Source organism: Anabrus simplex, chromosome 1, assembly GCF_040414725.1.
Source record: "Anabrus simplex isolate iqAnaSimp1 chromosome 1, ASM4041472v1, whole genome shotgun sequence".
NCBI classification, from domain to species: domain Eukaryota; kingdom Metazoa; phylum Arthropoda; class Insecta; order Orthoptera; family Tettigoniidae; genus Anabrus; species Anabrus simplex.
In genome coordinates, this window is record NC_090265.1 from 609,753,817 (window position 1) to 610,042,174 (window position 288,358).

The following is a 288,358-nucleotide window of genomic DNA, read 5'->3' on the forward strand; positions in this document are numbered from 1 at the left end:
TTGTTATAAAATTTGTTAAAGTTGAATTTTAAAAGAAGAAAATATAACCTTCAGTTTAAGTTTTAAATTTTTCTTTTCTTGGCATTTGTAGTTAGACCCATTCACCCCCGCACCTTCTTTCACCTCTGTTGATCCACCAAACCACGGTAACAATTATTATTATTATTATTATTATTATTATTATTATTATTATTATTATTATTATTATTATTATTATTATTATTATTATTATTGTTCTGGACCCCGCAGCAAGAAGCAAGACCGCTACTTGGTGATAAATTACATCTGGTGCCATTGTCGTTGCTGACAATGTGACCAGCACCTTTACCGCGCGTAGGCAAGCGCGTGGGATTTCTGAAGATACGGATGTTATACTTCCGTGCATTATTGATCTTATTATAAAGGTGAACAATTGCACGGTCAACATCAGTCCCATCGTTTATTTCAAATGTATTTATATATACAGGGTGTTAGGTGTATACGTGCAGATATTAAGCTAGTCGGCTAAGAAAAATACATCTCATAATATATGCTATGTACTTTTTATCTTGTCCTATTAGTTTGCCCATAACTGAGCCAAATATTTCAGGACCTAATGTGTTTTGAACGGCCGTAGCAGGATACGCCGGTGATGTCATTCTGTCCACGCGTAGCGGAAGTACAGTAGCCGAGTATAGGGCTTGTTGAACCTGTTTCTTATCGCAGGCCAACACATGTTGTTGTGCACTTCCCCTAAAGGCTTGGCAAGTAGAAGAGGATGACTCACGTGCCAGGTCACTTGCTGTACTCGAAAACCGATGTAGGGTACTCTGTGTGAAAAGTACACAGAATCCTTACAGTGACGTCGAAGATCCGTACAAGCACATACGTGCGAATCAAGTGTTGTGTATTTGTGTGCGATTTTTAAGACGTCAATGGCATTACTCAGTGATCCAAGCTGACAAAATGAAAGGAAATGGTTAATAAGTAAATGAAATATGGGCGCAACATTTCTGTGCTGTTATTGCGACAGTCTACGATGAATTTCTGACAATAGACAATGCGGGTTGTCTATGCTTATTCATAAACTTTTCAGGTCATTGAAAGGACGGTGGACACTGAAAGAAAAGGCTATAAGTATTCAGTGAAATTGTTATTAATGAGACAAATTTCAAAAACCGTAGTTGCATCCATCGTGAACATTGCTCGAAGGAAAAAGACCTACTGTGGAATTGCCGCCGGGCATTTCTAATAGAAGGCTTATTCTTCTTTTTCCTAATCTGTTTACCCTCCAGGGTTGGTTTTTCATGGGACACAGCAAGGGATCCTACCTCTACCGCCTCAAGGCTAGTGTCCTGGAGCGTGAGACATTGGATCGGGGATACAACTGGGGAGAATGACCAGTACCTCACCCAGGCGGCCTCACCTGCTATGCTGAACAGGGGCCTTGCGGGGGTATGGGAAGATTGGAAAGGATAGACAAGGAAGAGGGAAGGAAGCGGCCGTGGCCTTAAATTAGGTACCATCCCGGCATTTGCCTGGAGAAGGGGGGAACTACGGGAAACAACTTTCAGGATGGCTGAGGTGGGAATCGGACCACCTCTACTCATTTGACCTCCCGAGGCTAAGTGGACCCCGTTCCAGCCCTCGTACCACTTTTCAAATTTCTTGTCAGAGCTGGAAATCGAACCCGAGCTTCGGGGGTGGCAGCTAATCACACTAACCACTGCACCACAGAGGCGGACGGAAGGCTTATTACTGAACAGTAAGTACCGATAGGTGAAATGATGACTGTAATGGACCCGTTTAATTAGAACTTCCGTAAAAATAATATTACTACTACTACTACTACTACTATTACTACTACTACTACTACTACTACTACTACTACTAATAATAATAATAATAATAATAATAATAATAATAATAATAATATCTTTACGTTCCACTAACTAATTTGCACGGTTTTCGGAGACGCTGAAATGCCAGAATTTTTTTTATCGCAGTATTTTTTAATGCAAATAAATCTACAGACACGAGACTGACGTATTTGAGCACCTTCAAATACCACCGGACTGAGCCAAGACCAAGCCTCCCAAGTTGGGTTCAGAAGGCCAGCACCTTACGCAGTGCTGCACCAATCATCTTGCCGGGCTGAGTGGCTCAGACGGTTGAGGCACTGGCCTTCTGAGTCCAGTCTTGACAAGGTGCTCAAATACGTCAGCCTTGTGTCAGTAGATTTACTGGTACGTGAAGAACTCCTATGGTACTAAATTTCTGCAAATCCGCGTCTCCGAAAACCGTGAAAAGTAGTTAGTGGGACGTAAAGCCAATGGCATTATTATCATCATCTTACCTGCACAGTTCATAGGGGTATCTTACCTGGAGTTCCTCATAGGTACGTTATTAGAGCTTTCAGAGGACGCTCCGTTTCGACTACGCCGAAACATGGGGTTTTTACACGATGGTCCACCACCTGATATAAGCCGCTTACTGCGTGATCATTTAGATCAGTCCTTTGGTCTATGGCGAATAGGATGACTTGGACCCATCAATTGGCCCGCCAGATCTCCAATGGATATTACGGAAGACTGGATTCGGAGAAGTGATTTTCTTTTGTTAGTTGCTTTACGTCGCACCAACACAGAGAGGTCTTATGGCGACAATCGGACAAGAAAGGCCTAGGAATGGTAAGAAAGTGGTCGTGGCCTTAATGAAGGTTCAACCCCCTCAATGCCTGGTGTGAACTTGGGAAACCACGGAAAACCATCTTCAGGGCTGCCGACATTGGGGTTCGAAGCCCCAATCTCCCGGATGCGAGCTCACAACTGTGCGCTCCTAACCGCATGGCCAACTCGCCGGGTACGGAGAAGTGAAGCCTGCAGAGTAGTCCAGGGAGGTCACTTGAACAATTGCTACGTGTTTCACATTGGTATGTCAGATGTTACACCATTTCTGCAGCGTATTGAGTTGGGAGTTCAGTTCTCAATCGATGTAGTATTTTGAGTCTCGATAGTTCGATATTCTCATAAATCCGAGCAGAAAAATTGAAGTACCGGTAACAAAAATTATAAATCTAGACTTTCAGTTCGCGATTGGCTTGTACGTGGCGCAAGCTGAACACAACACACGGAAGACTTGCTTGTTAAAACGCTAGATATTGACCTTGAACACAGCATGGCAGTTCTTCATTCTACACTGTACTGGTTTGGGTACATTGCGTGTGTGTGTCTGTAGATGTGCATGTTTGATGTTTATACACAAAACCTGTTTGTCACACTTTGTCCTCTAGTGCTAACCACAATACGAAGATACACCTGACTCATCGCAAAGAGACCTGGTTCTGGTCTTACGCATACTATCCTGTAGTAAACTACTGCGAGCGATGTAGGCACGGGTGAAGTACATTTCATCTTGTTTCCTCCTACACCACGCATATTTTACTATTTTCTTCCCTGCCTTTCAGCTCCTAATGACTTATTAATAATAATACCGGTAATGTTATTTGCTTTACGTCCCACTAACTACTCTTACTGTTTCTGGAGGCGCTGAGGTGCTGTAATTTAGTCTCGCAGGAGTTCTTTTTACGCGCCAGTAAATCTACCGACACGAGGCTGACTTATTTGAGCATCTTCGAATACCATCGGACTGAGCCAAGATCGAGCCTGCCAAGTTGGGGTCAGAAGGCCAGCGCCTCAACCGTCTGAGCCACTCTGCCCGGCAGCAAAAAATATTACTATTATTATTATTATCATTATTATTATTATTATTATTATTATTATTATTATTATTACCGGGCGAGTTGGCCGTGCGGTTAGAGACGCATGGCTGAGAGCTTGCATCCCGGAGATAATGGGTACGAAGATGGTTTTCCGTGGTTTCCCATTTTCACACCAGGCAAATGCTAGGGCTGTACCTTAATTAAGGCTACGGCCGCCTCCTTCCAACTCCTAGGCCTTTGCTATCCCATCGTCCTATAAGACCTATCTGTATCGGTGCGTCGCACCGACACAGATAGGTTTTATGGCGACAGATATAACTAAGGAATAGGATCGGGAAGGAAGCAACCGTGGTCTTAATTAAGGTACAGCCCTAGCATTTGCCTGGTGTGAACATGAAAAACCACGGAAAATCACCTTTAAAGCTGCCGACAGAGGGATTCGAAGCCAGTACATCCCGAATATTGGATACTGTTCGAACTTTAGCGACTGCTACTATCAAGCTCGGTGATGATTTAAGAGTGGATTTCTGCCGCTGGTTAATTGATCAAGCACTCAATCCAGAATTTCTGTCAAGTGTATTAGTGACACATGAGGCAATTTTTATAGAAGGGTTGTTTAATATTTAGTATACCAAGGCAACCTCTAGCACCGGCTCTCAATTGATATCTGGATGGATGCAGTGGGAAGTCTGTCTCTTTGACCAATTGTCTTTTTATTAGCGTTATTTTGCTTTACGTCCCACATACTATTTATACCGTTTTCTGAGACGCTGAGGTGACGAAATTTCATATCGCAGGAGTTCATTTACGTGCCAGTATTTCTACGACACGAGACTGACGTATGTGTGCCCCATCAAATATCATCAGACTGAGCCAAGATTGAACCTGCCAAGTTGGAGGTCGGAAGATAAGGACCTCAACGGTCTCAGACACTCAGACCGGTACCAATCACCTTACTTGCATACATTTGATCGGTGTAGCTTTCCTTATGGTAGGGGCTGCCTGGCCGAGGCGGTAAAGGCGTGCTCGGTTCGCCCGGAAGGACGTGGGTTCGAATCCCCGTCAGGAAGTCGTAAAATTTAAGAAACGAGATTTCCACTTCCGGAGGTGCATATGGCCCTGAGGTTCACTCAGCCTACACCAAAAATGAGTACCAGGTTAATTCCTGGGGGCAAAGGCGGCCGGGCGTAGAGCTGACCACTCTACCCCATAACGTGCCGAGGTTAACAATGGTGGAAGCCTTTACCTTCCACTTCTCCACTTCTCCTTCCACTTCATGGCCTGTACGGAGGTGACTTTTTAGCTTTCCTTATGGTGACGATGGGACGGGAAAGGGCTAGTATCGGAAAGGAAGCGATCGTGGCATTCATGACGTTACAGCCCCAGCACTTGCCTGGTGTGAACATGGAAAACCACGGTAAACCACCTTTAGGGCTGCCGACAGAGGGGTTGGAACCCACTATATCCCACTCATGAGCTGTGGAATATCCCCATTCAATAGGACAAGGCAGTTTCCAGCACCGCTTCTAATTAATATCAGGATGGGTGTAGTTGGAGGTCGGTTACATCTTTTTATTAATGTTATCTTGCTCCTGTACAGTAGATACAGTACGTTACTGGAGCTTTCAGAGGACGTGTCGCTTCGACTACGCCGAACCACGTGGATTTTACACGATGGTGCAGACATTTCCTCAACGGTAGACAGGACGATGTGGAACTATCAATTGGCCAGCCCTTATTCCAGTGGATTGTTATGCCTGGGGGGACATGAGAAACAAAGTATACGGAACTGAGGTAACCACTTCGGATGACCTCCGTGAACGTATGTTTAAGCACCAGAGGATATTCTGAACCACAGTGGTGTCTTGGCTCGAATGACAAGTTGCTTTACGTCGCACCGACACAGATAGGTATTATAGCGATGACGGGGCAGGTAAGGGTTAGGAGTGGGAAAGAAGCAACCATGGCCTTAATTAAGGTACAGCCCCCGCATTTGCCTCGTGTGAAAATGGGAAACCACGGAAAACCATCTTCAGGGCTACCGACAGTGGGGTACGAACGCACTATCTCCCGAATACTGGATACTGGTAGCACTTAAGCGACTGCAGCTATCGAGCTCGGTGTACCAGTAAATATACCGACACGAGGCTGACGTATTTGAGCACCTTCAAATACCACTGCACGGGGCCAGGTTCGAACATGCGAAGTTGGAGTCAAAAGGCTGGCACCTCAACCGTTTTAGCCACTCAAGCAGGCAGGAAGCACGAAATGTAGGTACGTTTAATTTACTTAGTTGTATAATATGTCAATTTTTCGTTTGAAACAAAACGTTCGATGTGCTTCGATAATTCAATTCTGATTCTACTCATATGGATATCCTATGCCATGCATTTGTTCGTTGGCGCAAGGAACTGTCTTCCTTCTTCTACCTTTACGCAATGCACAACGGGGATCGTACCGCATTTCACGTCCCGGCGTGCGTATCCCAACCAATAATTATATCACACGCTCGTACAGGTCGCGCACCGACACAGGTTTTCAGGTCATTTCCATACTCACTAGACCACAGGGCTGACGACCACAGATATCCCTATCCCCTAAAGGACGTAACAGCAAATGAACCAGTATTAACGCTGAGAATTCAATACATCTCCAGGGTCCGAAACCTATAACTAGTGTTGTCTGAAACCCCTAAGACGGAAACTAAATACTAACAACAACAAACCAGTCTGGCGATAATGTAACGTAACATGTTGTAGACTGGTAGCCTTCAGCTGTTACCGTAGGTCAGTTGCTCGTAAACATAAAACCAGTTTGGCAAGTATATTACGTAACATCTCGTGGCATGGAATAGGGAGCGCTCAGCTGTCACGGTAGTTCATTTGCTCTTAAACATAAACAGAACAGAAACCAGTTTGGCAGGGATGGCACGTGACTTGCCTGTTATCAAAGGAAAGCTATTCATTCACATGAACAAGGCATACTACCTATTCTAAAAACATCGTACCCCTTTGCTCTCGAAAATAACTTCCGAGGATCACTAAAAGTTTGATATATAGTGGTTCGTCACATCGTTCTGTATTGCTACAATAAATATCTGCACGTATACACCTAACACCCTGTATATATATATATATATATATATATATATATATATATACTAGCAAGATACCCGTGCTTCGCTACGGTATTATACTGAAATTTATAATTGAATGCTTATTGTTTTCGATATATAATCCGCCGAAATTTGCGATCTGACTCGTTTTCTGCGAGAATCCACCAAAATTCCCGATCTGACTCGTTTTTTCTTATTTTACGACACGTTTCCTCCCATTTTTCAATCTTCCTTTCCAGCAATCGAGTTCGTACTTCCCGGGCTAGGCTCAGGTATTCCTCCCGGTCAGTTGGGTACGTAAATCTTTGCCATCTTCTCCTATAATCATTTTTAATGTGGATAAAATCCTTCAGGAGATCCGGCGTGCTGTTATATTGCGTGCCTTGGCGGCACTGGACCGGCGGCCGGACTGCATTCTTAGTTATTACCCGTCCAGTAGCCGTTTCCAGCGCGGTCCGCACATTTGATGACGGTCCGGAACATTATTATTATTATTATTATTATTATTATTATTATTATTATTATTATTATTATTATTATTATTTGTTGCTGGAATGGCTGATGACAGGGAATACCGAAGTATCCGGAGAAAAACCTGTCCCGCCTCCGTTTTGTTCAGCACGAATATCACATGGAGTGATCGGGATTTGAACCACGGAACCCAGCTGTGAGAGGCCGGCGCACTGCTGCCTGAGCAACGGAGGATCCTTATAAGTACATTAATAACAGTAAAATCAATTGGTCTCACCTCCTTCTACACCCTACCGCCGTTAAGTTTATTTACCACACCCCCCCCCCCCCCAAAAAAAAATAAAAGAAGGCTTGTTTCTATATGTTTAAGGGAGATTCCAAACACCAATGTTCACGTCTATTACCTTCAGTTTTGAGATATAAGTATCCCCATAAAAATAATTTACATTCTTCACTTCATTTCATACTACTCCCCTTACCCCCCCCCCCCCGCCCCCTAAGTGAATTTTCCCGCAAAAAATACTTGTTTCTTTAATAGTAAAGGATCTTCTAAATACCAATTATCACGACTCTAACTTCTTCAGTTTTTGATTTATGTGTCATGAAAGGAATTCAACTCCTTTACACTCCCGCCCTCCAAGATGGTTTCCCCCCAAAACGCGTTTTTCTTTGTTTTTAAAGGAGATCCAAATACGAATTTTCACGTCTGTAACAACTTTAGTTTTTATTAGATGATGTATTCTCATACAATTAAGTCAATTAATTTTTCAATTCTTTCATCCCCCCCCCCAACTCTTCATTGGATTTTCCGAGAATACGTGTTTCTTTACTTTTAAAGCAGATTGCAAATATCAAATATCATGTCTGTAACATCTTCATTTTTGAGATATCAGTAGCCTAATTAAAAGAATTCAACACCATTTTCAGTCACTTTAACCCCCCTCCACCCAAGTGGTATTTCCGAAAACTAAAAATACACGTTTCTTTATGTTTAATAGAGATAAAAAATACCATTTTTCACTTCTGTAACATGTTAAGTTTTTTTAGATATACTGTAAAAATTCTCATTTTAAAATTTCACCCCTTTTGAGTTCCCCTTAAGTGGAGTTTCCAAAAACAAATCACCTCTGTTTCTTTACATTTACAGGAGACTCCAAACACCCACTTTTTACGTCTGTAACATTTTACGTTTCTAAGATAATCTGTAGATATAGTCTTTCAAAAAATTCACCCCAATTTGTCACTCCTGTTTAACCGCCATTAATTGGATTTTCCAAAAACTAAAATACGCGTTTCTTTATTTTTAAAGGAGATCCCATATACAAATTTTCAGTTCTGTAATATCCTTCGTTTCTGAGATATACGTATCCTCATTAAAGGCATTCAACCCATTTTTCACCCTTTTACACCCCTCCTATTAGGATTTACAGGAAACAAAAAATACGTGTTCCTTTATTTTTAGAGGAAATTCTAACTACCAATTTTTACATCTGTAAATTTTAAAGTTTTAAGTTGTAGACACACTCATTTTAAAAAATTCACCCCCCTTTTCACCCCCCATTATTTGGATTTTCAAAAAACGAAAAATACGTGTTTCTTTACTTTTAAAGTAGATCCAAAATACAAATGTTCAGGTCTGTAATATCTTCAGGTTCTGAAATATAAGTAGCCCCAATAAAGGCATTCAACCCATTATTCACCCTTTTCCACCCTTCCTATTGGGATTTTCCGAAAACAAAATAATATGTGTTTCTTTATTATTAAAGGAGATTCTAAATACCAATTTTTTCATCTATAAACTTTAAAAGTTTTGAGATATAGATACACTCATTTTAAAAAATCGCCCCCTTTTCACCCCCCCCCCCCCCATTAATTGGATTTATTTTCCACAAACAAAAATATACGTGTTTCTTTATTTTTAAAGATCCCAAACACCAATTTTCAGGTCTGTAATATCTTCAGGTTCTGAAATATAAGTACTGTAGACTCATGAAAGGCATTCGACCCATTTTTCAACCTTATCCACCCTTCCTATTAGGATTTTCCGAAAACAAAATATAGTTGTTTCTTTATTTTTAAAGGAGATTCTAAATACCAATTTTCACATCTATAACCTTTAAAAGTTTTGAGATATAGATACACTCATTTTAAAATATTACCCCCCTTTTCACCCCCCTTAATTGGATTTTCCACAAACAAAAAAAATCGTGTTTCTTTATTTTTAAAGGAGATCCCAAACACCAATTTTCAGGTCTGTAATATCTTCAGTTTCTGAGATATAAGTAGCCTCATTAAAGGCATTCAACCCCTTTTTCACCCCTTTTCACTCCTCCTATTGCGATTTTCCGAAAACAAAAAAATACGTGTTTCTTTATTTTTAATGAAGATTCTAAATACCAATTTTTACATCTGCAAACTTTAAAAGTTTGGAGATATAGATTCACTCATTTTAAAAATTCACCCCCTTTTCACCATCCCATTAATTGGATTTTCCAAAAACAAAAAAATACGTGTTTCTTTATTTTTAAAGGAGATCAAAAGTACCAATTTTCAGGTCTGTAATATCTTCAGTTTCTGAGATATAAGTACCGGTATCCTGATTAAAGGCATTCAACCCATTTTTCCCCATTTTCACCCTTTTTCACCCCTCCTGTTGGGATTTTCTGAAAACAAAAAAATACGTGTTTCCTTATTTTTAAAGAAGATTCTAAATACCAATTTTTACATCTGTAAACTTTTAAAGTTTTGAGATATAGATACACTAATTTTAAAATTTCACTCCCCTTTTCACCCCCTTAGCGACGGAATATCCAAAAATCCTCTCTTAGCGAGCACCTACATCTTAATATGAATATATCCCCAAAATTTCATTTCTTTATGTCCAGTAGTTTTGGCTCGGCGATGATGAATCAGTCAGTCAGTCAGTCAGTCAGTCAGTCAGTCAGTCAGTCAGTCAGTCAGGACAAGTTATTTTATATATATAGATATATACCAGGAGAATCTAATGTAATCTAACTTTCAGTTCTCCAAAGGAAAATATGGCCCTTGAAAACGAACCCAGGAAAGATTTAAAATGATCGGTTTATGAGTTGAATCAAGTACATTATGAACAGTAAAATCAATTGGTCTCAACTCCTTTTTCACCCCACCGCCGTTAAATTGATTCACCTCACCCCACAACAAAAAAGAAGGTGCGTTCCTTTATGTTTAAAGGAGATTCCGAATAACAATATTCTCGTGTGTTAACTTCAGTTTTAAGATTTTGTAAGTATCCCCATAAAAATAAATCACATTTTTCACTTCCTTTCACCCCCCCCCCTTAAATGAAATTTCCGTAAAAAAATACTTGTTTCTTTATTAGTAAAAGATCCTCTAACCAATTATCACGACTGTAACGTCTTCAGTTTTTGAGATGTGTGTCCTCATAAAAGGGATAGGAATTTAAAACAATCAGTGGATCCGACCCGTAATGCCTCACATTCCCATAAGCTAGTGTTTAACAATAGTATTACTGAGCAAGGGACTGATTCTAAAGCACTACCTTGCAGTCCAAATGGGTCCAAAATCTATGTCATCGGCCCCTCATAATGGTACTTATCTCTAGGAATGTACACCTATGGTATTTGTCATGTTGCGGTACTAATCAAAGTAGCGTAGACTCGCGGTATTCCGCACATTATGGTACTACTCACAGGTAATGTAATGCGCACATATAACACAGATCTATGGTGTTTCTCGCATTGTGGCGCCATTTACAGGACACGCAAATCTATGGTGTTCCTCACATAGGTGTACCAATCACAGGGACTCGTACTATCCCGTGGTGTTCCTCACATAGTGGGTACTAATCATGGTGTTCCCCGCGTGGTGATACTAATTGCAAGTAGTCTCATAGTTCTAATTCGATCATCCCTTGGTAGACCTTTTAGGCGCCTATTACGACAGGCAGGAGATACCATGTGTGTATTCTTCTCCTGCGTACCCCCACCTCCACAGGGGGATGTGTGCTTGGTCCATGAGAGCTATTTTATTCCGTTCAAGTCCGCCGGTAAGCCGGTTAGGACCCTGCTATCCGCCACGTGGGACGCACCACGTGGGAGTATCGCCTCTCCCCCTGCTAAGCCAGCGTAGTACGTTCGTGGAAGTGTGCGATCAACCATGACCTGTTACCGGTGCTACTTTATGGTGTGGAGCGATGGGAACTAAAGACTTCGGCAATGAACCGACTCCAGGCTTTTGAAATGTGAATGTTTCGCATAAAGATTACACTGCTAGACCATCGCACCTACGAGGAGGTAATCCGGCCTGTCGGGGTATCATGCATACTCGTTAACACTTGCAAAACGCAGCAATGTACATTATTTTTGCCACATCTTCTGGAATGTAAAATACAGCCCAGCACAACTGATCACTTACTATAGAAGGTAAGACAGTAAAAACACCTAGACGTGTGCGGAGAGGATTATCCTGGATGCAGAATCTTCGTCGGTGGTTCGATATCCACTATACGGCTACTCAAATACGGGAAACACAAAATAGGAAAAGTTACTTCAGCATGGACGCCCACATTCTGTGAGAAGACAACACCGGAAGAAAAAGAAGTAGGGGCCATGGGGTGGATATGTTATCTGGTACACATTTCCGAGTTCTTAGGATGCATTGAAGTCTCTCACAATTCCTTTTTATACCACAAATGCCATTGTCATTGATCACAATAGATCATACACAAAGGGGAATGTCGGGAGGTATCGGACACTTTAGCTTTTCTGCCATAATTTTTTATGGTATATGAAAAAATCATGTACTGCATTTTATTAGCAGCTGCATTCTTATATTAACGTACTCACTAGAATATATCAATTTACAATTGAAAACACGGACAATATTAAAAATTATTAGGTTATTACACTTTCGTAGGTTTGAATAATGTAGGGTGGTATCGGACGGTCTATCTTTCTTAACAAAAATATATTTTTTTCACATTCAAACTAAAAACAAATTAACGTTCAGCCATTCTGCAAATATCACACTCATTAGCGTTGAAGATTCTTGACGGACTAAACAAATATTATTTTGGTCATAAGATCATTTAATTTTTCAAAAATTTGTCCACTAGCTCCTGCTGAAGCCTACTGCTCGCTGCAAGCTGGTAGACTCAGGCGTCCTCAAACGGAGGTCCTGGTGCCTCTTCATAAAATCATTAAAAAATGCCTTTCCTGCCATCATTTTAGTTTTATTAAGCTTATGTTCAGCTCTCAATTCTTCAGCACATTGATACACAAGTTTTAAAAATTCTGTTTTATTGAGTGGCATGTGCTGGCTATCGGGGCCTCGATATGCGTGTACAGGTTCTCTTCTTCATCTGAGAATGTTCTCTGATAAGTCTCACTGTTCGCCGCACACGCTTTAATTGGAATCTCTTTACCAGCATCAAGAACTTTAATTCTAGCACCTAACGTGCTTTTGTGAAATAGAGGAACATTGACTGGCCTAATACCATATTGTTTTCTTCCGATTATCCTCGTATCTTCCCCATGTTTACCTAAAACAAAGGATAGTACTATCAGTAACCTGGACGGAACTGCAACATATGATGTCCGATACCGCACGCCAGTTTCGTGTCCGATACAGCCCGAATGACTCCCTTAAGAAACAACAGGAAAAGAACGAGAACGATCGAAAACAAACTGGTTCTAAACCCACGATATTACAGAGCAACGAATACTGTTTCTGCTAATGTACTTAAAGTTCAATGCAACTTATCCTTATTTCTGCTACTTCTAGGTAAAAATAAATCCGCGCCGGCCAAAAATCATGCAAAGGATAAAAATACACCACCACTCATAAACGACCCTGCCTTTCGACTGAATAGGATGTACCCACCCTTCACACATGAAGGCGGACCTGTGAGTAGCTAAACAGGTTCTGCCACATGCTGCTAACAAAGACATCCGTGATTGTCCGACACCAGCCGCCGTCTGATACCTCCCGATCCTCCCCTACCACAGAAGAAAAGTGAGAATTTTAAAAAGACATGTCTAGTTTGATTCTCTTCTTCACTGAGGTCTTCTGAAATCCACTCTCCAATGTACTTCACCGTTTTGGCTCTCTTAATAACCTTGGTATCACTCACACTCATCGCTCTATGGGGAATCTTTGATATTGGTAACGAACTCAGTGTTATTATTCTTCTTATTATTATTATTCGTGAGACCACTAATGTGTACGTTGTATAATTTGCTTCCTCCTCTTCGAGGCGTCTCGCTACGAATACAGTTTGATTTACGTCACTGATTTGCGCTATCGTAGAAGCTGCCTAGCGTACCCCTGATGTACTGTTCAAGAGAAGAACTGGCAGGAGGAGGAGGAGGAGGGGGAGGTATCGATCTGAGCCGTCACTTCACTTTAACCGTTACGTCTGCAGGCTAGGGTCGGAGTAGCTCGTGAGAAAACTTAATGGGAAAACACAGAAATGCCCGGTAAGAGAAACTTCAATATGAACTGTCACGCCTTATAGTAGACAAAGTTTCGATACAAAATCATAGTTTTGTCTGTAACAAGCAAGTTGGCCGTGCGGTTAAATCGCGCAGCTGTGAGCTTGTATTCGGGAGAAAGTGGGTTCGAATCCCACCGTCGGCAGGCCTGAAGATGATTTTCCATGATTTCACATTTTTAAACCAGCCAAATGCTGAGTTTTTATATCGGACAGGGTATGTAATACCGAATGTAGGGTTCTGATAATGGAAACCACCGAAGGATCGACATCATTGCCTTCAAAAATAAGAAGAGAGGTTAGATCATCGGCCCAACTGTCCGCTTTGAAAGTCATAAGGCCCTTAGACGCCAACCTCGAAAAAAGGAACATTTACTCACAAAAAATTCCTTACTACAGAGATAAATACCAGCTAGAGAAAATCGACATAATGGTCTGAAGATTGGAGCTGAGGGGAACAATTCGTGTTTTTGACACAAATGTTTGAAAACAGGTGTCTCTGCCAGTTACAACGTTGCGGGAAATAGACATATTGTATTACGGGGTTCTTTAATAATTGTAAGAAGTCATTTTTACCATTAGGTTACAAATTAAATTTCTCAAGTGTATCATACTATTACTTTTCGAAAAATTTATGTAAAGGTATACTTTGTCGCAAGGCAGTCTCTGCATGAGAGGAAGTATTTTATAAAATAAAATTGTCTGTTTGTCCGTTACTGTAACCTACCACAAGAAATAGGTTGGGCAGAATTTCACGAAAATAAGTAAGGGTAAGGATGATACGGATATTCGATACTCATTTTGAGATTCGTGTTAAACGGAAGGAGAAGCTATATTATTAACTGTATGGTTTGATGTAATTTCCCATCCTTTATCTTCTGGTAGCCGGCCCCATGGTTTAGGGGTAGCGTGCCTGCCTCTCGCCCGGAGGCCCCGGGTTCGATTCCCGCCCAGGTCAGGGATTTTTCTCTCGACCTGAGGGCTGGTTCGAGGTCCACTCAGCGTACGTGATTATAATTGAGGAGCTATCTGACTGTGATATGGCGGCTCCGGTCTCGAAAGCCCATAACGGCCGAGAGGATGCTTCGCGCTGACCACATGACCCCTCATATTCTCCAGGCCTTCGGGATGAGCAGCGGTCGCTGGGCAGGCCAAGGCCCTTTCAAGGGCGTTAAGTGCCGTGGGGTTTTATCTTCCGGCTCTGCATATGTATAATACTAACCCGGTTTTGTGAAGCCACGTCAGTAGATGCAGAGTAAGTCTCGGCCCACAAGTCACCACAGCTGGTCCGTGGTCCAACAGCTCTGCACTCTGACCGGCCAACCGAGCAGAGGAGCGGTGGTCACGGCTCTACCGTTGCTCCAGGCCTCTGCATTCAGGAGACGGACAGAGGCTGGTTCTCATCGTCGGCTATCCTGAGAATGGTTCTCCGTGGTTTTCCATTCTCCTGCAGCAAGACGAATGCCGGGACAGTTCTTATCATAGGCCACGGCCGCCAACGCCTTCAGCTTCGCCACTTCTCCATGCACCATCTTCACCGTTCCGAATCTCCCCGGCCTGCGAGAAGGCGTTACCCTCTGAGAGGCCCACCGTACCCCTTCAGGGTACGTAATGAAAACTTTTGTTGTTACTTAGTTGTGAAACCATGAAAATTGTCTACTGGACTCCTGACTGTGGAACATGAGTCCACAACCTCCAGAAAACAAGCTTACAGCTTCACGATTCGTATCGTAAAACCAACTCACTCACTCCCTTTCTGCATACTTTCCTGTGATTTTTATTCCCTTATCCCAGTTTTTACTGAATGTGCCACTTTCATGTACCTACTGCATAATATATATATATATATATATATATATATATATATATATGATGCCAGTGTGTGGCCGGAGTATCTGTGTGCACACTAGACTGTAGTGTTCGCACAGTCGGTTCGCGGGCACCGTGATCGAGCGTGAAGCCGCTATTAAGTTTCAAGTCCGTGGACTTTAACCTAATCGTGTTGAATATGGACTTATGCAGATTTCTTTATACTGTGACAACTTTTTACTCCGATAGGACGTGAGATGAATTGTGTATCGTCTGGACATTATCTATTGACTGTTACTCTATACGAGTGTCTAAGACTCGCAAACGTTTTCGAGTGCTCGAAATTGAAGTTTTATGTTATGGACAGGACTTAGAACTGATTTCTCCTTACCGAGTACTAAATACTTCGAGTTATAAGACTGTGTTTGAATCCAAATTTAATTTACCATTCCATGAACTGTGTCAATATTTTAGGTCATGAACTGTGAACTGTGCATCTGTGAACAGTGCATTTCAATTCTAATAAACAGCACATTTCAATTCTGCGAACATTCAGTTTACGAACAGTCGAACCAAGGACTGTCAATACTCGATTAATTTCGTCTTCTGATTTCATGTTATTTTCAATACGTGAATGAGTTCTAATTCACGAGTGGAACATCTTTATTTTCAATGAATTATGTTGAACAGTGCTTCAAAGAACTAAGTCATGCGGCATTACCTTACGTTGTACCAAGTGCCACAAACTTTAAGTGACTCTGTTAAACTCGACGATAAGTTTCGAGTGGACTTTTATTTTATGAGTATTAACTTACATGCTTATTCGAGTCTAGTGGCATTCTTTCACTTAACACGGGACAAAATTGAGTGACATTTCACCGTGTGATAAAGATACATTTTGTGTTTGAACTTTGTTAAAACCATTTATAAACGTTCCTCTCATCTGTGCAGAAGCAGCCTTTACATTAACTCGCCCCAGGGCTTAACGATGTTCATTCATGTTCACCATTCACAAGGACTACCTCAACGCCATTCATTAACGTCGCATAAATCTTCAAGACATCGAATGAATTTTCTGGAACTTCCATCGGGGGACAAATGGTGGTTCGCTGATATGGAAAATGGAGCTGCCGGAATCCAAGGACATCGCCAGCCATAGGACGAGGAACATTTTCTACTGTATCCGCTGTACAGAGGTGACATTACTTTCAATTTCTTAATAAACTCTGGAAAAAAAAATTTTAAGATTTAATTAAACAAACCCTCTCCCTCTGTATGCACTTCAACGAATGGTACACGCCCTGCGTCTCATCTCTACCGAAGTACCACATTTACTGTTATAATATATATATATATATTCGTCAGGAAGGCAAAATAATTTACACAAGAAAATGATGATCACATACAGGAAGGCGGGATCAGCATTGTAGCCAACTCCCGTAGGGAAACATTATCAGCGTGAGATACCATGGCCAGTAGTATGCAAGAATGAGAAATGGGCTACAGACTCGAGGAGGAGAGCCTGGAAGTTGTGAAGCATGCTACAATAATAACGGTTCCCAACTCGCTTTAAATTCCCCTCAAACAAATCTATGAAATTCCGTCTCAAAGATTATCTAAATTTTACAAACAACGTTCTTTTTAAAAGTCTCTGAAATGAGACCACAAAGGGAAACAGTTAAATAAATAAATAAATAAATAAATAAATAAATAAATAAATAAATAAATAAATAAATAAATAAATAAATAATATGTGAATAAATAAATAAATAAATCAGGACGTTGCTTCCGGGAAAAGGCATAAATTAAATAGTCATGCAGAAAGTGGGAGGCGTGATAAGCTCAAATGCTTAGGTGCTGGATTCCCATCAGGAAGGCTATGGTTCGAATCCTGTTCTCTTTTTTTTTTTTTTTTTTTTTTTGCTAGGGGCTTTACGTCGCACCGACACAGATAGGTCTTATGGCGACGAAGGGATAGGAAAGGCCTAGGAGTTGGAAGGAAGCGGCCGTGGCCTTAATTAAGGTACAGCCCCAGCATTTGCCTGGTGTGAAAATGGGAAACCACGGAAAACCATCTTCAGGGCTGCCGATAGTGGGATTCGAACCTACTATCTCCCGGATGCAAGCTCACAGCCGCGCGCCTCTACGCGCACGGCCAACTCGCCCGGTGAATCCTGTTCTCTTCTGGGATGATATTTTATCTCAAGAGTCACATTGTGTCAGCGAAATCAGGCGGAAATATGTCTTCTCATTTGCTTTTAGAAGATAGGTTACCTTTGGTGAAAGTGTCTGTTAAAAAATTGGAGCTCTTAACATTTTTTTATTTATAAGTTAATAAGAAGCTTTTCACCCAAAGAGTTTTAGACATATCGATGGCGTAGTTCTAATACCACGTTTATGACTATGCTCTTCCTATCCAATATTTTCCCTTAAGATTTGTCGCGCCATCCAACCAAATATGGATATGCAGTCCATCAGAATAATTTCCGTCGTGCTTCCCTTGCATATGTGTAAAGGAAACTGAACTTTAAGTATGTTGTATTACAGGAGTTCGTAAATACGTCACGCAAACATACATTCCTACAGTATGGAACGGTAAAGTTCATTTTCCTTTACACACTAGCATAGGAAAATGAGCACAACGAAAATTGTTCCGATGGACTACATATCCGTATAGCTGGCAGGCGTGATCAGTCTTAAGTAAAATAATGGATGCGACACGTACTATTAAAATTTTTGTTTTTGCTTGGAATAGTAAGGATTTCACTTTCTGTTCGACTTTATTGGCAGTCAAATTACTTTCTAAGGAGATAACTACAGCTTTCACCCAGGCCTTTCTTCTGTTTTCTTCAATACGCTTTGCAGTAATCTGGTTTTACTTTTCCGGCAATAATTTCCTTATTAATTATTATTGATTTAATTTTAAAAATAAAATATTGCTTAAAAGTTTAGAGTTTTTCAGACGTGTTTGAAAGCAGGCAGACTTCATTACTTGCCAGCAGTACCCCGGAGAGTGCGCCTTACACCAGCTCATTCTCAGCCGGGGACCTCTATCTCTCTCGAGGAAACTTACGTCTACTCCAATCACCAACTCTTGACAAGAACTGGCTGCAAGAGAGGGAGGCGGCAAGTACAGTCCAGTACAATGCAAAACAAACTGAGTTCATCATCAATCATATACGGCTCTGCTCTGCCACTGTAAGTGTTATTCTCTGTTGTTCACTGTTCTGTTCACGTGTTAATAATTTGTTTCCCTAATTTTGATGGTAACTTCAAAATACATATTCTTTCTTTATGAATAATTGGTAACAGTTTTAATTATTCATAAATATTTAATTCACGATCAAGGACAAGGTCTACATAAAACATGTTTATGTTTAAGACGATCATTTCCGTGTTTTTGCTGCACTTTTTACCTTCAACGATGAATTTCTCTGTAATTGTTTTCATGCATTTTATAATAATTTAAAACTCAGGTCAAAAACTGGTAGGGAGTCTGCCACCTAGGCAACAGCCCTAAATTCAGATCAGTGGTGAATGACGATGATGATGATGATGATGATGGCAGTGGTAGTGGTGGTGGTGGTGGTGGTGATGATGTTTACTATGCCATTTTAATTATTACTATTTTATTCTGATAAGAAACATTTATTTGCCCTAACAAAATACAAATGCAGAACTAAATTACCGAAAAATTTAATATCGAAATAGGCTTATTTTTCACACTCTGAAGTTATACTTAACAGTGGATTTTACTAACTGTGACCACTGCATCATACACTCTTGTCTGTTGATAACATTGTCCGTGTGTCGCTCTTGACCAAGTAAGTCCACCGATTTAATGTCTTCTCCAGACGCGCAGGTAGCCCATGGGCGTTAAATAGAAACACCTGCAAGAGGCGAACTGAACATGTCCTCGGACCCCGGTACTAAAAGCCATACAATAAATAAATAAATAAATAAATAAATAAATAAATAAATAAATAAATAAATAAATAAATAAATAAATAAATAATATCGTCTTCAGAATATAAGGATCATATCGTTGCTGCCGGGACAAAACCTCCTATGTGAAATATTTTAGCTTAGAACTTTGGCGGTAAGGTTCTGTCATCTAAGGTGCAATATTGTGTGAATATTGTCAAGGCATTCTCGCTCTTCATAATGTATGTCCTGCGGGTCAGTGTATCTCCAAAAATATTATCACATAGGAGGTTTTGTCCCCGCAACGACGATATTCCCATCTCTAGTAAAACGGATTTTCTTTATCGTTCATTATTGTGCTTTTTGCTTTTGCTTGGAATAGTAAGGATTTCGATTTCTGTTCGATTTTATCGGTAGTCAAATTACTTTCTAAGAAGTCAGCTACAGATTTCACCCAGTCTTTTCTTTCTTTTTTCTTTAATGTGCTTTGCAGTAATCTGGTTATATTTTTCGGTCAATAATTTTGTCTTTCAGAACTACTTACGTTTCTGTATTTATTCCTTAAAGAAATTAGCTTCTATCCTTCATACTTTCTTCGGATTTAAGTTAGATTTTCCTAAAACTTCTCAAGCATTCTACATAACAAATCTGATTTTTTTTTGCTAGGGGCTTTACGTCGCACCGACACAGATAGGTCTTATGGCGACGATGGGAGAGGATAGGCCTAGGAGTTGGAAGGAAGCGGCCGTGGCCTTAATTAAGGTACAGCCCCAGTATTTGCCTGGTGTGAAAATGGGAAACCACGGAAAACCATCTTCAGGGCTGCCGATAGTGGGATTCGAACCTACTATCTCCCGGATGCAAGCTCACAGCCGCGCGCCTCTACGCGCACAGCCAACTCGCCCGGTAAATCTGATTTAGTATAACTACATTCTTCATTCAAAAATACATTGACGACATGGTTATAAAATTGACACTTAATCCCCTTCCCAGTACTGTTGTAACAGTTATAAATTTACCATAATTCAAACAAAATTGTTAAGTACGTATTTTATTGACTATCACCCGTCGAAATAACGATGCTTCAACAACTATAATATTTGTTTTCGATACTTTCATGCAAACAATAATTGGCCTTCATTGCTTTTTTATTACGGCTTGCTAAAATCAATGCCTGTGTGACAGGTTTAAATGCATTCTGATTAATATTTTTCGGGATTGGAAATGAGCTGTTTGTATGGTAGGTAATGGGCACTTCTAGTGACTGTGTGAGTTTACCTTAGATTTTACGATGTTAACCTTTTAAAATTATTTACAAGTTATTTATTTTGAGATCACAAGACACGAGAATAACAGTTTCAGTTGGAACTCGAATCACGGAGACGTATATTTCAATGTCTGATACCTTGTAGGTTTGACCGTGAAACGACCGCGGCCAATGCGGTAAGAAATGTGCGAAGAGTACATTGAGCTATCATAACTCTAAGAGTATTATACTGATCACACAACTAAGGATACTACTATATCTGAAATTATCAAACCGATACCACATACACTTCTTGATACAAAAACTGAACGGAAAGTTGTCAAGAATATTAGTCTTGAACGTGGTACCGTACTGTGGTATTTAAATAATTCTTGTCTTAGATTTAATAATCATAGTTCGAATATACACCTTGTGTAGTTACATTATGCCAGAAAGTGAAAGGAGTATTGAGGGCACTTTGTAGCTAATATTATTGAAACTCGCTTTCTGAGAATAGAAACTCACCCTTTTAATTAGAAAGTGTTTCCCAATATTTTCCCTTAGCCTTTCAATATTTGTGAAATACCCCTCACAATTGTATGTTGAGTATTAAGACCGAAGGGTAGCTTGAACCTCAGTAGCTCCCCCATCAGCTGCCGCATATGATCAGGCGTCAATGAAGAATCGTACTTGAGAAATGAGAAGTAAAGTAGTTTCCCATTGCTTTCTTCGCTGATCCAGAAGTTTCTATTACATATCAGTCTGCCAAGACCATTGGAGTGACATTTCCGCACCTTTCATAACATGGACTGGTTGCATAAGAAATGGTTTTATGAGCATCGCTTATACATCAGTCACTTTCATACATTCAAAGCCAAAGATCAGGCAGACAGGCCAATAGAAGTAACAAATTGGATGTATCCCATAGCAGAGGACACAGCGCACTGTAAACACTAGGTCTCACCAGTAAAGGCGCACTCTCATAGTGAGTACAATTGTAAAAACAGGCTAATTTAACCATCATTATTGAAGTTATTATTCATTAATCAATCATCAAAGACCTGCAAAATTGTTCTGTTGCCCAGATTGGCAGATTCCGTATCAACCTCCCATTCCTTTGTTGTAACACGAGCACATTTTTGGCTGACAAACAGAGATCTTCCCTCCTTTCTCCCTTGACCATCTTGTAGTTGAACCACTACTGAGCTCTTCAAAATTTGTGCCAATGGTCACTACATTGTTGTCTTTCCAACAGATTAGGAGTATATCATCACAACTTCCGTAATCATAAAATCCTCTAGGTTCTCTCTTCATATCTGCTTTACATTTCATAGAGCACTTTTCCATTCTGTTCTCTTGCATGGTCCCAGTAGCACAGTATCACTTTGATGCAAGGTATTTCAATAATTTGACAGATGTAAAATAATTATCGAAATAAAACTTGTGCCCTCCATTAAGTGAGACACTAGCTGCAAAAAACATCACCTCCCAGGACAAATTCCCTTTCTTTCCCATCCTATTTGCCAGTGTATACACTGAACGCCACTATAAATTCACTACTGGAACAAGGAACCCAATTTTTAAAGCCGAATGGAATTGGTTTCCCCATTATGAACTGTTTATCATGGTGTTTCCCATCGTGTTGAGTGCAGATGGCGCAAAAGAGTTTCAAATCTTTTAAAATCTGTTACATCGTATACTCTGAGCCAGGAGTGTGGGAAGATAACTTTCTTTCGACCAATACGCCCTCCTCTTATCTGGATATTTACCATATCCGGACATGAATATTCCTCCAATTACAACCAACAGCTCTTCAACTGTCATGTCAAGATTTTTCTGAGACGCATACAAATTAGATTAAGAACAAATGTTATTCAGCACTTTCTGAGTGAAAAACAACTTTAATATATCTAATTCTGTTGAACACATTCTGTGGAACAGAACCACAGCCGCTTAGGTGGCTGTTCGGCTAGCACACCTCCAATAAATATTGGCAAATAAGAAAACTATGTTGATAAGGAATATGAAGCCACTTCTTTGTTTCCTATATTCAAATTACCTAAAGTCACAAGCTCAATTATTATGTACATTTCTTCAGTACGATCCGTATTAAATAGCGTCCCATATATGAGACGCCAAAATATTTTTCTCTATTACAAGGTAACACTTGTTGTGAAAGTGTTCGGATAGATACCACTCGAATGAGTGGGACTTGAAGAATATTATATAATAAGTAAAAGTATTTTATCTAATGTTATAATCACATCAATAATAATTTACTTACTGAGTACATTTGACAGTGAAACGTCTCTCCGCCATCTTCATTAACTGTGAAGAAATGTCACCATTCAAATAACCTATTTTTTTTTTTTTGTAACACTCGAAGTGCTGTATGTTGAAACTTCAAATAACATATTGCTAAAATGGAAAGAATGAGAAATGTCCTATAGAGTTTCAGAAATAATTAAATGTGCATGTCCCAAATATGGGACGCCTATGCACTAATGGGTTCTGATTTCCCCAATGAAATGTGAAATGTCGTATGGCTTTTAGTGCCGGGATATCCCAGGGTGGGTTCGGCTCGCCAGGTGCAGTCTTTCTATTCGACTCCAGTAGGCGACCTGCGCGTCGTCATGAGGATGAAATGATGATGAAGACAGCACATACACCCAGCTCCCGTGCCATTGGAATTAATCAATTAAGGTTAAAATCCACGACCCGTCCGGGAATCGAACCCGGGACCCTCTGAACCGAAGGCCAGTACGTTGGCCGTTCAGCCAACGAGTCGGACTTCCCAATGAAGATATCCCTTACTTTAACACCTAGGTGCATACAGTGTCGCGCATGAGGTACCACCACCCCCATCAACACACTAATTTAAAATGAGAGGAATTTTCCTTTTAGTGAAATTTCATACTTGACTTTTCACCCTATTTATATTCATATCATTGTCTGCTGTCCATATCACAACACTGTTTAAATCCCCCTTCAGTCGCTCACAATCCTGCAACTCATTTACTACTCTATACAGTGTAACATCATAAAATATAACATATTTTGGTTATTTTATTTAATCATGCAGGGATCGAATCGATGAATACCAACATATGAAATGCGAAATTGACGAAGTAGTTTTATTAATTCAAAAAAAAAAAAACAGAAGTGTACTAATTATTGTAACTTAAAACTACATAGAATTAAGTTCACCGAGCTCGATAGCTGCAGTCGCTTAAGTGCGGCCAGTATCCAGTAATCGGGAGATCGTGGGTTCGAGCCCCACTGTCGGCAGCCCTGAAGATGGTCTTCCGTGGTTTCCCATTTTCACACCAGGCAAATGCCGGGGCTGTACCTTAACTAAGGCCACGGCCGCTTCCTTCCAATTCCTAGGCCTTTCCTATCCCATCGTCGCCGTAAGACATATCTGTGTCGGTGCGACGTAAAGCAAATAGCAGAAAAAAAAATTAAGTTCACAGCTCTGGTTGTTAAAAATTTAGGTATTAAGAAAATGTAAGGTTAGTTATGAAAATTACATTTCATTTCTGTGGCTTCCTTCGTGATATCTACTAAGTTAAGAAAGTAATAATTCACTACGCTAGTACGTTATCATACATTGGTAGTGCAAGGTTATTTTGGAATGAGTTTTTGGCACTGTCTAATCTTATATAATTTACACATACCATTAGCAATATTATAGGGGAAAATAATAATTATAATATCATTTGCTTTACGTCCCACTAACTATTTTTACGGTTTTAGGAGACGCCAGGTTGCCGAAATTTTGTCCCGCAGGAGTTCTTTTACGTACCACTAAATCTACCGACACGAGGATGACGTATTTGAGCACCTTCAAATACCACCGGACTGAGCCAGGATCGAACCTACCAAATTGGAATCAGAAGGCCAGCGCCTCAACCGTCTGAGCCACTCAGCCCGGGCTATAGGAAAAAAGAAATTACCCCTTTATTCCTCCCGAACTAAACTTAAGGTTACGCACACAAGACACCCCCGCTAACCTGTTCCCGTTTGACAAACACTGGTATAGATTAACCTTCGTGTATTAACTAGCCAAGAAATCTCCGCCATAACGTACCCCTTCTTTCGGCCCTGCTTGTACTCGCGGACTTGAAAACTTTTAGCCGATCACTTTTTGTGCCAGACGTGTACACAAGTAAGTGCTGTCGCGACTTAAGATTTCAGTCACTAAGATTAATTAATATCATAGGAAAATTACATAATATACTCTTATAAATTATGCATACAGTATATTTTCCTTTCAAATTGTAAGGTTTGAAATACTATGTAGAAATATATATGCACGATCCATGCAGGACTACGAGTATAACGAAGTGAAAACTGCAGCCATTATCTGGATTTGAGTTCACCATTCAGAAGGATAGAGAAGTCACCTCTATACCTCATTGGTTCAGTTTCTTTGCATTACACAATACTGTATTATTTTGCTAGTTGAACGATAAGGAATTCTTCCAGTAGTGTTTATTTCGCTTTTAGCCTACTTGCCATAAAATTGGGAAGTACGTTAGTGACATAGTTCTGTTCGTCTGTCTGTCCCTAAAATCGGTCAATTGGCCTTCATTTTTACATGGAATCCGAACACAAATACCCCACACTTCACTTTAAAGAATCACACATCCATTGACCTCAATTTGTCTGTCTGACCACACTGTAAAAATCGAACGTTTGCTCCAACTTTCATTTATTCTGTATAATGAAAACATTGTCATCGCACATCTGAATTTTGTACTTTTCAATATTTTCAGGGTAGCCACCTGCAAACATCAGACAGTCCGCTTCTTTTCTTCAATAACCTACCCTTCCGATGGAATAGATGATAAAATTTTCTCCATAATATTAATATTATTCATATTCAAGCAACCTTCGTTCATGTCAGAAGAACCAACCAACAAAGCTATAAGTTACAGTACCATTAAATGTTCGCTTCCTGTCAAGTATAAGGAACTATTCAGTGGCTGTTCCAACATCAACGAAACTTTCTAAGACTGGGTTTAACATAATATATTTTACAGTTTTCGAAATGTTCGCAGTCGAATTGTTCTAACAGCCATTCCTTTCTATATTCCTCCAAAGAAGTTTTGTATATTACAATTCATACGGAATATCGTCGTTGTGCCCCGAAATACCGTTTCGGCAATGTTGAGGGGAGAAATACTGACCCGCAGCACATGTATTACTTAGAACGGAAACTCGTTGATATGGTCCATGTAATACTGAATCTTAGATAACAGAACATTTCTGGTCAGAGTTCTAAGGTAAAATATTATCACATAGTGGTTTTTCTAGGCGCAACGATGATAATATATGCCACTGTACCTCAAATATTATGAAACCGTACAGTGTCTGTACATCTCATTGACAGCATCTGCATCTTTCTATCCCGTTAAAATCGCTTCAGGTAACGCGTTATTTGGAGCATGTTGGCCAAAAGGAACAGCCCCGGCCTCGATAGGCGTGTGGTCAGAACTGAACCCGCGAAAGATATCCCGGCAGACAATGGAAAGACGTGGTTGTAACTGGCCCCCGCGAGAAAAGCGCTCTTAAGTGTAAGACAAAGTAGGGAATAAGACGCGACGCAACGACCAGTCTAATACGCCCAGAGGTGTGGCCTATTACAGGGCCAGTCCAATTGTGTTCATTTTTGAAAAAGGACAGCAAAAGGGTTCACTCAGGATGTTGAGACGAAATGAGGAACTGTGTTAGGAAAGCCAAGCAGTACGGCTAAATGCCACAATGCTAAATACGAGCCCAGCCTCTCAAGGGGTGTAGGTACCACGGTATTTTTTGACAGGAGAGGGGCGGAAGAACTGTGTCGTCCAAGTTAAATAAATACAATTCTCACACAGTGCATTGTCCTTTATGAATAAGAAGAAAAGTCGGAATACCAGCTTCAACCTGAAACTAAAACTGAAATAAATTCAGTCCATCTTTGGAAGTCATCAAGTTGGTTTTCAGTGGTTTCTCATTTAGACGCCAGAAAAAACTGCGCCTGTGCCTTAATTGAAGCTACAGTAGCTACCTTCCCAATAGTACTCCTTTCTTATTCAACATTCACAGAAACATCTATATGAAAGTGCGACGGTAAACATAAGCTTATAGCAGAATATTATGTGTAACTTATTCATCATTGTAAGTTTGCTAGAAGAAAGGGAGCTTTTAAGAGTAGGAAAGATCATAATATGAAGATAAAATTTGAATTCAAGATGACAGATTGGGGTAAATATTCATTCATAGGACGAGAAGTAAGGGATTGGAATAAATTATCAAGAAAAATGTTCGATAAATTTTCAAGTTGATTGATTGATTGATTGATTGATTGATTGATTGATTGATTGATTGATTGATTGATTGATTGATTGATTGATTGATTGATTGATTGATTGATTGATTGATTGATTGATTGATTGATTGATTGATTGATTGATTGATTGATTGATTGATTGATTGATTGATTGATTGATTGATTGATTGATTGATTGATTGATTGATTGATTGATTGATTGATTGATTGATTGATTGATTGATTGATTGATACTTTCAAGAAAGCTTAAATATCAGTTTTTCACATCTGGAAGTTGGGCGGACACAGGAATACAAAAAGTCTGTCATGGCCTATTTCAGTTGCCTGGTGTGAAAATGAAATTTCACTGAAATTATTTCAATTTTAATTTGAAGATCTTGTTTTTCTGTCTGACAAACTTTATGCCAAATGACCTGTCGAGGGTTTTCACCCTTGGCATTCTTAGTCTCACTTCCAGCGAGGCGGTACTGATGTACACGTTTGGCATATCTCCTTGAGTTCCCCGTTCTACATGATGGATGTCCTCATTCCGAATGCTGTCTATACGCGAGCATCCCTTAACTCATGGTAAAAATCTCATTTCAGATATTTGGATGTGGCTCTTAACATTGCTTTCCAGTACTCAAGTTAAACATCCATTTCAATTTGAAGTTGTCCGGCTTCTTGGCTGAATGGTCAGCGTAGTGTCCTTCAGTTCAGAGGGTCCTGGGTTCGATTCCCAGCCGGATCGGGGATTTTAATCAAACGGTTAAAATCTCTGACTCGGGGACTGATTGTCTGTGCTGTCCTCAACACTTCTTCAAATCATTAGACCTCACAGAACACTACACTCCACCCTCCACCACAAGAACACGCACTTCCCTTACAAGGCAGATGGCACGTCCCCCCCCCCCCACCCGACTCCCCTCGATGAGTCTTCCTTACAGCGGATGCACCTGGCTAGCAATAGCCACACGAAATTATTATTATTATTATTATTATTATTATTATTATTATTATTATTATTATTATTATTATTATTATTATTATTATTATTATTATTATTATTATTATTGACGTTAAAATTGGTATTCTAACCGTTCTGATCACTCGTAATGGACCCAAATTCTCCAAAATGCATGTTTACAGCAACACAACCTGTCCCACGAAGCCATTTCTTTTAAATCTGGTCGAAGGAAGCTAGATGTACAGAATGTTAGGTGTATACGTGCAGATATTTAGCTAGTCGGTAAAGAAAAATACACCTCAGAACATATGTTATGTACTTTTTACCTTATCCTATTAGTTTCCCTATAAATGAAGCGAATATTTCAGGGCCTAATATGTTTTAAACGGCCATAGTAGGAAACGCCACTTATGTCATACTGTCCTCGTGAGTAGAGTACAGTAGCAGAGTTCAGAGGTTGTTGAACCTGTTTGTTATCGAATGCCAACACATGTTGCCGCTGCGCAAGTAGGGGTGGTAGAAACACATGCCTGACCACTTCCTGTACTAGAAAACCGGTCTAGGATACTCGCAATCCTTACCGACGTATCCACTGATTGTTTTGGATTCATAGGCATTTTGTCATCATCATTCGTTTTAGATTTTAGGTAATGGATACATTTTGCAGTTTTAATTGTCGTTTCATTTCGTTGCACCATGATGCCACGCACCCGCTCCCCCGCCTCGGAGGAATGCACACAATGGTACTAATCATAGGCAACGGCCAAACCAATGGACTTCCTTACATAATGGTTCTAATCGCAAGTAACGTCGAACCATGGTGTTCCTCGCTTAATGGTACTTATCACAAGTAATCTCATGGTTCCAGTTCATCCCATGCTCGCCTCTTTAACTCGCCGTGGATGTATTCTTCGTCAACATCCCCCGTCCCCAGGGGGTATTGGTAGATTTACTGGCACGTAAAAGAACTCTTGCGGAAGAAAATTCCGGCACCTCAGTGTCTTCGAAAAACATAAAAATAGTTAGTGGGTCGTAAAACAAATAACAATAGTATTAAAAGTGCCGCAGGGTATTCGTAATAAAAGGATTATTATTGGTCAAGAAATGCCGATAGGTAAAATGATGACTAACTGACCCGTTTAAATAGAGCTTCCATAATAATAATGCTAATATAATAAAATTAATACCGGGCGAATTGGCGGTGCGGTTAGAGGCGCGCGGCTGTGAGCTTGCATCAGGGAGATAGTGAGTTCGAATCCCACTGTCGGCAGCCCTGAAGATAGTTCTCCGTGGTTTCCCATTAAAACACCAGTCAAATGCTGGTGTTGTACCTTAATTAAGGCCACGGCCGCTTCCTTCCAACTCATAGGCCTTTCCTACTCCATCGTGGCCATAAGACCTATCTGTGGCACTAGCAATAATAATAATAATAATAATAATAATAATAATAATAATAATAATAATAATAATAATAATAATAATAATAATAATCCTTACGTTCCACTAACTACTTCTTGCGGTTTTTAGAGACGACGAGGTGCCGGAATTTAGTCCTACTGGAGTTCTTTTACGTGCCAGTAAATCTACCGACTCAAGGCTGACGTATATTAGCACCTTCAAATACAACCGGATTGAGCCAAGACCAAACCTCCCAACTTGGGTGCAGAAAGCCAGCACTTTACGCAGCGCGGCACCAATCATTTCGCCGGGCTGAGTGGCTAAGACGGTTGGGGCACTGGCCTTCTGACCCCATCTTGTCAGGTTCGACCCTGGCTCAGTCCGGTAGAATTTGAAGGTGCCCAAATACGTCAGCCTTGTGACAGTAGTTTTACTGGCACGTGAAGAACTCCTGCGATACTAAATTCTGACAACTCGGCATCTCCGAAAACCGTGAAAAGTAGTTAGTGGGACGTAAAGCCAATAACGTTATTATTATCACCTTACCTGCCTGGTTCATAGGGTTATCTTCCCTGGAGTTCCTCATACGTACGTTACAAGAGTTTTAGAGGACGCGCCGTTTCGACTACGCAGAAATGTATGGTTTTTTACACGATGGTGCACCACCTGATATAATCCGCTTACTGCGTGTCATTTGGATCAGACATTTGGTCAATGGGGGATAGGACGACGTGAACCCATCAACTGGTCCGCCAGATCTCCATACCTTAATCCAATGGATATTTATGTCTGGGGAGAGACAAAAACAAAGTATATCGCACTAAAGTACCGACTTCAGATGACCTCCGAGAACGTAGCAGAGGATATTCGGAAAAAACCTGGTATCTTGGCTCGAATGCGTCGCAACTAGATTTGGAGAAGTGATTTTTTTGTTAGTTGCTTTACGTTGCACCGACGCAGACAGGTCTTATGGCGACAATGGGACAGGAAAGGTCTAGGAATGGGAATTAAGTGGCCGTGGCCTTAATTAAGGGACAACCCCAGCAATGCCTGGTGTGAAATTGGGAAACCACGGAAAACCATCTTCAGGGCTGCCGACGTTGGGGTTCGAACCCCCTATCTCACGGATACGAGCTCACAGCTGTGCGCTCTTAACCGCACGGCCAACTCGCCCGGTACGGAGAAGTGAAGCCTTCATAGAAGCCCAGGGTGGCCACTTGAACAATAGCTACGAGTTTCACTTTGGTATGTCAGATGTTACACCATTTCTGCAGGGTATTGAGTTGGGAGTTCAGTTCTCGATCGATGTAGTATTGAACCCTTGACTTACGTAGAATTATGAGTTCAGTATTTTGAGTCTCGATAGTTCGATATTCTCATAAATCCGAGCAGAAAAATTGAAGTACCGGTAACAAAAATTATAAATCGAGAGTTTCAGTGCGCGATTGTCTTGTACGTGGCATAAGCTGAACACAACACACGGAAGACGTGCTTGTTAAAACACTAGACATTGACCTTGAACGCAGTTCGGCAGCTCCTCATTTCTACACTGCAAGTGGTATGAGTTCATTGCTTGTGTGTGTGTGTGTGTGTGTGTGTGTGTGTGTTGATGTGCATCTTTGATGTTTATACACAAAACCTGTTTGTCACACTTCGTCCTCTCGTGCGAACCACAATACGAAGTTACACCTGACTCATCGCCAAGAGACCTGGTTCTGGTCTTACGCATAGTACCTGTAGTTAACTACTGCGAGCGATGTAGGCACGGGTGAAGTATATTTCATCTTGTTTTCTCCTAAGCCACGCATATTTTACTATTTTATTCCATGCCTTTCAGCTCCTAATAACCTGATAATAATAATAATAATAATAATAATAATAATAATAATAATAATACCGGTAATGTTATTTGCTTTACGTCCCACTAACTCCTCGTACTGTTTCTGGAGGCGCTGTAATTTAGTCCCGCAGGAGTTCTTTTTACGTGCCAGTAAATCTATCGACACGAGGCTGACATATTTGAGCACCTTCGAATACCACCGGACTGAGCCAAGACCGTGCCTGCTAAGTTGGTACCAAGAAACCAGTGCTTTAACCGTCTGAGCAACTCAGACTGGCCACTTTTATTTTGATAAATTTATTAAGCACTGCAAAGGTAGCAGTAGCTATAATGCTTTATTTTACAATTACACATATGCTTTACGTCGCACCGGCACAGAGAGGTCTTATGGTGACAATGAGACAGGAAAGGCCTAGGAATTATTTACGTCCCAATAACTACTTTGACGGGTTTTGGAGACGCGGAGGTGTAGGAACGTTGTACCGCAGAAGTTTTTAATGCAAGTAAATCTACAGACACGAAACTGGCGTATTTCAGCACCTTCAAATACCCACCAACTGAGCCTCCATTGAACCTGCCAAGTTGAGATCAGAAGACTAGCGCTCTATCGTCCGAGCTACTCAGCCGTGCATTAGAGCTTGGAGTAAGTTGGTCGTGCGGTTAGGGGCGCGAAATTGTGAAATTTCATTTGGGAGATAGTGGGTTCGAACTCCACTGTCGGCGGCCCTGAAGATGGTTCTCCGTGGTTTACCATTTTCACATCAGGAAAATGCTGGAGCTGAAACTATATTAAGGCCACGAACGCTTCCTTCTCACTTCTAAACTTTTCAGTCCCATCGTCGCCATAAGACCTATCTGCGTCGGTGCGACGTAAAGCCAATTTTGAAATATCATCATATTTAGGACATTACACAACTGTCGAGATCCATAGTTATTGTACCGGGCGGTAAACCTCCACGCCGCTAGTTCAAATATTGCGCCAGCTGAAACTCCTCTACAGGAGAAAGCCTGAACTTTAACAAACTGTATTAACTCAGCGGTTTCTCGGAAGATGTCACTACCGTAATTTGGTAATTTTGAAGTGTTCTGAACTGTGTCTATTTCGATTTGTGTTTGTTTGCTCCGTATCAAGAAGTATGGACAATCTCTAACAGATGTCTCTACCCAAAACTATGGTAACACACTCTGGTGCAATGGAATGAACTTTCTTGAAGAAATATTGTATTCCTAAGTTTTGTTTCTACAAAATTTTGTTCTGTGGTTTGGGGGTTGGCAATATAAATCCTTTCGTTCCGCCCGTTTTGAATAAAGCCAATCAAGAATTTCTGTAATTAATTTTCCACCAATAAGGTGTTTCTTCCTCGTCTTGTGTATTAGTTTTTGCTGTTATCCAATAAAAGTTTGTGGGCGGATTGTTATCATTCATGAAAGGTCTCGAACTTTCCACGAGGGTATATAAACTGCTGATTTTCTGGTCTCGGGGCCACTTCAGTAACATCTCTCTTAGTGTGTGAATATGTAGCAGGGGGCGGGAAGCGCCTCTTTCTTCTAGCAGAAGCTCTTCAACAAGGTAACGGCCTGTTAACATCTTTATTTCTTGCTAGCTCAGCAGTTTAACTCTCGGAGAAGGTTCGAAACCTTTAAAATTTGATCCATCTTCCTTAAAATGTAATTTCCTTTTTTCTATCTATGTAAAAACTACCTTCTTGAACTGTAAAACGGGAATAGAGAGTGCTTCACCCTCTCGAACTCCCCTTCATTTTTAAAAGGAGGTGACTACGTTTTCGTAACCGTTCTTCTCTTCTTTAATGTAGCAATTTTTCTTATACGTGTCACCTTCCTAGCTTGGGATTAGCCCCTGTATGATCGGCCTAGCGCTACATAGGGTTTAGAGAAAAACTTGTGTAGGAGTGCTAGTTATCGCCTCCATTCAATTTTTGTATTTAGGGCCAGTTACTTAACCCGTTTGTTTTCCTTCCTGCGAAGGCCCAGTAGATTGGGTATTAGGTACCCCTGTTGCACTGTATGTGTGCCTTGAGGGCAATCAGTGTAAAGTCAGTTTATGGCCTCTTTAATAGGCTTGAAAACTTTGAGAGCGCTTCTGCTCTTTCTCGTGTGTGAAACGTGCCTCTAGGAGGCTTAACATGGTAATTGGGAGCAAGTGCTCCTTGGCATGATTGGGGTTTTCTGCCCCTTTGTGTGAACTGGGTACATTGTTAAAGTTGGGCTCATAGCTCAAGGATTGTAATTGTGGGGCTTGAAGCCCAAAACTTGTAACGAACTGTAATCTGTAATTTCTTAATTGTTGATCTGCTACTTGGTACCTGTAATACTTTGTTACTTGTTGATTTTGAAAAGAAAATATAACCTTTGTTAAAGTTTCAAATTAACTTTAATTTGGTAGTTGAGACCTATTCCAGCCCGCACCTTCTTTCACCTCTGCTGTTCCACTAAAACACGGTAACAAGTGGTAGCAGAGCGAGGTTGAATGGGTCTCAATTTAGCCCCTTTTGATGGCTAAACATTGTCTTCGATTCGAACTCTAACAATTTTCTCAGTTGCTGGAATTTCTTTTTTTTTCTAAAAATTTTCTGTCATCATGTCCAGCCCTCGCGACGTCCTCCATCCCGGCTATTAGCGCAAGGAGGAATTGATCTATGAATTAACGATTAGGAATGTTCAATCTGGAGGCACGGTTGCGATAGACACCAATAAGCTAAAAGATTTCCTTGATTTGCCTATTACCATCCCGACATTGGGAGAAAAAGAGATTGATGACGTTCTCTCCACGATCACTGATAATGCTACTGAGCTAGCATCGGTAGTTAGTTTTTTTGAAGGGGGTGATCCATCACCTAATCAACTTAAACGTGTACAAGCTAAATTGTACCATTTTTCCAATAGGGTTAGTGATCTGTTGTCTCCTAAATTGAATGATACTCAAGGGAAGGAGGCTAGTGCTGTCCTCGAAAACCGTTCCGATGCAGTTTGTTGTCTCCGTGCTACTGCCACTTCTTCGACAAGAAGATGATGTGCTTTTTCTGCAGGACGATGCACGTCCACATACAGCTGCTGCGACTCAACGTGCTCTACGTGGTGTACAACAACTGCCCTGGCCAGCAAGATCACCGGATCTCCCGCCAATTGAACACATAAAGAACATGACGAAGCGAGAACTTAGGCGTTCTCCATAGCCTGCAAGAACCTTTGTGGAATTGTATCAAAAGGTGCAAGATGCTTGGGAAAATCAATCTCAGGATGCCCCCTTACTGATCGTTTGCACGCACAAATACACGCCTGCATTGCCGTTAGAGGAGTGGGGGATTTTACTGTGTATTGACCTTATCCTTGTGGATGATGCATGTTTTTTCTCGGGTGTGTCGTAAGAGAGATTATCAATCAGTGAAACCTAACTTCAATCGCGTTATTGCAGCACCGTACCCATCTACATCGAAAATTGCGTTCCTGCATTTCCAGCTCAAACGAACAGTTTAACAGGGGAAAATCTAGACAAAATTAGTGCAAATCTTGAACAATCGCCAAATAAATCCCATTAGCATGAAAAGTAGATATTTCTGGTTTTTCTGCACGCAAAGAAACAAATGTGCTAAAACTCAAACCTTACAGATTTAAACGGACCAAGAATTCAATCGCGTCAGTAAGAATGAGTTTTCCAGGAAGTATGACACTTCCAGCATCTGTTATAAAGTAAGATTGTATTGTATGCACAGAACTAGAGCCAGAGAGTCCGAGAGGCGAACGCATCGGTCGAATGTTAAAAATAAAACCTTGTATAATAGTTCTTCAGTCACCATTAGATGGTAATCATATGCCGACATACATTTAACCGATCAGGTACGCGCATGCTTATCACATTTCTATCTGTGTATTATCCAAGTAACTGTCATAGCTCACATGTAAATTTATTTACAGTTTATATGACCGTAACATGCGAGTCTAAAAGCTCACCTGTAACTGATCTGACACGCCACAACGGACTGGAAATATACAAAGGATATTCTCACTCTCGTACTCCGTTTGGCTCAATACAGTGCTTGTTTCAGCCATCAGAAGAGACGTTGCCATAGGTAAGTAACATTTCCTTAAAGTGCGAAAGATTAATTTAAGTAATTATAGGTACTTCTGGATGTGTTCTTCATCATCATCACCATCATCATAATCCCATTCGATCATTACATGATGTCACCTCCTGGAATCTGAAAGCACACTTATTATGTAACAGTTCTTTCCAGGCAACACCGACTTGAGCAGTTCTCTGCCAACAAACTCTGGTATTTCCCCGTAAGTCCTTGTCCCAACGGTCCGGTGGCCTCCCTCTTCGCCTCTGATATTCTCTAGAGCTCCTACTACTAAATGTTTTCATTCTTCTTCTGAAGGGGGAGGCGGGCCTCCTAGACGGTGACGCCGTCTCTCAGGCCAGGAGATTTGTATCGGAGAAGGAGATGTGTGGAGAAGGTAGTAGGGTTGGCGGCCGTGGCCTATACTAGGAACTGTCCCTGCATTCGCCTTAGTGCAGGAGAATGGAAAATTACGGAAAACCATTCTCAGGACAGCCGACGGTGTGGAGCAGGCGCTTTCCATCTCCCGAATACAGAGGCGTAGAGTCACGGTAGAGCCATGGCCACACCTCTTCTGCTCGGTTGGTCGGTCGGAGTGCAGAGCTCTCGGACCACGGACCAGCCGTGGCCACTTGTAGGCTGAAGCCTACTCTGCAACCACCGACCCCCAGACTCTACTCAAGGACAGGTTTTGTCAATCTACGCGCCACATATCCAGCCCACTGCCATCCTTCGAATGTTGTCAGTAACCTTAGTGACTGAATTTATGTCATCTGCTCTCTTTCTGCATCTTATTGAAAAACCGGCTTCGATCTTTGAGATCTGCTCTAAGTATTTGTTTCATAAGTAAATTCAATGTCCAAGATGGATGCACTGATCAAAACTATTCTCTTCACCAGCTTGATGCGGCGATATATTATATTCTGCTCTTGACAATTTGACGAAGATAGGTGTATTCGCTGTCATGTTCTAATAGGATGATTCCAACGTGTACAGTAAATACTGGGATCATCTGTTTCTCATACAATTATTTTTGAATGATTTACAGTCAGGGCCACTTCTCGGAATCTCGATGCGAGATCACTGACTGAAGATTGGAGCTTCTCAGTGACATTAGACAGTAGTACGTCATCCACAAATCTCGGGATTCGGTTGAGTCAGATTCCCAATTTATGTCAATTTACTTTTGACATAGCCTTTTCTAACAATGCTATGAATAGCTAGGGCGATACCTTACTTCATAGCTAGTTCAACAGGGAACCCTTTAGTTGCTCTGGCTGAATGAATTTTAAAATGTAAATCATAGTACTGTAACTTGTATTATGTAAGCTTTGTGGTTTGTTGAACATCATAAAAACCAGGAAAATAGTTTTTTTTAAGCCATGTTCTACGAGGTAGAAAGTACGGGCTTCTACGCCTGATATTATAAGGCAAGACAGAATGGAAGCGGGGAGCTGGTAAATGACCAAAACATCCAAGTCTGGACTTGCATCAACAACACTGAACAACACTTTACATTAGCTAATGAAACGGGGGATTTCTCCAGAGTGATCGCCATCGTCTGGGGGACCAAATATGACATTTGAATAAGTATCTGGTCCTAGTGATATCCCTGTTTCATCAGCAAACATGACATTATGCCATTCATCCAATACCCAATTAAGATGTTGGACGGTCCATCTTATTCTCTCAACACGATTACGATTCTGCTATGGAACATGTCGAAAATTGAACATTTTGCTACACTCCAGAACAAACATAATGTAAACAGTTCAACAAACACTCCATGTACATTATTTAACAAGTTCTCGACAACAGCGGAAAGAATAAACCGGCACTTTCAACCTAAAGATTGCTTACAAATGTATGCAGCAAAAGAATCCCCAAAACGGGATCATGACAGTTAACGGGTAATTGGAGATAAGATGGCGCCATCATTTCCCACTCGGAAAGCTAACATACAGTGAGTCATCTGTTGACGAACAATAGTACGACTTACAACAGACCAACTGCAAAGTATTCTCAAATTCGAAGCGTCTTCGAGACGTGTCTCTCCGTGAATCATAAAGAATTTCTCCTCGTTTTCTTGATATGGCAAGGACCCGAAATCTGCATTATCATGTCTATTAGTAGATACCGTGAAAGCATCAAACCAAATAACAATAATAGGGGGCAGAGAAAGCGGCCTCCTCGAGAAAACAACGTACGTAACTAATATCCGATCAGCACCTCAACACCTAACAAGAGAGTACGGTAAAATAGAGAAAGTGGACATTTTTAGATATCTTGGTGAGATAGTGCCGATGAAGACTAGTGAAGACTGATGAGAATGAAGGTAAGAACAGCAGGCGAGAGAAGACGACCGCAACTTCTCGTAGGGCACATGTCCTATAAAACAGGATAGCTAAACTCAGGCACTATAGCACAGTGGTCAAACTCGCGTGCCTGTCCGCAATTGAATGTCTCAGAATGTCAGTAAAGGCTGGACTGAGAGAAGTATGAGCGCAAGATCCTTCGCAAAATAATGGATCCTAAGAGATGAGATGGACAGTAGAGACTCCGAAGAAGAGAAGAGCTATACAGGGATATTGAACGGTTGATTGAGTAAATACGGAAACGACGACTGAAGTTCTACAGACATCTGTTCAGGATGGATGCAACACGACTAAGAAAGAAGATTTTTAATGTATTGGACAACAGACCTCAAGTCTCAGATAAATGGTTGAAGGAAGTACGGAAGGACCTCAAGAGCATGGGACTGAATCAGAAGAGCATCTCTACAGATCAGTGATCAACAACTTTAAGGGCTGGACAGAAGAGAAGACAGGCGGCCGGAGAAAGAATGCAGCATTTCAGGGCTGCAAAAAAGCTTCCAGAAATACCTTATAGTTACTTAACGTGGTATCTAATGACACTAAACGAAAATTAAAAAGTAATAATAATAATAATAATAATAATATTATAAAAATAAAAATCAATCATCATCAGAAGTAGGTTCTTCTGCCGTTTGGCAGGTCCGGATATAACTGTGACATCTTTATCTCCCTGTCTCGTGCTCTTTTCTGTACCTTTGCTTTGCTTTTCTAATGTTTCCTAATGGTGTCTACTAATGTAAATAATAAAACGTATTTACTTCAGGGGAAAGCTAAAAATGTGTAAGTTATTTCCATTTCAAGTTATTTATGTTTAACTTGGTTAATGTGCAAGGTAGATTTTCAAATAGAACTGAAATCAAAAAGTAGAGATAGAACGTAATAAGGTAATTTGGTTTATGGAAAGATTAAGATAATTAGAATATCCCCTGAAAAAATACACAGACAAGCAACTCAATGTTGAATACATCACAGGGATATAAGCTACGAATTTTAGGTAAACATAATAAAATAAGAGTATATAATATAGATTTACTACCAAAAATTACAATCCTTTCCTTAAACAATATTACCCGGTCGATTAGTTTAGCACCTTGCCTTTTTCTACCATTACGAGCCCTAATGTGAGTCGATGCAGAGTTTCATTTAAGCCCTTATAACTACAGTACATTCGGTGTTGATATTTTTCAAAAATCATGAAACACCTGAGGGTACAGAACCAAGGAACACATTACAGAAATAATTACATAAATAAGTTAGTTTGGCTAGGATTTGAATTTTAAAGAAACGTGTAAAGGAACAAGATATTTTAGGCTGTTTTTCCGGAACTGCATTTAGGCCGGAAGTGGTTTTCGAAATTCGTATTTTTAGACTCACAAGTTGAAACATTTCCGGGCCCTTTAGCCCTTCGACTTTCGGCACAATTGAGGAAATTGATTAATTTTACGTTTTTCGTAGAATGGGGACACCTACTTTATCTGCTAAGAAATGTCTTCAACCTCCGTAAGAAAATCAACGAACTTACGTGAAAGTATCTCAAGTCTTGTAAAGATATACTGAGTGATGCCAATAGCATTATCTTGGTGAGAGCTTAGGAAAGATGAAGTGCTGGAAGGAGTATGTTCAGAATTTATTTAGCGATGTACGGCCAGACAAATCACCTGTACTGAAGAAAGCAACGAAGCAAGTTCTGACATAATGAAAGATGATGTATGCAATCTAGTTCCAGAAGAAAGGTACAGTTGTTGGCCCGGGTGAATGTGCATACAGAAACTCTGAAACTCATTGCTCAAGGCGATGGTAGAGGACTAGATCTGCTGAATGCACAATTCAACGCAGTATATGAGGCTGAAAGAATTCCATCTGACTGGTTTAGATCAAATTTTGTTACCATACCTATACAAAAGGCTACTACATCACATTGCAATGAATATCACATGATCAGCCTAATGTGCCATGCCTTAAAGGTATTCCTACGCCTCATCCACACTCGTATCTACGAGAAATTCAAACGACAAATTGGTCCTACTCAGTTTGGTTTTAAAAGTGGACTGGAAACTCGTGAGGATCTTATCTTTCTCTAAATCTTTTGACTCAAAGATGGCTAGGATATCAATTCGACGTGTACTCATACTTCATCGACTACCGAAAAGTTTTCGATTGCGTATCTCGTGCAAAACTTGCTGCAATTTTAAAAACTACTGGTGTTGGTCTTGGTGATGTGCGTACCATCACTCAGCTATACTGGAATTAAACAATAGAGGTCAAAATAGAGGGAGACACAACTGAGGACATAGCTATACGTAAAGGTGTGCGACAAGGCTGTGTACTGGCCTCCTCCTTTTCAATATCTACTATGAGGCTGTGTTTAGAGAAGTTGTCGAGGATCTTAACCTAGGGGTCGGAATGAATGGCAATACCATTAATAGCATCCTTTTTGCTGAGGATACTGTTGTATTATCCAGGAAAGTTGTAAGGATCAGTCCAGCAATTTTTCTGTTCGTGAAAACTGTTAAGACCAAGCTGACGGTATTTTCGAAAACACTTAAGCAGCCCTCCGTTCACATTAACAATACAATCATTCATCATGTGCCATCCTTCAATTGTGTTGGGACTATAGTGACTGAGCATTGCGATCCCACAAATGAAATCTTATCCGGGATTGAGCAACACAAAACTTTGTTCAACAGTATGAGGGCCCTTTCATCAGTAGGTTTATCAGTCTTCAGCTCCGAGTTCGGATGTTACGATGCAATATTTTTCCTGTCCTTGTATATTGTTTTGAAGGCTGGACGCTCAGACCTTTGCTGGAGAGGTGAATTGAAACTTTCGGAATATGCTTGTACAAAATAATACTTCAAATATCCTGGATAGAAAGGAAGACCAAAGAGGAAGCCCTCAACATGTTAAATAAGAAAAAGGAACTTCTAACAACCATCAATAAGGGAAAGCTCAGGTAAAATCGGGCACCTCTGAGAAATTAACTATATGAACATTCCTAACTCATCATCGAGGGTAAAGTTAAACGAAAACAGTCTATGGAGAGACGGAGAAATTCCTGGCTTAAAGAACTGCACCGCTGGTATGGACGAACTTCCATTGAAATGTTTCTAGCCACTGTTTCGCGAGTTATCATAATTAATTGGATCGCACACCTTCGTTGGGAGAAGAAGTATTTATTAAAAAAGCCCTTTCTGCTAAATAGAAATATTTCACACACTCAATTTGACGAAAAAGAATGGAAATCAACAGAGTAAATAACACAAACTCTTTGTTATCTTTAGATCACAATGTTCAATGCAATTACAGAACACAGAAAGTAAATTGAACAGGCATAATAATTACTATAACTTTGTACCCTTTTAAACTAGAGTGACAAAAAGACATAGCTGGGCCAGGGGCTAATGCGCAAGATGGCCGCCAACGCAATCCACTTCTAGCTACGCGCTACCATCTCTGACACTCTTAGACACTAGGATGTCATCTTATGTAATACTGTTGAAAGAGGCGTCTAAAAAAGGGGCGCACGACTTGAGAGAGCATGGGTTAGCGAACTCAGGGTTTTTAGCTGAGTCTAGGCCTGATGTGTGCTAAGCTGTTGTCTATTAACTTCCCTGGTCAACACTTGTAGGATACTTTATTCCCAGGTGGGGAAGTCGATCAGAGGAAAGCTCCTCCGCGTTGTTCTTTATCAGTTTAACAGAATGTTGTAGAACTCGCTGTATCCTGCAAAAATATGTTGTGCAAGTTTCTGCATTTTTTACGTGTGTATTGGGATAGCGCAAGTGATGTGTGCTTTCTCGAGGGGTGGTCTTCGATGATCATTGTAGCATTTATTTTTCTGCTAGTGGCTTTACGTCGCACCGACACAGATAGGTCTTATGGCGACGATGGGATAGGAAAGGCCTAGGAGTTGGAAGGAAGCGGCCATGGCCTTAATTAAGGTGCAGCCCCAGCAATAGCCTGGTGTGAAAAATGGAAAACCACGGAAAACCATCTTCAGGGCTGCCGACAGTGGGATTCGAACCCACTATCTCCCGGATGCAAGCTTACAGCCGCAGGGCCAACTCGTTAGATAAGCCTGAATGAGTGTTTTATTAATCCATCAATATACTCATCAGTATCAACATTTTCCTTCATACCTGATTTGTAATCAATGTGTTTTACTTTGTAATTTGCTAATGAATGCTTCTTCCGGCTGTCTCATTCACCAGACAGACCATCGTATACTGCCCAAGTCACCATTTTTAATGTTGAAACCATTTATTGGCAGACAAAGTAGTGTCCCCATACTACGGAAAATGTAAAATTAATTAATTTCCTCAATTGTGCCAAAAGTTGAAGGGCTTAATGGCTTAGAAATGTTTCAAATTGTGAGTCAGGTAGCTCCATCAAACTATTTAAAAAAATTAAAAATATCTTCCGACCTGATGCAGTTCCGGAAAAAGAGCCTAAAATCGATTGTTTCTTTACTCGTTTTTTCTTTTGTCATTTAAATCTTGCCAAATTAACTTATAATCCTTTCTTTACTGTGTTCCTTGGTTCAATAGCCTCATGAGTTTTTTTGATTTTTTGGAAAATGTCCACACCGTACATACTTATAAGTGAGAAAAGGATTGTCATGTTTAGGAATAAGTACAGAATATATTCTCATACTTTATTATATTTTATTCACATAAAATCTGTAGCTCGTATCCCTAGGATGTTTTAAACACTGAGTAGCTTGCCTGAAGGGCTAGATTTATATATTTTTGAATACCAGATAAATTTGAAATTCGATGTTATGTCTTCAACTTATCGACAATAATCTCCTGCCATTCTTATTCTTACTTTATTTCCTTTCCAATTAATATACAATTAATATATTCTCGTTATCTTTCTTCCCTAACTCTCCAGATTGCTTTTACTCTTATGACTCTGTTTCTCTTTTACACTGCCTAACAAGAGCGGGGGGAAATTCCATACCAAAATCACATGCAAACGTGAAGGTCTGCCAAAATGATAAACATTCCCTACAATGCAGAAAGGGACAACTATGTAATATATGTCCCTTCTGCATTTTTCTAGAAATTCCGTGTGCAAGATAACCATATTACAGTAGCACTATGTGCGTCCTTACTGCGCAGGATATACATCTACAGTACTGTTCACCATTTAATAAAAGCCGAAAACATAGTTTTCAACATTGGTTACTGTATCTTGTGAATCAAATTTTATTTATAGTAACATTGTGTCTTCCAGAATTTAGGGTAATGTTGCATTTTGCATTCTTTTTTATTCCAGGTGCAGGGCAGAGAAATTTGCTCATTAGATGCTGAATGCGAAAGGTGAATATGAAATACTATAAAAATATTGGAAGTTGAGGTCATCATTTTGAGTATATATACAGAATATGAATCCCACAGTTACTCTTCTCCTAATAGTATTAGTCCCATCTTATATCAGAATGCACTCGATCCACACATACGTGCGTAATAATGAATACTCTTTCATCACTTCCTGCATTCAAGACATCATTCAGCGATATCTGACTAAAGAGATACCGCTGGTGATTTCCAAAAGCAATAATCATGAGGATGCAATTAATTTTGTGTCATATATAATACAGACGAATGTGCTTTCTGTGATTGTGTCAGACTGTCGTAATGAAGTAAAGTGTTGGAGTACTGCTAAAGTGAAAGTGCAAACCTTCATTCTATTGGTCCATAATTTCAGTGTGGCTGATGAGATTCCTCATCTCCTGAACTGTCTAGAACAGAAATATGACTGGAGTATTGATGCTAAATTTATCGTCGTTGTAGTGTCTCGAGTGTCAGAAAAGATTCACCAAGAAGTGGCTCGTCTAATTATCCTAGAATTATGGAAGAAAAATGCAGGAAACATTTTGGTAATGATCGGAGGAACCCGTGATCAACATACGCAACTTATCACATGGTTCCCGTTTAGTTTAACTGGTGATTGTGGAAATAATATGCGACATATTGTTACCTTGAACGTGTGTTCTGCACAACGAGGCGGACACCTCAAGAAGGATGTTAATCTGTTTCCACCCAAAATACCTCACAGATTTCATAACTGTAATGTCACAGCATCAACGTTTGTTTATAAACCATTCATTTTACCGCCCGACGAAACATCTAGCGACTCCCTCGAAGTACAGTTTAGACACGGACTAGAAATTCAACTGCTGCAGACTATAGCTGACGCGTCTGGTTATCGGCTTCGTTATCTGAGGCCAGCACCAACAGATTCAGCGAGGAATCCTTGGATTTGGCAATTGGACAATGGTACAGTAATTGGTGTAATTGGCGATGTGATCCACAAGAAAGCAGACGTAGCCTTTGGTGGTTTTATGGCATCTAATCAGATATCCTTGTTGTTGGATGAGACTTATCCATATTATAGGAATGCTATCCTATGGTTTATTCCACGTGCGAAAAGAATTCCAGGCTGGAAATCCATTTTCATTATATTCAACGAAATTACCTGGTTTCTTATCATTCTCTCATGGGCTTTAGTGTGTGTTGCTAGCTACTGTTTGGAGAGGAAATGTGCGAGTTCTGATGTAATTAGCATGGTTCTTAATTTAGGTTCCCTACTCCTTGGAAAACCTATGGAATGCCTTACGTCCCAGCTAAAGTTAAGGCTCTTGCTGACAGTTTGGATGTTATATAGTTTAGTAGTTAGCTCAGCGTACCAGTCTATGCTTGTAGGAGTACTCAGCAACCCAGGATATGAAAGACAAATAACTACAGTTAAAGAAATGGTAAACTCAAAATTACAATACGGCTCTCTCCCACTTCTTCGCTACCTATTTCGTCAGAGTGACGACGAAGTCTCACGGACAATATTCAGAAACTACGAAGAATGCAATACGGTGAAAATATGTGGAGAAAGAGTGTATCAGGATAGTAACTTCGCATTTTTAAGCACTGCAGCTAACGCCCCTCTTCTCCTGGCTGATTTGTACGTCAAAACAGGCAGGGACTTGTATATAACAATCAAAGACGGGGAATTTGCTCATAATATCGCCATGTTTTTCAGGAAGCGCAGTCCTTTCACACAACGGTTCAACTCATTAGCTCAGAGGATCCAACAAGCCGGCTTGATTTTAAAATGGGAAGACGACATCACCACAAAGGAGAGGATGAAAATAATCAAGGGAAGCGATGCCCTATCAGTGGAAGGTGTTGTCATTTTCACCCTTTCACATCTGGAAGGAGCCTTTGCTATCCTCGTTGTAGGGAATGTAACCTCAGCCGTAGTGTTCCTCTGTGAGATTTTGTATCATAGGATCAAATTGATGAAGATATAAATAGCTTTGGACAAATTTATTTATTATTCAAAAGAAATAAAATTGAATCTTCGTTTCTTAAACCATTCATGAACAATTTTCTTTGAATGATGGAATGAGGTTAATGGAGTAGCTTAACTCAAAATATTGTAACCTTCGCTGCAGTGAAGTTGTGTCACTTTATTCTATGGGTGTGAAATGTATAAAGTGTAAGCTAGATAATTATATAACAGAAGAGGTCTTAAAATTGATGTTCCATTTGGCATGACTGAATTGGTATTTATATATTGAAAGATGAATGCATGCATCAATGCCCTTGGAAAGAGGGTAAAATTCGAATTGTTTCATATGGGATTCAGAAGAAATGTGGGAAGACATTAAATTTTCAGGTACACTGCAGTGGGATGGAAATAATAAATCTGAAAACCAGCAATACAATGTTAAAGATATATCACTAGGCAAGTGCTGGTTGGAGGACGAGGTGACTGTGCGTAAAATCTCATCTCAGATATCAGAGAGGCGAGATCAAGTCATCTTAAAATAAGTTGTTAGGTTATTGCTTTCTCCTTCTTAATCGTATGTTGTATATTATTGTATATTGTATATCCCTTCTTTTCACATTTAATGATAACGTAATTTTATATTAAGTCAGGCGTGTATATATAAAGGGTGGTTCACAAGTCCATTATTTGTTTTGAGATATACAACCCAAATAACGCGTATAATTTACAGATCCTTATAATTTAGTTTTATGAACATCAAGTACATTGACATTTCCCCTGGTGGTTGATAAGGCTCTCCCCCACTGTGTGTCATCACTGTAAATTGATCCATGGACCTATCAAAGGTAAAAGTACTATGCACAATTTCGCGCCAAATACTAAGGAACATTCTGCAAACATGTGATTTATTGCACTTTGAAATAACACAGATGCCCGTAATACGATCGAATTAATAGGTTATGCCACGTCCTTTGTAATGTAAAGAAGTTAAATGAACACTGTAAACCATCACTGAGGACTTTGACAAGGACTTTAACTTTCCAGGTGGAACGGCCACACTTAAGTACTAAACTCCTAACAAGCATCACGTATGTTGACTTGGTGGTTGAAGCTCTTAAAGGCTGGAGCACAAGGTGTGTGTGATTATCGTTAGCCTAGAGGTTCGAGTCCAGCATTAGGCCAATTTTGTGAACGACAGAGGTGCTCCATTTTAGCGGAGATACAGTAAAAATCAGTACTATTTTGCTATTGATTTTAAGGGGTGCGCTCTTCTTTGGCGTCTTTCCCTTAAGGATGCGTGGGGAAAGGATAAAGAAGAAAATCGGCCTTGATCTTTTATTAAGGTACCGTCCCAGCATTTTCCTGGTGGTGAAAATAGGAAACCGAGGAAAACCATTTTAGGACGGCCAGCCTGGGGTTTGAATCCACCACCTTCCGAGTCCAACGCACACAAATAATATTCCACAATCATCAGGTCACATAACAGCACTTATTCATTTCCTCACAATGTATTTCTATGAAGAGTACGTTGAATTGTTGCTAATTTATAGAGAAAGTAGGATCCAAATAATATGTATGCCACGTTCTCCGTAATGGTTAAAAATCAATGAACGCTGTAGAGCATTATTGAAGACTTGGACACGGATATTATCTTTCGATGCGGAACGGTCATACGTAAGTAGTAATACTTTAGCCCCCGTGTAGTCATTCGTACTCTTTGTGGCTATGTTGGTTAAGGGCCGCTAACACAAGTTGTCAGCATACTGGAAATACAGTGGTTCGATTCCAACCTTTTTCTTTTGCTTTTTCGCTAGATTAATGATGCATTTCATCTCTTGGCTATGTTGTTACCGTAACCCCTATGACTCAGGTATCTTTCTAGCTCATTAATTTAATTCTTTTCACTTGCTGGGCAAAGTCCCATATGGCTGAGTGCCATGGGATATTACGTTAATTTCTTAGAAAAATGATCCATTTTAGCTCTAAATACACGTGTTATCTTAAATCTCTATAATAATGATTACTTTAATTCATGTATATTTCATGTTGACTCCCTATAGTCAGGTTTTCTCTAGCTCATAATATACCTAACCTTGTAGTTTTTCTGTAGAGTTTTGATCCTTTAGAGCTATTAATGTGTAGTATGTGTTCTCTAGATTATTGTTCCTTTTAGCTCCTAATGTATCTCTTTCAGCATTAAGTTCCAACGCTTATGTTCTCATCTAGCTTTTAATGTTTTTGTACCTTATACTGTTATGACCTTTCACCTCTCATTGTATTTGTACTTATTTTAAAATCGTAAATAAACTCAATTCTGCTGTTTGGTTGCTATTATAAATAGATATAATGTTTAAAACATAGCATATTAACACTATTACAGTATTTATGCAACTGTCAAACACTGGAAAATTATGGTATTAAATAAGCGAAACCGAAATACATTTTATTAACACCATGCTGATTAAAATTTGTCCACAAAACTCTAAAATTCCAGTCTGAAAAGCTAAGGATAGTAAATACAAACCGAAGTCAACAATAATATTAAACTGTGTTTAAAAATACGGTAATATTGAATGTACCCGTATACTAAATTATAAAATCTTGGCCTTCTCAGTGTATATATGTGTTATTAAAATAACACAAACATTTCTCAGCACAAAAGACAACAGCAACCTTCCCTCTCGTGGTACTAATTCTCAGTGACTCACGCTGGTTGAATGTAAAAATTCTAAGGGGATGTTCCCAGAAATATGAGATACAGTACTACCTGTGACGAAAATGTGTGCGCTGTTTATGTCCGTAACACAATAAATATGCATTTCCGAACATTGGTTCTCTATCTCAGTATAATCGGTTGTGGACCCACGATCACCCGTTTCACTTTTTTTACTATTCACTTAACGTCGCGCCGACACAGATAGGTATTATGGCTACGATGGGACAGGAAAAGCATTTGCCTGGTGTGAAAGTGGGAAACCATGGAAAAGCATCTTAAGGACTGCCGACAGTGGGATTCGAACCCGCTATCTCTCGGACGCGAGCTCACCGCACGGCCAACTCGCCCGGTCACCTGATTCAATTTCATCCCAAGACGCTCTGTACAGAAGAACTGCGATTTAAAATACTACTGACTTCTACGACACAATAGCTTTATATCAAGAACTGCAGGATAAAAAAGGCTAATATATAGATAGACTTTTACCAAACCGATGATATGATGACGTCAGAATGGATGAATTCTGACTACGAACTGCAGCATACCATAACCGATTTCTTTTTAATTAAATGTTCATAAAACCATTGAAAATGACAGGAAAAACAATATAACTAAGACAGGAATATCAAGACGAGTTATATGACCTATTTATAATGCTGCGGAATAGCACGAGTCCTCTAGCTAATATTTAATTACTTTAAGACAATTCAGCATGGAGCCAGGCATCAGATTAAATCATATTTAACCGGGCGAGTTGGCCGTGCGCGTAGAGGCGCGCGGCTGTGAGCTTGCATCCGGGAGATAGTAGGTTCGAATCCCACTATCGGCAGCCCTGAAGATGGTTTCCGTGGTTTCCCATTTTCACACCAGGCAAATGCTGGGGCTGTTCCTTAATTAAGGCCACGGCCGCTTCCTTCCAACTCCTAGGCCTTTCCTATCCCATCGTCGCCATAAGACCTATCTGTGTCGGTGCGACGTAAAGCCCCTAGCAAAAAAAAAAAAAATCATATTTAGAGGTTAATTTATCAAAATACTAGCATTAATTTTTAATGAGATATATATACAAGATTTTAACCAGATTTCCATTAATTGCACTTCATTATTGAGCTTGCTTGGTATGTATAAGAATACCATGGCTTCGATACACATAGTGTTTCAATCTCAACCTCAGCGTTTAAAGTGACTGTCATAACAATCTGCTAACTACCAAATACATTTACAGTATCATCAATATATATTAAAAACAATAATAATAATAATAATAATAATAATAATAATAATAATAATAATAATAATAATAATAATAATAATAATAATAATAATAATCATAATCATAACAGCTGCGTTCAAACACCAGACATAACTTACTTAATGTAATCCTCAAGAACGGCTGAATTAAGGGAAAATCCCCTCAATATATAAACTTCGTGTTTTTTTTGAACCGTTATTACACCTAGCCAAGCCAATTACTCGCATTTCCAATTGTATTCAGTCCTCCATGGCTAAATGGTTAGCGTGCTGGCCTTCGGTCACAGAGGTCCCGGGTTCGATTCCCGAGATGGTCAGGAATTTTAACGATCATTGGTTAATTTCGCTGGCACGGGGACTGGGTATATGCGCCGTCTTCATAGTCATTTCATTCTCATCACGACGCGCACGTCGCCTACGAGAGTCAAATGAGAATATCTGCACATGGCGAGCCGAACATGTCCTCGGACACTCTCGGCACTAAAATCCATACGCTATTTCTTTTTTTTTTTTTTTTTTTTTCTGTATCACTATGAAAATTTTTCCTAATGTCATTTTTCAATCACCGTATTTTATATTTATTTCGTCCTCCAGATTTAGTTAGGTCTCTGTATGAAACTGAATTAACAAGTACTGTAGAGTAGTTCTACTCTTCATTTGTGCTTCTAGGAGTAAAATCCGTGTATGACCTTGACCAAATATTTTAGTACACCAATACCGGACAGCTCTATCTCAACAGTATTGAATGGAGTGCGAACAGCGACGGTCGTGACATCTAGCATATTGGTGTGAACTACATACTCGTCTATGCTACAGTTGAGAGGAATGCATCTACACTCATCGGAAATTTTTTTTTTAATTGAACAATCGTAATAATTAAGGATGAAATTTTAAAATTTGAAATGCCTCCATAAACCACCAGACGAGCATTATGCTAACCGTGCCTTTCGCTATGTCTTAAAAATTATTACCAGAATTTGTTCGTGAATTCACCCAGTCTCTGGGAGGAATATTTAACAACTACTCTCTTCTTTCAAGCCTTTTCCCAATTAGCCTACATGGTGCAGGACTTTGTATGGATTTAGCCTAGTTTTGCTGCCGGATGCCCTTCCTAACACCAATCATGTGTGAAGGGATATGACACTATTGCGTGTTTCTGTGGTTGTTTTGCGTGTAATGTGTTGTATATATATTTGAAGATGCGTATGAATACGACCACAAACCCATAGCCTCCGATCTACAAAAATTAGCAGACGCGATTAAAATCTCCGACTCAGTCGGGAATTGTACCAGGACCCTCTGAACCGAAGGCCGTACGCTGACCATTCCGTGGTGGTGATTATTGTTTTAAGAGGAAGTAAAAATGGCCAACCATCTTCTATTAACAGTAATCAGAAGGGAAATGGAACAGCTCCGACACTTCGAAGAATGAAGGTATCATCAAACGAAAGAGAAGGACCACGAAGCGCTAACTATTCAGCCAAAGCACCAGATTGGGCAGATGAATTATTAGGATTTCTGGGAAGAGAAGCTCTAATTAAGGAACAGGAGTTTTGCCCCATTATTTTGACTTCTTATTCTTATTCTCCTTCGGTACGGCCGATCTTCCCGTACTCTACCAAGGAACTCACATCACGCTGCTTTCTCGCATTTGCTGCACTTCGAATTTTTTGTTTTACCTCTGAAGACAGAAATGAAATGAAATGGCGTACGGCTTTTATTGCCGGGAGTGTCCGAGGACAAGTTCGGCTTGCCAGATGGAGGTCTTTTGATTTGACTTTCGTAGGCAACCTGCGCGTCGTGATGAGAAAGACGACGACAACCAGCCCCCGTGCCAGCGAAATTAACCAGTTATGGTTAAAATTCCGGATACTGCCGGGAATCGAACGTGAGACCCCTGGGAGGCCTACACGCTAACCATTTAGCCATGGAGCCGGACTCTGAAGACAGAAATATATAATTATTGGGGTTACGCGAATGAACTACGATGTTCCTGACAAGGAAGAAGCATTCAGAATTTCCTGAAGACTCTTTCAGAAATTTATGCATGAAGAAATATCATACATACGTACTGAATTAGTTGGACTGGTGCTCAAGCCTATGCCAATAATACACTGAAATAATTTTCTCACGCCGGGCTAAGTGGCTCAGACGGTTAAGGCGACGGCCTTCTTATACGAATTTGGCAGGTTCAACCCTGGCTAAGTCCGGTGGTAGTTGAAAGTGCTCAAATACGTCAGCCTCGTGTAGGTAGATTTACTGGCACGTAAAAGAATTCCTGCGGGACTAAATTCCGGCACCTCTGCGTCGCCGGAAACGGTAAAAGTAGTTAGTGGGACGTAAATAAAATTATTATTATTATTATTATTATTATTATTATTATTATTATTATTATTATTATTATTATTATTTTCTTCCAGTAAAAAAAGCTGACCTTACTCGAAAGTCATGACTTTCAATTTCAAGACTACCGCGATAACCATTACGCTACAGCCCACAAGATTTCAGTTATCAAATTTATAGTACTGGACCCTCAAGTTTGAGTGTACTAGAGTTTCATATTTGTTAATGTTATTAGTTTTACGTCCCACTAACATTTCAGTAGAGTATTTGATTGATTTCTTAATATAAGGGGCACAGAATGTAACCTCGCGAGGTCATTACTTTTTTTTTTTAATACTTGCGGTCCTTATCAGTTCCCATGCCATTATCTTGCTGGGTAACTTGTTGAGCGCATAATACTTTTCTTGGAATAAAACTGCAGTCTAGGATTATTTAGTGACAAATACTTATACATTATAAACAACACGCCACTGCGCTAAGAATCATACAGATGGCAATATGTTATTGAAGAGTTGGTCACACGAAGTCATGCAGATAGCAGCACTATCGACTTTTCACTGAAAACCGCGAGCTGTCCGGTATTGGTGTATTGAAGTATTTGCCTTGACATCTATCTTCTCGCGATAAGGAAAACCGGTTATCAAGCAAAATGCGTTTCTATACACCTTCCATTAAGTCTCATGCCCTTCGAATGTCATGATATTGTAAATAATAATAATAATAATAATCGTATGGCCTCAGCTACCGTTTGCAGACATTTCGATTTGACGCCATCTGGCTGTCTTCTCGTCAATTTCTACATTCCGGTTTACTCTGTCTGCCATCTAGCGGACCTAGAGTAAACCGGATCTCTCTTGGGCGTCTATGGCTGAGATTTAATTAATTTTGTCGGGTAAATACCAAATGTATCACCAGAGTTCTTTTACATGCCGACATCGTACGACATGGAGTGTCGAATGGACTTTTTTCCGCCCTTCAAAAATCCGACTACCTCTGCCGGGTTTGAACCCGCTATCTTGGGATCCGGAGGCCGATGATTGCCTTACTTTACATATTAATTATTATATGTATAAGTGATAACTCTGATTATAAAATTAAGTTACTACTTGTGTCCGTAAACAACATTTGAACATTATTATTATTATTATTATTATTATTATTATTATTATTATTATTATTATTATTGCTAGTTGCTTTACGTCGCACCGAGACAGATAGGTCTTATGGAGACGATGGGACAGGAAATGGCCAGGAGTGGGAAGGAAGCAGCCGTGGCCTTAATTAAGGTACAGCTATCGAGCTCGGTTTTCACATTATTTAAAGGTATTAATATCGTTGTGCTGACATTTAAATTGTATTCAAACACCCTTTTACTGTATTAAATTTATCTAAATTATTCAGGCCTTGTAATTGTATGGTTTAGTCAACGAGATGATAACTATGTAAAGATCAAAGTTCTTTGAGGAATATTATGGGCAGATGGTATTGTCTTCAGCTTCTTCCACGCTGTATTGATTATCTATTTATTTAATTATTCCTACCGTTTTAGTGTTCGCAGGTAGGCATGATTACCTCTTGTCTCATCACAATAATACAATTATCTTTTCGAGGTGAGGTGTGAAGTAATTTCTTATTAATATTTGTACAGTCTACTAATCTTATTTGTTTCCTTCTGCTTTCTTTTGGATGATGAGTTTAGTACTTCTCCCTAGCTTGAATATTCGTATGGATGTACAATATTTCCTACGGAATCTCCATTTGTGGAATTTCTCACTCAGGAGTTGGTTTGGTGAGTATCTACATATTTAAATGTTTTTAAGTTTCCATTATTATTATTATTATAAACAATTTTATTATTTTATTATTATTATTCGTGATTTTAATATGTAAGTATTAATGATTCTGAAAATGTATTTGGTAGTTAGCAGATTGTTATGGCAGCCACTTTAAACGCTGAGGTTGAGATTGAAACCCTATATGGATCGAAGTCATGATATTCCTATATTTACCAAGCATAATAATGAAGTGCCATTAATGCAGATCTGGTGAACACCTTGAATACATCTCTCATTAAAAATTAGTGCTAGTATTTTGGCAATTTAACCTCTAAATATGTTTTAATCTGATGCCTGGCTCCATGCTGAACTGCCTTAAAGTAATTAAATATTAACTAGAGGACTCGTGCTACTCCACAGCTTTCGTTATAAACAGGTCGGATAACTCGTCCTGATATGCCTGTCTTAGTTATATTGTTTTTCCTGTCAGTTTCAATGGTTTTATGAACATTTAGTTAATAAGAAGCCGGTTATGGTATCCCGCAGTTCGTAGTCAGAATTCATCCATTCTGACGTCATCATGTCATCAGTTTGGTAAACGTCTATCCATATATTCGCTCTTTTATCCTGCAATTATTGATGTAAAGCTTGGTATTGTGTCGTAGAAGGCAAAGGTATTTTTTTTTTTTTTTTGCTAGGGGCTTTACGTCGCATCGACACAGATAGGTCTTATGGCGACGATGGGATAGGAAAGGCTTAGGAGTTGGAAGGAAGCGGCCGTGGCCTTAATTAAGGTACAGCCCCAGCATTTGCCTGGTGTGAAAATGGGAAACCACGGAAAACCATTTTCAGGGCTGCCGATAGTGGGATTCGAACCTACTATCTCCCGGATGCAAGCTCACAGCCGCGCGCCTCTACGCGCACGGCCAACTCGCCCGGTGCAAAGGTATTTTAAATCGCAGCTCTTCTATATAGAGCATCTCAAACCTTTTGGGTGAATTTGAAACAGGTAAGAGTGGGTTCACAACCGATTATATTGAGATAGAGAACTAATGGTTGGAAATGCATATTTATTGTGTTATGCACATACACAGCGTACACCGCAAAACAACAACGTAGCACATAGTAATTGTTCAAAGTGACGACCGCCAGCCTCAATGCATGCATGGCAATGGTGCATGAAGTTTTGCCGCACTCTCTTAAATATCTCTTGTGTCTGATGTACCAGGAGACAGACAGCTTCGACTCTAGCAAGCAGGTCTTCGTCCGTTTGTACGGGTGTGTCATATAACAACGAGTTGACGTAACTCCAGAGGAAAAAATCCAGAGGTGTGAGATCAGGCCATAGCGCTGGCCATGGGACAGTACCTCCCCTTCCAATCCAATGACGAGCGTGCGTGTTGTTCAGGTGCTCGCGGACACTTACATCGAAGTGGGCTGGTGCACCGTCGTGTTGAAACCACATCATTCCGCGGATAACAAAGAGTGCAGACTCCAGGAACTGTGGCATCACATCTCGCACGAACATCGGGTAACGTGGACCATTCAAACGGGGAGGCAGAAAATAAGGTCCTATTAGGTGATCCTGGACAATGCCCGCCCATGCCTTGACAGAGAATCGTTGATGGTGGTCAAGTATGTGGGTGCCGTGGGCATTTTCCTCACTCCAGACATGGATTTTACGGCTGTTGAAAACACCATCATGGATGAATAAAGCCTCATCCGTGAACGACACAAACTGTACAAAGTTCGACACTACAGCAGTGCGGTGGATAATCCATTGACAGAAGTGAACGTAGGGCTCAAAATCCGTTGGTCCCAGTGCTTGCACGCATTCTTTATGATAGAGGTGTAATGCCTGTTCCACCAGTACTCTCCACACTGTATGCTTCGAAGCGTGCGTTTCACGGGCAAGTTGACGGGTGCTTATTGCTGGGTAGTCGGCCACACGATCCAGCACCATCTCCTCAAAGTCTGGTGTTCGGGCATGTCTTTGGCAGGAACGTTAGCCGGCTCTCTGTGGCATGAACGACCCCGTCTCTCGTAAGCTGGTCTCCACGGAGATACATTTCTTCCAACTAGGATGCCGACTTTTAGAAAAGCGTTCTCTGTACATTCTTGCTGCTTTATGCGCACTACATCCTGCCACACCGTGCAATAAATGCATGTCTGCCAACTCTCGCGACGAGTAACGTTCCATCTTTGACTACGCGTCATGAATTGTACACAGGACACCTCACTGTGGACACATCACATGCTGTCTGATGCAATGGACAACTGACACAAGGGATAGTGGTGTGCGAACGGCACAGGTTAATGCGCTGGTGCAATACATGCGGTCATCACATGACACACGTGCTATGAGCTAAGTTGTGTACAGTACGCCTGTGTGGTGGTTAGCGGTGTGCACTGTTTATCACCCGCTGTCTTTCCAGTGTACAACAGACACCCGGGAACTTTGCGAGAGTGCGGCAGAGCTGCTTGCGCCGTTGCAATATATGCATTGAGACTGGCGGTCATCACTTTGAACAATTACTATGAGCTACGTTGTTGTTGTTTTGCGGTGTACACAAGACAGAACTTCAGGCTTGGAATCTTCATATATAGAGAAGGAAACGTTATATACACATGAGCCCGGAAATGCGTACTTTCAGAGATATCAGGCTTTGTCATGGGCTAGAACCTCAGGTGTTGCAGGCTAGCTTCCATGAACTGATGTATTGATGTCATTACCTTACATACTGCAGGCTTGTTCTCACCGTCTCACGAACATGCTCAAATGTGCCCGGTTTTGTATGTAACTGCTGCTTGAAAGCACCATACAATTATATGATGAAGAGGAGTTTCATCCTCCACATTAGTTCCTTACAATTTGCGTAACCGCTCGCAAAAATTCCTACGGGTGTAAATCAGCTGATCGTAGAGGCCAAGACAGTATGTATTTCTGCACCCACGTACATATACATTTTCCTTCCCTAAATGTGAGGAATCTAATCATCAAATTATACCATGCACTTTTGAAGCATCCTGCGTATCTACGCGTTTGTACGTTGTATCTTTAAAGCTATCTGCTAATAAATGTTATTTATAATGTGACATTGTGGCAAGCTCACTTTGAGTCGTACACGAAGAATAATATGGCTCTATGTCTTATTGACAATATCGATAATTATGATTGATATACAGTAGCTCTAGACTTCGGCGTGGTAGCACGTTGTGTAATGTGTCGTTTAATTCGTCTCAGTGAGTACCGCTGGAACACAGAGAAATAGAGATAAAATAGTGAACAAGTGAGAAAACCGTTGTGCGAAAAAGTAGAAAAGTTCTTACATTTCTCTGGGAAAGTCAAATGATCATAAATAAGGATTATATCTCTCCCGGCCATGGCCATGGTCAATGGCTGCTAGGTAACATCGCGTCACACACTTTGTATCAATAATTTGAAATGATAGCCAGCCATAAGACATACCCTGCACGGTTGCTAGGTAATTCAGTCTGGTCATCCATCGATACTTTGCATCGCAGCCTGCATGGTTGTTAGGTTACATATTTTGTGACAGTAATTTTTCAAATGGGTCCCAGCCACGGAGACATATTTATACAAAAAATGTATTTCTTTCGCAAACTGTCACAGCATATTGCACCCTTTGTCGAATGGCTTTTGTCATATAATCAAAAGTCCAAAATCAAAAATGCCGAGCGTCAAAAGGCTTATCGGAAGCATACGCGATCGTACATCGTGATGCGAGTTCCGCGCTACTGGAGCCCCAGCCGAGCACAACTACCACCTCAATGGTGTAAGATATTGTGGTATATTTACCATTTTATGGATCAAGGCTGGAGGCAGAGCGATCCATTATGGCCCCACCACGAGTGACGTAACCCGGCTGGAGCCTCGCTACTTGCCGTACAGCCAATCTGACGAGAGAAAGCCGCCGCGCATTAATCAGACCCTGCTGCAGTTACAGTGATTGGCCGCTACGTCGCTGGAGGAGTGCGAACCGGGAGCCTTCCATATCCAGAGGTTTCCACGAGCTTCTAGTGTCCGATGTATCTCGAAGGGCCGCCCAGGGATATAAGACGCGCGAGACTCGCCAGCAGGAGTTGGTGAGTCTCGGTGTTGTGGGTTCAGTGGGAGTTAGTCGAGCGCAGTTGGTGAGTTGAATGCCGACAGTCTGAGAATGAGCTGACGGTCTGCAGAGTGCCCTGTCCAGGAAGTGATATTAGTTTCGTGTGCGGGTCTCTTTGGCCATCCGCTGTGTAGCGAATGTGTGTAGCGTATCTTTGTGGAAGAGAACACTGAATACCGGTAGGGGAAAGGGCAAAGAAGTTCTACTGGAGTACTGGAGTTAATGGGAAGCATATGTCATTCTGAACTGCCACAATGACGTTCACAGGCTGTGAACTGAGGACTGTGACAGTGGCAATGAGGGAAACTGTGTTACTGAGTGAGACTTTAAGTGCTAGCGGACGAAGGCCGAATGTGAAAAGTGTGAATGAACTGGGAGAATTGAGAGAGAGTACGAACTGTGTAATTGTGTGATCTGTAATGTGTCGTGTAAGTAGCGATCCTGGTATGCCTTTTCTTTTTAGTGTGTATATTAAGTAATTAGATAATACACCTTGGATGTTTAAGGCTACCAGTTTCTGTGTCCATTTATCTACCCCGCCAACACGTAACAATAGCATTCTGACTAGATACTGTATTCCAAGGATATCTATCATTCGGTTCATAGGTGAAGGTTGCTTGAATTGGACTACTTTTATTCGTCTCTATGTAAAAATATTTCGAACAGTGTAGTCGGTCGTACTGATAGGAAGCAGCGCTGCATAAGTGGTAAAAAGTGACGCGTAGGGGAAATGGAACGAAGACTCTTTGCAGATGGCAGTGGTATCCAATCAACAAGAAGTCAAATGTTACGTCAAAATTGCTGGAAAACCATTTCACGCTTTCAAAATATCTGGGCAATTAAACGAAGGTCATTGATGAGCAGTATCAGTTGTGATAGCAGAGAGTGTCTTCCACGCATTCTGCCATTATATCAAGCACGATTATCGTTACAGTATTTTAATAGTTTGTATTATATGTATTATGCGATGGAACTTAATAAGCTGTTGCACATAAGAACGCGTAGTAACAACATTTTTCAGAACAGTTTTAACAAGGTCTTCCGTTACCTATTGTCTGAAAATTCTAAAACTGGTTCTTCATTTCGTGTGTTCATGTAAAGTCATCTTTTCATTTACGAGGATGAGTTGCCGAAGTTCGAAAAGTGCGTATTTCCGAAATTGGACTGATCCTTTTTAGGAGACAGATTTTATAGTTTTCTGCTTCTTCGGTGAATATGTTTCGTTTAGGTTTCCAAGATGGCAAAAAGGGACGCATAAGGGAAATGGAACGAAGACTCTTTGCAGATGGAGTCAAATTTTGTGTTTAGAATGCTGGAAAATCATTTCACACTTTCAGATATCTAGGCTTTTAAATGAAGGCTATGGACGAGCAGTATCGGTTGTGATAGCAGAGAGTGTCTTCCACGCGGTCTGCAAATAGACACGTGTTATCAGAACACTATTTTTCACCATTTAATATGTTGTCAATTGAGAAAATTTGACGAAAGGTCCTACTGCTAACAAAGATACGGAAGATTTCCCTTTGGAAGGCACGTCCGGTGATGATGTTAGAAATTTAAGAAGGCTGTAAATGAGTTGTTAGCACTTCCAAAAGTAACCAAGGCACGCCTAGCGGTTATTCGAGAAGAAAGAAGAGGAAAAGCTCAGAGTGCGATTTTTATCACAAGCTGTCCGCAGAAACTGGAATTAGAACAATGCCAAGGTCAACTTGAAAGAAAAACATTTAAAAATTATTTTCCGAAGATAGAAAATCGCGATGAAGATATTATATACAGGCTCAGTATTTTGTATGGGAAGGTCAAGGAAAAAGATACGATCCAGTGCATGATCTGTAGATCGTGGATTCACATACGATATGTCATTATGAAGCCAAACGCAAAAAATATTTCCACCTAATGAATCGTTTTTCGAGAGACGTTATAAAATTTTGAGTCGACAAGTGTAGGATTCAGTACATCGATAAAGGTGGAAACTGACTCAGAGCCTAAGAAACTAGCACGGAAGAAATAATTAGTTCTCTTGAGTATGATGAGAGTATGCCTCCTTGTTCAAAGAGCCTTCTATATATCTCTCAGTCATGGTCATCCATTAATAATTCACATCACATCCTTCACCGTTGCTTGGTAATATTGCGCCACACATTTTCTATCGATAATTTGGTGGCGCAAATTTTCAGATGACTCCCTCCCCCCACACTTAATATATGAACATGAAAATCCACAGCCTGTTTTCACGCATTCGACCGGGTTAGGAATGGAATCAATGAAGCCCCTATCTAAAAGCGAGGATAGGAATTGTGCTGGCTACCGAAGCCTGGCGCACACCTCTGGGGCAATGATTAACGAATGACAGATGAAGTGATATTGGAGTGTGTTGCTGGAATGGAAAATGACAGGGAAAACCGGAATACTCGTAGAAAAACCTGTCCCCCCTCCGCTTTGTCCAGCACAAATCTAACATGGATTGACAGGGATTTGAACCACGGAACCCAGTGGTGAGAAGCCGGCGCGCTGCCGCTTAAGCCACGGAGGATCTAAACTTAACACATATTTATGCTAAAATATTTTTTGCGGACTATAAATGGACAATTCAATCCTAATTCCAAAGTTTATTTAAGCCTAGTTTTTAACTATCTTCATTTAAATCCGAAGTTCAGAACAAGCTCTAAGAATCTGACATCGTCAGAGAAACAGAGAATAATAATATATGTCCGAATAGGCATGCAAATTACCTGATATTATCTCTTAGTTATTGCTATATTCGGACAGGTTTGCACTTCTTATCACACAGATTACACACACAGCTTTGTTGGTATGCGCTGGTTTTAGGTATTCCATGGTGGAGACCGTGTATAGCATATTTCGTGATGACACGCCTTTGCTCTTGATTTTCTACAGTATTTTTTTTCACCATCGCAATTGTGCCATTTTGTTCCTCTTCGAGATTTTTTACGTCACAGCAACACAAATAGATCTAACGGCGAGGATGGAATGGGAAAGGGCTAGGGGTGGGAAGGAAGCAACCATATCCTTAGTTAAGATATAGAACCGGCATTTGCCTGGTGTGAAAATGTAAGGTTTCGAAAAACAATCTTCGGGGCTGCCGACAGTGTGATTCGAACCCACTGTAGCCAGAATACAAACACATTCTTCTCTTTAGAAGTTTATTGTCTGGTCCGGTAGATGGTAGTAGTAACTATAAACGGAGACTTTCGATATAGAAGGTTTCTTTGGCTAATTCATGAACCATTCTTAAAGATGCTGTTATCCCGGATCTTAGTGTGTGTTCCAGGAAGCTTAATTTTTAATTCCTCAGTTCTTTCGAGGTCACTAAGCGATAGAATTTCCCGCCTAGTGCTATGCCTGTACGTTGCGATTGTTGGTATTGAAGTTTCAAATAGCAGCATTGCTGTACTTAGTGATAGTTCAGATAGATTATTATACTGTATATTGATTTCATGGCTGCTGTTGTTCTCTCTAGTACGTGGTAACTGAATGAATTTCCTGTAGTTCTTAGCGTTAATTGAACATACTTGAATTTGTTGACAAATGTCAGTGGTCGTTAGAGAAAGAGATAAAGGAGGTTAGATCATTTTTACTTTACAAAAAAAGTTACTTTTGCAATACCTATTTTCTTTCCATCAATGACGAATTAAAATCATTTCTCCATTAAAGCAATTCTCTTATTTACGTTTTCCTTTTCGTTTTCCTTGATGTATTACTACTCAGGTCCAGTTTAGACAACCGTGAGTGCAAATCAGACAACACGCTTCCTTCTACGTATAATTTATATTCTTCTATATTATACGTATGGGACGTAATATATTTTAAATAGATAATATTATCTAAGGATATTGTTTCAGGTGAAGAATATACCACAAAAATGTTCGTACTCATTGAATTATATATTGAACCCTTGAACTTACCATTCCATCGTTGGTCGGCCACGGCTGCTACAGTAGAACAATATAGAACTCTTAAATCATGGGTCGTTGCGGGAATAAATTCGGTCACGATCTTAACCAAACGATGGGGTTCAGAAGAGAGCCTAACTACTTGAAATGAGGAGCAAATATGTGCTTACTAACTTTTATTAAAATCGAAATGACACGACAACATTGTTATTTTAATATAAATCCTTGAAATAAAAAAATTAAAATTATTTATTATTGAATGTTTCAAACGCAGTCACATTGCATAGCGTTGATTTATCTCTCACAATGTCGAAGAGTTGCTTCCGAGAAATTAGTACATTAGTGGACAGCGAAACTGAAAAACTGAAAAAGGAAAGACCTGAAAACCGGGCACCTATTACTCCAAACGAGAACTGAGAATTAATCCACATGATCCGTGGAAAATCTGACTTTCAACAAGTAGAACGCCTGATTTCCTCTCAATTAAGGTTATCCACCAGTCGAATACCCTTTTCGGATACGGAACACCCGCCGAATGGACCCTTAATCGAACCAAATTGACTATCAGTTGCTTTGGATAGGTTGCGAAATATTATGGGAAAGCATGGTGTTCACTACAAGTTAACAGCATCATTCACAATTGAAATAAAATTCCACCATGTATTTGTCATTAATGACACCCTTAAGTGATAAGGTAACCCCGATGCTAAATGTGCATCACCCAAACAGCTGTTCGGAAGGAACCAACAACAACATGATCCGCGAGGATCTTACGTTACGTCGTTCTAAAGGAACAAAACTGCGAAATGCAGGAAACACTTATTCATCATGCATTTAGAAGAAATGCCAAACACTGAAGTTAATTAAAAAGTGGTAAATCACTTGAAAAATATTATTATCAAACCGATTTTCAGGTTAGAAATGGTTTTGTTACGCTTAATAAAATTACCAGTCCACATTGAAAAATATTACAACTTTAAGGAATTCTTTCCTTTGAAAAACAATGACTACCATTACAGATCCATCTACTTATTGCCTGTCCCAACACACTACCTATAAAGTGATTACTTAATCGAATTCAACTACGAATAAAATGAAAGTACGACAAAGATTGAAAATAAAATAATATTACTGGCTGACGAATCGAAACCGCATTCGCAACTCAAGTCTCACACTAATACACTGAGTGTCAATATGCACACTATCAAAACGAAACGGACGTCAGAACGACAAAACAATTAAGTCCGTAAAATAAAATAACATATCGAAGTCATTAAAACTCAACACGCATGGAGAATTACAGTAAAAATATTTAATCTCCATCAGGTCGATATCCAATATTTGGGCAACCCTCATTCACCGATAGCGGCCCCGTTATCTTAAGAAACACCCTTCAGCTGTTGGAGCTACGCACTAGTTGGCCTCATTATACCGATCTAACCCTCTTCATATTTCATATTTTACTGCAGATGCTACCTTCGCCCAGGTCACTTCGCAAAAACAAAAGAAACATCTAATCTGAGACTTGAGTATGTACAGCTGACATCCCAGACCCATCGTCGGGCTCACTTAAAATCTGTACATCCTAACACTAATCTCTATGTACACGATAACTTCCAAATTCTATCGTCGGGCGTGAACTAGGACATCTCATCATCAGTAACTCCAAGGATAACACGTGACATCCTAATTCTATGGTCGGGCGTAAAAATGGGTCGTACTACGCATCCCTTAGCATATCAGGCGAACTAACAATTTCAAACCAACTCTGACATTTCCATACACATGGAACCACGTCTCTTACTATTAAGCGAATGCAAGTCGAAAAATGCAGTAAGTCTCCATCTCGTTACAATACGTGAACTCGAAAATAAATATACGTGACGAACAATTCTCCAACTCAAACACAATCTCAGCCTGTGCAATGAAGTTTTTAAGGAAGCGATGATAATTCCCAACACACGTCTACCATTTAGTGGATGTATTCAAAATAATAATCATCACTATCGCATTAGAAACTCTCCAATCGCCTACCGTCAATTCCAAATATTTATATCAATGACATAACCAGTGAAACGAAATTCAATACAGCACCAACCATGTATTCCAAATGCTCTTTTATCCTTGAGGTCGCATTATCTTAATATTCATACGGGCTTTACGTAACTAGTCACTTGACTTTTACTACCATGATTTTTAACCTTTTACTAGAGTCGTTTTCACTTGGGATCTTACTAGAAATCTACGATGCCTCACACAGTAGTCGTCTCAAATTTCGGATTGGTAGCGGAATACTCTACAGCCTGTCACAATACAGTCTGTTTCACAAATACTCAGAACTACTCTGACTAGCTTCCCAATTCTCTTACCACTGTCAAACGCACATGAGATGATACAGTAACATTTGCTGTGTACTTTAACAGACGCCTATACTTTCACAGTTTGTCGGCAATAGTTCAGAAATTTTCTGTCACCTTCCCTTTCAAACCGACTGGGTGGACCTCAGCCACGAACATGTACTAAGTTGTTTGTAGATCAATCTGGTACAATTTTCTGCTGACGACGGGCGTAAGCTACCGCCGCTTCAAAAACCAGATCGACACTGAAAAATATGCAAGGGGGGGGGGTTCTCTTATAGTCTTAGGAGGGACGCTACACACACTACTAAGCTTGATTGCGTAATCTGCTAATTTTGCGTCCAATAGACCGATTTTTATGAGACTTGTCCCAGAATTCCGGACAGGCTTGTAATTATTTTAGATGTTAATCTCATAATTTTACCACACTCACAACAGGTGAAATAAATTATTTCTGCCCGGACGTTTCGCGCGTTTTCTTCATCCATTGACCTTGGCACGTGGAGCTAGTCCACTGATCTGACGCGGATTTGTACTTAGGCTTAACTGCATTTATGTTTTACCCTGGGGGCTCTGCCTTCACGTAGGGTTTAAGAATAATTTAGATTATTTATTTCTTTATTTACTGTATTGCCAAAATCCCTTGTCACGCAGAATTCCGTGAATTTAAAGAATCATCGGGCACTCTAAGTCCGCCGAGGTGTCACGGTATTTCACGAGCTTGCCGCGGGTGAGATCCTTTCCACGCGACATCGAGGCTCTTAGGAGCGCAACATGGCTGCCCTCAAAAATAAAAGTAGCTTGTTGATTTGAAATAAATATAGAGAAAATAAAAGATATTTTTCTCATCGTAGAATTATGGGTTCAATATGAAGGCATGGGTAAAGAAAAAATCAAATATGGTAAAATATGGGCAACACTCCCCCTATTCCACTTCTAAATTTTAGGCCATGAAACTGACACGGACTCGTTCGATATTTTAAGTTTATATTTTCTTTATCTTCATGATGGGAAACCCTTACATGTAACTGAAAATTTATCGGTTATCTTTCAAGTGTTTCTCCTGAAAATGCTGATCTGTAATATTACTCCAGGTAGCTATGCGCACTTATTCTTCACGTCATCTGCGGTTTCTGACAACGTTATGTATGTATTCAGTAGCATTATCTCTTCCATTCCCCTAGACCGTTAACACAGTCTTCACTTAGTTTGCGTTCTCTGTTTAGTTTTGTCATTAGCGGTCTACACCATTACTGCTAATGTACCTCAGTTTTTGCACTTCCTTCCACCCCCTCCTCCTTTCCTGCTATTCACTGGTTCCCTTCCTAATGTAAATTCCACGTTCTTCTCTGTGACATCTTCCTTTCACTTCGTATTACCCGCGATCTATTGACTTCTTTCGTCAAGAAATATTTCTTAGAGCTTTAAGTTCACGACTTGTCATTTAGGACCAATGTATTTCTATTTAACAGCTGTATAATACATTTCATCCGTCCCTACGGTCTAGACGTGCCTCTTACTGGGACACCTCGGATTTGATTCCCGACTAAGGACCTTAGGGCTGGTTCCAGGTCCACTCAATCACCGTGAGAAAAATTGAGGAATTTTCCGACGAAAAGGTGGCTGTCCTGGTCAAGGTAGCCTATAATAACGGCCGAAAGTATTCAATGCACTGACCTTATATCATCACGTAAAATGCAGGTTTGGGAGTGAGCAACGGTCGATTTCTAGATCAAAGTTCATCAGACCCATAGCACCACGGGGTTAGTTTTGTTTGTTTTTATTTACTTCAAATAATATTCTAGCTATTAATTTGTTCCAAGAACATGTAGCATAAGCCACAAAGATGTTAAGTACAGAACAAAAATGGCCAAGTGCGACGCAAACTTATAGCTTTCAGATTTTGCATCCGATACTCTACCAATAGAGCTACGGTTGTCATGCCATATCTCCATCGTTGCCAAAGATCTAGTGTTATGATTATTGGAAACTAATTTCACGTTCAGGAGTTCAAACACTGAGGGAATTTAATGAATTATACGTCAAAAATCGGTGTTTTGGAAACATGTCTTTCGTAATCTATATAGTGTAATTTACAATCTGTACAAATTTTGTAGTTATAACAGGCATACATTAGTTTTTACTTAAAACATTTTGAACTTAACACTGCAAGAATAAGATGTTTTTCATTACATAATACTCTATAAATACAAAATTAAATAAGTAATCATTTCAATAATAGTTCCATGTATTCCACAATGTGTAATGCACAACTCCTGAAACAAACAATACTCTGGGATCTCTATTTTTGGACAAATGGCTAAGAATTTATTCTATTTGAACATGGTATTCAAAATTTTAAATGCATTTTTCTCTGAAATGAATGAATGGCTTTTAGTTCCGCGATTTCCCAGGACGGGTTCAGCTCGCCAGGTGCAGGTCTTTCTATTTAACTCCCGTAGGCGACCTGCACGTCGTGATGAGAATGAAATGATGATGAAGATAACACATACACCCAGCCCCCGTGCCATTGGAATTAACCAATTAAGGGTAAAATCCCCAACCCGGCCGGGAATCGAACGCGGGACCCTCTGAATCGACGGCCAGTACACTGACCGTTCAGCCAAGCATTTTTCTCTAATTTGCATTTTTTGCGAAATCTGAAACGTTTTCTCAAAAGCTGTATATCCCAGAGCTATATTATTTTGAGGAACTCCTCGCTACTCATTGTGGGACATACGGAACTATAATTGTAATAATTACTTATTTAAATTTGAATAATAATAATAATAATAATAATACCGGGCGAGTTGGCCGTGCGCGTAGAGGCGCGCGGCTGTGAGCTTGCATCCGGGAGATAGTAGGTTCGAATCCCACTATCGGCAGCCCTGAAGATGGTTTTCCGTGGTTTCCCATTTTCACACCAGGCAAATGCTGGGGCTGTACCTTAATTAAGGCCACGGCCGCTTCCTTCCAACTCCTAGGCCTTTCCTATCCCATCGTCGCCATAAGACCTATCTGTGTCGGTGCGACGTAAAGCCCCTAGCAAAATAATAATAATAATAATAATAATAATAATAATAATAATAATAATAATAATAATAATAATAATTGCTTTACGTCCTAAACTACTTTTACAGTTTTTGGAGACGCGGAGGTGCCGCAGTTTAGACCCACAGGAGTACTTATGCGTGCCACTAAATATACTGACACGAGTCTGACGTATTTGAGCACCACCAAATGCGACCAGACTGAGCCAGGATCGAGCCTCCCAAGTTCGGTTCAGAAGGCCAGCGCCTCAACAGTCTGAGCCACTCAGCCTGACTTTCATTTGTTTTTATTCATAGGGGTTATGTGATGAAAAATGTCTTACTTTTGCAAGGATAAGTTAAAAAAATTAAGTAAAAAAACTAATATGCATATGTAATTTATTATAGTACTGCATCCATATCGTGGTGATAACTTCATGCAGTAAAAATTTCAACTGAATTTCATCATTAGAATTCCTGTTATGGCTTTCATGCAAAAAGGGCATAACTATTACATAGTTTATGATATGTATGTACATACCTTATATATAGGTCTCTCATAACCTTTGTTTCATTTATTTGAGTTATTTTTTCTATACAAACACAAGATTTTATGACTTTAATTCAATGTTTGAAATGGTTGAAATGATTTTTAAATAAAAGCTTGAATTTCCGATTACATCCCTCCTTAAAGTATGTGGCGACCATCTACATGGCAAGACAAATTAATTTTTCTTTCATATTTTTCTTTCATATTTTATCTTGATTTTCTCTACTCATCTCTCATTCTGCAGTATTAAGGCACCTACGACCAATGATGTCCCATATGGACGTAGTCGGTTGGCTGTTGACCTTCTGTTCCTGAGGTATTTCTGTGGCTTGGTGCTAAAAGGGCCAATGTCATTTTTTATTAAAATTGAGATATTAACTTATTCAATCGCGTTTTATCGAGGCTTGCAACATGTTAAAAGGGCCAATGTCTGTGTTAAGTACTAAACGAACAGTTAACGTTTAATTAAACAAGCCCTTGCCAATAATGTTAGATTATCAATGAAGATTAGAGACCTGGCAATTTTTAAAAAATACGATAGAAAGAAAATAGCGTTTAATAAGGTGACTTCCACAAAGAAAGTATAAAGTTGTTTAAAGTTAGTTGTTGAAAAAAATTAATTGGAAAACTATAAGCAAAACTTCAAATGCTCATAGCTCAAAAACAGATTTTTTGACATTGGCCCTTTCAGAACCAAGCCACAGATTTGTCTCGATCACGGCTAATGTCATTGGTATTTTGAGGTTTCAAAATGTGAACATTCCGTAGTATTGTTGCGTTCCAGCAAGTTAAAGAACTCTTGCAGGATAAAATTCTTACACTCTTGCAACTCCTAAAAACCATACCAATTGAGGGTGGGAGTTACAAAGACATTGACTTTCACAGGGAGAGGTTTTGGAGAACGTGAAGGAGTAGGAAGATCCCACTCAACAAAAATCCTTGGCTGTAATTTGCAGTGGCACTTGAGTCACCTTGAAAATATGCCTTGGATTATATACAACGATCATTAACGATAATAATCAACTCCAACCTCAAATTGCTTGCAACGGTGCTCCCTCAGACTAAAGTTTGTGGAGTAGCTAATTAGAAGACTCTGTCAATCTGTTCGTGATTAGAAGACGCGCCCTACCGGTATTATACAGGTTATTTATATGCAACAAACAAAATCCCTCTCCCTATGCAGGAGGCATGGCAGTGTGTTTGCTCTACTATTACGTATGTCTGCAATGGTTGGAAATATAGAGCGTGTGTATACTGAACCCTTGGTCATAAATAATAATAATAATAATAATTTCGTGTGACTATTTCTAGCCGAGTGCAGCCCTTGTAAGGCAGACCCTGTCATGAGGGTTGGTGGCATTTGCCATGCGTAGGTAACTGCGTGTTATTGTGGTGGAGGATAGTGTTGTGTGTGGTGTGTGAGTTGCAGGGATGTTGGGGACAGTACAAACACCCAGCCCCAGGGCCATTGGAATAAACCAATGAAAGTTAAAATCCCCGACCCGGACGGGAATCGAATATGGGACCCTCTGAACCGAAGGCCAGTACCCTGACCATTCAGCCAACGAGTCGGACCCCGTGGTCATGGATTCAATACAAAGTGTCCCAAGGGAATGATCAATATTCATGGATACGACAGGAACGGTCATTTGAAGCAAAAACTTTCATTTCTGATATAGAACACATTTAATGTACTGTACATTTGTTTTGGGACTAATATGTCTTACCCAACCAACTTCTTTGACGTTTTGAAATGGGTACAACTTTTCTACATGTAATGCTCGCCATGCACGTGTTCACGGGACAATTATACGTGCAGAAAGTCGCCGTGTGCTGGTAGTGGGACCACACTGCACCACTTCAACAATGTCTTGCTATTCCTGCACAGGTTGTTGAACTACACGTTCAGAAGGCAAATGGAAATTTGGAAGAATACCTGGTTCACGCAATGTGCTGAAAACTCTGGCAAACACTCTACGATCAGAAATGAAACGTGTTGGAAATCGCCGGCGGTATTCCTCGACAGCAGCAGGAACACTTCCATCGCAGAAGTAGTAAATATACACCATATCTGCATATTCTTCCTTACTGTAGATTTGTAGCTTTATAGCCAGCGCGCGTACAACCCGATGCTTCTCTCCGATTCACTCTCAGTATCTAGCACTACTTTACTCACAACACACCATGGACAACTGTGCGTTCAACGGGCTAGTTTAATGGCAGAATGACATCCGGAGCAAAGAGGTAGAAAGCAACGAGGTAGGTTTGCCTAAAATAAAACGTCAAAGAGGCTGAGAGGGTAAGACACATAAGTGCGCGCCACTAGCCCAAAAATATATACATATTTTTTATTAGAAGTTGCTTTACGTCGCACCGACACAGATAAGTCTTATGGCGACGATGGAACGGGAAAGAGTCAGGAGTGAAAAGGAAGCAACCGTGCCTTAATTAAGGTACAGCCCCAGCATTTTCCTGGTGTGAAAATGGAAAATCACGCAAAACCCTCTTCAGGGTTGCCGACAGTGAGGTTCGAACCCACTATCTCTCGAATACTGGATACTGACCGCACTTAAGCGACTGCAGCTATCAAGCTCGGTAGCCCAAAAATAGATATACATTAAATGTGTTCTATCTCGGAGTAGGGTATATGTCCATATGAAGTTTTTTGCTTCAAATGATGGTTTCTGTCATATCGCTAAATATCGACCATTCCTCCTGGGACATCCTGTATTAAGAAGGATGTATGAAGAAAAACATGAACATCCAACCTCCAACTGAAAGAAATTAACTTGAAGCGACTAAAGGCCTTTGTCAGGCCAGGAATTGAACCTATTCAGCCAAGAAGTAGGATAAAGTTTTTAGAAATCTGAGTAGAGTACACACATCTTCATAATAGACTGGCGTGCCTTTCAGCATTCAGTCTTGCAATCGCTCGTGAATTAAATATTCGCCTCCATAATCTTCTATCTGAAACTAGCCCCATGGTTTCGTTCAGTTCCATACATCCTAACACTAAACCATTAAAAACTGATTCTAACTATCGGCAGGTTGGTTTTCCCTTCTACTCCTCTTACCCTCTATTATTCCCTAGTTCATACATATACCCCCGTTCGCTCACACTCACCACTGAAGCTGGCTTATATGTACACATCCACCGAGTTTACTCTCAAATTAGACTTTATCTTCTCGTTTTTGACAACAGACCGATGTACTGATAGTTTAAAAAAATTATTATTATTATTATTATTATTATTATTATTATTATTATTATTATTATTATTATTAACGTCCTACTAACTACGTTTAAAGGTTTTCGGAGACGCCAAGATGCCGGAATTTTGTCCCAAAGGAGTTATTTTACGTGCCAGTAAATCTACCGACAGGAGACTGACATACTGTATTTAACTACATTCATATACCACCGGAGTGAGCCAAGGATCGAACATCTGCCCCCGGTAATTCTAGTAATTATTACGAATTCTTGGTCTTATTCTAATAAATGTTAGTATTAATGGAACAGTGTTTGTCTTCATCTAAGGAACTGTGTCAAGATCTTTGTTAAATTTTCCAGCAGATCGTGTCGTTTCGTAAATCTTAGAACCTATCACTGTGTCCATATATTGGATAATCTACTAAAAGTAAAGCCTCCGTTCACACATAATTATTAAAAGGAATAATTCTTACATTGTAATAAAAGTTATTGTAATATATGTTGGACGTGGACATGCGTATTAAAGTAAATACTAACATACTGATTCCAAACTAAAGGCATCAAACAGTCACGGTTAAGATATCCAGCTCGGTCGTGAACTGAACATTGGACCCTCCGAACCGAAGGACGCTACACTGAACATTCACTGAGGGAATTACACATTTTACAAACGTGGATTAATAGGCTGTCAAGTTTGTATTTTTCCATGATACTCGTATGTGGTGGTGGTGGTGATTAAATTTCTTAGGGGGAAGTACAACTATGCAATCATCACTTTTTAACTATAATTAGAAAATCAAACTACATAAGTACGACCTTAGACAGATTGAAGGTGTCGTAAAAAGAAAGGAAAGGACTACGAAGGTTGTGAGGATGAAAGACTCCCTAGATCTCGCAAAATTAATACTGTCAGAGTGGTAATCGTGGTCTTAAACTCATAACTTTCTGAACTTAAATTCAATTACATTTGAAAGAGTCTCTGTTCTAAGAAGGAACAATTAAGTAGCTATATTTGCTACGTCAACCACTTATTAGGAAAACAATAAGGTTATTTGTTTAACGTCATTTCTAAACTCTAACGATATTAACAGTAAAACCAATAAAATATTCCCCGGAAACAGGAACGTCTCTAGACAAATATTTATTTGGAACGAATATAAGGAGCGTGCATGCGCCGCAGATGTACAGTTGGACTCTTCATCAACTGTGGCTTTCGATACAACTTCTTTAATGCCCAAACTTTCTATTCAAGTTCTTTTCTAACTCTTCAGAGTTGAATCAATAGTTTAAGGTGAAGTACTATAGGTGATAGTGCAAAAGTGCAGCAGATGAATCGAGGTAAAAGTATTTCTTAGACATGGCGTTAAATATTAAAATCAGTATCCAGTATTCGGGATATAATGGGTTCGAACCCCAATGTCGGCAGCACTGAAAATGGGTTTCCGTGGTTTCCCACTTTGACACAAGGCCTGTGCCTCAATTAAGGCCACGGCTGCTTCCTTCCCGCTCCTAACACTTTCCTACCCCACCAACGCTACAAGACCTATCTGTATCGGTGCGACGTATATATATATATATATATATATATATATATATATATATATATATATATATATATTGAAACCGTTCAATACCACGTCATAGGCATGTCATGAGGTCCGGCTAACGATATTATGCAGTTTTCCACGACATTCTGTGACTTATAGTGCAAGAATGAACATTTTCACCCACACCGGGATACGAATGGCACCGTGTTGGCCCCGAAAACATGGGTCTCGGTACGCGCAATGAGGAAAAGAGAGCCATGTACATCTCGCCCTTGGAATTACGCTCTGACTTCGCAAGACAGAGAAGAGAGAGAGCACGCCAAGCGCAGGAGAGTATCTAGATCAGAAGGTGGAGTTTACCACGGCGTGTTAACACGAGAAATAGAAATTCCTAGCGATTTCCCCGCACATTCCCTGGTGCCAATCCACCGTATTCAACTGTTATTAATAATAACAACAAATTCTTAGATATAACCTGTGGAATTTTATGAGTAAGGACTCATCTGAACCGGCGTATTTTATGCAAATTAATGACGTAAGAAAAGGTAATACTTTATAAATGGGGCGGTAATGACGCACGTTAGGCAGCAGTGCGCAAATTGCTGCCAGATGTTGGGGTCCAACCATTCGAGGGAAACGGGTGGATCCCCAGGACATAATAAAGGGAACCTGAATCTATAAAAGGAAGCTTTCGAGATTACGAGCGACCCAACGATCGGATCTACAGGAAGTTAGGTCAGTATAAAGTAGGAATCAAGAGCTACATTTTGACCCAACTCACGATGCTGAGAGATGACTATTAGCGAAGCAAAATTTCCCCTAGGGGCGTGATTTACCACCTCCTTACCAGCCAGCCCAAACCACTATAAATGAAACTGAGACTTAGCTCTATCATTCCAATGTAATCTGTGCTACGGTAGTATTCACGTGTTGATGTGAGATGTTGTGAACCGGGGTGATTAATCACAGTGATCTAGTGCATATGGAAAATAGTGTGTGATGTTCAGTGCCGAATATATTGTATGAGATCGGTGCCGGAACCGCTAAGTCATGCCGTATGGTGTGAAACAATTACGGTGGTATTTGAGTGAAGGTATTTAAATTCCCAGAAATGTATTAGGGAAATACCTATTCGCAATTTCAGTGACTCCTCATAGAAATAATAATAATGAACGGGTAAGCGCTCGTTGTCGCGCAGAGTTAGTGAGACGCCGACTACTTTCGGGTGATAATTATTGGCCGACTGTAAGGTAACCGAGCAGTGATAGACTGTCAGTGAGCTAATAAAAATGTGTTAGCAAGAGAAGAATGTCTGCATAATCCAGGGACACTCACATTAAATAAAAAGTAACCATTAATCAGGCCGTATGACAAAGTAGAATGAATAGCGATTCACAGAGACGCTATTGAGATTAGTCCACTTCAGCCAATGAGTGGATCTAACCACAAGTAGGTTATTTGAAAACTCATAAACAGTATTCAGTAACTAATTCTCATTTCTTGCCTGTATGCTTGTGAGTGGTCGTCGAAGCCGGGACTGGAATCAACTAGAGTCGCGCTGTAAGTGCCAGCATTCATCTATCCAGGGAACGTCTATAATCTCAACTGTACGAGACCATGGTTCGATACATCATGAACGAGATCAAGCAGATGACGAACCAGGGGTTTCTCGAAAATAAGGCTGCCGTGATGGTCGGCTAAATACTCCAGATGTGCCCTCCGATGACGAGTGACTACAAGCAGAAGTGTTGAGTACATTCCAATTTCTTAGCATGAATTTGCTCTCCCGTAATTTGTTCAAAGTTGTGTACATAAATTTTCTAGTGCATTTAAATACTTGAAAGATAGGTAAGCGTCGTAGGTGTATTTTGACGGGATAGAAACTTTGTATTAATTGGGTTCAAAATGAATTTTGTCCTCTTTGATCGGATGATCATAAATTCCTGCGAAAATCATGCATGGATTAGTAATAAGGACTTTGCCGTTGTCAGAATGTGAAGCATTTAAGATGGGAGTTCCATTTCAAGATATATTTAAAATCACTCAAAGTCATCATCGTTATCAGCCGTCATATGATTTTAAGTTCGTTTTGTTTCAATGCTTCACGTGTAATGTTGAGATCGTCCCCCTTATAATTATAAGACTGGTGACCAGAAGAAGGTGAGGACCTACCACGAGGTGTGAATGATGGTTTACATAGATTACGCGACTGATATGGCATTATGTAAATTATCTGACGTAATAGAGTCTTCTAAATCAACGTGCAGTGTGGTTCTAGATGCTAGTGAGCGAGGGAGGGAGAGTTAATTCGTGTGACAATAAGTGAAATGAGAGACCGAGAAGACGAGAGAATAATACGATTAATATAATTAGAAGGCCAGGTCATTGATAAAGTGAGGACTGTAAGAATAATAATTCTGAAGCGCCTGGATTAGGCCGCATGACATGTGAAGAAATGCCGCACGTGATTTGAATAATAATAATAATAATAATAATAATAATAATAATAATAATAATAATAATAATAATAATGAGGCACCTGTACTAGGCCGCATGACGTGCGAGGCAGAATACTGCACAAGTTTGGAAGTGAAAGTGAAATGGATTCACAGCTGACGGTAAGGCTACTGTCAGGAGGTTATTTATAACCCATAGTGCGAGTGAGAGAGAGAGAGAGAGAGAGAGAGAGAGACACTCAATCAAGGTTTACTCGGCTATTGAAGATTCGTAGCATTCATACGATAAGCCCGCTCCTCGACACTGTATCGAACCTCATATGCAAATTGTATCTTTAACCAACGTCGTATATTCGACATATAATTGGATGAAGTGATTCCTCTCATATTTTCTTTTACTAAATCGGATCTAGGAATTTTAGGCATGCATCCGAAAGATCTGATGATACATGGGTTCAACCCCCCGCCCCTGAAACAACGACAACCACGGATCACTGTCAGCAGACCTGAAGGGTGATAACTCTTCTTTATATATCTTGAATGTGAAGTGTGGCGTGTGGCATTTGTTGTTGTTATTTCAGGTGATGGTTCATTATTTCTTATACACGTTTCTTATACGTATTACTGTATATGTGACGTATTACAGGCAACCAGAGTTGTTTGGTCCACCTTGTGAGGTGTTAGGATAGGACACCCCGGATAAATATGCTTAAAGCAACATTTTGAATGTACTAAGATAATCATGTCAATTTAATAAGCAAATTACGGTGAGGTAATATTCTCGAATGTAGGAATGTGCTTAACAAAAGTTTTCTAAAACCTCATAACCATGATAGACATCTAATAAGTGTGTCATTTTGCGAGGATTGCCATCTAAATCTAAATATTTAATCCTATGTTGATTGTGCTTTAGTGTAAGAGATACCAGCGGATCTCGCCAGTATCGAAAGGGGACGCTGTTATTAAGAGATATGTAAATTCCTAATATGCAGGTTTATAATACGTGTTAGCAATGTAATGAGAGTCAGACATAACATGGACAGACAGGACGAATATCTTCGACAATTAAATGATTTATTTTCATATAATCAGATGGTATTATCTCACGTATGTAATTTACCCTATGACTATCAGATAATGTTTTTCTATAGGGAACAAAAATCTTCTCCTTTCAGTAGGTCAGGTATTCCTCTTATATCATTGATTATCCTAATTTCAATATAATTATATTTATTGAACAAATTTATTTTAGTGAACAAACCATTGACCCGTATGCTCTTGACCTTAGCCATTGAAGCAGTGAAAGCAGGGAGATGGGACTTAGACGCCCGGGAAGTGACTTCCGAAGTTTCTCATCCAAAGAATTCCATTCAAATAATTATTTGTGAAACTATGCTAATTTAAGGATGCCCTGTAGAGTCCGGGACAGGTACAATATATATCTTAAAATCTTACGTTAATATGCAATACCTGAGTCCTGAAGATTGTTAAGGAATACCTCATTAAAACTAGTGCGTAAACTGGTTGAGCAGTTGGCTTACCTGTGCTGAGATTACGATACCAAATTCCAGCACATGCGATCAATATTTGAAGGTTGCATGAAGAAAGCAACGGGAAACTACCTCGCCCCGCGTTATATAGTACGCCTCTTCATTGACACCTAGGCTATAAATAACAGCTGTTGGTGGTTCTTTTAGGATCCAACAGGCCTTCGGGTTAAGTACTAAATGCAAAAGGACAAGAGGGTCGTGAAATCAGACTTACTGTAATTGCCAAGAGCTGCAATCGAGTCAAATTTTTCCCACCGGTCTAACGTCGCGGTAACCTAAATACACTGACTGACAGAGCAAATGCAACACCAAGAAGGAGTGGTCAGAACTTTATGCCAATTGCAGGGTAGACTGACGTCACTGAGGTATGCTCATGATGTGAAATGCGCCGCTGTGCTGCGCACGTAGCGAACGATAAATGGGACACGGCGTTGGCGAATGGCCCACTTCGTACCGTGATTTCTCAGCCGACAGTCATTGTAGAACGTGTTGTCGTGTGCCACAGGACACGTGTATAGCTAAGAATGCCAGGCCGCCGTCAACGGAGGCATTTCCAGCAGACAGACGACTTTACGAGGGGTATGGTGATCGGGCTGAGAAGGACAGGTTGGTCGCTTCGTCAAATCGCAGCCGATACCCATAGGGATGTGTCCACGGTGCAACGCCCGTGGCGAAAATGGTTGGCGCAGGGACATGTGGCACGTGCGAGGGGTCCAGGCGCAGCCCGAGTGACGTCAGCACGCGAGGATTGACGCATCCGCCGCCAAGCGGTGGCAGCCCCGCACGCCACGTCAACCGCCATTCTTCAGCATGTGCAAGACACCCTGGCTGTTCCAATATCGGCCAGAACAATTTCCCGTCGATTGGTTGAAGGAGGCCTGCCCTCCCGGCGTCCGCTCAGAAGACTACCATTGACTCCACAGCATAGACGTGCACGCCTGGCATGGTGCCGGGCTAAAGCGACTTGGATGAGGGAATGGCGGAACGTCGTGTTCTCCGATGAGTCACGCTTCTGTTCTGTCAGTGATAGTCACCGCAGACGAGTGTGGCGTCGGCGTGGAGAAAGGTCAAATCCGGGAGTAACTGTGGAGCGCCCTACCGCTAGACAACGCGGCATCATGGTTTGGGGCGCTATTGCGTATGATTCCACGTCACCTCTAGTGCGTATTCAAGGCACGTTAAATGCCCACCGCAACGTGCAGCATGTGCTGCGGCCGGTGGCACTCCCGTACCTTCAGGGGCTGCCCAATGCTCTGTTTCAGCAGGATAATGCCCGCCCACACACTGCTCGCATCTCCCAACAGGCTCTACGAGGTGTACAGATGCTTCCGTGGCCAGCGTACTCTCCGGATCTCTCACCAATGGAACACGTGTGGGATCTCATTGGACGCCGTTTGCAAACTCTGCCCCAGCCTCGTACGGACGACCAACTGTGGCAAATGGTTGACAGAGAATGGAAACCATCCCTCAGGACACCATCCGCACTCTTATTGACTCTGTACCTCGACGTGTTTCTGCGTGCATCGCCGCTCGTGGTGGTCCTACATCCTACTGAGTCGATGCCGTGCGCATTGTGTAACCTGCATATCGGTTTGAAATAAACATCAATTATTCGTCCGTGCCGTCTCTGTTTTTTCCCCAACATTCATCCCTTTCGAACCACTACTTCTTGGTGTTGCATTTGCTCTGGCAGTCAGTGTACACTCATGGTCATAAAATCAAAACACTTTGAAAGACTAGAGATAGGAAGTTCATATTCAGAGGACATGTTCATTTGTATATTCTGCAGAAACGATTAGCATTTCAGTCACCTTCGTATGGCATGTTTTCTGTTGCCTAGTAGGCACCGGGTCCTCCATGGGCACTGATAACTTGTTCCATGCGTGAAGGTATCGACGCGTATAAGGTGTGAATGGCGTCCTGTGTTGTAGCCATCAATGCTGCATTCATCTCGTTCCACAATTTATCATTGGTGGTTGGCATTGCATCACAGTGTCGCACCCATCGTTTCACCACATCACAAACATTTTCGATTGGCGAAAAGTCCGGTGACCGGGCGGGCCAGGGCAACAGTCTGACATCCGGTGACAACAAGAAGGCATGTGTTCGTGCAGCAACATGTGGCCGCGCATTGTCTTGCTGAAAAATTGCGTCTGGGGTGTCGTGCAAAATGGGTAGGGACACGGGTCGCAGGATGTCATTCATTAAGATCAAACTGGTCACAGAGCCTTGGACACGCACAAACTGTAATTTGTGGTTGTACCCAATACCACCCCACACCATACGGCCTTGAGTTGGCGCTGTATGTCTTGTGCAAATGCAGTCAATATGATGCCTCTTCCCCTGTCGGCGGCGAACCAAAATGCGACCATCTTTTTCAGACAAGCAGAACCTGGATTCGTCCGAAAGCGCTATCTGCTGCCGTTCTTGTCCCCAGTGACGTCGTTCCATACATGATTGCAGCCTTGCATGCTTATGCACATTAGTCAACGGTAGGAGGAGAAGTGGACGACGTGCCGGTAACTAAGAACGTAATAAATGGCGACGCACTGAAACTCCTGATAGTGTATGATGTGTTACACTGTTCCACTGTTGCGCCAGAGCCAAGGAGGACGCAGATCTGTCCTGCAATGCCATTCGGATGAAGTGCCGATCTTCTTGGAGGGTGGTCTGGGTTGTTCGACCAAACCCACCTCGTCGTGTTCTACGGCCTTCTTTGAACCATTATGTACACACCCGTTGCACTGCCAACACACTTCGTCCCACACGAGCAGCAATTTCCCGGATGGATGCATCACGTTCTCTCGTGCTAATAATGTTACCTCTTTCTAACTCACTCATTTGACGGTACGGTTCTCGCATAAGTTTGCGAGGCATCCTGCACGTCTGTTCAAGTCACATTGATCCATTTTCTTTTTTATTTGACATAAGCCTATACAGAGTTCTCCTCCACATTTAATAGGCACTATGCATGAACTGAATAACTGAATGGCTACATGAAATAATTATTGAGTTACTGAATTGTATTCATGCATACATGAATGAATAAACACTTCTCTCCCAGTCACTGATAACCACCAACTGAAGAGAGAGCATTCCTAATTGAATGAATCGATGAATGAAAGCATGCATGGATTTATGAATTAATGGAAGAATTGAATGCACTCGGCCTATAGCTACGTACCACCATCAGCTACGGATATACTATCCAATTCAGAGTGAATGAATGGCATTCTTGTATGAAAAGCAAAGGAAACACTTCACTCCCAGTGACGGATAACCAGCAATTGCGGAGAGGGCCCTCATTATTGAATAAATGCATAACTGAATGAATGAGTGAGTGAATGTTCTCATCCCGCAGCTACGGAACACCAGCAGCTGAGGAAGAAACGTTCCATCTATTGGACCCCTGAAAAAATTAATTGCATTATGGAGTACTCACAACAAAGACAATACAATGATACTAATACTAATACTCACTATACTAATTGCCACTATGGACAGGTTCTTAACTAGCCGATTCATAACTCAAACAACTATCTACCCGTCATCTGCTCTACCCGCATTATAGGATCTTGCAACTTTCCTCTATATAAATTTCTAATTGCAGTTAATAACTTACTGAGATTACCAGGCTTATACCATTCCTTGCTTATAATCCTAATAATTCTATAGACAAAGACGAAGTCACCTCCGTACAGGCCATGAAGGCCCTTGGAGGAGTGAAGGTAAAGTCTTCCACAATTGTTAACCGCAGCACGTGATGGGGTAGAGCGGTTAGCTCTATGCCCGCCCGCCTTTGACCCAGGAATTAACCTGGTACTCATTTTTGGTATAGGCTGAGTGAACCTCAGGACCATATGCACCTCCGGAAGTGGAAATCTCGTTTCTTAAACTTTACGACTTCCTGACGGGGATTCGATCCGACGTCCTTCCACCTAATAATTTTATAGCCATTCCTATCCTCACTCATCATATGTTGTTCTTTGCTATTCAAAAATTTCCTTCTAACCGCTAGGGTTTCTTTACAGGATTTCACCCTGTGAAATTCTTCTTTATGTTCACTACTGAGGAGGCACCTTACTCTATCCTTCCCACTAATCCATCTCTTATTCTTATAAATTTCCATCATCCACCATATCAAACCTCGTGTTTCTCTTCCATTTACATTCAAAATATTTATGCTCATACCCTGTCTTATCCAATAATTGAACTCTGAGAGATTCGCCCTGCTCCTACATTCGGATACCAACCACTGTTTTTGAATTTCGATAACTCGTATAGCAAGTAGTTTACTCGTCGATATCTCCAACGTCTTGAGGTCCTTCTCTCAATAATTTCCGAATCCCAACCTGTCTAGTATACTTTCAACTTAAGTTATCCAGTGCTCTCCCTAAATATTTTCCCTCTGATGTTAATACACAATCTGCGGGAGCTCGTCACCCTCTCTTCTTTTCAATCTTAACAAATGTTTTAAAATTCTCTTAAGAACATCTACTTGAATACTTTCTTCACATATCAATCTTACTCCACAGTTTGCTGTACAATTTGGTAACCCCATTATAATTTTACAAAACTTACTTATTACTTGATTCAGCACCTCACACTCTATTTGTACTCCCCATAGTTCAGCCATGTAACATTCGATTTTTCACCACAGCTTGCAGGACATTTTTCTGAATCTTATAATCTACTAGCTGATGTACCCGTGCTTCGCCACGGGATTCTCAGGAATATTGACTTTGTGGTTTTCCTCATTGGAGTCAACATAGGTCATGACATTTTTGTAATGTAGCGATTAAAAGCAATGTTATCATATAAAATACTCGATGAAATGAAAACCCTTAACGAGCAATGCTACGGTGAAGATCTAACAGTCCAAAGTTACAAAGATGGAATGACCAGGCCGCAGAAAGCCGTGAACACACCTCTGCCATTATTCCATTAAATATGCACACTGCTCATTCCAATCAGTGCCTCAGAGTAGGGATTGAATAGCTGCAATGCTATCATGAACCAGTGTGTTACGTACAAGTAGTATCAGAAAATTTATGAATCAGAGGAATGGCATGCTAAAGAAGAAATGTATCTAGCTCCCCAGCTACTTCCCGCTAATATTCAGGCAGGCTATTACACTCGGTACGATCGGGTGAGTTGGCCGTGTGGTTAGGGGAGCGCATCTGTGAGCTTGCATCCGGGAGATAGTGCATTCCAACTTCACTACCGGCAGCCCTGAAGATTGTATTCCGGGGTTTCCCATTTTCACACCAGGCAAATGCGGAGGCTGTACCTTAATTAAGACTAAGGACGCTTCCTTCACACTCCTAGCCCTTTTCTATCCCATCGTCGTCATAAGACCTGTCTGTTTCGGTGCGACGTAAGGCAAATTATAAAAACTCTGTACACAGCAGTAATCCTATCTATCGGAGATGAGTGACAACAGAAGACACAAAGCACGTTACAACAAACAATGGTCAATGTAGTGTTATCAATTTTTACGAGCTTTCCTTATTGAAGGCCTTCACATTTAGTTTTCTTTCGACTCTGTGATATTAGGGCGTCTTATAAAATTATTTATAGCGTAGACTGTAGTTCCTTATTCACCGACTTCACATACGGGTTTTCATTAAATTTGTTAATCCATTTTCTCGTGAGTCGGCGCCGACATGGACTTAGTAACAAAAATCCAAATTCATGAATATCTCTGCGATCATAACTGGTACAGTAACAATTTATAAGACATAAATGATCGTAAATTTAATACTATCTAAGTTAAGTAGGCTAGTATTTATTGATACGACCCCTAATAACAAAAATATTTGAGAATTAAATTTTAGGCCTTCCCCTAAACTACAATTTCAATCAGCATGAATAAAATTATTTATGGCCTAGATTATAGCGACTTATTCTCCGATTTTCTATAGTGATTTTCATTAAGATAGGACCACTAATAACAAATATTTGAGAATTCCATTTTAGGCTTTCCCCTAAACTACCATTTTTCTCAGGTGAATACAATTATTTATGACCTAGATTTTAGCTACTTATTCTCCGACTTCGCCTACCGATTTTCGTTAAGATACAACCAATAATAACAAACATTTGAGAATTAAATTTCAATCCTTCCCCTAAACGACCATTTCACTCAGCGTGAATATAAATATTTACCACCTAGATTGTAGCGACGTATTCCCCGACTTTGCATATACATTTTCATTAAATTCTCTTCGGCCGTTTTCTCGTGATGCATGTACATACACAGAGACAGACAGATAGACAGACAGAAATTAAAGAAAATTAAAAAGTGCAATTCCTTGTTACTGTGGACACGACAAATAGAGACTGATAGAGAGAAAAACACTTTTTTAATTCTGAGCAATGTATAGACAAAACTCTTATTATGTATATACTAGCATATGTATCCGTGCTTCGCTACGGTATTCTACATTGTATACGAATTTCTCCCTAAATTACTGTAAAGGCAGTGAGTAAGATTATATTAAATTGCATCTACAAACGGACTTCAACATCAGACGCCTCGTTGAGTGTTCTACATGGTTTACCCTATAACATTTTCTCGTATCTCCTTTATTTATGGGTTAGATTCAGTTAGATATTGAATGGGGTAAAATTTGGTACAGTTTTCACATACTACTTTTTTTTATACTCATGTGACAATGAAATCATAAAATTTGGCCAACATATGGCCACTGGTCATGGCAATGTGCGTGCCCAATGTCATGATTGCAACTTTCCTATAAGTGTGCCAAACGATAACATATACGTGTAAAAAGTACAAAATCAACTTGAACTCGAGAAATGCAGTTCTCTTTAACGTATAAGGGATAGAGATACGGCCAAAAGTCATATGCCCAAAGTTGTAGATCTCTCCAAATTGAAGCGCGAGTGTGCTTTCTGATTTGTGATACGACTTACCGTTTAGCCACCAATTATTCCGAAACGAAGGTCTGCACCGTCGTTGAAATTTCATCCACATTTCGATATTTTCCGCGACGAAAAGTTACACATTTGCATAGCTTAGAATATTTCCTCAAAGAAAAGAGTGTCAAGGTTTCGGGATTAGCACTCGCATACATACGGAGTTATTAAGGAAGAAAGTACAGCAATACAGTTAATAAAGTTGAAATTAATAGAAAATAGGATTATAACTGAGAACAGCCGCATGAGGACAAATATGTAAATACCAAGTGAGAAAAATCAAATGCCCCTCAAAAGATTATGCTGGTATGAGTTATGGATATAAGAAAGCGCTAACAGAGGATAAATTTAGGCACAGGGATTCTTAGGTAAACAGATAATGGTGTTATTACTTAAGCTATTCGAGGACGGTTATAACCTCCAACGATATTCCGCCAGTATTCCGCAGAATGGCCGATTGACGCCTCTCTTGCTTTCTACCCAACGAACAACCACAAATTTACAGGAATAATGACGAAAATGGCAACACGTTACTTCCCTGCTGGCAAGCAGTCAGAGAACTTGCCATGATAAACTGTAGGTTCGTTGTCGGTCTGTCGATCACTCAATGCAAAAACATGATACCCGCAGAAATTAGTAATTTTCTCTCCGTCATTTGAAGGGGAAGGTATTTTATGAACATCACAAAAGTTGTTTATAATGAAGAGACGTTTCACATGCAGTCTACGGAGTATACAGAAAATCAATAGTATAAGAGAAAATGGAGGAAAACCGTTCTGGTATTCCTATGAACCACCCGTCTGTTCGAAGATTTTAAAATGATATGCATATAAAAACCTTTCCCTGGATGAGTATGCGCTAAATATAAATTTTGGTCGAGATCTATTCAACCGTTTCGCCGTGATGGTGGAACAAACAAACAAACGGGCAAACGGACATACACGAAAAATAAAAATCAGCGATTCGGTCTTGAGTTGATCTCAAATGAATAATATCTGAAAAATTGGCAAACAATCGAAATTACAGATAGCGGACCCCCTACAACTTTATCTATATAGATATATACTATATATTTGGAATTTCTTTTCAAGAAATCGAATTACTGATAATGCTGCAATACCTCTCCATTTTTCTTGTTTTATCTGGTTGACCATTTGCCGTTAATTGCTATGTTATTCCCAAGTAATCTAATTTACTCGTGATCGTCGTCATAAGACCTATTTGTGTCGGTGCAACGTAAAGAAAATAGCAAAAAAATTATATTCGTGACCTCCACTTGACATCCATGTATCGTCCATTGTTCATTTTTAGCTCGCCCACAGCCCTTTTTTTCAAATCAGAACTTTCGTCTTGAAGATGTCAATTTAAAACTACCCTTCTTATTTAACTCTGCCACAGCATGGATCCTCTTTTGTATGCCTCCGGCCGTTAACGTCATTAGCAGGACATCGTCCGCAAATATTAGGCCTGGTATTTCGTGGTTTAATAAAACCGGGCTCGGCTACTTATCTCCATGTCCAATTAATATATCATTGATAAATAACAAAAATAAAATAGGAGATAGCTTACAACCTTGTGTCATACCCAATTTAGATTCTATATGACCACATACTACCCCATCACCTACCCCAATACTGCATTGCACCCATCCATAGATCGCCTCAATCGCTTGTATCATCTTTCTAGACACCCCTAATTGGCGTCTAATGGGACCCTGCTGACTGTGTCAAAGGCTTTTTCAAAATCTATAGCCGGTATATATACTTTCACTACTTTCCGTTTTGTATATTTACTAGTTCACCATTCAGCCACTAGAATCGCGTTCTTGCCCCCTTGTGCACGCATGGCCATATATATCAATAGATAAATTATATCCTAAACTAGCAATTGTACCCGTGCTTCGCTACGGTATTCCAGATTGTATACGGATGTCGAAGTAAATTACTGTACATGAAGTGAATAATAATTTTTAAATTGCATTTAAATTGGCGTTATCCGAGAAAAAGCATAGGGAGGTCCGCAGATGATGTTTCCAATGTAAAGTGCGAGTTGTGGAGTTGTGATGATAACGACAGGTGCACTTGTCTACCACAATTCATTATGTTTTAGAAACGTTGAAAAGGGTGGAATTTGTGTAAGATTTTCACACAGTGAATTACTTTTCAGATACTTATGCGACAGCTTCAAACACAGAATTTGGCTCACATATGGCTACTGGGTGGGCCAATATTCGTGTAGAATTTAATGATCCAATCTTTCGAATAAGTGAATCAAACCATCAATTATATGTGTACAAAGTGCAAAGTTTAGGTAAATCCACAAAGAGAAAAAAATTAATGTATAAGGGATAGAGATACGACAAAAGTTCATAGGACCGAAGTTGTAGATCACTCCAAATTGAACCCAGATTGTGCCATCCGTTTTGTGATACGACTTACCGTTTAGCCACGAAATACATCGAAAGGAAGGACTGCACCGTCATTAAAATTGCCTCCATATTTCGATATTTTTCGGGGGTAAAAAATAAAACTTTTAAACATCTCGTACATTTTCCGTCGGTTACATGCTAAAAGCTATAATTTTGCAAAATTTCAATTTTCTAACTCGTCTGGGAGATTGTGCTGCGATCTTGATATGGGAGAGTGTGTTAAAAATCAGGAGTTTCAGGAAACTTTTAAGCCCATAAAACCTGTAGGTTCTGGATAAATATCACCGACTATGTTCTTATGCAGGTTTGAAACTCCCTGCATGTACCCCTCAGAGAATTATGAGAATTTGAGATTTTTCTAGGGATCCTGAAGTCATCAGCTTGTCTGGTACCAAGTTTCAAATTTCTAAGACGCCTAGAATGGTCTCACTAATTCACGTCTGTTTTTATTTTTATGCCTTAATTTATATATATATATATATAGTACAGTATATATCGATCGCGACAAACAGACTTCCATTTATTAGTGTGGATTATATTTCACCCGCTTCACTAGTGGATCTAGGGGCGTCTTACTCCCACAGTACGTTTTCCAGGTAGTACGTTATACTTTAAAGTCATACTGGAACATACACACGTCCATTATCTCGGTCATTTCTGACAATTTATTTTTTCACCCTTTCTCACTCCCTATGCCAAAGGGGGCTGAAGTTAGACTTTAAAAATCCGGAATGTTACTATTCATCTCAGCGACTCGGAAAACTATGGAATCGGCAGTATATTCGATTATTGTTATATCTCAATCCCCCTCCCCCACCCTAATGGGGGCTAAATTTTGAGTTTTAAAAAATCGGAATGTTACTATTCATCTCAGCGACCCCGAAAATTATGGATTAGACACTACTTTCGATGATTTGTATATTTCAGTCCCCTTGCCCCCCGCCGCCCCTAAGGGTTCCTGGGGTGTTTTACCCCCATGTGGTTTGTCTCCTGATACAAAAAATTCGGAGTGTCACTATTCATCTCAGTGACCCCGAAAACTATGTATTCGACACTATTTTCTATTATTTCTATACATCACTCTCCCATCGCCCCCCACCACGAAGGGGGCTGAACTTGGACTTTAAAAAAATCCGGCGTGTCACTGTTCATCTCAGCGACCCCGAAATGTATAGATTCGACGCTATTTTCGATGATTTTTATATCTCAGCCCCCTCGCCCTCCCTTGCCCCTAAGGGTTCCTGGGCTGTCTTACCCCCACGTGGTTTTTCTCCTGATACTAAAAATCCGGAGTGTACAATTCACCTCGGCGACCCCGAAAACTATGTATTCGACACTATTTTCGTTTAATTTTATATATCACTCCCCCCTCACCCCCACCCCAAAGGGGGCTGAACTTGAACTTAAAAAGACCGGAGTGTCACTATTCATTTCAGCGACACCAAAAAGTATGGATTCGACACTATTTTCGTTAATTTGTTTATCTGACCCCCCTCGCCCCCCCCCGACCCTGTGGGTTCCTGGGCTGTCTTACTCCCACGTGGTTTGTCTCCTGATATTAAAAATCCAGAGTATACAATTCACCTCGGCGACCCCCGAAAACTATGTATTCGACATTATTTTCATTTAATTTTATATATCACTCCCCCTCGCCCCCCATGCGAAAGGGAGCTGAACTTTGACTTTTGAAAAATCAGGAGTGTCACTGTTCATCTCAGCGACCCCGAAAACTGTGGATTCGGCACTTTCTTTGATTATTTTTATACCTTGCCCCTTTCCCCCTGGCCACTCACCCCTAAGGGAGCTACGGATGGCTTACCCCCACAGTGCTCGTCTGCGGATAGTAAGTCTTAAGTGTACCAAGTTTGGATGAAATTGCTCCAGTGGTTTAGGAGGACATGTGTCATTTACACACACACATACATGCACACAACATCCATTTTATATACAGTAAGAAGAAGAAGAACAAGAAGATGATTATGCTTGCTTTATTATTACATGGAGAAATTTTAATTTGAACACTGCAGACATCTAAACTTAAACTGTATATCCGAAGAAATTATTCGAATCCGAGGAATTAATATTACTTCGCTCGTGACATGCCCAATCATGAGAATGGCTTCAATAATATTAGTCATCAGTTTCAGAGTCGTGTTCATTGCAGAGGGCAGGATTCTTATTCTTAAGAACGATAATTGGTGCCACAATCGTCCGCTCTAAGATGTTCGAGGGTACTCCAGGTGACTCCAAGTCTTTCGAAGCTCTGCCGTGTAGTCGATAGACTTGTAACTGTGTAGAACACCGGGTAATTCTTGTAAAAATTGCTTGTTGAAAGAAATGAATGACATGGTATATGATAGCAAGAATGAAGAGGATGAAACCCGCCACCCGCACATAGCCCACTCCTCTCGAATAGCTCAAGACTTAACGTCCCGAACCGACGAACGATTCATCATCAACACCGTCATATGCCCTCACACCATATAAGACCAAAAACATCTTCCTACGTCCTGGACGTAAAATGGCTCCTTGAATATTGTGTTCTCTACCTATCTTATGTACGTTGCCTAGCGACAGCGACTCTATGCATTTAATCGTGGTGACAGCACGTTGGATTGTCATATCCCAATGCACGTTTTCCGATGGTTTTTCGTTCATAACTAACCAACGAAAGTGAAAATGAAAACTCCGGCTTCGAGGTGCATTCGGACCCCCTTCCATTTACCTCTGTTCAAAATTTCAGATCTCTGCGTGCTGTGTATTTTGCTGGGCATCGCGCACAGGCAGACAGACAAACACTTCCTTTTATAATTATAGAGATATATTATTTTTACAGTCATAATGCTATCTACTGTTCTCTCATTTCCTGAAACCACTCTAATATCTCTACAGGATGGGCGATTATTCCGCCCATTTCATCAGTCTATTTGCCAAAACTCCTGTGTATACAACCTGTGACAATAAAGTTCGGTGACTGAAGTCAGAACGGTCGATACGGCAACCCTGGCGACACGCAACGCTGCACCTGCGTAGCGGCAGGTTTTAACTACCTGCTTCCAACGTTGTTCAGTTGAGCATCGTGTGTGTGCCGTGTAAGACCTGTTTGATACATTGTGTGTTTAGTGCGTTGGTTTTGAACTGCGAACAGGAATATGAACGATGAAAATATCAATATACAGTTTTTAAAGCTTGGCAAGACACCGAAAGAAACGCATGCGATGCTGGTACGTGTTTATGAAGATCAAGCACTGTCCTTTTAAGTGTGTGTACGAGTGATTCGCCCGTTTTTTGTGGAGGCCGGGAAAGTGTTTCCGACAACCCCCGTAGCGGAAGATCGGCGACCGCCGTCAGTGACGGAAACATTGAGAGGGTGAGGACATTAATCACGAACGATCGGCTATTAACTGTGCGCATGATAACGGATGAACTGCAGATTAACCGTGAATCTGTGCGAGAAAGCGTTACCCAGAATTCAGGGAAGAGGAAAACGTGTTCTCGTGTTGTGCCACATCACTTGATCGACGATCAGAAGCAGGCACGTTTAGAGACTTCACAGGATTTTGTCGAAACGGCGGATGTTACGCCAAATTTCTTGAACTGCATCGTCACTGAGGATGAAACCTGGTGTCTCAGGTACCACCCTGAAACGAAACGGAAAAGCATGGAATGGCGTTCTCCGTGATCTCCTCGTCGGAAAACGGTCAGAGCCGAAAAGTCACGCATCAAAACGATGCTCATCGACTTTTTCGATAGTCAAGACATTATCCACAACGAATTTCTGCCTGCGGGAACGACGTTGAATGCTGCACGGTACATTGAAGCTGTGACCCGTTTCATGTAACGTCTACGCAGGGTACGACCCCAGTACGAACAACAAGGTTCATGGTTTTTTGTCCATGACAACGCTCGCCCACACACAGCCAATATCGTCAATCAGTTCATGGCAAAGAAGTGGGTGGTGCAACTTGAACATCCTCATAATCGCCAGATCTCAATCCTCCATATTTCGTCCTATTCCCACGACTCAATCTTGCTTTGAAAGAAAACAGATTTGACGATATTCCTGACATCCAACGAAACGTGACGAGGCTTTTGAACACCATCCCAAAGGAAGCCTTCTTGAAATGTTTCCAGGAAATGTATCGCCGATCTCAGCAGTGCATATTTATGGGAGGGGACTATTTCGAAGGGCAGCAAGGTCACTGTCGTGCATTGTTCATCTATGTTGATAGCACAGGACTATTCACCTAACTTTATTGTCACAGGTTCTAACTTACTTAGGGAGTCCAATAGTATTATGCCTCTGTAGTTACTTGGATTACTTCTCACCCCAAGCTTTTTGTAAATTGGACATATGATACCTATCTTCCACGACTTAGGAAATTCCGAAGAATCAAATACCTTATTGAACAGCTTTACTAATATTTCCAGCATTTGTTGTCTTTTGACTGCTGCTTTCCAAAACTCATTCGTTATACCTCTTAAACTCCCCGCTTTCCAACATTTGGCCTTCCTTATCATTTCTAAAACCACATATTCTAATAGTCCTTCATCTAAGTAAGGAATTCGTATCTTCAGACCCCTCGAGATATCTATACACGTTCTATTGTTTATCCAAGTATAAACTCCTAACAATTTATGAAAATAATCAACCTAAACACCACTAGTAATTTTAACAATAGGATCTACTTATTTTGTCAATTCTATTCCATACCTTATCAGTACTTATCATTACTTTTACAATCTATGTTTATTAATTTCTTCTGTTCCTGTTGCCATATTATACTCTTCTGTTCTACTAATAACACTTTGTATTTCTTCCTTAGTTTACCCTCTTTCCTGAATGCCTTTAGGGCTCTAATCACCTCCAGTTTCTTAATTTTACACGTCTCACTATACCATCCTTTTCCCTTATATTTACTTTTATGCTGCTTTCTTTTCACGTGAGCTATGGTCTTAAAGGGTTTCTCTACTAGTTCTGTCGCTATGTTCACATTACTACTTAATAACGCTACCTCTATTCCACTCTTAATTATCTGTAATTCTCCTCCTCTTAAATATGATTCTATTCTTTTGAGGGTATTCTCACACGACTTATATTTAAGCATTATTCTAATATCCTCGTTTTTCTTACTATATTACGTTCCTCCTGCTCCTTCCCGTACACCCATAGGTAACAGATATCAGGAAACGATGGGATTAGTACCATTCTTTTATCTCTTTTTTCCTTACCATTTCTAGATATCTCCTGTACACGCAGCCAAAGCAATTACACTGCCTTCGTGCGTTGTGATGTATGTTGGTTTTCCCGTTTCATCTCCCCGCCACCATCCATTTAGAATATATAAATTTTCTGCGGCACATAGTTGTAGGAGTTTATCCCCATATGCATTACTTTCCTTATCCCGACTATTTCTGCTGCCTCTCATTGGCTCAATTCCTTCTTTACTATATGCTGGAATTGACTCCCCAATTCGTGCATTCCAATCTCTCAACATAATAATTTCTGCTTCTTCAAAGTTACCTCTCATTAAGATAATCTCCTCTATTACATCCTTAAAAAAATTATATTCGTACATGGTGAACGTAGAGGATGGTTACAAAGAAAGCCTATGCAAATATCTCTTTGTTTACTACCTTCCAGTTTGAGCTTTATCCAGACTACATCTTCCATATTGTTAGGTAATTCTTCTATCTGATTAATAATTTCCTCCTTTATCAAAAGTGATATTCCTTCAGGAGTTCTCGCTCTTTCCCTTCTCTTCCTTATCATTACACTTCTCGCAACATACCCCTTCTACGATAAGATCTTCCCTTCGGGTATCCATGTTTCTAAAAATGAAAATTTTCCAACATTTTCCACAAGGTCAAACAATCAGTCATTCCCCAGTTTGTTTAAAACGCCTTCTATATTAACAAAGCCAATTCTCAATACTAGTCATTTCGCTTTTCTGTTACCAGTAACACTTCCTGATTTATTCGTGTGTTTATTGTTTTATTAATTTGGTCTATACTTCCATCAGGGGATCGATAAATTACCGCTAACATCCTTCCTTCCCTTTTACTTCCTTTTCTATCTACGAGATCCCCCTTCTTAGTCCATATGTCTTTCAAGTTCTGTCCTTGTTTCTTTTTCTTATGATCTTCTATTTTGCTACTGCCCCTCGTTATTGGTGACACCTATCTCGTTCTCAGTAGCTGTCATCAAACTCGTCGGCACGTGCTCTGCTCTAGTTTCTTGAGCGTCATCAGTCTTTTTTCCGTGTTGTGCTAGTACTGCACTTCCTTCTCGCGCCAAGGCTTCCAGCTGTAATGACGAGGAGTTCTTTCTCCAAACATCGCCTATGATGAAAAGTCTCTCGCTCCTTATGAACACTTTAAGGCCCTCTCTTCTTGCTCTCCCCAGGTTGAATGGAAGAACTCTTATCTCCTTTCTTTCTTCAACTCCCAGGTTCTCTGGATACAAACTTCCATCCCTTTTAAAATCCTGGCTTACCGGAGGATTTGATAGGGTTCCATTACTGACACCAATTGTACCTTTATCGGCCTATTCCCTTGGGCCCTTCCTATTCTCTGCACGTCATCCACATCGGATTCCGTGCAATTTACTTTTACTCTGCCGTGAGCACTTCCAACACAGAAGATAGTAATGCCAATTCATCGTCGTTCCTTTTATCTTTAATTCCATACATAATCAGGCATCTGCTAAGTTCGGCAAGCGTTGACCTCCGGACCCGCATCTCCAGCTCCCGTGTGCTCCGCTCCAACACCAAGCGATGTTCCTTTGCAATTTCCACTTCTTCCTGGTATTTTTCCAGGGATTATTTTATACATGCCGTATCTAGGCTATTATTCATATCCTGAATATACTTATTCTGCGCCATGATGAGCTCCCTCGTTGTGTTTGTTTGGCCGACCTCTTTTATCACCTCCTTAATCTTTTCAATATCCTCCCAATTCAGTAGTGGCCCAGGATTGCTTTCCACTCCTCCAATTACTAATAGCACCGCAATCGTTTTCGCCGCCAACACCATTTCAAAGTACTTTACATCACATTTTATACCACATACCTAGTAATTCGTGTGGTTGTTCCATCGGCCGATGACTGCTCGGTACAGTTCTAAGCCTATCCCCATTTCGCTTACGCAAAAAGCACTCAGCACTTTCGCATACACGCCTGCTTTGCTTGCAAGGCTCCAATCGACTGACACTGATCCATCACCTTCAGTTTATAGCGACAATGAGAGCCACAGGCACATTTTACCAGTCAGTGGTGGTGCGCAGAGATATCTATGTGGACCATGAACCTGAAGGCCAACATGGTTCAAATGCTAACGATTTCTGCCGAACATACCGATGCACATGCCTTGTGAATATGAACTTCCTATATCTAGTCTTTCAAGGTGTTCTGATTTTTACGAACATGAGTATACCGTAGTATTTGGTTACGCTGAGATAGGAAAAGGCAAGGATTGGGAAACAAGATTTTGTTGTTAGTGATTTAACGCCGCATCGCCTCAGAAACATGTTCTGATTACGATTGGTAAGGAGAGGGCTCGGATTAGGAATGAAGCGACCGTGGTCTTATTTAAGGTATATTTGCCTGGTGTAATCGTTAATAACTTTCAGATGAAGCGAAACCCTCAAGCATCATTCATATAATATGTGATAAATATCGTTATGTCCGACCCGTTGGCTGAATGGGCAGCGTACTGGCCTTCGGTTCAGAGGGTCCCGGGTTCGAGTCCCGGCCGGGTCGGGGATTTTAACCTTCATTGGTTAATTCCAGTGGCCCGGGGGGCTGGGTGTTTGTGCTGTCTCCAACATCCCTGCTACTCACACTCTACTTAACACTATCCTCCACCACAATTACACGCAGTTACCTACACATGGCAGATGCCGCCCACGCTCGTCGGAGGGTCTGCCTTACAAGGGCTGCACTCGGCTAGAAATAGCCACACGAAATTATTAATATCGTTATGAGTCTGTACAAAACTTAATCGAGCTGCACCAAGTCGTTGATATGTAACAGTTTCACGAACATCCAAACACATTCTCACATTTATGATATGAGAAGGAATAGGGAGAATGGTACTAAGTATTGGTTCAATGTCTTGAAAGCTACAGAACTTTGAAATCAGGTTAGGTGTGGTGAGGTTAGGTTAGGTAACGCTCTACTACGTCAGGTTTTAGGTCACCCCTGCATTATGTATCATAAATAATGGCTCAAGTAGAAGTTAAATTCTTTAAAAATAAATCCTCAGTGTCGTACGACATAGAATTCATTTCATCAAAACTTTTGTATTTCAAGTATCACTTTGCTTCGAGTAGCATTTAATTAACATTATACCTCTTACATGTTATTATATGATCATGGACCATTAGTAACTTTTTTTATTTTAAAGTATTTTCCTATCCATTTTATAAGCACATATCATGAATAAATCTATCAAACCAACAAGCGCGCTTCAAGCACACGAGGAAACTATAAATTTTGATTACATAAATGAATCAATACGATGTATACAAAGAATCTGCGAAAGAACAATGTTTTTATTGGGATTCCAATCCTTTACTCTGCTCAATTATTTGTTTTTTCAGATCTTCAAAGCCTTTATTTATCGACCAGGCTTTTTGACATAGGGATTTATTTCGTATCAACAAAGGGTGCTTTACAAAGGCTCACATAATCACATCCAACGAATACAAAACCTGGAACAAAAACTTAGTGAATGTATTATTACTACTTGGCTGCCATACTGATATACTGATGTGACTCACAGGAAGTGATAGTAATTGTTTTTGTTTTTGTTTTTGCTAGGGGCTTTATGTCGCACCGACACAGATAGGTCTTATGGCGACGATAATTGTTGTTTTAAGGGGAAGTTCAACTAGCTAAGCCTCTCTTAACCGCCATAGTTGAAGAGGGAAGAGGTCCGACTCTTCGCAGCGCGAAATAAAGGGAAGGACTACAATACATGAAAACTGATGATCCCATAGGCCTATTAATATTTATACCGTCAATATATGGCTTACATCTGAGCTGAAAGGATCATCATAAAAACATAATTACAAAGATCTCACCACAGTTCGTAAAGAACTCCGTGGACATTTTTTACTGAAAGTAAACACCTATCTAGCAACCGAAAGATATTTCCGTATGATTAAGGTCATGTAGTGAAAAACATATGATTAGTCTGTGTTCAATTAATGCATTATATTCTACTTCATTAATGGTATATTCTCTGGGTATAATATGAAGAATATTCATATTAATTTTACTGTAATGTCACGTGTAAATGACAAGAGGGCTCCTTCAGGAATATTCTATCTTTTTCTGTAGAGGACCATCTTGAAAAGCGAAATCAGCAAGAAAGTAAAGAGTTTGGTTTTTCAAACAGTGCATGTCCCTATTTTTAACTTAGAGTATAGAGTCCTGGTTCCTAGGATCAGTTCGGAACAGTATATTAAGAGCTATTCAAACGAAATGGAAAATCGTGTGCTTTGAAAATCACTTCTCTACACGAGCAGATTCAACAGAACCAGCACCGTTGGTTACAGCATGTTGTAAGAATTCCTGAAACGAGAAATCCGGCGGGATGATAAATGTGAACCGAGCTCGATAGCTGCATCGCTTAAGTGCGGCCAGTATCCAGTAATCGGGAGATAGTGGGTTCGAGCCCCACTGTCGGCAGCCCTGAAGATGGTTTTCCGTGATTTCCCATTTTCACACCAGGCAGATGCCGGGACTGTACCTTAATTAAGGCCACGGCCGCTTCCTTCCAATTCCTAGGCCTTTCCTATCCCATCGTCGCCATAAGACCTATCTGTATCGGCGCGACGTAAAGCAAATAGCAAAAAAAAAAAAAAAAAAAAAAGGATAAATGTGAAAGATGAAGATGGTGGTATAGAAGGATCAAATTAATGGCAAAATAATGTGAGGGAGGCACTATACCAGGAACATTTTTTTGCTGCAAATCATCGATACTGAAAGGTGGGAGAGGTTGGATTGAGTGCGTAAGTAAATTAAGTAATCTATTGTCTTTGTGTTCGTGTTCTGTGTCGTGTAAGATGGCAAGGGCAAATTTCGTCTTTGATTTAGAAGGGATAATTAAGTGCATACGTTTATCATCGGCATTCAACGATCGAGAAGGACAAATATCTTGCCAAATGATTGCATTTAAATATGTCATCAACGTTTCATATTTGCACCCGAAACCACTTTGCTACAAATAAGGTGAGCAAATTATGTGTCAGGCTAGTAAAAAAATAAGGACAGATTTTAACATGTCAAGTGGGAAATTAGCTACCCACTTGACTCCATATACCTGATAAAAATCGCACTGGGTTTAGAAAATTTTCAAATTAATAACAATGTTTTTTATTTTGCTTTACGTCACACTGACCAAATAGGTCTTATGGTTATGAAAATGGGAAACCACGGAAAACCATCAACGCTACCATATTCTAAGAAACGTTTAGGTGTTAAAATTCTGTCCAGAAAGAGTTCTACAACATTCTGGAAACCAATGACACGTAGCTACCTTTTTTCATCATTATAAAATGTCATCAACCTCATCCCGCATCAAACCAGATATCTTAGAAATGTAATAATTGCGATAGCAACTTATAGCGGCTTTGAGCTTTTCAAGAATCACATAATATATGATAATGAGTGTTTAGGGCAGAACCGACCATCCGGGGTGATGACGCAGCAGATACTGCCTCTGGAAGTTTCAGAAACGAACTGCTAATAATTACTTCCACCTTGGATTATCATCGTTCAAGTATATAGCTATTCCCAAATAAGATAAAATCATCCATGAAACAAAATTCAATATTGAGCCACGCCTATTCCAGCGACTAATGAAAGATGTAGAAGATTCTTAATCAATCATGGAGAAAATTCAGACAATATTTATTTATTTACTGTTTGTAAATTTACAGACGTTAGCCCAATTACAATATTTGCTCATAACTTCTAATATTATAAAATATAATTAGAAAAATACATGAAATAAGATAATCACAAAATAGAGTATGAAATAAAGAGTTACCCAACTGCAGTATAACAGCAGTGATAAAGGTAAAGAATACAATATGCTCAGTTGTACGCACTTACCATCCATTATGTGTGTGGAGAAGCAGCAAATGAAAGAATATTTACGAAGTTCAGTTCGGCGAATTTTCCTCGACTGTATTGCAAGTTGCTTTACGTCGCACCGACACAGATAGGTCTTATGGCGACGATGGGATAAGAAAGGGCTAGGACTGGAAAGGAACCGGCCGTGGCCTTAATTAAGGTACAGCCTTGTGTGAGAAACCACGGAAAACCATCTTCAGGGCTGTCGACAGTGGGGTTTGAACCCACTACCTCCCTAATGCAGGCTCACAGCTGCGCACCCCTAACCGCACAAGCAACTCGCTCGGTGGACTTGATTACAAGAATAAATTTATTTATTCCTACTAAAACCATACTTGTCAAACTGATAACATATATTAAGCATTTCCTGATGCTATGATAGGTAATAAAATATTTAATTTTTCACGTATGAAGATTCTCTTTCTGATCTTTTTTCCGACGTTTCTGTTACAGCCTCCATAAAAATATTTTAATTCTCTCCTATTCACTTCCCGTAATTACCCCGATGTCATGCAAACCGTTATCTCGGGTCATTTAATAGTCATTCCAGTACGTGTATGAGATTGCTAATGGTCCATATCACAATCACATCACTGGTTACATTGTGGAACAAGAGAAATGTGTATCAGATGGCTAATTGATTTGAATCGATATTAATCGCAGTTATTTTATCAACAGAAAACAACACTGGTTTGGTTAAAATCGATTGCATTGCTTTGTGTAGAACTTTCAGCAGTCCAAATGTCCGACTCGTTGGCTGAACGGTCAGCGTACTGGCCTTCGGTTCTGAGGGTCCCGGGTTCGATTCCCGGCCGGGTCAGGGATTTTAACCTTAATTGGTTAATTCCAATGGCACGAGGGCTGGGTGTATGTGTTGTCTTCATCATCATTTCATCCTCATCACGACGCGCAGGTTGCCTACGGGCGTCATATAGAAAGACCTGCACCTGGCGAGCCGAACCCGTCCTGGGATATCCCAGCACTAAAAGCCATACGACATTTCATTTTTTTGCGGTCCAGATTTCATAGTTCACACTTTTGACCGGATGGAGTTGCTCAGACAGTAGAGTGCTGGCTTTCTGAGCCAACTATAGTGAGTTCGATCTCTGCTTAGTCTGACGGTATTTTAAGGTGCTTCGTATTAGTACACTGATAGGTACGTAAAAGATATCCTTGAAGACAAAATTCCGCCACCTCGACGTCTCTGGAAAGAGTAACAGTAGTAATTGAAAGTAAAGACAATAATAATATTATTGTTCGAGAATCACACGTCTTCACATCAAAATTGGAAACTCTGTGGCCTGAAGGGAAGTCAATTTCACAAACGAAACTCCAATGCATTATATGCATTTTGCTGTTAATTCCCATATTTTGCTAGCATTTTACACCAACTTCATAGTAAATGAACGTGCATTTTATGATCAGTAGATGGATCTAACACGGACTTGGATTTTGATCTTCTTGAGAGTGCTATGACTTGTGTGCATACCGCTCCTTAGACAGGTTATAAAATCATTATATTGTGATTAAATTTTGTGTTATACAGTGAGATGAAACTAAATTGAATCGTCTGCAATTTTTTTCCTAAATGAGCCTACAAGAGCAAGTTTCTTAAAAATGTATTTTACAAAATTTTCATCTCGTTGAAGGTATAACCTGGCAAATTCCAGAACTCGGGTGTCCTTAAAATTTGTAGCAACTGAATTAAATTCATTGCGTTGTTCTTGTAAAAACACATGGAGGCCAATAATAAAAATAATAATAATAATAATAATAATAATAATAATAATAATAATAATAATAATAATAATAATAATAATCGCATATGTAAGGGTACTAATATACCTGATGAACAGAAATTTCTACTGGAATCCAAAAAAATAGGTTTCCTGAATAATTTAAAATTCAAAAGGAATTATTTCCATTGAGCGCTGAGTTACACTTCAGACCCAAGCGTCATCCCGGATATTGTTTCTACCATCCATATAGTACAAGTGTAATCCTGCAAGAACGTGGGCGTTTTTACACAGAGAGCCGGTATTTCCCTATGGTCAAATATAGTTGTGCTGAATACGAAATATTTCGAAGAAAATTTCAAATTTTTCAATCAAGACCTTGAACTAGGAAATTTACAAGTCTATCTATCTCATGGCTCCAGTAACCAATCCACTACAGGAATATCAGAAATTTCAATCAGTCAACAGTTGTCCGTCACTATAGTATTATCGCACTTATCTGCGCTTGTTTCCACATAAATTCACCAGAATAACGCACTGAAATATATTTACAGCTTGTTTTCTCCAATATGTGCTTTAAATGGTTTCAGCAACACATTTCCTTTCGGCGGAGCCGATAAATGACATATTTGTAGACTGCGGCCCAAAGATATTAAATGGAAAAGAGGTTATGAATATCTATGTATTTGATTTGTTTTATATTTATGCACATTTATTTTCATTAATTTAATTTGTAGGCATTCGCTAAATAGTCAAATAAGTACAACTCGAGCTCCAGGTAAATTCTGAGACTCCCATCATATTACTACAGAAAATATGTTTGTTCGGAAATATTTCACTGAAGCGCAGCTTCCTCCTTACAATCGAGTTAATATTACCAGTAAAGATTATTCAAGGGAAAACGGCCTTCTTGATACTGAAAGCCACGAAAGGGATCTCCTCTATCATTCCAAAACATGTAATTGGGACACATTAAACGTCCATAAATAATCTTTAACAGCTCGAGTCTCCGTCGTCACTGAACTAATACCCAAATTCCTGAGCCATTGAAGATTATCCTATTTAGGCCTTGGATCGGGCTTAAGCGGGAGCTTAAACTATGGACGAGTTTCACAGTGGGGAGTGCAAGTGGTAAGCCGAGCTTATCTGTGACTGGCTTAAGCTGTATGAAACTGAGGTTTAAGCTAAGGGTTCAGTTCAGATGGTAGAGCGCTGGCCTTCTTATAGCCCAACTTGGCAGGTTCGATCCTGTCACAGTCCTGTGGTGAAGGTGCTCAAATTCATAGTTAGTGGGACGTAAAACCAATAACATTAACATTAAATAACTTATATTTCTGAATATATTTCGAGACTCGTGAAATAATACAGTTTCCGTGTTCCGATATACAGTAAAAGAGACAAAAATGTCGGTCGGTCACTTGCTTTCTTGGCTTACGCCGCGTGTTCCATCAACGATAGACCCCAAGTGTAAGCGTACGGATTGTAGAGCATAGAAACCTCTACAAAAAAAGTCCGGGATGGTATATACCTATTTCCAACTGTTTGCCCTCTAGAAGCGATTTTATGCTATACTCAGCGGTATAAAAATATAACTCCTTAACATTAAATAAATATTTCGATATTATCCTCGAATTCCTCATCGAAATAAATTGTTTGACCTCCTCCAGTATTTTATAAGGATTACAATAACCTTGTCAGGACATTATTTGCATGAATGGTTCAGAAGTTATGGCCTTTTCTAAACTTTATTTTTGTTACTATTTTTGGAATCACATTTTCCGTTCATTTTTCTAAATTATCTTGGCTGATAAACGATGTATAACCTACAAGTAAATCAATCATAGGCTACGGATGTAAACAAAGACGAGAATTAAATCATTGCGCATGCGCAAGCATTACCAACTTCGGAGATGTTCAGCTTAGTAAAGCTGCACATGGTCCCCCTACTGTGAAACTCGTAGTGTTTAAGCCAAAGAGTAAGCCTTGCTCAAGCGGCGTGCGTGGCTTACTAAAGCTTCGGCTTAAAATCAAACTGTGAAACCGGGCCTTAGTTGTCTATTACGACAGATACGAGATTTCGTGAAGTATTCTGCGCTCCCACCCACGAGTTAAGTCTAAAAAGGGAAGTACTATAGATTCCCTCCCGGAGGCGTAGGTTCAGTCCTGAGTTCTTGATTTAAATTTCTGGTGTCATATATTCCGAATTGAAAGTTCAGTCTAATATATATGATGAAGAGAGCCCTGATTGGTATGCAGTTATACGTTAGAATGCAATCTTATTGAGACGAGTAACAAGTGTACTCCAACCACACAACTTCCCTGCTATGAGATTTGCATAAACAATAGGGTTACGGCCTATTGCAACCCGCTAAAATTGATATTATTCATGATACATTCTGAACAACGGGCTAATCGATGCTTCCCACTAGGCAAATAAGTTTGCATTCTAACCTATTATTGCCTAAAATCCCGCGCCCTAATCATCATAGACTACAAGATATAAGGGAAACGTAGATACATGCGTAGATATTAAAAACACAAAAATAGGACAAATTACTCCATAATGGCCGCTATTCATCTGTAAGAGTTGACAAAGAAGAATCAAATGAACGACATGAACAATTATGAAAAAAAATGAAATGGCGTATGGCTTTTAGTGCCGGGAGTGTCCGAGGACATGTTCGGCTCGCCAGGTGCAGGTCTTTCGATTTGACACCTGTAGGTGACCTGCGCGTCGTGATGAGGATGAAATGATGACCAAGACGACACATACACCCAGCCCCAGTGCCAGGGAAATTAACCAATGATAGTTAAAATTCCCGACCCTGCCGGGAATCGAACCCGGGACCTCTGTGACCAAAGGCCAGCACGCTAACCATTTAGCCAGGGAGCCGGACATGAACAATTATGCCAGTTAACGATGAATCGCAATGCAGTGTTGCGATCTTTTCATCGAAAAGCTTCAATTTGCTGAGAATTTCCAGTAATATGTTTACCTTTGTTTCTTGAGAATTCACGTCGCTCAGACCTTTGGTGTAAGTTCCAGAATAGGCTATGCATAGTGAAATAACATGATATCGAAATTATTCCGCAAAATGCTTGCTACGAACTTCTGCATACAGACCTATTTCATTTCGAGTCAAAACACTGTTCCTAAGTATGCACAGTGCGTCTAAAACTTTTGTATCCCAAAAGACTAGTATTCTCGGGTATGTGAAAAAAACACAATAAGAACCTACATCTACACAATAGAACTTCCGGCTCCAGGAGAGCCATGTAATCGAGTGCCGATCGACCGCAACACGCTGCAGTTAACTGCAAAGCGGGTTGTCTGCCTGAAGCATGTTAGGCGTTATGAAGTGCACAAGAAAGTAGCAACACGCTAGCCAAAGCGCACCTGTATTAGTTGACCCATTTTATGAAGAAAAAGATCCAACGACGATTCTGAGTTTTTCACTGAGAGGTGCCCCATTACATTTATTTGCACTTAGATGCTGCATGATTATTCCTGGGTTCAAACCGAGGGAAGATTTTATGAAGTATAAATGAGTATTGATTTTAAGGTCAAAATATTTGCATCAATAAATATCTACATTTAAAGAATTTAAAACATTTTATTTCTAAGCCATAATCCTGTAGTGTAGCTTCCTATGAAGTCTCAGTCTTCTTTATGGTCGTGACAGTATGGGAGTTGTTGATGTATGGGTAGTGCTGAGTAATAATATTACCGGGCAAGTTGGCGGTGCGGTTAGGGGCGCCCAGCTGTGAGCTTACATCCGGAAGATAGTGGGTTCGAACCCCACTGTCGGTAGCCCTGAAGATGGATTTCCGTGATTTCCCATTTTCACACCAGTCAAATGCTGCGGCTGTACCTAAATTAAGGCCGAGGCCGCTTCCTTCCCAGTCCTAGGCCTTCCCTATTCCATCGTTGCCATAAGACTATCTCTGTCGGTGCGATGTAAAGTAACTAGCAAAAGTAATAACATTCGAAACACGACTAGCGTTTCTTGATTAGAAGCCTTTATAATTTGTTTTAATCTCGGTTCGGCTTCGACCGGTCACGAACATAATGACTCTCGTCCAAACATTCCATCGTGGACCAATCTTGCCTCGGAGCTTAAGAAACAACACTGAATTGCAAACAGATTACAGCGAAATGTGGCGGTTCCATATCACTAACTCACGAATACAAATAATTAAAGAGAAACATGTTTTTCCCTTACTTACAAATCAGTTGAGCTATTTCATTGTGAGACTCCAATTTTTCTCCTTCTGGTGTAAAATTAGAATTGCATCCTTACGTGGTGCTACTTCTTAAGCGACGTCATACAGTACAATAGGTTGTGTCCATACGAATTTCTCATTCCTAAGTCATTAGTCTGAAAATAGTGTTATAACCGAGGGATCATTTCTTCTTTTAAATAATTTAAATAATGCACTTCTTGTATTCCCAGTGTATTCTCGCCGTGTTAGTAAAAATAATTATATTAATTAATTACTGGTGCACGGTAAGTGAAACAAAATTATCTTCTCATTCATTAAAACCGTAAAAGACCACGTTCTGGTGGTGGTGGTCGTGCTGGTGGTGGTGGTGGTGGTGGCGGTACGGCGCTATGGAAAACAAGGGAATTAACCAAAGGGCCAGATTTGTCACAGATATAAACACCGATCATGAACAGATTCGACCGGATCTTTCATACTCGGTTGTTGTGTACAATACTGCTTCATATTAATGAATGGCGGTTTGCTGACATAACCGGGCATCAGACTATTTCCTTTAACTTATGATCTTCAAATTCTGTCATGCAGGGCTTTATTCTGGATGTCCTGAAAAGTGCTACTCATAGGATCAGTCGTGATGACGCATAATTTATTTGCTCATTGAGGGCAGCAATTGCCAACTTCCGCACTCTTCATTCTGCCTAGAACATGCCACTTCGGTAACCCCATCGGATTTTTAGTTCCCTATTATCGCATAATCTTCATTGGTGCTATTTTGCCAGCCGGTACCGTTCTTTGAGCTGGTACGAGTACAAGACAAGGTAAATCAATATATAAAGATGAAACTAATCACTGGGCATATAACCCACACGAACATAATTACCGAAGCAAACTTACCTTTAGTACACAAGGAGTTGCCGTGGATACTTAGAATTAAACTGGTAGAGTATTAACCGCTAATACTAGTTGAAAGAAAGACCAACCAGATATTGAGTTTCAAAAGATGTAATTGTAAAGTATTAGAAAGGGTTTAACAACTTGGAAGGAACAATACTATTAAATCAGGCACATTGAGCTGCAACGTAATAAATTAAACTTAGATTAGTAGGAAAAAGAATAAATTAACAGTTAACTCAAATATTCAAAAGACGGCCGTCATTTAAGTTAAATTAAGGAAGAATATCTGGTATATTAAGTACGTCTAACGATAAATTACTGATCCTCGATCACAACCAATATCCACCAAAATTTAGCAATTACAGTTCGAAGTTTCTAGATACACTTGAGCAGGTTCAAGTCTTATCCCATGGCTTTCACAAGCGTCAAAGAATAAGAATTCAATCATGAGCCAGAAATAGGCTAAGAAAACCACATCCGAAGTAGAACGAAAAATAAACAGTGATTAAGGGAAAAGGTTTTCAAAACATTTGAAGAGAAACAATTACACCCGAATTATAGCACAGAAAACAGAACTCCTGCCCAAAAGAACAAACCTCCCTCAAACATCAAGTCATACAATCATCAACAATCATTAAATTAGTAAACATCACCATGGATACCGGTGCAGGCAAAATTGCAAGGCACCAATCCCAGAAATCCCACAATAATGGAATTCGTGAATGAACAAAAGAGAATCAATAATAACGAATATCCAATAAATAAGATAAAATTAAGAGAAAGGGTATTATACCAAAAAATAGAATCCATAAGGGCGCGAAAAGTAGAAATAAACGCTTGTGGGAACTCTTTCAGGCATTACATAAATCTCTGCTGCTTTTCATCAACCACATAACAGTATCAGCACGTTACTCCCAAGAACATTACTATAAACATTCAATAATAACCATAACCTAAATTTGGGAGTAAGCGTTTTGAAAATTACAAATGAGAAAAACATGCTTCAGTAGGAGAATTCCCAACAGACCGAAATGTTCTTTTTTTTTTTTTAAGGTTTACATTGCCTTTGCTGGTAAGATGAAGTGTTTACAGTGCACTTCGTCTTCTGGTATAGGCTAGAGCAATGTTGTTACTTTCATTGATCTGTCTGTCTTATCCTTGGCTTTGACAATACGAAAGCGACTGAGGTATGAGTGACGCTAGTAATGCCATTCCTTATGCAGCCAGTCCCTGCTATGCAATGTGTGAAAATGTCGGTCATAGGGTCGGTTGGTGCACACATTTTAGTGAGCTTGGCAGACTGATATGCAATAGCAACTTCTGGCTCAGTGAGGAAAGCAACGTGAAACTACTTCACTCCTCATTTCCCTAGTACGCCTCTTCAGTGACACCTAGGCCATCTATGACAGCTAATGGTGGACCTGATGAGGATCCAACCAGCCTTCGGGCTGAATACCCAACATACAGCATACAAGGTTTACATTAATTTCAAGAAACAGACGATTTCCAAAGGGCCACTTAAAGTTCAGAAAATTTCTGAGAGGTAGCTTTATACGAAGTCACAGAGCCTTTGATGATGAAAACTTTGATGCGGGGAAAGGTAACATACAGTTCCGATGTGGATTCCATGTTGGAGACACGCGTTGCTACGTACTCACAAAAATGTATCCGCTGCAGTCGTACTTAATACACTAGGAAACCAAAGTTTCCTTGAGGATGAACAACATCCTCACACCGACTCGATTAGCCGTAATCCATGGTTACACTGAGGGCTAGCCTAGAGCCACAACGAAATATGCTTGCACTCGCCATTATCGCTTCCAACAGAGTCCGGCTACTACAAGCCACACAGAGAGGTCCGTTACGTAACAATCCTCGCTAGCACTGATTGGTCAGAGACAGAGGCACGGCTAAAAGTTGCGCTCGTCTGCGCAGAAGGCAGATACAAGACCAGCGCTGTTTGGCACAGAATAACGGGAAACACAACAGACGGTTCCCGTATTAAAATAAGAATGAGCGTTCTAGGCAAATTAAATATAATAATTTATGGGTACTACCTCCAGTAACTTAGAACCAGTAGTCGAAAATTAGTTGAAACGTAGGCGCGATGTGACACTGATTTCCACGGCGATAGCCAGTCCAAAATATGAATAGGGAAGGCTAAAATCGTTACCTGGGTAACAGCCTCCTCCCCTCAAGCTAGACACATTCACGAACATACTCCATGACAAGCATAGTGGTCTTGAAGCAAACTAATTCTTTTATGAAGTCCACAAAAGTAAATAACCACAAATACTAACTTTGATGTCAAGCATCCATAGCTTCCGCATAATACACAGATCATGTAGAGACTAAAGTCAGTTACGATTCAAAACCAATTCCAACACTAAGGAAGTTCATTACATAAAATTTTGGGTTTTGTTACACATTTCCAAGGCAAGCTGTATTTCTTCCACTTCTTTTTAACCAGTCACACACCCCAAACGCGTTTCGAAGAGTTAACAATCTGTACCACATGAAAGAATTTCTTTCATGGTCCAATACGACTATCTTTTACAAGTACATTACTTGCAATTTAATATTTTAATGATTGGGTTTCTCGACCAAAGGATTGCATTATCTGGTTCAATTGCTCGGTTGAATTAAATGTTTGGGATAATGAACGCAAAAGCGCAAGGGAAACCAAAGGAAAGCAAAATTGGTGAGTCACCTTTTCAAGGATACGAAGATCCACATGTTAAACTTAACATAATCTTAAATCACAGTGAAACGACTCAGAACGCTATTATACCACATTCGTAAGGAAATACCAGAAGATAAAACTGGTTCACCACATAAGTCAAATAAAACATTAATATAAATAAGACACAGCAGATATCCAAAATATAGGTACTTACACCGAAATGCAGGGGAAAGATCAAATGCATTTTCACTGTACGAAAGATAAGGTTCTTAAATCTCAAATAAATGCAGGAGAACAAAATTAAGGGGATATTAAATTAACATTAGTTACTGATTAATAGTCAGCACACAACACAAGTACACAGAGAAATACCGGGGAAAATACATGAACATGTAGAGAAAACACATTTAAAATAAATGAAGAATTTAATATAACCAACAGAAAGTTTAACAACAACGTAATTCGTGGACCCTCTATCAAAAATTACATAATACTAAGCAAAACATCAATCACTTAGTAGTACACCCATACTTACAAAAAGAGCGGAAGGAAAGAAAGATATGCTAAACGAAGAAAAATGGTTTCGAAATGTTCCTTTGGGTGATAAGTTATCCATGGGAGTTTTCAGAAAAAGTTACTTGTCGAGGCAAGGAATAAGTGGAGAGGTCGAAGAAGATATGTAAAATCATAAGGATAGTGGGGCATGCAAAAGTTGCTCGACAACGATCCTCGCCACTAAGATTATGCTCAAAAAAAGTTTACGATGGAACATAATCATCATCTTACATCACCACAGACAACAGGAGCAGGAAGACATCATAATCAGAAAGAAAAGAATCTTAGAGTGACAGGTAAAATTAAAGGAATGAGGTACATCAAATTTACCAAAAATTCTAGATGACAGAAGTAAGGTGAAGTAGGTACACAAGAATTGACAGTTCATAAAATCTTCTCCCAAAAATTCCACCAAGGTAGTAGGGAAATAATCTAAGGTTCCTTCGGATTACCCAGATATCAAGAACATAACCATGATATATCACAACCACAATTTTCCTTAGTACAACTTTACTTCATAAACCGAAAGGCACAAACAACATCACAATCCAAGGAATACACAGAATCCACTTGTACATGCCTTACATTTAATAGTAATAGACTAATCATTCAATAGATAATTCAAATACACCATTATCACAGCAGCAAGAATGCTCAAAATCACTTTTACAAACATTATCTCCCACATACGTCCCCAATTCCCAAAATTGAATACCACGGAGGCCAAAAACACCCCCTAGGTACAAGATACAAACATGTTAAAGGTAAATTAACCCAACATTTACCAAGCGAGAACAATTTCACAACAAACCACATTACACATGAAGAACTGGAGTAATGAAAACCAGAGTTAAAAGAAATGGGCACAGAACTACAATTTAGTGAGCTTATCTATTTTCAAAATTTCACAAATATTGTACAAAAATGATTTTATTATTCCATTTTGCTTCGATATCTCATATACACGACCTCACATAACCCAGCAAGCAAGAGAGAGATGACTCAGAAATAATCACACCAACAGATCAATTACAGACCAAATAGCAAGGATTAAGAAAATAACAAATCCCATGGGTTAAGGATAACGGTTCTTCCAAGCTAAGGTAAGCCGGGCAGAATCAGTTGGAGACCTCTAGTACTATTAGGTGTAGGGAGCGCTATAGTCTGTCATCAACAACCTACCTACTGAGGAACACAAAGCAAAGAAAAACGTAAGGATGGAAGGTAGTTAACTCGCAACTCTACCATAAACCAAGTGAAGTACAGAATAGGAATAGTTTAGATTACAACCTCAGCAGGGTACTTAACTTTGAAGTCATATTACCAACCAACTTCGCAAAAATACCTAAAATATACCTTCCACAATGGTACACCCAATTAAATCAAAAGAAAGGAAATGAGATACCTCAAATTAGATGACAAGCTGGAAGGTGGAGGAGCAATGACCCAACATCATACACTACCAGTTGTCCATAGGGACCTCGCCACAACGCGGTTTAAAAATAAGTGACATCCGCAGATACACACTGTCGCACACTAGCTAAACAGGTACCACTTCCTATCATACAGGAGAGCAGGTAAATAAAGTATACATAACAGACAATGAGATAGGTCACTGGATGTCGCTCGATAACATGCCGAAAAGGAAGGTAACCTCACTAAGAGAACCCATAACCAAATAGTGGGATGACTCCAGTACCGGAAGAAAATTGGTAGATAATCTCATGCTCATCCAACAAAAACACAGAACGGTAAGGTGTTAAATCAACAATATCCACAGATATTAGAAAATTCCACTGAGGTATAAAAAGGACACCATAGACGGTAGGTTAAGCTTAATTGAGCTTTACAGCATCGTAATTCAAATAATGATGACATCAGAGCAAAAGGTTATGCGGGCAAACACCAGTTACACTCACCAATAGCATATAATCCTACATGAGTTGGATGTATACACTAAATTAACAATTTCCATCTCCACCAGGACACAATGATTCGATAATAAGGTGCCTAACCACCCACCAAAGTGCCACGAAACAACCAACCATAAACCTCAATACCCAAAGGACATGGGTTAGCCACGAAGGGACCAAAGGACCTTTCCTATCCTCAACGACATGCCATTCATTAACCTAAATAAAATCCATGATACTACATTTCACCATGACCAAACCCAGGATTAGAAAACCAACCATTAAGGTAAAATAAGATAAGTATCTCAGGTTAACAATCCTTTCTCACACAACACAACATAATACCAACAGGTGGAAGAGGTTCACATACTACTCACCCACATACAATCTACAACTCGTACATAACCATATGATACACTAATAGGTTACCAATTCCAATTAAAGATTCTAGCCACATAGACATTACAGTAGTGCGTAAAATCAAGTACCACAATACTGATGAACACAATAATAAATAGCGTTATTACAACCAATAACAGAAATGTATTCTTAGCAAATAAAATTTCAAAAAAAGATAGATTACTAGTTCGACACCAGAAATTCTACAAGTCATTCAAAGCTCTAAATAGACCACAGTCGGTGGCGGAAATAATTACGAAGAGGGCAACAAAACTATTAGAAATAGAGAAGCACAAGCAACCAATACTTAGAGGAGGGAAGACCGTAAAGACGCAGGGTCGATGCACGAGGCAAACAGGCTACCAACTCCAACACCGATTAACAGAGCTCCTCAATAACTAGCAACCACCCAATAAGGTTGACCTAGAGAATAGAACTTTAACTACTGCCCAGCAACTAGTAGTGGTAATAAATTTCAATGCGCTAAGCCAAACGTGAAAGGTGCATGGAAATAGAGTAAATTATCAAAGACCGATAATATACCACCCAAAATAATTATACAGACATAGATATAAGACACAACATCTTAAGAAAATTTAATTACAAGCTGTGAATAAAGAAACAGAGCTAGAATAATTTTCATAGGATAAATAAGAATTAAATTTTCAAAATTAGTCCCAAGCCAAAGGTATAAACCGATAATAATCCATGTTTAAATCATGTACCCTTTTTAGTAATACACAGTTATCAATTCTTAACAATTTCAGAGGAAATCTCCCTGATGTATAAATAAAACCGAACAAGCAATAGGCAAGTGAGTGCAAGAAAATAGTCACACCCAGTACAAGTGAGAAAATATATATCAACCACACAAAATCATAAAGTTTTTAAAATACCAAGGCATCAGTAAGTAAATGACAGATTGCAGTCTCGCAATACTCAATACATCAGTGCTACAACACTATCATCCAAGACTTGCCATGAAAAATAAATGCCTAAATCCCAGTTTAAGAAAATATAAGGCGTACAGGTCAGATATTATACAGCAGTAACAATCAGCTAAGTAACCGCCATATGGTAATTTTTTAAGCAACACAGAACCACAATGTTCGCTCCGAAAACCATAATAGTCCAGGGAACGGATAGAGACACTTGAAACAGAAAATACTACATGATGTTCCCAAACCTAGGATCAATTATCACAGAAACATTTACTAAAATTAATCACACACAGCAGAAATAATTACATTAAACCATATAAGAGAATTAAATTAAATTTGCTCACTGAAAGGTAGTTATCAGCCACACACATTAGCGCTTTACAAAGCTGCATAATTAAGGAAAGAAAGGAAGGTATATTACACATTAACCAAGCTTAATCTGGGACAGATGGACTCGCCTCATTCTTCTTGCTTTTTTTTTTTGCTAGTTGCTTTACGTCGCACCGACACAGATAGGTGACAATGGGACAGGGAAGGGCTAGGAGTGGGAAGGAAGCGGCCGTGGCCTTAATTAAGGTACAGCCCCAGCATTTGCCCGGTGTGAAAATGGGAAACCACGGAAAACCATTTTCAGGGCTGCCGAGAGTGGGGTTCGAACCTACTATCTTCCGAATACTGGATACTGGCCGAACTTAAGCGACTGCAGCTATCGAGCTCGGTCCTCATTCTTCTAGCGACAGGATCACTCATTAACACAGATACTGGGTACATAAATTATAATGTGGTACAAGGGCCGTGATAACTAGGCGTAAGCTTATCTGAAAACTTATTGATGACCTTACTAATGGTGTAACACTTGACGAAGACTTAATCTCCAACTTTCAACCTAGTTGATTTTCTACCGGTATTATACCTTTTCATGGCTTTCTCATACGATACGGACAGATTCTTCCTGGCTTCTTTCCAAACCCTTTGAACATCATTGGGTTTAGACAGATCGGGCAAAATATCATCAATACCAAGCACGTTTGACATTGGAGAATATGGGGTATAAGAAAACATCAGAGACATGGGTGTTTTACCATGATATTCATGGATAGCAGAGTTGAATGCATGAGTTAACGATTGCAAACAAGAGTCCTACTTAGACTGATTATTGTGACGATACGCTATCAGTGCAGACTTCAGATTTCTAATCATTCTCTCAGCATAAAATGGATTTGGATAATATGGAGTGGTTGTAACATGCGAGATCCACATCTCAAATAGATGTTTCTTAAACAAATGACTAGTGAATGCACTGGCAATGTCAGAAACTAGAAACTTGGTATAGCCAAAAGATGCAAAGATTGAATTTAGACAGTTTGTAAAAGTTCGAAGTAGTAGACCTAGTGGGAATAATGCAGGAAAACCGAGAGAACGCATCAACACACACAAAAATATGGGTGTTTCCCAGAGAAGATCGAGGCATGGATCCCATGTAGTTGATCAATGACCTTTCCATCGGGCGAGAGGCTTGTGAAGATGATAATAAACCAACACGGTTGTTCAGGCTAGGTTTACTGATAGCATAAGTTTTGCAAGATTTAACCATGTTTCGGATAACAGTCTATCTTTTTCCAAATGAAGAACTGCCTAATTTTCTGCCGAGTTTTGAACGTCCCTAAATGACCCCCAATAGGACAACAGTGATAATATTTGAAGATAATTGGTACTAGTACCTTAGGAACAACAATTTTTAAACAATGATCACCGCGACCTTTACAACACAGGACACCCTTGACTAGGGAGTAAGGTTTTACTAGAATCCCTTCGTTAATTTTGTTGATGATCTCATTTAATTCAGGGTCAGATTTCTGATGATCCTCGAATTCATGGTAGAATAAAGGCAGATCAGAAAAGATGGCACTAACCCCAACAACATTATGTTCAACAAGACTTTCAACATTAGACTTTACTTTAAGACCAAAGTCGCCATCAAACATTCTACTTAAACTATCGGCGATGACATTCTCCGTACCTCTGATATGTTTAACCTGAAAACTAAAAGCGGAAATCCGCAGTGCCCATCTAGTAATCCTCCCAGTTCTTTTGGGTCGGTCCAGTACCCACGAGAGAGCCTGATTATCAGTTTCAAGGTCGAAATTCACATGTTTGATGAAGGGCCGAAACTTTTCATGGGCTAACAGTACAGCTAGGCATTCCAACTCATAAATAATTTGCTCTCTAGGTGAGTTAGGATCCTGGATACATAGGCTACAGGGCTGCGTCCATCCTCATGCTCTTGCAGTAGTACGCCTGCAATAGCTTTTCCAGAAGCATTTGTCTGAACTATGAAACGTCTATTAAAATCAGGTATGGCCAAAACAGGAGCATTCGAAATAGCAAGCTTCAGCTTTTCAAAGGCTTCTTGGAGACACGCGTTGTTAAGTACTCACAAACATTTATCCGCCGCAGTCGTACTTAATACACTAGAAGGAAACAAAATATGTCAAAAGGTAACCAAAGTTTCCTTGAGGATGAACAACATCCTCACACCGACTTGATTAGCCGTAATCCATGGTTACACTGAGGGCCAGCCTAGAGCCACAACGAAACATGCTTGCACTCGCCATTATTGCTTCCAACAGACTCCGGCTACTACAAGCCACACAGAGAGGTCCGTTACGTAACAATCCTCGCTAGCACTGATTGGCCAGAGACACAGGCACGGCTAAAAGTTGCGCTCGTCTGCGCAGAAGGCAGATACCAGTCCAGCGCTGTTTGGCACAGAATAACGGGAAACACAACAGACAGTTCCCGTATTCAAATTAGAATGAGCGTTCTAGGCAAGATAAATATAATAATTTATGGGTACTACCTCCAGTAACATAGAACCAGTAGTCGAAAATTAGTTGAAACGTAGGCGCGATGTGACACTGATTTCCACGGCGATAGCCAGTCCAAAATAATGAATAGGGAAGGCTAAAATCGTTACCTGGGTAACAGCCTCCTCCCCTCAAGCTAGACACATTCACGAACATACTCCATGACAAGCATAGTGGTCTTGAAGCAAACTAATTCTTTTATGAAGTCCACATAAGTAAATAACCACAAATACTAACTTTGATGTCAAGCATTCATAGCTTCCGCATAATACACAGATCATGTAGAGACTAAAGTCAGTTACGATTCAAAACCAATTCCAACACTAAGGAAGTTCATTACATAAAATTTTGGGTTTTGTTACACATTTTCAAGTTAGGAGTACTACCTCCAGTAATTTAGAACCAGTAGTAGAAAATTTGCTGAAACGTAGGTACGATGTGACACTGATTTCCACGGCGATAACCAGTCCATAACATGAATAGGGAAGGCTAAAAAAGTTACCTCGGTAACACTATTTGAGGATCCAACCAGCCTACGGGCTCATTACCTATCAGGAAGAAATCATGATATCACATTCAGCTAAGCTTGATACTTTCTAGGTGATCAAATTATCTTTGATTAATTTTCTCACTCAACTTCAGAAAATATCTGCCATCATATATTTATCAAACACTTCTTTACCAGGACTGATTACTTCTACATTACTCCTATTAAAAACAAACATCATTACTCTTTATCTGTCCAGTCCTTTTTAGTTATAAATACCAGAATAAAGGTATTGTATCATTGAACGTTACTGGATAAGTTTTCCATAGTCTTATTTTACGTCGTTATCTTCCTCTTCTTCTCCTTTTCCTCTGCCACACTTCCCACACAATGGTGGGATCGCAGATGCGAACTGTATAGCACATGTGGACTTGGCATAGATTCACGGCCGAATTGCATTCCTGACGCCTACTCTATGGAGAGGGATGTAATCATTATTGCATGTTTCTGTATGGCTTGGTAATGTGATATGTTATTGAAGAGATGTGCATAGGGACACACAAATGTACCCAGTCTACGAATCGTGGGATTCAAACATACGCGGCTAGAATCCCTGATCTGGCCAAGATTTGAACCCAAGACCCTCTGAACAGAACGTTTCGTCGCTGATTTTCACAAGATTTCCATAGTACATGCTGAAAAATGTACTAAGTCACTAGACATGAAATAATGTTTCCATTACACGAAAACACTACTGTGCAGGTGGAAGAAACCTGTACAACTCCATGTTTAAAATCAAACTTGGCGTCGATATCCCGCTCTTATTTTCCAACGTAAATGGGGAACATACTGTTTCACTAAATATTATTTAAGAATGTGAAAACGGAATGCTTTTGGGATCGAACGAGGGGAGAGGATATGCTGTCTAACCGAAATAATAAAGGTGTGATCGGTTCATCCACAGGGACAGGTATTCGATTCCGCGTTCGAAATTTGATAATTCGGAAACGAGAATTCTATTTCTGAAGTAGGACGGGGTACTAAGGTTTAAACACCCTACACCAAAAATGAGAAATAGGTCAATTCCTTGGGGAAAAAGATAACCGATCATAGAGATAATCACTACATCCCACTTAAAGCCTATGTTATGGAAAGTGGAACAAGGGCCTTCATAGTCTGAAAGAAGAAGGATTTACCTATGCTTTGATTTGGAGGAATAAGTGGTTCAAGAAATGGACAACAATTGTGAACAACTGGAAAGCCAAGAAGGTTGCTAGTTTTCATCCATGTAAGAGTTCAAAAATACATGGGAACTCGCAACGCCCAAGGGGTTAATAAGAAAGGGGATTTTAAGGGGGAGAAATTTAAATTGCAAAGGAACTTCTTCCCGATATCGTGAAGAGTTCCTACTTTCTGCGAGGTACAAGGAATTATTAAAGGAAGTAATGGTAACCTCATTTGTGGGTTGCTGGCTCGACCCATTTTCTCTAAAAGTTCTCTAACATTGTGATGTATATGGTAGCTATTCTGAAGTTACGCTCGGGGTATAGACACAAAAGGAGGGTGAGATATCGGGCGCGGCGTGACGGATACACGAAAGTATAATAAGTTAGAGTGCTTTAGGAGTCCTTAAATATGAGGGACGACAAGCTTCCCTGTCACAGTTAGCCTTCACCAAGGTTCGTCATTAAGCCCCTGCCTGTTTAATATTGTTATGATCATTTCTGGACGTGAAGGACACAACGCCATAGCTACAAGTCGTGCAGCTGTTACCTTGCATTCGGGACATGATGGGTTCGAGCAATTCTGAAGACAGTTTTCTGTGGCGTAACAGGTAAATTTTTGGGTTGGGGAGAAGGATGTGATTATCTCTGTGGCTTAGCAGCTGTCATTCCACTTAGAGGGCTGACGTTAGAATTTCGGTCGATCCTGAGTTGATATTTTTATCTCAAAACTCACGTGGCACCAGGGAGGCCATCCGACCTTAAAACTCCGGACAGAACCTAAATTAGTCTGAGTGGGTCCAACGACTCCCAAAATAACTAGGAAAGGCTGAAGAACGTTTATGATGCAGCGCTTGAAAAAATCAAGGGGTAAAAACTCAGGTAAATATCGGCGCTGTAACTTAGACTAACAAGACCACCTTCCTATTCGTATCCCTTAAACACATAGCTAAAGGACATCAACCGACTATGCCAGAATTCTATCCCACAGCTTCGAACGTGAAGGTTAGGAACCTAAACAATTACGCAAACCATGTGGTCTATAAACCAGAGGAAGAAATATTTTAATCCTAGTGACGAAATAAATTTGTGCTATTGCAGAAAAAATCTAACCTCTTCCTTCAACTCGTAAAGTAAAAGGGTGTCTCTCTTTGAAATAATTGAATGTTGAGTAGACGTACAAAGACGAATCCTGTGATTGATCTTAGTACCGCTGGTCTAGCAAACAACAATTCTCTGTATGCGGAAGAACCTTTTACCCGACGTCGTTCCATTATCGACAAATTCAGTGACATATGTAAATGCTTTCTTTGAAGGATTCTGCCTCACCTCAGCAACCTCTAGCACTCTGCATACAAGTGAGCGCCGCACACTTTAAACTCCTGACTCAACTCGGAGAGCGCTGTTTGAAATTCACAAGGGAAGCCTAGACACTGAGATGAACAGTCAAGCTCAGCGGATCAACATCCACGTCTCAAATATCACTCTCAAGCATTCTCGGCTATCAGATAAAGAGAGACGAGAGGAAGGAAAGGTTCCTCTTTACTCAGTATCAAGCGCAAACATGCCACAAAAGGTGATATATTGAATGAAAAGTCGTCATCACAACCACCGACCGCAAATAATAGTATCTACTACAAAACTATAGAAGTCCTGTACCTAGGATGATCCAATAAATAATGTAAGACATCTCATTGCAATTCTTACTTACAAGCACAATACATATTATGATTTGGTACAGATTAATCCAACACATACTGTAGTACCTTTAGTTTTCGAAACATGTGCTTTCAGTGTCCTAAACCATTCATAAATGAAAAGAGAATCAATCGCCTGAAGTCCAGATGTGACAAAGCACTAAAATCCACATTGGTTTCTTTCATAATGGAAGTTCCTTCTACGGACCAAGTAGATGAATATAAATTGGTACCAGGTACAGAAATTAAGTTTTGGTACCAGCATTTGACGTCCTGGCATTACTATTCACTCAATTCCGTCATCTATTCCAACCCCATTTCCATAACATATGCTCCTTCAACGGTTCAAGAACAGAAATGTCAGTTGGTGCCAGGTATGGAAAATAACTTTTAGTAACTGTATCAGATCTACGAATTGGACGGCTCGCTAAACTACTCCATCGGTGCTTAACCTTCTTCCGTAATGGACGCTCTGTCAATGAACCTAGAAGTTGAATATGAGTCAGTGTCAGCTAGGGAAAAGATGGGTTACTTCGTGGTACTCACGTGTGTACATTATGATTCACTACCTTCCAGCATAGGAAAAGTATTCTATTCTACAATAGACTCTCCTTCAATGATTCAATAAAATCAACATCGGTCGGTACCAGGAAGGGAAAGGACGGTCTGGTATCTCCCACCAAAAAACACGGGATCGAGTGTGCGCTTAGCGAGTGTGGTTTGGTGCTTTAGTATAACAATACGACGCAGGTTCACAGTTACTCGCTTAATATTCTATGACACTTACATCGGTCAGTGTGCCCTTTAAAATCGGAAATCGGATCACACTACGCATTTCCAAGTTTGACCACTTGTCCGTCAGTCTGAACATCTTACGAATATTATTAGAACATTATTCCTAGTATGAGATTCGGTGCAATAACCACGATTACTGTTGTGGCTATTGATGAATGGGGAAGTGCAACTAGAAAAATCATTCCCCTAATGGCCTTGAGGACAAGCCATGGGGGTGACTGAGGTGATCATTATTTTAAGGTGAAGCACAACTCTAAAGGCGTGAGCGGAAGCGATGTTTGTGATGGTGGTGGTGATGGTAACTGTTATAAGGGGAAGTAAAACTAGGCAACCATCTCCCTGATGAAAAATGCAAGAGTTGCAATCTTTCGGAAAGAAGGTATCTGCAAGACGAAGTAAATGTGTAGGAAACGTGTAAAAAGCAAAGACTCCTACGGCCATGCACACCTGAGACCATCGGAGTCAGAAGAGATCGTGAGTTGACCGCGGGGCATCGGGTAGGAAAAATGAAATTAAGAAGTCTGGCACAAGTAAGCTTAAGCACTGCCAGACTCTGGTCTTCACAAAGAAATTATAAATGTATGTATTAATAAATCTCATATCTCTGCAGTTTAGTTTGCCAGAAACCATCTAAACTCACAGCAGAAAACGAAACATAAATTTGAAACTAGTACTGTAATCTATACCCTCCGTTGCTCAGGCAGCAGTGCGCCGGTCTGTCACTGCTGGGTGCGTGATGCAAATCCCGGTCACTCTGTGTGAGATTTGTGCTGGACTAAGCGGAGGTGGAACAGGTTTTTCTCCGAGTACTCCGGTTTTCCTCTGTTATCTTTCATTCAAGCAACACTCTCCAACATCATTTCATTTCATCTGCCAGTCATTAATCATTGCCCCAGAGGAGTGCGACAGGCTTCGGCAGCCGGCACAATTCCTATTCTCGCCGCTAGATAGGTGTTTAATTCATTCCTGACGCGGTCGAATGACCGGAAACAGGATGTGGATTTTCATTTTCATTATAAACTATGATAATCCATGTACTGAACGTAAATACAACCTATACACAAATTATACATTGTAACCAGTATTTTGCCAGATCGCAAACTTCAGGCGATTGCATGTATTAGCACCCGTAGGGTGCATTTAAACGAGTGCAACCAGAGATGGTCCACAGTACAAAGTTACTACATTTAGCACGTGATTACTGAGTGGCCAAATCACTGAATTCCCCCTGAATTGTCCAAAGTTCGAATTCCAGCCACCGTATGTGGGGATTTAATTTCGGAAAATCATGTCTCTGTGGTTTCTATTCCACATTAGAACTAGATCTTCTGTCATTATGATCACAACATCAACATAGAAGTAGGTACAAGCTCATTTGGTACGCTTAGTTAATAAATTTCCAGGGACCGAACTTCGACACGAATATATTCGTCCTCATATTCTTCCCTGAGTCATAGGGTGCAGAGTCGATAGCTATGAATTTGTAAATAGCTTGTATACAGACCGAACAAATGTAACCTGGTCATTCAAATCACGTAAAAGAGTCCTCAGCCGCGAAAATTGATGGTGAAACTGGGTCAAGAAATCAAAATGGCTTCCTTCAGAAACTTAAGATAATAAGACTACAAAATCCATCCAAACTAAAGAAGACATGTCAGTTAATAATATAATGCAAGTTTTAAGTTTTACGGTACACTTAATCAAAAGTATTAATCCGTGGAGCCAACAGTTTTACTTGTTATCCAAACTACTGTGACGTGACTGTGCATTACTTTAAATAATAATAATAATAATAATAATAATAATAATAATAATACTGTAATTTTTTAAGGTCTCATTAACTACTTTTATGGTTTCCGGAGACGCCAAGGTACGTGAATTTAGCCAGTAGATCTACCGACACGAGACTGACGTATTTGAGCACTTCCAAACACCGCAGGACTGATCCAGGATCGAACCTGCCAAGTTTTGGTCAGAAGGCCGGCACTTCAACCGTCTGAGCCACTCAGCCCGGCTTTCTTTAAATCTCCCGTCTACTAATTGAGATTTGCGGGCACGTCGTTCAAGAGCTTTTCATTTACTCACTTATGACGTCCTGCAAGATAAAAGGATCTCCTTTGCAAATCTTACGGCATAGCTATGATATAATACGTGGCAATTCCTTTCTAGATATCAAGTTGGAGCTTTTATTAAAGTCTTGTGAATATTAATCTTATTCATGCCACTGTTAAGCGTTCTACGACAACGCTTTGAAGTGTAACAAGCTAAGCATTCAGAAATACTGACGTCTTAACCACTACATTTAAATTAAATCACATTCCTTCTCCGCAAGCGTAAGTTACTTCACCTTAGATGTAAATTAGGCAGTGAAATGGAGGAGTAATGTACGAGGTGCCCTTAACACGGTTTTCAAGAAGCGGAGTACAGACTCCACCTATTTACGTATGACACGAGCAGTTGACGGTTCAAAGCCCCACACTGGCACGAGTATAAATTTCCATATGTTAGCTGAACTGACAGTCTAGCATACCTCATGTAAATTAAATATCAGAGTTCATTACATTCTTCAAAGGGGACGGAATGTATCCTAGCTCCGTTCAACAGCTCTGTTATGAGTAGACCATCTAAGTGACACACTGATTATATGAACCCATACAGTCATTAATTGTGGACATGGGCTGAATTTGATATACATTCTTCCACCCTTCAAATATCTGAGTACCACTGTCGGGTTCGAACCAGTGATCTTGGAATCTGGAGGCCGGCACCTTGCCACTGACCCATTGAGGGAGCTGTGACCACGGTAGTGAGAAGACTGCGATGATGCCACTCGACTGTGAGGCCCAATTATGATTTGAATAATTCTTCAACAAGTTACTCTAGATTTTTCTGTATAATCCTTCACAAAACACATTGTTTCCTAATCGTTACCTTTCCTACATTTTTCTTGTTTTGCAAGATTAATTAGTTAAGTAATTTTGTGGTAAACAAAAGAAATTAAAGCATGTTGTTCGCGTGAATAAAATACATAATAATGCACCATTTTATGCATATGATTTGCAAGAGTGTCTGAAAAGCCACCGAAATATGACCATGAGGAAGAGATACGACTATTAATCAACAACAGAATATTTCAAAGAGAAGAATGGTTTAGTGAAAGTCTCCGTCTTTCTCTCTGGCTCATTGTTTGGCAGTCGTGAACTATGATAGTTTGCAAGTCATTTTCAGTTTATAAACAAGTGGCTCTTCTCGCATTTATAAGTTCCATTCAAATTCTACGAAGTCGCTTAAATTGTTTGGAATGAGTAAGTATGTTTGGATACAGAGAACATCAGTATAAAGCATTTTTTCATTTTAATTACATTATAACAAATTATTGTAAATGCTATTCTTTGTCATATGACAGTCTGCAATGTCATAAGGAAAGTTGTCCTGTCCTATATTATGTTATCTCCATTTCTTCGATCTCTTTCTTTATCCCTTGAACCGATTAACTACCGTTCATCATCATTATGTGGCCAAAAGAATTTAACAACCCTCTTCCTGATTACATCCGACAACTTTTCGATTTCTTCGCTTTTGTAGAGATCTTCATTTTTACTGCGCCTAAACTCTCTCTCTCTCTCTTCTGTTTTCTGTGGCCCCAACGTTTTTCAGAATCTTCCTTTCCTTTCCATTTCTCCTGATTCTATGGTGAACATGCGTTCCATAGGCTAGAGACTTTCCATTATTCCTATATTCTAATGTCTAATTTTTAATTTTATTTGAAAGATTCTTACTATTATAGGTATCCTTGGACAGTTGGTATGCTATTTCCATATTCTTTTCAGTTTTGTTGTCTTCGATGTCTAGTAAATTAATTTGAATTACTGCACCTATGTACTTGACTTCTTCAACTCTGTCTATTTTTCTATGTTCCATTCAACACTTCAGGTGCGGTCCTGATCTTGGTCAGGAAGTTTGTCTTCTCAAAATATATTTGAAGTAAGGCATTCCTCACGACTCCTTTCAGAAGGCTGAGACTTTCTGATGCTGTCTCTAAACTTCCAGAAACCGGGCGAGTTGGCCGTGCGATTAGGGGCATGCGGCTGTTAGCTTGGATCCGGGAGATAGTGGGTTCGAATCCCGCTGTCGGCAGCCCTGAAGGTGGTTTTCCGTGGTTTCTCATTTTCACACGAGGCAAATGCCTGGGCTGTACCTTAATTAAGGCCACGGCCGCTTCCTTCCAACTCCTAGGCCTTTCCTATCCCATCGTCGCCATAAGACCTATCTGTGTCGGTGCGACATAAAGCCACCAGCGAAAAAAGGCTTCTAGAAAAGAGTGCGATGTCTTGAGCTAAAGCCAAGCAATTTCTACCTACCCTCTTAAATTTTGATTCTAGTTTGACCTCGTGATGTAATACTCTTTCTTTGATTTTCACGTCTCATACTCTTATAACTTTTTCCAAGATGAAGTTACAGAGATTAGGAGAAAGTCTGGCTCCCTTCTAACACCAGTTTTAAATGTAAATTCTTCTCAGGTCACTCCCGTAAATTTCACCATAGATTTTGTTTTTGTGAGGTTGCCAAGTTATGTTAGTTCCCTTTGAGTCAAATCTGAATTCTTGAAGGATGGAGAATAGGGAGGTTCTATGTATTGAGTCTTAAGTTGAGGTACTCGGATGTTTGAAGAGCGGAAAAATGTAAATCATCATTGAAGAAACCAAACCTCGTACGTCACAATAATCTTCCTGTCCATTATTTTCCTTAAGGCTGATCACGCTTCCCTGTCACGTATCAATATGCGGTCCATCATAACAATATTCGTTGTGTTCATGTTCCTATTCGTGTGCCTAAAGGAAAATGAACCTTACTGTATCCTACTGCGGGAATGAATGTTTGCGCGACGAATTTACTCACTGCTACATTATACTTTATACAAGCGCATAGGAAACTGTTAACAATAATGATATTGGCTTTACGTCCCAATAACTACTTCTAAGGTTTGACGACGAGGTGCCGGAATTTAGTCCCGCAGTAGTTCTTTTACATGCCAGTAAGACTACCGACACGAGGCTGACGTATTTGAGCTCCTTCAAATACCATCGGACTGAGCCAGAATATAACCTCCCAAGTTGGGGTCAGAAAGCCAGCGTCTCAAATGTCTGAGCCACTCAGCCCGGCTTATAGTAAAATGAACACACTGAACATTGTTCTGATGGACTGCATATACCGGTACATATGTACCCGTGCTTCGCAACGGTATTCTATATTGTATACGGATATCTAAGTAAATTACAGTACATGCAGTGAATAAGATAATTTTTAATTCCATATATCTGAGCGTTATCCTAGAAACAGCATAGGAAGGTCCACATTCGTTGCTTCCAATTTAAAAAAAACTAGTTGCGGAGTTGTGACGATAACGGCAGGTCCACTTTCCCACTGCCATTCGCAATCGATTTGGGAATTTTCATTATAATGGCGGGTCCCATTGCCTGCTGCGTGGTCACAGTGTATTTGGAGAGTCTTCGTTGCAATGAGAGGCCCCATTTCCTACATCCAGACACATAACAATCGAGGAATTTTTATTATAATGGCAGGCACCTCCCCTACAGCCAGTGAAAATTAAGTTGTGCTGTAACAATATAATGACGGGCCCCATTTTCCTCATGCCAGTCAGCTTACTGCCACTCACACCGAGTTGGTGAGTTTCCATTATAATGGCAGGCCACTATGCCTAACGTCAAGCACATTTTAGACGGGTAAATTTGTTTATAATGGCGAACACCCTAGCCTACTACCAAACACAATCGGGTAAAGGAGTTTTGAAAACTATTGCACGTTTCCTAGCCTTCTGCCAGTCAAATCGAGAAAGAAATTATTCATTATAATGGTACACAGGATTTGGAGAAATACCCCATTCATACTGCCAGTTGAAGTCGATGTGGGGGCACTGATTGCAATAGCACACGCCCCACTGCTGAGAGTCATTATAGATTAGTAAAGTATTAATTACAAAGGCACGCATACCATTTTTGAATCGCTACAAATCGACTTCAGTGAATAAATATAGATCGACATACGAAAGTATGTGCAAGTTTACCTTCATTTAAAGATTAACTGCTCTAAAAGGTACATGATATCGACAAAAGGACTGTAGGCCTACGATAAAACGCCATGTATAACGGTCTAATGGCTGGTCCTATGATATGTTCTCGTATCTCATCAATTTATGGGTAAGATTAAACTAGAAATATTGTATACGGTGAAATTTTTGGTAAGGTTTTCTCACAGTAAATTACTTTTTGGACACATACGTGACTGCTACAAACATAGAATTCAGTACACATAAAGCTACTGCGTGGGCCAAGTTCATGATCCTTTCGTATAAGTGAATCAAACTACCAATTATACATGTAAAAGTGCAAAAATTACGTACAATCCAGAAATAGAGCCAAATATAACGTATAAGGGATAGAGATACGACAAAAAGTCATAGGATCAAAGTTGTATATCACTCCAAATTGTACTGAGAATGTGTCATCCGTTCTGTGATACGACTTAACGTTTAGGCACCAAATACCTCAAAAGGAAGGTCTGCACTATCTTTAAAATTGCCTCCATATTTCGATATTTTTGGGGGTAAAAAATAAGCATTTTAAACATCTCGTAATTTTTCCGTTGGTTACAGACTTTGCTTTGCTTAAATTTCAATTTTCTAGCTCGTTTGGCAGACTATCCCGCCATCTTGATATGGGGAGGGGACTAAAAATTAGGACTTTCAGGAAACTTTTAAGCCCATGAAACCTATAGGTTATCGTTTAGGATAAATATATCCGACTGCGTTCTTATGCTGAGCCCCAAATTTGAGACTCCCAGCGAGGCCCCTCAGGGTATTTTGAAAATTATCTATTTTTCTAGGGATCATGAAGTCACCAGCTTCTCTGGTACCGGTACCAAGTTTTAAGTTTGTAGGATGCCTGGAAGTGCCTCATTAATTCACGTCTATTTTAATTTTTATACCTTAACTTATATATACAGTACAGCTTACTACGTATATAGATCGTTCCAAACCGACTTCCATTTATTAATAAAGGTTATATTTAACCCGTTTTCCTAGGGGTTCTAGGGGCGTCTTGCCCAAACAGTATATTTTCCAGATAGTAGGTAATATTTGTACGACTCCCACCCCAAAGTGGGCCAAACTTGAACATTAAAAATAACCTGGGTGACACTATTCATCTCAGCAACCCCGAAAGGTATGGATTCGACACCATTTTCGATTATTTTCATATATCACTAACACCTCGCCCCGCACCACAAAGGAGGCTGTGGTTGAACTTTAAAAAATTCCGGAATGTCACTATTCACTTCAGCAACCGCTAAATCTATAGATTCGTCACTATTTTGGATTATTTTTATATATCACTCCCCCTTCGCCCCCACCCCGATGGGGGCTGAACTTGGACATTAAAAAATTCCGGAGTGTCACTATTCATTTCAGCGAGCCCGAAAAATATGGATTCGACATTAGTTTCGATGATTTTAATATCTCACACACCTCGCATCACCCCTCCGCCCCCCCGCCACTAAGGGTTCCTGGGCTGTCTTACCCCTACGTGGTTTGTCTCATGTTACTAAAAATCTGGAGTGTACAATTCACCTCGGCGACCCCGAAAACTATGTATTCGACACTATTTTATTTTTATTTTATATATCAATTCCCCCTCGCCCTCCACCCCAAAGGGGGCCTGTAATTGGACTTTAAAAAATCCGGAGTGTCACTATTCATCTCAGCGACCCCGAAAAGTATGGATTCGACACTATTTCCGTTAATTTGTATATCTCAGCCCCCACGCCCCCCGCCCCTAAGTGTTCCTGGGCTGTCTTACCCCCACGTGGTTTGTCACATGATACTAAAAATCCGGAGTGTACAATTCACCTCGGCGACGCCGAAAACTACGTATTCAAGACTATTTTTGTTTAATTTTATATATCACTCCCCCCTCGCCCCCCTCACCCAAAAGGGAGCTGAACTTTGACTTTTAAAAAATCGGGAGTGTCTATATCCATCTCAGCGACCACGAAAACTGTGGATTCGACACTTTTTGGATTATTTTTATAACTTGCCCCCCCGAACCCCCACCCCTAAGAGAGCTACGGATGGCTTACCCCCCACAGTGCTCGTCTCCATATAGTAAGTCATAAGTGTACCAAGTTTGGTTGAAATTGCTCCAGTGGTTTAGGAGGAGATGTGTCATTTACACACACACACACATACATACATACATACATTTTTATATATGGTAAGATAAGATAAAAACAAATAAAATAAATAAATAAATAAATTAGCCGTATGAATCCCCTGCAGGGACAGTGCTCAGTTTAGCTCATCAGGTGAGCAGGTCCTGAAGAGCATTAAGATAAGATAAGATATAGGTTATTCTGAATATATCTTTGTTTAAATTAATTCTATCAAAAGACTGTATATAACTAACGTTTAATAATATGATATTTTCATTATTTTATGTCGTATATTTATTCAATCGTACGACGGTAAATAACGGACACGCTTATGAAAAATTTAATTTGTAACGGTCTCGACTCACCTTCGCCGCGTTCATCATGTTTGACATCCTCCCTCGGCCACTGCTACGCAACTACTATCAGCTGTACCTGCAACTTGGATGACGTCATCGAGCCAGAGATTCTACACTCCTCAAGCATATTCTCGGCGTTTCCAGTGCCGTGTGTCACGCCTTCCCCTGCATCTCTCCTCTCCAACTCGCCCCATATAAATTACACACAATACCTGCCTCGGAGAGACATTATTCGGCTGTTGGAGAGAGGGCGATATATTTATGCTACGTTCTTGTATATTTTCACATCTGTATGGGACTTTATTTCTGACCGTGAGGTATTGTATTCTGAACTCTGCTTTACTTTCTTTCGAGTGTTGTACTCGATTATGTATCGATTACTAGGTAGCTGGATATCTAATTCCTTTATTCGGAAATAACTGTTGTATTTTAAGTGATTACGAACTTTCTGAGTGTCGATAATTTTGAAAATTTCTGGTGCTTCAAATTACTTTGTATTCTTCTGCTGTTTAAATGGACTGCTCCTGGACTTTGTTCACCTATATCTTACTGGGCAAATATGCATCGGTCTTACACTCAGTGTATTTGGAAATATATTTGGAAATTTGCATTCTACTTTCTAAGACAGGTCTATTAGCCTTTTTCTGAATGCCCGGATTCGTAATTTTGTAAAGCTCTCATTTAATTCATTTCCCTACTTTCTGGTTTTTCCTACCTTTCCTATTCTCTTACGTATTTTGTACAGTTGGTTGGGAATCATTTGTTCTGATCTTGTGGTTTTTGTGAAAATGCTGTTCTGATGTAATCATAAATTTTGCCCTTTTTTTGTAAACTATGTTCTACTCATCGACTTCCTTGATGCCATGCCATTTTCTACAATTTGTGACTTACGTTGTCAATTCATTAATTGTTATTCATCCAACGTTGGCAATTCTAATTTTTCTCCTAGCGTCCTTGTAAACTTCCTCCCTGTATATGCATTGCTATTTCCCCCTCTGGTACCATCCTCTGATTACCTCTGGATTGCCCAGCTCTTGTATTATATTGCTTCCACGATCCCTTATTTGTATTTTCTACATCGTAATAATATGAATAAATTATCATAATAAAGCTACGCCGTAACGAATACCACCATCCCGCCACACTTTTTTTTTTTTTGTCAAAGTCCCATGGAATACTCGGTGCATGTTACTTCAAGTTGGGTTAACGGGAAGAACTAAAGAGCAATTTTTACTTTTTTTCGATAGAACAGATAATAAGGGAGTTTTTCATCAACGAAGGGCTTCATGAGTCTTCAAGCACAGCTCCACACCAGTGATCAGAGAAACAACAATATGTAACCGAAAACCACGTAGAATTTTGCATAACATCGGACCAGAACTGTACCGTGCAATAAACTCTGTAATCGTCCTCATTCTATCTCTGCTTTGTTCAGCTTTATCGTACTTCACGTTACTGTCACGTGCTTTTGTTGAAAAATATAATTTTTAACATACCGTATTAAACGTTGTATACAGACATGTAACATCCAATAAATTCATGAAAGAAACATGTAATCCATTGCAAATTCTCGTGCGATAAACAAGTAAAAATGCTAGTAGTTTATAAAAACCTACGTATATGATTTGTTTTCATATATTTTTGCTCTTTTATTATCATCATTACTTATTTTATTTTGTAAGTTATTCAATAAACAATCAAAATAAATACAACTCCACCTCCATATTTTCTCAAGATAAATTCTGAAGATCTTTTTATGTTACTAGAGGAAATTGTATTAACATTTTACAGATAATTACTAAATTTAAAATGTCTGAACTTCATTCATCAACGGAAATAAATGTTTTAATTTTTCATAAATTGCTTTACATCGCACCGACACAGATAGGTCTCATGATGACGATGGGATAGGAAAGGGCTAGGAGTGGGAAGAAATGAGCCGTGGCCTTAATTAAGGTGCCTGGTGTGAAAACGGGAAACAACGCAAAACCATCTTCAGGTCTGCTGACAGTGAAGTTCGAAAACACTATCTCCCAAATGCAAAGTATGTTAATTATGCACAATGCAGCTTAACTATATTTAACCTAGCCAATATTATTTTTTTATCTTTCGCGGTAAAGTTTGAAAAACTTTCGAAGTTATTAAAGAACTTGAATAGCATTTTGCAGATTGTAGCGTTTAATAACTAGACTAGAACTGTGTTAGCTTTTATATACTTAGAATTCATAAGTTAATGAATGCAAAATTCCCACATGCAGAGCAGTAAAATCAATAGGGCATTCAATTAAAGGTGTTGACAGCTACTGAAAAGAGGGGAGTGGTTTTGTACTACCTGACACTACGAAAACCATTGAATGTGTCAAATGTGGAGTTTGTAATTGAAGTGTCACTCATGTGGTTACACACATAGGTAACATAATTCATACCGCCACTCTATCAACACTTCAAAGCAGTATAGCTTGAAGCACTAACCCTATGTTACTACGTTTGACGCACACCCGCACATGGTGGTTGCCCACAGTCTTCAAAGAACTATTTCATCCATCCTTTCTACAGGGCGTTCCATATGATGTGGGAGGAAACGCGAAAAATGTCCCTATGATTATATGCCCTAAGGTCAACCGTTTTACGAGGTACGCCCGTTTCAGTGAATTGAAATGGCGTATGGCTTTTATTGGCGGCAGAATCCGGGGACAAGTTCGGCCGTTGGCAACCTGCGCGTCATGATGAGGATGAAATTATAATGAAGACGACACATACACCCATCCCCCGTGCCAGCGGAATTAACCATTTACGGTTAAAATTATCGTCCCTGCCGGGAATCTAACCCGGGACCCCTGTGACGATAGGCCAGCACACTAACCATTTAGCCATGGAGCCGGTCGCCTGTTTTAGTTATTAGCTGTATTGGGAGAATAGTTCGAATGAAGTTTGGCTGTTTCCATCGAATACGTGCAAGACCTGTAGTGTTAAAACGTGCGCTTGCGGCAAGCAATCAGTAGTGTGTTCAGGTATGCATTCCGACGTACAGTGGACATTTTGAGTACTTATTGTATTAGAATGCAGTATATCACCTGTTACATCAACGTGACGACAGCTACTCGACGTGGGTTGTGCCAAGTAAGGCTATTACCAATACTTCCCGTAAAAATTCGAAAATCTGGAACTCGTAAACAATCTGCTACGGTTGTCCACAAGTGATGAGGAAAGAGGCGACAGGGTCGTAGTGACTGACGAATAAAATGACCATATAAAGGAAATATATTTACTATCTCTCTCTTTTCCTTTCGCTTTCTTCTTTCTTTCTTTCTTTCTTTCTTTCTTCATCGGCTTACCGTCGGACTCAGCGAGGGATCCCACCTCTACCGCCTTAAGGGCAGTGTCCTGGAACGCGAGACGTTGGGTCGGGGGAATAGAACTGGGGAGTAGCACCAGTATATCGCTCAGACGGCCTCACTTGATATGCTGAACAGGAGCCTTGTGGGGTATGGGAAGATTGGTAGGGATAGACAAGAAAGAGAGAAGGAAGCAGCAGTGGCCTTATGTTAGGTACAATCCCGGCATTTGCCTGGAGGAGAAGTGGTGAACCACGAAAATCTCTTCGAAGATGACTGAAGACGGAATCGAACCCCCTCTAATCAGTTTACCTCTCGAAGCTGAGTGAACTCTTCAAATTCCGTGACAGAGCCGGGAATCGAACCAAAGCCTTCGGGGGTGGCAACTAATCACAGTAAGAACTACACAACAGAGACGGACTTTGCTTCTTTTTTTTTTTTCTTTGTCAAAATCAACAAAACTGGTAACAAGAGTGGTTTTTCACTTTTAAAAAAATTACAGTTCGTAATAAGACTAATTTTGCAACAAGCCAGACGCTCTAGAAGGAAGAATTGAACTCCCAAGGCTTACGTGTCTTCATATAGAGCTAGAACATTTGCTGACCTTTTATTTGCAAGGAAAGCTAATTACAATGCAAAAATGAACGAGGAGAAATTCCAAGTAAACAGGAGCTAAGCTCATAATACGAGTACAATACTGGCCAAGAGCAAGTTAAATTCAGAAAAGGATCAGAGAGTAAATTTAGGAAAACAGGCAAACACGAAAGGAAATGCTAAAAATAACCGAACGATCCCATGACATCACATAACAGTAAAACCTAATGGGGCACGAGTCCCAGTGAAACACAGGATAACCACATACTACCTTGTGACTAGGATGACAGAAATAACAGCCGAAAGTGGAAGAAATGGGTTAATTTGCAAATCGTAGTCACAGAAATCAAAACCGAGAAAAGCGAACAGACGACCCACACTCGCGTTTTCTTTTATTAGGGCTGTTACATTCGCTGTTTGAAGATGAAGCTAGAAAACCTATCACATTACATGACACAGAAATAAATTAATAAAATCCATGTAGCTATGAATGAATGAATGAATGAATGAATGAATGAATGAATGAATGAATGAATGAATGAATGAGTCTTTAAGTTCTCATTAAGGGTAAAGGTCTTTCTCAAGTTGGGAAGTTTAATTCGGTTGATTTCGCGTGGTGAGCTAGTCACGTGAAATGGTTGTTTATGTCATTTTTATAGTCTCTTTCCACTGGCTTAGCTTATACAAGTACCTAATTTTAACATTTCGCCTTCCCTTGCGTATTTCTTTTCGTCTCTAATTATACAGGGTTATCAGAACTATACCGACAAAAAGAAATCAGGGATGATCTTCGTATTATGTTACGAACGATGGTGCAATGGGATCACGGGAGAAAATTTGTCTTTTCGAAAAAATGAGGTTAATTTGTTATTTTCGGCCGCGCGATTCAAGCTGGTGAAGATGCGGTGTTTAAAGTAGAGGTGGGGACGGAGCGAGTAATACCGATGAGTAATCCGGTTGTAGCGGTAGAGCGCACCACCGATCCCCTCCGCTTACAACGGCGAGTACTCGCGGAGGACCTGAGCACAGTGTAGCGCACAACACACGTACGAATGTACCTGTATTCAATCTGTGTTGTTTCGAATGTACGTATATATTTCCTACGCTTGTTATGTTTTGTAGATAATGTAAAGTCTGTTAGATTATATTTGTGGTGTTAGTGTGATATTTAAACATATTCGTAGACAATAGTTATATTTTTAGAACATTTAAAGGAATTTAAAGAAATTTTTACAGAACGTTGTTCCACAATGGCCACGAAAACCGTCGGATGCCTGGCAGTTTTTTGACATCACTGACAATAGGAAACACGCAAAATGCAAGTTTTGTGGCCGCACATACGCGACGCGTGGTGGCACATCAAATATAATATAATATAATATAATAACTGTATTTATAGAAACATTCTACTGATAGCTGTTTGGCATTGGGACGTGTAGTAGTATGTTGTCAGATATGTTTTGTAATCACATTTGCAAAGAAGGACATTCCAGTCAACGTTCATTTACGTAATTACTTTTGTCATCCTGTAGATGAAATTATGTCAGTGTTTTTCATTATATTCTGATAAGATTCTTTATATTCAGGTTATTCTTCTCATTACAGTGTACCGTATCACATGAACTTACGAAATAATTGTTAATACATTACTTTTCTGTTAACTTCCAATCACCTTGTATACAAACCCTTTCGGTAGGTATGCGCCATACTTTGTTTCACTATTCGAATGATTTAACTATACGAGTAACTTACATTTATTCCACATACTACCTCCTACTCCCTAGCAGTTACGTATATAACAATTATAATGCATATATATGCAGTTATTTACAGTTGTTACGTTGTGAGAGAAGGGTATTAATAGGGGGATGCAATACCTTCGCAGTGCCATACCTATAACGTGTTTAAACGTCCCGCGCCAGGACATTCACTCGGTAGTTCACTCGGTACTACCGGGTGATGACGTCACAACAACTGCTCCGCTCCGCTCCGCTCCGTCCCCAGCTCTAGTTTAAAGTGCCAGAGAACCAGCTGCCGCCTGTTGCTGTCCGTCAGAGGAGGGAAGGGAAGGGAGGGGAAGTAGGAGACAGAGATAATGCACAAGTTTATCGTTCGTTTCGCATAGTCGCTTCCCAGCCCCAGTATGCATTTTACAGCTTGTTCTGCATAAACTGATTACTTTGCAAAGTCTGTAGAAAGAAATGAAGTTGTACACGACACTCACGACATAACACACACTCCTGAACAGAGTCCAGAGGTCACTACTACACCGTTGTGAACTGTGCATCGAAGTAGGAGGTCGATGGGACATACTAAATATCTACTGTAATCAAACCACTGGGTGTAATGTTTCCTTCATTCGGTATTTCGTTCCATTTAGAATGTTTTGATTGAATGAATACACAATCGTGGGGCGGCATCGTTGCATCTTCGAGCATGTTAAATAATACAGAACGTTACTGAAACCAACAGATGAGAGTAGAAACGATCTGGTGCATTCCTTGACTGACAAGTGTGTCCTAATTACTTAATTACAACATGGCCTCCTACTGTGTGTACTGTTACGCCTGTTTAGTAAACGAACTATAGATATTGCGCGTAAGAGACAAGGATAATCCTGTGCGAATCGAACCAGGAAACCAGTTCATACGCGCGGAACATTATCTTCTGTCTCCTTCACACACACACTACTTCCCCTCTCCCCCCCCCCCTATTCCCTGAAGCACGGCAGTTGCGTGTGCTCTGGTACAGCAAATACCGGTACGGCGAGTTCGTCAATTTGAATCGCGTGCCCGGAGGTAAAAAATTAAGCTCATTTTCTCAAAAAAAAAAAAATTTCTCCACCAAACCGATTGCTCAATCTGTCTTAACATAACACAAAGAGTATCCCTGATATTTTCGTCGGTATAGTTCTGATGCTCCCTGTATATTTTTTTACTTCTTCCAACACTATTCACTACACTCGTTTAAGTTTTCTGTCTCTTTCATAACTATTATTTTACCTCTTTTCACATTTTCCCTTCCGCTTTCCACAATTTACTTGAACAACCGTGTTACCATCTCTTTCCAGTCAGTTTTGGATAGCGCTGGCCTAGTCCAGTGCGGTATGTTTTCTTATTTTCACGAAATGCGCTATTCCTCTGGTTGGATACGATGCAAGCTCTGTCGGAGACATTACGAAGCTTGTCTTCATCACAGCCGGCCAATGGCAACACACAAAATGGTCACATATGGCACATTTTAGTAGTCTCGGTTTTAATCCTTCTATATAAGTACGAATACTTCATGGAGCGGGTTAGTATGCCCCTGGAAAGCATAAAGCAACGTTCTTTGCACTACGCTGCTTCAGGTATCTTCTTAAATCACTTTTCTATGCTTTTTCTCATTCCTAAACATGCCTTGCAACTAACCTAAGAAGGAGCATTATTCTTTCTTCTCAATGAATTGTGTAGATCAGAATGTTTATTCGAGAAATGGATAACTTAGAAGATTACATGAAAAGGAAACCAAATAAAGGATATATTTCTAGAGATTATCCAATTTCCAGTTGGTGTTTTCCGAAATGTGCATTACAATCAGTTATGAGGAGTAAATTTACAAAATAAGGTTGAAAATTTGGAATTTATTTTCCGTTATACCAGTACACAAATATGAGTTGTTATATTTCATTACTGAAAATAATCCTCCACAAATATATGTGGGATCGCACTTACGTATAAAATATTACAACATAAATTTCCGCCATATAGACTACAATCGCTTCTCTCTCTCTCTCTCTCTCTCTCTCTCTCTCTCTCTCTCTCTCTCTCTCTCTCTCTCTCTCTCTCCAACAGTTCGCCATCACAGCCAGCAGACGTTGGCTCCTGTGTTACATTATCGGTTGAACATACAGCAATGGAAGTTTGCACAGGGCAGTATTTTACCTAGTACACATCTTTATCGCATACAGTAAAGTCAAAAGATCTTCGTTATTTATCCAACGAGCCAGGCATGAATACTAATTGTTGAGGAGTCGCATTTGATTATAAAATACACTAAAGATAAGTTACATCTAGATTTTACGTTATACATTTCTAAACTTTATTGTCTGCTGTACTTTGGAAGATGGTATTTTAAGTTTATTCTGTTTCTTTTCTTTTTTTAAACAATTTTAAAAAAATTCTTCACATCGCATCGATACAGATAAGTCTTATGGCGATGATGGGAAGGAAAGAGCTGGGAGGAGAAAGGAAGTGACCGTAATTAAGGTACAGCCATAGCATTATCTGATGTGCCTTTTAGCGCCTAAGAAATTAAACTGATGCCGCGGCTTCACACTTTTGCGCCCCGTGTTCAAAACCCAATTAATTTTTAATTTTGTTTTTTGGTATACTTATGTCTACTCACGATTACTACACAAATGTTTCTTATCAAGTTAGTGGATACAAGGGCGTTATGTTGATTTAAAGTACAACTGGATTTCACAAAAAGTGTTAAGCATTTATCATGTACTAGTTGATACCTGGCAAGCGCAATTTTTAAAATATTTTTTTAATATTTTCATTATTAATCAATATTAATATTAATATTTTTCTTCATTATTTTGGTTGTTTCGTGATTTGTATTTTCCTTATTGCACTTGTAATTTCCCTTACAAAACAAAGACATAATTACTGTAAATGTTCTATTTTGTATATTCCTATGTCTATTAATTTGATCAAATTATTTCTATATGCTTAATAAATGGCGATTTGTTTGCATGTTGTATGATGATCATTGCAACACGAGTAGATACATGACACTCTTCGTTTTTCCAGATGGTGTGAAAATGAACAGATTCCTCGGCAATTAGTTGCCTAGTTACATGAAAGTACCTTTCGAATACGGCAAGTTGGATTGCTACTTACAAATAACAGGCAATGAGTTGCCTGGTTACAGGAACTTCCTAGCAAGAAAGGTACTTCATAAACATAGCGGCGTGTTTTCATACTTCTATATACAGCATTTCTTACCGGATCATCGTGCTAGAGTAGGCCTAAGTCACTGTAGCCTAGTGGGAATCTATCCATTAAAGTCGATCTAAATCTTGGTGCAACTTATTAATTAAATGAATTACATAAAATAAATATATATCCGTTGACATTTCAAGGAATGCACGATTTTTTTTTCTGTACTATTGAGACGATTTCGAAAATTTTGGTTCAAAACGCACCTTTTAACTCCCTCTGGTTTAAGAGCTTGGGTTTTAGCAAAACATACACGTTAGCGTTTTATATATAGCCTATAGATAGCCTAGCCGTAGCCGTGTTGAAACACCGGATCCCGTGAGATCTCCGAAGTTGGGCGTGGTCAAGATTTGGATGGGTTGCCACGCGCTGTTGGTGGGGTTAAGGGAATGGAGGAGCAGAAAGGAACTGGCCACCCAACTGTATGTAAACTTCGGCTCAGGCACACCTCTGCGGAGGTTCGGACCTGCCTTCGGGTAGAATATAAACTTATGTGTGTGTTATTTTTCAGGGATTACAATATCTTGTACGTTTATTGTTATATTAACGTTGCATTCCCTCGGATGATATCGATCGAAGAAACATTCGAAACATAGACATTTCCCACACCACGAGAATCGCGCGGAAGCAGGTTTGCCTCGGGAAAGAAAAGGCGTTAATATTACTGAAGATTTCACGGGTTGGCAATAAGTTTGTGACAAACCACGCAAAGCGGATCATATCATTCCAAAAATAGTTTCAAATATGTTGTTTCGTTCATTTATTGATGTTTTAAAAATTCATTTACCAGACAGAATATAGACGAATAAGGACAACGATATTTTAAAATACACTGAACGAAACCATTCATGTAGCAAACTTCAGTGGAAAAAAGTAAATAAATGAAACATAAAACTTTTTTTCTATTTGTTTTACGTCGCACCGACACAGATAAGTCTTCTGGCGATGATGGGAAAGGAAAGGCCTAGAGTGGAAAGGAAGCGGCCGTGGCCTTAATTAAGGTACAGCCCCAACATTTGCCTGGTGTGAAAATGGGAAACCTCGGAAAACCATCTTCAAGGCTGCCGACAGTGGGGTCCGAACCCACTAAATCCCGGATGCAAGCTCACAGCTCCGCGACCCTAACCGCACGGCCAACTCGCCCGGTCATAAAACTATTAATCAGGATTTGAACACGAGGCGTAAAGGTGCGAAACCGCGTCAAAAGCCACTGCGCCTCCGAGGGTTGAACTTGCTACGTGCTAACAGACACAAAGCACGTCGAAACATATGTTCGCTTATTCTGATCCCTGTTTCACTGAGCAAAGTTTCTGGGTAATCGGGTTATTACACTTGGCGGGTCTCCCTCGATAGCTAATTTCTATTATCCCTAATAATAATAGTAGTTTAATTATATAAAGTCTATACCGAACGAGTTGGCCGTGCCGTTAGGGGCGCGCAGCTGTGATCTTGCATGTGGGAGATAGTGGGTTCGAACCCCACTGTCGGCAGTTTTGAAGATGGTTTTCCGTGGTTTCCTATTTTCACACGAGGCAAATGCTGGGGCTGTACCTTACTAAAGGCCATGGCCTCGTCCTCCATACTCCTAGGCCTTTCCTATCCCATCGTCGCCATAAGACCTATCTGTGTTGTTGAGACGTAAAGTAAAATTGTAAAAGAAATATATTAAGTCTACACTTTGAGAAAAGGCTAATCTACAATATTAACTCAGCATACGAATAACAATTTAGGATTTCGTCTATTATTTAGTAGATATTGGTGACAAAGTTGCCTGAAACTTGCAGATGAGGCCTCTCTGACAGAGACACGTAGTGTATTCCAAAGCTGAAAAAGATTTTCCAGAAGTCTTACGACTTGTTATCCTATGATTATAAGGGACAGTCAAATGAAAACCAAACACCCGCTACAACGTGATCATGGAATGGTTTTATGCAAAAGTAATTGCCAAAAGCGTTAATACATTCAACCCACTGGAAGACAAGCCGATCAATTCCAGCTTTGTAGAAAGAGCTATATCATTAACGGATCCACAACCACAAGGTGAAAAATCCGAGCTGCAGGAGGACTTTGAATCGCTGAAGCGTAGCCTTCATCAGATTGGAAGTAGGGGAGGGGGGGACCATTAATCATGCAACAGAATTATTCCGTCCGACAGCATTCTAGGGCGTTTTGACGTTTCGGTGCGTCGCAGTTTCTGCAAAGTGTCTTTATAGCGCTGAGCATTGATTGTGGTGCCACGCTCCACGAAGTCGACAAGCAGAGGGCCCCTGCAGTCGAAGAAGAAGGTCATCATGACTTACCAGAATTTGTGGGAACAGCTTTCGATTCCTTTGCTGCGGGAGAATCGACATGCAGTGTTCACCATACACAGCAGATATGCGACGATGAGTTCTGTGTACTCCAGCACAATCGGCCACCAGAAAACGAACCACACTTCTCTACTCTTCTTCGCTTGCCTCCATTTCTACAGCTGGACGAACACACTACACCAATCCGCGCACCAACGAAGACATAAACCAACAACTGCGCGCACCTGTGAGTTTCACCATGCAGTTCTCCTACCATAGCGATGGCAGTATCGATATGTAGCAACAGTGTTGCCACCTTTCGCGCGGAACGTGTGTTATGGCGGGTGTTTGCTTTTAATTTGACTGCCCCTTATAAATAGCTCAACTGATTTTTAGACAAGAGTATAACATAATTTCTGTACGTGTTTTGTAAATCAGTTACGCGGTGTTGTTCCTAAGCAATGGTACTCACAGAGGTAAGGTCGATCCGCTATGAAATGTTTGGCCGAGTACAACTGTCGCATTATGTTCACGAACAAGTCGAAGTAGAAGCAAGTCTAAACCAATTTATGTGGACCTCTAATAGATATAATTTTGCATTGCTTTACTTTTTTTTGCAAGTGGCTTTACGTCGCACCGACACAGTTACGTCTTATGGCGACGATGGATAGGAAAGGCCTAGGAGAGGGAAGGAGCGACCCTGGCCTTACCTAAGGCACAGTCCCAGAATTTGCTTGGTGTGAAAATGGGAAGTCACGAAAAATCATCTTCACGATTACCGACGTTGGGGTTCGAACCCACTATCTCCCGAATGCAAGCTAATAGCTTCGTAACCCAAACCGCGCAACCAATTGCTCGGTGCATGGAACCAGCTCCTTACCGATTGACCTTGACAAATCGGGTTGTAATACTTGCCCAGAGTAACTTGGAACAGTATAAATACCAGATATTTGAATGCACTGTTTAAAGCAGGGGGGTCATGTAATAGCAGATTGCCATCTTTCTATCACGTGGGACTTAACCAAGAACTCTTAAGTATAGTACGCGAACCTTTTCTTGAGCCCTGGAGTACGCAAACCTCTTCTTGAGCCCTAGTTCCCATTCAGCACTATGGAGCTCAGGGCTCAAGAAAAGGTTCGCGTACTATAGAATCTTTGCAATTCATATTAATTCATATATAACAGTGAGCAAAAATGTACGTGAAACTAAATGTATTCCTACCCTCCCTCCCCTCTTCTATTTGGCAGTTCCATAGTTGAAAGGATTTCCCGAGTAAGTGCTGTCCAACCCCTCCACCTTTACTCTCGTGTAAATGACACTGCTTTAATCATTCAAACCTCCGATTTACCACGACAATGGCCATTCCATGCAAGAGTCACAAACTAATTTTCATACTAGAAGTACACCCGCGCCTTGATAATCCTAAAACGGTAATGAGTTTTAAGTAATAATAGTGGTATTGGCTTAACGTCCCACTAACTACTTTTACGGTTTTCGGAGACGCCGAGGTGCAGAAATCTAGTCCTGAAGCAGTTATTTTACGTGCCAATAAATCTACCGACACGAGTTTGACGTATATGAGCATCTTCAAATACCACCAGATTGAACTAGGATCGAACCTGCAAAGTTGGGGTCAGAAGGCCAGAACCTCAACTGTCTGGGCCGCTCAGCCTGGCTTGAGTCTTAAGAATAAAGTTCAACAATGGAATAGACCGTCTTATACCAGTACTGTTGAACAGCTGCAGGGTCCGATCCGTGGATCTTTCTTCCCCACATTGCAGTATTCTGGGCTTCGGTTGAATGTACACCGCAGATTCTCATACCTGCATTGATTGTGTCCTGCCATCGTTGTCTGGGTCTCTCTCGCGTTCATTGGTCTACAACCTGAAAGTTGTAAGTTATGTTGAGGGCAGTTCCAGGCACTCTTCTTTAAGACATGGGCATACCATCGTAGCTACACTTCTTGTAATTTCTCCTGCATGGGAAAGATACCAAAGCGCCTTCCTAGTGTGTCATTGCAGATACAGTCGTTGTCTAACGAAACATGTGCATTTCAAAGATCTGAAGACGACGGCTTTAGTTGTAGGTCGATACACTGTTTCATACAATTGCCACTGAATGGAACACTGTTTGGTAGACCTTAGATTTGAGACGATAGGTAAATTTCGGTCGCATAGTGTTCCCGTAATTTCTCTCCATCTCATCCAGGTTGCATTAATACACGCTCATGCGTCACCATCAATACCTCCGTAACTCTTCAGGCAGGAACTCTAGTATGGAACATGTTCATTTTGGCCACAGCTTAATAATTACTTCACATTAAAGGGTAAAAATATAGTCAGTATGGTATGTATATGCATTATACCTTTCTTATAGGTTTTTACAGCTTTGACAGTCAATATGCTTGTCTTCTTCCTAAGCACACTGTTTCGATACACCTTATATCAGTGGAAGAAAAATAATTGGGTGAAAATATTCATGGACTTCCGTACATACGCTGTATCGCTTGGAAGACTCAATTTCGGTTTCCTCCGTTTGGGCCCCACGGGAAATGTTGGGAATTTTTCTAGGTCTCTTCTTTGGTACATGTTTTAAATTGATAAGGTGTCTGGATGCAAGTGCCTCATTAATTTATCTGTGTTTTCATACCTAACTTTATACGTATCTCCATTTGGACCTCCATATATTAGCACTGTTTGTAGATAAATTTATTCTGAATATAACTGGAGGATAAATCAATCACAATATGCACCCTGAGCAAGCAGTGTTTATTGCTCATTATTCAGTGAACATTGCCCTGTAGACAGGACACCGATGAATGCATGTTAAATCGATTATAGTGAGTTATTGGCATACAATAACGCACGATGTTCAGCTATATTCACGTATCTAACACCTGTCGTTTTGTTCCCCGTATAAAATCCCCAGTCAGATTCACCTAAAGACGACCTATCTTGCTGTCCAACTCACGATCTCGAGTTTTCGTGCTCCATCCCTCTCGAGTACTTGAAGACCAGGAAAAATCTTGGCACTTCGTGGCTTGTGACTTAATTGTTGAAATGTTGGCGACCTCTACAAGCGCACTCTTAGTCCACCCGACATTCCACTGTCGGCAGCCCTGAAGATGGTTTGCCGTGGTTTCCCATTTTCACACCAGACAAATGCTGGGGCTGTGCCGTAATTAAGGACACGGCCGATTCCTTCCAACTCCTAGGCCCTTCCTATCCCATCGTCGCCATAAGACCTATCTGTGTCGGTGCGACGTAAAGCCCCTAGCAAAAAAAAAAAAAAAAAAAAAAAAACACTTCTACATGACCGCTCCCATGAAGAGAAACTAAGCTTGTGAACATCCCGTAGATATCAGCACTGACTCTTCATATCTGCACCACACTACATAGCCTACGTTCATCCTCCCTATCCAATCTCCCTTTGTTGAGAACAGGAGCGTAGCCAACAGGGAAATTTTACAAAAAGGAAGTAAACAAACTGACAACAAACATTAAACTAAACAAACATTCAGAGACACAATTGTAGAACCAACAGATCTGTTGAATATACTTTCTAAGAAGCTTAAAAAATTTGTATTTTTTGTAATCTGAACATACTATTCACTGTATTATTCTGTTCTGTATTATAATTTAAGATGTTGTAGTGTGCTGAAATCTGAATATCAACATAATTCACTTGTCAGTGTCCTTATAATGACAAGGCAAGCATGCGCGTGCACCATACACACAAACACACACACACGTTCATTGTGTTCTTTCAAAATTTTGTAAGTATTACACCTCCCTCCTCCCCCTCCACACTCAACCAATCCTGGCTACGCTACTGGTTGACAATGTCCTCTTCCGACCCCTTCTGAGGCCTTGGAAATCTTCCATGATACTTCACGTTCCTTTTTGCTGATACATTATTATTTGAAGGGTCGATCCTCCTCCTTGTATTTTTTTTTTTTTTTTGCTAGGGGCTTTACGTCGCACCGACACGGATAGGTCTTATGGCGACGATGGGATAGGAAAGGCCTAGGAGTTGGAAGGAAGCGGCCGTGGCCTTAATTAAGGTGTGAAAATGGGAAATCACGGAAAACCATTTTCAGGGCTGCCGATAGTGGGATTCGAACTTACTATCTCCCGGATGCAAGCTCACAGCCGCGCGCCTCTAAGCGCACGGCCAATTCGCCCGGTCCCTGTATTATTACAAAGAGTGTTATCCGTTATATTTCTCCTTAGAATAATTATTATCAATCACCACCACGACATGGCAGCCCAATTGGAACGTCGAAATTTGTATTGAAGTCGTCTAAATATCTTCACATGATTATGACGGTACTTAAGGGTGTAAGTAAGAACGTCAAAAATAGACGATTTATTATGAATGATTTCTGAATAAAAAGTAATGTTACGAAAACTGCAATGAGCTGCGAGGTCTTGGAAATAAGGAGGCGAAGTGCTCGAGAAAGGGATATGCTCCGAGCTGTCAATGGAGAGAAGGCGTGAAATGACATTAGCAGACGAATCCGTTGGAATGCATCTATCTCTACCCTATAGTCCCGTTTCCTGAAACAGAGTCAAGGATGAGGTGAAATGGAATTACATGGCATGAATTTACGGCCGAATGCCCTTCCTGACGAAACTTTATTTGAAGAACTAACGAAGATGAAATGAATTATGGTGAATGAAATTGGGTAAGGAGATGGAATAATCGTCTGTGGCCTATTAATAGGATCTGTCCCGGCATTTACATCGAAGTGAAAATGGGAAATCACAGGAAACCATTCTCAGGACAACCGACGGTGGGGTTCGAACCAACAATTCTCCTGAATGCAGAGTTCGGCTCCATAGTCGTAGCGACGTTAACAAGCGTGGCCACTACGCTCGCTACGAATGATCTTGAATAAAATGTATAAATGTAGAAAATATCATAATATGAAAATTTTTAATTCAAGAGGACGAAATAGGGCAAGTATTTGTTTTCAGGAAGAGAAATTAGGGATTGGAATAATTCACCAAAGGATATATTCGATAAATTTCAAACTTATTTCAAAAGACTAGGTAAACAATTGGTACGGAATCTGCCACCTGGGTATGAGCCCTAAATGCAGATCACTGGTAACAGACTGATTTATAAATGACACACGTTTATTATTATTATTAATAATAATAATAATAATAATAATAATAATAATAATAATATTATTATTTGGTAGCGGTAGATATAAGCACCGAACTGAGAAGACCACGGCTGCCTTTATGAGCTTCAGCCAGTGCTTAGCTGTAGATAATCGCCACAATAGCTGTGGGTGACAATCACACGGTGCAGTGTATTTTTATGGTGTACGGTGCCAATTTCTGGACCATCATTAAGGCCACCATGAAGAAAGTCGAGGCATTTGAGACGTGGGTCTACCGCCGCATGCTTCCGTTCACCTGGGTGGACAGAATACGAAATGAGGTGTTTGTTGACCGAGGTGTGCAAAAGATAAAGTAGGATGTCAACATCAAGAAGCTCTCCTACTTTGATGATGACATGAGGCACTCTGAAACGTACAGTCTCCTAAAAATCATAATATAAGGGAAGTCTGAGAAGAAGAGAGGGCCTGGGTGATCCCACAAGTTCTGTCTGGAGAACCTAAAGTAGCGATTTGGGCATACACCATCTGTGATATTTATTCATGATATTTATTGTCCGACTCGTTGGCTGAATGGTCAGCGTACTGACCTTCGGTTCAGAGGGTCCCGGGTTCGATCCCCGGCCGGGTCGGGGATTTTAACCTTCATTGATTAATTCCAATGGCTCGGGGGCTGGGTGTTTGTGATGTCCCCAACATCCCTGCAACTCGCACACCTCACATAACACTATCCTCCACCACAATAACACGCGGCAGATGCAGCCCACCCTCACCGGAGGGTCTGCCTTACATGGGCTGCACTCGGCTAGAAATAGCCACACGAAAGTATTATTATATGATGATTATTATATGATATTTATTTATTTATTTAATTTATTTCGGCCTCCGTGGCTCAGACGGCAACGCGTCGTTCTCTCACTGCTGGATTCCGTGGTTCAAAGTCCGGTCACTACATGTGAGATATTTGCTGGACAATGCGGAGGTGGGACAGTTTTTTCTCCTGGTACTCCGGTTTTTCCTGTCATCTTTCATTCCAGCGACACTCTCCATTATCATTTCATTTCATCTGTCAGTCACTAATCACTGCCCCAGAGGAGTGCGACAGGCCTCGGCAGCCGACACAACTCCTGTCCTCGCCGCAAAATGGGAGCTACATTAATTGCATTCCCCACCCGATCAATGACTGGAAAACAGGTTGTAGGTTTTCATTTCACTATTCCGCGCAGCCTTCATAAAGATTATAATAGCTACCAACTTGCAAATGTTGTACTATTTCAACTTGAGGTTCCTGGGCAGTGGAAATTCGCAGGAAGGCAGTAAGATGTGAGAATTAATTAGTAGTCAGTGGAAGCTACCTTTTACTGGGATTTTTATAGGAAAGTAAGTGGTTAGGGCCTGTGTTTTAGGTTTAAATCCCGATACAAAAGATTAGCGAACTACTGTACGGAAGAATTGAAGTCAAACTTTGAATTACGCATCTCGTGCCATTGTCTTTCGTAACAGAATGTTATATTACTCCTTAATATATACTTCAAAAACTTTGGAAGCTTTATCCTTCTTGTTTTGTTGAGGCCCCTTGGACCACATGGTTTCTAACTCTGTTGAGCATTCTTAACCCAGTATTCCTTCATCTTTGCACTGTGGGCTGCTTTCATCTCCTGAGTCCACTTCACTCCCACTTCAGGACGCAATGTATTAGCTGTCACTGACTGGAGAGTGTGGGATGTTCTGATCAGAATTCTAAATTTATCCCTATTGAATATATCCTTGGGATCAAATGTTAAAAATACTAGGTCGTTTCAAACCGGCTTCTTCCATTTAGCATTTGTTCCCCTCCCTCTAGAAATGTTGTAGAAGATTCTTGAGGTCAGTCTCTTGTTGTCCATTCTGACTATGTGACCGTAGGAGACAAGTTTGGTCTTTCTCATGGCTGATGTTATATTCTCTAAATGTGGGTAAAGCTTGGTTTATTTGCTTTTTGTTTTACGTCGCACCTACACAGATAGGTCTTACGGCGACGATGGGATAGGAAAGGCCTAGGAGTGGGGAGGAAGCGGCCGTGGCCTTAATTAAGGTAAATCCCAAGCATATGTCTGGTGTAAAAATGGGAAACTACGGAAAATTATCTTCAGGGCTGCTGACAGTGGAGTTCGAACCCACTATCTCCCGGATGCAAGTACACAGCTGCGTGGCCCTAACCGCAAGGCCAACTTGCCCGGTTGGTAAAGCTTGTCGTTATGCCTGATTCTGTATTCACCTCCCTCTGTATTTGGGCCCATGACTTTTCTCAGGATCTTTCGTAGCGTTATCTTTTAGTATCTTAGTAACAAATACTACACTTAAGAAAATGAAAAAATTAACACCATAAAGGCATTGGTCGTTTGTGTTGATTTTAAAGATATGGAACGATGCCATGTAGGTATGTAAACGATCAAAGTTTCAGATCCATTGGATTGTTGCTACATGTCTCCCCACGTGATTGGTCGCGGAGGAATCAACTCCAGTATACGGACTCTGGTGTAGCGTAGTTGACTTTCAGTCTGTGCAGTGAAGTGTTCCCCGTCAAGCATGCCTCGACGACAGAGAAGAGCACGCTATCAACAACTGTCGCCGTTTGAGAGGGCTCGGATAATTGGGCTATGTGAGGCTGGATTATCGCTAAGGACTGTCGCTGCACGTGTTGGCCGACAGGCATCTACGGTACAACGTGTATGGCGGCAGTGGTCAAATGAAGGAACCCACACTCGTGGACCTGACACTGGCCCAGCGCGACAGACAACTGTGAGAGAGGATCGCCGCATTATTTGGATGGCCCGGATGGAACCCCATGCAAGAGCAGCGCAAATTCGAGTAGCTGTGGCACCCCACGTTACACAACAAGCAGTTGGCAATCGCTTCAGTGCAGCTGGCTTACGGGCCCGTGTCCCTGCAGAAGGTGTTCCATTGACCCCACAACAGCGACGTGTAAGGCTGGCCTGGTGTCGAGAAAGATCGACGTGGGTCGACGAATGGCATAGGGTCGTCTTTAGTGATTAATCGCGCTTCTGTCTTGCTCGCAGTGATCACCAGAATCGTGTGCGCCGACGTACCGGGGGTAGGAGCCGCCCAGATCTTATTGTCGAGAGGCACACAGGGCCAACACCAAGCATTATGGTCTGGGGAGCTATTGGCTTTAATGTGAAATCACAATTAAAGCTTGTTGAGAACACTATGACTGCTCGACAGTACGTTGATAGGGTACTCAATCCAGTGGTTGTCCCTACGATGGCGAACATTGCTAATAGGATGTTTAAGTAGGACAATGCCCGGGTTCACACTGCACGCATCTCCAGAGAAGCTCCCCACGACATCACAACCTTAGAATGGCCCGCCAGATCCCCGGACCTCAGCCCTATTGAGCATGTGTGGGACATGATGGGTCGACAACTGCCCAACCGTCCTCAGAAACCCACAACTCTGGAACAACTGACCCGTGCAGTGCAGCAAGCATGGGCCACAATTCCTCAGGAAGTGATCCAGGGCCTTATTGACTCTATACCTCGATGGATTCATCAATGTATTGCAGCTCGTGGTGGGTAAATCCTGTGTTGATTGTTATCCAAACTTGCGGTCGGAGGGACCTGAAAGTGTAATCATCGAATCACAACCAAATACTAGTCCTGCGTGTTCAATTGCAGTAATGTCGCACCACTTCTTCTGGGTGTTGCAATTTCCATTTTCTTCAGTGTATTTATGACAAATTGCAGCTAGTAGTATCATTTAAATGCATTATTAGACAGTGAAAAATGTAGATAAACCCCTAAGTATTAACTTTCCAAGGAATTCGTATGATAATGTGCTCATTCCTTCGCGTCTTGCACGTACCCGGTTCTTAGAAATATTCAGCCTATTTAAATTAAATATTATTAGTTTTATATCCCAGTAACTACTTGTATGGTTTCCATAACTGGCTATATGTCAGACGTTTGTATCCCAGGAGTTACTTTACGTGCCTTTAAATCTACCAACGCTAGGCTCGTTCAAATATCATCGGGCTGACCCGGAGTCGAACCCACCAACCTGCATGTAAAACGTTAGCACTCTACCCTCTGAGCCACTCATCCCAGCGTAAGCCGATCACATCCTGCGTCAGAAAATTGTCTGGAGTTGGAGAGTAAACTCCATGATCCTCAGTTTGATGTGCACAGCGCTGACAAATCAGCAATCAATATGTTCCACATCATGTTCTATGAGAAATTCTCTGTACACAAAATTCGTAAGTGTAGCGTCAAAGGACGGTCTCCTCCTTAATTGCAGAGCGTGTGTATTCACAATTCTTGTTGCCTCGCACTTCTACTCTGTTGAAAATAATGAACGAGGAACGATTGATTTTCCAATTCACAGTAATGAGGACGGAGGTTACAGCTCACATTCACAGTTTGTTAACTAACCACAATTAAAAACTCCCTAATAAAATTTGTTGTAACATTTAATTCCAATACAGTCAGAATTGCAGTAAATCGCAGCTTAGCACTACCAAAGTATTAATGTCTAACATTTAATTATTTTATATTACTTTTTATTTCTAATTTATTTATTTATTCAGCCTGAACTTTTCTTTTACTATCGTTTGCAGGAAAATAACTCTTCATGTGTACAATATAACACATTTGTAGACCTTTTCTGGGCATTTCACTTAAAACTAGCATTTAGGGATATAAGGATATTTATTTAGTACCTTGCATTTTTCAAGATTCCAGATCAATCCCATAAACAATAACGTGTAAGAACGCAAAAAATAAAAACTTCAACAGGCTTCCTCAAATGAAGTGACTGTATACCACAAAGTAGACGACCAGAATGACTCAAGCTGGAAGTGGGGCCGACGGGAAGAACTGCCGGTCGACATCTACTCCCCCTTCCCATTCCACTACGTAACACACAACACAGACAAACGTCGTTTCATCGTTCATCCGTGTTAGTGAATATACGGAAGATAGACAACGTTTATCATATTCTTAGTAATACCAATCATTCCCATTAGATTAACCTTAAGTGAGATATTAGCGTTAGTATAGTTCTTTTCAACTCTACCTCTCAGTCCCCATTCCATTTAATCATAAATCGCAAGCTCAGTAGACAAGATCGTGATCGTTCTTGCTTTTCATTTAAATGGTTTCGTAGAACTCCACCTAACCATTTTTCTGTGATGATGTAAGATACAAATATACAAACCGACAAACATTGAACTGCTTGCCCTGTCCGATATAAACATCTGGTTAATGCTCAAAACGTACAGAACAAAATATGACCTTCTAAGCATAGACACGAATATAGACAGTAATAGACGTGATTATGTACGTGTTAGGCTTTTGTAGTATCAAAAAGAAAACAAGAAATTCTCTACGTTCCGTGGAAACTATGTCCCGCGTCTTCAGAAGAAAAACGTCTGTTCAAGAGGAAGACATCTAATAAGGATGGTTTGAATTTGAGAATAAGCTGAACGGACAAAAAATTAGTCACCACGGAGCTCGATAGCTGCAGTCGCTTAAGTGCGGCCATTATCCAGGATTCGGGAGATAGTAGGTTCGAACCCCACTGTCGGCAGCCCTGAAAATGGTTTTCCTTGGTTTTCCATTTTCACACCAGGCAAATGCGGGGGCTGTGCCTTAATTAAGGCCACGGTCGCTTCCTTCCCACTCCCTGTCCTTCCCTGTCCCATCGTCGCCATAAGACCTATCTGTATAGGCGCGACGTAAAGCAACTAGCAAAAAAAATAAAAAATTGTGACCCTAGTGCGCACGCACAGATGGATCGTTAAGTCTGTGCAGATGGCGCAGCGAATGAGTCCTGTGCTCAACCGCACACGCACTGCCTCTACGTGAACATAAGGCAGTAGCGATCGTTGAGACATTGATGTTTCAAGTGGACCGTGTACGTCAACATGAATAGAAGTAAGGATGTGACAGAGTGACAAAAAGGGGCAATCGTGTTTGGCCGTACTCATGGCCATACGGTGTGTTAAGTTGCTGGATTTGACTGTACAGTGTGTCTACAAGTATTCGTGTACCATACCTGGCCACGAAATACGACGTCAGAATTGTGGTCAGAAAAAGACTCTGACTGAGAGGGATGGGAGACGCGTTTCACGCTTCCAAACCCGACAGGAATTGCTGCAAGGAGTGAATGAAGGTCCATCCCGACCTGTTAGCGAGAGAACATGGCGACGGAACCTGCATACAGTGAACATTTGGAGTCTATCACCTCGCAAGAGGCCATTGGTCACATAGGCACACAAATCTGCGCGTGTTCAATGAATTAGAAATCATCGAACATGGACAGTAGCTGACTGGCGGAACGTAATATGGTCTGCGGAGTCATGTTTTCCAATGACCCACGTCATCGAGTGCACCGAAGGCTAAATGAAGTATTTAATCCTTAACGTGTGAAAGGTCAAGTTCAAGCCGGAGGTGGGTCTGTAATGTTTCGGGTGTGTTTCTCGTATCGTGTACTTGGCCCGCTTGCTGAGGTGACCACTACCATGAACCAGCATGTTTATTTAAACATTCTGAATGATTATGTGTTGCCTTGCAGTCAACATCTGCATGGTGAGTATGCTATTGATACCCAAACTTTTCAAGATGAACACAACAGAGATCATGGAGCTCGACGCATATTTGCCTGGTTTCATGAACACTTCCCCACCCTATTACATCTCGACTGGCCTGCAAAATCACCTGACTTGAACCCCATTGAAACTATGTGGAACACGTTGGAACAGCGAGGAAAGCGCCGACATCAGCATCCCCGGAATTTGGTGCAACTGCGCAATCGAATTTCAGCGAGTTAAATGATACTTCTAATGATTTACCCAGGGGTGACTAATGCTTTGTCCAGTGAGCTTATTTTACCGTCAGCCAATTGTAAGTGGTACTCTCGTTCGTCACCAGATGGCTCGCTGTGCGCTATCGTTCCGAGTGGGAAGTGACGACAAAAATAATTTCAAATCCAAACCTTTATTATTAGATACGTCTTCCTCGTAAGCAGAAGAGTCTTCCTTCTCAAGACAAGGAGCGATGTCTCCGCCAAACGTAAAGAATTTCAACCTGTTTTCTTGACACACCAAAAGCCCGAAAGCTGCATCATCATTTTTTTTTGCTATATGCTTTACGTCGCACCGACACAGATAGGCCTTATGGCGACGGTGGAACAGGAAATGGCTGGAAGTGGGAAGGAAGCGGCCGTGGCCTTAATTAAGGTACAGCCCCAGCATTTGCCTGGTGTGTAAATGGGAAACCACGGAAAACCATCTTCACACCTGCCGATAGTGGGGTTCGAACCTACTATCTCCCGAATACTGGATACTGATCATCATTTCTATTATTATAGGCCTTGAATCCATCAATCTAAATAATAGATATATTTAGTTTAATATAGAGAAATATGCGAAGCTGAGTAATTATCTTCGGTATTATACATACAATTATATGGGGACCAAAGTCCGTTCGTATCGCAATTCAGAACGCCTCGAATGTATGCATAGTGACTTAACGGCGCGGACGGTCAAGTCGCCGACTTAACTCCTAGCCATTCCAGTGCAAGGACGCCTGTATTATCGCTGCTGTAGGGCGGGCTGTGGCCTCCCCAGGCTGAATATTCCTGCTGTATGGATTACAATGCGAACGGACTTACGCTGTCCCCACCAAAGGCATAACTATGTATTGTACATACGTACATACATACATACACACACACATACAACTTCATCATAGACTGCTGTGACGATCATGTTCAGTTTGCAAGCCTCTGTGCATGAACTGCGCGCTTTCACAATCCTCTATTTGCGACTAGCCCAAAGGTCTCTTACTTAGGTAGACGCCGTTTCTCTTTAAATTATGAAAAACTATTCAATATTGCCGTCTTGATCTTGCCCTGTTTTTCTCACCCTTCATGGGCAACTCAATTATTGGGAATTCTATCATCGATCTTTTGCCTCAAAGACGTTTTTGATTACGCTTAATTTTTCCAATGAATACATTCCTTAGTTTCTATGTCCTTATTGCGAGTGCCTTCCTGCCATTGTTTCCTCTTTTTGTAACGACAATATTTCTCGCAATATTTATTTCTTGGTTACTACGCTCTTTCAAGAAAATTATATTAGCACTCTAGTGCCCCAGTACTACTACTCCTCTTTCCTTGAAATCCTTAAGAACCGACCCAACCTCTCGTTTAGGTCTCTCTCTTCTTATTTTACCATCCATATCCGAATCAGTTATTGTTATAAGTAGCTAAATTAATCATCTAGCTTGATTATGCCACCGGTTCATATCGTTCATACATACAGACTCACTTATCCAGTTACTGTTACCATAATTGTACGTAATCACTTGAATATATTGTAACCGTATCACTGCTTCACATTCGTCCATCATCATACTTGCAGCGTTGTGAGCACATACTTTCATGATGTTGTGATTTCCATGAACTATTATTTCTTTACGATACAGCTAATATTAACGGTTATAAACACAGACTTTCGAGAAATCTGTCAAGCCGCTTTCCCGTGTTACCTTTACTAACAAACAAAAAACAATAATACGCAAATTGAAGTGAAACTGCTTCCAATAATTAAAAATTTTGAGGTAAAAAGTGAAGTGTATAACTTTACTTATAAGCTTATTTACACTTTATTTTCGCTCAGGCGATTCATGTATTCATATTTTCTTCTTCTCCTTGTCCAAAAGCCATGTCCCGAACGGACGTTGGCAATCGTGTTATTCCACAACCTTTTGTCGGTACTAGCAACAAAGATGACATGTCCGACGACCATAGAATATTTTTGAGCCACGAAGTCCGACTTATCCCGGTTCCTCCTCTACCTTGGACTTCCCTTTCAGCCAAAATGGTGTTTGATGGTGGTGAGTTTTGTTTTAAGAGAAAGTACAAGTAGGTAACCGTCCTCACTTCAGCCATACCATACTCTGTAGGCAAGTGTAATTTACAGAGAATCCGAGCAACAGGTGTCTCTACTGGTGCACGATGTACAACCCAAAAATTTATGGTTTACTGGAAATGATGGTACAAAATCAAAAAGGAAATAACATGACGAAATTGTCATCAGTATAATAAAACTGCCTGTAACAATAATATATTGTCATTTCTGTGGCATTCACGATATATGACTCTGGAAAGAGAACATATTTTTAAATCTCGAAACATTAAGTATATATTCTGCGGTATTATGGCGTGCCTGGTCAGAATCATATTATTAAAAAATACAAATAAATACCCCTTAATCCCATTTCCTAACAGGGGTCATGGATGAGGTGAGCTGAATCAATTTATGGCATGTTTTACGTTCGGATGCCCTTCGTGGTTCCACGCTAAGTTGAGGATCTAATGAAGCTGGAATGATTTATGGTGAATGAAATTGAGTAACGAGCTGGAAGAAATCGGCTGTGGCCTATGAATATGAACTGTCCCGGATGTTTCTGGAAGTGAAAATAGGAACCACAAAAAACCATTCTCAGGACAGCCGACGGTTGGTCTCGAACCCCGCACTCGTCTCCAGAATGCAGGGCTTGACTCCACTTTAACACTTTAACACGCGTGGTCACTCCGTCGGTAAATAAATAATTAAAATATAAAAGAATAAACAAATTAAAATAATAAAATGATCTGAAGGAGATGGTCATTTTAGTTAAACATTATGTGCCTAAAATACGTCTACTTCACTGTTTCTACCGTCTCCATGTCTTCATTAATTCTTCGTAGCACAGTTTATTCTGAAACATGTTATATTCATGTTATTCAGTGCATACGGCAGTAACACCATAGTTCAAAGGCAATTATTCGCCTAGTTATGCCTTTGATCAGATGCCACGCCTTTACTCCGTAATAAAGGTTGGAAAACACATGGCATCACAGATTTCCAATTTTCACACCTTGTTCTATAATTTTATGAATACCTGTCTACTTGTATAGTTTATGTATCTTCTCCATATGCATATTCAAAGCCGAATAATGTGCCATTTTAACTTAATAAACTTCCTACTAAGTGATTAATGTATTTAAAAGAAGAAATTTATGCCAACAAAATGGGAGCACACTCTATGACTACAATAAAACTGCTCGTAAAATATAGGGATATCGGTCCTTAATCGCGATTTCTCTTCTCACTGTCTCCATAAAACGAGCACTAAAATTGCTAACAGTTTCCACTTCCAGTTCCATTTCCGGCGACAAGACTCTCGGTCGACTAGACAGGAAGTGAGCTAGATTTGGCTCTATAAAGTTTAGAACACCCTCGGGTCCTACTAAACGCTCAAGTTTCCATACTAATACTCCGCGGCCTGAGAGGATGCTTAACCTGATGCTGATCACGTTATGGATAGTCTAGAATCGATAAATATCTACCGATACATGTGTGTCGAGTCTGGCATTCTTTTTACACTTCCTAGTGTCAGATTTCTCTTCGTTGAGATAATGGTGTGAAATCTTTACTTGCTTCTCGAATCCCCCTCATTGTATGTGAGACTTCTTTAATGAAAATTTATCCGACTGTGGGTCAGATTCCACATGAAAGTTGTTGTTGTTGTTTTTTAACCATTTGCTTTACGTCGCACCGACACATATAGGTCTCATGGCTATGATGGGATAGGAAAAGGTTAGAAGTGGGAAAGAAGCCGCCGTGGCCTTAATTAAAGTTCAGTTAGGTAACCGTCCTCTCTTCAGCCATGCCATACTCTATAGGCAAGTACATTTTTTTAAAGATGTTTTATGTCGCACCGACACAGATAGGTCTTATGGCGATGATGGGACAGGACGGGCCTAGGTGTGAGAAGTAATGAGCCATGTCGTTAATTAAGGTACATCCCCAGCATTTGCCTGGTTTAAAAATGGGAAACCATGGAAAACCAACTTCAGGGCTGCCGACAGTGGGGTTCTAACCCACTATCTCCCGAATACTGGATACTGGCCGCACTTAAGCGACTGCAGTTATCGAGCTCGGTAGGTACAATTTACAGGAGAATCCGAGCGACAGGTCTCTCTATTGATGCACCAACAGTAGTGTCCGAACCCACTATCTCCCAAATGCAAGTACACAACGGCGCGCCCCTAACCGCACAGCCAACTCGGGAGCTTTAATAAGGTTTTTCCATGGCTTCCCGTTTTCACATCAGCAAAATGCTGGAGCTGTATCTCAATTAAGGCCACGGTCACTTTCTTCCCAATTCTAGCACTTTCCCATCCCTAAGTCGCCAAAAACCTTCAACGTGCTAGTGTGACGTAAACCTCTAGCAAAAATAAAAAGAAAGACCCTGTAGATATGACGCCTTAACTACCATGGCCACCAGGCAAAGATACTGTTATGTGATATACAGAGTCACCCAAGGTCCGGTAACATTTGATGAAGGAATACTTCACGGAATATTAGAGGTAGAGAGGTAATCAACTGATACATATGACTGACATGACATTGAGTTTTTAATGGCACCAAAATAAAGAACACAGGAAGTCGCAAGTCTACCGCGATCGTCCAACCTCTTTAGGGATGATAAATATGCTGTTCACAACATTGTCCCTCGACTACAGATATTGCGGATAAATGATGGCCGACATGTTATTTTTGCTAGTTGCTTTACGTCGCACCGACACAGAGAGGTCTTATGGCGACGATGGGACAGGAAAGGGCTAGGAGTGGGAAGGAAGCGGCCGTGGCCTTGATTAAGGTACAGCCCAAGCATTTGCCTGGTGTGAAAATGGGAAACCACGGAAAACCATTTTCAGGGCTACCGACAGTGGGGTTCGAACCTACTATCTCCCGAATACTGGATACTGGCCGCACTTAAGCGACTACAGCTATCGAGCTCGGTGCCGACATGTTAAGCACGTGTTATAAAGAACATTGTCAATGCTCAACCTGGATTGTTATGCCAATTATTGCTTGTGTATCGTATGAAGCGCCATCTGTTTGTCATTTTGTACGTACGTAATTTTGGGTCACTCTGTACAAAAAACAAGACAAGAGATGAGAAGACTAAATGCACTGGTCGAGACACTCATGATGGGAACAAACCAGTCGCAAGAGTGAATTACATTATCAGGACGAAATTGTAATTCTCCTCAAGTATATCTTTAATACTCGTTGTTGAGTACGTGTACCCATTCAGTACTTCCACGTTTGGCGCAAGAGGGACGAAAACCCAGGGAGGTACGTTTTACTTTCCGATCACGTTACGCCCACGTTCACTTGAGTGTGAGCTGAATGTTATTGACCGTGATAAACAATGAGCACGGAAGGCGTAACATGATGTCATGTGCTTAATTCGTTAATGACAAGCCGTCGGATATGGATTTTGCATCTGTGATTCAGAAGTAAAGATCTCCATCCCTTTTTAAGCTCATGCATAGCATTAAGGCGAACAAAACATTGCACATCACCCTTAGTTTAGCCCCGTTTTCTCGATACAGGGCGGCGATAAGGTAAGAAATGCGTCGTATTTTTACGGCCGGATGCCCTTATTGACGCCACTCTCACTTGAGGGAACGGTGCAAGGTTGTTTCCTGCAGTATTTTTCTTATTCTCCACGTCACCTTAATATAAATGTGCTATAGGATAATTTATTTTTAAGGACTTAAAGTATCTTCTGAATACTGTTATGATGGTGGATTTTAGGAGAAAATCAAAGACATTACCAACCCCTCATAGTAATAAGTGAAAGAATCACTGAAAAGATTTCAGCGTCATCAAACGTTCCAGTAATAGATCACACTTCAGATCTCGCAGATCTATTATCGGCGGGACTAAAATAAATATAAGTAATATTTTCTTAATATTTTCTTTGTTTTAATGGCGCGTGGCCTCCGGAGAGATCTGGTGCGAATCTTTAGAGTTGACGCGTCTGTGAGGATGGGGCCCTACCTATCATGAACATTAATGGTGAATCCGGCACACACACACGCACACACACACCCATTCCCCAAACTATTGGAATTTACGAATGACGCCTAAAATCCCCGACCTGTTCGGGAATCGAACCTGGGACCACATGGTCCGAAGGCCAGAACGCTAACCATGTAGCCATCGAATGGGAAGTAAGCAATTTTAATATTTCTGGCTTTACGTCCCACTATCTACTACCACGATTTTTGAAGACTCAAATATGTCGGAATTTTAGCCCGTAGGAATTATCTTGTCCAACTCTATGGTGTGGTGGTTAGTGCAATTAGTTGCCACCCCCGGAGGTCCAGGATCAAACCCCGGCTCTGCCACGAAATTTGAAAAGTGGTACGAAGACTGGAACGGGGTCCACTCAGCATCGGGAAGTCAACTGAGTAGAGGGGAATTAATTCCCAGCTCAGCCATCCTCGAAGTGGTTTTCCGTGGTTTCCCACTTCTGCTCCAGGCAAATGCTGCGATGATATCTGACTTAAAGCCACGGTCGCTTCCTTCCCTCTTCTTTGTCTATCCCAGGCAGCATTGCAGATGAAGCAGCCTGGGCGAGGTACTGGTCCTCCTTTACAGTTGTACCCCGACCCAAAATCTCATACACCAGGACACTGCACTTGAGGCGGTAGAGGTGGGATCCCTCGCTGAGACCGAGGGGAAAACCAGCCCTGCAGGGTAAACATATTAATAAAGAAAGAAAGAATTATCTTAGTTACCGGTCAAGGTACCCACCTTGGACTTGATATATTTGAGTTCTTTAAAATACAAGTCGATTAAGCTGTGATCGAACCCGTCAACTTGGGCTCAGGAAACCAACGACCTACTGTCTGAGCAATATTAGCCTGGCAAAGTAAATGAAGCCAAAAGTATGAAAAACAGAAAACTCTCACAAATATGGGGGTCGGGCTGAGTGCTTCAGACTGTAGAGCGCTGGCGTTCTGATCCCAACCCCAACTTGGCAGGTTCGATCCTGGCTCAATCCGGTGGTGTTTGAAGGTTCTCAAATACGTCCACCTCGTGTCCGTAGATTTACTGGCATGTAAAATAACTCCCATGGGACAAAATTTCAGCACCTCGGCTTCTCCGAAAACCATAAACCGTAGCTAGTGGGATGTAAAACAAATAACATTTTTTATTACATACTAGCAAGTGTACCCGTGCTTCGCTAGAGTATTCTAAAATGTATACGGATATCGAAGTAAATTACTGTACATATCTTTCTAAATTGCCTGTCTATTGGTGTGATCCGAGATACAGCATGGGGAGTTCCCCATGCGTTGTTTCCAATGTAAAGTGTGAATTGCGGAGTTGTGATGATAACGGCACGCTCACTGGCCCACTGCATTCACAATGGAGTTGGGAAGTTTACATTATAATAGCAGGATCCTTTGCCCAATGCGGGATCACAATCGATTTGGAAAGTTTTCCTTACAATCGCAGACACCCTTTCCTACTTCCAGACAGATTGTAGTTCAGGAGATTTTATTATAATACGGTCAATTTCCCTACAGACAGTCAAAATTGAGTTGTGCTATTATCATTATAATGACAGGTCCCATTTCCTAATGCCAGCCGCCGAGCTCGATAGCTTCAGTCGCTTAAGTGCGGCCAGTATCCAGTATTCGGGAGATAGCGGGTTCGAACCCCACTGTCGTCAGCGCTAGTTTTCCATGGTTTCCCATGTTCATACCAGGCAAATGCTAGGGCTGTACCTTGATTAAGGCCATGGCCACTTCCTTACCACTCCTAGCCCTTTTCTGTCCCATCGTCGCCATAAGACCTATCTGTGTCAGTGCGACGTAAAGCCAATAGCAAGAAAAAGAATAGCTAATGCCAGCCAGCTTACTGCCAGTCACACCGAGTTGTGAGTTTCCATTAAAATAGCAGGCCGCTATGCCTAATGCCAGTCATATTTTAGATGAGTACATTTGTTGATAATGGCGGGCACCCTTGCCCACAGCCAAAGACAATCGGGTAGGGGAGTTTTAATCAAAATTGCGCGCTCCTTTGTCTTGTGCAAGTGAAATCGAGTAGGGAATTTTTCTTTACAATGGTGAGCCATCCTTACTAATGCCACTTACACAGGAGTTGTAAAAGTACTCCATGCCTACTGACAGTCAAAGTTGATGTGGAAAGTACTGATTACAATAGCAGACACACCATTTCTTGACCGCTACAAATCTACATCAATATATATATCGACATACAAAAGTATATCCATGTTTAAAATATTGCAGACCCTCATTTACAGATTAATTGCTGCTAAACGGTACACCAAATCGACAAACGGGTTGTACCATAAGACGCCATATTTATGGGCCAGATTGAGTTAGGAACGGTGAATAGGGTGAAATTCGGATAAGATTGTCTCACAGTGCATTAGTCTTCGGATAATTATGTGACAGCTACAGCATAGCATTTGGCTCACATATGGCTACTGTGTGGGCCAATGACCGGGTAGAATTTTATGATTCTGTATTATTAGTGATTCAAAATACGAATTATGCGTGTAAAAAGTGCAAAAGGTACATACAATTGAGAAAAAGAGAAACATTTAACATAAGGGATAGAGATACGACAAAAAGTCATAAGAAAAAAGTTGTAGATCACTACAATTTGAACAGAGATTGCGCCATCCGTTTTGTGATAGGACTTGCCGTTTAGCCACGAAATATCTCGAATCGAAGGTCTACATCGTTATTAGAATTGCCTCGATATTTCGATATTCTTCGAGGATAAAAAGTGAAAAGTTTAAAGATCTCGATAGTTTTCCGTCAGTTACAGGCTAAAATCTTGCCAAATTTCAAATTTCTAGCTCGTCTGGCAGGTTGTGCCTCGATCTTGATTTTGAGGGAGGGGGTAAAAATGAGGACTTTCACGAATTAAAACCTTAAAATAATATGCAGGGTGTCATTATTACTCTTTAAACGGATAGCTGGACGAAAATATCGCCAAAATAGTCAATTTACAGACATACGGTCGTTATGATTTTATTTGTATAGAGAGATAAGGAATCTGCTCCACGTACAACATCTTTTGGGCTATGTCCGCTGGACTTAGCCTGAAAAACCGACCGTTCATGATATCTCCCTTATTAATCCTCCGATCGAAATGATGTATATGAGAGAAAAGGTTTTAAAATTGATTTCCATAAAGGATGGTACATTTCCATTAATTTTGGATGTGCATATTAAGCGGAAGTGCAAAATCATGGTTTCTGTTTCGAATAAACCCGCAGTAAATTTAGGTATTCAGAAATAATATTGACCCTAAAACCTACGCAAGGTCAGGTGGATTCTAAATATCAAGTTTGGTGGAAATATATCCAGTAGTTTTCAAGGTATAAGAACTCAGACAAACAAGCAAACAGGCAAACAGACAAAACGACAAACAGACACCAAAGTTAAAAAGTGTTCAGATAGTCGTTATTACACCTGAAACGGATAACTGTAGCGAAATTTCGCCCACATAGTCAATGTACAGCCAGACAGTCGTTACGGTTTTATTTATATAGATGACACATAAGCATGGGCACGTTTATAAGTGCAGACCTGCATTTCGAGATTTATTGCTCCTAAACGGTACATCATATCAACAAGAGGTTTATGCCAACAGACGCTCAATTTATCGTTTTATATGTTTGGTCCTAAAAACTTTCTCGTATCTCTAATATTTATTGGTTAAACTGAGATTGAAAATATGAATAGGTAGAAATTTGGGTACATTTTTAACACTTTACATTATTTTTTCCATACTTACATATAACCTAAAATCATGACATTTGATTCCCGTATGGATATTGGTTGTATAAATGTGCGTACCAAATTTCATGATTCTTTCTTTCTTATAAGTTTGTCAAACCATGAAATATACGTGTAAAAATCACAAAATTTACGTACAATCGATAAACACAGCCAAATCTAACGTATAAGGGAGAGAGATACGACAAAAATACATAGGACCAACGTTGTAGATCACTCCAAATTGTACGAGACTGTGCCATCCGTGTTGTAATAGAACTTGCAGTTTAGCAAGGAAATACCTCGAAACAAAGGTCTGCATCATCATTAGAATTCTCTCGATATTTCGATATTCTTCGGGGATAAAAAGTTAAAAATGTAAAGATCTTGGAAGTTTTCCGTCGGTTACAGGCTAAAACGTATAATTATACCAAATTTCAATGTTCTAGCTCGTCTGGCAGATTGTGCCACCTTCTTGATTTTGGGGGAGGATGGTAAAAATTACTACTTTCAGGAAATTAAAGCCAAAATAATGCAGATGGTCATTATTACCCTTTAAACGGATATCTGTACGAAAATTTCACCAAAATAGTCAATATAGAGATACACGGTCGTTACGACTTTATTTATAGAGATAGATAAGATAGAGATGTATAACACATTTGGGCTTTGTCCGCTGGACTTTGCCTGAAAACCGACCGTTCATGATTTCTCCCTTATTAATCCTCCTATCGAAATAAGGCACATGAGAAAAACTTTTAGAAATTGATTTCTATTAAGGATGATAAATTTCCATTAATTTTGGATCTACATATTTTGCGGGAGTACAAAATCATGGTTTCGGTTTCGAACAAACCCCCAGTAAATTTAGGTATTTAGAAATAATATTAGCCCTAAAACCTACCCAAGGGCAGGTGGATTCCAAATATCATGTTTGGTAGAAATATATCCAATAGTTTTCAAGTTATAAGAACTCAGACAAACAAACAAACCGACAAGCAGACACCAAAGCTAAAAAATATGCAGATGGTCATTATTACACCTGAAACGGATGACTGTAGGAAAATTTCGCAAAAATAGTCAATGTACAGACACAGGGTCGTTACTACTTTATTTATATAGACACAGGGGTCAATGACATTATGTTTGACCCAAGAAAGTAACGTATATGACAATCATCTATCATAAATACGCGTAAGAAATATTAGTCTGGAAAAGGTAAAACAGCAAAGTGTTATTTTTAAAGATGTTATTTTGCTACCAATGTAAGCTATTTAATAATGTACGGGCAAAGATAACAGAGCTACTACTTAAGTTGTTTATTTCATTTCTACACTCCTTACAGGATGTTGCTTATGGAATGTCAACTCTGGTGGGATGTTATATAAGCAATACGTACTTTGAGCTATTTTCACTTCCCCTCAAATGCAGAAATTAACGTAGTCAAACATGCATTTCATTTTTTAATCTTTTATCACTTATCACCTTATGTGAAAGTGTTAGAGTTGTTATAAACAGTTACACCTAAAGACAGTTATGAATTTGGTAAACGATTTCAAACTCCTCGTAAGTAATAACTAAGGCCCGGATTTTTAGGTGGTGTAAACCTTCATTTTAGGTTTCTTGTTTGCTTAAAATAGGTTTTTCTTTGGTGCGGTGGGGGGTTGGGGGGTTGTTCTTCGTGGATGCAGATCTTGATGTCTTTCAAGAATATTTTCAAGGTTGGGTCGGTTGGTACGTTCCATGGAATGTTTGCAGACACCAACATCTGGCGTAGGCGAAAGTTAATGCAATCTTCAGGGTTACAATCTGTGGAAAAAATAAGCGTTTGCTTTCTGTTTTTGCAGGACGTATTTCCCCTAACTGCACCAGGAATATCCAGAGCTGCAGACTTGTGCTGCTTGAGAAGGGATTTCTGCTCACATTTAACCTGAAAAATACCGATCTCAAGTACACTAAAATAATCGTGCTAAGATATTGCATTGCAGTTTTAGGTTACTTACGGGAAACGTACTTGCTTGGAGAATGCCTGGCCGACGACTATTCCAGCATCCGTAAAAAGTTTCGATCTCTAACAATCCCCTTTTTTAATAACCGGGATTTGGGCATTGTTTCACTATACAACAATTTAAGTTAGTAAAGTATTGCAGCAACCATTCACCACGCTTTCCGCTAGCTGTATTCTCTGTGGATGACTGGAGGCAAACATGTTACGTTCCTCCTGACCATGTATCGGCAGCAACAAGGTGTAACCAAATGTCACATGTGCTATAGTAAGCATCATCATCATCATCATCATCATCATCATCAAGAACTTTTTCATTCCCCTCCCTGTAATAACTCTCATAAAACTAAGATTGACTGTGAAAATAAATTTGAAAGTAAGTTGCTTTAGAAAAGCCTTTCCCCGAATTCTTGAACTTTTCACCTTATGAGTTATAATTATTATTATTATTATTATTATTATTATTATTATTATTATTATTATTATTATTATTATTTTAATGGCGCGTGGCCCCCGGAGAGGGCTGGTGAAGGTCTTTCGAGTTGACGCCGTATAGAAGACCTCCGCGTCTGTGAGGATGCGCCCTGCCTAAGATGAATTCTATCGTTGAAGACGGAACAAACCCCCAACCCCCAAGCCAGAAGAATTAACCAACGAAATTCAAACTCCTCCTGGCGGTCGGGAATCTAACTCGGGACCCCTTGGACCATAGATCAACATGCTAACCATTTTGCATGGAGTTTGACATAAACTAATAATAATAATAATAATAATAATAATAATAATAATAATAATAATAATAAATTTAAATGGCGTATGGCTTTCAGTGCCGGGAGTGTCCGAGGACAAGTTCAGCTCGCCAGATGCAGATCTTATGATTTGACGCACGTAGGTGACCTGCGCGTCTAGATGAGGATGATATGATGGTGAAGACGACACACATACCCAGCTCCCGTGTCAGCGAAATTAACCAATTATGGTTAAAATTCCTGACCCTGCCGGGAATCGAACCCGGGACTCCTGTGGCCAAATGCCAGCACGCTAACCATTTAGCCATGGAGCCGGACATAATAATAATAGTCGTATGGCCTCGCGTACCATGTTTCAGACATTTCTACCTGACGCCATTAGACTGCCCTTCGTCAATTTCGATGTTCCGTTATTTCAACAGATCTCTGATGGGCGACCTATGGCTGAGTTCTTAATTAATGTTGTCGGGTAAACACCAAATATGTCACCAGTGATCTTTTACAAGCCGACATCGCACGCCATGGAATTGCACAGAAGATTTAGAATAATTATTTCGTACTTTTAGGTTAACTACTTAACATTTTATCTTATGAGATAATAGAGCTTTGTCTTCTTTAATTATTTCCTGAGATAACGTTATCTATTATCATATTTGTGGTTTGTGTTATTACTATTTTCTTTAACAAAGTCTTCACTGGCCTCTTGCAATCAAGAAGCTATCTTCTAACAATAATTCAACAACTCCTTCTTTCCTGTGTATTTATCCCATAAATATGTCACTCCTATAAAAAGTTTCTAACAACTTCTTATGTATATTTCTCCACTAGTCGTTTTGACATACAGGAGCTCATTCCGCATTTCCAACAGTTGGATCATGCTGTAACGAGAAAGACTGTCAAATATAACGCGAAATATAATTCCTGCCTAGTTATCGTTGTCTACATAAATAAAATGCACGGAACCCACCGCCAGTACAATAATTTATTTCGCATTTCATTAAGATATTCGTACTTTACAGGTCAATTCCAGACAGCATTAGTGGTTTACACCTATAGAGTCTGCTTTTTGTTCATCCATGATGGGGAAACACTGAAAATTAATCCTAACGAATATATCATTTGAATCACTGCTTATTCTCGCACAGTAACTTACAGAATCTCCGTCAAATCGCTCAGTTTTCATTATTCTACCCATCCCAGTTATGGTCAAAGGATCGGAATTCGTCACTTTATAAACGAGTGATTGGATTCTTACGAATGTCTTGAACATAATGGAATTATTCACAAAACATATTTCAGTGTGAAACTACTCGACCCTTTGTACACAGTGCAATATGAGTACCATTCTACAAATTTTGTAAATCAAAGCAATATAAAATAAACTGTCAGCCAGGGCTTACATAAAATAAATTTCAATAATATACATTTTGAAAAATGAGAAAACAGAATAAAATTTAAAATTGCAATGATTTTCGCGTACACTGTTATTAAATTACACTACAATCAATCAATCAATCAATCAATCAGTCAATCATCTGCATTTTGGGTCGTCGTCCAGGTGGTAGATTCCCTATCAGCTGTTTACCTCATATTTACATTTATTTATAATGGTTTACCTAGGTTTTTCTTAAATATTTTCAACGAATTTGGGAATTTATCGAACATTTCCCTTTACAATTTATTCTAATCCCTTACTCCCCGTCCTATAAATATATTTTCCCCAATCGTCCCTCTTGAATTCCAACTTCATCTTCATATTATGATCTTTCCTACTTTTAAATGCTCCAACTCATGCTTATTCTTCTACTTATGTCATAACAGCCAATTCACCACCGACAGCTAGAAACATACCACATAGTCCAGCATCTCGTCTCCTTACTTACAAGTCTCTCACCCGGACGCCCCTAGTTCGATTCCCGTCCACGTCAGGGATTTATCTTTGGATCTGAGGGCGCAGGATAGGCGTCAAGAAAGGCACTCGGCTGTGAAACAGGACCAATTTTATATTGTGACAAAGTTTGTACCCAGCATGGTGTGGTGGTGGTGGTGGTGGTGGTGGTGGTAGCTGGACTGAGTAGCTCATATAGTAGAGCGCTGGCCTTCTGACCCGAACCTGACAGGTTCGATCCTACTTCAGTTCGGATGTATTTGAAGGTGCTTAAGTACGTCAGCCTCGTGTCGATAGATTTACGTGCTCATAAAAGAGCTCCTAAACAAAATGAAACCAAGTCCCACGGTGGAACAGCCCGAAGAGCCATGGCCTACCAAGCGACCACTGCTCAGCTCAAAGATCTGCAGATACTGAGGTGACATATGGTCATTGCGAGGAATACTCTCGACCGTTATTCTTGGTTTTCTTGACCGGGGCCATCATCTCACTGCCAGATGGCTCCTAAATTGTAATCACGTAGACCGAGTAGGCCTCGAAACAACCCTTAGGTCTAGATAAAATTTCGTAACCTGGCCGGGAACCGAACCCAGGAACTCCGGGTGAGAGGCAGGCACGCTACTCTTAGACCGCGGGGCAGGCTCAATGTTAATGATGTTATTGGCGTTACGTCCCACTAACTGCTTTTACGGTTTTCGGAGACTAAGAGGTGCCGCAATTTCGTCGCACAGGAGTTCTTTTACGTGCCAGTAAATCTGCCGACACATGGCTGACGTATATGATCGCCTTCAAATACCACTGGACTAACAAGGGGAGGCCACGATGTCAGCATCACCGATTTTGTTCAAACTTTGTAGGTTGGTAGTACTACATCACAAAAACACACTGGCAAAGTAGTAGCACGCAACTCTCACACATTTGCGAAAAAAGCTATTTTGAAAATGTCGAAATAAGTTAAGAGAGTTTTAGCTTGCCCGGTAGCATCAAGGGAGACACTGTGGTGCGGTGGTCGAATGGTTAAGGTTCTCCACTTCAGTTTTGAAGGTACCTAACTTAAATCTATGGAAGCTTCCTTCTCTCTTCTTTGTCTATCCCACAAATATTCCCGTCTCCCCACAAGGCCCCTGTTCAGCATAGCAGGTGAGGCAGCCTGGATGAGGTACTGGTCCTCCTACCCACTTTTATCTCCGACTCAAAGCCTCACGCTCTAGAACACTGTCCTTGAGGCGGTAGATGCGGAATCCCTCACTGAGTCTGAGGAAAAAGCCAACCCTGGAGGGTAAATGGATTAAGAAAGGAAGAAAGAAAATTAACTCCATTACGTAATTATCTTGAAAGCAGCTTTGTTGTCGAGTCGTACAATGAAATTCATTTGCTTTGAAGTTCATCAACGCCCGAAATTCAGTATGAAAATCATGCACCTAGTAGTTATACATCAAAATTGGAAAAACCACTTGACCATGGAAATATCTACGCAATGTGAGTTACATTACGTTTTCATAATCAAACTTGAAAAATCGTCAGTATGATTTCAATAATAATCAGCTTAAAGAGTTATTGAAGTTTCCCAAATTAATGTAATCTCTTATAGAACAAATTCTTCTCAACTCACCAGCACGACCACCATTCAATCAGGTCCATAAATAACTTCTACTTACCTGAAAAGATAAGAAAAACAGTTGATTAGTGATAATTTTAATTAACATTTGAGATACAAATATGGATTAGTTAAATTAATAAATCATCCTCTTTTATGACACAAAAGAAAATTAAATAACATTAGCCATGTGCGAAAGCAACTGACAGCTTCGCTTTTGGTGATCCTAAAATCATTTTAGAGTTCTTAGTTCTACGTCACTAGCACCTCTCTCGATTTAGAGATCTAGATATTAGCAATTTAGCTTCCAAAATGATTGGTTGAGAGAAGATTTCAGGTTATGTAACGTAGTATTTCACCGGGCGAGTATGCCGTGCGGTGAGGGGCCCGCAGCTGTGAGTTTGCATCCGGGAGATAGTGGATTTGAACCCCATTGTCAGCAGCCCTGAAGATGGATTTCCGTGGTTTTCCATTTGCACACCAGGTAAATGCGGCGGATATACCTTAATTCAGGCCACGGCCACTTCCTTCCCACTCCTAGGCCTTTCCTACCCCACCGTCGCCGTAAAACCTATCTGTGTCGGTGCGACGTAATACCAATTGTAAAAACAAAAAATATAGTATGCCTATTTCAAACTTCGCGTATAGGATGAACTCCTGTTACAAAAACCTTTCCACAGTATCTTATTTCACTAGGTGAATTTGCCAGTTTTCATGTTTGCAGTCTTTTTCTTTTTTTCTTCTTCTTTTTTTTTTCTTGTATCAAGTTTGGCGCATCGCGTTACCAAACCTAAGAACTTAATACGTGTCTTATAGATTTGAGACCGTTATTGTTTGCACTGGTGTGTTGTTTGTTATTAATTGTGGCCTTAATAAAGAAGAATGGTCTGGTTTTTGTGCTGTTGTTGTTTTCTTTTTTTACAATTTGCTTCACGTTGCACCGACACAGATAGGTCTTACGACATCAATGGGAGAGGAGAGGGCTAGGAATGGAAAGAAAGTGACCGTGGCCTTCATTAAGGTACACCCCAGCATTAGCCTGGTGTGAAAATGGGAAACCACGAAAAACCATCTTCAAGGCTCCCGACAGTGGGGTTCGAACCCGTTATCTCCCGAATGCAAGCTGATAACTACGTTACCCCATAACGCACAGACACTTGATCGGTGAAGAAGAGTGTGTACTTTATGTTAGGGGTCATGGTCATATTTATCTACGACTTATGTTGAGAATAATGAAAAGCCCTCTAGGTTTCTTACTGCCTAACCTAACAAAAGTTCGAAGGTTGTTTTGACATTGACACCCTGAGTGCCTCGCCTTCAACGGGCATCTTTCTCCATAACCTCATAGGAACTCGTTTTACATATCCCAGCAATTTTCATCTCAGTCCACTCTAGGATGTTCTTCAGTCACTTCTTCTTCTTATTATTATTGTTCTCCTTCTTCCAAGTCACCCTCTGCCTTCCAACATTCCTTCCAGAATGAGTCTGACGAGATAATACATCTCATTCCACATGATATGGCTAAAAAATCTCATTTTCCGCTTTTTTATTGTTTAAGTGTCCTCTTTCTTTATATGTCCTCTTTACAATGGTTTCATTGAAAACCCGGTCCACCCAGGATATTTAAAACATACTCTTATAATATCCAAGCTCAAATGATTCTATTCGTATAATTCTTCAATCAGCATCAATATTTCTGCTCCTAAATAGGGGGGAAAAGAACATACCATAACTTATTTGTCCTTGTATACAGTTTTACACTCTGCTTTACGTCGCACCGACATAGGTCGTATGACGTCCATGGAATAGGAAAGGGTTAGGAGTGGGAAGGAGCGACCGTGGCCTTAACTAAAGTACACTATGCCTGGTATGTAAATGGGAAACTACGGGAGCCAGTTTCAGGGCTGCCGACAGTGGGATTCGAACCAACTATCTCCTGAGTGCAAGCTGATAGCTACGTGACTCAAACCGCGTGGCCATTTGTTCGGCAATATGTAGTTTAAGTTCCAATGAATATTATTTTATTTAATGAATACATGCTCTGAATTTATTTGGCTGCTCGGCTCTATGGCTAAATAGTTAAATGGTTAACGTCCTGGCTTTTAGTCCAAGGGGTTCTGGGTTCGATTACCGGTCGGGTAGGGGAATTTAGCGTTAATTGGTTAATTACGATGGCTTGAGGAATCGCTGTATGTGTGACGTCTTCATCATTAGAATCAGAAGAGGTAGAGCCCCATCCTCATAGACGGGTAGGTCGCCTGTACAGCGTTAACTCCAAAGACCTGCGCTAGGCTTCTTCGTAGGCCACACGATACTGTTAATTATTTATTTATTTATTTATTTATTTATTTATTTATTTATTTATTTATTTATTTATTTATTTATTTATTTTTATTTATTTATTTATTTATTTATTTATTTATTTATTTATTTATTAGCAGTTACCCGCGGCTTCGCTCGCGTGGATTTCGTAATTTGATAAAAATAATCGTTCCTCGGCACTGTACTAAAACATTATCTGAAAATCCCTAAAGTGTAAAAACTCACCAAAAAATTTAGTTTGATTTACCCTAGAGACTCTTTGTAAACCACGTTAGTGGTTTGTGGCATTGCCTTTTGGGGCTAAGACGACCATGCGACATAGAACTCTACATGTGAGAAACAGTCTTGTCTCAAGTCGAAAAGAATACATGCTTTTTTATTTTAAAAGGAGATTCCAAATACCTATGTCCACGTCTGTAACATCTTCAGTTTTTGAGATATAATTATCGCCATAAAAAGAATTCAACCCTTTTATCAGTCCTTCCCCCACCCCCACCCCATCTATGTGGATTTTCCGAAAACAAAAAGTTACATGTTCCTGTATTTTTAAAGGACTTTCCAAATACAAAGTATCTTGTCGGTAACATGTTAAGTTCATGACATATACTGTAGATATTCCGGTACTCATTTTAAAAATTCACCCACTTTTTCTATTCTTTTCAGCCCCTTAAGTGGATTTTCCGAAAACAAAAAGATACGTGTTTCATTATTTTTAAAGGAGATTCCAAATACCAGTTTTCACGTCTGTACATCTGTAACACCTTCAGTTTTTGAGATATAAGTACTCTCATAAAAAGAATTCAACTTCTTCTTCACTTCTTTCCACCCATCTCCCCCCTTAAGTGGACTTTCCGAAAACAAAAAATACGTGCTTCTTTACTTTTAAAGGAAATTCAAAATACCAACTCTCACGTTTGTAACAGCTTCGGTTTTTAAGATGTAATTATTATCATAAACATAATTCAACTCCTTCTTTACATTTTCATACCCCATTAAGTGGATTTTCCGTAAACAAAAACATGCGTGTTCTTTATTTTTAAAAGAGATTCCAAATAAAATAATACGTATTTCTTTGCTTTGAAAGAAGATTCCAAATACAAATTTTCATGCCTCTAACATCTTCAGTTTTCGAGATATAATCATCCTTATGCAAATAATTCAACTAATATTTCATGTAATTATGAATTTACACGACCGCACTTTAATCAAAATCAATTTTCAACCTATTAGGTCGTGTTACATGCATTTAGTACGTGTTGAAGAGATGTTACATAGAGAACAAGAAATGGCCAAACGGACACCACTGGGATCCGCCCCAGGCCATTAATTTGATTCAACACCCCACCACCACCACCACCACCACCAAATGCGTGGATCTTTATTTTTAAAGGCGGTTCCAAATACCAATGTTCACGTCTGTAACCTTCAGTTTATGAGATATAACTTTGTCCGTTAAAAAATTCATCTTTCTTCACTTCCTTTCACACTGCCCCTTAAGTGAATTTTCCGACAACAAAAACAAAGGTGTTTCTTAATTTATAAAATAGCTTCATAATATCAATTATCACGACTGTAACATCTTCAGTTCTTGAGATATATGTATCTTCATAAAAATAATTCAACTCCTCCCCCCTCCCCGCAATTTAATTTTCCCCCCAAAAGTGCGTGTTTCTTTATTTTTTTAAAGATATTCGAAATAGCAGTTTTCACGACTGTAACATATTTAGATTTTTTAGATACAAGTATTCACGACTGTAACATATTTAGACTTTTAGATACAAGTACTCTTATACAAATAATTCGATTAACTGTTGAATTCTTTCACCCCCTTAAAAGGATTATCAGTAGACAAAGGAATACGTGTTTCTTTATTTTTAAAAGAGATTCCAAATACCGATTTTCATGTCTGCGACATCTTTAGTTTTTGAGACATAAGCATCCTCATACAAATAATTCAACTAATATATCAAGTAATATTGAATTTTCACGACCACATTGTAATCGAAATCGATTTTCAAACTATTAGGTCGTGTTACGTACATTTATTGAATTGAATTGAATTTATTGATCATGATTTACATGCCACTGAGACTGAAAAGCCCCTTTATGTAGCGTCTTCTTATAATACAATGCAGATTTATGAAAACAGTAACTACATTTTTATAATATTAAAGTTTTAAACTAAACAAGAAACTTAAAAAAAAATGAAAATACAGATATCAAATCCAGTAAGGTTAAGACATACATTATATAATAAGTAAGAAAGTAAATCATTAAGCCCTTCTGTTATTTTGGACTACATGGGTTTAAAGAATATAAAGCTAAAGCAGAGAAACAATTTTCTTCGAAATATACACTGACTGACAGAGCAAATGCAACACCAAGAAGGAGTGGTTCGAAAGGGATGAAAGTTGGGGAAAAAACAGAGACGGCACGGACGAATAATTGATGTTTATTTCAAACCTATATGCAGGTTACACAATGCGCACGGCATCGACTCAGTAGGATGTAGGACCACCGCGAGCGGCGATGCACGCAGAAACACGTCGAGGTACAGAGTCAATAAGAGTGCGGATGGTGTCCTGAGGGATGCTTCTCCATTCTCTGTCAACCATTTGCCACAGTTGGTCGTCCGTACGAGGCTGGGGCAGAGTTTGCAAACGGCGTCCAATGAGATCCCACACGTGTTCGATTGGTGAGAGATCCGGAGAGTACGCTGGCCACGGAAGCATCTGTACACCTCGTAGAGCCTGTTGGGAGATGCGAGCAGTGTGTGGGCGGGCATTGGGCAGCCCCTGAAGGTACGGGAGTGCCACCGGCCGCAGCACATGCTGCACGTAGCGGTGGGCATTTAACGTGCCTTGAATACGCACTAGAGGTGACGTGGAATCATACGCAATAGCGCCCCAAACCATGATGCCGCGTTGTCTAGCGGTAGGGCGCTCCACAGTTACTGCCGGATTTGACCTTTCTCCACGCCGACGCCACACTCGTCTGCGGTGACTATCACTGACAGAACAGAAGCGTGACTCATCGGAGAACACGACGTTCGGCCATTCCCTCATCCAAGTCGCTCTAGCCCGGCACCATGCCAGGCGTGCACGTCTATGCTGTGGAGTCAATGGTAGTCTTCTGAGCGGACGCCGGGAGTGCAGGCCTCCTTCAACCAATCGACGGGAAATTGTTCTGGTCGATATTGGAACAGCCAGGGTGTCTTGCACATGCTGAAGAATGGCGGTTGACGTGGCGTGCGGGGCTGCCACCGCTTGGCGGCGGATGCGCCGATCCTCGCGTGCTGACGTCACTCGGGCTGCGTCTGGACCCCTCGCACGTGCCACATGTCCCTGCGCCAACCATCTTCGCCACAGGCGCTGCACCGTGGACACATCCCTATGGGTATCGGCTGCGATTTGACGAAGCGACCAACCTGCCCTTCTCAGCCCGATCACCATACCCCTCGTAAAGTCGTCTGTCTGCTGGAAATGCCTCCGTTGACGGCGGCCTGGCATTCTTAGCTATACACGTGTCCTGTGGCACACGACAACACCTTCTACAATGACTGTCGGCTGAGAAATCACGGTACGAAGTGGGCCATTCGCCAACGCCGTGTCCCATTTATCGTTCGCTACGTGCGCAGCACAGCGGCGCATTTCACATCATGAGCATACCTCAGTAACGTCAGTCTACCCTGCAATAGGCATAAAGTTCCGACCACTCCTTCTTGGTGTTGCATTTGCTCTGTCAGTCAGTGTACATATTCCTGATTGTTCGACACAAGAATGCCTGATCTCAGCCTCTTGCGTACTCCTCCAGAAAGATAGATGTTAAGAACTGCTTTAGTTGGGTACAGTTAGTGTTACTTGCGAAACGGTGAAGATTAAAGACGTTAAAGATACGTGATGCAGTGCAAACAAAGGATTTGTTAAATTTAGTGGTACGATGAAGGGGAATTTGAAGGGTGGTTTTTGTAAACCTATTATCTCTGTTATGTACCGACTCCATAGGTTTAAATGCATTATAAAGGTAGGGTGGTGTCTTCAGTTTGAGAATTTTCTGCGTAGCAACAGCTACTGAGATTTCCCGACGTTCATGGAGTTTCAACCATTGTAGCTGTATGTAATAGGGTGTTATGTGTTCATCACGCCTGGCATTTGTAACGTAACGAACACATGCGTTTTGTACCCTCTGTAGTTTTATGTTCAAAGTTTCAGATAAGTCGTTGTATACGACTGAACCATAGTCAATTATTGGAAATATAAGACCTATGCATGGATGACACAACTTTTCGGATTACATTTGACGTATGATCAGACCAGGATAAGGTTCTGTCGAAAATTAGACCTAGATTGTTAACGGTGTCACTATAATGAATATCTGTCTCTAGAATTTTTATTGCTGGGAGGGATTTGAGGTCAACAGTTTTCAGGAGTTTTATGTAACCTATGCAAATAAGCTGGGTCTTAGCCACATTTAATTGGAGGTTATGATTTGCGCTCCATTCAATCAATCAATCAATCAATCGAGAGATGTCATGGTTAAAATGAGTTATAGAAGAAGATGCGTTAGTGGGACAAAAGTGGAAGTAAGCTTGTAAGTCATCCGCATACATGTGAAAGCTACTGCTTTTAAAGACTTCAGATATGTCATTAATATAAATAGAAAAACATAAAGGACCGAGGACTGATTTAGTACGTGTTCAAGAAATGTTACGTACAGAACAAAAATGGCCAAACAGACACTAGTAGGATCCGAACCCACAACCTCCCGGTTTCGCGTCGGTTGCTCTACCAATTGAACTATGGTGCCATAGATCATCTTTGTTCCGTTGGAAAGGATCTATGCCACAGGTCTGGCACTACTGCCATCACATTGTAGAGTGTGTTAGGCTCCTCGCTTTTATCTTTCCTATCCGCCCCCCCCCCCCCCCCTGATCAACTCTTGTTCTTTTCCGACCTCGACGGTGTTAGATTTTCGAGGCCTAAGGAAAGAGAGAGAGAGACTGACTTTTAGCTCTTCATTTAGACTTCCAGCATTCTGAATCCATGATCTAAGATATCTAGAATGTTCTATGATATAAGAAAATAAGGGAAAAAGTGTTTTGTCCAACGCATTCGACATTGTAGAGGAAGGGGAAAGTTACCCTCAACTCATCTTTTGGGGGAGGAAAGTAACTTCCCGTCGCCTCTGTGGTGTAGTGGTTAGCGTGATTAGCTGCCACCCCCGGAGGTCCGGGTTCGATTCCCGGCTGGAACGGGGTACACTCAGCCTCGGGAGGTCAACTGAGTAGAGGTGGGTTCGATTCCCACCTCAGCCATCCTGGAAGTGGTTTTCCGTGGTTTCCCACTTCTCCTCCAGGCGAATGCCGGGATGGTACCTAACTTAAGGCCACGGCCGCTTCCTTCCCTCTTCCTTGCCTATCCCTTCCAATCTTCCCATCCCTCCACAAGGCCCCTGTTCAGCATAGCAGGTGAGGCCGCCTGGGCGAGGTACTGGTCATACTCCCCAGTTGTATCCCCCGACCAAGAGTCTGAAGCTCCAGGACACTGCCCTTGAGGCGGTAGAGGTGGGATCCCTCGCTAAGTCCGAGGGAAAAACCGAACCTGGAGGGTAAACAGATGATGATGATGATGATGAAGTAACTTCCCAATCAAGACGCTAGAAGCATGCAAGAGGGGAAAGGAGGTTGACACTAAAGAAGACGTGGCTGTAAGGCATATTTTCGTTATCTATCTAAATACCCCTCCTAAATATTCCGAATGCAAACCCTCAGCTGCGTGACCCTAACCGCACGGCGAACTCGATCGGTTTATTCGCAAGCTATTCCAATAGAAGTGTCCACTATGTTCAAAATATAGTGCAATGTAGAATGTGGTGGTACTTGTTGATTTAAGAAGCATTACAACGGGGCTTTCATCCCAGATCGGAACGTACATATCCCGACCTAAGTTATGGTACTTAATGATGTGGTTGTGTCATTTGCACTTGCGAGCAAAATGTCTGGCCCATATAGTAGTAAGTCATTGCCCTGCTCAACCCCTAATATTGTAAGCCGTGGTGGTGGTGGTGGCGGTGAGGGGGGGGGTGAGGGTGGTGGTGGTGAGGGTGGTGGTGGTCGTGATTTTTTTTGTTTTAAGAGGAAGTAGCACTAGGCGACCACTGCAAGTACTTTTTTTTTTCTGCTGGTTGCTTTACGTCGCACCGACACAGATAGGTCTTATGGCGACCATGGGACAGGGAAGGGCTAGGAGTGCGAAGGAAGCGGTCGTGGTCTGAATTAAAGTACAGCCCCAGCATTTGCCTGGTGTGAAAATGGGAAACCACGGAAAACCATTTTCAGGACTACCAACAGTGGGGTTCGAACCTACTATCTCCCGAATACTGGATACTGGCAACTGCAAGTACCTAGGTGTTAATATAAGGAAAGATCTTCATTGGGTTAAGCACATAAATGGGATTGTAAATAAAGGGTACAGGCATCTGCACATTATTATGAGGGTGTTTAGGGGTTGTAGTAAGGATGTATATACGTCTCTGGTAAGACCCCAACTAGAGTATGGTTCCAGTGTATGGGACCATCACCAGGATTACTTGATTCAAGAACTGGAAAAAATCCAAAGAAAAGCAGTTAGATTTGTTCTGGACGATTTCCAACGAAAGAGTAGCGTTACAAAAATGTTTCCAAGCTGGGGCTGGGAAGACTTGGGAGAAAGAAGACGAGCTGCTTGACTAAGGGGTATGTTCAGAGTTGTCAGCGAAGAGATGGCGTGGAATGACATTAGTATACGAACAAGTTTGAGTGGTGTCTCTTCAAAAGTAAGAAAGATCACAATATGAAGATAAAGTTGGAATTCAAGAGGACAAATTGGGGCAAATATTCCTTTGTAGGAAGGGGAGTTAGGAATTGGAATAACTTACCAAGGGAGATGTTCAATAATTTTTTAATTTCTTTGAAATCATTTAAGAAAAGGCTAGAAAAACAACAGATAGGGAACCTGTCACCTGGGCGACTGCCCTAAATGAAGATCAGTATTGACTGATTGATTTATTGTCCTCGTTGATGCGATCCGTGAACAAACTACGAAACTTCAACGACCTCTGAACTCTGGTTTTTGATTTGCTTTTAACTTGAGTTATGATGCTCACATAACGCTTTGCTACACAGCTCATTCGTGGCTGAAATCCGACAGACAACGGTAGTTTCATATACTTACGTAGATATACAGAATTCTGAAGGAAAATCTACCCAAATACATCTCTTCACAAGTCCATTTCCTGTCCTCATTCTATAATTGTAACACTGGATCTGGCACTTACCTTTCCCATCAACCACTATTCAATGTATAATAGATCCTTCGTTGTGCCTAGGCCATGACCTTGGAATTCACTTCCAGCTGCTGTCAGGAACTCTTAAGTCAACATCAAAATTTAAAACTTCATGCAGAAATTACCTGTTGAATACCATTGACTGTTTCGTGTGATTTTTGACGTATGATAGGTTGTGTGATTGTTGTGTGGCTAGAAACATTGCCATTTTATTCTACAGCTGAAGAATACTTGTGTTTAACTAAATTAGCCGGGCTGAGTGGCTCAGACGGTTGAGGCGCTGGCTTTCTGACCCCAACTTGGCAGGTTCGATCCTAGCTCAGTCCGGTGATATTTGAAGGTGCTCAAATACGTCAGCCTCGTGTCGGTAGACTTACTGGGACGTAAAAGAACTCCTGCGGGACTAAATTCCGGCACTTCGGCGTCTCCGAAAGACCGTAAAAGTAGATAGGTGGAACGTAAATCAAATAACATTTTTATTAATTAATATTAGGTTGTTTTTATTATACATAATACGATTTGCTCTCTTAGGAGCACGTAGAAACATTATTTAGCACTGGACTTCTTTTTCTTATTATCTTCCCAAAACGTCCTCATTCTTTCACTATGGGCTTGTCTTCTCTCAGCGATTTTGAGTTTCAAGTTCCTGGCTGTTGGGTTCTTGGATGTGAACTTACGTGAATTGATTTAGTCTGAATGTAGCACCGTGTATTTTCAATTGGGTCAATACTAATTTCTGCAAGATCGCTTTGAGTGTCTTTGGTTTGTCGTGTTCCTTTAATGATGGAAAAGATTTTCTGGTCAGTCAAGAGTCGTCCATTCGTGCTATGGTACGTAAAATTTCCTACGCCTCCGTGCAACTGAGGAGAATCGCTCAGTCATAGGATACAGTTCTTCTGAGCTTTTGCGCATCCAGATACCGTCTTGAATCTTGAATCCAAATCTCTTCCTGAGTATTTGCCGTTCTATTTTGTCTACGTCCTTGATGTTGATGGTTAAGGATGACGGCTCCATTGCGTAGAGTGCTTCGGGGAGAACAGCTGTGTGATAAACGTAAACTCATGTCCTCATCCCGAGGTGGTGCAGCTCTTTTCAGGCACACCCCCATTGGAGGTGAGGTGCATGTACCATTTCAACCACATACCAGCCCTCCTCCCATTCTTAAATTTCCGGCAGTACCGGCAATCGAACCCGGGCCCCCGAGGACGGCAGCTAATTACACTAACCGTTACGTTATGGAGGCGGACAGCTGTGTGATAGTATCGGAGTTTGGCTTTGGTGGAAAGCGATTGCTTATTGTACATATTCCAAGTGATTAGGTAGTCTTTACGTAATTTTTCTGCTCGTGTTATATTAGCTATTTGTTCAATTCCAGTGGTCCCTAAGTACCTGAAGTGTTTGTGTGATATTCCCATATTTGGTAGCAAGTGATGTCAGGCTTTGGTTCTTGGAGTCAATGTATTGTGTTTTATCGTAAGAGATTTAGAGGCCAGTTTTGATTATTATTATTATTATTATTATTATTATTATTATTATTATTATTATTATTGCAATTTCCTCTACGCCGCACCGACACACATAGGTGTTATGGCGACGGTGGAATAGGAAAGGGCTGCGAATGGAGTGGGGGGGGGGGCGGCCGTGGCCCTGACTAGGGTACAGCCCCGGCATTTGCCCGGAGTGAAGATGGGAAATCACTAAGAACAATCTTTAGGGCTGCCAACGGTGCGTTTCCAACCCACTATCTTCCGAATGCAAGCTCACAGCTGCGCAACTCTAACTGCACGTTCACTTGCTCGGTATTATTATTATTATTATTATTATTATTATTATTATTATTATTATTATTATTATTATTATAGTGTAAATGTACATAATATTTAGCTTTTAACTCATGTACATAGATCACTATTTATTTCCATACTTGTATTCCCGTTACTTAATTATGCACAGTCATATTGTTAGCCGCGCCAAAGCAGTTTTAGAACCACAAGACAGCGGCGCTCTTGCATCATCCCATGACACCATACCGACTCACCATGATCCTTCCTCTTTGCTGTCAAACTGCGTGCTCTCTAAAAGTAACAGCGACTTTAAAACTTTAATGTTTTTTTATCGCTCAACAGCCGAAGTATAGCTTGAAACCAATAGACGTAGACTATGCCGAAAGTACCGACAACTAGACGAAAAGTTCGTAAATTTAACAACAACAACAAAAAGTGCAAGGAAATGGCGATGACAAGACATTTCGAAAACCATGTCTTTTCTGTGTTCCTAAGGTAAATTAAGACAAAGTATTAAGATATTTTAAATAACTAATTGTATTTATTACGAACTGATGCAAAATAATAATTCAAATAAAAAATGAAAAAACGTGACATGGCAATTAAAAATAGCTGCTGATGGGACTAGGACGGAAATTAAGGCCGAGTGCAGTTATCTTTGGGTGAAGGGTAATATGGACTACCTCATAATAACTGAGGTGCCTAATTGTAAAAGAGCATACAAACTGTCTGGCGCTAACTGTCTCTCCTTCTGGTTAAATGTAGCCAAACCGATCTTCTCTCACCAATACAGTTCAGTTTCTCTTCATTCGTGATTCGATCTCCATCTCACCTTCAGCATTCTTCTGTAATACCACATTTCAAAAGATTCTATTCCCTTTCTTTCTGAGCTAGTTATTGTCCATTTATCACTTCTATACAATGCCACGCTTCAAAAGAAATTCTTCAAAAACATCTTTCTAATTGTTATACCAATGTTCGAAGTGAGCAAATTTCTTCTATTAAGAAAGGTCTTCCTTGATCGTGCTGGTCTGCATTTTATCTCCTCCTTACTTCTGCCATTATTAGTTATTCTATTTCCTTTAAAACTTCATTTCCTAATGTAATATTTCCTGCATCACTAGGCTCCATTCGACTGCACTCCAATACATTTGTTTTGAATTTATTTATTTTAATCGTGTAGTGATTCTCCAGGACTGTGTCCATACCATTCAGTAATTTCTCCATACCTTCTGTAGACTCAAATAAATTAACAATATCATCGTCAAATCTCAGGGTTTTTATTTCCTCTTCTTGAATTCTGATTCCCTTTCCAAATTAGTCTTCGATGTCCTACATCGCCTGTTCTATATACACATTCCAGAGCATGGGTGGACAAACTGTAGCCTTGCCTCACTCATTTTTGGATTCCTGATTGCCGGTAAATGCACAGTATCTCGCAAACAGAGAAGAGCTCCATTTCCTCGTCAGAAGAGTCAAAGAGGTGTTAATCACTGAAAACATTTAAGATCTGTGAATTTGTATATGATGATGCTAGATTTAGAATGTTCAAACCAGTAGCATTTTTTGTAATACTTTCTTTCCATGCGTGGTGGTGGTGTGTTCAGACGTGCATTCAGGTGAATGGTGGACGTTTTGAGCATTTCCTGTAATATACTGCAGTATCATTGCTGATACACCAACATGAAGACAGCTACTCAAGGTGGGATATGCCAGGTGAAGCTGTTACTAATATTTCCCGTACAAAGTTTGGAGCTCTATAGCTCCAAAATGATCGACCGTAAGGTGTATATTCATGGGGACTTTTGTGTTGTTTTAGCTGTACCTTCAGCCTCTCACCCCTTCCTCCCCGATTACTTCTCTTATGTTTCTCATGATTGGCAACATCCTCTATAAATGGGTGAAGACTTTCTGGTTCTAAAACTCGTTTATTCAAAAAGAAAAATATAATACGTTAATAGTAGTGGTGAGAGTCAACAAGATGGAACTGGCTCTCTGATTGTGCTAAGAAAAGGAAAGTAGCTTTCTATGGCCACATAGTAAGACTGCCTCCCAACAGACTGACCAATCACCTGTTCATCTTCTGTCAGAACAAGAAGTTTCGTACCACTTGACTGACAGGAAATGAGAAGGACATTAAAGAACTGGGAATATCATATATTCAAGATAGACGGTCTGTGCGACATACTCGGTAAGCAGTCCATGGATTTTAGGAAAAACCTCGGAAGAAAGGTAACCCCTGGACAGTTGAAAGAAAGAAGTTACACAGGCAGAAAATGTGACAATATTGGGCAAACATCAAAACCCAATAGTTGAATAAGCGTGGTTCAAAGTAGGCCCATTCGAACCAATAAGAAGAATAAGAATTGGTGATGATGATTATTATTTGAAGGGAAAGTGTAACAGGTGTATTTATTCCTTTTTAACTGTAATCAGTAAGAGACAGAAGAAAATACTTTAAATAAATAGAAAGTTACAAAGGGTGAAAATAAAAGACTCCTTCAAACATATCATTAATATTCAATTTGAACAATCCTCAAGAAACTGTTCTATATACCGACAGTCCTTCTGTAGTGTAAGAACTTTGTGATAAACCACAAAATTATGATCACTACCGTTAGGCCTATAACTTCCTTCTCGTGTGTGAGCACCAAATATTCTTCCCTTTCCTGTTTCTATGCCAACGGCCGTAGCCGTGTTGAAACACCGGATCCCGTGAGATCTCCGAAGTTAAGCAACATTGAGCGTGGTCAGGAGTTGGATGGGTTGCCACGCGCTGTTGGTGGGGGGGTTAAGGAAATGGTGAAGCGGAAAGGAACTGGCCACCCTACCGCACGTAAACTCCGGCTCAGGAACACCTCTGCGGAGGTTCGGACCTGCCTTCGGCCAGAATAACCCTTACTTTACCTGTTTCTATCACAAAACGAAGTTCTTAAAGCGCATGCTACTTCTTGTCTGCTTAATTTTCATAATTAAAAATTGTAGGTAATTAAAGGGAAATGTGAACCATAAACTAATCCATATCAGCAGTGTCTTGAGTTTGTGAGAGATAGACAATGAGTTCTGGACGAGGATAAGGAGAGCATTAGAAAGGAAAGGGGTAGATTCAGTCCCAAGGAGACATCATGAGACAGCTGGAAAGAAAGGAATACAACACACAATAGACGCAAAGAACAGCATTATGAAACATAAAGGACGAGCAGGCAAGAGATAGAGCGATAGATAACAATATACAACGAGACAAGAGAAAGCTGAATTGGAGATAAAGCAATCCCTGAGACAAAAGCACTTCCATGAACAGGGAGCACAGCTGGGATTTGTGGGATCAGCGATGTGTCGTAAAAGGCTAACGTACCTATTATAAAGACAAGACTATCAGGTGTAGTTTGAACGTCAAAAGGGACTTCCTTGACACAAGTTAGAAATTAGATGCCGACCGTATTAGCTTGGGCAACGAACTCTGCTGAGTTTGGGGCTACCTACATCCTATCCACTCATAACAGAACTGCCTCCAATGTAAAATTCAAATCAGCATTCACTTACTACCTGTGAATTACTACGTCGTGAAATGAGCAAGCCTGAAATGTTATGTTTCGGGATTTTCTGAACTGCAAGTTACAAGACGTCAGGATTCCCGAAGGATTATTATTATTATTATTATTATTATTATTATTATTATTATTATTATTATTATTATTATTATTATTGTAATTGGCCCGAAGGCCTAGAGGTAGCTTGATTGCCTCCAGACTTGAGTTCGATTCCCGGCCAGTTCATTGATTTTTACCTGGATCTAAGGGCTGGTTCGAGGTCTACTCGGCCTACATGAGAACAGTATTGAGGAGCTATCTGAGGGTGAAACAGCGCCTGCAGTCTAGAAATTCAAGAATAACTGCTGTGCAAGGGTCGCTTGATAGGTCAAGGCCCGTCAGGGCAGAAGCGCTATGGGCTATAGATTTTATTACTTTAACTATTACATGGACATTTTAATAATAATAACAACAATGATGATAATGTTGCTTTACGTCGCACCGACACAGACAGGTCTTATGGCAATGATAATGTCCCCGTCTGTGGTGTAGTGGTTAGTGTGATTAGCTGCCATTCCGGGTTCGAATCCCGGCTCTACCACGAAATTTTAAAAGTGTTACACCAGGGCTGGAACGGGGTCCACTCAGCCTCGGGAGGTCAACTGAGTAGAGGGGGTTCAATTCATCCCGCAGCCATCATCGATGTGGTTTTCCGTGGTTTCCCACTTCTCCTCCAAGCAAATGCCGGGATAATACCTAACCTAAGGCCGCGGCAGCTTCCTTCCCTCTTCCTTGTCTATCCCTTCCAATCTTCCCATCCCCCCAAAAGCCCTTGTTCAGCATAGCAGGTGAAGCCGCCTGGCCATTCCGGACTCGGTCGCATGACTGAAAACAGGCTGTAGATTTTCATTTAATAATAATAATAATAATAATAATAATAATAATAATAATTGTGTGGCCTCATATACCGTGCAGAAGCATCAGTCTCACACTGCAATTGAGGTGGTGTAGGTGGGATCCCTCGCTGAGTCCGAGGGAAAAACCAACCCTGGAGGTAAACGGATTAAGAAAGAAAGAAAATAATAATAAGAATAGGAGCATCCGTGGCTCAGGCGGCAGCGCGTCGGCTGGGTTCAGTGGTTTAAATCCCGGTCACTGAGCTTTGTGCTGGACACAGCGGAGGTGGTACAGGTTTTTCTACGAGTACTCCGGTTTGCCCTGTTATATTTCATTCCAGGAATACTTTCCAATATCATTTCATTTCATCTGTCACGTCATTAATCACTGCCGCAGAGGAGTGCGACGGGCTTCGGCAGCCAGCATAGTTCCTATCTTCGCCGCTAGATGGGGGCCTCATTCATTCCGTTCCGGACTCAGTCACATGACTGAAAACAGGCTGTGGATTATCATTTCAATAATAATAATAATAATAATAATAATAATAATAATAATAATAATAATAATAATAATAATAATAATAATAATAATCGTCGTGTGACTTCATATACCGTGTAGAAGCGTTTTGATTTGGCACCACTTAGGCTGCAGTCAAGTCATTTTTTACGTTCCGTGTTACCCGTTTTACCATATCTCTTCGGAGATAGGTGGAACATACGGATAACCAGGGTCATGACAGAGAAATGGTTGTCTGTTGGGCGATGAATAGCCGAGTTTTAAATTCTTTTGTCCGGTATACAGCAAGTGTGTCCCCAGAGATCTTTTACACGCTGACACCTTACGATATGGAGTGCCGGAAGGACTTCTTTCCACTCCTCAAATATCCGACTACCACTGCCACAATCTTGATATCTCCATGCCGGTATTCTACCACTGATCCACATTATAAACTCTCTAATAGGAATGTAGAACTACGCTCTAAGAATTTAGAACATTAGAATGCATGTATTCACCAGAATGCGTCGACGGCGCGGCGTCACCTTATTGACTCACCGGATCCTGTAAAATATCCAAAGGTAAACAACACTGGGCGTGGTCACTACTTGAATGAGTGAGTTACGTGCAGTAAGTGAAAGGAGTGGAAAGAAAATGGCCACCCTACCACAAGAAAACGCCGGCTCAAGATGTTTGATCAGTTGTCACTGACCAAGCTGGCGGCATTGGTTAGGTCAACAACGTCCAGATTATGATAAGGTTATTGGTTATACACTAAAATATTTCCACATCATGGGTAACATACAGGATAGTCGTAACTTCATCTGCATCATTTTAAGGAGATATTTCTTGTTGAATTCTGCATCGATTTAAGCAACACAGTACCGTAATGAATAGGGGCTGCCTGGCCGAAGCGGTAAAGGAGTGCTTGGCTCGCCCGGAAGGACGAGGGTTCGAATCCCCATCAGGAAATCGTAAAATTTAAGAAGCGAGATTTCCACTTCCGGAGGTGCACATGGCCCTGAGGTTCACTCGGCCTACACCAAAAATGAGTACCAGGTTAATTCCTAGGGGCATAGGCGGCCGGGCTTAGAGCTAACCACTCTACCTCATCAAGTGCTGAGTTACGGATAGTGGAAGCCTTTACCTTCCACCCCTCCAAGGGCCTTCATGGCCTATGCGGAGATTACTTTGCTTTTGTACCGTAATGAAAATTCTAATAGTTCACGAGGCAGACATCCCTATTTTTAGGAACCTACACAGCCATTTCTATAACATGAAATATTAGAACATAGTTATAATTTTTGCATAATCTTTTTCTTCTACCGCCGCTTTTTTCACACCTGTGGAGTCGAGGGTGCGAACTGCGTTGCACATGCGGATTTGGTCCTGTTTAACGGTCGGCTTATATGTAGGAATGTTTCTGTGGTGGTTGGTAGTGTGGTGTGTTGTCTGAATATGAAAACGAGAGTATTGGGAGAGAAACAGACACCCAGTCCTCAAGCTAGAAGAATTAATCAGAAGCGATTGAAATCTCCGACCCGGCCTGGAATCGAACCCGGAACCCTATGAACCTAAGAGAAATACACTGCGCATTCAGACAGGGAGTCGGACATAATTATCACATAAAAATCATTCTAAAGTTCATAATAAACGATAATATTTTTTCTTGTTTAATAGTGTTAATGCCAATGTAGTAGCCGTGTTGAAACACCGGATCCCGTGAGATCTCCGAGGTTAAGCAACATTGGGCGTGGTCAAGAGTTAGATGGGTTGCCACGCGCTGTTAGTGGGGGGTAAGGGAATGGAGGAGCGGAAAGGAACTCGCCACCCTACCGCACGTAAACTCTGGCTCGGGAACACCTCTGCGGAGGTTCGGACCTGCCTTCGGGCAGTATAACCCTTACCTTACAATAGTGTTAATAAGTTATTGCAAATTTCTCAAGATTTGATCTGCTGTTGCCACTTCTATCTTCTCATTTTGCACTGTTACAGACTGTCTGTTAATTTCCTAATAAATTTCAGGTGTCACGATTCGTATGATTATTGTCACCCTATTCTAAAGTTCCCTATCACAGAAATAATCGCATATTGTTGACGTTAGGCTGTGAACCATGTAAATTATCATATTTACAAAATGGATATCAGTAAATATAAAATCCTTATTTCTATCTTCCACAGTGATATTGAGAAAACGACAACGGTTTCAAATCTGAAATTGCCTCCAGATATAGGTTGTTCACTCGGGTACGCTTGTGTGGGTTATTGCGAGCTGTACCAAGAACAAACAGCCTCCTTATTCTCGCCAGATGTCATTACGGTCTTCTCTCGAACAGGTGGTATCGTCTTAAAAACTCCTATCGCCCGTAAACATCTTTCACCGCTGCGGAAACTCTTTGCAGTTGGATGTCACCTGTCACGTGATACAGACGTAGTGCCTGCCATGAATTCTCCTTTGCTTCCCCGTAGATAAGGAGCATGTCAACGTATTCGTTCCTGGAATACATGGCGAATGATTGAATCGATGTCATTCTGACCGTATTCTGTAGTAGTGAAGTGTACGCAGCCCACGAAAGCAATAATGGTGGCTTCATATCGATGTAAAAATCATGTACAATGTAGGATTCGAAATATCAATACTGCTAGTCGTATCAAAAATGCTTTAGAGTGTATGTTATTCCTCCAGTTCGCTGTTTGGTACGGTCTCCATATCACTGTATCGTGTATTTAATCTTTAATTTCGCATTTTGCTATTCTCGGTCAGTTGGCACGACATTTTGATTATAGTTTTTTGTTTTGCTAGTTGCTTTACTTCGCACCGACACAGATAGGTCTTATGGCGACGATGGGATGGAAATGCCTAGAAGTTGGAAGGAAGCGGCCGTGGGCTTAATTAAGGTACAACTCCAGCATTTTTCCTGGTGTGAAAATGGGAAACCACGGAAAACCATCTTCAGGGTTGCCGACAGTGGGATTCGAATCCACTATCTCCCGGATGCAAGCTCACAGCCGCGTTCCCCTGACCGCACGGTCAACTCGCCCGGTTGATTATAGTTACATGGCAGACTGGCATACGATAAATGATTTAAAGAACGTAATGTTTTTCGAGCTATGTAAGTCATACGGCGGGAACGATAATAGTGTTCAGAATAGTTTGTAGGATGTGCTTAAAGAGCACGGGATGCTAGCAGAGAAATATCGATCTCAGGACAACCTCACAAGTTTGTTGGACTGCAGAACAAAATGTTTTGTAGGGGCAGCTGATTCACCTGATATATCTGAAGTACCCGGTATGTCATCTAATAAGAATTTATTATAATTTGTGTCATTTGTTTAATCTTTACATCATTTTATGTCTTCCTTTTCAGTTTCATATCAATATTCTAAGAGATTTAACTGATTAATTTTGTTTAACTATTGCATACGAAATGTTTTATATTTAATAAACTCAATATCCGAAAATTATCACATGTTTACCGCCTGAAAAATCCAGATTATTGTACTAACTGCAACATACCAGCCTTCTGCATGTATATGAAATTTGAGTCTTCAGCCCGGATTAGATCTTCAACAGATCCGAGGCATCTCTGAAGACGTAATACGGAAGATTTTTCGTTTTATAATTGGCCGTAAATCTCACCGCCACAGATAGGTCTTACGGCTACGATAGCACAGGAAAGGGCTAGGAGTGGGAAGGAAGCGGCCGTGGCCTTAATTAAGGTTCAGCTCCAGCGCTTGCCTGGTGTGAAAATCGGAAACCACTGAAAACTATCTTCGGGGCTGCCGACAATGGGGTTCGAACCCACTATCTTTCGAATACAAGCTCACAGCTCCGCGCCCCTAACCGCACGACCAACTCTCTTGGTAATGATACGGAAGTGAAGAGTGGGCTAGTTCCCTGTTGATTTGCTCACTGAGCCAAAATTTATTGCTTGTCCCACCCAAATTCACGATCCCCAGTCAGTTGGTCTAAAGAAGTAACATCTATGTTAAAACGTCTCATTTATCAAATCTCCTAACAGATGGTCTAGGCTTAAAAATATCTACGTAAATAATGTTCAATATTTTTCTATGACTAAAAGTAAAAATGACTACATCACTAATTTCCAACATTAACACGTCTAGTAATTGTCTATGCCTTCATGATAAAATTAAGTCAAATAAATAATCTATAACATCATAATGATTTCCAGAAGAAGATATTGTGAATTGTAAATATGGACAGTTTATTGACAAATAATATTAATTACCACTAACATCTACAATTATTAAACAGTTATTCATCCCAGCATAACTTTCCTATCGGGCTGACAAAAAAGATGTTGAAATTATTATTATTTATTTTCCTTAAATTGTACATGTACAATTTAGGGGTGGTAGATGGAGAAAGGGCAAGCCCCACATACACGGAAGTGTCTCCATCTCCACATGTGTATATAAACTCTACTGAATATTTACATACAAACTTATGTAGACAATTTTAAATTTACATATTCACACTACAAACACTGTACCCTTAGAATAATAATTATCTTGATTTATCCTGAAGATATTAGAGTAAGAACACCCAGCCATTTATACTCTCACTCAGACCCCTGTATACACACTCATTCACATCCACTCCCACACGCGCACGCATACACATTCGCCCACATACACCTTTTTTTTTTTTTTTTTTTTTGCTAGGGGCTTTACGTCGCACCGACACAGATAGGTCTTATGGCGACGATGGGATAGGAAAGGCCTAGGAGTTGGAAGGAAGCGGCCGTGGCCTTAATTAAGGTACAGCCCCAGCATTTGCCTGGTGTGAAAATGGGAAACCACGGAAAACCATTTTCAGGGCTGCCGATAGTGGGATTCGAACCTACTATCTCCCGGATGCAAGCTCACAGCCGCGCGCCTCTACGCGCACGGCCAACTCGCCCGGTCCACATACACCTATACTTGCACCCATCCTTCTTGCAATTCTAATTTATACAAGGTATGTACATGGCTTTTAGCGCCGGGAGTGTCCGAGGACAAGTTCGGCTCGCCAGATGCAGGTCTTTCGATTTGACTCCCGTAGGCGACCTGCGCGTCAGGATGAGGATGAAAGCCAACGTGCCAGCGAAATTAACCAATTAAGGTTAAAATTCCCGACCCTGCCGGGAATCGAACCCGGGACCCCTGTGACCAAAGGCCAACACGCTAACCATTTAGCCATGGAGCCGGACAAAAAGATGTTAAAAATCCAACATGGTGTGGCACGCAATACGTCACAGTAAACTGCAAAAGGCTTGCCAGTAGGTTCGAACCCCACTGTCGTTAGCCCTGAAAATGGTTTTCCATCGTTTCCCATTTTCACACCAGGCAAATGCTGGGGCTGTACCTTAATTAAGGCCACGGCCGCTTCCTTCCCACTCCTAGCCCTTTCCTGTCCCATCGTCGCCATAAGACCTATCTGTGTTGGTGCGACGTAAAGCAACTAGCAAAAAAAAAATTGGCTTGCCAACGTCGGCGTGACAAGACATCGGTCTTGTCTGGTTAGTTCCGGCGAGTGAAAAGACTATTTATCTGCTTTGGTTAGGTATCAGACTTTCATGGCTAGTAAGGAAGGTCTGCAAGCGTAAGCCCGCAGGTAAGCTGCTGCGACGCGGCCTAGAGCCCGGGATAACGGCGTATTCTACATTCGAGCGCGGACAAAATTTAAGCTTATAACTGGAGTGTCAGAGGAGATGTTTAGCGGTTCTCCAGTTGTATAGCTGCTTTACCTGGTACATCTCCTGGATGTGAGCTACGTGTAACACGAGGACAAGTCAATGAAAGATTTTTTTCTAGCATATACCACATAAGGATTTGAGGTGTAATTGTACAGTCTAGGAATGGGAAGGAAACGGCCGTGGCCTTGAAAAAAGTACCACCCCTGCATTTCCTTGGCAGTGAAATGCGAAAAACCATTTCTAGGATGTCCGATTAAGGATTTGAACCTACCTGTCTCCCTATAACAGAGCTAGCAGCCATACAGTAATAGACCTTGCCGCAATGCAAAGAGCTAATCTGTTCGGTGCATCATTCAGTGACTTAAATACGGTTAAATAGCGCACCTGCTGTCCATGACCGTTATGGCATCATTATGGTCTAACACCGTGGTTATCCGGTTCGATTCCCATTGGTAGAAAAATATTCACCACCAAAATGTTGTCCGGCTCCATGGCTAAATAGCTAGCGTGCTGGCCTTTAGTCATAGGGGTCCCGGGTTCGATTGCCGGCAGCGTCGGGAATTTTAACCATCATTGGTTAATTTGACTGGCACAGGAGCTGGGTGTATGTGTCGTCTCCGTCATCACTTCATACTCATCCCGAAGCGCAGGTCGCCTACGAGAGTCAAATCAAAACACCTGCATCTGGCAAGCCGAACTTGTCCTCGGACACTCCCGGCACTAAAAGCCATACGACATTTCATTTCATACCACCAAAATGTTGATCGGCACGGTAGGAGATGTGGTGATATACCATTTCTGATCACTAGACTGCATGCCAATAGCTGGGTTCAGTTCCAAACCTGTCCACAGTATTCTTATGGAGTGAGGTGAGTGCTGCTCTTTATGCTGATTCGACCGTCGGATGGAGACGTTAAGCTTTGAGCAGACCCGTTGGCGTTATTCTATAGGAGTAGGGCATATTCCTTACCTCATTATCATCATCCATACGCGCAAGTCACCCATGGGTGTCAACTAGAAAAACCTGAATCAGGCCTCTCCAGAAGACACAAGACATCAATCAATCAGTCAATCAATCAATCAATCAATCAATCAATCAATCAATCAATCAATCATATATGGTCAAATTCAAAGGGCGTGGATTGAAATAGATTGATGGAAATCTTCTTCTATCCCACGCTACAACTACACTGCAACTATTCCGAGATTGGGCTCAGTTCCCCACGTTTTTATTTTACATATATTTTCCTCCTTCTTCAGTCATAACTGAAAGTGACACTTCACCATTTTCTACAGCGTCTACGTCTCTCTATTTCGATGCAAATTTATTCCTAGTCATATTTTTCGTTCACGTCACATGTCCTATACGACCTCGTAACATGGATAAGCGGGCACGTGATGAGCTTTACTCCACACCTACACTCCTCACACAAGCATGTATAGCGTTCGCTTATTGGTGCTTCGGTACCATAAAACATTTATTAAATGCTGATGCTACCACTGGATGATGCCATGAAAATCTCGTATTGTGTGGTTGTACACACACTATCCTCCTCTGCTATCGCCACAACAGTTTAATAGCGTTTCATTAACCTCATATTAATGGAAGGTAATACTAACTCTTAATATCTCATAAGTCGTAATCTTGTATTGTTCCTCTAGCTGTGTTTCAGCCAACGATTTATTGCCATAGCACACTGCAAGCCTCTTATCTTGTAAATCATTACAACTTGTGACTCATACCATGCTTTACAGTAATGTAGTTTTACTCAAGAAACTCGTATAACTGGATTACACATTACCAACATGACTTACATCCTTCTTGGCCGGATGAAACAATGATGGTTATGATGATGATGATGATGATTATGTTTGTTGTTTAAAGGGGCCTAACAGCTAGGTCATCGGCCCCTAATGCTACGAGGTGAACGGAACGAAAATTAAAACTTCAAAAAGAAAGATTATGAAAAATGATCGCGAAACAAAAACAATCATTGAATCCAATTCACAATACTTTAATTACTGGGATGATGCCCATTATCTAAAAGAGTCCAAAATTCAGGTCACCCGCCCCTCATAGCGGTACTAATCACCGGTGAAGCAGAACCATGACGTTCCTCCTATAGTGATACTAATCACAGACTCATGGAGTTTCTTTCATGGTGGTACTAATCACAGGCAATGTATACCCATGGTATGTCACACACAATGGCACCACTCAGAGGTAACATAAACCTATGGTGTTTCACACATAAGAGCACTACTCACAAGCAACGCAGGTCCATGGCATTCCTCACAATGTAGGACTAATCACGAGCGCCGGTATTCCCGTGGTGTTCCTCATTTAGTGGAACTAATCACAGGCCAAGGATACTCATGGTGTCGCTCACATTGTGGTACTAAACATAGGCAATGTAGACCCATGAATATCACATATTATGGCAACGTCCACAGGCAGCACAAATCCAAGGTGTTCCTAACATAACGGTTCTACTACTCTCAGGCAACGCAGACCCATGGTTTTACTCATTATAGTGGTACTGATCACTGACGCCAGCCAAACCCGTAGTGTTTCTCACTTAGTGGCACTAATCACAGGCAACGTAGACCCATGGTATTTCTCATAAAGTGGTACTACTTATAGGTAACGCAGACCCATTCTGAACGCACTGGAACCGCCCGGTGGAATCCACACGATGGTCATTATCACAAACAACGCCCAGACCCGTAGTATTTCTCGCATAGTGGTACTGCTCCTATAGTTTTCCTCGCAAGGTGGTACTAGTCGCAAGTAACGTCGACCAATGGTGTTCCACACTTAAAGGTACTAATCACAAGTATTCTCATGGTTCTAATGATATCATCCCTTGATCGCCCCTTTTAGTCGCCTCTTACGACAGGCAGGGGATACCGTTGGTGTATTCTACATCTGTAGCCCGCCCCCTACAAGGGGTGAGGAGAGAAAGAGAAACAGAGAAAGAGAGAAGGAAAAGGAGAGATCCGACACTTCGAAAAATGAAGTACCGGACAAAGAAAGAGAAGGGTCTCGAAGGGCGTGAAAATGAAAACTCCTAGGCCTCGAATACTCTAATACCGTCGGGGTCGGAAAAGAACAATTGTTGATCAAGGAAGGTCGGAGATGATTGATGAAAGTGAGGAGCCCGTCACAAGTGGAAGCAATACCAGGACTCAGCTAAGGGACCCGTGGCCGCCAACCCACACTTCCTAACTGAGAGACCCTGGGTCCATTTTATTCGCCTCTTACGACATTCAGGGGATGCCGTGGGTATTTCTTCATCTGCGCACCCCACCCACAGGGGTTCGGATCAGACAAGCAATTATCGTCGCCATAAGACCTATCTGTGTCGGTGCGACGTGAAGCAACTAGCTCAGACAAGCAAAGGTATGAACTTTGATATATGTTTCTACACGACCTTCATTCACCAGTGCAAATGACTCTTTTTTTAGTGCGGTTTTGTTTTATTTCCATTGTGTTTAGATTACCGGTTCAAATTAAGGAGGAGATCAATTCACATTATAGTACTACAGTCTTTGAAGATTTTGTATTTACCGAGCGAGTTTGCCGTGCGATTAGGGACGCGCAACTGTGAGCTTGCATTCGCGAGATAGTGGATTCGAACCCCACTGTCGGTAGCCCTGAAGATGGTTTTACGTTGCTTCCCATTTTCACACCAGGCAAATGGTGGAGCTGTACCTTAATTAAGGCCACGGCCGCTTCCTTCTCACTCCTAAGCTTTTCCTATCCCATTGCCGCCATAAGAGCTATCTGTGTCGGTATGACGTAAAGCAAATGAAAAAAGAAAGGTTTTGTATTTTAACTGATTTTACTGGATCACGCATCGCCAACAAGACTTAGAATTATCTTTACTGACTGGACCAAACCAACAGGCTTATGAAAATTATGAACTCTTATGTTCTGTCTGCAAGACCTTCATTTATCAATTCGAATGGTTCCTTTTAGTGGGGTTCGATTTTATTTACTTAGTATTCTATCTTCAGGTTTATCTTAAGATGTACGACACAACTATTCTCATAGTACTTCAAGTCATTAGTCCTCTTGTAGTTTAATTTTGTAACAGTCTTGGCCAAATAAAATTTTAAAAATACAGCAATACACACAATTTTATGTTTTCCAAGGATTTTGCTTCATATTCGTAGTTCACATAATTGGCTTTACGTCCCACTAACTACTAGTGCCGTTTCAGGAACGCCGAGGTGGCAGAATTTAGAGCCACATGAGTTCTTTTACGTGCCAGTAAATCTTCCGACACGAGGCTGACGTATTTCAGCAAATTCAAATATAACCGGACTGAGGCAGGATTGAACCTGCCAAGCTGGGGTCAGAAGACCAGCGCCTCAGTCGTCTGAGGACTCAGTCCGGCAGTTCACATATTGTTGTTGCTATTTGCTGTACGTCGCACCGACACAGATAGGTCCTATAGCGACGATGGGACAGGAACGACCTAGGAATGGGAAGTAAGCGGTCGTAGCCTTAATTAAGGTACAGCCCCAGCATTTGCCTGGTGTGAAAATTGTAAACCACGGAAAACCACCTTCAGGGCTGCCGACAGTGGTATTCGAACCCAAAATCTCCCGGATGCGCGCTTACTGGTGCGCGCCCCTCGCCAACTCGGCCAACTCGCCCGGTAGTGCACATATTAGGTCACGCCCAAACTGTATTCATCTTTCAAGATCTCCATCAAATGTTCCATCTTGATTAGTAAGTTAACAATAAATATTAATTTTGCCCCTACATCTCACCCGTGAAGTACTAAGAAGCCACCTAGGGTTCTTCAATGAAAATTTATATCAGAAGAGAACAAAGCAGTTATAGGCTATATTTACATGTAGCCTCTAAGAGGGATTTAATGAGTTTTTGAATTTCACTTGTTACTTAGCAAATACTGTGTACTGTATATCCGCCGTTCTTCTTACCCACGGAAATGCAGTGGAAGTTATAAATACTTTACGTGGGGAATTACCAACTGCAAGTACAATTATCGTATGTAACTTTCTATCAACAAGGTTTTGAATTTATTAATGTTGATACTATGTTTCCCAATTGAATGTTAGAATTTGTAATCCCTAAGTCGTGCACAAAGGGAATTACGACGAGTTTACCATCCCCTACACTTAACGAAGGTGCGGAGAGAGAGAAGTCCTATGAAATGTAGGATAAAATCTAGGTTTATTTTTGTTGAGAAATTATTATATTATAATTCGAGCTCCCAGGTATCTGAAAAAGTAATAGCAAGACCATAATGGATGTAAGTCTCGCCAACCTAATCCCATCGGGATGACGAGAGAACGTTTTGGCCCAGAGAGATCGAATGCGAACGATGAATGTACTAGGTGGGAAACTATGGTAATTTCATGTAAACACAAATATTCCCCTATTAAACCTGCACACCCGCTATACAGCCGAGGCAGGGAGATATATGTACATAGTCAGCTCTTCATTCGGTTTATAACCGTGATACCGCAATTACCTATTACACTCCGGCTGCTTTAGTGTTTCTTAACATGCAAAGTTTATAGGAGGATGTTATGCAAAACCGCTGAAACCCAAATAAAGATTAGTGCTATCTATGGCGAGGATGCTGTGACTGATTGGACATACCAGAAGTGGTTGTCAAGATTTCGAACTGGATAATTTCGTACTGGTAGTCCTGACATACTAAGTCTAGGGGAGATACTTGAAAACACCGAAGGACAACAACTTGAAGTGATTCCCTTTTCAATGTATCTAATCACTACAGTCGATTTGTGTGTTTGTATTTATGCTCCATGGTTTTTGTATTAGGTAGTCTGCTTATGAAAATATTGACAACAGAATTAGTGTTCCGATCAGATGGGATTTTATTTATTTATTTATTTATTTATTTATTTATTTATTTATTTATTTATTTATTTATTTATTTATTTATTTATTTATTTATTTATTTACATTCCCCGACCTCGAGTCAGGAAACGGGACTATAGGGTAGGCATACATTTATTTATTTATTTATTTATTTATTTATTTATTATAGCTAAATTATCTGACTTGTCGTTTACCAACACAGATGGCTAATTACATAGACCGAGTATGCACTACATATCATTCGGTACCTCTTGGCGCGTGCGTTTATGTACGTGAAAAACCGTGTAACTTCTGCCCTAATTGCCCTACGTCTACCAAAATGATACCGTTATGTCGAGCGAAAAACCGAAGAAATTATTACATTTTCTACCCCGTATAACTCTGTCCCACAAGATCGTTGGACAACCACTGTGTTACAAATTTCTAACGGTACCTCAGATGCGTCTGAATTCATATTTCGATTGCAGGTGACGCCATCTGGGCGAGGTACTAGTCCGACTCCTCAGTTGTATCCCCCTACCCTAAGTTTCAAGCTCCAGAAGACTGCCGTTGAAGCGGTAGACGTGGGATCCCTCGGCTGAGTCCGAGGTAAAAACCAACCCTGGAGGCTAAACGGATTAAGAAAGGAAAAAGTATTTAAGTATGTTTAAAAACGAAATTTATGGAAAATAAGTTACAAAACTTTTGAGACGTAAATGGTGGTATTCATTAACATTCACAAACATACTTTGAAATAGTGGGGGTAATTATTTTTTCTCCAGCAGATTATTGGTAAAATAATATTCAATCTTCTGCCTGGCCTTTTCACAATTATCTGAGCTCAACACTTAGTTTTGATTTATCCCAGTTTTACTGCTAGATGCCCTCCCCGATGCCAACCCTATGTGGAGGGATGTACTCACTACAGTGTATTTCTGGTGGTGGTTTGTAATGTGATGTATTGTACGTAAATTAATATACACACAAAAACCCAGCCCCAGAGCTAGAGGAATTAAATTATCTTTAATTAATAATTAGGGCTCGGATGTTTAGGACAAGCCATATTTTTTCTTTGTCTGTATTTTCTTGCCTGGATGGATTATGGTGCAAATCAGGTGATTATCGTCACAATTAAGTGATTTTTATTTGAATATAAATGCATATTTTAGCTATTTTTTGTCATAAGGTCACATTCTTAGTTATTTTCCTAGAAACGTCATATTTCGGCGGTTTGACGACTGCTGTAGTTGTACAAAATCATCTTCGACTTACCGAATGCAAACTAGTGTTCACAAAACTGCTTCTCAGTATCATATCTGCAGTTAATAAAAGTGGAATACCCTTTATATAGAGTGAAGATCATAGACCTCACTGCACCTTTTACCCCACCCGCTGTACTTGGCAACCAGGTTTCCCAGGTAGAGACAGAAATAACCCCAGCAATGAGCTAATTACTTCTGACAATTGCTCACTTATCTTTGTTCAGATATTACAACCTCAACCTCCTTCCACTTACTTATGAACTTCTAACATTTGTGAAATCATGCGTGTTTTGTTTTGTTTTGTTTTGTTTTGTGTTTTGTGTTTTGTGTTTTGTGTTTTGTTTTATGTTTTTTGTTTTTTGTTTTTTGTGTTTTGTTTTTTGTGTTTTGTGTTTTGTGTTTTGTGTTTTGTGTTTTTTGTTTTGTGTTTTTTTGTTTTGTGTTTTTTTGTTTTTTGTGTTTTGTGTTTTGTGTTTTGTTTTTTGTTTCAAATTAGTATAAAAACATTTGAGCCTTAGGGGCGCATTGCAATACGCATTTTTCTACCATAATGTATTGAAAGAGATCTACTTAATTCCTTTCGTGGTGCTCAATTTAAATTTTAATGCATTTGAATAATATTAATGAAATCTGGACGTAAACGTTCCAAACATATTTTTTTAAGTAGATTCATTTATATTTTTTCTTGGATTTAAAACCATCAATGCAGGGTCCAAAACTTTCTTGACTTTTAAAATGTTGTATAATCTAATTATCTTAACAAACTTTGTAATTTATGAGTATGTATTCACAAATGTTTGATAAGTGAATCAAGGGCGATAGACTGTGAATAACTGCTAAACATGTATATTCAGAAAATTGATATGACAGTAAGAATAAAGAATTTAGTTAACAAATATGCATAAAGGAATTGCTGTTTCGATTTATAATTTATTTTAAAATGGGCATATTTAGATTAAGCATTTTCGGGTCATATTTTGCCATTTTTACGTCATATTACGTCACTTTTGAGGTCATATTTCGTCAATTTTTAGATCATACTTGCTTGCTTATTTGGGTTACTTTTAGGTCTTAAAACATCCGAGCCCTACTAATAATCAATTAAAATTCAATGACGTAGGTTATACGTAAGATCAGTTACATGTATTTCCAAACCAAAGGCCAATATGCTGACCTTTCATCCAATAAGCCGGACGGAAAAATAATATTCAATAAAGAAGATAAACTCACCCCCCTCCCAAATGGCGCGAGAGCCCCGAAGAGCCATGGGCAACCAAGCGATCGCTGTTCAGCCTGAAGGCCTGCAGATGATGAGGTGTCGTGTTTTGAGCACGACGAATCCTCTCAGCAGTTTTTCTAGGTTTTTTAGACCGGGCCGCCATCTCACCATCAGATAGCTCCTCAATAGAAATCACGTAGGCTGAGTGAACTTCGAACCAGCACTCAGTTCCAGGTAAATATCCCTGACCTGGCCGGAAATCGAACCCGGGGCCTCCGGCTAAGAGGCAGGCACGCTACCCCTATACCGTGGGGCTGGCAAAGAAGATAAACTCACTCAACCCGTGGAAGAACCAGATAAGTCATTTTTTCGTTGTTTTCTTAATTGTTGCAATAACCCACTAAAGTCAATGCTCTCTATTCTTTTGACACTAAGAAGATAAATCATTTCGTCGTAGTATTAAAAAAATAGCCAAATTTTACTTCCAAATTATTCAAGAATACAAAACAATCCCCGGTAAGAAGAAGAAAAGTTGAGGTATCTTGTTAATATTCTGAATATTGTTAATATGTTTTGTTTTGTTTTTTGCTTTACGTCGCACCGACACAGATAGGTCTTATGGCGATGATGGGACAGAAAAGGCCTAATAATGGGAAGGAAGTGGCCGTGGCCTTAATTGAGGTACAGCCCCAGCATTTGCCTGGTGTGGAAATGGGAATCCACGGAAAACCATCTTCAGGGTTGCCGACAGTGGGGTTCGAATCCTTTATCTCCCGGATGCGAGCTCAAATATTGTTAATAACAGTGGTTTCAACCAGGTAAGTCAGTTTGTCTTGTGTGTATAGTTTCTGTGGTTACTGTGGACGTGGGCATTGTTATCTTGTAAATGCATTACTGGAAGTGAATTTACATCAAACCCTACTAGCTAACAATACAGTAATGTGACTTACACCACTATAGTTTTGACTGGCCCAAATAAGAAAATAATGCCTGGTCAATGCATGGGCTGGTTCTGCTTTATTCACGATCCAAAGAAGATAAATCACGAATATTCTGAAATAAACAAAATAAAACCAAAACCAGTATTTAGAAAGCTGTTTCATAAAATAGCAGAATGGTTTGACAACATAGCTTGGTATTTCATATTATTTTCAAACAAAAGTGCTTTCCCAGATAATTTTTTGGCTTATAATGTTATTCCCTGAGATGAGTGAACTGAAAAATGCAATTTTTAACCCATAAAACTGTACCCCACCCCCAAACCAAACCAAAAATCACCATCACCTACCTGCTTACTCTATTGATTTTTGGGCATCATATGAACATATTTAGCGTCTAACATAGTTCCCTTTTGAAGAGCAATACAATATTCCTCCGCATCGTAGCTATCTTAAGGGTCAATTCTGCTTCTCTGAGGTCTGGAGAAAGTGTCTACTTTATCTCTCAATGACCTCATAATATTTAATGAGGTGGATTGGTTTACACGTATTTCTGATCGCCGTGCTACAACATGGCTAGTTTACAGTTCATTGTAACGGTGAAAGAAAAGAAAATCCCAGTGGGAATTACCTGCTAAGTTAATCTGAAAAGGAAGTTTGCATGAATTTTAATACTAAAATAATTAGGTCACAAGAGGCGGATGTCTGAAAAGTTAGAATTCATTGGAAGTTCAACACTGCGAAACGGGGGCTCTTTATATTCTAAATACGATATCTCCTTATCCGAACTATAGAGGTTAAGAACACTCCGCTCTCATTTTTAAAGAGGTTGTCTATGGCTAGTATTATTTCACCGACGATTTTAACTGAGGGGGAGTGGTGGTGTCCGCCTCTGCGGTATGATGGTTAGTGTGATTAGCTGTCATCCATAAAGTCCCGGGTTCGATTCCCGGCTCTGCCACGAAATTTGAAAAGTGGTGCGAGGGCTGAAACGGGGTCCACTCAACCTCGGGAGGTCAACGAGTAGAGGAGGATTTGATTCCCACCTCAGCGATCCTGGAAGTGGTTTTCCGTGATTTCCCACTTCTCCTTCAGGCAAATGCTGGAATGGTAACTAACTTAAGGTCACGGCCATATCCTTCCCTCCTTCTTGTCTAGCTCTTCCTTCGCATCCCACCGCAAGGCCCCTGTTCAGCATAGCAGGTGAGGCCGCTTGGCCGAGGTGCTGATAATCCTCCCCAGTTGTATCCCCCAACCCAGAGTCTGAAGCTCCAGGACACTGCCCTTGAGGCGGTAGAGGTGGGATCCCTCGCTGAGTCCGAGGTAAAAACTGACCCTGGAGGGTAAACAGATAGAAAAAAGAAGAGGAAGAAGAAGAAGAAGAAGGTGAGTGGTGGTGGCTCTGGCTACATGGAAAATAGATAAAAATTCGAACTCGTCAAAGATTTAACGTTACTCTTGCTGTTGATAGTGGTAGTATTAGTTGTAGTAGTACCTATCTGCGTCGGTGCGTCGTAATGCAAATTGTATATAATACTAGCAAATGTACCCGGTGCTTCGCTACGGTATTCTACATTGTATTCAAATATCGAAGTAAATATTGCACATGCAGTAAATATGATTGTTTTAAAATTCCATGTCTCTTAGCGTTATCCGGGAAACAGCATGGGGAGGTCCCCATACGTTGTTTCCAATGTAAAGTGTTTGTTACGGATTTGTGATGATAACGGCAGGCTCACTTGCCTACTGCCATTCACAATCGAGTTGGGAAGTGTACATTATAGTTGCAGGCCTCATTGTCTACTGCATGGTCACAATCGATTTGGGGAGTTTTCGTCACAATGGCAGGCTCCCTTTCCTACTTCCATACAGATTACAGTTGAGGAGTTTTTATTATAACGGCAGGCAACGTCCCTACTACCAGTCGAAGTTGAGTTATGCAGTTATCATTATAATGGCAGGCCTCTTTTCCTACTGCCAGCCACACCAAATTGGTGAGTTTCCATCAAAATAGCAGGCTACTATGCCTAATGCCAGTCACATTTTAGATGGGTAAGTTTGTTTATAATGGCGGGCATCCTTGCCTACAGCCAAACACAATCGGGTAGCGGAGTTTTAAACAAAACTGCATGCTCCCTTGCTTTCTGCAAGTCAAATGGAGAAGTGAATTATCCATTACAATGGTAGGCCTTCCTTACTAATGCCAGTTACACAGGAGTTGGAGAAGGACCCCATTCCTACTGCCAGTCAAAGTCGGTGTGGGGAATAATCATTAAAATAGCAGACACACCCTTTCTCGATCGCTACAAATCGACATCAGTGAATATATATAGATTGACATACGAAAATATATGCTTGTGTACAATATTGCAGACCTTCACCTACAGATTAACTGCTGTTAAACGGTACGTCATATCGACAAAGGATTGTACCATAACACGACGGATTTTGCGGCCTAAATGGCTGGTCCTATGATATCTCATCTATTTATGGGTCAGATTGAGTTAGAAATGTTGAATAGGGTAAAATATGTGTAAGATTATCTCACATTGCATTACTTTTCGGATAATTATGTGACAGCTACGTACATATATATGTACATACGTATTTTTACTGGGTGAGCCAATTTTCGTGTAGAGTTTGATGATTCTATCTTTCCTATAAGTGATTGAAAGTATGAATTATGCATGTGAAAAGCCCACATTTACTTAACATCGAGAAATAAAGAAAAATCAAACGTAAAAGGGACACAGATACAACAAATAGTCATAAGACCAAGGTTGTAGATCACTCCAAATTGAACGGAGATTGTGCCATTCATTATGTGATAAGACTTCCCGAAGATCTGCACCATCATTAAAATTTCCTCCATATTTCGATATTCTTCGGGGATAAAAAGTGAAAAAATTAAGGATATTGCAAATTTTCCGTCCGTTACAGGCTAAAACGTATAATTTTGCCAAATTTCAATTGTTTTGTTCGTCTGGCAGATTCTGCCGCAATCTGGATTTTGGGCGAGAAGAGTAAAATTAGGACTTTCAGGAAATTAAACCGAAAAATATGCAGATGGACATTATTATCCCTTATACGGGTAGCTGTACGAAAATTTCGCCAAAATAGTCAATGTAAAGGCACACAGTCGTTACGATTTTATTTATATAGATAGATAAGGAATCTGCTACAGGTACACTTTTGGGCTATGTCAGCTGGACTGAACCGACAAAACCGACCGTTCATGATATCTCCCTTATCAATCCACCTGTCGAAAAAATGCACATGAATAAAAAACATGTTTTAGAAATGATTTCCATCAATTTGGTCGATTTCCAGTGGAAGAGTAAAAACACCATTTCACTTCCCTATAAACCACCAGTCCATTCATGGAACATGAAATGTTATTGACCTTTAACTCCTACCTCTGAACAGGTGGATGCTAAATATGAGCCGCTGAGAGCCAAAGTGGTCTAAGTCAATTTTTTCCCATTCTGAGAAATTAAAGCTTTCGCGTTTCGTTTAATGCAAATTCAGGATTTGCAAGAATTCATGATTCATTTGATGTAATATGCAGTCGATATATTAAAATTATATTTAATAAAGACATTTTAATTACTTCTTCCTTAAATTGCTTTTTATAGAACCTAAAATTTGGAGTACCACTTTTCCTGTCAGCAGTTTACTCATAGCGAAAGGTAAAGTGGCACAAGTCAAGAGTTGTACCACTCTTCCGATAAATGTTTCGGCGAAGATGAGTAAAAGGAAAATGTATAGGTGTGTTTTAACCTCTAATATGGCAATGTATTTATAAAATAATTCTTAACGATACATAATGTTGTATAGTAGATTTAAAACTGCACGTACGGCTTCCATTACAACTTTTTCTCTCACACTAAGAGTTAAAATAATTGCTCTGTTGTTAAATGCTAGCTACACAATCTGGTATAATAGTTCAGCAGTATGGACACTCATGAATTATAAATAAACTGTTTTGCCCAAATGTAAAAATTTCTGAAAATTAAATTATCATGCTGAAATTTAAACAGACTTAATAATGGAAGATGCCAGTGTACTCAATTTCACAATCTACGCCATCTTCCCCTTGTAATGGGTCGACATAATCAGGTCCATACTCCACAGCCGAATTCACAGTATCACTTGATTGAAGAAAGTGTGGTGCACCGGAGGGATGTATGGGAGAAGGGCCATCATGTCTCTCTTCTTAGCTTCGGTGACAGGTCGCACAGCGTTGTTGAGAGGGATGAGTTGAACACCAGACAAACGAGGACGGCAAAGAACACGATGTGAAGGAGTAATGTCCAAAGTTTTGAAATGGATTCCTTCAGCGAGAAATTCCTTGTACAGAATGAGATGAGGAGAGTCTTTCTGAAAACGAAAGCATCGAACATGAAGCCAACTGAAGTTTTCATTTTGCTTGTTCTTCTTTCTATATGTTACACTTTTATCTGCCTTTTGTTGAGACGAGGTCATACAGAGCCATTCTATAAACGGCAAAGGGTTGTTTTCTCCTTGCCTTTTGAATGGTATTACACCAATCATCAGGAGTGAAAATTTAAGCAGTTCTTGATTTTCTCTCGATAACTCCGAAATCCCGATCGTTTGGAAGAAAGGAGTGTTCTGATAGCATGAACTATGAGCGAATTTCCCTTATAAAGACTGTTTTTACTTTAATAACACCTGAATATTAAAAATCTAAATAAAGAAAACAATACCGATACTTACTAGCACATTTACAAGTACTTTTTGATTTTAAAACGTAAATAACAACGATAACGAACACAGAACAACACAACCACATGGCCGTGACGCATGACTTATACCACCATTCCTGTAAATACGCTCCACTCTGGCGTGATGAGAAGAATGCATCTAGCGCTCTCAAGCATCTCCCATCGGAGTTATCGTTATACCACTTCCTCACAACAAATTTTCATGCGTTATAAGTGCACTGAATGGTATAACTCAAAACATGATATTTCTTGACTTAGACCACTTTGGCTCTCAGCGGCTCATATAAAGTTTGGTTCCAATACCTTCAGTACTTTTCAAGTAGTAAGAAATAGCTTTTCTCGCACCCGCTCTTGAGTTCCGGTGGGACTTGTACGTAAAATCCGTCCGTTAATGATATCTCCCTTATTAATCCTCGTATCGAAATGACGCACATGGGAGAAAAGGTTTAGAAATTAATTTTCATTAAGGCAGGTAGATTTTCATTAAGTTTGGTTGTGTATATTTTGTGGGAGCGCAAAATCACGGTTTCGATTTCGTACAAACCCCCAGTCAGTTCAAGGATTTAGAAACAATATTTACCCTAAAACCTACCCAATGATAGGTGCATTCTAAATATAAAGTTTGGTGGAAATATATCCAGTAGTTTCCATGTTATAGACAAACAGACAAACAGACAAACAAACAAACAAACAAACACCAAAGCTAAAAATATGCAGATGGTCATTATTACACCTGAAACGGATAACTGTATGGAAATTTCGCCAAAACAGTCAATGTACAGGCACATTCTAGAAGTAAAGACCTTTATTTCGAGAGTTACTGCTTTGAAACTGTACGACATATCTACAAACGGACTTTACCATCAGACGCCCCTTTCAATCTTCTACATGGTTAGACCTATGACATCTTCTCGTATCTCCGATATTTATGGGTTAGATTTAGTTATAGTCATTGAATGGGGTGAAATTTTGTACAGTTATTACATTCTACTTTTTATTTTTGATACTCATGTGACAGCTAGAATCATACAATTTGACCATCACATGGCCACTGGCCATGTCAATGTGCGTGCCGAATGTCATGATTCTATCTTTCCTATAAGTGTGCCAAATGATAACATAAAGTGTAAAAGTACATTAACTTGAAGTCGAAAGAAAACAGCTCTATTTAAAGTACAAGGGATAGAAATACGACAAATATTCATAGGACAAAAGTTGTAGATCTCTCCAAAATGAAAAGCGATTGTGCTTTCTGATTTGTGATACGACTTACCATTTAGCTACCAATTATCCAGAAACGAAGTTCTGTACCGTCGTTAAAATTACATCCATATTTCTATATTTTCCGGGGGCAAAAGTTATACATTTGCATAACTTAGAATATTTCCTCAAAGAAAAGAGTGTCCAAGCTTTCGGGATTAGCACTCGCATACATACGGAGTAATTAAGGATGAAAATATTACAGCTAAGAAAGCTGACATAATAGAAAATGGATGATAACTGAGGATAGCCGGATGACGACAAATATGTAAATACCAAGTGAATGTATTGGAAAATCAAATACCCCTCAATAAATTATGCTGATGTTTGTTATGGTTATAAGAAAGCGGTAACAGAGGAGAAATTTAGGCGCAGGGATTCTTAGGTAAACAGATAAGATGAGTAATGGTGTTATTACTTGAGCTATTCGAGGACGGTTATAACCTCCTACGATATTCCGCCAATACCCCGCAGAATGGCCGATTGACGCCCCTCTTGCCTTTTACCCAAGGAACAACCACGAATTTAAACGCATGATGAGGAAACTGGCAATACGTTACTTCCCTGCTGGCATGCAGTCAGAGACGTTGCCATGGTATCCTGTAGGTTCGTTGTCGGTCTGTCGGTCACTCAATGCAGAGCATGATACCCGCAGAAAATAGTAAACTTCTTCGTCAATTGAATAGTAAGGTAAATTATGAATATAACGAAAGTTGTTTATAATGAAGATGCGTTTCACATGCGGTCCACGGAGTTTACAGAAAATGAATAGTATAAGAGAAAATGGAGGAAAACCGTTCTGGTTTTCCTATAAACCTCCCGTCTATTCAAAGATTTTAATATGATATGCATATCAAAACCTACCTCGGGATGAGTATAATCTAAATATGAAGTTTGGTTGAGATCTATCCTGCCGTTTCGCCGTCATAGTGGAACAAACAGACATACAAACAAACAGACACGAAAAATAAAAACCACCGATTCGGTCTTGAGTTGACCTAAAACGGATAAATATCTGAAAAATTGGTGAAACAAACGAAATTACAGATAGTAGATCTCCTACAACTTTATGTATATAGACCATATATCCCTCCGGTTAGTGATACGCCTGGAAGGGCATCCGGTTGTAAAACAGGACCAAGTCAACCTGTGCGACACGGACCCCATCAGGCTGTGGGAAATGCGCCAGAATGTTTTCTTTTTGTTATTTTGCTTTACATCGCACCGACACAGATAGGCCTTGCGGCGACGTTGAGACAGTAAAGGGCAAGGAATGGAAAGGAAGTGGCCGTGGCCTTAATTAAGGTACAGCCCCAGCATTTTCCTGGTGTGAAACTGGAAAACCACGGAAAACCATCTTCAGGGCTGCCGACAGTGGGATTCGAACCAACTATCTCCCGGACAGAATAATATTAATAATGTTGGCTACGCAATGAAAAGCTTAGGTTTTTAAAATTCTATTTGTTCGGGGTGTCGACCTATAGAGATCTTTTGCCCCTACTTGCACCTTGTGATATGAAGCTGCGTGTAATTGGAACGGAGGAAGTGTAGAGTGTTTAATGTGAGGAAAGGAAAGTTAAGGGCGACACAAAAACCCAATCCCCAAGCAGGGATATTAATCATTTACAAATAAATAATCCTGGCCCATCCGGGAATCGAACTCGGGGTCGCCGGGTGACGCGGGGCCGCATAAAAAGCGTAGCTTGCATCCGGGAGATAGTACGTTCGAATCCCACTATCGGCAGCCCTGAAAATGGTTTTCCGTGGTTTCCCATTTTCACACCAGGCAAATGCTGGGGCTGTATCTTAATTAAGGCCACGGCCGCTTCCTTCCAACTCCTAGGCCTTTCCTATCCCATCGTGGCCATAAGACCTATCTGTGTCGGCGCGACGTAAAGCCCCTAGCAAAAAAAGAAAGCGTAGTTAGTTCCAAATTTATTTTTACGTGTTCCCAAAACTTGTCCTATATCAAAATTTACTTGGTGGAAAGGTGAAAGAATTTTAAAAGAAACCTTGAAAGTTATCACGATTCAAGATTATATTACTTAACAGTTCTTGGCACTGAATTCCTGCCATGAAGCGTACCTTATCATCCTCGGCCAAGGAGATACATAAATACAGAGAAACATAAATAACAAATATGACGCGATCCTTTAACGTCAAGCAGTAGAAGTGATTTACAATGTTATATTGGCCTTTACAATGGAATGGAGCTAGAGAAATGTGGGAGCACAGATAATGTCGAGCACTCGACTTTCACCAGTCCCTTCCGTTAACCCCGCTAAGGCAATCGATTATTTTTGGGAGTCCCGCCCCTCTGGCGTCTGCTGCAACGACTAATCCCGGGCTTCGGTACGCATCGCTGCGCTGGTTGTGCCCTCCTTCGCTTCTTTAAACCGCAGAGAAATAACATGTTATATTGATATTAGTTACCTCCACGGTAAGAAACAAAAGTACCCATTTAATAGAAACACTCTAATCACAGACGTAGGTACTCTCCTTACTAACATAAATTAATTCTTTTCCTATGTTTTATCAGTAAAAACATATTAATCGTATGATTGCAATCATTTCTGTTACTGTCTAATAAATACGGTCCGTCGTTTGAAAACTCCAATATTTCTTCGCATTCGTTGGTAATGCAGATAGCAGTTGGCATACACACCGCAGTTCCTTCACATCATTCAGATCCATGCAAAAAATTAAATTGCCTTAAATCAAACGAGTCCAGAATTGGTGTCAAATATCGGGATTGAATTCTGGTACAATCAGTCGGCATTTAACGGCAATTTGTTAAAAAAGTTTAAAGACAAGTTACGAATTTCTTTCAGAGTAATATATCGACACACACCAACGTCTTTCAAAAACAACAGTAGCTGAAGGAACGTTGTGTATTATTATTATTATTATTATTATTATTATTATTATTATTATTATTATTATTATTATTATTATTATTATTATTATGTGCGTATGGACCCAATGGATCGCGCACAGCTCTAACGATTCTGTTTTCTGAGTTGCCAAACAGCTCTCATCCTTTCTCCGTGGATCCTTTTTCGTTCTTCTGTTCACTTTGCTCCAGTCTTCTTTTTCACTTCGTTCTCTGGTTGCACTTTCCATCCATTAATTTTTTCCTGTAGAGATTTCTGTCCGCGGTGTCAGTTGAGTCCATATGGGCTTTTTCCAGATCCTTCTTCACTTCCAGTACCCATGGAATATTTTTGAGATGTTCTATGTAGGTGAGGATCTTGTGTGTCAGTCTACTTGCCGGCAGTCTGCGAACGTGCCCATAAAATTTCAGACGTCTTTTGAGGATGTCTGCTGCAATGTTGGAAAGCTCTTCTGTCACTTTGCGTGACCTCAGTCTATATCCATCTTCTGTTTTTCGGGGGCCGAGAATTTTCCTCGGGATTCTTCTTTCTTCTTTTAAAATGTTTTCTAGGTCACCTTTCCCATTTAGTGTAAGGGTCTCACTGGCATATAAGACTTCGGGCTTGATTACTGTATTATAGTGTCTGATCTTTGCGTGGCGGGACAAGCACTTTTTATTGTATATGTTGTGAACCCTACCGTAGGCTTTCCGACATTTTTTTAGGCGAGTTTTCTGGGCAGCTTTCTCGCCTCCCGTTGGTTCAAGTATTTCTCCCTAGTACTTGAAGTGTGGCACTCGGCTGATTTGCCCATATGTCGTGTTCAAATTTTGGATGTCAAGTTTTGAACAGAAGAACTTGGTCTTTTCGAAGGAACTTTGTAGACCAACCTTTCCAGCACATTCACTAAGGGTTTCAATTTGTTTAACGGCTGTGACTACATCATCTGTCAGTATGGCAAGGTCATCTGCAAAAGCGAGGCATGATATCTCAATACCGTCTTTGGGTCGTCCTAGTCGTATGGGGCGCCAGTATCCCATGTCTTTCAATGCCTTCTCTCACTCGCGGATAACTTTGTCTAGGACGAGGTTTAAAAGAAGCGGAGATAAGCCGTCACCTTGTCGGATGCCAGTATTAATCGGGAATGGTTCAGAGATCTCCCTCATGAATTTAACTTTGGAGATAGTGTCAGTGAGTGTTGCCTTGATGAGGTTGAGGGTCTTGGAATCAAGCCCCAGTTCCTCAAGAATAACGAAGAGAGACTGTCGATCAACCGAGTCGTACGCTTTCCTGAAGTCAACAAAAATGCTGATGACCGGTTTGTTCCTCAATGCTTTGTATTTAAGAGTTGCCTTCAAGTTGAATATTTGTTCTGCACTCGAGCGACCAGGGCGGAAGCCTGCTTGATATTCGCCAATACTTTTTTCAAGTTGTTCCTGCGTTCTCTTCAAAAGGCAAGCTGAAAGAATTTTGTATGTCACTTGGAGAAGAGAAATGCCCCTGTAATTGTTCACGTCAGTCTTACCTCCCTTTTTGTGTAATGGGTGGATGAGGGCACACTTCCAATCCTGAGATAATTTCTCCGATTGCCAGATATCTGTAACTATTTGAGTGAGTTCCTTGAGGGAGTTAGGTCCAAGATTTTTCAGACGTTCCGCAATTATGCCATCTTCTCCGGAGGTCCTATTGTTCTTAAGTTTCAGGATGTAGCCGCGAATTTCTTCCTCTGTCGGTGGTGGAGATTCTGGGAAAGTGTGCCTTGGGGGTTCTTGATGGAATCTTGTAAGGGGCTCTGGACAATTGAGGAGATCAGCGAAGTAAAGTGCTAGTTCCTGACAATTTTCCTGATTACTGAGTGCAAGTTTTCCATCTGATCTTTTGAAAGCCAGGTTTTGAGGAGCATACCCACGGACTTGACCTCCGAATTCCCTGTAGAAATCTCGTACGTTGTAGTTACGAATGTTATCTTCAATCGAGTCCAGTTGTTGCTTCAAGTGTTTTCTCTTGACCTGCCTGATGATTTTGGCTACTCGTTTTCTGGTTTTATTGAAATATGTTTGGTTTTCTGGTGATTTCTTGCTGTTGTATTTCTGGAATGCTTCTTTTCGTTCCTTCAAGGCACGTTCACATTCAGAATTCCACCAAGGGTGTTTAGTATTCTTTTCCAGGGGAATTCGCTCTCGAGCTTTCTGGATGATTTTGTTGCGGAATTTCTCCCATGTGCCTGCATGTTGCCTTTCCCACACTTCTTGCAGATTAGTGTTTCCAATCTGTGCCGTGTCAAACTTCGGTATGTGTGACCTCTTATGATGAATTTTCTTCGGGGTGAATTTTACCTTTATTCTCACTAGGTAGTGATCGGAATCGACGTTTGCTCCTCGGCGTACCTGTACATCGTGTAACTCTCTCTGCATGGGATGAGATATGGCAATGTGATCGATTTGAAATTCACCGATCCCTGGAACGGGAGACCTCCAAGTCTTCTGTTTCCGTGGAGATTTTCTCAGAGAAGTTGACATGATTTTAAGATTGTTTTGTTGACAAAGTTCAATGAGTCTCAACCCGTTTTGTTAGTGAATTTGTGAGCAGGGAATTTGCCAACAGTTTTCTGGTGTTCTTTTTTTTTTTACCAATTTGTGCGTTAAAGTCGCCCAGCAAAATTTGTGTATCCTCTTTTGGAATCTTCGCCATGGCTTTCTCAAGTTTAGCCCAGAATGCATCAGTTTTTTGCGGTTCTTTCTTATCGTCAGCGTTAGTGGGTGCATGTACGTTCACTATTGTATATTTCTTGTTAGCACATTGGATTCGCATTGTCATGACCCGGTTGCTTATGGGAGTGACTTCTTTTATTGAGCCTACTATACTTTTATGTACCATGAAGGCCATTCCTAGTAAGGGAGTTTCCTTACCAACTCTCCTGTCCGTTTTACTCTTGAAGATCCGGTAGTTTCCATAATCATTTGTGGCCTCATCAGTGAATCTTGTTTCCTGAAGGGCAAGAACCTGGATTTTCTGTTGATCTAGTTCTGTCACAAGATTGTGCAATTTACCAGGTTGGATTAAGGTATTTACATTGAACATGCCAATGTGTGTGAAGGTTTTGGATGTTAGTTTGCCAGAGAACTCCGACTTTCTCTGTGTTCGTGATTGCCTGGGTTCCATAGATTCCGAATACCCAGTAGCCGTCTCATGACGGTTGGATTGGTTGCCACCTGGGGTAATGCTGATTTTACTCTCACGAATCATCATAGCTTGTAATCAAAGATTGGTCCAGTGTTTCCACTGGGGAATTAAGACCAGGGATTGCTAGTTCCTGGAACGTAACTATACAGCCGTACCTACTAGGTAAACAGACACTGACCACTTCGCCGCTCAATCTGAGTCAGACGCGAGGTGGATTTTATTTTTGGTTCTTCCGCCCTCTCAGCCATTGAGACATATGTCCTCTTCTGCCATCGAAACCGTTGACCACAGTTCTAGTTTCCTCAGTTGATCCGCGAGTGCTTATTTGACTACGTCTTATTCACACTTGTCCTGTATATCTACAGGTGACTTCTCCTATTAGCCATTGGGACGCGCCGTGTCGGGGTTGAGGGCCCCATCCCAGTGTGTCACGCAGGGTTATGCTTAGTTCGTACTCAGTTCGGAACTAAACCCCCACGTGAGCTGACCAGGTAATAATGTATTATGCTGTCCAATACATATGCGTCACATTGCCAGTCTTAAAAATGGCTGACAATAGTGGCCGGCAGTGTGATCTTGGCAACGCTGATAGTAAAAGGAATATAGCATATCTTATTCGTGGTTTCTATGGAATTCATGACAAAAGAAACAAAATGAGTGCAGTTATGTCAACTCTATATCGTGTTATCTATGGAATAATTGTCGTATTTTCCAATATGGCGGACATTTACGGCATGAAATTCATATTAAATATTAATCAAAAACCCTGTTATACAAAAACAAAATCCATTTACCCTCCAGGGTTGGGTTTTCCCTCGGACTTAGCGAGGGATCCTATCTCTACAGCCTCAAGGGCAGCGTCCCGGAGTGTGTGACTTTAGGTCGGAGGATACAATTGGGGAGCAGGACCACTACCTCGTCCAGGTGTCCTCACCTGCAATGCTGAACAGGGGCCTTACGTGGGAATAGGAAGATTGGAAGGGATAGACAATGAAGAGGGAAGGAAGCGGCCGTGGCCTTAAGTTAGACACCATCCCAGCATTTGTCTTGAGGAGAATTTAGGAAACTACGGAAAACCACTTAGAGGATTGCTGAGGTCGGAATCGAACCCCATGTACTCAGTTGACCTCCCGAGGCTGAGTGGACCCCGTTCCAAGAGTCGTGCCATTTTTCAAATTTCATGGCAGAGCCGGGAATCGAACCCGGGCCTCCGGGGATGGCAGATAATTACACTAACCACTACAACATGGGGGAGGACGTTGTTGTTGTTGTTGTTGTTGTTGTTGTTGTTGTTGTTGATGATGTTGATGATGTTGTTGTTATTTATCGTTTAGGCCATCTGTGGTTCATGTAGTTTCAATTCTAATGGGTTTTTCTACAGTTCTCTCCTTTCTCGAGTCGTGCAGCACGTGTTATGGTTAGTGCACAGAAAGTTCTAGATCTTACGAGGTTTTCATAAAAGTCTCTACTATGCTTTTCAGTTGGATCTGTTTAGTTTGGTGTAGGTCTTTTTTGATCTGTTCAGTCCATTTGGTGTCAGAGCCGCGTGGAAAGGAGAGTGAGCACGAAAGTTGACAAGTATATAGACATTCGATCGAGAAGGCAGTGACTGATGATGTTCGCGAGTAATTATCTTGCTCAAGTTTTGCTGTATAATAGAGGTTCGTAATTGTTACATTAGTGTAAGAGTGATCAGAAGTAAATATTTAGATGACCTACTACATTCTTGTAAGTAAGATACCTGACATTATATCCGTGCTCTTTATGAGAAGTGAAGAACTATACAGATAACCTAAAACCCTTTGTTGACCCATTCAAAATGGCCACCTCTCTTGATAGAGGTCGGCATCTATCGAATTCAATGAATGAAAAAATCAATGATATTTTTCCTCAACAGACACCAAGTAAGCCAACAAATAATAACAACTCCGTAAATAACCCTCCACATCCTAACAGTGCATCAGGTAACCAAATGACAACCGTCACAAGTAGGCCTATAAACGAACGTAATTCAAGGTTAGGCTATTCTGCTGCAATACAGTCGTACCCCTCAAAAGAACAAGGTATTGTAATCGAATCTCATGATGGGATCAGTATCAAGGATTATGTGCTAGCTATAGGGAAACTTACAACCCCTAGCAACATTCGGTTTGTTTTACGTATATCGAACGGAAGGATATGCATATTTCTCTCTTGTAAGAAAACTGTTAAAGATCTGATATTGACAAACCCTAAGATCTTAATAAACAATGTATCACTGGAAATACGACCCCTTCTAACAAAAAACAAGCGTATTATATTATCCAACGTCTGACCTGTGATCCCAAACTATGTTATTGAAGAGGAATTGTTAAAACTCGGTGTGAAAATCATGTCTAGGATTACCCCAATCAGAGCAGGTTTGTCAATTCCAGGATTCTCCCACATTTTAAGCTTTCGAAGACAAATTTACATTCAAAATGAAGACTTTGATAAACTCCCCGAATCCCTTCATCTCGAATACGATGGTACAAACTACTGGATTTACCTATCATCCGACTCACCCACTTGTTTTCTTTGCCATACCGAAGGACATCTGGCCAAAGACTGTCCTAACAACGTATCACTTCCAAAACATTAATCCGTCTTCGAATCATTTTCCTCAGCTCCAAGAAATTTCACAAAAGTCAGAGGTCGAAAACCCCAAAACAGACATCGGTACTTCTAGCTCTCTCCCAAAAGATAGGCCTATTCAAGAAGCCACTTCACTGACCAACCCTGACTTAGCACTTGGCCAAGTCTGTAATGAACCTCCCTTCTCCAGAATTCAAATTGAGAGAGAAATTGCAGCACCTATGGAAACACACGCCACCCCTACAACAGTGAAATTTCCTGGAAGTAAAAGGCCAATTTCACTAGCTAGTAGAGAAACAACTAATCCAAATCCTCCTGATAGCAACAAATCCATACTGGCCTCTCCTGAACAAATCGAAAACTATAAGACAAATCACACTTCCAAGAAACCCAAGACAGACACGCTCCTGCCAGTAAAACAAGTTCTGGAAGCCGACCCATCGCTATTCCCCCTCAGCTACCTACAGCTCCAATCCTTCCTTGAAAATACAGTTGGTGCCAAGGACATATCAGCAATTGCTTCAAACTACACACAAGACACAGAAGGTCTTGCTAAAGCCCTTCAAAAACTCTATCCTTACTATACCGAAAAAGCATAAAAAACAAAAGCACTCGAATAGTAAAAAAACTACTGAAATCCGCCAGTCAAAGTGAAGACCCAACGCATATCAATGTAACGCCAGACTATTCCAGTGACGACAATTCCTTCCCAGTATAATAATGGAGATAAACATCGTTCTGCTTGTGATCATTATTATGACAACATTACTCCAATGGAATCTCAACAGTTATCGGTCACAGTTAGAATATCTACAACTCCTAATAAATAAACACCAACCATCTATTATCTGTCTCCAAGAAACAAACTTTCAGAACGACTTTGCTGCCAGTCTAAGACTCTACAGTGTCTACCAAAAAAATAGAACTAATGTGAATCATGCGAGTAGAGGAGTAGCTACTTATATCAAAAAACAATATCTATGTCAAATAAACTACTGTTAACACTAATTTGGAAGCTGTAGCCATTTCAGTCCATCTACCACCTTCTCTATGTATCTGCAATGTTTATATTCCAAACAGTTATTTGTTTCAAGGTGACGATCTACGAAACCTTATCCACCAACTACCTAAACCATTCATCCTAGTAGGTGACTTCAACAGCCACAACACGTTATGGGGTAGCCATAGTTCTGATGCAAGAGCGAAAGAGATAGAAAAGATACTTGATGAATTTGATTGCATTCTAATTAACTCTACTGCTCCAACTCGCTTTCACATAGCCCACGGCACCTGTAGTAGTATAGACCTAACCATCTGCATACAGGACATAGCAGCCCTTTTCAACTGGTCTGTTTATTCAACACTCCAAGGAAATAGTTACCACTTCCCGATACTAATTAATAATGAAAATTCTTCTGTCAACTCATTTATTAACAACTCTAAATGGAACTTAAATAAGGCAGATTGGACGAAATTTAGGCAAACAGTCAATAATCACTTAAAAGACTTAACCCCTCCAAATGATTTCCATTCTAAGCACATAAATACCATTGTTCAAGATGTCATAGAAGTTCTTGTTAAATCTCCGGACATGATTTTTCCAAAAGTAATCTCAAATTCCTTTAAGAAAACAGTACCTTGGTGGAATGACACTTGTAAGGAGGCTATTAAGAATAAGAATCACGCTTTCTACCTCTACAAAAGAAAACCCACACCTGAAAATAAAGCCCAATTTCAGAAATGTAGAGCAATCGCTCGAAAAGAAATTAAACTCCGCAAAAAGAATTCATGGCTATCATTTGTCTCCTCGCTAAGTTCGCAAACCCCACAAAAGAAAATTTGGAATAAACTTCAAAGAATAAACGGCAAATATAATCACTTCTACATTACTTCCCTCAGAAACTCGGTTGATGGAACCTTCATAAACAAACCTCAAAACATCGCTGCTGACACATTTGCCGAGATCTATAGTGACAAAAATTATGATCCCGAATTTCTCCATACAAAGAAATCCAGTGAATCCGTTGATCTGAGGAAAGCCATCTCTGACCCCAACTATAATCTAAACGATGCTTTTCAACTACAGGAAATAATTGTTGAACTTGAAAAATGTGGCAAATCTAGTCCTGGGCCAGATACGGTCCCTTATGAATTTCTAAAACAGCTTCCACTAAATGCAATAAATTATCTTCTGGCCATTTTCAACCACATATGGAGCTCTAAGACTTTTCCTGATCAATGGTGAAATGCCATTGTAGTTCCAATACCCAAACCAGGGAAAGACAACTCAATTGCAGAAAATTATCGCCCTATTGCTTTAACTAATGCGATGTGTAAACTCATGGAGAAAATAGTCAACAAAAGATTACGCTGGTATCTCGAGCACATAAATTTCTTCAGTAATGTGCAAAACGGGTTCCGTAAAGCACACTCCACAACAGACACTTTGATAAGTCTGGAACCTGAAATACAGGAAGCGTTCCTCAATAACCAACACCTAATAGCAGTCAGTTTAGATATTAATAAGGCATATGACATGGTATGGAAATACTATGTAATCAAAGTACTAATGACATAACATATCTGGAAATATCCTATATTTCATTTATAATTTTCTCCAAATGCGCCGAATACAAGTTAGAGTAAATGGAATTCTGTCAAAGGAAGCAGTAATCAACAATGGAGTCCCACAAGGATCAGTTATCAGTGTAACACTGTTTCTTGTGGCAGTTAATGGTATAGTCTCTAACATCCACTCACCAGTTAAGTGTTGCCTTTCTTCTGACGATTTGAGAATCTTCTGCCCAGGAAAACACATTACGACGACTCAACTCCTATTACAAGAATCAATATTGTAAATATTCAAAACTGGACTAAACCACAGGGTTCAAATTTTCTAAAACTAAAACCAAATGTATTCTCTTCTCCAAAAATAAACATACCATTCCTAACCCTGAATTATGGAATACCATAAAATTGAATCACTTAAAACTATTAAAATTCTAGGACTTCTATTTGATAACAAGCTCACCTGGACCCCATACCTTAAAAATCTTAAAGATGAGCGTCAAAGAAGAATGAATATAATGAAAATTCTCTCAGCAAAAAACTGGGGAGCAGACTACCATGTCCTAATGAACACATACAGAGCCACAATCAGAGCCAAACTGGATTATAGCAGTATAGTATATTGTTCTGCCAGACCATCTACTCTTAAGATCCTTGATACCATCCAATCTTCAGCTCTTCGAATTGCCCTAAGAGCCCATCGCACCAGCCCTATAGCTAGTATAGAGATTGAAGCCAATGAACCACCACTTGAAATCAGACGTAAAGAGCTGAGTTTGACATACGCACTCAAGATAGCTCGCACAAGTAACCAATACTTGAAAAAAAAAACACCTACTTTCAAAGAGACATAAAAACTAACTAGATCTCAACCCCAATCCTTTAACATCAGAATATACAATATTCTCAAAGAATTTTGTAATAGATACTCATCATATAGTGCAATTTATACTGATGGATCAAAATTTAACGAGAGAAATGGCTGTGCAGTGAAATATAAAGACTATATTAAGCTATACAGATTACCAGACCTTTTTACAGTTTTTACAAGTGAACTGTATGCTCTTAAACAGGCCATGATTCATATTTCAAAAGCAAGCTACAATAACTCATTCATAATATTCTCTGACCGAGCTCGATAGCTGCAGTCGCTTAAGTGCGGCCAGTATCCAGTAATCAGGAGATAGTGGGTTCGAGTCCCACTGTCGGCAGCCTTGAAGATGGTTTACCGTGGTTTCCCATTTTCACACCAGGCAAATGCCGGGGCTGTACCATAATTAAGGCCACTGCCGCTTCCTTCCAACTCCTAGGCCTTTCCTATCCCATCGTCGCCATAAGACCTACCTGTGTCAGTGCGACGTAAAGCAAATAGCAAAAAAAATATTCTCTGATTCCAAAAGTACATTAACTTCAATACAAAATCCATCAACAACACACTTCCTTGTTAAAGAAATTCAAATGCTGTACCACAAGATCAAGATTGCAGGAAAAAATGTTATTTTTATGTGGATACCATCTCACAGAGGAATACCAGGCAACGATTCAGCTGATCACGCAGCAAAAGAGGCTACTAGTCTTCCAATCAACGACCGTCAAATTGCCACGCCACATTCTAATATCATTGCTTATATCAAAATCAAACTACACGAACAATGGAAAATGAACTGGCTTAAAAATTCCACTAGCAACCTCCAAAAAATTAAAATGATATCTACGAGAACATATCATCTCCAAAACCTCACCAGACATGAACAAGTCTTAATCTCCCTACAAGGATAGGACACACGAAGATCACCCACAACTATCTCCTAGAAAATAAAAAACCTCCCACCTGCAATAAATGTAACTGCTCTCTCACTGTCAAGCATATCATCTCAGAATGTCAACTGTTTGACCATTGGCGCCAACACCACAACATACCTAAGGAAATGGAACTGACACTGGCTTCTCCAGCACCGAGTCATCAAGTCATCAACTTCCTCAAGGACAATGGCTTGCGCTCCAAAATCTAATTACATTATACTTATTTATTTTTTCATTTACATTTTTATAATTACAATATTATTATTATTACTATTATTCTGTAATCATATGTAAGAGTCGCGATAAGACCTTGGAGTTCAAGCGACTATAAACAACCCTAATAAAAAATTTAAAAAAGTATATAGAAGGACGCACTGCATACAGAACCACGTTCGAGCTGACAGCGAATAATTACAATAGGTTAGTCCTCAAAGACTTATTCATGTGGGTATTTGTGTTATTGTATGTATCCCATCATCTCCTTTCACTTCTCTTTCTCTTCATCGGATCCATTTATGTGTCTATTTTTAACATGTAACATTCTTGAGTGTAATTGATATTATTCTATAATAGTTTAAATTTGTTTAAAATAACTCAGTAAGATTCAATAGCAACATTTACATTGAAAATACACCATGAATATTAGTTTAAACAGGTGCTACTGTACTCTGCAGCTTACTGCACGTTCCATATTCCACCATCAGTTCAAAAAATACTGTGTTTAGTACACTTAATTACATTTAGGAATTTTTTGGTTCGATCTTGGTGCATCTCCAACGTTCATGCTTAGAAACAATAATATATCTATATATAAACGTGTGTGTCCGTACATTTCACCTTAAAACCACAACACGTTGCCATAAGACCTATCTGTGTCGGTGCGACGTAAAGCAACTTGCAAAAAAAGAAACAACCACAACTATCCGTTGCAGACCACTGGTTTTTGTGTGTGGTAGTAGCCTCATCTTTCCCATCATGCCCTATAGTAGTTGCGTGTCGGTAGCTGTGGTGGCGTGGGAGATGTGGGGCTTGAAAGTGGCTAACTTCGTAATTGAATGTATTAAAATGAGTGATAATATACTGGAAGTATAGGAGTGAAAATATACTCTAGATGGCTGTGATGTGTACTCCTCGGTTTTATATACCATCTTTGATTCATCTCGCAGGAGTATTGTGATCTCAGAACCATAACAGTTTGCAACTTGAGTACATCTGTGAGTATTTTCTGTAATTCTTGAATATAAAGCAGATACTATACTATACACTATATCCTAACCGACTTCGAATTCAAGAAGTATGTTATGATTGTACTGGTTTCCCGGGGATCCTTCGATAATACAGACCACGATCTGGTCTGTAGTGAACTAAGTATATCTAGTCGTGGTATAGAGAAAGTGAAATCTGTCTGCATACGGATAAGTGTCGAACATCTCCACGACGAGGAAATTAGACAGAAGAACATGGATATGATTAGTGAGTAGTTTCGAACATTGGACAGTTAGCAAGTTCAGAATACATAAAGTAAGTGGGTGGCACACAAGGATGCTGTAGTAGAAACAACAAGGGAATGCCTAGGAACGACTGTGTGTAAAGATAGGAAAAATCGAACATCTTGGTGGAATGATGAAGTAAGAGCAGCTTGTAAACTTAAAAAGAAGGCTTATCAGGAAAGGCTCCAAACAAGAGCCGATGTAGACAGGGAATTGTACGTCGATGTAAGAAACAGAGCGAAACATATAGTTTTTTTAATAGAACAAGAATTCGTGGAAAGATTTTGGTAATAACCTGGAAAGGTTAGGTCACGCAGCAGGGAAACTTTTCTGGACAGTAATAAAGAATCTTAGGAAGGGAGGGAAAAAGGAAATGAACAGTGTTTTGGGTAATTCAGGTGAACTCATAATAGATCCCAGGGAATCAGTAGACAAGTGGATGGAATATTTTGAAAATCCTCTCAACGTGAAAGGAAATCCTCCTAGTGGTGTCGCTGACGACTTGATCTTAATGGAAAATAGTGCCTAAAACCTACAGTCTAATATCTTGGTACTTGAAAATAGGCGCAATGGTATGAAAATTAGCCTTTCAAAGACTAAATTGATATCAGTAGGTAAGAAATTCAACAGAACTGAATGTCAGATTAGTGATACAAAGCTGGAACAGGTAGATAATTTCAAGTATTTAGGTTGTGTGTTCTCCCAGGATGGTAATATTAGTATAGTATAGTTAAGGTAATGCAGTGAGCTCGCAGTTGCGATCAACAGTGTTCTGTAAGAAGGAAGTCAACTCCCGGACGAAACTATCTTTACATCAGTCTGTTTTCAGACCAACTTTGCTTTACGGGAGCGAAAACTGGGTTGATTCAGGATATAGTATTCATAAGTTAGAAGTAACAGACATTAAAGGAGCGAGAATTATTACCGGTATAAATAGGTAGGAACAATGGCAGGAGGGTACTCGAAATGAGAAGATAAAGGCTAAGTTGGGAATGAACTCGATGGATGAATATGCATACACCGGCTTCGGTGGTGGGGTCATGTGAGACGAATGAAGGAGGATAGGTTACCTAGGAGAATAATGGACTCTGTCATGGAGGATAAGAGAAGTAGAGGGAGACCAAGACGACGATGGTTAGACTCAGTTCGTAACTATTTAAAGATAAGAGGGATAGAACTAAATGAGGCCACAGAACTGGTTGCAAATAGAGGATTGTGGCGACGTTTAGCAAATTCCCGGAGGTATGCAGACTGAACGCTGAAAGGCATAGCGGTCTATGATGATAATATATTTATGTATACTATGTATATGCTTTCCGTCTAAAGCATGGATCATGCATCAGAAGATTTCCACAAGTCAATTTTCTCATTTGATGCATATAATTATGCTATTGAGTGTACACTCAAACGTATAGAAATTGGACGGTAAAGAAATACATCCTTGTATACATTCTCGAACCTCCCTCCTACCGGAAGGCCCTGGGTTAGATTACCGGCCAGGTCAGGGATTTTTACCTGGTTCTGAGGGATTGTTGGTGGTCCACTCAGCCTGCGTGATTACAGTTGACGGTGAGAAGGCGTCCGCAGGCTAGAAAGCCCAGAATAACGGCGGAGAGGATTCTCCGTGCTGACCACACGACACCTCGTAATCTGTAGACCTGCGAGCTGAGCAGCGGTCGGTTGTTAGGCCAATGCCCCTCGGGGCTGTTACGCCATGGGGTTATGGTTTTTATAAGTTCTCGAACCGTGATGGTGGTGGTGGTGGTGGTGGTGATTTTGTTTTAAGAGGAAGTACAACGAGGTAATCATCCTCTCTGAACAAATTAGTGGAAAATAAATTTAAATTAAAATTTATTCAACAAAAGAATTTGGAAACGCAGTACAAAATAAAACAAATAGTAATTTAATTAGACCGAAAAATTATTAACGAATCAAAAGGGAACGTGCGTTCCCTGAGTAACAGTACACTTGTAATTTACATACCCTTGATTAATCCACCGTCGCACATAAAGCGGATGACGATATCAGCAGTAGTCGCGTCATCGGCTAGTATGCGTTCGAGTGTTTCCTGCAGGCGGAGGCTCCGTCTTAGACCAGAGAGATCGGCGCTCTCTGTGAGGATGTGGGCCACGGTGAATTTGGCGCCACAAGAACACACTGGGGGGTCTTCCCTCTTTAGGAGATAAGAGTGGGTACATCGTATAGATCGTAAATGATCTATCCTCAGCCTACACAATACTATGGCCTCTCTCTGTGAAGGCCGGAAAGAGGACCGCCACATGGTGGTTGTCTTCATAATTGCTCTCAGCTTGTTGGGAGTTCGGATAGCTAGCCACTCCGATTCCCAGGACGCCATGATGGTTCGACGTAGCTGAGAACAAATATCTTTAGCAGGTACACTGACAGGTCTTGAAGGTAAAAGTACCGCTTCCTTTGCAGCTTCATCCGCTAGTTGTTTCCCGCAATCCCAACGTGGCTTGGAAACCACTCGAAAGCTCGAACCGTGAGGATATTCGTAAACTGTGGATAGCCGGTGGCCGAAGAGATGATACTTGGAATCCTACCACCTGCACAATATGTTCATTCTATTTTAAAAAAGAGAATTTTGAAAACAGAGCGAGTTGGTTGTGCGGTTTGGGTCGCGTAATTGTGAGCTTGCATTCGGGAGATGGCGGGTTCGAATCCCACCGTCAGCAAACTTGAAAATGGCCTTCCGTGGTGTACCATTTTCACACCGGGAAAATGCCGGGGTGTACCTCAATTAAGCCTACGGACGCTACTATCCCAATCCCATCACTTCCCTGTCTTTGCATCGCCGAAAATCTTCAACGTTTTAGGCTGACGTTAAAAAGTCTAGCAAGAAAAAAGGTTTTGATAGAAAATAATTGAATCGTGAATTGCTAAAAGGGCGTAAGTCCACATTTTGACATATTTCATTTATATACATGAATCTGTTCCTCTGGGTCATACTCTTCTTATAGTGTTAAAAGGTATTAAATCGGGGACAATCTCGAGCTTATTCGAGGTAGCCAGTTCTTTCATGGAGTGTTCAAAGGTAGTAAGTTCTGGATTTGTTGTTGTGTTTCTTCCTATATTGGGAGTTTTGTGAAACACACACTTAAACTAATTCAGCTAGATGTAGGAGACATAGCGCTTCCACATACCTCGCGTACCTTGAGGGTTCTGTTCCCATCCACACTAAAAAGTTGAAGGATATTGAACAGGTCCTACCATTCATTCCGCAGGATAAGTAGGAAGACGATTTTATATAGATATTCTAAAATGGAACAATGTGGATGGTTTGGACTATGAGAGTGATGAAGACTGATTATATTATCCAGGGGTTTTAATGGCCAGTTTTAAAAGAATAAAAAGGGTAACACTAAAAAAACATTCTGTATTGATATTAAGGAGTATTGGCTAATGTAAATATTTCTTGATTTCTTTCTACCTCTTCTGGTGATATTTCAGTATTAGTATGTGATAATGTAAACACTTGTTGGCTTAGATAAACTTCATACTTTCAAAACTAATTTGTTCTTTTTTATTTTCAGAGATTGACTATGTTTCTACTAATGTAAACGCATTATATACAGCAATTACCAATAAACACTTTGTTGAAATCCCAAATAAAGACTTTTTCAAAGAATGACACTTTTTAAAATTCAAATTCAAGAAGCAAAACTGAATGATTTGCTAAAAGGACATAAGTCAATACACGTCACGCATCACAAAATATATATAAAATGAACTTTATATTCAATTTTTGGAGTTATATAGATCGGTCAGAAGTAGCCAAACTTATTACAAGAGGTGTTTGCTTCCACAACGCAATAACGTAGGATACAACCCGTTTTTCTCAGTTTTCTCAGAACTAGGTTCAATGGACTTTAACAATTCATTATTCAATTTTCTCTGACGGCTTATGTGTGCGACTGAGTGTACATTATCGTGTAATTTGCAACTTACACTACCCAGTTTTATCCTCACTATGCTGTTCCCCTATATTATTATATTTTAGCGTTACACAAGAGACTGTAATACGCACTGTTATTTTGTACTCACTACGTTAAAACTGTAAGCACGGCCACAATTCTGCACATTGTGCGCGCCTATCGTCTCCTCCGAGTTCAGCAGGAGTAAGGATTACCAGTTCCATCTGCTTCAAACTCGCCATACTCGTGGAAATTGTGTGTGAACGCATGGCCTCAGTGCGCAGCTAGACTCAGAAGAATAGCCTATATTACATCCTCACTAACACTAACCCCTTGGCTGCACGTGAAGGCAACCCGGAACACCAGGCTCATTCTTGCTCCGTTTCTGATCTATAAACCCTTTACAGGAAGAAAAAAGTCTGGTTCCATGGCTTAATGGTTAGCACACTGGCCTTTGGTCACAGGGTCCCCGGGTTCGATTCCAGGCAAGGTCGGGAAGTTTAACCATCATTGGTTAATTTCGCTGGCACGGGACCTGGGTGTATGTGTCGTCTTCACCATTTCATCCTCATCAGGACGCGCAGGTCGCCTACGGGAGTCAAATCAATAGACCTGCATCTGGCGAGTCGAACATGTACTCGGACACTCCCGGCACTAAAAGCCACACGCCATTTTATTTCAGGCCAAAAAAAAAATATCTTAATCTTAAAGCTATTTTTATGATTTCGGTTCAGAGGCGATGTATGAGTGGATTGGGAATGTTTCTGGAATAGATTACTTGTTAGTTTTACATTTTTGTAAATAATTAAGAAAGTGGCTAAATGTTTGGACACCATCCATTTCAGCGCATTGTACCTTACATGTGGATGGTGGGCATTTATTCAGCCACCATTGCAATTACAGAATATTAGGTGTTATTTATTTTATTTTCAATACGACAACGTTTAAAACAGAATTCTCATTGTTGGAGTATCACAAGCATTGCAATCTCAATTTGTATGGAATTATACAAATCACTCCAAACACAGCGCGACCTCACACTTTGAGGAGACCAAACTTGATGGCTTTATAGTCTGTTTTGTGCTACTATAAGCACAGAGCAAGTTATTATATTTCACAGGCATTTGCTCACCTACATTGTTAAACTTAATTTGAGCGCGAAAGACGAGAATCAAGAAGGATAAGCTCACGTACATGGCATTCGTGGATCTAGAAAAGGCATTCGATAATGTTGATTGGACCAAGGTATTTAAGATTCTGAAGGTGATTGGGATCAGATACCGAGAACGAAGAATTATCTACAATCTGTATAAAAATCAGTCTGCAGTGATAAGAATCGAGGGCTTTGAAAAAGAAGCAGCAATCCAGAAAGGAGTGAGGCAAGGCTGCAGTTTGTCCCCCCTCCTTTTCAATGTTTACATAGAACAGGCAAAGGAAATCAAAGTGGAATTTGGAAAGGGAATCACAATCCAAGGAGAGGAAATCAAAACCTTGAGATTTTTCGATGATATTGTTATTTTATCTGAGATTGAAGAAGATCTCGAGAAGCTGCTGAATGGTATAGACGAAGTCTTAGGTAAGGAGTACAAGATAAAAATAAGTAAGTCCAAAACAAAAGTAATGGAGTGCAGTCGACTGAAGGCAGGAAATATTAGATTACGAAATGAAATCTTAAAGGAAGTAGATGAATATTGTTACTTGCGTAGTAAAATAATTAACGATGGCAGAAGTAAGTAGGACATAAAATGCAGGCTAGCACAAGCAAGGAAGAGCTTTCTTAAGAAGAAAAATGTGCTCACTTCAAACATTGATATAGGAATTAGAAAGATGTTTTTGAAGACTTTCGTGTGGAGCGTGGCATTGTATGGAAGTGGAACATGGACGATAACTAACTCAGAAAGAAAGCGAATAGAAGCTTTCGAAATGTGGCGTTACAGAAGAATTCTGAAGGTGAAATGGATAGATCGAATCACGAATGAAGAGATACTGAATCGAATTGGTGAGAGGAGATCGATTTGGCAAAATTTGACGAGAAGAAGAGATAGAATGATAGGACACACTTTAAGACACCCAGGACTTTTTCAGTTGGTTTTTGAAGGAAGTGTAGGTGGTAAGAACGGTAGGGGTAGAACAAGGTATGAATATGACAAGCAGATTAGAGAAGATGTAGGATGCAATAGTTACGTAGAAATGAAAAGGTTAGCACAGGCTAGGGTGGCATGGAGAGCTGCATCAAACCAGTCTATAGACTGATGACTCAAACAACACAGCATGCAGCGTCTGCATGTGATGTAAATTACGATTCATTACACAGGATGGACATGCTTCCGATGGTGTCTGAGTCACAGGGATGGATTTTTCATTATCACCCTCTTCATTTTCCAGAGAAAATGATATTGGTGTCCTGCTCATAGGCCAGATTCACTTCGTTGCGTGTCATATCCTCTATTGGATTACCAATAGATATGCTACACAAACAGAAAGTACACAGGATGTTGACCATTACGACCTAAGTCCCCTCCAGAAAAGAAATATGAACCCGGGAGAAACGAAGGTCTATGCAGCACTGCAGAACGTTGGTAAAAAGAGGAGCACAATATCTAAATTCACTGAAGTTAAAAAGCTGTAACTTTATTCAACGACCACAAGAGATTGATTGTGTTTTACGGCGCAAATTTGTTGCAAGCTCAGAGGTAACGGTCATCTATTTTCTCTCTAAATCGCTAACAGAACTCCACATAACAATTTATCAGTAAACAGGGGAGTTTTCTCTTGAGGATAGCACTGAAGATAAAAGGCTCACTTTTCAACATGACACTCTCCACATAAATCTAAAAAGCGTTATGAAATGTGCAATATATATTCTGTTAAGTTCTAATTGTGCGCCCCGTATATGAAATTGAGTTACTTATCTCCAGCAGTACCAACTTCAGGAAGTTGCTCCAAGTGGAGCGTTAAGAACGTCTTTGACCTTTTGTCCAAACATGATGCATTTGATCCTAATTGAGATCGCTGGCATTTGAGAGTGCGCAAATATGATAACTCGGTGTCGTGGATTTCCAGCATGCTATATTCAGACACACCGGCAAGAGTTAACGCCCCTAGCAGCTAGAACAGATGTTGTTTTTTTTGCTAGGGGCTTTACGTCGCACCGACACAGATAGGTCTTATGGCGACGATGGGATAGGAAAGGCCTAGGAGTTGGAAGGAAACAGCCGTGGCCTTAATTAAGGTACAGCCCCAGCATTTGCCTGGTGTGAAAATGGGAAACCACGGAAAACCATCTTCAGGGCTGCCGATAGTGGGATTCGAACCTACTATCTCCCGGATGCAAGCTCACAGCCGCGCGCCTCTACGCGCACGGCCAACTCGCCCGGTAGAACAGATGTTGTACAGTTATTATTATTATTATTATTATTATTGTTATTATTATTATTATTATTATTATTATTATTATTATTATTATTATTATTATTATTATTGTTACCGTGGTTTGGTGGATTAGCAGAGGTGAAAGAAGGTGCGGGGGTGAACAGGTCTCAAAATACGAAATTAAAGTTAAGATAAAATTTAACAAGGTTATATTTTCTTTTCAAGATTAAGAAATAACAAGTAGAACAGGTACTCAGTAGCCGAAACACAATTCGAAAATGTACAATTACAGTGATTACAGGATTTGGGCTCCGAGGACACATAATTCTTGAGCAATGAGCCCAACTTTACTTATATTCAAGGTTCAACAAAGGGGCAGAAAGCCCCAATCAGGCCTAGGAGCACTTGCTCCTCTTAACCGGTAAAGCCTCCTCGAGGCATACAGCAACTCAATTTTCAAGAAAGAGCAACTCGCTCTCAAAATTTAAGCCTATCAAAGGCCACACCAAACTCCACTTCCAAGTTGTCCTCCAAGGACATGAAAACAGGGGTAAAAATACCCAACCTACTGAGGCCTATTAAGTAAAGAAACAGGTCAATTACATGGCCTCTAAAATACCAACTTGAGAGGAGGCGTTCTTGCACACCTAATACACTTTATATAAAACCTACTTGGCACTAGGCCGTTACTGCAAGGGCTAATCCCATACTAGAGAGGTGACTTATAGAAGAAGACAATTTACATTACATTAAGGAAGAAACGGTTGAGAAAATAAGTTCACCTCAACGCAATATGAGTGGGAGGTCGAGAGGGTTAAGCACTATCTATCCCAATATGTAGTTCAAAAGATAGAATTGATGCGAAGAGTCTTTACATTTTAGGGGAAAAGTTACATGGTAGAAAGGCTTCGGACCTGCCCCGAGAGTTAAACTGCTGAGCTAGCAAGAAAAGAAGTTATTAAACGGCCATTACCTGGTGGCTGAACTGCTGCCCGAAGAAAGAGGCGCTTCCCGCCCCCTGCTACGTACTTTACACACTGATAGATGTTACTGAAGTGGCGCAGAGACCCTAAAATCAGCAGTTTATAAACCCTCGCGGAAAGTTCGAGACGTTTCATGAATGGGAAGCCACACCCCCCTTACTTTATTGGCTAGGGTTAAGCAACATATCCAAGTTGAAGAAGATACACCTGATTGGTCATAAATTAATTAAAGAAATTCGGGATTGGCTAAATTCAAACCTGGCGGAACGAAAGGATTAACATTGCCAACACAAACAATGACTGAAGGAAATTTAACAAAGAGCAAACTTATACATACCGTACTAAATTTCTTCAAAAAAAATTTCCTTCACTTCGCACTAGGGTGCACAATAGTAGTTCTTAAGTAGTGCCATCTAGAAGAGAATGTTCACACTTCTTGCTACAGAGAAAACAAAAATGAATCGAAACTGACACAGTTCAGAACTTCAAAATTTTACAAGTAGTGACATCTTCTGAGAAACTTGAAAATTAACACAGTAGATAAAGTTCAGACTTCCTCCAGTAGAGGAGTTTCAACTGGCGCAAAGTTTGAATTAGCGGCGTGGAGGTGTACCGCCCGGTACAATTATTATTATTATTATTATTATTATTATTATTATTATTATTATTATTATTATTATTATTATTATTATTATTATTATTATTATTATTATTATTATTATTATTATTATTAAGTGCGGGGTATGAACAAGTTATTCTGAGATAAGTAGCCCAATGACTATCCCACTGCGTCACTTAAGGCATTTACTTACGTTACCACAGGCTGAGTGAACCGTGTTCCAGTCCCTCCAGCCAGACGTTAATTCGTGCAAGAGACAAGCATTTAACCGGGCCCCAATCGAGTTCAGGACTACTATTCTAATCCCTTGACCACAACAGTGAACTCGACAGCACGAATTGTTAGGCTTTAGCACGAGTAAAACTATTGTGTAGTTTCCCTTAATCCCACAAATTGTCCTCTGAACATGTGGCTCTGTGAGGTACATCGGTGACACAGCTGATCTACCGCACATTTCCTAGCTCGAGGAGCAGAGAGCCCGATTGCTGTAAAGATATTTGTAATCAATACAGATTCCGAAATTGGAAGACAAGGAAAACCTAATCTATTAGGGAGTCCATAGTGCTTTTCAGTCATTTATTTTAAAATACCGGGTGAGTTGGCCGTGCAGTTAGGGCGCGCAGCTGTGAGCTTGCACAGCACCCCCCTGTCGACAGCGCTGAAATATGTTTTCCGAGGTTCCCCATTTTCATATATTTTAATTAAGACCATAGCCGCTTCCTTCCCACGCTTAGGTCTTTCCTGTCCCTTTGTCGCCATAAGATCTATCTGTGTCTGTGTGACGTCAAGCAAATTGTAAAAAAATAAAAGAAAATTGGGGATATTTATCCAACTGAGATCAACACAATACCATAGTGGTTGGTTGGTTGGTTGGTTGGTTGGTTGGTTGGTTGGTTGGTTGGTTGGTTGGTTGGTTGGTTGGTTGGTTGGTTGGTTGGTTGGTTGGTTGGTTGGTTGGTTGGTTGGTTGGTTGGTTGGTTGGTTGGTTGGTTGGTTGGTTGGTTGGTTGGTTGGTTGGTTGGTTGGTTGGTTGGTTGGTTGGTTGGTTGGTTGGTTGGTTGGTTGGTTGGTTGGTTGGTTGGTTGGTTGGTTGGTTGGTTGGTTGGTTGGTTGGTTGGTTGGTTGGTTGGTTGGTTGGTTGGTTGGTTGGTTGGTTGGTTGGTTGGTTGGTTGGTTGGTTGGTTGGTTGGTTGGTTGGTTGGTTGGTTGGTTGGTTGGTTGGTTGGTTGGTTGGTTGGTTGGTTGGTTGGTTGGTTGGTTGGTTGGTTGGTTGGTTGGTTGGTTGGTTGGTTGGTTGGTTGGTTGGTTGGTTGGTTGGTTGGTTGGTTGGTTGGTTGGTTGGTTGGTTGGTTGGTTGGTTGGTTGGTTGGTTGGTTGGTTGGTTGGTTGGTTGGTTGGTTGGTTGGTTGGTTGGTTGGTTGGTTGGTTGGTTGGTTGGTTGGTTGGTTGGTTGGTTGGTTGGTTGGTTGGTTGGTTGGTTGGTTGGTTGGTTGGTTGGTTGGTTGGTTGGTTGGTTGGTTGGTTGGTTGGTTGGTTGGTTGGTTGGTTGGTTGGTTGGTTGGTTGGTTGGTTGGTTGGTTGGTTGGTTGGTTGGTTGGTTGGTTGGTTGGTTGGTTGGTTGGTTGGTTGGTTGGTTGGTTGGTTGGTTGGTTGGTTGGTTGGTTGGTTGGTTGGTTGGTTGGTTGGTTGGTTGGTTGGTTGGTTGGTTGGTTGGTTGGTTGGTTGGTTGGTTGGTTGGTTGGTTGGTTGGTTGGTTGGTTGGTTGGTTGGTTGGTTGGTTGGTTGGTTGGTTGGTTGGTTGGTTGGTTGGTTGGTTGGTTGGTTGGTTGGTTGGTTGGTTGGTTGGTTGGTTGGTTGGTTGGTTGGTTGGTTGGTTGGTTGGTTGGTTGGTTGGTTGGTTGGTTGGTTGGTTGGTACGGGGAAACGACTGTAGATAGTTCTACCGAATTTTTTACATAAAGTATATCAAGCCAGGGATTTTTCTTAGAGTACATGTTATCTCAAATTCATTCAACAGGATGGGGATTTACAGGAAGACCAAGTTTTCTCCCTAAAATCTATAAACGTAAGACCTCTATTAATTTTAAACAATTTGTAATCAGTATACTATTTTGCTAACTCTCGCAATAACGGAACAAATTAATGTTTTTGACACTTATCAGCAGTTCTGTAACTAAATTTCTCATCTCCTACCGCAGGAAAACAAAATATGAAGTGTTGTTTATTATGTTCTTCATTGACCCTGCTGCTTCCACTTTTTTAACAAATACATGGGGTGCTCTAAAGGTATATCCATTCCATCTCATGTGCGTGGAAATCTGTTTCTCTCAGTCGAAAATGGTTAACACAGCTAGTGTTATAATAAACCTGAATCCTGACAAAATTATACGTGAAATATAAGCTGGCAATGGCTGCAAACAGCCGGATGAGATTTAGTGTTAGGTTTGAAAAGTGAGGTAGAAGGAAGGGAACTGTTCAATCGATGCTGATGGAATGTTCTACAGAGATAATAGACGAGAAAGGTGTAGATGTAAGGGCATATTGCAAACGTTCGCATAGGACTTTGTTTATTTCCCCGTCCCATGAAGTTAATTGCACTAATTCTCATTGAATTTCTACACTTCGTTATCTCTATCGTTCTAGATGGGAAGGAATGTTGGTCACTGGAGAAGACTGACCTACCTCATATCGACGCCTTCAAAATGTTGTGTTGGAAAAGAATGCCAAGAACCAATGGTCTGTCAACAGAACTAATGAGACAATATTAAATTAGTTCAGGGACAAACTACGACTGAAATACATTGAATTGTCGGTTTATTTGGTTACACTATCAGAAGGGATGGTCTACAAGTGTGTTCACACAGGGCATAGTTGAGGGCTCAAAGGTTTAGGTAGAGCTCCAACGCGATATGTGGATCTAAATAAACAAACAGCTAGACATTATTTCCAATATTCCAGGAGAATGGATAAATATGAAGATTGTTGGCATAAAATTACGGAACTCATAAAAAATGTATCCATAATTTTACGATATCCGAATCGAGTCATCAGAAAATACTATATGAAAGTGGATTCTTAAAACGTAATTTTCCCGTTATTTTTTATTTCTTAATTTTTTTCTGTCTGTCTTTCCTTCTTGTTTTCCTTGTCAGAAGAAAGCACAAAATATTACCAGTATCGATTTACCATGTTAACTGCATTGGTTGTGGCCAGCACCATGTCTTGTACTGGACATGTTGATAGAGGAGGAGAACAGGCACACATTTGTTGCACAGTCTATGGTATACTTTTTTTTGCTAGTTGTTTTACGTCGCACCGACACAGATAGGTCTTACGGCGACGATGGGACAGGAAAGGGCTAGGAGTGGGAAGGAAGCGGCCGTGGCCTTAATTAAGGTACAGCCCCAGCATTTGCCTGGTGTGAAAATGGAAAACCAAGGAAAACCATTTTCGTGGCTGCCGACAGTGGGGTTCGAACCTACTATCTCCCGAATACTGGATACTGGCCGCACTTGAGCGACTGCAGCTATCGAGCTCGGTATATGGTATACTTAGCCATACTTTCATAACATACGCATAAAAACCTAGTGTCTCTGACTGGTTCTGGGGCATCCCACACTTGTATTTCTGTATACTGAGTGATCTCCTCACAGCCCAAGTTTCACTGCTTCCAGCATAAAACTCTTCACCTATTTCTGGAGAAGAGATGTTAGCACCCTCCATCTTGCTCCATTTCTTTTTCAAGTGGTATATCCTTGATTGTTATCTGAGGCTCCTGGTAACCATACAGAGGACGTACTTCAAAACTAGTAACATGAACATCTTAACTGCAGCTTCGCGCTGCGTGAACTGTTGTCTAATTTGAAATGTAAACAGAGGGCAAATCTTGAAAAAGTAGATGTGAACACAATTACTTTTCCGTGATGAAAATGATGACATATAACTATATTATGACGACTATAAATGTGTGTCACATACAGAATAAATGAGCAGAATAAATGTGTGCAGAACTTAAAATTCGCCCAAATCTGTTGGATTATCTGATTCGTCAGAATCAAATCAACGTTCCTATCATGAGGAAGGAGATTAAAGAGAAGCAAGAAAGCTTGCATATCAATGTGGCTGTTAATATTGTGATTATTAACTATGACATTTATATCTTTACATGGAAATGGAGCCACTGTGATGTGACTCCTATTTCGAAAATTCGGCATTTATTTCCCGAGACTTGAACAACAGTCACTTACCAAACAGCTAACGAGACTCCACACCAAGAATGGCTCCTACCTTTAGACAAATATCAAAGGTAACGTTATTGAACGATTTGAATGATCATCCAATCCATACACAGAAGACGTTAAAAACACATTCCAATTAACCATTATTAATTTAAATAATTACTTTAGTTGCATCCCAATTTATCGGTTGCAACTAATGTAAAGTATATCACACAAGAATATACTGATAAACAATGCAATTAAGGTTACAGGGAAAATATTAAAGAATGTGATTTACATAGTTTTCTATTGGGAAGTGTACAAAAATGATTTCCCAAAATCTGAAGAGAGCCGTTCAACGCCAGTATACCTACGTCCAGAAGCGGGCACAAAAGTTAAGAAATAGTCATGGAATTGTGCCCCTTCGTCCCATCAGAAAGCCCATAACTATTCTTAGAGGTTTACATACGTTTGAAATATTCGCCATGGACTCATAAATACAGTATTGGCCCTTTTCCGATGAACTATCAACGGCAGATGTTTATCCATTTCAAAACGAACAGAGGGATCAATGACCCTTTGCCGCACGGAAGTTTCGTCTGTATAAGCATATCGTCCTGAAAAGAAATATAAAAGTACGGTATTATTTCCACGGTATATGTTCTCTGGAAATATTTTGCAATTTTTTACCATAAAATGTTAAGGGGAGATGTGCACGAAAATTAATCGATTTCCTTAAATCTCTGTATCCCTGACACTATTTGAGTTAGAATCGTGAAACTTTGCACACTGATTAAACACACATTGGTCTTAGCTACAAAAATAATCAGTTGATTTAGATAAAAAGTTTTTGAAAAAATATTTTCTCAAGTTCGAATTTTGGTCATATTGATGTACCCAGCAACGGTGAAATCCTGAACCTTGTAACATTTTTCTTAGTGGTGTTTTATACTTTGATGATTTAATACCTGCAGGCGTTTTAATTTCATGCGCATTTCGAATTTCAAAAAATTAACTTTTCAGTTGGAAAAGTTAACAACATATAGAGGATGAACCGAAATTCGCGCACTCGGGCGTCGCAGCGCGACTCCTTACATGCCAGCAATTAAAAAAAATGTATCTCACAAAAGTTCGTCCTGCGAGTATATCCGGCAGAAAAAGGACGTTGAAGAGTGGCAATCTGGCAACACTGTAACCACATGTAGGGTAACTACCTCTGTCAGCACATATCAGTCGTGCTGTACAGTTGGTGCAGTGGAGTTTTGAGTTAGCATGCAGTAGGTCGAGGGGACGATCCAGGGTTGCGCTGTATGTTTTCCTTATTTCGTAAATATAGTCCAGGTGGTGTGGTATCTGCCATCTTAATCGTCAACAGCGATTGCAGCGGGTCCTCTAGAAACCATTTGCACTTACATACTACGATCCTAGAAATGGACGAACAATCGTTTTCATTGGTCAGCTTTGGAAGACGCCCCTTCCACGTCGTGGGCATGAATGTATTCATTGTTGGCGATTAATATGCCAGATACCATACCACCTGGACTGTGTGTTTGAGTCATCAGTCCATAGACTGGTTTGATGCAGCTCTCCATGTCACCCTATCCTGTGATACCCTTTTCATTTCTACGTAACTATTGCATCCTACATCTGCTCTAATCTGCTTGTCATATTCATACCTTGGTCTACCCCTACCGTTCTTACCACGTACACTTCCTTCTAAAACCAACTGAACAAGTCCTGGGTGTCTTAAGATGTGTCCTATCATTCTATCTCTTCTTCTCGTCAAATTTAGCCAAATCGATCTCCTCTCACCAATTCGATTCAGTATCTCTTCATTTGTGATTCGATCTATCCATCTCACCTTCAGCATTCTTCTGTAACACCACATTTCAAAAGCTTCTATTATCTTTCTTTCTGAGCTAGTTATCGTCCATGTTCCACTTCCATACAATGCCACGCTCCACACGAAAGTCTGCAAAAACATCTAATTCCTACATTAATGTTTGAAGTGAGCAAATTTCTTTTCTTAAGAAAGCTCTTCCTTGCTTGTGCTAGTCTGCATTTTATGTCCTCCTTACTTCTGCCATCGTTAGTTATTTTACTACCCAAGTAACAATATTCATCTACTTCCTTTAAGACTTCATTTCCTAATCTAATATTTCCTACATCACCTGCCTTCGTTCGACTGCACTCCATTACTTTTGTTTTGGACTTATTTATTTTCATCTTGTGCTCCTTACCCAAGACTTCATCCATACCATTCAGCAACTTCTCGAGATCTACTGCAGTCTCAGATAAAATAACAATATCATCGGCAAACCTCAAGGTTTTGATTTCCTCTCCTTGGACTGTGATTCCCTTTCCAAATTTCTCTTTGATTTCCTTTACTGCCTGTTCTATGTAAACATTGAAAAGGAGAGGGAACAAACTGCAGCCTTGCCTCACTCCTTTCTGGATTGCTGCTTCTTTTTCAAAGCCCTCGATTCTTATCACTGCAGGCTGATTTTTACACAGATTGTAGATAATTCTTCGTTCTCGGTATCTGATCCCTATCATCTTCAGAATCATAAAGAGCTTGGTCCAATCAACATTATCGAATGCCTTTTCTAGATCTATGAATGCCATGTACGTGGGCTTGTCCTCCTTGATTCGATCCTCTAAGATCAGACGTAAAGTCAGGATTGCTTCACGTGTTCCTGCATTTCTTCTGAAGCCAAATTGATCTTCTCCCAACTCAGCTTCAACTTGTTTTCCCATTCTTCTGTAAATAATACGTGTTAAAATTTTGCAGGCATGAGATACTAAACTAATGGTGCGGTAGTTTTCACACCTGTCAGCACCGGCTTTCTTGGGAATAGGTATAACAACATTCTGCCGAAAATCGGATGGGACTTCTCCTGTCTCATACATCTTGCACACTGAATGAAATAACCTTGCCATGCTGATTTCTCCTACGGCAGTCAGTAATTCAGAGGGAATGTCATCAATTCCAGGTGCCTTATTCCTATTTAGGTCACTCACAGCACTGTCAAACTCTGACCTCAAAATTGGGTATCCCACTTCATCAGCATCAAACAGCCCCTTCATGTTCCAGAACCAAATTATCTACATCTTTACCTTGATACAACTGTCGGATATGATCCTGCCATCTTTCTGCTTTGTCTTCTTTCCTTAGACGTGGCTGAGCTCTTAATATTCATACACCTAATTTTCCTTTCTCCAAAGGTTTCCTTGATTTTCTTTTATGCAGCATCTAACTTTCCCAGGACCATACAGCCTTCGACATCCTTGCACTTCTCCTTCAGCCATTCTTCCTTAGCTACCTTGCACTTTCTATCCACTTGATTCTTTAATGGCCTGTATTCTTTTCTGCCCTCTTCATTTCTAGCATTATTGTATTTTCGTCGTTCATCAATCAGGTCTAGTATCTCCTGAGTTATCCACTGATTCTTAGTTGATCTTTTCTTCCTTCCTAACATTTCTTCAGCAGCCCTACTAACTTCATTTTTCATGACTCTCCACTCTTCCTCTATAGTGTTTCCTTCAGCCTTTTAATTTAGTCCTTTTGCAACATGTTCCTTGAAACAATCCTTCACACTCTTTTCTTTCAACTTGTCTACATCCCATCTTTTGGCATTCTTTTCTTTCTTCAATTTCTTCAACTTCAGATGGCATTTCATGACCGACAAGTTGTGGTCAGAGTCCACGTCTGCTCCTGGGAAAGTTTTGCAATCTAACACCTGGTTTCTGAATCTCTGCCTAATCATAATGAAGTCTATTTGATATCTTCCAGTGTCTCCTGGTCTCGTCCACGTATACAGCCATCGTTTGTGGTGTTTGAACCAAGTTTTGGCAAGGACTAAATTATGATCAGTGCAGAATTCAACCAGCCGACTTCCTCTTTCGTTCCTTTGTCCCAATCCAAATTCTCCTACTGTACTACCTTCTCTTCCTTGGCCTACCACTGCATTCCAGTCTCCCATCACAATTAAATTCTCGTCACCTTTTACATATTGTATTACATCTTCTATCTCCTCATATATTCTTTCGATTTCTTCATCATTCGCTGAGCTAGTAGGCATATAGACCTGCACTATTGTGGTGGGCATTGGCTTGGTGTCTTTCTTGACGACAATAATTATTTCACTATGCTGGTCGCAGTAGCTTACCCCCTGCCCTATTTTCTTATTCATTATTAAACCAACTCCTGCATTTCCCCTGTTTGATTTTGTGTTGATAATTCGGTAGTCGCCTGACCAAAAATCTTGTACTTCCTGCCAACGTACTTCACTTATACCAACTACATCTAACTTTAGCCTATCCATCACCCTTTTCAGATTCTCTAACCTACCACAACGATTCAAACTTCTAACATTCCACGCTCCGACTCGCAGAATGTCAGTATCCATCTTCCTGATGATTGCCGCCTCTCGTGTAGTCCCCACCCGGAGATCCGAATGGGGGACTAGTTTACCTCCGGAATATTTTACCCGGGAGGAAGCCATCATCAGTACATCATTCATACAGAGAGGAGCTGCATGTCCTCGGGAGGTAGTTACGGCTGTAGTTTCCCGTTGCTTTCAGCCGTGTAGCAGTATCAACACAGCTAAGACATGTTGAGTATTATTACACGGTCGTATCAGTAAATCATCTAGACTGCCGCCCTTGCAACTACCGAAAGTCTGCTACCCCCCTTTCGATGAACCATTCGGTAGTCTGGTCTCTCAACAGATACCCATCCGATATGGTTGCACCTGCGGCTCGGCTATCTGCATCATTGGGACACGCAAGCCTCCCCACCGCGACAAGGTCACATGGTTCGCAGAGGAGGACCCCCTGGACTACATTTACGAAATAAGAAACATATGTCTCAAACCAGGATCGACCCCTCAACCTCCCGGATGCAAACCCAAAACTCAATCCACTGCACCAACTGTACAGTACGACTAATATGTGCTGACAGAGGTAATTACCTTACATGTGGTCACAGTGTCGACAAATTGCCACTCTTCAACGTCCTTTTTTCTGCCGGATATACTCGCAGGACGAACTTTCGTGAGAGACATTTTTTTATTGCTGGCATGTGAGGAGTCGCGCTGCGACGCCCGAGTGCGTGAATTTCTGGTCACTCTTTATATATGAAACTCTGACGCCCATAAAATTATATATTTTGTCATTCATTTACAGAAAAAATGTGTCACAGTGTCTAGCTGCCGGACTATCAAGTTTCAGATTGATGTCTTTAGTAGTTCCAGGGAGAAAGGTACATTTGTTATGGGAAAAGAAAGACCAGGAATTAACTATTGAATTTCTAAACACGCAACCTCGCACTGCACCTCTCAAATCAAAACAAACTTTCCACGGTAATGAAAATGCTTGACCAACCTAAAATTATGCTCCACAGTATTCTCACCACTTCTTAGTGTGATACCATCTACTGGCTTGACTAAAAGGACGTAAAACAGTTCAGCGAAAATGAAAGATACTAATGTATGAAAAAGAGAGGGTGGCAGCTGACGCACAAGTATTAGGAGTTTAATTTTTTAAGTGCACTTAGTTACTGAATTCAACTAAATCCTTTTGGAACTAAATTCCCAAAATAATAAGCGAGAAATTTCAGCAAAAAATCATTATTTTGAAGTATTTCATACAAATCTAACTTAAAAAAAGAAACGAATAGGATTGTTATCGTTGAAACTTCCAACATTCCACGAATGTACTACGCTGGCGTAGCAGGGGGAGAGGTAATACTCCCACGTGGCGCGTCCCATGTGGCGGATAGGGGGGTCTTAACCGGATTGCTGGTAGATTTGAGCGAAATAAAATAGCTCTCACGGACCAAACATACAACCCCCTGTGGGTGGGGGACGCAGACGAATAATACACCCACACTGTCCCCTGCCTGTCGTAAGAGGCGACTAAAAGGGACGACCAAGCGATAATCGAATTAGGACTATGAGACTACTTGTAATTAGTACCAGCATGCGGTCAACACCATGGGTCGCCTTTACTTGCGAGTAGTACCACTCTGTTAGGTACCGGTACACAATAAGTTTGTGATTAGTAGCGACAGTGTGTGAATCAAGATGGGTTTTACAGTACCTGTGATTAGTATCACTATACAGTGTGATTCAGCAGCTCCTTCCAATATCGTTTGCTGCAAGCCCAACTAATGTGCATATGGTTACAGGGTTGCTAATCCCCTGAAGCGTACTGTATGGTACTAATGTTAAGTGAGCACATTTTGCACACGATTCTGGACCCTAGTAAAATGTTGTATCATCCGTTCGCAAAACATGACGCCTTGAAATCATAGCAACATCCTTTTATCATGTAACTATGTTCTTGGATCGTGCCTCGTGACCGGGTGTAACGACGAGGAGAATACATGCATAAAACTAAGTAAACGTGCAGTAATTAATGCCTTAAACACCGAACTGGATGGCATATGTACTGTGCTCTCGTCGTACTGCCAGCATGTTTCCAGCAGTGTAGCGTAGCGGATATGGTCAGGCGTTCGTTTAGCAATCGACGGAATTTGCCAGCAGCGGTTCGAATCCTGCATCGTTCAGAAAATTTTGCATCGGTATGATGTTTTATACGTAAACACAGGCCCACGTTTGTCACATTCAAACAGTAGAATGACGCCGTTATTCATCTTGTGCCCTGCGCGAACTCCGCTGGTTAGGGCCTGAATGTACTATAATATCTGCTGTCATTCGGCACGTTTTCTATAGAGGAATACATTGAAATGCTCCTCATTTAAGGGGAAGCAAGACCAAACGCGTGCGAGGCAGTACATCTGTACAAGGAACGGTATCCCGACAAGCGACACCCGGTTGCTACGACATTCCGCCGTATTCAAAGACGCCTAAGGACAACAGGTGTGATTTACAACCAGTCACCAGTCCGTCATAGGCCCGCTACATCGGGTGAAACGGAAGAGGCCGTTCTGGAGCCAGCTCGTAACAACCCACACGTCAGTACAAGGGCGATTGCACGACAGGTGAACACCGGCCAGCCGTTCGTCTGGCGAATACTGCATGAACATAAATTTCACCCATACCATCTTGAGCTACCCCTAAAGCTCCATGGGTGGGATTTCGAAGCTCGAATGGAATTATGTCGGTGGCTATTAGGCAGTCTGCACAATGATTCAGCATTCGGTTCGCATATATTGTTCTCACACAGTCTAGCTCGAGCAGTCGAGGAGAGAGGTTGCATATATTGTTCTCGGACAATCGCGCTTCCACAATAATGGGAACATCAATCGCCACAACATGCACTATTGGAGTCTGGACAACCCTCACTGGGTGCAAGAGGCGGTCCATCAAGTACGATGGGGAATGAACGTTTGGTGTGGAATCTTGCGGGATCGCCTGATTGTACCTTATTCATTTGAGAGCCATTGGACGGGCCCACGCTACCTGCACTTTCTGCGTCAGGAACTCCCACTGCTGCTGGAGGAGGTGCCCTTGCACGATCGTTCCACGATGTGGTTGCAACAGGATGGAGCTCCACTACATTCGACTTTGCCCATTCGTAACAATCTGAACGAGGAACTACCAGGGAAATGGATAGGACGAGGAGGTCCTGTTTCTTGGCCCGCCAGATCACCGGATTTAACTCCGTTAGACTTCTTTTGTGGGAACATTAGAAGAACGTCGATTACATTCAAGCGCCGGAAAACTCCGACCATCTCCAGCAACTCATCACGGACGCCTGCTGAGGAATTACACCTGGAATGCTTCAGTGCGCAAGAAGTCCTATTGGACACCGGGCCCGCATGTGCCTAAACCAAAACAGTCATCACATCGAGCATTTGTGCGAAAAAACATTGTCAGGGCAGTTGTGTTTCTATTATTCCCGGTCTGTATATGTCCGGCCTGTTAACTAATCGGCCCTTCTTAGGGCCACAAACACATTTACACACAATTTGCTTGAAAGCAGGTATTGAACTTATATTACGTGCGGTACGTATTAAACAAATATTTCGAACATCTGTAATCTTCGCCCCGGACTCGAACCTCCCACCTAACATGCAACCCCGCTCCGCCACGCCTTTACCAACTACACTGCGGTTCCGTACGGCACACTGAGCAACTTATAGCAAGTGTTAGGTTTATTTCGGTCACAATATAAATTTAGTGTTTCGCCAGCGTGTCTTGTTCCTATGATCTAGAAGGCAGACGCATGTCTTCCAGTGTTTAATACGAGTATAATATTACGGCGTCCTATCATGGTGAGGCGGTAAATATCAAGATATCTGGTTGTGTTGTCTGAGCATACCGGCAGGGCATATGTTTTCAGGACGGAATGAATATTGGGGGTTGCAAAAAACTGCGTTGGAAGGGGCGGCTGTCTCACGCTGAATAAGCGACACCGTGGGTCTGCGTTGCCTACGATTAGTACCCTCTATGTGCAGAACACCACGGGAGAGTACGAGTTCCTGTGATTAGCACACCTATGTGAGGAACACCATAGGTTTGCGTTGCCTGTAAACGGCACCGCAATGTGAGAAACAACATAGATCTGCATTACATGTGAGTATTACATTACCTGTGAGTAGTACCATAATGTGTGGAATACAGCGAGTCTACGCTACTTTTAATTAGTAGCACAACATGACAATTACCATGGTTCTACTGCACTAGCGATAAGTACTATTATGAGGGGCCGATGACCTAGATTTTGGACCCCTTTAGAAAACAGGTATAATCGATTCATGATTGTGCTTTAGAAGCAGTCCCTTGGTCAGTAATACTATTGTTTCACGCTAGTTTCTGGGAATGTGGGGCTTTGCGAGTCGAATCCATTGATAGTTTCAAATTCATACTCATCCATTCATTCTTCCTCATCACGTTTTGAATTCTGGTCAGAGGATGATTTTGGTCTTTAAAATTGTCATCACATTTCGTACCATTCGGGGCGGATGACGAAGATTTTAGGACCCTTTAAACAACAAGCATCGTGTTTTAACAAGCATCATCAATGGGTATCATGCTAATAAGCCCACAATTCAAGCCTCGCCGCCAATTTTCTTTGTGAATGAAATGATTTCTACACACCGAATTCCTTGTAGGTTGAAAACAAAATCGGAGTAGGTAGTGTCGGAGGTGGAAAATGTCTTACCGAGACAGTGGTGTCAATATGTAAGACTTACAGGCTATACTTATTTCTGCGGGGAACGTTAAGTCTATCGTGGTATTCTTTAAAACTGTTGGATCCGTGACGTCGGCGTGACTGTTCGCATCAACTTGTCGACGCTGCCTCATTCTCTGCATTCATTCTGCTGCTATAATAGGGACCTTCTTTTTTTGTATTCAACATTTATTCTTTTTGGGACAATCTGTCCAAATTCAGCACTCTGGCACTGTACACAGGGTTTTTCAAAAATACACGGCATAATTTCAGGTTTGGATTCCTCAAATATAGGGAAGAAATATCTATATAAGTATGGTTTCGGAAAAGCGCAGTTTTCGATATGTCAGACTCTGTCGTGGGCTAGAACCTCAAGTTATGTGGGCTAACTTGTATGTACTGATGTACTCCGGTCATTACCTTACAAGAGGTGTTCAAAATTCCATACATATGCTCGACGTCGCATGGGGTTACGAACACACTCGAATATCCCCGTGTTGTTTGAAAGACCTTACAATTCTGCTGTGAAGTGTTGCTTCGTCCTCCACAGTAGTCACTTACAACAAAGACTTTGCTTAAACCTATACAAGGAAGTTTAGATCAGGTGATTGTGTACGCCAAGGAAGTATGTATTTCCGGACAAATGTTCATATGCACTTTTTCCTTCTCTGTGTGTGAGAAATCCAACCCTGAAATGATAACGTGTATTTTTTATTAAAGACCCTGTATTTGTTAAAATTATTTCACTATTGTCACTATTAGTCCTTTATTTTATAGTACACGTTAAACTCTTTTAAACCTCCCCTCACACACAATGTTTTACGCAGATGCGTTCCCGAACTCTGCTAATTTTGCTACGAAGTGAAGGTGACCATCTTGTGGTGGTGTGTGACATCACGCACTCAAGGTTATTATTGCATATTACTGTGATTCTCTATAGGTTGACAACCAGCACCTCAAATGACTGCCTAGGAGTGAGTAGGATAGGAAGGGGAGGATGCGGAGTTGTCAGTTTTCGTTATGCAATGCTGTGATTATTTGTTTCCAGTTTGCTGCTCACTTCATACTTATTTTGTTAGTGCAATTGAATTGCACATTGTGAGTTGTAAATATATTAGTACCCAAATCACTTATATCGAATCTGTAGAATGTGTATAATACGATACAACAGACTTAACAACATATTTTTAGGCTACGAATAGTATAGCCCCAGCGAGCCACTCCACGCCGAGTCGATTAGAAACTGTCATCCAGCCTTCTCAGGTTTTCATTGGATATTGCAGGGCTCTCACTGGTGCGGTTTGAGTCAAAGGATATTTCTCCTCCTAGTCTACTGAAGTTGTCATTTGCGCGGCAAAAGGCAGGGAACATCAAACTCGTTTCGCATAGTAACATTTAGAGAAGCATAACATTCTTCCATATCTGCTCTTTTAAACTACAGGGTCGCTCATATAAACTTAGACCGTACGCACGGTGCGTGTACTCTGCGCTACGGCAGCACCCTCAGCCGAACTTCTGTCGTTCGCGGCCGCCCTGCTTTAAGCGTGTAAACAGTACAATCTTATATGAAATCTTGCCTTAAAAAAGATGCTGGAAGTGTCGTTATAGAGGCATTGTATCTGGTAACCACATTCTGGTAGACGCGAGTGAGTTCTGCCATTGTAATGTTCCTGATTTCATTCGTAATGTTTTCTTTCATTCACTCCAATGTGTGAGGATTTGTTCGATACACTTTTTCTTTCAGTTTACCTCACGGGCAAAAATTACACAGTGTTAGATCTGGAAAACGAGGGGAAACTTGCCAGAACTGATCACTCTGTCTACAAACAATTCCGAGACTGTAAGAAGAGAATTTTCTATTGTATGAGCAGGGGCTGAATCTTGTTGAAACCACCCACGCGATTTTTCTTCTTCCATAACTGATGGAAGAACTGCATCAAAATATTGTATTGGTATCTCTCTGCATTTATTGTCGTCTTGAAAAAAATAGGCCCAGTCAATCATCTTGCACTAACAGCACACATAACACATTTTTTTCCTACCAATTTTCTTTACGTCGCACCGATACAGATAGGTCTCATGGCGACGATGGGAGAGGAAAGGTCTAGTAGTGGGAAGGAAGCTGCCGTGGCCGTAATTAAGGTACAGTCCCAGCATTTGCCTGGTGTGGAAATGGGAAACCACCGCAAACCATCTTCAGGGTTGCCGACAGTGGGGTTCGAACCCACTATCTCCTGGATGCAAGCACACAGCCGCGTGTCCCTAACCTCACAGCCAACTCACCCGGTGCACACACAAAACACCAACCTTCCTATCACAGTAAGAGTTTGCATCATTAGGATTTTCTGCACCTTAATAGCGAGAGTCATGGCTGTTCACACGATCGTTAAGATGAAACCAGAAGTTTTACATACGAAAATGCGATGTTAGAATGGCGACTGTCTCCCCATGTTAACAGCTGAGATTCAGACGGGTGACTCATGCTTGCCAGGTCGAACACGTGGAGGCTGCTTGCAAGGTCAAGAAGTATGCGCGCGTCTCCCAGTCTGAAGCTTACGGATCGGAGAGTAAAAGCGCCGCTTCGACGGTGTTAGTTTATATGAGAAATCCCGCATGTCTTGCTAATTTGGATATGCATTATCGTTTTGAAAGTATTATGATTTGTGTGGTATATACAAAATCGTACCTTTCACTTTCGCATAGATTCCCACCTTACCAAATCCGCGAATTATGACTATTTCTGTCAAAAGTAAACGTTACAGGAAGAATACGGGGGAAGTTCGCGAAAGCAATACTATATCGCGCCGCTAAACTCGACGATCACTACACTCCTCTTATAAATTATGAGGTTATGATTTCATAGAACTCACTCTCAGAAAGCGTGATTATTCCCTTTAAGACACCCTGTATGCTGATATGCCGATGCTGAGGAATAGTTAACTTCTAAACATGTTGTCCAATTGCCCTACTATGTCGTTTACTGGCCGACTTGAGCATGTGGTTAAGGGAATCACTAGCTTGTCGACAGCAAATCGAAATCTAATAAATCTTCCACAACCTTCGGATGGTTGTTCTCTTCAAGCGAGCTGCATGAATATTCATTAATCTTGTCTGTCTTGAAAGAACGCTGACAGTGTCCTCCTTGCGGTTACTAGAATTGGATAAGAGACTCTGCAGGGGGTGAGTCTCCTACGATGGGTGGTGAAACAGACCGTAATCAATCCAATTCATTTAGTGCATCGGTTACTACTGTGATGAAAGAGTCTAATGTACTCGATGCCGTTGATGGTGGTAGTGGTGATTGTAGTTTGAAGGGACATCGCAACGTGATGGTCAGCCTATCTTAACAAATTGTAAAAAAAAAAAAATCATCAATTTAAAATTCAACAAAACGTTTCTAAGGGAGGATACTGGAAAAAAGATATTTCTTCCATTTGCTATTTGTTTTCCACTGCACCGACACAGATAGACGACGATGGGTTAGGAACGAAATAGGATAGGGAAATAACTGACCGTGATCTTAACTAGGGTATGACTCCAGCATTTCCCTAGTCCAAAAATGGGAAACCACATAAAATCATCTTCAGACTGCCGACAGTGGAGTTCGAGCCTACTATCTCCCAGATGCAGGCACACAGCTATTTGACCCACTCGGTATAATTATGTCTACATGAATATAATTTAAATTTTGTCTGTACGCATTAAAATTTTACCTCATGCACGTTCATTTCTCGGATTAGGTATACAAACGTCGAAAATAGAGTTGTCTGTCTGCCTGCCTGCCTGCCTGCCTGCCTGCCTGCCTGCCTGCCTGCCTGCCTGCCTGCTTGTCTGCCTGTCCGTAATTTCTAGAAACTAAAACTTTTAAGTTCATGGATAGCTGGGTTGCACAGAATCTGCGCTAAGCCTTATTTTGTAAGAATATCTCACCACCAACCTTAAATAATTAGAACAATTCTCTGCATATTTAAGCGTGCATATTCAGTACGTCAATAAAATTCCCTAAAATAGAATCGTTTAATTTGATATGAGATTCTCCGACAGTCCAGCCAGATCCTCCGAAAATTTTCAAAGAATTTCCAATGTGTTTAAAACATCATAAAATACAAAATTAGATAGAAATCTTCCGATGTTTTCCGTTCCCACTTCGTAGCTAGGAATAATTATTTTATTTGGCTGCACATCAATACAACAATATGCTTTTAACTTCCCTTCATCGAGGTGCGAGAATGAGTTCTTTAACGTGAAATTGGCAGGTGTTCACACATACATCCATTCTAATATGACAGCCGACTGAGCTCGGATATCAATACATGACCTACCACATAACACCTAGGGCAGCCCGGCTCCATGGCTAAATGCTGGCAGCACTATTCCCCGAACATATTGCAATACGACACTATTTTGAGATTTAATATCAGAAGGGAAGTGAATTTAAATTTTGTATACTTTTCTGTAATAATAGTAGTAATAAATTTATTATTATTATTATTGTTACCGTGATTTTGCGGTAGTTAGAGGTGTAAGAAGGTGCGGGTGTGAACGGGTCTCAAGCTACGAAATCAGAGTTCATGTAAAATAAACAAGGTTATATTTTCTTTTCAAAATAAAGAAATAACAAGCATGGCAGGTACAGAGTAGCAAGTCAACAAAAGGTACAATTACAGTATTTTCAGTATTTGGGCTTCGAGCCCCGAATTCACACTTCTAGGGCAATTAGCCCAACTTTACTCCAAAATAAGTTTTACCAGAGGGGCAGAAAACCCCATTCATGTTCAGGAGCACTTGCTCCAAATTACACAGAAAAGCCTCCTCGAGGCATACAACACTCAATTTTCAAGAAAGAGCCACACGCTCTCAAACATTAAGCCTCTCAAAGGCCACACCAAACTCCACCTTCAAGTTGTCCTCTCAGGACATAGACACAGGGGTAACATACCCAACCTACTGAGGTCTATTAAGTGAAAAAGGTTAATTACATGACCTCTAAAATAACAATTTGAGAGGAGGCGATCTGCACTCCTAATGTATTTGTTTCAAAACCTAATTTGGCTCTAGGCCACTGATGCAAGGGCTAATCCCATACTACAGAGGTTACTTTAGAAAAGAACAATTTACATTACATTAAGGAAGAATCGGTTGTGAGAAATAAGTTCACCTCAAAGCAATATGAGTGGGAGCTCGAGAGGGTTAAGCACTCTCTATCCCAATATGTAGCTTTAAAAGAGAATAGACGCTAAGAGTAGTTACATTTTAGGAAAAGGTTACATTATGAAAAAAACTTCGGACCCGCCCCGAGAGTTAAACTGCTGAGCTAGCAAAGAAAGAAGTTATTAATCGGCCATTACCTTGTAGTTGACCGCTGCCGAAGAAAGAGGCGCTTCCCGCCCCCTGCTATGTACTTTACACACTAAAAGATGGAACAGAAGTGGCGCAGAGACCCAAAAATCAGCAGTTTATATACTCTCGCGGAAAGTTCGAGGCGTTTTAGGGAAGATAACACCCGCCCACAATCACTTTATTGGTTAGGGATAAGCAGCATATTCAAGTTGGGGGAAGATACATCAGATTGGTCAGAAATTAAAAGAAATTCGGGATTGGCTAAATACAAAACAAGGGGAAAGAGAGGGGTATACAGCCAACTTAAACAATAACAGAAAGAAATTTAACAAGAAAACTTTTGAAATAAAAATTTCTCCAAAAAACAGTTCTTTCACATCGCACTAGGGTGCACCATTGTAGTTTTTCAGTAGTGTCCTCTAGAAGAGAAAGTTCACACTTCTTACTACCGGTAAAACAAAAATACATCAAAAGTGGCACAGTTCAAAAACTCCAAACTTTCCAAGTAGTGACATCTTCTGAGAAACTTGAAAATTAATACCCTCGATAAAGTTCAGACTTCCTCCAGCAGAGGAGTTTCAACTGGCGCACATTTTAAATTAGCGGCGTGGAGGTGTACCGCCCGGTGCAGACCTCCCCCCCCCCAAAGTTCCTCCAAGGGGTAACACAGAAGAACATAAAATTTTGTTTGAAAATAAGGTCCAAGTTTTGATGTTGATATGGAGATTAATTGCAGAAGTATTTATAAGATTTTCTTAATTTGGTTTGATTCAGTTTCAAAATTTTTGTTGTAACAGGTGAAGTAAAGTCTTTATGTTTGTAGAAGTTGAATTCAGAAGGAAAACTTTAGTTTTTAAAGTTGAGGAAAATTTTCAAAGTCCACCAAATATTGCTGTTGAATTCCCAAGAAAAGGTAGTAAAGTTGAACTGGAATGTCCATATAGCTGGATATGTACTTCAAACGTTGATGATTTTAACGGCCAGACCAGCCGCCACTGCTTGCGTTCAGAGGAGGCCGCCCGGGCCCCTCAAGTACCCTGAGATACTGCTCGCCCGCACTATGAGGGGAGCAGAGGTGTAGAAGCACGCCGCGCCCGCGGTGAACATATACAGGCTGCGGGCCAGTAGCAGGTCGTGCGCCGCACATCAGCCTTGGCCGGGAGGAGAGCTCCGGCTCGCCGTGCACATGTCGTCCTCGCTGGGGTCGAGGGGGCCCTTCCTCTATCCCAGTCGCTGCACGGCGCCGCGCGGCTGCGGGGGCACTGAAACATTAAAGCTAGGCGGCAGAATAGTTGGACCATCATCCTTTTTTTTTTGAGGGCACAGGCTTGTGGAGAGGTTGAGGGGCCAGCGGCGTGCAGATATCCATGGCATTAAATAAGCCACTCTGTAGAGTGGAGCAGGAGACGGGAGCGTGGTAATGGCCGTGGCAAGGACAGGATGGCAGTTTAACGGTTCGGGGCAGGTTTTACAAAAATGCATACATATAAAACAAAATATTATAGAAGGGGCAGAAAGCCTTAAAGTGAAACTCAAAAAAATATAACCTTCATATTCCTTTCAAGATAATATGAGGCAAGTTAGCACAGAAATTATACAGGTTTCACCTGCGACAGGTGAACCCTAAATATCCTCTCGGTGGCTGGATTACTTAATAACAACGTAACCGGCGTAAGGAAATCGAGAATGATACACGGCCCATGAAATCTGGGGGCAAGCTTGCCCGCGGGAACAAAATTCTTGACCATAACTTGGTCGCCTACCTTCAAACTGGTGGGTCTCCGTCCACGATCATACCTTTCCCTAACCTTTTCATGAGACACTTTAAGATTGGCTTTAGCCTTCTTCCAAAGATCTTTAATGTTGTCCGGATCTATTGTCTCAGGTAGGATGTCACTCAGAGACCAGAGGTTAGAGAGTGGCGTGTTGGGAACAAACTTGAACATCAAAGAAGCTGGAGTAAATTTATGTGATTCATGAACCGCCGAATTCAAAGCAAAAGCTAACCAATGCAGGGACGTGTCCCACCTGGAATGATCTTCATGATGATAGGCAATAAGCGCCGACCTGAGATTACGATTAACCCGTTCAGCCAGAGATGGTTGAGGGTAATAAGCAGAAGTAGTTACATGAGAGATGGACAAGTCAAAACAGAATTTACGAAAAAGATTTGATGTGAACGCCTTAGCATTATCAGACACAATATATTGGCACGGACCAAAAGAGGCAAAAATAGAATTTAAGCAAGTAATGGTGGACTGAGCGGTAGCCAGCTTAGTCGGAAATAACCAGGAAAATCTTGTAAAACCATCTACGCATACAAAGATGAACTTGTTAGCATTTCCCTTCGACTGGGGGAAGGGTCCTACATAATCAATATACAGGCGTTCCATGGGGCGCGACGCTTGATGAGAAGACAAAAGGCCTACCTTGGTGGACATGGTTGGTTTACTGAGCAAACAAGATTTACAAGCTTTTACTAGTTCACGGATTTCACCGTCCATACCTTTCCAGATGAACCTTTCCCGAATCTTTTCACGAGTTTTAAAGATTCCAAGATGCCCCCCTAATGGGGTCTCATGATAGTACTTGAAGATCATAGGCACAAGAACAGCTGGAACGACAACCTTCATCATCTTATCATGCCTCGAAGGGCAACATAGAACACCATTCCTCAGAACATAAGGGACAACATGTTCCCCAGAAGAAAGGGTTTCCATTATCGGAGCCAGCGTCGGATCTTCACGTTGGTATTTCTCGATATCCCTAAAGAGCATGGGAGCATCTGTTAAGATGGCATTAACATCAGATAGTATTGACTCGGGGGGAGATGAACTGTCGACCGGTTCATGGGTCTCGACGTCGTTGGAAAACATACGGCTGAGTCCATCAGCAACAACATTTTCGGTACCTCTGATATTTCTGACATCGAATTGGAAGGCAGAAATTCGGATGGCCAAACGGGCTATACGACCAGTACGACGCGGCCTACCTAAGACCCAGCTTAAGGCTTGATTATCTGTCTCCAGTTCGAATTTGACATGTTCCAGATAGAGACGGAACTTTTCTAAGGCGAATAAGACTGCCAAACCTTCGAGCTCATAGATAGAATACTTGGCTGCTTGAGCCGATAGAGTCCTAGATGCATAGGCGATGGGTCGCCTCCCTAGTTCAGTCTCTTGAAGAAGGACTGCAGCAACTGCTGACGACGACGCGTCAGTTTGGACGATGAATTTCTTCGCGAAATCAGGCATAGCAAGCACAGGGGCATTACAGAGAGCTAATTTAAGATCTTCAAAAGCGGCTTGTTGAGAAGGTCCCCACTCGAATTTGATGCCTTTCCTACGAAGAAGGTTCAAGGGCGCCGCTCTATTAGCGAAGTTAGGAATGAACTTCCTGAAGAAATTCACCATGCCAATGAACCTGGCGATACCTTTGATGTCCTTGGGAGGTTTAAAATCACGGATGGCCTGTGTTCTAGAATGATCGACTGCAACACCATCAGGTGACACAATATGCCCTAGGAATGACATAGAGGGCTTAGCAAAGGCAACCTTGGACAACTTGACAGTTAACCCAGCCTTACGAAGGCGATTGAGAACTTCTTGCAGATGATCTAGATGTTCTTCAAAGGTATCCGAAAATACGACGACATCATCCAAGTAGTGATACAAGTACTCAAATTTGATGTCGGAGAAGACCCTATCTAGCAGCCTAGTGAGTACAGCTGCTCCCGTGGGGAGCCCGAAAGGCACGCGGTTGTATTCGTATAAATTCCAGTCCGTGGCAAACGCTGTAAGATGTTTAGACTCTTCCGCAAGGGGAATTTGATTGTAGGCCTGATTCAGGTCCAAGATAGTAAAGAACTTGGCCTTACGAAACCATGAAAAACAAGAATGAAGGTCAGGAAGGGGCACAGATTGTAACACCACCTTCCGATTGAGAGCCATATAATCAATGACAGGCCTGAAGCCCCCTTGGGGTTTCGGGACTAGAAAAATAGGTGACGAATACGCCGACTTAGAGGGTCTAATAATACCATCCTTCAACAACTGATCGATTATTTCTTTCAGAGCCTTCATTTTAGGCGGAGATAGCCTATAAGGTGGAAAACAGACAGGAATTGAATCCGTGACCTCAATTTTGTATTCAATAAGGTCAGTAACACCAAGAGTATCAGAGAACACCTCTGGAAATGACTGACACAACTTACGAATACTATCAGCCTGCTCCTCAGGTAGATGTCTAAGGTCTAACAACATCTCATCCTGGGTAGGCGAAATAGATGAACATGATACAGAATTACACTTTAACAAGGGAATTTTACAATTGGACGCAAATTTGAATGTGCACGACTTACTCTGAAGATCGAGCACAAGACCAGTGTGAGAAATGAAGTCCGCTCCCAGTATGATGGGGCAAGACAAGTGCTTAGCCACAAACAGTTTGGTTTTCCATGTAAATTTAAAAATACGAATTTTGACCTGTACAGAACCTAGAATTTCTAATGGAGATGAATTAGCCGAAACATATTGAACAGTAGATGAGCCATAGTCAGGTAATTTACAAACAGACTTCCATTTTGAATACCATTGGTCCGAAATAATTGAACAAACACTGCCTGAATCTAATAGAGCGGTTATAGGCTCGTTATTTATCTCAATCTTAAGAAAAGGAACAGGTGCGGGGGTATCCGCCGCAATCCTAAGACACTCTTTGGGGCATTCAAAAGATGGATTTGCAAATTGAACGTTCCCTGAATTTACGACCTTTTTGCCAGGGGCTGAGCCTTGGGAAGCAGAATTAGTCGACTCAGCCGAAGCCGCTAGTCACATTTTATTATTGGCATTGGTGGAAGTTGCACCAGAAGTTGAGCAGGAGGGGGTGCTATTTGAGTTTGGGCAATTCTTGGCGATATGTGAGAAAGCCCCACATTTAAAACAGCCTTGTGATGAACCAGCTCCATTATTTGCCCTACTAGACTTGATCAGTGGACACTTATTGCGAAGATGGTCAGGCGACCCGCAAGCATAACATTTACGAGGTGTGACTGATCGGCGAGGTGGAGGCCGAGTATTACTAAAAGAAGGCGGGGGGTCTTTCGCGACACGCAAGGAATCGGCGTATCTCACTCCTTCCGCTGAGACGGCCAACGCTTCAAGTTCAGAGAAAGTTTGCGGGCACGCCGCGAAACACAAATATGACCTATAGGATGGTGAAATTCCTTCTACAATAGCCTGTACAATCTGATCTTCAGGAAAATGAAGGGCAAACACCCTAGTATAGAATTTAATATCTTGGATGAAGTCTGCTAAGTTTTCATCCAAACGCTGTACACGATAATAGTACTTCTGAATAAGGGAGGACCTGGCCCTAGCCGGGATGAAGTTAGCTAGCAAGTGGGCGTGGAAATCCTCAATAGATGATTGCTCGGCAATGGCTCTTACTATTTTGTCAGAGAGAATACCAATTGCATAAGGATAGATGATTTGCAAAATTTGACACGGAGAAAGAGAAAAAACAATGGCATGATCCTGAAATTCAACTAAAAACCTTAAGAAGGAAATAACTTCACTGGTGGTGTTGACAGAAAACTTAGAGATACCTCTGAGCAACATTGCCAATGGATGAGGCAAACTGCTGAACCCAGGTGACATAGTCGGTAAAGGTTTAAGTGGCAAAGAAGTTAATTCAGAACGTACATTATTCAATGAGTTACGGCGTTCAGACTCGTTGTCCAATGGAGCAGAGATAGTTTGAGCAGCAACGGTTATCCTATTGACTTCTCCCTTAGGAGGCTCTTCCCCGCTACCTGCATTCATCGGGGTGGGTTGATCAATTTTGGGAGGAACTTCCCCAGTCAACAATTGAGTGACCTTGCTAGATAATTCAGAAATACTTTCAAGCAACGTACTAGCTTTCTTCCTCTGAACGTCATTCAATTTCAGAGACAACAGATCGTTAACTCTATTTGAAAAATGATATAGCCTGGCTTGCACACGCTTAATTTGATTAGGAGAAGGATCATTTTCGTCAAAAAAACTAACTACCGATGCTAGCCCAGTAGTATTCTCGGTGATCGTGGAAAGAGAGTCGTCAATTTCTTTCTCTCCCAAATTGGGGATGGAAATGGGCAAATCAAGGGACTCTCTAAGCTTGTTTGTGTCTACCGCAACCGTGCCTCCAGATTGCACATTTCTGATAGTTAATTCATAGATTAACTCCTCCTTTCGCAAATAGTTAAGATGGAGAACATCGCGAGGGCCGGGCACGATGCCAGAACAATTTTGAAAAAAATCAGAAAATTCCAGCAACTGAGAAAATTGTTAGAGTTCGGAACACAACAATGTTTAGCCGTCAAAAGGGGCTAAATTGAGACCCATTCAACCACGCTCTGCTACCACTTGTTACCGTGTTTTTGCGGTAGTTAGAGGTGTAAGAAGGTGCGGGTGTGAACGGGTCTCAAGCTACGAAATCAGAGTTCATGTAAAATTAACAAGGTTATATTTTCTTTTCAAAATAAAGAAATAACAAGCATGGCAGGTACAGAGTAGCAAGTCCACAAAAGGTGCAATTACAGTATTTTCAGTATTTGGGCTTCGAGCCCCGAATTCACACTTCTAGGGCAATTAGCCCAACTTTACTCCAAAATAAGTTTTACCAGAGGGGCAGAAAACCCCATTCATGTTCAGGAGCACTTGCTCCAAATTACACAGAAAAGCCTCCTCGAGGCATACAACACTCAATTTTCAAGAAAGAGCCACACGCTCTCAAACTTTAAGCCTCTCAAAGGTCACACCAAACTCCACCTTCAAGTTGTCCTCTCAGGACATAGACACAGGGGTAACATACCCAACCTACTGAGGTCTATTAAGTGAAAAAGGTTAATTACATGACCTCTAAAATAACAATTTGAGAGGAGGCGATCTGCACTCCTAATGTATTTGTTTCAAAACCTAATTTGGCTCTAGGCCACTGATGCAAGGGCTAATCCCATACTACAGAGGTGACTTTAGAAAAGAACAATTTACATTACATTAAGGAAGAATCGGTTGTGAGAAATAAGTTCACCTCAAAGCAATATGAGTGGGAGCTCGAGAGGGTTAAGCACTCTCTATCCCAATATGTAGCTTTAAAAGAGAATAGACGCTAAGAGTAGTTACATTTTAGGAAAAGGTTACATTATGAAAAAAACTTCGGACCCGCCCCGAGAGTTAAACTGCTGAGCTAGCAAAGAAAGAAGTTATTAATCGGCCATTACCTTGTAGTTGACCGCTGCCGAAGAAAGAGGCGCTTCCCGCCCCCTGCTATGTACTTTACACACTAAAAGATGGAACAGAAGTGGCGCAGAGACCCAAAAATCAGCAGTTTATATACTCTCGCGGAAAGTTCGAGGCGTTTTAGGGAAGAAAACACCCGCCCACCATCACTTTATTGGTGAGGGATAAGCAGCATATTCAAGTTGGGGGAAGATACATCATATTGGTCAGAAATTAATTAAAGAAATTCGGGATTGGCTAAATACAAAACAAGGGGAAAGAGAGGGGTATACAGCCAACTTAAACAATAACAGAAAGAAATTTAACAAGAAACAAACTTTTGAAATAAAAATTTCTCCAAGAAACAGTTCTTTCACATCGCACTAGGGTGCACCATTGTAGTTTTTCAGTAGTGTCCTCTAGAAGAGAAAGTTCACACTTCTTACTACCGGTAAAACAAAAATACATCAAAAGTGGCACAGTTCAAAAACTCCAAACTTTCCAAGTAGTGACATCTTCTGAGAAACTTGAAAATTAATACCCTCGATAAAGTTCAGACTTCCTCCAGCAGAGGAGTTTCAACTGGCGCACATTTTAAATTAGCGGCGTGGAGGTGTACCGCCCGGTACAATTATTATTATTATTATTATTATTATTATTATTATTATTATTATTATTATTATTATGAGGAAGGTTAGTGAGGGTGGAGGGTGGAGATGGGGGTGACTACGATGACCTAGATGTTAGACCCGTTTTAACAAAAGTCGTTATCGTCAGCAAAAGGAGGATCCTCAGATGAATGGCTGACTGAATCCCCTGAATCCCCTGATTATTATAGCCGAACTGAGTAGGTAAGACTGTTGAGGCACTGACCTTCAGAGCCCAACTTGGCAGGTTCGATCCTGGTTCAGTCCGGTGGCATTTAGAGGTGCTCAAATACGTCAACTTCATATCGGTGGATTTACTGGCACGTAAAAGATCTCCTGCGGGACAAAATTTCGGCATCTCGGCGTCTCAGAAAACCATGAAAGTAGTTAGTGGGACGTAAAGCCAAAAATATAATAATAATAATAATAATAATAATAATAATAATAATAATAATAATAATAATAATAATAATAATAATCCATCTAATCTATTGCATATACCGTGATTCAGCATCTTTTGCGATGGACAAAATGTAGGATAAAGATTATAAATACTTCTTACGTTCTAGGCTGTAATGCAGAAGCTGTTTAAAAATATCGCAGACTTTTCTTCAACTTCTAATTACTGAACGTGGCTTTCCTTTCGAAGACAATTTTAACATTAGATCTGTATCCTTTGATTTATAACCGTTATATTTTTGTGTAAGATTTATTCGTTAACCACCAGCGCTAAATTTTCATAGCCGTAATTCATCTCTGCGCTCTTTAACACGTCCTCGTTTCTTGTCTTATAGCTGAACGAGTGCGCTGCTCCTTCTTGAGAAAACCTTCCTATCTCCAGCAACGCTAATCTACTACCCTATCTTCTTCATGTTCAAAAGCCTCCATCTAAGGATCTGTATGTATTTATTTTTCAGGCCTACTTCTTTTCAATAGGGGCTGCCTGGCCGAGGCGGTAAAGGCGTGCTCGGTTCCCCCGGAAGGACGTGGGTTCGAATCCCCGTCAGGAAGTCGTAAAATTTAATAAACCAGATTTCCACTTCCGGAGGTGCATATGGCCCTGAAGTTCACTCAGCCTACACCAAAAATGAGTACCAGGTTAATTCCTGGGGGCAAAGGCGGCCGGGCGTAGAGCTAACCACTCTACCCCATCACGTGCCGAGGTTAACAATGGTGGAAGCCTTTACCTTCCACTCCTCCAAGGGCCTTCATGTCTTTGCTTTGCTTTTACTTCTTTTCAATCACAAACAAGGAATTTATTTTATTTTATGAATCATTGCAATCAGTAAATAAACAATACGAGAAAGAGAATAAGAATATTATCTCTACCACATTTTATCATTCATTTCTACAGATTTACAGTAACCCATGCACAGAACTTAACGCGACATAAATAATGATCCCCAGCATTATTTCATTTCAGTCTTTCTTTCTTACTTCCATTTCACTTAGTTCTGTACTACCGCACATTCCACTCTTTTGGAAGCTTTCTTTTACTTAGTCAGTTTATAAATTAGTCAGCCAACCAGTCGAAGTCGGTCAGTCAATTACTTATTCACTCTTTAACAAGTAAAATGAGTTCAAAAATAACTTTTATACAAATTCCGCGTAAATGCAAGTGAAAATTTGTATATTCTTATCAAAAACTGTTATCACAAAGATGGAAGATTGACATTAGCCATAGCTCAGCTGATAAGAGCAACCGACGCGGGATTACTGTAAAAGGTTGTGGGTTCGGATCTCGCTTGTGTCCGGTTGGCCATTTTCGTTACATACATCTCTTAGGCACAAACTGTATGTACTGAACACGATCTAATTAATACGTTAAAAGTTTATTTCAAGTTTGCAGTTTCTCTTTCTTCGTCATGTACTTCACGCTATGAAGACGGTAATTAAATCTGGTGTACAACTTCTAGCAAGTTATTTCTGTCAATTTGCATTGTGCAAGATATAAACACAAATGAACATTCTCAAGTATTCACCAATTACAGAACATCCGTATACACTCGCAAGCATAAACAACTGCATTGGCGTCAGACAGAATGGCGTTCTAATGAACTGCCACAACAGTATGCCTTATACGCGGAGGTTATTCAAACTGCTTATTTCTAGCGAACGAGAGAGTATGGGCGGTTAAAACTTGCGTTACTACTATCCAATGGATCATTTACAAAGGACGACATAATTACCTGCTAGGTGTTTTGCGAATGTTCCTTGTCAGTGCAATACATAAATGAGTATCTGGTTAATTTCTTGGACAAAGACGGTAGAGCGTAGAGTCAAAAATTCTACATCACTTAAACGCGAGGTTACATGTGCGACACAGTTCGCACCCGCGACTCCACAAGAAGTGGGAAAAGTGGTAGGAGGAGAAGAAGAAGAAGAAGAAGAAGAAGAAGAAGAAGAAGAAGAAGAAGAAGAAGAAGGAAATTTGCTTTACGTCGCACTGACATAGATAGGTTTTATGGCGACGGTGAGATAGGAAAGGGCTAGGAATTAGAAGGAAGTGGCCGTGGCCTTAATTCACTGCCCCAGCATTTGCCTAGTGTGAAAATAGGCAAACCACAGAAAACTTTCTTCAGGGCTGCCGACAGTGTGGTTCGAACCCATTATCTCCCGAATGCAAACTTACAGTTGCGCGCCTCTAACCGCACGGCCAACTCGCTTGGTATTATTATTATTATTATTATTATTATTATTATTATTTTCAGGAATTGGTATGCGTGGTTAGCTCAGTGCCTTAGCTGCTGGTTCGGCACCTGGGAATCCCTGTCGTACCTGGGTTGAGATTTTCATCTCAAAAGTCACGTGACGTTAGGAAAGGCATTTGGCCATAAAACCCCCGGCCCAAACCAAAATGGGCTAGGTGGCTACAGCGACCCCAGAAATACTTGGGATAAACTGAAGAAGATGTTTCAGGAATTCTTAAAATTACTTTGTACATAATGATAGAAGTATATTGCAGCCTAAGGAAATTGCTTTGGAAAAAAGCCGTTCACATTACTGGGACAAATTTTGACCATTGGCACGTACACGCCATTGTTTGTTGCCCAACCTAATGGCCTGCAGAAATTGGACAGCAAACGGGTCGATTTGACCACTTCCTAGGTATAATTTTTCTCCTTCCTTGACCGCGTCCGCTGTCGCTCGTATGAGACAGCTGCTCAGTCAAATTGGTGAGGTTGCGTGAACATCCATCTAGACCTTAGTTCTTGCATGAGCCAGAGAATAAACCGAGAGCTTCCAAGCAAGGGACAGACACGAAACCCCTTCACCATGAAGTTAGCGAATTCCAGAAACACTGTGAAGTTATTGTCTTACCATACAGTTTACCATACGACCGCTCCATGGCTGAATGGTTAGCGTGCTGGCCTTTGGCCACAGGAGTCCCGGGTTCAATTCCCGGTGGGGTCGGGAATTTTAACCATAATTGATTAATTTCGCTGACACGAGGACTGGGTGTATGTGCCGTCTTCATCAACATTTCATCCTCATCATGACGCGCAGGTCGCCTACAGGAGTCAAATCAATAGACCTGCATCTGGCAAGTCAAACTTGTCCTCGGACAAACCCGGCACTAAAAGCCATACATCATTTCATTTTTCCATACGACCATTCAGAAAACAATGTTCAAAAATATTCGTTTGCCTGGGAAGCACTTCCCTTCTAAAGTGTATGCCCCAATGTTATGAGAAATGACACACCAAGATAAAGAAAAACATCCACCTAAAACAAAACACTATAACTCTTAATGACGTAATATTTCATGCAAACGTGCACTACCATAAAGACTCCCACAGAAGGGTACCAACAGCACATGCGTACAAATTTAATCAAAGCTAGTAACAAACTTTGTATCTATCTGAGCTTACAATACAGTACACTTCTCCTTCATTGCGGAATATCAACTTGCGCAAACTTCAGTTTTTACGGCTCTAAAACATATCTCTTCGTTACGACTATGCAAGCGGACTTATGTTCAAACTTTTCCTCAACGACTATCTGTGGGCTATCACAAGCATAAGGGATGAAGACATTCTTCAAATACGAATATTCACAAGGGAACAATAATGGTAGCTGTTTGTACCACAGAATAAAAACAATAGACTAGAATTATTCTGCCGGCACATACAGTACAATGATTATGAATTACTAATTTCTAAACCAAAGGGGCATAGAATAACTTAATTTTAACGATATATCTACACTTATCTTTGTCTGCAGGTGGATGCCTAGCTATAATGGTAAAGGCGTGTTCAATTCACCCGGATTGACGTGGGTTAGATTCCCTGTCAGAACGTCAAAAAAAAAACTCTTCCTCTTCTAGAGAAACAAATAGGCCTGGGTTTCACTAATTCTAAGAGTATCAGGTTAATTTCTGGGACGGGGGGGGGGGGAGCCTTAAAGATGGCTATACACAGAATTAATCACTGTAGCTCGGTAATTACAGGCTCTCTCAATATAAACAAAGACCGTCGAAGCGGCCTTTTTATTCTCCGATCTGTAAGTTGCAGTAAAATGAAATGGCGTATGGCTTTTAGTGCCGGGAGTGTCCGAGGACATGTTCGGCTCGCCTGGTGCAGGTCTATTGATTTGACTCCCGTAGGCGAACTGCGATTCGTGATGAGGATGAAAATGATGAAGGTGACACATACACCCAGCCCCCGTGCCGGCGGAATTAACCAATGAATGCTAAAATCCCCGACCCTGCCGGGAATCGAATCCGGGACCTCTGTGACCAAAGGCCAGCACGCTAACCACTTAAACTTGGAGCCGGACTAAGTTGCAGTATGAGAGGGGCGCGCACAGTTCTTGACCTTGCAGGCAGCCTCCACGTGTTCGGCCTGGCAAGCATCAGTCGGTAGTCTGAATCTCAGCTGTAACATGGTGAGGCAGTTATCAGTGCAACACATATGTAGGTATGTATGTAAAACTTCTGATTTCATCTTAATAGTCGTGTGAACAGTCATAACTTTCGCTATTGGTGTGCAGAAAATCCTAATGGTGTTTATGAAGTCCCTCATTATGATAACATATGGTGTGCTGTTAGTGCAAGACGAATAATTGGGCTTAATTTTTTCGAGACGACAGTAAATACAGAGAGGTACCAAGATAACATTTTGACGCGTGGGTGGTTTCAACCGGATTCAGCCCCTGCTCATACAGCAGAAGATTTCCTTCTTACAACCTCGGAAGTGTTTGCAGACAGAGTGATCAGTGCTGGTCTATTTCACCCTCGTTTCTAGTGTGTGATTTTCACTTGTGGAGTAAGCTGTAAGAAAATATGCATCGAACAAATCCTCAAACATTGGAGAAACTGAAAGAAAGCATTACGAATATAATCAGAAGCATTGCAGTGGGAGAACTTACTCTCGTCAGCCAGAATGTGGTTTGAGATACAATACCTGTATAACCCAGGAAGGAGGACATTTCCAGCATCTTTTAGAAGGTAAGATTTCATATAAGATTGTATACACCGCTCAAAGCAAAATGGCTGCGCGCGCGGCATTCTCGTAAATTCGGCTGAGGCAACTACCGTAGCGCAGAGTACAAACACCGTGCGTTCGGTCTGAGTTTATATGAAATACCCTGTACCTACATTGCGGATAATGGAAGCCTCCATCTTCCACTACTCAGGGGTGAGGGAGGCAGCCGAGGCGTGTTCTGAGATAACGTTTTTCTTTCACTTGTTATATTTAAGTGGAGTTGTTCTGACTTCATATCTAGTAAAATCCCTGTTGAAAAGCCAACACTTTTACTTATGGCCGATACCGAGCTCGATAGCTGCAGTCGCTTAAGTGCGGCCAGTATCCAGTATTCGGGAGATAGTATGTTCGAACCCCACTGTCGGCAGCCCTGAAGATGGTTTTCCGTGGTTTCCTATTTTCACACCAGGCAAATGCTGGCGCTGTACCTTAATTAAGGCCGCGGCCGCTTCCTTCCCACTCCTAGCCCTTCCATGTCCCATCATCGCCATAAGACCTATCTGTGTCGGTACGACGTAAAGCAACTAGCAAAAAAAATAAAGGCCGTTTCAAGTGCCCCATGTTGGCTCCTTGTCTAAATGGTCAGCGTAATCACCTTCTGTTCGGAGGGCCCCGGCTAAGATTCCTGGCTGGGTCGGGGATTTTTAGTGGTTAATTTCCTTGGTGCGGGCCTATGTGTTTGTGCTGTCTTCAACACCCTGCGAGGTGACTGGTGGTGGTAGTGATTATTATTTTATGAGAAAGCACAACAGAAAAACTATCCTGTCTTAACACTAATCCGACGGAAAATGGAAGAGGTCCGACACTTCAGGAAATAAACGTTCAGTTAAAGAAATATCAGGGCGTGAATATGAAAGTCTCCAGACCTCGCAAACCAAATACCCTGCATCCGAGCCAAGGGAATTAACCTAACTGGCTGGGAATCGAATCCGGCACCCTCTGAACCAAGGCCCACTATGCTGGTCATTCGGCCTAGAAGTCGGAGATGGGATACATTAAACGCCTATAAGTAAATTCGTAGGTTTTTCAACAGGTATTATGCTAAATATGAAATAAGAAGAACTCTATTTAGATATAACAAGTCTTCTACGAGTATGGCACAAAGTAATGTAAGTGAGAAGAAAAGAAAAACAAATGAAAGAGACAATTTAATGACCAATGTAGAATGGCAATCGAGAACAAAAAGAGGATGAAGACTAAGTGGAGAAGTGACTAGCTGATGTCACGAACAAGAGAGTAAACGAACGTTTACTGCAATTTAGACGAAGAACACAAAGAACGCTGTGCATGTAGAAGTACATAACTCAGGTCCTCGAAGAATAATATTGATTACAATTCCAACCAAAGAACTTCTATCATTCAATCAAAAATTCAAGAGGTGGCCCTCCGTTGAAACAACGCTCCATTCTTGAGAGGAATGGTAACATGTTGTCCGGCAAAGAACAAACTCTAGATATATGGTTAGAATACTTCTCCCGAACTTTTAAATAGTAAGTAACCATTAGAACAAGTCGAAAGTAAGGAGTTTGTGGAAAGCGATTATATGGAGATCTCCGTAATCACTCTGGAAGTGATACAGAAATGTATCCACGGGCTAAAGGAATACAAAGCGCCTGGAGAGGGTGGAATTGTGGTATAACTGGTTAAAGACTCCTTGGATAAATATATAAAGCGTCTAATGGACAAGATCTGGAACACTGAGGACTCCCACTGATCTGTCCAGTACACAAGAAGTGCCCAAAGGCTAACTGCAGTAGTTGCCGAGGTAGAGTATATTCCACCTCAGCACAGTATGCGAGATTATCTCCAAGGCAGGTTGGAAAAATTGTTGAACAGATATTGGGAAATAACCAGGCAGTCTTCCGCAGTCCTCAACAGTGGACAACATGTTATCATGAGATAGCTTTGGGAAAGGTATTATGAGCACAGTATGAACAATAATACAGGGTGAAGCGAAATTCGCGCACTCGGGCGTCGCAGCGCGACTTCTCACATGCCAGCAATAAAAAAAAAGGCTCTCACATAAGTGCGTCCTGCGAGTATATCTGGGAGAAAAAGGTCGTATAAGAGTGGCAATCTGGCAACACTGTAACCACATGTAGGATAACTACCTCTGTCAGCACATATCAGTCGTGCTGTACAGTTGGTGCAGTGGAGTTTTGGGTTAGCATGTAGGAGGTCGAGGGTTCGATCCTGGGTTGAGGTGGTTTTTATTTGCTTATTTCCAACAGACATTACATACTGTAACATAGTAAGACACCGTTTCTTAGGCCACATGTATCCTACATTTACAAAATTTAGTAACGCTGAACACGTTGTAACGCATCTAGTAGATGAAATGGTGCGAATAAATTCACGCCCACGACGTAGAAAGGGCGTCTTTCAGAACTGACCAATGAAAACGAATGTTCGTCCATTTCTAGAGAACCCGCTGCAATCGCTGTTGACGATTAAAATGCCAGATACTATAACATCTGGACTACATTTACGAAATAAAAAACATACGCCTCAACCCAGGATCGACCCCTCGACCTCCTGCGTGTTAACCTAAAACCCTATCCATTGCTCCAACTGTACAGCACGTCTAATGTGTGCTGACAGAGGTAGTTACCTACATGTGGTTACAGTGTTGCCAGATTGCCACTCTTCAATGACCTTTTTCTCCAGAAAATACTCGCAGGGCGAACTTTTGTGACAGACATTTTTTTATTGCTGACATGTGAGGAGTCACGCTGCGACGCCAGAGTGCGCGAATTTCGCTTCACCTTGTATATTGTTCATTGACTTCAAAAAACTATATGACAGTGTTCGTTGTGAAAGCCTCTGTAAGATTATAAGTGAGTTGAACATACACACGAATGTTCATTAAAGAGTCAGAAATGGCAATGATGTATAGCGGGAAGTCATTACGAACGTTCGAAGTGAAATCCGATCCGAGACAAATGATGTATTATCCCCTATTTTATACAATCTAGTATTGGAATGGATTCTGGCTGGGTGTAGTACTGAACGGGTGTCATAAATGGAAGTTTTCCGCAGACATCTTTGTGATCAGCTAAAGTAAGAAAGAGCTGACAGAGATTAGGGTAGCTATCATGCCATAGGCTGCAAAGGTAGGTTTTCAGTTCAAAATAAGATATCGATTATAATTATTTCCTACTTTTAAAAACTAAATTCAAGTCTATTAGTAAGCTAATGTCATTTCACGCCATATCTCCATTGATAGGAGAGCCTCCGTGGCTCAGACGGCAGCGCGTCGGCCTCTCAACGCTGGATACCGTGGTGCAAATTCCGGTCACTCCATGTGAGATTTGTGCTGGACAAAGCGGAGGCGGGACAGGTTTTTCTCCTGGTACTCCGGTTTTCCCTGTCATCATTCATCCCAGCAACGCTCTCCATTCTCATTTCATAGCATCTATCAATCGTTAATAAATAACTTTGGGAGTGGCGACCCCATCGTACTAATAGCCTATATATGATTCATTCATTACATCCCTGACCCGGTCAATGACTGGAAAACAGGTTGTAGGTTTTCATTTTCATCTCCACTGATAGCTCGGAACATACCACTTAATAGAGTGCGTAATGGTATCGAAATCCAAGAAAAACCAGGACCCATAATCAGAAGACTGAAAGGATTTCCAATAAGTTGTTACGTGTATGGTTCCGCAAGGTTAAACCTGCGAATGTGAATCATCAACAACAACTAGGACTGCAACCTTCGGAAACCAGAGTGTTTAAAATCCACAAGTTTCTCATGGAAGATAAGTGAGAAACTCATTAAATTTCACTTCGGCGAGAAGAACGACCAAATCTGGACCATCTAGGTACTACTAGGTATCGATAAATTTACCGTTTTATTTCAGTTTCTAGAACATTTTTGTTTCGTATTGTATTGTCTCTATTTTTTTGCTAGTTGCTTTACGTCGGACCGACACAGATAGGTCTTATGACGACGATGGGATAGGAAAGAGCAAGGAGTGGGAAGGAACCGGCCGTGGCCTTAATTAAGGTACAGCCCCAGCATTTGCCTGGTGTGAAAATGGGAAACCATGGAAAACCATCTTCAGGGCTGCCGACAGTGGGGTTCGAACTCTCTATTATTTTGTTTACTTTCTAGCTAACTGTATTACATTTTACTATGCACTACTCTGTTTTTATCCTAATAATTTTATCTCAGTAATTTATATTATCATTATTATTATTATTACCAACTCTATTTCTAGTCTTATAATTTCATTGATTTCGTAATTTTTAGTTGTTCTACCAATTTTGTTTGGAATCTTCATATTTAAATGCCATTGTTCATTATGTTATGTGTACTTTAATTCCTATATTCACTTTGTATATTTTATCATTTAATTACATAATTATTGTTTTAGGAGTCTTGGTAATATTTAGAAATTCCTAAACGGCCGGCAGGATTCGTCGTGCTGACCACACGACACTTCGCAACCTGCAGGCCTTCACGCTGAGCATCAGTCTCTTAGTAGGTCAAGGCCGTTTAGGGCTGTAGTGCCATGGGGTTAGGTTATTGTAATTTTATGATTCAACTAGTATTTTGAATATTGTAATTTGGGGAAAATAGTGCTATGCACATTACTCATAAAATAAATAAATAAATAAATAAATAAATAAATAAATAAATAAATAAATAAATAAATAAATAAATAAATAAAAATACCAAGAATGTTATGGGGCTTCTCAGTAAGGCTCGTACAAACCAACGAGGATGTATGTTCTGCTCGACAAATCAGGAGAAAACTATGAATTTCTTCTGTGACAACATACCAAAAACTACCCTGCACGTAACCGTGGAGTGTCCACCGAAATGGTTTGAATGATCTATCCAGCTATATACGCTAAATTTGATGTTTCCATTTTCTTAAAATGTTCAGCAGTGTAACGATAACCTACCCTTCTTCTTCTTATTATTCTTCTTCTTCTTCTTCGTCTCTTCTTCTTCTCCTTCTATCACTTTGCCCACACCTGTGCGGTCGCTGGTGCGAATTATGACGCATATGTGGATTTGGCCCTGTTTTACAGTATGATGCTGTTCCTAACACCACCCCTACGCTAAGGGATGTAAATACTAGGACCCGATACTTATGTAATTACATATTCCATTCATTTACTTGTAGACCACGGAAAATGAAAAATGTCAGCGAATCGCGGTTCTGATATGGTTATACTTGCGTTTCATTTTACATATTCTCAGTAATATAACGTATTTTTTCATGTACAGTACACATCTAGGCAATTTTCAAAGTAAATTAAAAATTATGTCACCACGTTTAATTTTCAGACTATAGTAAAATAATTGGCGAATTTAATCTCATAAAAAATATATTTCAGTTGCTAAAGTTTGCTTTAAACTTCCTTTAAAATTTGCATTTCTAACCTTTGCCTGTAAAATATAGTAGGTCTGAGTGGATCATCCTCATAAAAGAGCAGTAATCCCTTCTCAGAATCTTAGAATGGCTAGGTGCCTTTCATTGGTCAGAGTTTTTAAGAAACTCAATGCAGTATTGAAACGAAATCCGGATTATTCAAGCTCTCTATCTATATGCAAGATTATTAGTGGTGAACAACAAGAGCCCTGGGAAGATATTTCATCCAGTAAGCTTTATCTTTTAAAATACGCACCGGTGACTTCCAGGATGGCAAACGGTCCTTCTCAGCCTACAAGAGAATATTATCAGATCAATGCCAAAATACCACAATAGAAAAATAGAGTAGTAGTTTGTGACACACTGCGTATTGCAAGTTATAAATCTCATTGTAAAACCGTATTGGATTTCAAAATAAGAAGTTATTATATTAATAAAACTACCTTTCCAATACACAATAGTCCTTTATATTTAGGATAAAACCATTTAATTACAAGTAGGACATGTTTCGCTCAATCTTAGTGAGCATCATCAGCTATAGATAACATAATCCATGGTGGGTCAGGGCCCTGATCCTGGTATATATAACGAAAAAACGGCTTATATACATTGATAAAATACGAATTTTAACAATTTAAAAATAATCAATAAGATTATATTATGTCTATTAAAACAAATATTGATCATTAAAATAGCTTAAAATGTAAGTGGAATGAATGACATGAAATGTTACTATAGTATGTAGTGATTAAATGTTCGTATAAATCAATGACCATAATAATCTTCGCTAAATTGCATTAGACTGTTTAAGATTAAAAACAGTTATTCACATAAGGTTGAGCTCTTGTAATGAACTATGATGTTGTTTTTTAAAATAAACATGATGAAGAATGCTAAAATCACATATATTGGTCGAAAAAGGAACTGCACTGATGATAAAACGTCGTCTGGATAGGTCACTAACCATCAAACCTCAGTAAACAACCAAGGGACCAATCTCCCCTCAATTAATACACGGGATACACCCGATTTATATTATTTCACCTAGGAGATCAGTAGTTCTCCATTTGAAGCCAAATATTATCACTACTACACAAAATATAATATTGTTTGAAACACAACACGAGGAAGTCCCATAAGATTATTTACGCCGATCCAGACGACGTTTTATCATCAGTGCAGTTCGGTTTTCGACCAATATATGTGAATTTAGCATTCCTCATCACGTTTATTTTAAAAAACAACATCATAGTTCATTACAAGAGCTCACCCTTATGTGAATAACAGTTTTTAATCGTAAACAGTCTAATGCAATTGAGCGAAGATTATTATGGTCATTGATTTATACGAACATTTAATCACTACATACTATAGTAACATTTCATGTCATTCATTCCACTTACATTTTAAGCTATTTTAATGATCAATATTTGTTTTAATAGACATAATATAATTTTATTGATTATTTTTAAATTGTTAAAATTCGTATTATATCAATGTGTATAAGACGTTTTTTCGTTATATATACCAGGATCAGGGCCTTGACCCACCATGGATTATGTTATCTATAGCTGATGATGCTCACTAAGATTGAGCGAAACATGTCCTACTTGTAATTAAATGGTTTTATCCTAAATATAAAGGACTATTGTGTATTGGAAAGGTAGTTTTATTAATATAATAACTTCTTACACTGCGTATTACAATAAAAAATGTTGCCGTATTATTTGTGTCACTTAATAGGGGTTGAAAGACAGATTTTCTATTTTCTTTTGTAATATACATTTGTTTCATTTTCAGGGCATGAGGGCAACAGGAAATTAGCGACAACAGTACATTGTGTAACAGACTCCGCGATTTACAGGACATAATATTCTTTTTAAATATTTGAAGTTTTAATTATGCTTTTAATTTGATTATTTCATACTGTCAAAACTGCCAAAATTAGAAAACAGTACACTATATGAATTATCTAAAGCAACAACGATGACTTTGTCATAAAATATGGAGGTATTTGAATTAATTCTATTCTCTCTTGCCATGGCCATAAGTCATCATGAAAGGAATATACGGACATTTTTGTTAGTTTTATGCATTACTACTGTTACATATTTTTTTATTATTATATATTTAACTGCATATTTCACTGATATTTATTACATTTTATGTGCATATTTCGCACTAATCACTATTGCCTGTTGTCTGAATATGAATAGGAGAGTGTTGGGACAAACACAAACAGCCAATCCCTGAGCCAGAAGAATTAATGAGATGCGATTAAAATATCCGCCTCAGCCGTGAATAGGACGAGAGACCCTCTGAACAGGTGGCCTCAGCGTTGACCATTCAGCCAAGGAGTCGGGCCAATGATAACCCACCCTTTACTTGTAAATAGTGTATAAATGTTATATGGTCGTCGTGTCTCAAAATACCACTATATGACAATATTGTCGGAGAAATACTGACCCGCAGCACATATGTCACAGATAATTCTTTGAGATAGTTCATGCTATACTGAATCTTACATGACAGAACCTTTTTGGTCGGAGTTCTAAACTGAAATATAGCATATGCGGTTTTTTAGGCGCAACGACGATATGCGGGTATATTGAGTCCTTAGCGTGAGGGCTGGTTAGATACCTAACCGCCCCTCCATATGCCGTCATAGTCATCCTAGGCACCACAGACAAGGCGTACTAGGACAAGGAGGAATGATGTATTTTTCCCTTTGCTTTCCTCACTGCACGAACAGAACCTACCACATATCAATCTGCCAAGCCGATTAAAATGTGCACTCTAATTGATCCACCTAATTGAAGTACTGGATGCAAAAGGAATGGCATTATCACTAGGGAGCGGATTTTTATGTAATAACATATTTTTTTTGCGTAAGTTTTAACGCAAGTTACGAAGTTCATTATTCCTATTGTGCATCCCCAAGTGTAAAAACTGAATCTTATTTCACATAAAAACACATATTTTCACATTTTTTAAATGTAAATACATATTTTAAGAAAATCTATAATAAGCACATAAATCGGCAATATTTGTTGATCAATAAAATTTAAAATGCTTCTGTGTTATAAAACAATGCTCATATTTTCATTTTACGATTACGGTATTGTTTTTAACAGTGTATTTAACATAATGTATCTGAATGTTTCGGCTATTTATGGACTTCTCTCCATAAGTTCTAAAACTTGCTGGTCACTGGCTACGTCGTTACATTTAGACAGCGATTTGATTTGCTGCACAAGATGTTTCCTTGCAAGATGTCATTCCAACTCTTTATGAGTCAGCCCTCTCGGGTTTTGTTTATAGAATATCAGCGAAAGGCAATCACGGTGAGATAAGGTGACGTAATTCCGTTACGACATGGGAGACTCGGAAGAATATTGCCCCACCATTAGGTAGTCGAATTTCATCACTCCTAAGAGTAAGGTTAGCTGTTCGGGTCCATATATCATTCCCGTGGTCGTGTGATTTTGTATGGATTTATAAGAAATAATTCCTTCAGTGTCCGCTGCTATTCTTTTTATTGAAACAGTGATTCACCGTAAATGCGTGTGTCGTAACCTGCAAAATAATGCCAAAAGAGAAGTCGAGTACAAGGTTGCGTCTTCAACAATATGTAGTGGAATTTAAAAGCATTTTCACTACCGATGGAAAAGTATTATCTTGCCAACCGTGTGGTAAAACAGTACGTGCAGAACAACGTTCTCAAGTAATCCAGCATTTGTCTGGAAATAAGCATACTGCGGTTGCTTCGCGTGTGCGTTCGCGACAATTACTCATAGCTGAACCAGCTACTTCAAATGCAGGCCCATCTAAATATTCCCAGTATTATTTAGATGTGTGCAGAGCATTTGTTTGCGCCGACATTCCTCTTGGTAAAATAAATAATCCGGAACTGAGAAATTTCCTAACAAAGTACATTAATTTTGAGCCTCCAGACGAATCCACATTAAGGAAAAACTATCTACCAAAATGTTACGAAGAAACTTTACAGAGAATTCGGGCAGTATGTGATAGCGAAAAACTGTGGTTGAGCATTGACGAAACCACTGATTCAAGTGGCAGAAAAGTAGGAAATGTTGTAGTTGGTGTGTTGAAGAATGACAAAACTGCTTGCGAATATTCTTATTTGCTAGCGTGTAAAGAAATGCTTGCTGCAAACCATGTCTGTAGCTAGGTTATTCAATGAAGCCATGCACTTACTTTGGCCAAAAGGTATAAAATACGACCATGTATTGCTTTTCTTTACTGAAAGTGCAGCTTACATGAAAAAGGCAGCCGAAGGCCTTTCAGTGAGCTTTCCGAAAATGATACACGTAACTTGCGTTGTTCATGCCCTACACAGGTTATGTGAAACTGTGCGGGCTCAGTACCCCCAAGTGGATAAATTAGTGTCTAATGGCTAAAGAGTCTTCGTAAAAGCACCCTCAAGAATCAATCTCTTTAAAGAGAAAAACTCGGATCTTGCGCTTCCTCCTCTGCCTATTGTTACGCGGTGGAGTACCTGGCTTAGCGCAGATAATTTCGAAAGTTTTTCATCCGTTGTGAACGTGCTAGATAAAAACGACGCGTCGTCAATTGAGATTCTTCAAGAGATACTAAAAGAGAGCTCTTTGAAAAGTGATTTGGCGTTTATATCTGCCAATCTAAGCTTCTTGTGTAAAACTATAGACATACTTGAAAAATCCACTAACCTGTTGTCCGAAACAGTGAAGGAAGTGCGCGCTGTTGAAAATACACTGACTGACAGAGCAAATGCAACACCAAGAAGGAGTGGTCAGAACTTTATGCCAATTGCAGGGTAGACTGACGTCACTGAGTTATGCTCATGATGTGAAATGCGCCGCTGTGATGCGCACGTAGCGAACGATAAATGGGACACGGCGTTGGCGAATGGCCCACTTCGTACCGTGATTTCTCAGCCGACAGTCATTGTAGAACGTGTTGTCGTGTGCCACAGGACACGTGTATAGCTACGAATGCCAGGCCGCCGTCAACGGAGGCATTTCCAGCAGACAGACGACTTTACGAGGGGTATGGTGATCGGGCTGAGAAGGGCAGGTTGGTCGCTTCGTCAAATCGCAGCCGATACCCATAGGAATGTGTCCACGGTGCAGCGCCTGTGGCGAAGATGGTTGGCGCAGGGATATGTGGCACGTGCGAGGGGTCCACGCGCAGCCCGAGTGACGTCAGCACGCGAGGATCGGCGCATCCGCCGCCAAGCGGTGGCAGCCCCGCACGCCACGTCAACCGCCATTCTTCGGCATGTGCAAGACACCCTGGCTGTTCCAATATCGACCAGAACAATTTCCCGTCGATTGGTTGAAGGAGGCCTGCACTCCCGGCGTCCGCTCAGAAGACTACCATTGACTCCACAGCATAGACGTGCACGCCTGGCATGGTGCCGGGCTAGAGCGACTTGGATGAGGGAATGGCGGAACGTCGTGTTCTCCGATGAGTCACGCTTCTGTTCTGTCAGTGATAGTCACCACAGACGAGTGTGGCGTCGGCGTGGAGAAAGGTCAAATCCGGCAGTAACTGTGGAGCGCCCTACCGCTAGACAACGCGGCATCATGGTTTGGGGCGCTATTGCGTATGATTCCACGTCACCTCTAGTGCGTATTCAAGGCACGTTAAATGCCCACCGCTACGTGCAGCATGTGCTGCGGCCGGTGGCACTCCCGTACCTTCAGGGGCTGCCCAATGCTCTGTTTCAGCAGGATAATGCCCGCCCACACACTGCTCGCATCTCCCAACAGGCTCTACGAGGTGTACAGATGCTTCCGTGGTCAGCGTACTCTCCGGATCTCTCACCAATCGAACACGTGTGGGATCTCATTGGACGCCGTTTGCAAACTCTGCCCCAGCCTCGTACGGATGACCAACTGTGGCAAATGGTTGACAGAGAATGGAGAACCATCCCTCAGGACACCATCCGCACTCTTATTGACTCTGTACCTCGACGTGTTTCTGCGTGCATCGCCGCTCGCGGTGGTCCTACATCCTACTGAGTCGATGCCGTGCGCATTGTGTAACCTGCATATCGGTTTGAAATAAACATCAATTATTCTTCCGTGCCGACTCTGTTTTTCCCCAACTTTCATCCCTTTCGAACCACTCCTCCTTGGTGTTGCATTTGCTCTGTCAGTCAGTGTAAATTAGATTCACTCCCGGCTTCGCAGTTACAGGGACTGTTAAAGGTCAAATATAAAAATTTGTTGTCCGACTCGTTGGCTGAACGGTCAGCGTACTGGCCTTCGGTTCAGAGGGTCCCGGGTTCGATTCCCGGCCGGGTCGGGGATTTTAACCTTAATTGGTTAATTCCAATGGCACGGGGGCTGGGTGTATGTGTTGTCTTCATTATCATTTCATCCTCATCAAAACGCGCAGGTCGCCAACGGGAGTCAAATAGAAAGACCTGCACCTGGCAAGCCGAACCCGTCCTGGGATATCCCGGCACTAAAAGCCATACGACATTTCATTTCATCAAAATTTGTTCGGGAAAAACAGAGGATTTCAAACAATGTGCCAAATTTCTAATGTATTAGAGGGTGCTCATGTTGGCGAAATTGATGGCGTTATTGTTGGTGACATTCCTCTCTATAACTATGCTCGTCTGACTTCCTGTGATGTGGAGCGATCGTTTTCGCAGTATAAGGCGTTCTTTAGAGATAGTTGGCATGCATTTGTGATGGACAATTTGGAGATGGCCTTTGTTGTTCACTGCAATTCTGAGACTACTTCTAGCAATTAATATTCCAGCGTGTGATGAGTGAGTTCGAACTGGTACTATTTTTTCAAAGATGATAAGTTGCTTTTGCCAAATTTAAACAAAACATTACCTTTAAAAAATAACCATTCATAATATCTACTCTGGCATATCAAAAATTAATATACCATACAGCACGTTTCCATACACAGACACCATTTTGCCTTAAGGAGCACGTTTGGTAGCACCATATTCTAATACAAAATATTATATTTATTTACTTCTTGAGCACGAGTAGTTATGTGATATTTAAAGGAAAATAATTTCAATTTTTTATCACATATTTTAAAGTTTATCAGCACATAAAAAATAAATATTTTTCACATTTTTAGCACATAAAAATCCGCTCCCTAATTATCACCTCAGTCACTTCCAAATTGTCATAGTCGAAGATCAGACTGAGAGAGAGCGATGAAAGAAACGAACTTGTTCTAGCTCATACCAGAAATAGTGCACTTTTAACACTGTGTTTATGGATTTGGGCTTCTATATGATTATAATGTAATCTCATTATATTGTTTGCAGTAATGGTTTGGCCATTGTGATGTTAATGTATCCTCATTCTACCATACGAAATGCGTTATTATTATTATTATTATTATTATTATTATTATTATTATTATTATTATTATTATCACCATCTTCAGTTGACTTTCAGCAGAATATATTCAGTATTGTTAATCTATGAACTGTCATTTTAAATACCAACTTAAAATCTTATGACGGAGTTGTGTTGATGATGATGATGATGATGCTTGTTGTTTTAAGGGGCCTAACATTGAAGGTGATCGGCCCCAACGGAGTTGTGTCTTCATTAACCAATTTACTTTCAAAGTATACCTTTTCATGCTACTTTATTTCGAATAAATTAATATAGAATCCTGCTATCCATTCACAACGGCTACCCTATCATTCTCACACCATACTGCTCTTCTCTTCTGAATTTTTATTAATATTTCAATGTCTTTAAATCCAGGATTTGAATTCATAGTATATGGCAAGTAAGGAAATTACAAGCAATGAACTTAATCTTAGTCCGTGGTGGAATTATTATATATAAAGTAAGGAAATGCTTAGAATATAGCAACGATAGATAACGAACAATGAAAATGGAAGCAGTAGGAAGAAGAAGGAAAACAATAAAATGGAATTCAAAACAGATTAAGGAAGTGGAAGAATTATTAATTAACAGAAATGTAAACGGATATGAGCCAGCAAAGTACTAGCACGCAAATGTTTCCTGCAGTAACTAATGACAGTGCATGAAAACACGCGGATTAAGTTGATTGCTATTCAGAGAGTGAATTAAAACAAGAAACGAAATGGCTGTATTATCAGGATGCAGCTTGAGTGAAGGGAGATAACATACTCCAAAATATTTTTCCACTGTAATTCCCTTCCCGATCTGTAGGCAGAGTCTGATTTTGGTTAAGATTATTTAGTTTACTACAGTATATGTTGACAGGATATTTTAGCATTCAACCCATTTCAGTGACTGGCAAGTTGTAAAATAATGATGTTTATTTGAATTCTACCCATTCATTGTAATGCAATGTCCATCTCCGTAGCGTAACGGTTATCACTATTAGGTGCCGTCCTCGGGGGCCCCGGGTTCGATTCCCGGTACTGCCAGAAATTTAAAAATGGCAGGAGGGCTCCTATATGGTTAAAACGGTACATGCAGCTCACCTCCATCGGGGGTGAGCCTGAAAATAGCTGCACCACCCTGGGACGAGGATACGAGTTTATTTTTGCATTAGTGGAAAACAATTTAATATCCTGATAATAAGAAAGAAGTCCGCCTAATGTGATTAGCTGCCAAGTCCTGAGGTCTGCGTTTGATTCCCAGCTCTGCAACGAAATTTTAAAAGTGGTACGTGGGCTGGAACGGAGTCTACTCAGCCTCGGAAGTTCAACTGAGTAGAGGGGATTCGATTCCCATCTCAACCAAGTGGTTTTCCGTGGTTTCCCGGTATGGTTCCTAACATAAGTCCAGGGCCACTTCCTTCCCTCCTCCGTGTATATCCCTTGCAACCTCCCCATCCCACACAAGGCCCCGATTCATCATAGCAGGTGAGGCCGCCTGGGCGAAATACTGGTCCTCCTCCCCAATCCCATCCTCTTCACCCAAAGTCTCACGCTGCAGGACACTTCCCTTGAGGTGGTAGAGGAGGGATCTTCGCTGAGTCCGAGGGAAAAGCCAACCCGGGAGGGTAAATGAATTAAGAAAGAAAGAAAGAAAGAAAATAAGAGAGAAAATTTAATTTGATAGATAAACAAGGCATACATGGGGAAACTAGCAAAATATTAGCTTGTGGCAATAACTGTTTCAATTATGAGAGCTACTATAACATGTGCCGCCAATAACTTCAATTGTGTCATTTTTCCAATAAATACATCTTACATAATTAGCCTGGGGGCTGATTAGATCCTCAGCCAGAACCACTGAAGGTTTTACGTTTGTACAGAAACAGTGAAACCCGAAGGTGGCCCTAAAATGAGGCGGAATTATAATACGTAAGATGAGGAGTGAAATTTTAACAAACACGTACTCTAAAGTAAGCAATCATTAAAAGAAATATTGGGTGAGACGAATGAAGTGTCAGTAACTATTATCGTATGAGAGAATTCTTGAAATGTAAGGTCATATCCTCATGATTAAAAATCTACCTAGACCTGTGAATACGTTTCTTTGCAATCAAAAGCTTAATAGTTTATTAAAGCTACTCTACAAGCCTGCTTTTATGCAAATTGTACACAGAACTCCTTCCTCTTTTTTAATTATTCATGTTTATTGTGGGTGCACTTACCTTTTGTAACAGAATAACGAGAATTCCTCCTGCTCTAAAATTACAGTTTTCTAAAAATAAGATTCTTATTCCAGCCACAAGCACGTATTGTGAGCCCGGCATTGAAGTTACGGCACTTTTCATTAACAGGAGAGCAGGTGGCAGTTCTAATTTATGTTGATAAAGAAAATGGATTATACAACAATGTACAAAATTACATTAGTTGGACAAAGAGAATCTCAAATGGATCATTTGAAGTAAACCCTTACTAAGAATACGATAATACTGAGAGACTCTCATGAAACAAAAAATGAATGGGAAAAATTCAAGTAGAATAAGCAAAATGTGACTGCGTGGAATGCTACTGGAAAGATGATTGCTATTTGTTTTACGTCGCATCAACTCAGACAGGTCTTATTGTGACAACGGGATAGAACAAAGGACCAGAAGAACTGGGAAAGAAGCGACCATGGCCTTAATTAAGGTAAAGCCCCAATATTTACCTGATGTGAAAATGAGAAACTACGGAAATCCATCTTCAGACTGCAAAAGTGGGTTTCGAACCTACTAACACCCCAATGTAAGCTGATAGCTATATGACCCGAACCACGTAGCCATCTCGCTCAAATTGTAAAGACAGACGGCATTCGTTACCACACATTACAAACAGGAGCGATTAGCTGTAGTTGTTGTGTTGTTTCATTTCACGTGTTACAGCGTAAAGGTTAGTGACCTCCTGATGCCACTTAGTATGAGAATGCTCTTTGTGAGATGATAATAGCGAGCGCAGTTCACCCGAAAGAACGTGGGTTCGACTCCCCTTCAATCAGTTAAGATTTTAGAAACGAGACCTACTTCAGAACAAACACTGGGACGTCGGATTCACCACATTTCGGACCAGATATTAGTACCAGATTAATTTCTGTAGGCAAAGCTGGCAGGATATAGAGTTAACCACTCTACCCCACTTGCTGCCGAGGTTACGGATGGCGCAAGCCTTTACCTTCTCTCTTCTAGGGTCTTCATGGCTTTGTATTGCGTTAGAATATACAGAGTGGTCGGAAGAACCGTGAACCGGGTAGATGAGAGTTAGAGGGTTGGTAAAGTTGATAAATCATTTGAAAGAAATAATTCGATATCTCAGGCTGTTTTCATTTCAACAGCTGTTGAAGATAGCCGATCAGATCGATTCGCAGACGAATTCAAATGGGCTTTGCGCGGCACTGTTTCTAAACCTTCACGTGACTTAACACCGGCTTGTGAGCCATGCCAAGAAATCAGCATCAAACACAAACACACCGTTGTGTTCAGCCAGTGTCACCGTAGCGTACTTGCTGTTAGCTCGAAGGCCTGTATTCAAAACCCTCCCCTGGCGGAGTTTTATTCTTCGACTGGTGATCTCATGCCGATCTTTAACCACGTACAGATTTAGTAGCACCACCTCTCAAAGTTCATTTGAATTTGCCCGCGGTGTGATATAATTGGTTAACTTCAGGAGTTGATAAAAATAACAATGGTGCGAGATATCGACTTATTTATTTCAAATTATTTATCTGCATGGCCAACCCTCTATATGTTCATATACCCGGTTCACGTTGTTTCCGACCACCCTGTATAGATATACATTTTCCATCCCTTAAGAAAATGTTTGCCAGCCCCGTGGTGTAGGGGTAGCGTGCCTGCCACTTACCCGGAGGCCCCGGACAGGACAGGAATTTTAACCTGGATCTGAGGGCTGGTTCGAGGTCCTCTAAGCCTACTTGATTACAATTGAGGAGCTATCTGACGGTGAGATAGCGGCCCCGGTCTTGAAAGCCAAGAATAACGGTCGAGAGGATTCAACGTGCTGACCACATGACACCTCGGGCTGAGCAGCGATCGCTTGGTAGGCCAAGGCCCTTCAGGGCTGTAGTGACATGGTGTTAAGGTTAAGTTAAGTTAAAAGGTTTTCGATCAAATATGTATTTCATACACTAGTTCCACGCCTTGCAAGAATAGTCAGCGCAGTGGTATTTAGTTACGAGGGCTCTGAGTTCGATTCCCGGCCAGGTTGGAGATTTTTAAATTTTAACCACATAACTTACGGTTAGGCCCTCCAGTTCTTGTGGGAGTTGGATGTCTGTGTTCGTCTCAATACACATCTTTATCTGCACGCAACACATCACGCTGCAAACAACTACACAACCAAGTGAATCTATGTCCCTCCACAAATAGTCAGAGCCCTCAAGAAGCAAAATATTTTCATCAGTTTTTCAACCATAAGCAACCTGGGAAAGGTGGTGTATACAAAATAACCTGTGAAAATTATGAATGCTTTTTACATTGGAAAAACTGGAAGAGGATTTGATATCAGATTTCAAGAACACCTGGCGGCAATTCGGCCATGTAAGCACAAAATATCAAAAGTTGTCGGCACCTACACGATGCAGGTCATGAAGTATCAAATATAAAAAATTATCTCACCATTTTATACACACACACGCACCCAAAAGGATAAAACTGAATATTTTAGAAACTAAAATTGTATAGACATCAAGTAAGATATCCTCAACACATAATGATAAAGTAAAAAATAGTATTTTATAATATTAAGCTTTAGCAGGAACTATGTATTTTTGAGATTAAACACATCTATACTGCCGTCCTAATCCAAATGGACGTATCTTAAGAACTGCACGTTTTGCAAATGACCGATTTTGTATTTACAAACTGCATCACCCTTTAAATATAAAACTACTTTTTTCGTGTTTGTATTGAAACTAATTGTACTTTCGTGACTATATCCCAGAGTTAAGACTACATTGTTAGAGGAAAACCGAACACTGCTAATTCTTTTAGGATTTCGATAAACGTTTGAAATATAGCAACATTTATTAGTGTTTTTCATTACTCTCTAAGTGAGGTGTTGATGCTATGCTGATGAGATGGGTAGAGTGACCCATAACCGTTACTATGGTGAAAAGCGATGGAAAATATAAATAAAATGAGATACGTCCTTTAGGCTTAGGACGCCAGTATAGTCGATCCAACATAGACGTAATACATTCATAATGCACAGAGCCCGCACACTGCAATGAAATAATATTTGAAAATTATTGTTCTTCAAATAGAGTAACAATTGACTGTCACTGTTTCACCACCTGACGATACAGTATAAGCTCTGAAACGCGTTGTGGAATACAACTCATTTTAAAAATTGTGACTGGTAACAGTATTAATTATGTCATTATCTGTGAAATATTTAACTACTCTCGAAAATGGCCAACGTTCTCATCATCTATGAGATGAGGTATCCCCTACTATTTATGCACACCTTCCTACACATTCGTAGAACAAACAAGAGGGTATTTGAAACTAGTTAGCATATCAACCTACTACTGCACGACACTTCTGTCCCTACTTAAAAATAACATCAATAGTCTACAATAATAATTAAGTGAGATATAATAGAAAAAGTTCCCTCAGTGGATTCTGTGGATAAATTACGAAGTGTCAACTTCCAGATCACAAGATCACGGGTTCAAACCCTACATGGGTAGGCGGAATTTTGAATGGCGAAAATAGAATCCATCCGGAACGCCGTGCCTAACGATGTCGATATATAATCACTGTTTACCCGCCAAAATTAATTAAAACTAAGCAATTGGTCGCTCGATGGAGTTCCAATTTCCTTGTCATCTGGTTGAAAGAAAATTCCGAACTGACATGCAAGTAGCCTAAATGGCGTAAAATCACAATGCTGCTCACGTTAGCTGAGACCATACGATACTTTATTTGTATTATTATTATTATTATTAATATTAATATTATTAGTATTTCAATGTTATTGGATTTACGTGCCACTAACTAGTCTTTTTACGATTTTCTGAGACGCCGAAATGCCGGAATTTAGTTCCACAGGAGTTCTTTTACGTCCCAGTAAATCTACCGACACGAGGCTGACATATTTGAGCACCTTATAATACCACCGGTCTGAGCCAGGATCGAACCTGCCAAGATGGGGTCAAGGTCAGCGCCTCACCCGTCTGAGCCACTCAACCGACGTTGTTATTATTATTATTATTATTATTATTATTATTATTATTATTATTATTATTATTATTATTATTATTATTAAACATAAATACAAGCCAAGACTGAAAGGTATATAACGAGACAGATTTATATTAGCCTGAACATGTCCGGGGGTTTTAAGCAAATGTTTGTAATTAAGAACATGATCATTCGACAGTAACATTACATGTGAGGTGTTGACAGTTTGTCAACAGAGTATTACAATGATCAAAGTGACAGCGGATCACTATTCCAATACATCGTCCTCACACAGCATCAAGCTTCAAGAGAACGGTACTGGACAGCCGAGCTTATTACTATACTAGTATAATCCACTTCACTAAAAACTAAGGACCCTCTCTTCATTGGTTAGCCGTAGGCATCACATTTTATCTCTCCTGATAGCTTGTTATTCATTTTACTTCTAGTTTACATGGAGTACATTATAGTATATTACATAACCCTGCGCCGGCCCCACGGTGTAGAGGTAGCGTGCCTGCCCCATACTCAGAGGATCCGGGTTCGATTCCCGGCCAGGTAAAGGATTTTTACCTGAATTTGAGAGCGTGTTAGAAGTACGTACAGCGTAGGTGATTACAACTCAGGAATTATCTGGCGGTAAGATGGCGTCCTCCGTCTAGAAAGCCAAGAATAACATCGTAGAGGATTCGTCGTGCTGACCACACGACACCTCGCAAACTGCAAGCCTTCGGGCTGAGCAGCGGTCGCTTGGTAGGTCAAGGGAATACTTGAATACTAGTTTCCATTTTAATCTGTTACTATATGGAAAATTCCTGCCGGATATGTCATAGCGGTGGGCGGAATTATGTACTTGATGGTTACATGTCAGGAGGTGATCTCAGTATTTCAGTCGGTTAGGCGTTATCCATTCCCAAGGTAGCGAGTTCCATCCCAACTTGAAGCCAGTGGCATTTATAAATTGTTTTGAAAGCAACAATTTCATCTCATTGGCTTTCATCATATTAAAGAACTCCTTCGAGACAAAATTCAGGCATTTCACATCTCTATGAACCTTTATCAGTTGAGGGAACGTTAAAGAGGTAATAATAATAATAATAATAATAATAATAATAATAATAATAATAATAATAATAATAATAATAATAATAATAATAATAATAATAATTTTAATAATAATAATAATAATAATAATAATAATAATAATAATAATAATAATAATAATGGGGAATGGCCCCGGAAGAGGCCTGGTGCAGATCTTTTGAGTTGACGCCGTATAGCGACCTTAGCACGCTAACAATTTAGCCATGCAGCCGGACATTAAAGAGAAAAAAAATGTTATTATTCACACTGCTTGTGTTAATAGTCAGAATAAACTCTTGAACGACAAGCGCTACCTGCGATCGTCGGATGGAAGACAATCTCAAATCGCAGACTTGCTGCATCATCCATCTTCCGTTCTGCCACACTCTGCACCACCGAATGTTGGCCAACTAAGAAATAGACGGAACATGGACCAAGTGCCATTGCGATAATGATGTCCATATGATCAGGTGGCGCCACTAGTTTGGATGATATATGACACAACATGATGTTGCGCCGATACAGGAGGAATTTCGCGAAAATGGAAACGCTGCGAATAGGAAACAAATACGAATGCAAAGATGAGCTATATACTCAGTATAAAAGAGACTTAAGGAACGACCGAAGTAAGGATATCCTGATACCCTATATAGCGATGAGCAGAGCGTACATTTACATCTCGACATGGTCCACTACAGCGGAACTATATAACGGACACTGACACAAGGCGGAACGAACACTGATTACCAAGATGATTACACTTTAAGAATCCAACCTGTTATACAATTCATTAAGAGTGCTGGTAAGGTAAAGAGAGGTTTACCAGGCATTGCTCAACACGGCCATTTAAATAGAGCCAGGTCACTGCCCCCCCCCCCATAACAACTCTTTATAAACAAATAGTTATTGCTTTCCTGAGAAAATCCCTCGAAGTAACAATCACATCAACCCTTTCAACCGCTTACAGCTCAAAGAATTCCCTCCACTTGCAAAAACAGCATCATATCAAAGTGGCTTCTTTACTCGTTCTGCTCGGCTATGCCCTTTCTCCATTCACAATCGCTGAATTAGAAAATAAATAAATAAATAAATAAATAAATAAATAAATAAATAAATAAATAAATAAATAAATAAATAAATAAATAAATAATAATAACAATAATAATAATAACAATAATAATAATAATAACAACAATAATAATAATAATAATAATAATAATAATAATAATAATAATAGGCATTTTCTTTGTAACTCGTGTACCTACATACGTAGTAGAATCGCTAAATTCGTAAACTGGCCGTCTAGTGTCGCTGTGGTGCTCTATAATGGATAGTTTGCACAACAGGATGGTGTCGTGACAGTTCTTTGCTAGTCCCAGCAAGGCGCAGTTGGGTGCTTACAGTTTAAGCAGAACCACGGTCTCTGATGTAGTTGAATATCAACGGTGGAACTTGAGAATGTCACAGTTTGAGCAATGGGCAAATAATGTCAAGTCTTCTGCCAAAAATTAGCCAAATCCTTTAGCAAAACTTTTCAGATGGTCAAGTTGAAATCGCTCGGACCACCACGACGGGGAAAAAGACGCAAAAAGGCAGGTCAAAAAACTATGTGACCCTTGAACTGTTAGCGCCAGTCCACGAACATATTGACTGAGAGTACATAGGTGTACACACTGTTGCCTACGCTGTAAGCCCCAGTCCAAGAAGTTACCGACTGTAGTACTTGAGTGTACGCCGTATTGCCTACATTGTAGGCGCCGGCCCACGAACGTGTTGACTAGTAGTACACACATATACCGTATTTCTCTGCATACACGAAAGTTTAGAGAGGAAGGATGTAATGGAAGAAGAGACAAGGTTATCTGCTGGAGAGTGTTTCAAAGTCTGTAAGTACGTGGACAATCTCGAACACAAGTTTGCCCTTCCTGACCCCGAGTCTATGTGGAAGTATGTATTCACTATTGCATATTTCTGTGGGGTTTGGTACTGTGGGATGTAATTGAAGATATGAATTGCGAACGATAGAAACAGCCAGTCTCGGAGTCAGAGAAATTAACAAGACTTGGCTAAAATCGCCAGTTCGGTCAGCATTCGAACCCTCATCCAATGGGCTGGACTTCATTTTGACAATCAGTACTGAATGAAATCATTTTAATCACGTCGCCAGAAATGTTACGTAATATAAGTTTTACAACACATCTATGAAACCTCATGCCACACTTGTGGACTGTACTTAGTTCTAACCTTCTGTATTATAACACTGCATTCTTTATAAATTCACAAACGGTTGTGATTTTTTTAGTAACAGACCCGCGGTCTAGAGTTAGCTTGCCTGCCTCTCACCCGGAGGACCTGGGTTCGGTTTCCGGCCAAGTCAGGAAATTTTACCTGGACCTGAATGGTGATTCGCGGTCCACTCAGTCTATCTGACAGTGAGATGGCAACCCCGGTCTAGAAAACCAAGAACAACGGTGGAAGTGATACGTCGCGCTGACATTGCGTCACCTCGTAATCTTCAGGATTGAGCAGCGGTCGTTTGGTAGGCCAAGGCGCGTCAGGACTGTAGCGCAATAGGATTCGTTTGTTTTGTTTAACTAAATCTTGGAAATAATTAATGAACAAATGTACCGAGTTGAGTGGCCGCGCATGTTAACGCGCTAAGGTTATGGTGCCGAGCTCTGCATTCGGGAGACGAATGGGTTCGAACCCTACCGTCCTGAGAATGTTTTTCTGTGGTTCACCTTTTTCACTTCCAAGCTAATGCCAGGACAACTCCCATTCATAGGCCACAGCCGATTCCTTCCAACCCCTTGCCCACTGTCATTCACATCATCTTCATTAGACCTGGCGAGTTGGCTGTGTGGTTAGGGGAGCGCAGCTGTGAGCTTTCATCCAGGAGATATTGTCTTCGAACCCCACTGTCGGCAGCCCTGAAGATGGTTTTCCGTGGTTTCCCGTTTTCACACCAGGCAAATGCTGGGGCTGTGCCTTAATTAGGGCCACGGCCGCTTCCTTCCCATTCCCACCCGTCCCATCGTCGCCAGAAGACCTATCTGTGTCGGTGCGACGTAAAACAAACAGCAAAGAAAAGCATCTTCATTAGCTCCTCAACTGAGGTTGGCGTCAGGAAGGGTATCCAGCCCCAAAAAACATACAGTTGGATATCACGAGATCCCCAGCCCCGTATTAGGAAACAGGACTAGGGATAGACATACACACTGTATCATAGTGCCTTATTTTAAGACTTTTGGAGCCACAAATATTTTAACTTCTTCTCTTCCTCGATTCAAACTATATCTGTCGTTAAAAATTTTGGTGATTTCTTTATTTCGTAACAAATTTAATTTTTCTACAGAGATTCTCAAACCTCTTTTCTTGGCTATTTCCTCCAAGGAACTGATTTGTATCTGTGCATTTCTTAGGTTTTCCCAAAGTATAGCGACATCATTTGCAAATGCCCGGCAATTTATTTCAGTGCAATTAACTTTTTTCCAAGTGTTAATAGCGATGTTTTTTGTTCTTTTAATTTTAAGCCCATATTCTTACAATTTTCTGCAGGGTACCCTGAAGAGGATGAAGGATCAAACATCGCCTTGCCTTACACCTGTATTTATCTGGATTGGTTCTGACATTTCTCTCACTATTATTATTCCATCAAATTTTCACCAGTTAATTTGTATATTGTGACGTCCAAAACTAAAGGGTATATAATTTCACTATCAAATGAAAACTTAATCGTATGGATTCAACTACCGTGTGCAGGCATTTTAATTTGACGCCATTTAGGCTACACACGCGTCAAATTAGACTTCTATCGGGTGCCAGAGTAAATTGGATCCTTTACCGACGATATATGGCTGAGTTTCAATTAATTTTGTCGTATAAAAACATAAAATGTGTTATCGGAGATCTTTTACATATCATGATACGGTGTGCCAAATGGGATTTTTTCCGCTCTTCAAATATCCAACTACCTCTACCAGGTTTGAACCTACGATCTCGATATCCGTAGGCCGACACTGCAACTCTGATTCACAGAGGAGGCCAGTTTCATTATAACAGCTGTGGAAAGTTCTATTATAGTAACAGCAAAGCAGAGTGATCTCCGTACAGCCCATGAAGGCGCTTGGACGGGTGGAAGGTAAAGGTTTTCACTATCCGCAACCTCGGCATTCGACTGGGTTGAGTTGTTAGCTCTACGCCCGGCCGCCTTTGTCCCCAGAATTAAGCTGGTACTCATTTTCGGTGTAGGCTGAGTGAACCTTAAGGTCATGTGCACCTCCGAATGTGTAAATCTCCTTTATTATATTTTTCGACTTCCTGACGGAAAATCGAACCCACATCCTTTCGGATGAACCGAGTACGCCTTTACCACCTGGACGAGGCAGGCAGTAATGAGTATGGTAATGAGAGTGATTTCAAGATACGTCCTGAGATGAAATCTGCTACTGAACGTGAGTGTCAAAATATTTTTTTCATACAGACTAATTTCGTGTAATAGAAGTGAAGAAGATTGATCAACATTCCACTCATGACTATTTTAGTAACAAAAAATATTGAGGTAGAATTTCCAGTAATTACGACACAATCTTGGGGGTTGGAAATAAACACATTTAGAGTATTCCTGACATAGAGCGTGTAGCCTCGCTGTGTGTGTAATCAGGTCAATATCATTGTCAGTCTCCGAGCGTTGAACATACTGCAGGGACAAAATGTGTACTGAATGAGAACCTACTAATGATGTGTGTGTAGAACCAGGTGGTAATCAGTATTGTGCTTCCATACAGTAGCATAAAAGTTCATGAATTTCCGAACAAGTGTTAGGTTGTTCCGAAAGTTCTGAGCGCACTAATAATAAAGTTACTGGTTCTATGTCCCACTAATTTTACGATTTCGGAGACGTCGAGATGCCGGAGTTTGTTCTGCAAGAGTTCTACTACATGCCGGCAAATCTACTGACATGATGTTCGATTATTTAAGCACCTTCAAATACCACCGAACTGAGCCAACATGGAATCAGAATGCTAACGCTCTGTCGTCTGAACTTCTCAGCCCCGAGCTCTGAGCGTTTTCTGAGGTGAATCTCAGTTGAGGTCGGTGGCTTTTGAGGGTTTTAAGTACAACTTTCTGTCATACCTTAAAGCAGACATCGCGAAATGAAACATCGGCATTAATAACTGGGAGACATCAGCCTTCTTGAAAGACACTAGTAGACCGGGCGAGTTGACCGTGCGGTTAGGGGCTATCAGCTGTGAGTTTTCATCCGGGAGATAATGGGTTCGAACCCCAATGTCGGCAGCTCTGAAAATGGTTACGGTGGTTTCCCATTTTCACGACAGGAAAATGTTGGGGCTGTACCTTAACACCAAGGTCACGGCCAATTCCTTCAAACTCCTAGGCATCTCCTCCCCCATCCTCGCCATAAGTCCTATCTGTGTCGGTGTGACGTAAAGCAGATTATAAAGAAATGTTCAACATCCCAATTACGTCTGCGCTCATTCCGGAAAACTCTGTGCCTCCCGCATTGCGTTATGCAGCTATCTCAAGACCTACAGATGAAGTTGGAAGATCAATCTACTCGTGTTAGAGTATTATTATTATTATTATTATTATTATTATTATTATTATTATTATTATTATTATTATTATTATTATTATTGCCGGGATGAGTGGCTCAGAGTGTTGAAGCGCTGGCCTTCTGACCCCAACCCGGAAGGTTCATTTTGTCTTAGACGGTGGTATTTGAAGGTGCTCAAATACGCCTGTCTGGTGTCGATAGATTTACTGGCACGTAAAAGAACCTGGGCGTCTCCGAAAACCGTCAAAAGCAGTTATTGGGATTTAAAAACGTTATTATTATTATTATTATTATTATTATTATTATTATTATTATTATTATTATTATTATTATTATTATTATTATTATACATTTTTTACAATTTTCTTCACGTCGCACCAACGCAGATAAGTCTTATGGCGACGATGGGATATGAAATGGCTAGGAGTGGAAGGAAGCGGTTTTGGCACTAATTAAGGTACAGCCCCGGGATTTGCTTGATGTAAAAATGAGAAACCACAGAAATCCATCCTCAGGGCCGCCGACAATGGGGTTCGAACCCACTACCTCCCGAATGCAAGCTCCTAACGGCGCGATATCACTGTTATTATTATTGTGCTCGGAAACTGTCCCTTTAATTCGCTGCGCATTAATCAGGAGCAATAAAGTAAAACATTAACTTATCAAATTCTTCACAGTAGTCCTCTTACATCCTAATAGATCAAGCGCTGATTAGTTGTAGGGGTTGTAGCGTCAGAGCGCGGGAGATTTGAGAAGTGTGTGGCGCTCTTGTTTGACGTCAGACGGTGGATGATTTGAAAATGGGTGATTGGCTACGTGTGCAAGCTAAACTTTACATCCTTGGATTCGACTCTAGGTTTAACTTTACAGGAATGCTAACCTTACAGGCCTAAGCTAAATGTCGGGTCTAACCGTATAAGAGTGCAAGCTTAACCATACAGGCTTGGATTCGATCCCAGGATTTACCTAACTACCGTACTAGGCAATATGGCCGCTATAAATTGCTCTTATGGGACTAATTCCGGAGAGCTACCTGGGGGACTGTCAACTTGTAACTGAGGCCCTATTGATCTTACCGGACTAAATTTGAGAAGCTGACGCAGGGGCTGCTAGGCAAGATGGTTGCTAGATATTGCTCTTCTCGGACTTACTTGCCTAGCAGTCCTTGTAAGACTAATAGGTCCTAAATTACAAGTTGAAGATCTCCAGAGTTAATTCAATGGGAGAAATGTATAGAAGCCATTTTGCCGAGTAGTACAGATAAAATGTTATGGCTGGGATCGAACCCAAGCCGGTAAGATTAAGCTTGCACTTTTGTGTGATTAGGCCGCGCATCTAACTTAGGTCTGTAATGTTAGGTCCCCTGTGAGGTTAAACCTTGGGACAAATAAAAGCTAGTAAGGTTCAGCTTTCATACGTAGCCATCCACCCCGCCTTGTGACGTCAAACAACATGGCACCACACAATTTTCAAATCTCCCGCGCTGTGACGTCATACGCACAACGGTCAATCATCGCCTGGTCTGCAGTTGCACAGCCCTGCTACTCTTGATGAATATGGGTTATGAGTTGAGACGGAATGTTTAGGTACTACTAATAATAATGTTACTTGATTTACGTCGCACTAACTACTTTTTAAGGTATTCGGAGACGCCGATGTGCCGGAATTTAGTCCCGCAGAAGTTCTATTACGTGCCAGTAAATCTACCGACACGGGGCTGTCGTATTTGAGCACCTTCAAATACCACCGGACTGAGCCAAGTTGGGGTTAGAAGGCCAGCGCCTTAAACGTCTGAGCCACTCAGCCCGGCTGTTTAGATACTAATGGATTAGAATGCAAACTAATTTGCCTAGAAGGTAGTGTCGTCTTGCCCTCTCTTCCGTAATGTTGCGAGAGTAACATAACTTGCAGGTGTCCTAATAAGCCGTGCACATACGGAAATCTCATCGAAGAGCTATTGTGCGGGCTAGAGTATGCCTGCTACTCGCTTTAGTAAGTTTGCATTCTAACCTATTGTTAAACATCCCGACTCTAGTTATGAGAGTTTCGAAGAGGCCGACGTGCCGAATAAACATGTTTCTACCAAGCGAGTAGCTGTGCTGTTTTGGTGACGTCGCAATCAGCTTGCAGATAGTAGGTTCGAACCTCACCCTCCTGTCGGCAGCCCTGAAGATGGTTTTCCATGGTTTCCCATTTTCACACCAGGCAAACGCTGAGGCCTGTACCTTAACTAAGGTCACGGTCGCTTCCTTCCCACACCTATCCCATCGCCACCATAAGTCTTATCTCTTTCCAATAGATGTCTTGATTATTATTGTTTTCAAGAAAGATTCTCGCATGGCGTATATTCTTGATCCGACAATTCGTTTCGAAACAAATCAGTCTGCACAAGTTGATCAAGAGTAAAGCAGAACATTTATGAAGGGTGTATTCCTTTCCTGAGAGAGAAATATCAGGTACGCTATGGGAGCCGTCAAATTTGTTTTTCATGGACTTCTGTTCGGCGTGCGCGGAATGATGCATCAATCCGTTACTCATGTTATGGCAACAATGGGTATTTCATGTCAAGACCTCAAGTTTATTATAGAGGGTATCATCGCCGATTCCGTGGCTATAATCCATTATCATATTTATGTGAAGAAATAAATTGGGAAAAGTAATTTACCGCAGTTTGTTAAATGTAAATAAAAATGAGTTCACAACAGATTATCAATATTGATACAATTTTAATATACTGCGTCTTATGGCAACTAGATGAAAATCCAGCAGTTTATTTGTAAATAAACTTTTATATTCCCTATTGTTCTTCTTCTTCCTTTAGGCATATGATGGACCAAATAGTTCTTAACTCTGGTGAGCTTTTTTCTTCCTTCCTTTCTTCCTTCATTCTAGTTCTATGGATGTCTTCTTTCTTGAATCTATTTCACTCCTATTTCTGGACGCAGTGATTTAGTTGTTAGTGAGTCTCAGTAGTAGTAGTAGTAGTAGTAGTAGTAGTAGTAGTAGTAGTAGTAGTAGTAGTAGTAGTAGTAGTAGTAGTAGTAGTAGTAGTAGTAGTAGTAGTAGTAGTAGTAGTAGTAGTAGTAGTAGTAGTAGTAGTAGTAGTAGTAGTAGTAGTAGTAGTAGTAGTAGTAGTAGTAGTAGTAGTAGTAGTAGTAGTAGTAGTAGTAGTAGTAGTAGTAGTAGTAGTAGTAGTAGTAGTAGTAGTAGTAGTAGTAGTAGTAGTAGTAGTAGTAGTAGTAGTAGTAGTAGTAGTAGTAGTAGTAGTAGTAGTAGTAGTAGTAGTAGTAGTAGTAGTAGTAGTAGTAGTAGTAGTAGTAGTAGTAGTAGTAGTAGTAGTAGTAGTAGTAGTAGTAGTAGTAGTAGTAGTAGTAGTAGTAGTAGTAGTAGTAGTAGTAGTAGTAGTAGTAGTAGTAGTAGTAGTAGTAGTAGTAGTAGTAGTAGTAGTAGTAGTAGTAGTAGTAGTAGTTCTTCATCGATCCTCCTTCCGCATTAAAATTTCTGAAATAGTGAGGAAAATATACAGGGGCAGACTGAGCTAATTCCGAAGTAAATGAAATATGAGTTTTCTGCGGCTTCACCCCAGCATGAGGTGGTCTGGTTGGTTTATTACGTCCCCTGCTTGTACTCTAACGGTAAAGGCTGTTAATAATGTGGTGGATCCCTTTGGATCCCTTTCAGTTTATTGTTTAAACTTTGTACAGGTTTAAATGGTTTACTGTGTTTGGATAATGGGCTTCCTTAAGGTGAGTAATTTTACAATATTTATTACTACTTTCAGTTAGTATTATTTACAGTGTTATTGGCAACAAATTCGCAGATTACTGAGGAGTTAGCCATACCACGCTGTAGTATTACCCGGAGTGTTGTGAATTTAGCCTAATTACTACAATTAAGCGACTCGTTGGCTGAGTGGTCAGCGCACTGCCCTCTGGTTCAGAGGGGCCCGGGTTCGACATCCGGCCGGCTCGGGGATTTGAATCGCTATTGATCAATTCTTATAGCTCGGGGACTAGTGTTTTTGTATGACCCAACACTATCCTCATCATATTCAAACAACACACCACACTAGCCAACACCACAGAAACACACAATAGCGATTACATCCCTCCACAAAGGGTGGGCCTCAGGAAGGGCTTCCGGCCGTAAAACAGGACCAAATCCCCACGTGCAACAGAGTTCGCACCTGCGAGCCCACACGTGTGGGAAAAAAGCGGTAGCAAAAGAAGAAGATTATGTTGATAAACATACTGTTTTTTTATCGCAGTAACACACTACATCTGTTCACATAAGGTTGACGTCAGTAAGTGTATCCGACCGTGAAACTGGGCCATATCCATATTAAGTGGATATGGTTTTAAGGTCAGGAATAATAACTTGTTACTTGGTTTTAATACCGGGCAAGACAAATAATAGACTATACCGGATTTCGTTCAGTCTATTTGTCTGCTAGAACATCACGGGAAAACTAATTGGTGTGAGGCGTGACTGTTCATTAAACTGGTATTTTAGTTCATGATAAGGGAAATTAGATCTAAACTATGCTTTGTTCAAAATAATTCAGCCCGAAAGGGCTTCACAGGGGGCCTAAACACAAGAAATCAGCATCAAATACGAACACACCGTTGGTCTCAGCCAGTGAGCGTCCTTGCTATGGCGCGATCCTGTCAGCTTTGAAGTCCGTGTTTAAATCCCTACCGTGCCAATGTTTCGTTTCTACGATTGGTGCTCTGAAGCCAGTCTTTAATCACGTGCAGATTTAGGAACACCACCTCTCAAAACCCATTTGAAATCGCCCACGAATCAATCTAATTGGCTAACTTCAGCAGCTGATAAAATGTCAAAGGCACGATATATCGAATTAATTTTTTCAAATAATTTATCAGTATGACCACCCTTCTAACGCTCAGTTTTCGTTATTTCCTACCATCCTGTATATGGTCAACAAAAGTATAATCATTCATATCACCGGGCGAGTTGGCCGTGCGGTTAGAGTCGAGCAGCTGTGAGCTTTGCATCCGGGAGATAGTGGATTCGAATCCCATTGTCGGCAGCCTTGAATGGTTTTCCGTGGTTTCCCATTTTCACACAAGGAAAATGCTGGGGCTGTACCTTAATTAAGGCCACGTCCGCTTCCTTTCCACTCTTAGGCCTTCCATATCCCATCATCGCCATAAGACCTATCTATATCGGAGAGACGTAAAGCAAATAGAAAAAAATAAATCATGCATATCATCG